Here is a 288,358-nt window from a genome sequence, read left to right as displayed (position 1 = left end):
ACCTTGGCTTGCAACCAGGTGCCCACCAACATAGTCTGTCACTCCTCCTCCTCAACTGGACAGGGGTACAAAATGCATTGAAAAGCTCTTGGGTTAACATAATAACAGAAGATTACTTACGAATTCCTGTCACGGGCAAAACAGACTCAACTTGGGGAAATTAATTTAATATACTGCCAATTAATTGTAACAGAGTAAGAACATAATAACAGAAGATTACTTACGAATTCCTGTCACGGGCAAAACAGACTCAACTTGGGGAAATTAATTTAATATACTGCCAATTAATTGTAACAGAGTAAGATAGTAAGAAACCAGAACAAAACTAAAAATACATCCTTCTTCCGAGGTTCAGTGTCACTCTTTAGCACAGGGCATAGAGAAGTGCCATGGTCGGTCTGTAATTCTTAATCTCTGCCACTCTTACATCCTTATGCTCTTCTTCTCTAGCACGGGATGTCTCCCACAGGAGACATTCCTTCATGAACGTCTCCAGTGTGAGTCCTTCCCACAGGCTGAAGTTCTTCAAGAACTGCTTCAGCATGGGTCTTTTCTGCAGAGTACAATCCTTCAGGAACAGATTGCTCCATCATGGGTCCTCCACATTCCACAGTTCCTGCCAGAATCATCCTCCAGGGATGGAGCATTCACAACTTCCCTGGGCAACCCATTCTAGTGCCTCACCACCCTCACAGTAAAGAACTTCTTCCTTATATCCAATCTAAATTTCCCCTGTTTAAGTTTTAACCCATTACTCCTTGTCCTATCACTACAGTCCCTAATGAAGAGTCCCTCCCCAGCATTCTTGTAGGCCCCTTCAGACACTGGAAGACTGCTATGAGGTCTCCACACAGCCTTCTCTTCTCCAGGCTGAACAGCCCCAAATTTCTCAGCCTGTCTTCATATGGGAGGTGCTCCAGTGCCCTGATCATCCTCGTGGCCCTTCTCTGGACTTGCTCCAACAGTTCCATGTCCTTTTTATGTTGAGGACACCAGAACTGTACACAGTACTCCAAGGGAGTTTTCACGAGAGCAGAGTAGAGGGGCAGGATCACCTTCTTCAACCTGCTGATCACGCTTCTTCTGATGCAGCCCAGGATACAGTTACCTTTCTTGGTTGCGAGCACACACTGCCAGCTCATGTTAAGTTCCTCATCGACCAAGACCCACCAAGTCTTTCTCTGCAGGAGCGCTCTGAATATCTTCTGCACCCAACCTGTAGGCTGTGCATTTGGCTTGGTTAAACTTTATAAGGTTGGCATTGGCCCACCTCACAAGCATGTCAAGGTCCCTCTGGATGGCATTCCTTCCCTCCAGTGTATGAACTGAACCACACAGCTTGGTGTCATCAGCAAACTCACTGAGGGCACACTCACTCCCTCTGCCATGTCACCAACAAAGATGTTGAACAAGATGTCCCAACACTGATCCCTGAGGGACACCACTCATTACTGGTTTCCAACTGGACATTGGCATGTTAACCACAACTCTTAGCATGTGGCCATCCAGCCAGTTCTTTATCCACCTAGTGGTCCATCCATCAAATGATGTCTCTCCAATTTAGACACAAGGATGTCATGCGGGACTGTGTCGAACGCCTTGCACAAGTCCAGGTAGATGATGTCAGCTGCTCTGCATCTGTCCGTTGGTTCCGTAGCCCCATCATAGAAAGCCAACAAAATTTGGCAGACAGGATTTCCCCTTAATGAAGCCATGTTGGGTGTCACCAACCACCTTGTTGATTTTCATGTGCCTTAGCATGCTTTCCAGGAGAATCTGCTCCAAGATTTTGCCAGGCACAGAGATGAGACTGACTGGTCTGTAGTTCCCTGGGTCATCCATTTTCCCCTTCTTGAAAATAGAGGTTATATTTCCCTTTATCCAGGCGTCAGGAACTTCACTTGACTGACATTATTTTTCAAATATGATGGCCAGTGGCTTAGCAACTTCATTTGCCAGCTCCTTCAGGACCCGCGGATGGATTTCATCAGGTCTCATGAACTTGTGTATGTTCAGGTTCTTAAGATGGTCTCGAACCAGATCCTCTCCTACAGTGGGCCCGAGGTCTTAATTCTCAGTCCCTCTATCTGCTTTCCAAGGCTTGGGTGGTGTGATCAGAGCATTTGCCAGTGAAGACTGAGGCAAAGAAGTCATTAAGAGCCTCAGCCTTCTCCAAAGAAGTCATTAAGAGCCTCAGCCTTCTCCAAATCCTGTGTAGCCAGTTCTCCTGACAGCTTCCAGAGAGGGCCCATGTTGTTCCTAGTCTGTCTTTTATTTGCTATGTACGTACAGAATCCCTTCCTGTTATCTTTCACATCCCCTACCAGATTTAATTCTAACTGGGCCGTAGCATTCCTAACATGGTCCCTAGCTTCCCAGATAATATCCCTCTATTCTCCCCAGGCCACCTGTCCTTGATTCCATCTTTCGTAAGTTTCTTTTTACCCTCTACATTTCCTCAGCAGCTCCTTAACCATCCAAGGAGGTCTCCTGGCACTCCTGCTGCACTTCCTTCTAGTCAGGACACAACACTCCTAAGCTTGTAGGAGGTGATTCTTGAATATCAACCAACAGTCTTGGGCCCCCGTGCCCTCTAGGGCTATATTGTGGCGTATCACAACACGGACTCAGGTTGATGAGGAGACTCAAATCCGACTTTATTAAAATCAAGCCCTTTTTATCCCTCTGTTCAGTACTTTCCCAACCTGCACAAGCTTGCCACGTCCAGTCTCATTGGCCCCTATAAAAATCCCCAGGTAAATAGTCTAATCACAATGCTGAGCACACGTTGTCCACATGGCTACAGTTTCACCCCCATCTCAGACCCTCTTGCAACCCCCACATCATCTGGCCTCCAACTGAGACTCCCTGCCACAACAATGTCCCAACAACATCCCAGGCTATCCCCCGAAAGGCTTGCATGCTTACCTTCCCTGTCTTCCAGCATTCCAGGTTATCGCCCCAGGGCTTGTTAAGCATCAAGGCCTCAGAGCTTATTCCCAGACTGTTTTTCATGCAAATCTTATCACCTTCACTCCCCACATCTCCCCCTTCTTTGTTTTGTGTATCCACTATCAACACCTGCTTAAGGGCTCCGTTAATAAGCTAATTAGCATAAGCTAATAAAAACTAACAAAACAAAAACTCCTAACACAGTTTTTTCACTCGTGCTCCTAGTGTAGCAAATAAATAGCTAAAGAAGAGTTAACATTCTGCACTAACGATTGGTTTCGAGCTATATAATGAAAATACAGATACATATCCATTTTTACAGATCTTAAATCAATTTCTTGTGGCTGTTAAAAAGCTACTGGTTGTTATACCACCCAGCCATCCCACCTGTCCACAGGATTCGAGGCTGCCATTGCTTCGGCTGCTGAGGGAATTACAGCCACCATCCAGTTGTCCAACAGTAGTCTGAAAGGACTTGTAGGTTTGGCAACCAACAGGCACAGGATGTCTTGTCCTGTTGCATTGGCTAATGTTACCCAGATGTTCTCTTTGGCTGAGTGGGAAGCCATGGTAGGGTCAGAGTCCTCCTGTGATGAAGAAACAGAAGACAAGACCAGAAGAACCCATAGTGCAGGGACCCAACAAGGTCCTTTATCTGTGGAAACAAGCATACCCTTGTCCCCAGGTAATGAAAGGGTATGGGCCTTCCCATTTATGAGTTTCAAGATTATGTACTTTAACATGAGCTTTCCCCTGTTCAAAATTCTTAGAACCCTTAGAACTCTTACAGGAGGTCCATCCTCTGTCCAGTGATTTTAAAAGTTCAAAACATAACAGGCTTTCGCTGTACATTCTTGTGGGGTTAACCCTGAACTCCCCTTTTTTGTTTCTGCAACATGGTTTCAAGAGTGCTATGTGTGTGTTCAATAATGGCTTGGCCTGTGAGAGAATGTGGAATACCTAAGGCATGTTGAATTCCCCACTGTTGAAAAAATGATTGTGTTTTGTGTGCTATATAACCTGGGCCATTATCTATTTTTACGGGTTTTGGAACTCCCAGAGTAGAAAAAGCTGTAACAAAATGTCAACAAAACATCTTTGGCCTTTTCACCTGAGTGTACCGATGCATAAATACAAGATGAAAAAGTGTCAACAGAAACACAGACATATTTGTATTTGCCAAATTCTCGTACATCAGTAACATCTGTCTGCCAAGTTTCAAGTGACAAAAGACTGTGAGGATTAGTTCCAGTCATTGGCGTGGGCAAAACTTGTTGACAATCAGGACACGATTGTATGATTTGCCTCACCTAGTGCTGAGTCAGCTGAAAAGCACGTTGCAGAGCTTTTGCATTTTGATGATAAAATTCATGGGATAAATGAGCTTGTGCAAAACGGTCAGGAAGACTAATACCTGCAAGCCTATCAGCCTGTGTATTTCCCTCACTTATAGGTCCAGGTAGGGGTGTATGTGAGGATATATGTTGTATAAAGTATTGGTGTACCCATCGATCCAGGAGCTACTTGAGTTCCCAGAGAATGGCAAATAATGTTCCGTTGGAAACTTCCTTCAGAAAAGTGTGTTCTAGCCTAGAAACAAGGCCTGCCACATAGGCAGATTCTGTGATAATATTTATTGGAGTAGTCCATAATTTGAAAACACGGACTACAGCAGAGAGTTCTGCTACCTGAGGTGATCCTGTGACAATGTGTATATAATTTTTCCAGTGTCCTTCAGTATCTTTCCAAACTATTACTGCTCGGCCTGTCTTGCCAGACCCATCAGTGAATACTGTGAGGGCCTCAGTTATTGGTGTAATAGCTAATTGTGAAGCAGGTAAAAGGGGAAGGAAGTGTAGAGATTGTATAATTTTGTGTCCTGGGAAATGAATACTAATTTGCCCTGTAAAATCTGCTAGAGTATACTGAAAAGCAAAAGATTGTTGAGTTAAAAAGGTTAGTTGTTTTGTATCGAGAGGCAGATAGATAATATTAGGTTCAACACCATCTAAAGTCAATAACCACTCCCTTCCTGTCTGAATGACTATAGCTATAATTTTAATGGCTGTTGTAACTGTTTTTCCAAAATTACATGATAAAAATATCCATTCCAAAATAATTAATGGATCTACATCTTGCAGAACCCACTGTGCTAAGAGCCCATAGGGTTGAAAAGATGAATAAAAAATGAAAAGGCTAATAGGGTGGTCCATTTTTTGCCTATGGGCGACTTGACTGGTTAATTTTACAACCACTGTATCAAGGGCAGTTCGTGCACAGGGGCTGAGTGTTTGAGAAGTCAAACACAGATCCCCCTCCAATAATTGGAAGATGGGACTGAGTTTTTCTATAGATATTCCCAAGAGAGGATGGATCCGATTTATGGTTCCTAAGAGCTTTTGTAAATAATTTAGAGTCTGTATTCCTGTCCGAAGGGTGATTTTCTGAGGTTGAATGTTGTTTGGATATTTTCCATCCTAAATATTTCCAAGGTGGAGTTTCTTGAATTTTTTCTTCTGCAATTTGGAGTCCTGCTGTTGAGACTACTTGGATCACTTGCCATTTCACTTTTTGAGCTGTTTGTTCTGATTCTGCAGCAATTAAAATGTCATCCATATAATGGTAGATTAAAACATTCTCAAAGCAGTCTTGTATAGGGCTCAAAACTGCTGCTACAAATTGCTGGTATAATGTAGGACTGACTGTTTTTCATGCCTTGTGGCAACACTTTCCAATGATATCTTTTATGCAGATCCACAGCACTGATTGAAGGCACAGAAAAGGCAAATCACGGTGCATCTTGTGGAGCAAGAGGTATCCTGAAAAAACAGCCTTTTAAGTCAATGTCTATGAGAGTCCACGTTTGTGGTAACATTGTTGGCAAGGGGAGCCCAGATTGCAAAGCTCCTATATCCTCAATGACCTCATTTATCTTTCTTAGGTCACGTAAAAGCCTCCAAGCATTATTTTTCTTCTGAATCACAAAGACAGGTGTGTTCCATAGGCTGGTCCTGGGGACTACGTGACCAGCTGTTCATCCACCAATTTGTGTAATTGCAGCAGTTTTTCTTTTGGGAGGGGCCGCTGGTCTACCCACACTGGCTCATCTGATTTCCAGGTTAAAGGTGGGACCTGCTGCAAAATAGTGACCCCTAGAAAAAATCCATACTTAAATGTACTCCCCATTGGCTTAAACAGTCTCTGCCCCGTAGGGTAGGAGATCCAGATAACACATAAGGCCTAATCAAGGCAAATCTGCCTTCTGGTCCAAAAATAACACCAAGTTCTTTGCTCTGCTTTGGAAAGGTTTGACCACCAATTCCTTATAAGGAAGCATAAGCATCCATTAAAGGCCAATGATCGGGCCACTGTGATGCAGAAATGACTGTAACATCTGCTCCGCTATCAACAATTCCTTGCAAAGTAATGTTTGTCCCCCCGATTTTAAAATACAAGACAGTTGGGGTTGCTCCATAGTTAATTGTTGAGTCCAATACATTTCAGGTATCCCTGTAGATCCAAAACATCCTGAGCCCCGCACAGTGTGGACGGCACCCAGTGACTGGGGTGAAAAATATATTAATTGTGCAATTCGGCTTCCTGCTGGTATAGTACATGGTGGCATTGGAGTCCACGCCATTATTTTAATTTCTCCTTCAAAGTCAGCATCTATGACCCCTGGCAGCACAAAAAGGCCAATTAACAATGTTGCCTTTCCATACCCGAGTGGGCCATATGTGCCTGTTGGAATAAGCACAACTGATGTGCCTTGAATTATTGTCTCTCCCGAGGTGGCCAGGTCCATTCCAGCGCTGCCACTTGTGCTGGTGCGCAAACTGTGGCAGCTCTGCAAGGGGGCCATTTGGAGGGGTAATTTGCTGTCATAGCGCGGCCCCTTACTGCACCCTTCTTGGGGTTTCCGGGTAAAGTTAAAGGCTGGCCATCCCAGTCAAATTTCGATCAGCATTGATTTGCATATTGACATCCTTTACGACAGCACGAGCAGATTTCAGGTGTCCCCCTTCTATTATTTACTTTCACTTTCGGGCAGTCTGTTCTCAAATGGCTGTACTGACTGCATGAAAAGCACTGCTGTGACTTAACCAACAATGCCACAAATGCTTCTGTAATCAGAGACAGATTGTGTTGTCTAGACCCAACATTCATACAAGCATTTCACATATCATCTATGCTTGGATCTTGTAAAGGCCACAATACTTTCTGACAGTCAGGGTTAGCATTCTCAATAGCAAGTTGTTTGGAAATATGTCCGCATGCTTGCTCATTATCGATGTTTTTTCCAGAGCCTCATTATGTCGGTCTAAAAATTTCATAAATGGCTCGTTTGCCTCTTGTTTGATTCAGACAAAAGGCTGCTCTGTTTACCAGCTTCAGGGACAGTTTTCAAAGCCTGAAGTGCCAGTTGTTTAACTTGCTGCAAGCCCACCTGGCAAATCCTAGTTTGCATAGCATTGGTGTTAAAATCAGCTTGACCCAGTAATACGTCAGCAGTAACCACTCCCAGTGAATCACGTGCCCCCAGCCTTAAGCTTTCAGCAGCCTGGGTGCCTGCAAGCTGCTTCATTTTCGACTCCCACATAGTGTATTGCATGTCCGTCATTATCAAAGGGTCCAAGCTCGCTAGGCCCTGGCATATAAACCTCAGGTGTAAAGGGTGGGGCCACTTCCACAATCTGTGCTTCACCTAAAAAATCCACTGTGCAGGCCCGAAGGGTTTGCTCACACTTGCAAAGCCCTGTAGCGACAATTGGCCTTTTTAGTTATCTGCGCGCTTATAGTAAGTGTGGGTAAACCCCTTACCAAATCTTCATTCGCGAAGTCAAGCCATCATCATCATCATAAAACAAAACAATATTTTGAAATCATTTGGGATAAATACATGAGTATCACAGAGAGACTGTTATCAGATGAGTTGTATATGGGTCCCCAAGTCCATGGTCTGTCACTGTTCGCCTGATACCTTTGATAAGAGCATACGAGAGACCTTCCCACCATGGGTCTTGATCTGGCAGATACACCACCGGGAAAGCACACAATACATCTGAGTCCCCTGCCCATCTCGCTTCTCCCTTTACGTCTGCCCATTTGTCATAAGTATCTGGGGGATACAAATCAAGCTCCTTTTCTGGATCAGTAAGCTCCGGGTCAGAAAGACTATCCAGGTCAGCATCAGAATTATCAGGTGGCAGAACCACAGGAGCAACAGCGGCAGACTGATTTTAATCTCACGGTAGAGTCCGGCAAAGAACGCAGTGTTGAGGGAGCCACTTCTGCCCCCTGTGCTTGTCAGTTGACATGAGCTTTTAAATTTTCAGAAATAGTTTGCCAAGGGCTCAATAAAGTGGCGGCACCTTTATCATTTTTTGCAGCACAGTCCCACAAATTAATACTAATTTTGTCCCAAATCTCCGGGGTGTAAATATTAGTAGTATTAATAGATGGATCGACTTTTGATGCCCAGAGAAGGATACGTTTCAATTCTTCCTCATCAACTTTTCCCATACTGCTTAAGAATTATAGCAAAAACGTCTAGAACATTTCTTTGCTCTTTTGTTAAAGCAGTCCCCATAGTTCTCAGCCCCTTAACCCCGCCCTGCGAGAGGCAACCTGCATGATTTGAATTCGCTTCCTTTCAGCGTACACCCTTGGTTACTTTCAGCATGTAGTTCAGCTGAGCCATGCCACCGGATCAATGACTGGTAGTCGCTTTTCAAGCCCCGCCTTGGGTGCCATTTGTGGTGTATCACGACACATCCAACTTTATTACAACTAAGCCCTTTTTATCCCTCTGTTTAGTACTTTCCCAACTTGCAGAAGCATGCCACGTTCAATCTCATTGGCCCCTGTAAAAATCCCTAGGTAAATAGTCCAATCACAATGCTAAGCACACGTTGTCCACACAGGGACAATTCCACAGCCCTGTCTCAGACCCTCTCGCAACCCCCACATCATCTGGCCTCCAACTGAGACTCCCTGCCACAACAACATCCCAGCCTATCCCCCCAAGGCTTGCATGCTTACCTTCCCTGTCTTCCAGCATTCCAGGTTATCGCCCCAGGGCTTGTTAAGCATCAAGGCCTCAGAGCTCATTCCCATACTGTTTTTCATGCAAATCTTACTGCCTTCACTCCCCACACTATATCCCATAGAACCTTACTAAGCAGGCTGCTGAAGAAGCCAGTCTGCTCTCTTGAAGTCCAGGGCAGTGAGCTTGCCGCGTGCTCTTCCCACTGTCCTGAGGATCTTGAACTCAACCGTCTCATGATTGCTACAGCCAAAACTGCCCTGGAGCATCACATTTCCAACCAGCCCCTCCCTGTTCGTGAGCACGAGGTCAAACATGGCACCCCTCCTTGTTGGCTCCTCTGTTACTTGCAAGAGGAAGTTGTCTTCCACACAGTCGAGCCTCCTGGATTGCTTGTACCAGGCCATACCATCACTCCAATAGATACCAGAATGGTTGAAGTCCCCCATGAGGACAAGGGCCTGCAAGCATGAGACTGCTCCTATCTGTCTATAAAGCGCTTCATGCAGAGTCTTCCTGATCAGGAGGACTATAACAGAACCCCACAGTAATGTCCCATTGCTGTTCTCCCTTTAACCCTGACCCACAAACTCTCTATTGACTGCTCAACTGCCCCAGACAGCGTTCCATACTCTCCAGCCTATCACTGATGTAAATAGCAACTCCCCTTCCCTGTCTGCTGGGCCTGTCTTTTCTAAAGAGCCTGTAACCTTCCATTCCAACACTCCAGTCATAGGAGCCATCCCACCATGTTTCTGTGACACCAATGATACCATATCCCTGTAGCCGTGCACATATCTCTAATTCCTCTTGTTTGTTACCCATACTACGGGCATATGTATAGAGGCATCTGAGCCAAGCTCCAGATGAAGCCGGCTACATTGCTCCGAGCATTTATTATAGGTGCTGGCAACTGACTGGGTGTGTTGGGATGGAATGATGCCCCCCTCCCCCAGCACATCTAGTTTAAAGCTTTCTTGACCAGCCTGGCAAGCCTCCTACCAAAACCGCTCTTCGCCTCCATTGACCAACTCCACCAGCCTCCAGTAGACCTGACCTCCCAAATTGAGTCCCATGTTCTAAATACCCAAACTCCTGACCATGGCACCACTGTTCTAACCATTTATTAACCTAGCAAATCCACCTAGCCTTTTCAAGGTCCTCCCCTTTATCCTGGAGAATTGATGAAAAAGCCATCTGAGCTCCAGAGCCCCTAACCACCTCTCTCAGGGCTCTGTAGTCCTTCTTAATGTTCTTCAGGCTACTGCTGTCTATCTTGCTAGCACCCATGGACCACTAGAAGTGGGTAATAGCCAGTGGGACTTACTAGAGCAGGCAGCCTCTGCAACATTCCTGATCGAAGCCCCTGGCAGGCAACACACTGCCCTTGAGACTAGGTCAAGCCAGACAGATCGTGCCTCTTACGCCTTTCAAAGTAAGAGTCCCCTACCACTATGACCCACTGCTTTTCCTGGTAGCACCAGTAGAGATCTTTACTGGGGCATCAGCTGGCTGTTCATCTGGTGGGGTGTGTGTTTCCTTGTTAGCCCCCTGCAGAACTGCAAAGTGGTTCTGGGTGGGTACATCAGACTTAGGAGGAAGCCTCTTGCTTTTAGCTGTCCTCTTCCTCCTTTTGTTGTTGGTTTTTTGTTTTTGTTTTGGGGTTTTTTTTTGTTTGTTTGTTTTTGTTACTAGTTCCCAGCTTCCTTGGTTAATGCCCTCCTTCTTTGCAGTATGAGCTATGATGGACGCTTGTGGCCCCTGAATTGTTTTTGGCCTGGGGAAAGCACTCTAGCTCCCTCTCAGCTTCCCTGTCATCTTTAAGCCTACTGACAGTGTTCCGCAGCTCAGCCAGCTGATGCAAGAGAACCTCCACGAGGGCACTCGTAGTGCAGCCCTGCCCATTGCGCACCTTCGCCCCAAGAGACGAGTGCAGGCACTTTTACACCCCGAGCTCTGTGATGCAGCCTCCCCTCTAATCGACTTTGTCTGGTGCCGACACTGCCACCGCTGGGGCAGCCAGAGCAGAGCTCCCTAGGCAGTCCCCTGACCCTGGGGCGAGTGCTCACCCTCCTGTTCGCTACCCCCTCCACTTGCCGCTCTGCTGCTCCGCTTGGGGCGGTGCCGTCCCTCCTGGCACCGCCCCTTTTGAGTCCCTGTTCTAAGCGGAGCTGCCGGCTCCTGGGCAAGGCCTGGTGGGCGCTTGGGGCTCCTTCGGAGGTTCTCGCCGCTCAGAGCTGAGGCTCCTGGACGCGGAGCTTCCCATCGCTCCGGTACTGAAGGCTTCTTCTCTGGAGATACCTCGCAATTACAAACGTGCTTCTTCATGGGCTTCTCTCCACAGGTGACAGTTCTTGCCCGGAGCCTGTGCCAGTGTGGGCTCTTCACAAGCTCCTGCTGCCTTCAGACCATATCTACATCGTCTGGCATTGGATCCTCCACAGGATGCAGTGTGGATAGCTGCTATTAACGGTGTCAGACTGATCCTGGACTAAGGTCATGAAGCGTTCCCAAGTCTTGTAATTTGGCATTTGGGATACAAATAAATATGAAAAAAACCTGCTTAGTTTCACATCACTGTATTTACTGTCCTGACAGTATGCACTTGATCCTTCATGGACACAAAGTTGTATTTCTATTGCATTGGTCAAAACCTAGACAGAGTTTTTTGTTGACAAAGTGTGTTGGACAATAACCATTTAAGAATTAGGACATAATGGTGACAGTTGTGTCTCTACTAACAGTTCTTTCTATGAACACAGGTAAGAGGCAGGACAACAAAGATAGCAAAATTCGCTGAATTATCTTCAAAGAAAATGTAAGAGTCTGATTTAAAGCTTGCCATGCCCCTTAATCTTTTTACTCCCTTTTCACTAAACTTTTAATCTTTCCCTTGTGATTTTCAAACTTGCCTTCCTTCCCTTTGAAATCTTCTCGTACATTCTAGTCTTTTGTTTATAAATTTCAGTTTTTTATCAAGTTCTCTATTTTACATGATAAATCAGAATGTTCCTTATCTGATCATCACTATTAGGTTTGCATATATACAGCTGGGACCAGCTTCCTGGGGAGAGGAGTTCGTGCTGTCTCACTGAGCCTCCCTATGCCCATGCAGGTGGATGTTCCTCCATGGGCTACAGAAGCACAGCCTGCTTCACCATGGTCTCCACCAGGAGCTGAAGGTGAGTCTCTGCTCCAGCACCTGAAGCACCTCCTCCCTCCTTCTGTACTGACCTTGGTGTCTGCAGAGTTGTTCCTCTCACATGTTCTCACTCTTTCGTCTGGCTGCATTTGCTCATGTGCAGTAATTTTTTTACCACTTCTTAAATATGTTGTCCCAGAGGCACTACCACCATCGCTGATGGGCTTGGCCTTGGCCAGTGGCAGGTCCATCTTGGAGCTGGCTAGCATTGCCTGTATCAGATGTGGGGGAGACTGCTAGCAGTTTCTCACAGGAGGTAGCCCTGTAGTTCCCCTGCTACCAAAACCTTGCCATGCAAACCCAATGTACTTACGAATCCACATAGAATCATAGAATCATAGAATAGTTAGGGTTGGAAAGGACCTTAAGATCATCTAGTTCCAACCCCCCTGCCGTGGGCAGGGACACCTTACGCTAAATCATATCACCCAAGGCCTCATCCAAACTGGTCTTGAACACTGCCAGGAATGGAGCATTCACAACCTCCCTGGGCAACCCATTCCAGTGCCTCACCACCCTAACAGGAAAGAATTTCCTTCTTATATCCAATCTAAACTTCCCCTGTTTAAGTTTTAACCCGTTACCCCTTGTCCTATCACTACAGTCTCTAATGAAGAGTCCCTCTCCAGCATCCCTATAGGCCCCCTTCAGATACTGGAAGGCTGCTATGAGGTCTCCACATATGATAATTTTGATTTCTTTAGTATTCTATTTACTCTGTTTGTTCTTCTGTCTTCAGCCATTTCATTTCTATAAACAGCATGACATTTATGGGCATGTTTCTAGTTAATCTGTGATTAATTTCTGTGCAATGGGATCATGATCCATTTTTATTATGCAGATGAATTGAAAAATGAGCTAAACTTTAAACTGACTGAATGGCCCATGACACAGAAATTAGGAGGAAAAAAAAGCAATTGCACAGCCATGCTTCACAAAAAATATTGCACTTGGCCTTTTTCATTCCATTTGACACATCTCAGTAAGCAGGACCCTTGTTGATTATTTTTTCTATATATTTTGTGAGTCATGACTTCTAGTGAAGCCCAGGCAGAAGCAGGCATCAGTCACTACTTGCCCATTGAGACAAGGCAGCACAAAAGCACAAAATGGAATATAAACCTTTGTAGATAAGTGAAATCAGTTTTAAATAATGTTAAGTTTGATGGCTTTGTAACAGTAGCAATGGAAAATAACTGAGGTGCATGAAGATAAACCGTTGTAGTTGACATAGTTTTAGGTCCTTATGACCTTAGTACAAAAAGTGTGAGGAAAAAAAGGACAGAAAAACAGGACCTGGGGATGAGGAGTATCTAGAACTAGCAGATGTCCAGGATGGACACATTTAAACTAACTGATAGTAGAAGGACAGGATGGTTGCTATGTCTGTAATGTTAATTAAGCTGGTGTAAACATCTGCTGCGTGTGCTTCAAAGGCTGCCAGAAGTGATGAAGATTGTTGGAAGAAGTAAACGACCCTCAGAGACCACCACCACATTTTTGTATGCATGCGGGAAACTTTCTGGAAAATGACATAATTCATGCGTAGCCTCATGAATATGTATGTATGCTCAGTGACTAAATAAGGACGGCTTGTATAGCAGTATGGTGACACACATTAGGAGGAGCTATCCCCCATGTCTCCCGGAGCTGCAATAAAGCGTACCTGCTTGTCAACTTAAACTTTGCTGGTGAGTTTGTTCCTGGAGTTTTCTCCGAATCACCGTGGGACTTGTACTGTTGCCTGAGTTGGCCCAGATGTTTCCCCAGTTATTGTGGATGGGGTTGTTTTTTCCTCCTGTTGATAGTTCTGTTGCAGATGTTTACTCCTCTGCAGTTTAGAACCCTCGCACATACATTGTTCTCACTTTATAACTAAGCCTCAGAAAAGAATTGCCTCACTGCTATGGAACTACAGAAAGAAAATTTTTGTAAGGACAGGATTTGTGAATCTTAGTAATAGATCCGCACATTTCTAATCCTTAATTTCAATCTACTATTTTGTAGTGCAGAGGAATGCTAATATGTATTGGTGAAATTTATGAGGCCGTCTTGATTGGAGTCTTTTCTCATCTGAGTGAAGGGAAATTCAAAGGAGTATCACACTGGATTCTTTCCCTGGCCTAACTGTTTCAGGCTGCTAAGCAATAGTTTTCCTATCTGTTAGCTAGTTATCTATTAGTGCAGTGTCCAGTTTTTATTGTGACTGATCAGTACTGAGGTTAGTGGCATTTTTATCTGCAGTACAAATAAAGAAATGCAACCAAGAGAAATTATGCAAACAAAGCCCTCTATTACAGGACTATTAAAGTTGAACAGCCAAAGGCTATGCAACAAGGAAAAGTCACATTATTGTAATCTTATCAACCGTAACTCAACTCTTGCATGCAGAGGCAATGTGGTGTTTTGGTTAACTACACAGTCCCTACACTGGCCTGCCTTTGCTTCATATACTGAAGATCAGCCACTTTGGGCCTGTAGCTGAGATGTTTTTTTTCCTGTCACTCCATCTGAAGTCCCAGGATGCATGTGTAGTGCCCTGGTTAGATCTTGTTTTGATTGCTTCACTCACAACAGATAAGCCTGTGCCTGTATAGCCAGTGGCTGCTTTCTGTACCCCCAGGGATGCTGCAGCAGAGCGAGTAATCATGCTTCTGGGCAACTACATTGGTACTTTTGCCACCACAGCTCCCACAGGGAGCTCCCTGCGGAAGGTATGTTTGGTATTTCTTATAGCAATTGGGGCCCTGCTAGTGGAAAAGACGAATTTCCGTTTCCTGATTGCCCTGTGTGGACATCATGACAACAGGTAAGCCCTGCTTTCGGGGAGCTGATCTCTATGGTCAGACCGTGTGCAGAGCACTTCATTAGCCACCTAAAATGAATTTCACTCTTTTCCTCCCTGCTGAGCAAGCCAAATTGCATTGCATGGTCTCATTTCTATCGTCTGCACTTACAGTTGGCTTGTTTCCTCTACCATCACTTCAGTGCTTAGCCACATTGTGTTAGATGTAAGTTTTGAATCCTTTCGATACAAATGGACCCTCATTATGACTCACTAAAGACTTCTAGAAGTTTCTGTGTTGTAAATACATGTTTATTGCAGCCGTGACTGCTGTATCCCTGGCAGCCAGCAGTTTTTTGTTGTGGTGTTTATAGCATGATATGAATTCTGCCCTGACCTTGTTAAAATTTATTTTTCTCCTGCATGTCTCTGAGCAGTTATTTAGTTTTCCTTGTTTCCTGTCAGTTTCTAGGAAGGTTTCATTCTTTGTGCCATAATGAAAACATTTTGTCCCTGTAAAGACAGATTTACTTGTTATTCACACATTAAGAGGTGATATTTCTGTCATTTTCAAAAAGCTTGTTAATAAATCTGTTATCACAGTGCTCCTGTAAATGCTGACTCCAGATGATACTCTGCTGCTTTTTGAAGTTAGTTTTCCCTTTCACTTTTCCCCTCTTTGATAGATGACACTTGCCCTATGTCTTGGGTGTTAACTTGGTACTCATATCACAGCTGATGCTCTAGAAGTATATTATCTGTAGTTAGTATTTGAGATTTAAACTACTCTCTTTCTAACATTTTTATCTTGTAAATACTCACATCTCATTAAAATAATCCTAAATCACGAAAATGCTGATTCTTCATCTTGCACAAAATGTTGTGCTAAAACTCAGTAAAATAGGGTGCAAATTACACAAGCAAAATGCATCACACTATAGTTGTCTTTATAATATTTACAAAACACATACTCTACACATGCTTATTAAAACCAAACTGAAAATGGAACATATTTTTCTCCACAAAAAGCACAAGCTTTCTGCAAAGTCTATTGCAGAAACAACCCTGTGTATCACTTCTACATTGCTGATGCTGCATCAGTGACATATTCAGAAAGCAGATGGCTACCCTTCTGAATGACATTATTTGTGTTTCCATAATAACATTCTAAAGACCATAATGCTGCACCTGTTCTAAATTCTTCCTTCTTAAGGGCAGAGTACTGTGAACTTTCAAATGTGCAGCTCTAAATGCAAGACGAACTGAAAATCATAGTGGAAGAACAGTGTTGGTTCATATATTAAGAATTTTTATATTAAGGCAATTTTCAGGTCTGGAATAGTCATTTATTACAGTTAAATTTTCTATTTCTTCTTCTCCCAGTCACCTCTGTGGTTGCAGAACAGCCTCTGACCAGCCTAATGACTGGAGTTACTTTTCCCTAGAGCAGGTCTCTCAACCATTCTGTCATGGTTCTGCAATCTGAACATGAAAAAAAAGATGCTTGTTACCTTGCAGTAATCTCATTAATTTTATAGGATGCTTTTAGACCAGGATATAATCTACCAGTGAGTCTGACTCACTATAAGGGTCACAGTAAGCCACCTTGATTCCTTAGGGAAGAGTTAGAAATATGTAATTGCTGTACTGCATCAAAGTCAGGGTTCACTGAACCCTGTATCCTGTGTTTGATGCTAAGAGTAGCTCAAGTGCCTCAGAAGTCTGTATACAACCCCAATGGGAAAAATGGAATAGGCTTCTAGCTTAAATCTTCAAGTGAAATGACAGCCTGAATACCCATATAAATTTCCAGTTTCTTTTGGAACCTTGTTAAGGTCTTGGTTTCAAAAATTAAGCCTGTGACATGAGGACTGGTATGTCCTACCCCTTGAGGTGATGGGTCTCATCACAGCCCATACCAGAGGTCAGACTGCAGCTATAGCTCTCTTCCTGGCAGGGAAAGAAAAATGAATGGGTCCCAGTGCAAGTGATCTGCTCCCAGCTGTCTGTACAAACTGCAGCCATAGGATGCCTAGCAGGGCTATCCTCTCTACAGCACAAAGTGTGTGATTCTCTCAGCTTCGGGGTCATTCAAACGTTCTGCCATAAGAAAAGGCCTAACCACTTTATTTGTTCTTTTTTTTAAACGCCATTTTACTTTGCAAAGTATAATTTCACTTGAAAATATTTTATTTAGTATTTTTCCCAGCCATACAGCTGCCATCACAGTAGCCAAAGTGGTAGATCCAAACCACATGGAGGACTATGGAAAGTTTCACCACCTGCGATCTGCTTTTGGTATTCCTTGGAATGTTTTTTCTCTCATTCTTTGCCTATGTTGATTCAGTGGCTTGGTTCTGTCTTGAGTCCAGCCCGAGACAGCCACAAAATAGTGGGTCCAAAGCTGAACTTAAATCTTATGCTAGGTTATCAGATAAGAGCTGAAAGTTTTAATGGACTTGCCTAGATGGCCTTAAAGTTACTGGGGAATTTAATAATTTGCTTGTGTAGCTAAAAACAAAATTAACCAAGGAGGATTGCAGGGAAAATAGATAAAATCAACTGTTCATTATCTAATCTTCTATTTACTATATTACTTAATTTTTTTAGGTTGCTTGAAATTTCATGTTAACCTCTATAGGTAAGATACAGTTGTGTATCATAAACATAAAAAGCATAACTGTATGGAAAACATCACTTAAAGAATGTAGTATCTTGTAGGGATAAAAATAAATAGGGCAGAACACATCCGTGAGTCTTCATAAACTGTCTCATGAGATGTTTTCCAATTACTTTATGTGCTGTTAATAATTACTCTGGTAAGTACTAGACTGAAAAATCAATCTCCTAACTAGGCCGTGTTTTGTAAAGTCAGCCTAAATCAGAACTGTATGTTAGCTAAATTTTATACAATTCTGAGCTAATACATTGTAGGTACAGGGGGTGAATCTGGCTGACATATGGGTTTGAGTGTAATCAGTCAGACAAGACTGAGTTCATACCTTATTTCTGTAACAAGAAGGGAGATAATTTTCTTCTATTTAAAATTTTCTTCTCCCTTGGATGTTTATATGTGCACTGGAAAATAAGTGTCACATCAGAGTCAGCATGAGTTATCGTATCTTGGCCCTCCAAAGAAGAATGGAAGAAAGGCTATCAGTTATTTCCACTGGCCCAGCATAATTTGGAGGTTCAATTGTGGTCTGTGTCCTGAGAAAACACATTTTGCTAGTGAGAGCTAAGTAGAAAAGAGGTAAAAAGGGTTTTGATGTATGGTTTTTAATAAAGCTGGGAAGCCTAATGCAAGTCAAAGTACAGCTGCATCATTATTTGAGAAAAATAATGGTTTTAAAATTAAATATATATATATAAAAAACACACTGTTCAGCAATCTTGCTGTAGTGGTTTAAGCCCAGCTGGCAACCAAGAACCATGCAGCCACTCACTCACTCCTCCCTCTTCCTCCCCCTCCTCTGGGAGGGATGGGGAGGAGAATCAAAAGAATATAACTCCCACAGGTTGAGATAAGAACAGTCCAGTAACTAAGGTATAACACAAAACCACTACTGCTACCACCAATAATAATAATGATAAGGGAAATAACAAGGGAAGAGAATACAACAGCTCACCACCCCCTGACTGATACCCAGCCTGACCCGAGCAGTGATCTAGCCCGTCTGGGTAGCTGCCTCCAGTTTATATACTAGGCATGACATGTTGTGGTATGGAATACCTCTTTGGCTAGTTTGGGTCAGGTGTCCTGTCTCTGCTTCTTCCCGACTTCCCCTCCAGTACACCCTGGCAAAGCATGAGACTCAGAAAGTCCTTGGTCAGACTAAGCATTACTTAGCAACAACTAAAAGCATCGGTGTTATCAGCATTGTTCCCAGGCTGAAAGTCAAAAACACAGCACTGCACCAGCTACTAAGGAGAAAAATGACTGCTACTGCTGAACCCAGGACACCTGCACATGTAAACAACCACTGAATGAACACTTTTTTTATGTAAAGGTAAATGGAAGACTATTGTTAGTCAATAATAAAAGAGCCACAATAAAAGAAGTTTACTTGAAGAGGTGACTGTGTAACCTGAAGTACCATCTCCTGGTTATTCTGTGGGTGATGTGACAGCATCTGACCTCCAAAGTCATTCAGGTATATTTATGAGACCATGTGTGGCATTAGAGTGAAAAAATTCAGCTTCGCAAGGTATGAAAAAGTAGCATTCCATGGTATGTTATGCTTCTTATTTTTTTTCTTTTATAATTTTGCTCTGTTGTTCATATAGATGTAATAATAGGTGCCTTTACTACCATGAGACCTTCACACAACTGTAGGATTTGTTTGCTTTACCTTTTAAAGTTATTAAGTGAAGACACTATGATGGGCTCAAAAGTGTGTTTGCGATTAGGGAATATGAACAAATGAGTAATCTAGATTCACAAAATATTGGTTACGTTGAAAACTGTGTGGTGTGCATGCATGTGTAGAGGTTTTATCTTCAAATGTTAAATAGAATGGCTAGGAGTTCATTCCTCAGATTAAACCAGGTTATATTTTTGGTTTTTACTTTGTTTATACATCTAGTCTATTTTTCTTTCATTCTCCTCTAAAAAAAAAAAAACAACCAGCTTTTCCTTGCATGCTTTCAGTAATAATGAGAACATATCTTTACGTACAAGTGTATTTTGCTCAGAAATGTTGCTGTCTTATTAATAATTTAGTAGTAAATACTGCCAGTGTTCAGACTCTTTTAGAGGAAATCCAAATTGATGAAAATCCTGAGCACTCCCAAGGAGAATGGGAGAAATCTGACTTCTTTCATAATCAAAATTTTCTATTTCCCACACTAGTGCCTCAATTAATGAACATGTCTAATTTTCCAAATCAGCACAGGTATCTTAACTGCTTGATGGGATGTATTTGCCAACAGAATATGTTATTTGGAGTTCTTATCTGGCAAGTACTGCATTGTGAGGTTAACTTAGGTTCACTGATAGGAAACTCATCTGCACACAAAGGAAGCACAGAGGAACAACAGTAGGAGGAGCAACTTCATTAGTAACCTGCCTCAGCTTCTCCCAGGCCCATCACAGAAGCAACACGAACTCATCGAATGCCCATCACTTCAAACCCAGAAAAGCACAGAGGCACAATGGCAGGTAGGTACTGAAAAATGCAGATTCTGGAGGAACCGATCTCTCATCTGGGTTGCTCCGAGGCCTGTCCTAGCAGAAACCCATCACCCCGATGGAATGCAGGGGAAGAGCATTTTGGGATTGCACATGACTTATGGGATGTTTCAGGGAGGAAGCAAAGTGAGGAAAGGGATGCACTTAGGTGATGTGAGGAGGTACAAGTGTGGGAAAACGAGGGGTGAGAGGATAAAAAGGGTGGTCATGTATAAGTATTTTGCTGGTTAGTATGCATGTCTCATTGCAGTCTTTCCTATTTCCTTACTAAACTCCACCTTCAGTTATTTTCCAGTGAGGGGATCTCTGTTTCATGTGCATCTGTGTGCATGGGGGTCTGTGATGCCAATAAATGGAATGAGTGTGGCTGTACAAGTGAGAGTGTGATGACTAGCAAAGGACAAGTCCGATGAGCTGGCAAGCAGATGTAGTGGTCTGGGAGCCAAGACGATGTATGGGCCAGCTCCAAGTCATGAAAGCCCTGTGAATCTCTACAGACAAGAGCACAGGCAGGCAGATATTGGGACTTAGGGGAGTCCTGGGAGGTGGGGTGATGGGTGTGGGTTGTCAGGATGTCTGTACCAGCAACTGCAGTGGGGCTGTGGCTGCAAGGGTTTGTATGTCCAGGTGCTGGTAACTGGAGACATAGGGATCCAGAGGCCAGTGATAGGGCAGACTGAGCATCTAAGCGTTACTGCTGGAAAGATCCCCCTTCTACATATACGCGCTTACAGATATATTTATTTTAATTAGTGCAAATCCATCCTGACCAGTCAGTGTAGCATGAGGAGACAATTGGTGCTGTTACTGTTTGTGGGAGTGCTTTGTGTGTCCTAATTTGTGTGGCCGTCCATATATGTATGTTGCACATAGCATAAACTATCAGGAGTATGTGCTTAGCCTTGTTTTTGGGGAAACCAGGGACTGAGCTGGACCAGGAAGAACCTGGGCCCTAGAGACCACCATAGGAGGTCCAGGAGGTGAGGGAGGAGGGATCTGCTAGGTTCCCAAGCTTTCCTGGTAGGGTGATATCCACAGTTACAATGAAAGGGATGATGAGAATGACCAAAAAAACTACAAAGGCCATTCACTACATCACAACCATATGAGATGAAAGAGAGGATGTGACTAAGTCACAGTGCCTATAAACAAAAGTTTTCATCAGTAATCTTTAGAGATTCCAGAGGCTGCTCTACATTGTGTCATAAATCAAAACTGGGTGCCCACTGATATCTCTGAGGATAAACTGATAAAGGAAATATTTCTCTTGAGATGAGAAGATAATGGAAATAGGTCAGGTTAAAGCAGCAACCTAGTCATCATTATCTCTAGTCTAGATTTATCCCAGTTAAGTTAAAAGCTAGTCGTTCTGGTTTTACTCTCTATGGAGAAAAAAAAGCATCTCCAGAGAATGATTCAGCTGATCAGAATTGTTTTTTTATTTTTTTTTTACTTTGAGGGTGCAATGATACAAGTTAAACAAGTTAAGTCTGGATAAGAGCTTTAACTTCTAGGCCCAGACTCTTCAAATGGTTAAAACACTAAAATAATTTCAAATAGTTGGGGGGGGAATGCAATTTTAACTTTAGCGTGATCTGAAATAGAAGTGCAAGGGTCTTGCTTTTTTCCTGTTTGTGTCAACACTAGGAATGTGCAGTGGACAGTCAGATGTGCATCTCTGTCACCGAGACGTACAGAGCTGTAGTCATATTTACATTTCAAGGTTGAATTTGGAATAAGACAACTCTGTCTGCCTCTAAAATCTAATTTGTTCAGGTGGTAGTATGAAGCACGCATCTCAAGGGTTAGGGCATGACTTAGGAATCCTTGCCAGCATTCTTCTTAATAAAAGAAATTCTAAAGTGCATAGCTAAGCATAAGCCGCAGCTGAGTGCACAACTGCTGGTACATTTACTTACACGTTTAGTGCACTATCAGTATTTAATTTATAGCTTTATGAAGTGCTCTGTAATACTTTAAAAATAAAAGGTGAGGTATTGTCGTGATTTAAACCCAGTCAGGTAACTTGTTCACTCACTCCCCCCCTTCTTTCCCTCCCCCTACTCCTGGAGGGACGGAGAGGAGAATCGAAAAGAATGCAACTCCCATGGGTTGAGATAAGAACAGTTTAGTAACTAAGGTATAACACAAATCACTACTGCTACCACCAATAATAACAATGATAAAGGAAATAACAAGGGAAGAGAATACATCACCTCACCACCAGCCAACCGATAACTTGCCCCCGCCCAGCGCGACCAAGCACCGACCCATATCTCCTCCAACCCTGCAGTCCCAGCCCTTCCGGGTAACTCCCAGTTGCATCCTGGGCATGACGTGCTGTGGTATGGAATACCTCTTTGGCTAGCTTGGGTCAGGTGTCCTGTCTCTGCTTCCTCCCAAGTTCCCCTCCTCCCTGGCAGAGCATGAGGCTCACAAAGTCCTTGGCCAAACCAAAACATCCTTGTTATCAGCTCTGTTCCCAAGCCGAAAGTCAAAACACAGCACTGCACCAGCTACCAAGGAGAAAAATGACTGCTACTGCTGAACCCAGGACAGGTATCAAGGTAAAATATTCCATATTCAATTCAAGCAGTCAGCCACGTCTGAAGTAGAAAGGTCAAGAAAAATGAATTTCAAAAGCATAACATGAATTTTCAAGGGCTTTTGCTATCCCTTTAGGAGTTGAGAAGATTTTTACCCTGTATGGAGATTTCCAAAAATGTACCGTTTGTTGAGTTTTCCCTGTAGATACTTCTCTAGTTTATCACCATGGTTTCATACATCTTAAGGGTCACTGAAAAAGAGCATAAACTAGATGGATTGAAAACATGGTTCTATGTTCATTAAAGACCTTTTCCAAGAGTTTAAATAGATATGCTCACCTAGAGACTTTAGGGTGAAATACAAAAGCCTAAGAGTTAGTTTACGTAGTTCACATAATTCAGGTAAGGAATCAACTGGCTTTTTGTTGCATCTGACTTACTCGGTCTTATTTTGAGAGAAAATGCAAATTTTAGATTTCAGATATGTTATGTTCTCATACAAAATGAAGAGGAAATACAGTACACTGCATGCAACACAAAGATTCCTGACCGCAATGTCAAGATGCACTGATATTAAAGCATTGGTTTTAGCTGGTCTTAGCTGACACATGTCATTCAAGGCCTGCTGTTAAGACATCTGGTACTTACTATTCCGTTGCTAAACAGACACTTATGAGAAAAAAATGAAGAAATCTAGAAGAACCTGATTCAAGCACAGAATGAACATAATTTATACTAGTAGCATTGCAATAATTTATGTTTTGGAACCAAGATAATTTTATCTGAATACATGGTTTTGGAGGATAAAGCCAAATAAAACAATACTAATAGTAGCAGTACCTAAAATTAACTTGGTACGTTATAAGTTCATGTAATTACTGTTTTGTTAGCTCTACACAAATTACATGCCATCAAGTTTAATCAATTTGTCCCTAGATTTACACTGTCTTGAGATCTGAACCAGGTCTATCACAACCATATACATGTCTGCTTTGGCAAGTTGCTAAACATTATGTAGACAATATTCAGTGTAGAAACATGCAGTAAAAATATTTATGAAGCAACTCGGGCTTTCAGTAGTAATTGTGGTGTATTTCTGTCGTGGTTTAAACCCAGTCAGGTAACTTGTTCACTCACTCCCAGTGAGTGGTGCCGAGCTGACAACAATCGAGGTCCGTGTCCCTCCCCCACCGGGGCTCTCCCCTTCCCCACTCCCGGAGGAACGGGGAGGAGGATCGAAAAAAGTGCAACTCCCACGGGTTGAGACAAGAACAGTCCAGCAACCAATGTACAACACAAATCACCACTGCTACTACCAACTACAACAATGATAAGGGAAAATAACAAGGGAAGAGAATACGATACCACCGGCCAAGAAAACAAGTTCCACCCGGAAGCCCGTGTCCTTCCGGGTAACTCCCAATCACCCCCCACCCCGGGCATGACGTGCTGTGGTATGGAATACCTCCCTGGCTAGCCCGGGTCAGGCGCCCCCGGTCTCTGCTTCCTCCCGGCTTCCCCTCCTCCCTGGCAGAGCATGAGCCTCACAAAGTCCTTGGTCAGGGTAAACATCACTTAACAACAACTGAAAACATCAGTATCACCAGCACTGTTCTCAGGCTGGAAGTCAAAACACAGCACTGCACCAGCTAACACAAAGGAAAAAAAAAAAAACCATGGCTGCTACTGCTGAACCCAGGACAATTTCTAATTCACATTAATTTTGTTGGAGAAAGTAAAGAAAATTATAATAGGGATCTTAGGTGTGCATAAACATTTTATGCACAAAGCAGCTCAGAGTGGCTTGCTTGTTTCTGGGAAGAAGTCAAACTGATAAAACAAGTTCACAATTAGTACAGAGAAAGCAAAAAATTGTCTGTGAAGACTGATTTGTCTGATCAGCTTTCAGTTGCTGAAGACACTCTTGGGGCAAACTATTGTCCAACATGAGTGAGGTTTGAGTCAATTGGAATTGATAGAGTGATATACAGAAATAAAAGATAAGTAGATGCCTTAAGTTTACCCAGAGCTCAATGTAACATTGTGAATATGAAAATCAAACAGCGAAGTTGCCATGAGGCTCTATGCAGTTCTTTTTAAATACTCAATAGATACAGTGAAAGGATTTAAGCTTTTGTGGATCTCATCTCCGGCTGCCATACTTCAAACAGGTGGATTATCCATTCTGCTCGGTCTTTGGCATGACTGATTGTAATATGGATGTGATTAGTGTTCACTACTTTTGAGTTAATATGCTAATAAGCCTATATAAATGATAGGTATACTTACCTCAGCTTTGTGCAATGCCTTTTCATCAGCTTGGATTGTGAATAGTCTTGTGTACAGCTAGTGGGAGTTTATGCAAATATTTTCTAAAAGAAATTCTCAGTCAATGGTAGTCTTAGCCCAGAAAAGGAATTTAAAATCACACTAGATACACGGTGGGGTGTTTTTTAGTGGGAATTGTATGCGTAACTAGATCTGTCGTCAAAATGTATCACACACGTGACTAAAGTAGATTTCCTATTTGTTAAAATTAGAGAGTAAACTCAGTTTCATTGTTGTAATCTAGAAGAAATCAACATTTAAATCTCTGTTAATCTCAGGCAATTCCCTCATCTCAGTAGGATTGTTTCAGATTTGTGTAACTACGTGAAATATCACAATCTGTCCTAAATATTATTATTGCTATGATAGGGTGATGTACTTTCTGGAAAAACAAAACCAAACCCAACTTATTTTAATGTCTGAAAAAAAAAAATAAGGCAGTATGCATTACAGTATACTGGAGTCAGTAGTTTTATAAAATTATAATAAATCCTTGTAATGTACATACCATGGCAAATCAATTTTTTATACCCCATCAAATTCCGCTGTTTGTTAAAAGTGACACTTTAAGAGGGAAATTTTTCTGAAGAAAAAAGAAATTTCAGTACTCAACCCATAATTACAAAACTTACACATTACTTACAAGACTGTTTCCAATTTAAGTTAACTTATATAAATCAATTCCACTGAACTCAAAGATATCACACTAGTTTTACAGGAGTCTGAAGAAACAACCATGATTACACTCTCTAGAGAATATGGAATAATTTACCAAGGTTTTAGCTGTGTGGCAACACAGTAGTTTTGTAGAAGTTAGTTAAAAAAAACCCCTGTATTTATTTGACCCAGATTATATATATTTTCTCCAAATCTGTAGTCACTGATGCAAAAGATTCATCACTTTCCAATTTATTTGGTTTTTGTTTGGTTTTCTTTTTTTAATCTAGTAATGATACTCTTCCATTATAGATCATCTCCACTGAGTAAATAAATGTGTTTGCACAGAATACCCTTCCCTTTAGTACTGCTGCTTGCAAAAGTGTCATAGGCATGCCTTACAGGGAAAAAAACCCTTTCCTTAAACTTTTGCACATGACTACAGAAAAGTACTGGATATTCCAGTATAAATTCCAGATACATTATTTTAGACTTTGAAGACTTACTTTTTGCCAGAAAAATGAGACTCCTATGGGATACAGGACAATGAGCCCCTCATCTGAAGGAAATACAGTCATATGAATATTTTAAATTCTTTGTTGATTCCATGAACGCAAAAAGGAGGCAGGAGTCAGAACACGCATAAGCAACTTGTCAAGGAAACCACATGCTTAGAAAAGGCTTGTTAGCAAACTGAAACACTATTCAAGAAAATGCATGTATGAACTCCGCCAACGTGAGAACTAGTAGCCCCACAATACACACAAACCAGCTCAGCTATAAGCTCATCATTTGGAAAATTTAAATGTTTCAGGTTCTGTCACCTGTCTTGGCAGAAAACTCTGCAGCTTTGTCAGTCATTCCTCATCTGTTTTGACTGTGATCCAAACGCACATTCTCCTTTCCAGCAGCACCTTAGTGCTGGAGCACCATGGTGGTACCCCAGCCTGGCACCATGCTGCCAGCTATGGGGTGGATGGGAACCCACCTAGGAGAAAGCTGTCTCTCAATAAGTATAGGTCAGCTTCTGGGCTGCCAGGCACGGCAGTACCTCAGCAGTAGGAGGTGGTGCCTGGGCCAGGATGGGAATTTCCTGTAGCAAAAAGGTTCCAGCTTTCAGATCTTGAAATGGAAGCTGCAAGTGGATGGGCAGGCAAGGAGAGACCTTGGGGCTGGCCCCACAGCAGCCCTGCCTCTGCCCAGTTCAGGGCCCCACTGAGGTGGGCACCACCCAAACCCTGCCTCCATCCCATGCCACACTGCCCTGGTGGTTCCAGGACTTGTTCCAACAGACCCCAGTAGATACCAGGGGGATATTTTGAATCAGACCCATCCTACTTTACAGCTTTCACTCTGCAAGACATACCCCATGCCCTAACCCCTGCCTGCTAGGGAACTGCTAGGCTTTTTTCCTGAATGTGGGTCAGTAATTTTGAAGGGAGAGAATTAATTTAGCCTGAGCTCTAATACCCGAGATTATATATGCACTGCTGGAGTGCTGTCATGCCTACAGCGTTAAAAGATTCTCAGGCTTCAAGCTGAGCATGATATGTTTCTAATAAGTATTTGAACCCTTTCACTTCTGTACACTTGTTTTTGCAGCAGAAGTTGCTGGTCCCCAAGGTAAATAGAAAGATTTTATTCTGTGTATTTTCTGGTGTCAAAAAATATATATCTAACCAGTATGGGATGTAATTTGTAAGCAGGTCATGTTTCCTACATGGCCCTGCTACCTGCTGATAGCTTATCTAGGAAGATTTTGAATAAAAGTGAGATGATAGCAAGCAGAAGGGAAAATAAGTAAAGAAATCTGCAAACCAGGGCAAACTGCAACTGTTGCCAAGAGTATGGAGCTTCAGGCTCCTTTTCCTTAAGAAAAATGTAGCCCTAAATCATCTTCAATACATACCAAATAACATCTGAACGTAATTTCTGAAGATAAATTGCTTTACAGACTTAAATGAAATATCCCTTTACAGAAAGGTATTAAGTGACCCAGCATCCAACAGTCCCTCTTCACATTGCTGTATTATTATTCAGCATTTGGAAAGGACATACATGGACAAATATACCTATCTGATGGGCAAGGACTTGGAATAACACCCACCTGCTTCCAGCAGACTATTAAGCCTGGTCAAGTGACTAAGCTTTAGCAGCACAAGGAAGCATTAATACCCATTGAGTAACAGATCTTAAAAAATTAACCTTGCTGTGACTGATAACTGAAATGCTTGGATGGCTTTAACTCCTCAAATTATTGTAATTAGATCTCCAAATATATGACTTCCAAGGGTACTTATTGTACCAGTAACTGCTAGTCTAGAATACCAAGAGGGAAGAGGTGCGTTCTGAGAACAAACCAATCAAGTCACACAGACTTGAAAAAAGAAAAAATTGAAAGAAACATAAAACTGTGAATTGATAAAAGGAATGCTCCTAAGCTATACCTGAGTTTTATATTTGGATTTAAAAATGGCATCTCAGCCCTTTCTAACAAGATAATGCAGTATCAATGTTGACTCTATCAGCATTTTACTGAAGGCTAAAATCTTTAAAGCATAATACACTAAACATGCACAGTGCTAGTTTCTCATCTGGTACTACGGTATCCATCAAAGATGCTGATATGTGCGCAATACAACAGGGCCAGACAACCTAGAGAGTCTCAGACTGAAATGGATTGTCATGATCATAAACTTAGTCTCCTATGTAGCACTGAAGCTGAACTTTCAGTCAGTAACTTTAGCAGTAGAGGAAATCATCCCTGAATTATGTACAAGTAAATATTTTTAGAAAATTTGCCTGTGAATTTTGAGGGAGAACATATGCACATGTACATAGACATACACCATTAGCTGCTGCACAGCTGAAAAAAAAAAAGAAAATATACTACAGTTAGCTTTCATTTGTCATATAAAAAGTTAGGAAGTTTTCTTTTTTTTCCATGAAATTTCACTCCACTGAGAATGCCTTAGTCATGGCTGGTTTGCTATTAGTTCAGATGGGAGGAATAAGATTTCAAGAACTGGCTCTAATATCAACTCTATGCTATTGGGAATATTCTGCAGAAGTAGGCTGGAATTAGATCTGAATAAAATAAAAAGAGATATTCCAGCAAACATTTATTTTATCACCCAGTACATAAAACTTTTTTGCTGCTGTATAAATGTTCCAGGACTGTGACTTAAACCACAGACTTTTTTATAGTCTATTTAACATGAGTAATCCCTGGCCAACTGGAATTCATCTGATAAGGTACACAGTACAACAGGCCGTGAAACAGGCAGAAAGGGTACTATGTGCTGAATGTGAACTTGGAGATGTTTATAAGCATATATTCAAAATATCTACTTTTAAGACATGATTCAGAATCAGAAAATACTAGATGTGTCTGAGCACCTTGCCTGCAACCTAATCAGATCCTGCATTTGCACATAAATAAATTAGATTTGGGAGAACAGCTAAAACAACAAAGTTTACATGGTTTTGCATAGGGTTGTTATTTTATGATGCTGAAGAGCTATGAAAGATCTGAGAAATATAAAACTGAGAGCGTTGTCCTTGTTTGACAGTATGTTTGTATTGTGAAAAATTTTAGATCTGCAAAGCATGCATGCTTTGCACTATTAATCATAATGGGTTTTGTATACAACCTCTGAGCAATACATGATTGGCCAGAATCCCTTAACCTTGAACCAAAGAAAACCTTTGAATGTCTGGAAAACGTTCCAAAAGAAGGCTCCGCATTCCCACATGACTAGGACTCGAACAGCAAGATGGGGCTGATCTCGGTCTTAAGGCAACCTAGCAAGGTCATCTTTGGTAGTGCATACGTAATTCTTTGGCCAATAACTGATAACTGAGAAGACAGCCCACAAAAACCTTCCACTGCAGTCCCATTGCGAGTGATGAGCAGGCACCTCAATTTAAGACTGCATTTGAATATCCTTGGAAGCCCAGTCTGGGGGTTTCAGAATCCAACATTAGACTAAGTTAATTAGTTTATCAGTAGCTCAAATGTGAGAAACTGCTGGGTTTAATATAACTTGTACTGATATTGACTTGTGTTCTGATCATTATTCTGGTAAGACTGTAATGGAACTGAGGCCCTAATTATAAATATATTTTGTCAGAAAAATAAAAAAAAAGGGGGCTATCCATTACTGAGACCATTAACAGCAACTGATATGTACACACTAATACAGCCAGCTGTTAGTGACCTTCTCTAAAAGAATGGCTTCAAAGGCAATAAATAATGAATAGATCCATGCAGTGAAACTTGTTACAAGATTCTATGAGCAGGATGCATCTTTTGCAATGTTTGTTAGTATTCTGAAGATCTCCCACGAAAGTGACTGTTGATATAGCTCAAGGAGCTTCATAAAGTACTGCACAGGTTCAAATGGCTGGAAAATACATGTGAATGACAAGCTACTACATCCAGGAATTATGAATATAGAAACGTGGTACATTCTGTATTCCTCTTTAAACAGAAGAAACAGCTTTGTAGGAACTAAAATATTGCAAAAAAGCTATGATACATATTTTCATTCGGTTTACCCAGATTAGAAGTTCAGAATGGTTCACAAGAAGAAATTTGCATATACAAATATCTTTCTTCTCTCTCTTATGTTTCTATCCCCAGGACGTTTTTTAATCCACGAAACATTTTGGTACTTTTTTTTTTTTTAAATAAGTCTGATAAACAGTTACTCTACACTTACTTGTGCTTCTCTAAAATTAACACATTTATCCCAGAAATATCTGAATCAAAACTTTAATGCAAGCTTGTATTTCTTAGTTTTACAATACCCCAGGATTGATTGAATCATTAGGAACTTCTTTTTGTTTTGTTTTGGTTTTTTTTTAATTGTCTCATTGGCTAACCAATGCATTTGTACTTTATCAGCTAAACAAAGTAAAACAAATATTAGAAGAAACTATGGAACATACTGACTCCACAAATATCAAAAAAGCATACATAAAAGAAGTTTACCATCTGACCAAGGAAAAAAAGTTTAACTGTGTATATTACATGCTTGCGTATTTACAGACACAACGCTAGATTATCACAGTATCACAGTATCACAGTATGCTAGAGATTGGAAGGGACCTCGAAAGATCATCTAGTCCAATCCCCCTGCCGGAGCAGGAACACCTAGATAATGTTACACAGGAATGTGTCCAGGCGGGTTTTGAATGTTTCCAGGGAAGGAGACTCCACAACCTCCCTGGGCAGCCTGTTCCAGTGTTCCGTCACCCTCACTGAGAAGAAGTTTCTTCTCAAGTTTAAGTGGAACCTCTTGTGTTCCAGTTTGTACCCATTACCCCTTGTCCTATCATTGTTTGCCACTGAGTAGAGCCTGGCTCCATCCTCGTGACACTCCCCCTTTATATATTTATAGACACTTATAAGGTCACCCCTCAGTCTCCTCTTCTCCAAACTATAGAGACCCAGCTCCCTCAGTCTTTCCTCATAAGGGAGATGCTCCACTCCCTTAATCATCTTCATTGCCCTGCACTGGACTCTCTCCAGCAGCTCCCTGTCCTTCTTGAACTGAGGGGCCCAGAACTGGACACAATATTCCAGATGGGGTCTCACCAGGGCAGAGTAGAGGGGAAGGAGGACCTCTCTCGACCTACTAACCACTGCCCTTCTAATACACCCCAGGATGCCATTGGCCTTCTTAGCTACAAGGGCACAGTGTTGGCTCATGGTCATCCTGTCGTCCACTAGGACCCCCAGGTCCCTCTCCCCTACACTGCTCTCTAACAGGTCGTTCCCCAACCTATACTGGAACCTGGGGTTGTTCCTGCCCAGATGCAGGACTCTACACTTTCCCTTGTTATATTTCATCAAGTTACTCCCTGTCCAACTCTCCAGCCTGGCCAGGTCTCGCTGGATGGCAGCACAGCCTTCTGGTGTGTCAGCCACTCCTCCCAGCTTAGTGTCATCAGCAAACTTGCTGATAGTACACTCAATTCCCTCATCTAAATCATTGATGAATATATTAAATAATACCGGTCCCAGTACTGACCCTTGAGGCACTCCACTAGTTACAGGCCTCCAACTAGACTCTGCCCCATAGACTACAACTCTCTGGCTTCTCTCCTTCAGCCAGTTTGCAGTCCACCTCACTACCTGATCATCCAGACCATACTTCCTCAATTTAGCTGTGAGGATGCTGTGGGAGACTGTGTCAAATGCTTTGCTGAAGTCAAGGTAGACCACATCCACCGCTCTGCCATCATCCATCCACCGTGTTATTTCCTCATAAAAGGCTAAGAGATTGGTCAAACATGATTTCCCCCTGGTGAAGCCATGTTGACTGCCCCTCATAACCCTCTTATCCTTGATATGCCTTAAGATGGCACCAAGGATAAGGTGTTCCATCACTTTCCCAGGGATGGAGGTGAGGCTGACCGGTCTATAGTTACCCGGGTCCTCCTTCTTGCCCTTTTTGAAGGCCGGAGTGACATTTGCTTTCCTCCAGTCCTCAAGCACCTCTCCCGTTTCCCAAGACTTGGTAAAGATGATGGCGAGTGGTCTAGCAATGACTTCCGCCAGTTCCCTCAGCACCCGCGGGTGCATCCCATCTGGACCCATGGATTTATGGATGTCCAGATTGCTCAACTGGTCTCTAACCTATTACTCATCGACTAAGGCAAACCGCTCCGTCGACCTGACTTCATCTAAGGTCTCAGGGGTACAGGGCTCTTCAGGACTGCCTGCAGCAGAGTAGACAGAGACAAAGAAGGCATTCAGTAACTCTGCCATCTCTGTATCTTCTGTCACCAGGGCACCCATCCCGTTCATCAGTGGGCCTACATTGCCTCTGGTGTTAGTTTTGTCTGCCATGTATTTGAAAAAGCTCTTTTTGCTGTCCTTGACCCTTCTCGCCAGGTTTAATTCTAAGGATGCCTTAGTCCTCCTAGCTGCCTTCCTACATCCTCTAGCAGCGGCCTTATATTCCTCCCAAGTAGCCAGCCCCTCCTTCCATGACCTGTAAACTCTCCTCTTCCACTTGAGCATACACAGCAATTTCCTATTTAGCCATGCAGGTCTCTTGGCCCTCTTCCTTGACTTCCTACATGTCGGGATGCTCCGATCTTGAGCATGGAAAAAGCAGTCCTTGAATGTCAACCAACTATCTTGGGCCCCTTTACCTTCAAGCAGCTTTGCCCATGGGATTTCCCCTAGCAATTGCTTGAAAAGGCCAAAGTTTGCCCTGCTAAAGTCCAGGGTTGCAATTCTACTTGCTACTCTACTAGTCCTGCCACACAAGATCCTGAACTCCACCATCTCATGGTCGCTGCAACCAAGGCAGCCCTCAACCCTTACTGCTTCAACCAGATCCTCCTTGTTAGTGAGGATGAGATCCAGCAGCGCTCCTCTCCTGGCCAGCTCATCCACCATTTGCAGGAGGAAGTTATCATCCATACGCTGGAGGAACCTCCTGGACTGCGGCTGGGTTGCCGAGTGGTCCTTCCAGCAAACATCAGGGAAGTTAAAATCCCCCACGACGACCACGGCCTGTGACTGTGAGGCCGCTCTCAGCTGCCTGTAGAAGGCCTCGTCAACTTCCTCACCCTGATCCGGTGGTCTGTAACAGACACCTACAACAATATCCCCCCTGCCAGCCTGCCCCTTAATTCTTACCCACAGACTCTCAACTCGCTCATCATCTGTCCCTGGACAGAACTCGGTGCATTGTAGTTCCTCCCGCACATAAAGAGCAACCCCACCACCCTTCCTGGCTGGCCTGTCTTTCCTGAAAAGGACATAGCCCTCCATGACTATATTCCAGTCATGTCAGCTGTCCCACCACGTCTCTGTAATTGCCACCAGATCATAGTCTCCTGACTTAACACAGGTTTCCAACTCCTCCTGCTTATTTCCCATGCTGCGCGCATTGGTGTACAGACATTCCAGGGAGCGAGCTGAGCACACCGATTTCACCCTAGGATTATAGGAGGCCTCCCAGTCTTCATCAATTCTGGAGCGCTGCCCCACTGGGGCAAGCCCAGCTACAACCCCATCCCCCTTCGAGTCTAGTTTAAAGCTCTCCAAATGAGCCCTGCTAATTCGTGCCCCAGCATCCTTTTGCCTCTGTGGGACAAACCTTTCTCACTTGTCATTGTCCAGACTGGTGCCCTATAAAACCAGCCGTTATCAAAGAATCCAAAGCCCTGCCTGTAGCACCAGTCTCGAAGCCAATCGTTCATGAACTGAATCTTCCCATTCCTTCCCACATCATCAGTGGAAGATGGAAGGAGTGAGGAGAAGATCACTTGAGCCCCAGACTCTTTCACCATCCGCCCCAAGGCCCTGTAGTCTTTCTTCATCCCCCTCAGACTGCGGGAAGCAGCTTCCTCCCCACCTGTCTGGAAGACCAGCAGCAGGTAGTAGTCTGTTGGGTGCACCAGGTTGGGGAGCTCCCTGGTGATATCCCTGATCTGGGCTCCAGGCAGACTACACACTTCCCTATGATGAGGGTCAACTCTGCATATCGGGCCCTCTGTTCCTCTCAGAAGGGAATCCCCTACTACAATGACCCTTCTTTCTTTCTTAACAGAGGCATTCTTGAGGTGCAAAGTCGACCCCCTTTTCCTATGTGGCCTTGTTTGCAGCTTCCTCAATAATTAAAAATAATTTGCTGTCCTGGTCCATCTTTAATGAAAATAATTTGATCAACTTTTTAAAGCCTAGCTATCACAGAAAACATGACCCAGAGACTGCCCTTAGCATTTTGAATGACTACATATCTCCTAATGGAAAAGAATGATACAAAAAGCAGGTGCAATGCATCTTTGACAATTTCATTGATTAGTAAAATGAGAAATAACTGTTTATGATAGAGAAGCCATGCGATTCATTGTAGATGTCTTGGAGCAGTGTTCTCCTGAATAATTAATAATTTCTGAATATTTTTATTTTGAGCATAATTCTTTTCTGCTATAGAGATTTTTCTTGTTCGTTTCTTCTAGCACATCACTTGTATCTATTTTCTGTAGTTCTATTCACAGAATTCTCAATCTAAATTGGAGTGTTCTATTAACAATGTAAAGATTTTAAGGTTTGCAATCTGAATATTTAAAAGTAATTAAAGTTTTTCTAGGAAAATATAGGAAAAAATTAAGCAATGTTTTCTTCCCCTGATGTTCTCATTTACATCAATGACATTCTCCAAGTTGCAAAATTTCTGCACTTTCCTGTAAAAATGTTTCTATTTTGAATACTTGATGTTTTCAAACTGGACAGCGTTCTACCTGAAATTTCCAGCCATCTCTCCTTCTACTGAAAAATATCAAGCCATGTGACTCAAGACTATGATTTCTTGAAATAAAAGCACAATTACACAAGCATAAATGAGTAGGCAGTAGAGCATACATTTCAAGATAAAGGTTCACGAAGATATAGGTGCATGCTTCCTCTGCTTTCATAAGAATAGCTGTAACTATTTTTACATCTTAGAAGTGGGTCTCACAGCTTAATTTTGAATAGCACAATCTTCACTGTGTACAAGATAGAGAAGAGTCAAGTTACCTGTTCACTGAGTTACTGCTCCAGAAATGGAAAAAAGGCGTTTCACAGAGGAACCAGAACTGCGGAACAGATGACAATGGAACATCAGCTTTAAATAGTCCTGACCTTTTAACAAAAGTAGTCTTCTCCTGCCTTTAGTCTTCGTATTTTCCTCACAGTTCTGTAAGTTAATAGAGGTCATAATCTCTGTCCCTCCCAGAAGTGCTGCAAAACACTTGGATAATGTCATGACTGAAACAAAGGAGGGTTTCTATTTCACAGCCATTAGAAAGATTCTGCACACTAGATTTACATCAGTATGCTGACCACCTCTTCTCTTATGCTCTTGAAAGTGTAGATCTTCCTGACCTATACTTTCACTGAGCAGAAAAGTCCCTACCTGATCTCAAATCAAAGAGAGGTAATGGCCAATGGGTACCATGGGAAAAACTTATTTCTCTGTCTTCACTCCAGCCCCAGTGCCAGCTACCTTCAAAGTCACTTTTGCATCTGTAGCTGCACATTAAAGGAGCCTCTGACTATCAAAAAAAGGTGGTTAAGTTCCTAGATACTGTAAAGTAAGTAGCTAGGGCTTTTAAATGGTTTTAAATTTTTTTTTTTTTAGAGGTGGATTTTGAGAACAGAGATGAAAATTTTATTATAAAAACAAATAATTTCACAATTACTGATGGTATAATACATGAAGATCTTAATAAATATTCTGTGTTCGTGACAACAGTAAAAATTAGTGAACACTCATAAAACATCCCTATTTCATTACTGTTTCAACTTTATTAGTATGATGTATGTCTTATGTCTCCAATAGTCACAAAGCAGCTTCCCTTTTTGTCTCTGGAGTCAGAATGTCCAGCAGGACAGCATTTCTCTCAGAGCTCATGCTCCTCATTTCTGTCTGCATTTAGTTAACCTGCATGTATTTTTCATTCCACCTTACACTTTATGAATATTTAATTAAACAGCTAAACTCACCAGAGATCCTGAAGTGAAGCTGCTAACCAGGAGGTTTCTTGCTTTGCATTGCTTCTCTGGTCAGCTCACTGGAAGCCTTGATGGTATTGCCTCTTCTCATGGATAGGGTAAGAAAGGTTTAAACTAAAGTTAAACGCAGACTCTTTGCACCAGGTGTCAGGGGCTGCAGGGGTCTCCGTGAGAAACGGCCACAGCTGTCCCATGCTGGACACAGCTGGTTCCAGCCAGATCCAACAGACCCACCAAGGGACACAGCTCAGCCCCATAGACACGATGGTGGCACCCAGGGAAAGCCTGGAGGAAGAAGGGAAAAATCCTGCCCAAATGTGAGGGAGAAAGTGTAAGAAAGACACTGTGAGCACTGAGGGGACAGGGGGAAGAGGTGATCCAGGTGCCTGAGCAGGAATCCCCTGAAGCCCCTGGAGAGAGCACGTGGGAAGAGGTTTATCCTGAAGGATTGAAGCCTGTGGAGAGGACCACTTGCGGGAAAAAGGGAAAAGCATGAGGAGGAAGGAGTAGCAGAGAGGAGCTTTGAGAGGTCTGAACACAATCCTCAATGCCCCATTTGGTCTTGGGAAGGCAGAGGTAGAGGAGTCAGGCAGTAGAGACGGAAGTTCTAAGCCTTGAAAAAAAAATGGAGAAAATGGTTGGGTTTTGTTTGTTTGTTTTCATTTTGTTTTCTGTTTTCTTTGTTTCTCACTACCCAAATCTCTCAAATTAGCAATAAATTTATTTTTTCCATGGTGAGTCTGTTTTGCCTAGACTGGTAACTGGTTTTCCTGTCTTTATCTCAATTCATGAGATAAATTAATGAGCTTTCCCATCCTATTTTCTGCCCTGTCCTGTTTGAGGAGGGGAAATGGGTGGCCAAGGCTAACCCACCACATCTCTATGTGCTACTAGTATCCTCTCCACTTCCATCTCCTAATGTATTTTTTTTTGCCAGATTCAGAAGCAGTGTGACTTATGGGCATCCCTCAATATGTCAGTCCAACACGTGCCATTGCTGGGGATGTTGACAGGAAGTCATTCAAACCTTTACAAACCTCTGTTTCCAATAAGCACACAGAATTTCTGTGCAAGACACCTTAACTAGTGCATGTTCCTACACAGCTACGCATCCCAATCCTTACACCAGGAATAATTACTCAGACATGTAAGTCAAATACATTTTTGATAAGAGAGTTCTTTTCTTGCACTGTTTCTTAGGATTTATAAATTGAGATGTTTCATCAAAAAGGAACACCAAAATAAAGATTTAACAATTTGAACCTCACTGTCCACATCTACTCAGATTTCATTTGGTGTACATTTCTAAATGTGTAATTTACCTGCCATCTGTTTGCCAAGTTTTCTGGTATATTTTGCCTCCATTTCCTGATCTCACTTTCTTATCTTCCGTTAAAGTGACCTGTATATTCTGTTCTCCAATCCACCTTTATATATATATATCATGACACAAAAAGAAGCACGTGCTCAATTTTCTCTCCTTTTTTTTGCTGGCAGTTACATAACTGTCCTGGGTTCAGCAGTAGCAGCCATTTTTCTCCTTCTTAGTAGCGTGGTGCAGTGCTCTTTTTTTGACTTTCAGCCTGCGAACAACGCTGATAACACCGATGTTTTTAGTTGTTGATAAGTAATGCTTAGTCTGACCAAGGACTTTCTGAGTTTCATGCTCTGCCGGGGTGTACTGGAGGGGAAGCTGGGAGGAAGCAGAGACAGGACACCTGACCCAAACTAGCCAAAGAAGTATTCCATACCACAGCACGTCATGCCTAGTATATAAACTGAAGGCGGTTACCCGGAAGGGCTAGATCACTGCTTGGGTCGGGCTGGGTATCGGTCAGCGGGTGGTGAACGGTTGAATTCTCTTCCCTTGTTATTTCCCTTATTATTATTATTGTGGTAGCAGCAGTGATTTGCGTTATACCGTAGTTACTGGACTGTTCTTATCTCAACCCATGGGAGTTACATTCTTTTGATTCTCCTCCCCATCCCTCTGGGAGCAGGGGGAGGAAGGGGAGGAATTAGCGAGTAGCTTCATAGTTTCTGAGTGGCAGGCTGGGCTTAAACCACGACAGTAGCACTTTCCTCTGCTGCTTTGGATGTCAGAAGGGGGTCAAGAATAATAATAATAAAAGAAAAGCATCTGAAAAAAACAGATTCAATATAGCAGAATGAAACAGCCAATAAACTTCCAAGTCAGACAGTAAAATAATTAGATTCTAGCAGAAAATCACAGAATTGCCACTGCTAAAAATATTCAAAGGCTATGCTGACTGGATACAAACATCCATCACATATAATTCAGAAATAATGAAATGAGACATCTATGGACAGAAGACAGCCTAGGTTACAGAACAGAGGATTCGCTAGTTCAATAGTAATTTTTGTGACATTCTCTGGCAAATAAGCAACCCCTTGTAGTTGGCAAAAACTATGACCTATGGAGTTTTCCTGCAAACACTAAATTTAATTCTGTGTCACAGCCAGCTTGAATATTATCCCTATTAGTTTTGTCAGCAGCTGCCTTTTAGATTGAATCTATTAATGCAAATTTGCTCTTCTTTCTTCTGTTAGACTGGGAACAGATGAGCCTGTGTCAAATACCACCATCATTATACTAATCTCAGAACAATGACTCTAAATTCTGCATGCAGTTTTATAGTCACATGAAAACTACACTTGCAGTAGATGCAAATTTTTTAGATTAATTTTATTTCTCAATTCTTGTTCCACGGTGTACTGTTTTCAGTTGAGGAGAATTCAAAGATAATGCAAAACTTAATAGCAGTGATACTCAGCCATCACTAATTAATGCTAGGATTTTAACAAGGAAGAAATATAATCCTTTGCAAAGCAAGATATCAGACTACTTCTGCAAACAATTTAAAGTTGAACATAATTTACTTTTGATTTCAATCAGAGTTGAACTTATTAAATGCCATCTGTTTTCTAAACAAAGGAGTAGTCAGAAAAGATCTCTGTAAAGAAAAAAAAAGAAAAAAAAAAAGAAAAAAAACAAGGAAAAAAACCAACAAAACTCTGCCAGCTTGTTTATTGTTGCTTTATATATGGGATTTTTAACCTTGTAACAAATAATAATAAAAAAAGTTGACCAATAAGACACTCAATGAATATGCTAAAAGGACAAGAATGCAAAAATGCAGTTTTAAATATTGTTTTTTAAACCTCATTTCTTTTTTTTTTTTTTTCTTTTCAACACATCTATTAATGGTATTATAAAATTCTTCTTACAAAAATACAATTTGTGGATGACAAGCCCAAAGCATCAAGTCCCAGAATAGTCAGTGGAACTACAGCAGTCACAGATGTTACTCAAGGTGAACTGATTGCATTACAGGAGCCTGGAAGGTTACAGCTGTTCATTGAAGAATGATCTGGACAAGTTCCCCCTACAGAAACACATAGTATTTCCATATAAAATTCATAGAATTTAAGGTCAGATGTGACAAGTAGATCATGCAGCCTCATGTCCTGTTTATTATTGCTATATTTTATGGAGTCACCCCTCCAGTAAACCAAATAATGTTTGTTTAATTAATTTATACATTGGATTTGATGAAACTGTTTCTTCTGGAAAGGCACGCTGTTGTGATCTGAAAACACTGAAGAGGTGGAAAACCTGGTATTTGTCTTGGGAATTTGTTTCCAAAGCAACTATTTCCATTAATTTGTATCTAGGAAAATGATAACATTCCATCTCTTAGCAAAAATGAGACATCTTAAACATTTTTTTGTTAGTGTAATTGCTGTCTTTACAATATAAGCACAGAATTAGATTTTTTTGGGTAATTATTATTACACAGAAAAAGAGGTAAGAAACGAAATATCAAAATAATATTGTTAAAATTACTGTACAAAAACTTCCTGCCATCTGCCCTTCCTCAGGTTTTACACTTATTCCTCCAGTGCCCCCTGGGTCTCAAAGTCAATGACTTCAGTCTGTGGATGGGTGTGATGAGATTTCATCATCTGGAGTGAACCTTGGGAGAAATATGATGTTGATGCTTTTATATCCCAGAGTGAGGAAGAAGCTTTTTTGGTTTTACATTTGGTAACATGCTTTGGAGTGTTTACTTATGTGAAACACTTTATGTTTGCTTTCTTTGCTCCTAAAAAACTAGTTTTTCCCAGATCCAACTCTGTGCTGCTTCAACTGGTCATTGGAGGGCTCTTTATAGCCATATGTCCTCCAGTCCTCCTTCCAGTCTCTGCCCCATCTCTTAGCATCCCATGCCTATACTCCTTTACACTGCATCCTGTGCCTCCACTTTTGAGGCCTGTCATACCAAGCCTGTACTCCTCTACACTGTATAATTAAGTTAGAGACATGTATGGATTTGTTAAATGCTTAATCTTCAAAGAATAGTTATATTCAGTTAGCTTCTTGGACCAGAGTTTTTGTTTGTGCTAGAGGTGCATCACTTCATTAATTCTACTGCCGTTGTAAAGATCCACACAGCCTGTGGGTCTGTCTTGGGAGAAAGAAAAGAAATTGTTCTGTACAATACTTTTCCTATTTTTTTCCTCTTTCTTTCCCTATATGTAATTTTCTTTATATGCACAGCAAAACTTAGTATCAATTTCATATCTAAAGAAGTAAGCTATCCTTTCTCCTTTATTTTGCGACCCCAATCTACCTGATAATATTTTTAGTTTGCTGTGGGAGCAGTTAGAGTGGTCTGAAGCAACACCCTTCTACACTCTTCTGCAGCTTACTGGAAAAAAGCAATTTGTATGATTCATCTCCAATATCTATCCAATCAGAAATTGGGTAAGTGACTTCTTACAAGTGTTTGAATTATAGCAGAGATTTGACCAAGGGAAAAAAAAAAAAGGAGGGCAATCATGTGTATGTGTGAAAGTAGGAAAATCCAAGTTTCAGAAATGGTTGCAGTTACTAGGCAGTAAAATCAATTTCCTAATATTTCTTTCCACTGCATTCTAATTGTCCTGCCCTTACCTGTAGTTTTCCCAGAAACGTGGTGTTACATTATGCCATGCATAACCAGGTTGTGTTCACCAGCACATCAGTGGGGCAAATGATGTGATATCTCTGCTAATGCACAAAAAAATATGAATGCATTTTACATTATTTGCTGTAGTTTAGTGAAATAGCCTATTCTTTGCAATTCAGAGAAATTAATGTTTTGCTGTTAACAATGCTGATCTTTCTACATCAGTCTGACACAAGCTTAGTGAAATATATTTATCAAACTTGGTGGGTCGGTACATATGGTAAAATAATAACAGTAAACAAGTTATCACTTGAGTATTTTAATTCATTTGCTATTTCAACTATGTGTTTTTAAGTATTTAAACTATCTGGTGTATTTATTGCTTCAAAAATCAGCTAGACTGGAGCTTTCTGAAACCAAGGGGGAAGGCACAGGGACAAAGAAGAGGAAGCATGAGGGCAGCATTTACAGAAAAAGGATGACCAGAATCCTACTGATTAGGAGGCTCAGGTAGGGTTTGGAAAACAGAAAAACTGTCAGGCGAAAGCAAAGGGTTATTAAAAACCCTAGTCACTTCATGAAGCATGAAAAAATCATTGGTAGGTGATGTCTGCAGAATGAAGAAAGCCATTTATTGAGTTACCTTAAGAGACAAAACCAATATTTTTTCTTTGTTTGTACATTGTACAGTACCTGACACAGTGTTGTTCTCTGATAGGACTCAGTGATGTTGGAGTAACAAATCAAAAATATGGGACATGAAATGAGGGACCACTTTGCTTGTCTGTCTTGTTTAATAAACTGCAGTTTGACAACAGATATGGCTCCAAGGCTCCTTCTTTAAAAACCTGGCAGAGCACTTCCTTCATATATAATCACCTTGCAGCTCAGAGATGTCAATGTGAGTTTAATGTCATTTTTTTGCCATCAAGCACTATATAAAAAAACAAAACAAAACAACAGTCACCTGGTTTTCTGCAAAAGATGTAAAACTAGAAAAAAATCCCCTAGAAATCCAATGCAAACTCTGACGTGCACTCTGAATTATTTGGGTTAACTGATAAAAATGGACTTTCATGTCTATGTCTGATTCCAACCAGATGATTGGTAGTGGGACATCCTGTGGCACACAGACCTGGTATTAATGACAGTGAGGTGCATAGCCTGATTATGGGATAGAAGCTGGATTCTGGTTTGAATTAAGTCTCTTCATTTACACCTCAAAGACTGACTCAAACACCAGAAATTAAAAAAAAAAAAAAATAATAAAAAGCAACTACATTATCAAAACACATCTTCTCAAAATCTGAGGCCAGAAAATAATGAGCATTAAGGGGTTTATGAGTATTTTTCAGTCAGTTCAAAATGAGAACAGATTGACTATTCCAACTGTATTTCTGGTAAAGAGCATTTTCAAAGAACATTTGTTCTTTGATTGTAGAGCAGTACAGTGTACACGTGAGTGTGCATGAGTGTATGAGCCGGTAAGTGTGAGAGCAAAAGAGAAACATGGAGATTCTGAAACTTGATTTCTCATACAGAGTCTCAGAATATTAGGCTACTCTGTGACTTTTTTCAGAATCTGTGGCTTGACACAGGATATTTGCAAGTTCATTATGCAGGATAATTATATCTCAAGTTAGAAGAGCTTTTCTTACAATAAAACATTATTTTTGAAGTTTATTTCTAATAAGATCTTATTGTGACATTTTTTCCTAGCATTACTACTAACACACCTTGCTTGAACCCCGATAATTAGAGATTGAGAAGTGACTGGAAGAAAAGCAACTACAAAAAAATGTTCCAGTGAAAGGATATTGTATCATTTTGATACCAGATGAAAATGCTATAAAGAAAATCAGCAAAGATACCTCTATGAAATCAATATCTAAGTCCAAGCTGTGCTCTCAGTTTCACTGATGAGTCCTCTCTCACAATGAAGGGGAAAAAGCATTGAAAATATGTAATTGATATGTATTTTTAAAGTGAGAGCAAAAAGAGATAACCAGAGGTTTCTATGCTTGCATCTTATTTTTACAGTGCAGCCCACTTATTAAATTAGTATTGTCATGTTAAATCAGGGAACTTAGATCAGGAGCATGCTAGCAATTATTTTTGTATGAATTAAAAATATTAATAATTTAGAATAATCTAGGTCACTTTTCTTAATAGTCATCTGTTTTTATTCCAAGGTGAAGTTTTAGTGAAGCATAAGCTCATGTTCTGAAATACGCAGCAACATTTCAGTCTTAGAATTTCACAACCAGCAGTGGCCTTTTGATCCCACAAACAGTATCCAAGGCACCAGAAATGGCTTTTGACTGGTCACCTGTGAGTGAGTGAGGGTGAGGAACAAGGTTTAGAATTTTTTTCTAAGAGATGTCAAAAAACATTCCCACTGGACAGACTCTGAGATATAAAAAAATCCTATCAAGTGATGAGTGTTCCCAGTAGAATAAAAATCAGATGGCTTCTTCAGCCTGGCCAAAAGGAAGAAAATTGGTTTAGATATTGTGGGGTTTATTATGAACTAGTTCTTAATAATTATAGTTAACATAGCTCTAAATTTGGGCAAAGATCAAGCACTTGTTCTTACAAAATGCACTTAAGCTCTTCTTGCATTCAACTTCGTAAAATTCATTTTTAGCAAATTTTTGTACCATACTGAAACAGACATCTGTGAACTAGTTAATGAATCAAAATGTGTGGAGAACTTAATGGAAAAAAAGTACTCTAGGCTTTGTGTATAGCCTGTCTCTTCAACCTAACTAAGCTTCATTCTTAAGATATCATGACTTAGGTTACAGCCTGGCTTGATAGGAGTAATGAAGTGTTGCACTGACTGTGTATGCTGACACTAGGTGAAGTTTCTAAACTGAAACACTAACATATTTTCAAAACTAATTTAACTAAGAGTCACATTTTCTTCACCTCCTTAAAAGTCCTAGAAGTTGTAACTGGACATCTGTTTTCTCTGCTGTCCTCCTTCTGTACACAACAGCAAGGCACTCTGGGTACAGTCTGGCTTACACCTGGATTCACTACTTCGTTGTCATGTTACAGTTTTCCACCAGTTTTCACAGTGCATCAGATCTTCTTAGTGGTTTAACATAGAAGAAAAAAAAAAATTTCTTAAGGCCATCTGATATCAAGTAAATAAATAAAGAAAAAAGCCCCACAGGAACTAGAAACCTTGGTTTAATTCATATCAAATGCATCTTTTACAATGACACTGGTAAAATAATAGATATAAGAAAAACTTATAAAAGCCATCAGTAATTCAATACTAATAAAAAAAATCAATAATAGGTATAAGAAAACCTTATAAAAGCCAGTAATACTCTTAATACTAATAAAAAAATCAAATAGGTAAATAATTGTAATTTCTTATTTAGTTCAATTACCTAATATTAAATTTATAAACAATGCTGACTTTAAAGCTTTGAGTCTGAATCATTAAATATGCAGGCTTTTAATCAAACAACAGCTAAATCATTTATTTAGCTTGCCCTATGCTCTCTTCCCTTCATTAGCTTTTTTTTGGCTTGGAGTTCAGCTATTCTACTGAAAAATTTTGTAAATATTTTCCATTGATATGCTAGTGCACACAAGCCAAAACCCAAAGCTGTCAACCTGTTCTGTGCCTCAAGCATTAAAACTAGCTTTAACATACTTGTGATAAGAGGCAAATTTCCTAATTTTATAAATATTTTAGAATAGTATTGATCTTATTAACAGAATAATAATTGTTGTTACATAAAATGAAATTGGATTGTCCTGTATTTATTTTTATTCTCATTTCAAGTATTTGGGCATTTGTCCAATTCACCCAATAAAATAAAGCTGCTATATGTCTTTTATTCACACAAGCAATGTATATATTTTATATGGAAATTTAGTATCCGTAATATTTTTATTTTCTACAGCTCTCTCCCAATTATATTTTATTGTTCTGGTAAGTGGGTAAGTGGGGACAAGTCAGGTATTCAGCCTGTTTTCCATGCTCCTGCAGGGGAGGCAGCTACCTGGGAGCAGGATGCCAGATAGCATCCTGAGGACTTGGTGTGGCAGGAAGCCACAAAACAAGTAAGAAAAAAATGTCTCTTGAGGAGCACACAGACTCAAGGGACAGCTCCTTCAATGAGTTTGCTATGCTATCTTTTTCCACTTGTTTGCAAAAGCAGTGACAAAACCTTTATGCAAGTAAGGCAACCCTAGTTCCACAGCCACAATATAAGTTTAACCCTATTTAATCTTTACTTCTTTTCCTCGGTTTGTTACACTTTTTCATTTTACCCAGTTCCAAAAAGCTGCCTATTTCCCTTATTCTCCCATAAGATAAAGAATAAAGTGGACAAAAGATAAAAAACAAAAGAGAATAAATTGCACAATGCTGACAAAATGTTCTCCTTAGGAAAAATTCCCACTGATTGCTAGAGACAAGAGATTTCAATTGGAGCTTTGCCTGAAGAAATAACAGAGAATTAAACCCAAATAAAATAATCACATAATAAAACTTCTCACTCACAAGTGGAGAAATTAAATTCTATTTCAATTCTCACATGAACAGCAAAGTCTTTGTCCCACTGATGTTCCGTAGGAGTTTTGCCATTGATTTTCAATGAAGCTAAGATTTTACCTCAGGGCATTTTCTTTCATATCCTATTTATTATCTCTTTACTGTAACACATCACATAAGCTTTAGCTAATACTTGCAGCAGAATGAATAAACACATATTCTAAGAGCAGATATTACTGTCCATTTTAGGCTTGCCTATACAATGCGGTTTTTAATTCTGGAGGAATTATGACATTTTAAATGAAGAAAAAAAAAGAAAAAAGCCAGAACACCAAAACCCAACTGAATTCTGGCACTGAAATTAAAAAGAACATATATTGACTGTCAAATCCTTCCCAGGAAAAGAAATCACTGTATATGGTCAGCTGCTGTCTGTCATTTCCTAAGCTGTCCATTTTATTGCATTCTGAGAGAGAATAAATATGCATCCAGCTGACAAATTAAAAGCTAAATTAATCCAAAATTTTTAATGCAGTATGTTATCCATCTGATGCAAATGAAAATTATGTAGCTTTAGAAATATGTTATAATTGATGAATTGCAGTTTTAAAAGAAAGTGGTTTACTTTAGGGTTTATTATAGTAGTAACAAGTCAGTACTTCCTTGGTGCCTTTAAGAATACTGGTCAAAAAAGCTATGCTTCTTTTCAGCAACAATGCCCTCAAGAAGGCAGTAAAACTGAACATTTTGGGGAAAATATTGCTGGACTCTCAGAGGAAAACAATTTCTGAATAGTTTATAATGTATTTTGCTGTACTACAGATGGCAGTTGTTAGTAAGTTCTTATACTATAAGCAGAGAGCAGCTGCAAACTTCTAGCTACAAGCTAAAATGAAATATTTTAAGATCTGCAGATGTGTCCTGAGAAACTAAGTTTCCATAACAACAATTTGTTGTGCCATCATTATGAGGCTGTCTGCACCTCTTGATTTCTGTAGCCAATAACTTGTGGTTGCCAGTATAATACTGTTATTTTAGCTGGCACTAAATGTTTTGCTTGTACATTTGCACAGCCAGAGTATTACTGGTGATTTTAGAAGACAAAAAGCATAGTTATTAATATGGCTTAAAACTTTAGTATAGTTATAGGAGAAGGAGGCTGCTGCTTTAATATTTCAGTTAATAAAGTTGGAACACTCCTATGCTACCGAGATAGTATAGTAGAATAAGTATTTATGTGCTTCAAATATCAAGCAACCAGGAACTAAGTATGAAATTCAGGGTTTTCTTCTATGATTATTGCCCAAACCAAGCCTAAGAATTCAGCTATTAAAGAAACACACCTGAAATACAGAAGTGAGAGATATAAGATAATATAAAATTCTAAATTTTTCTGAGCACAAATGAAGAATCAACTTAGACTCAAAAGTTTCTCTTAGCAAGACAGACCATAGACAGTGCCTATGAGTATTTTCCTTTTGAATACCAACTCCAGCAGGCAAAGACCTTGTAGTATTTTAGGTAGAAAAATTAGGGTCTTTATAGCTGCTTTTCATAGCAATACATGACCCATATGAGAATATAATACCAGTATCTTTACTACAACAAAGTGATTCCTTCACATTGTTTCTCAGAGCAAAGCATACCCTAACCAAAGTACAGCTGCTAACAGATTATGTTATTTCAATTTAGAGGATTTAATCTAGTCTGGCCACTATTTTTGCCAGGCTCGCCGTTAAATGTGCTCATTGCAGCTACCTGCAGGTGGTTTCTCCAACACCTGGCTTTCTTTTTACATGGCTTTCATGTATTATTTTTTTTGTTCTTTCATATTTTCTCCTTATTGGTCTATCTTCTGCTTTTATCTTCTTCTTCCCCTAGTATCAGGTCATTCTGTGAGTGGCTTTTTTTCCACTATTACTTCTCCTCCACTTTCATTTTATTTTGTTAACGAGTTTGCCATCTTTTCTTCTCATATATTACTTTCTTTTTCTAATACTCATACTGTTTAATCCCTGTTTTCCTTACCAGGATAAACAGATTGATAAAAACCAAAATTTTTTACAAGGTAGGTACTTCAGACTACATCAGTAGAATATTTCTGGGGACTTCCTTCCTGCAATAGATCTGTGTGTCTCTGACTGAGCTCAATGAAGGAACTGAGCTAAATGACGGAACTGACCCTTGACAGCAAAAACTGTAGAACTACTTAGTTCGCATTTAAAGAAAGCTGGCTTAGAGGAGAAGGAAATACAGTCAGTTTGCAGGGTAGTTTAATTTCTTGACAAACTTACATTTAAGTCTCAAAGACTATTAAAAAAAAAAAAATAAGGAGCTCTCTGTGGTTTCCCCCACGTGTGCAGTATTAGATGAGCTTCAGACTAGAAAAACATACACTTAGCCAAGTGTAACTTTTGTATACTCTATAAAATTGCTAGCAAGCTAAATGTATTGTTGGGAAAGACCTATTAAAATCAACCAATCAGAATTATGAAAGAAAACAAGAACTGGATTTTAATAGAAAATGGCCTTCAGTAATGTTAGTCACATCATTTAATTCACTCTTGGGGGCCCATAGACACTAATATAGTGTATTTGATTCAAGACTTAAAAACAAAGAATAACAAAACGGAACAGAGAAAATGTAATTTTGCCAGCCTCGAACTGAGGGTAATGGAAAGGAAACAGGTAATGGAAAGGAAACAGGTGAAATGGAATAGTGAGTAGTGATGGGTGTGAGATAAAGGCTAACCGTTTCTGCCATTTTTAACATTCTGCTGCTCAAGTGCAAATACTTTGCTTCTTCTTTGACCCCAAATTGAAGAGAAAATGTGAACATCAGTAAACAGTTGGGAAATTCAACAGTACAAGTAAAAACAGGTGTATGTGTAGTATTTCACATGGGAGACCATCATGTACCAAGATCATCCCTCTTTCTGAATCTGCATGCCCATCCTGGGAAATACAATCTGATGTATTACTAATGTCAAAGTTATGTTTCTGAAAAGAATGAAACACTTATGGGCTTCGTATGTATTTCCGTGACTGTGGAAAGCCTGTACAAAACTGAGGTCTGACAACTGAATTAAGAACAGCACAGAATGAACAATTTTGGTGTCCTCAAGAACACTCTTTTCATACTAGTGTGTATATGGTAGCTGAGCACACTTTACATTCTTTGTGATTAAAAGAAAAAGCTAGTTAGTCTCTCCAGAGATACTGAATACAACAGAAATAATGACAAGTACATTTTTTATTATTTGAGACACTACATAAACGGCAGATTTAGGTGAAAAGAATGAGATTCAGGCAGAGATATTATTGCCTGTTTTCAGCTAATCATTCAGAGGTAAAAGCACTCTGCCTGCCCTTGTCAATACTTTGAGCCAATCAGTTCCCATTCAGATTCAATTTTAACAGTTAACAAACAAAAATTAAATGTATAATTAGTTTCTTAATTATTAGAGGTTTTTTTTTAGGAACTATTAGTATATTAGATGCCATTTTATTTCTGTCCCATATCATTTATTATAGTATAGTAGGATATCCTTTAGAAATTAAAAAAAAAAATCAGAAATAAAACATGTAGAAAATGCAAACTCTCTTCAATAGTGTTAGAATAGAAGAAGAGCTGTTTTCAGAAGTCCTAGCTAGCAGTTTGCAAATGTGCAATTAAAATTCTGACTCTTCTCTAATTATGGAACACTTAAGTTAAATGGTCTTAATAGATATATAATGATGGCTTTATAAACCTACAGTTACTTATAATCTAAAATAATTTCTACTTCATTTTAAAAAGCATTCATTAAATGCCTATTATGATCTTTATGTAACTTAGCAAGACATTTCATGAATGCTTTATAAAACTAAACCACAATTATTACCAAAGACAAGTGTTAACCATATAGATTAACATGCTATTAATGTGAATTAGTTTTTACAGACTAAATAGTAAAACATGTACTTAAAGCCTATTGGGAGGAAAATAGGTTAAAATGTTATACATGTTTGTAATGGAAACTTTAAGGATGGCTAAACAGGGAAAGAAGGTGCTGAATTCAATTTTTCATTAGGGTACCTAATCAAATTGTAGACAACTTATAAAGCTAACTCTATAATAAAAATCTTTAGTTTTCTGAAAACAAATCTGTCTTATTTATGGACTACAGCCCTTAAGTCTATGAGTCTTCTGGGTGTTTCCAGACAATTACATAATTCTGGATTACTGAGATTTCATCAGTGCATTGTGTTATAATTTGTAGCATTTTTAGGACTATATAACTATTTTAAAGTTAGTGTAAATATCCAGGTACAGGCACTTACATCATTTAATGTGGATCTATATTAATTATATCAATGACTAAAGATTAGAGAAATGAAAAAGTAGAATGCAGTATTCACATATTGTGTTGACAGTTTCAGTCCGGTGTTGTGAGTGTCATCATTTCTCCCAATTTTCCATCTGAATTATAACAAAGAAAGGAAGAGCTAATACTTCATAATTTTAAAGAAGTTTTGATATACATATATTAAAAATCTTATGTCCACGAGCCAGGGATGGGAGATACTGGCTTACCTATTTTCAGATAAATACCATGGATTAAATTTTATAGTACCTGCATGTTTGAGGGAGAAAAAAAGAGATGGAGAAACTGGGAGTGACAGATAAAAGGTAACGAATTTTTAAGATAAAGAATACCTTCTATAGGATGCAGTTTCTGCCTATTGAGCTTCTACCAGCATACATAGCCCATCATTAATTAAAAAAAAAGAAGCTACAGAAAAGTTGATTTCTGTTCAGAGAACACTTTTAAAGGAAAGAAGAACAGATCATACCCTTAAAATACAATCAGGTTCTTCAGTGCTTACAAGTTTTTTGTTTGTTTGGTTTTTTTTGCCTTTTATTTTTGTTTGTTTGAACATTAATAGAGGAATAAGTTTTTCCTTTAACAAGGAAATTAATGACCTCAATCCAACTGAAAAAGAATATTTTGTGACCCTTCTAATTAGCTATACATAAATCACGTGGACATGCATTCCATGACGTATTCCATCTGGTAATTTGATTGCTATAATTTATTTTTTTTTTAGCTAACAAAACCTAAATTGTTAAGGGAAACTATACTAATAAAATGCCATTTAAGGATAGCATAAACAATGAAGCACTTAATTATGAGGATGCCCACAATTCCTAATAAACTTAAGCCAAGGCTTAAGTTACCAAATTAAGATATTTTGGTAAATAAGAAAGGTAGATGACGACGCTTCCAAGACAGTCTATCAATATGCCCTTAATATAGTTGACAGTTCTGGTGTCCTGAAGGAAGAGGTCTTCAGGGCAATATTTTATCACTTACTTTAATCTTGAGCATTAGGTTTTCCTTTCCTCCACATATTCTCAGTGTTGGTAGGAGAAAGGAAGGCAAAGACTAACTCAGTTCTGAACTATCTTCTAGGTCCCATAACATCCTTTGCACCCCTTGACTAAAATGTCACTCTAATATTGACTCTTGTGTGAAGATTTTTTTTTTTTTTTCTGCTTGATTTGGAGTATTTTTTTTATCTTGGAAGAGGTATACAATGGCTCCTGGCTAACAGCTTCTCTGAAAAGGAGATTACATTTGGACATTCAAAGAATCTCTCTAGCTTCATCTGCTTGGCACTAATGAAAAAGTTGTTTGCAGCATCTTAGTTTAATGAGGTAATTAGAGATAACTAGTGCAGTGCAATTGTTCTTGCTTACTAGATAAATGTGCACAGAAGGGTGTCTTGTTAGATAAGTGTTTTTTCTCATTTGTGCTATACATTTATATGTATATATAATGGAATGTTGAAATGCATCAGCTGCAGTGTCTAAGCAAAATATCAGTGCATATCCTATTTTGTGATGATGGATGTCCAACAAACCCCAGTAAGAAGATACATTATATTTGGAAGAATAAGAAAGAATTGACACTCTCACTTAGCAGACCTAAGTGCATTGACACTCTCACTTAGCAGATTGTAAGGGAGAACCTTACAATCACCAGTTAGGTCTTCAAAATTGTTGACTAATGAAAAATAAACTCATATGTTACTTTTAAGCAAAATTAAATAGTCCCCCCCCAAAAAAAAGCATGAATGATTATTGATCAGTTACAAACCGACATTTCTGAAGATGCTGGCCACACCCGTTAAATGTTTTGATTATCAAAATCTCTTGATTGAGCTTAATTGAATTTCATTATATATAGCATTTTGATTTTAACAGTGCCTTTTCAGTACTAATGGCTGTATTTCACCATACTTCCCTGTAAAAATTAGATTTTATTTTAGTCTGATGTATGCTAAGAATGGCTACTGAACTGAAATAAACTCTGACTATAGTTAAATCAATTATTTTGTGATGACTGAAAATTAGGGATTCATTTCTTATTCATTTATTAAAAGAAACTCAGTTCTGCATAATACATACATTTTGAAGGTAATGCTTTTTAAGACTTCTTTGTAAGCCAATTTTATTATGTAACAAAATATAATTTAACAAAAAAGTGGAACCAATATTATTCAGTTGTATGCTAAGTACAATCTGATTCATGAAATTTACATAGCTGGGCTTCATAGGTTTTAAGCTGCAGTGAGACTCTTGTTTGGCTAAAATGTTTTTTAATACAATACTTGAATTTGTTTCACTGAAATTTGTAAAATATTATGCAGTTTTCACACAAGCATCAAGCAGTTAGTGAAATATTTAGATTATTGTTTTTTTCTTTTTTTTTTTCTCCCCAGCAAGACCCTTTTTCCTTAATCCCGTGAAAGAACTAATATCCTGCTTATCAACACGTAAAATTCTGAAACAAACGCCTGACCTAAAGATGGGAAAGTGGAGAGGCAAACAAAAATGGAGATTATGAGCATGCTACTTATGCAAAAGTCCCAATAGACACTAAATATACACTGTGTTTGCAGTATTTTAAAATGGTATATATTAAGAATATATATGGGATGTTGACCTTTTATTTATTAATTTTATTAACTATTATTATTTAACTATTTATTTTTTCTTTCACTTTATTTGACCAAAAATATTTTACTAGTTTGGGTGCCTAACTATTGGTGCTTCAAGTTAGAAGGTAATTTTTTTAATGTCAGGAATTAAGAATCTATTTTACATAAATAATAAATAAACACGCTCATATTAGTTGTACAGTCCTTAGAGCTCCAGGATGTGGTATAAAGCTTTTGGAGAAGCCTTATTGTCCAAGATAACATAGGTTCTGCCAAGCTTAGTGGTAATTTCTTCCTTTTCTTCTCTGAAGTTAAACTTTAAAAATTTAATAGCAAAAAAAAACCCACAAAACCCAAAAACAAACAAACAAAAAAAAAACCCAAGCCAAACAAAAAAAACCCACAACAAATCAAAATACAAGTGTTTACTGCTCTTTCGCAGTCATTGATCATAAAATTGTAATACATGGAAGTAGGTCTAATAGGCAGACAAAAGGAAGAATGACAAAGTTTCCTTCTTTTCAGCACTTAAGTTGAGATTGATAAAAGTAGATAATCGAAAATTTAGACTTTCATATTATATCTGCATCAGAATTAGTACAGCTCAGCTCTGAGAACCACTGTAAGACTTGTGACTTGCATCTTCATTCTGACATTGAAAGATACCCTAACAGGGGTGAAAGGCTGTGGAAGATGCCCCTAGGTGGTAAGAGTGCTATGGGTTTTAAGACAAAAACTCTGGATATTCCTCAAAATAGTTGTAACTTCCATTTAAGGCTCTTCTCCTCATGTACCTGTTTTTCAATCTGCAGTCTTTTTCTTCTGGTTTAGTATGAACTTAGCATGGGTATCAACACTGAATTATTTTAGAAATCTACTGATAACTTAGGAAAAAAGCATAAAGGCAATGCCTTACATAACTGATAGCACAATTTTATCAGATGTTTCCTGACTTTACTAAATTGATTGGTTTTGGTGTCTTTGGCAAATAAATTAATGGCAAGTATCAGAACCCACCCTAGAATCCAGATTTTCCATATCAATTGTTCATACTTTTTTCAAATCAAGGTATAGATTTTTAACACATTTGGAAGGCAAGATTAAACTCCAGCAGGAATAGCTCCAAATGATATAATGCAAATTCTCTTCCTTTTTATCTCCTCTATTGCTTGGAGGATTGTTACTGTTCTGTACATAAATGTGTTTCTGTGGTCTGCAAGCATCTCATAGCTGGGAGAGCACCTTGTAAATTTACTGAGGGACTGAGAAGAGTCAAGTATTTCTGGCCCTAAGATTAAAGCAATTAAAAACCTTCGTATTGAAAAATCTGGATCCTGTTTTGGACTTTTAGTGTTCTGATACACTAATCTTTCAGATCTTGTAATTTTTCTGATCTATTAATTCCAACTGAACAGAACTGGTCTCTAAACAGTGCAGACTGCAATTATACTGCTTAAAATTCCTTCCAAGTTGTCAAGGAGACCACCCAGTCCTAGGTTTTCTACAACATCCCTGTGTTTAGCAGGCTTCTTTCCGTCTGTCACATTCCTGAAGGAGTTTCTCAGAAAAAAAAAAAACATACTGACATATAAATAGTAAGACAAGAAGACTAGTTGACCTAGTCTGCTAATGGCCAAGTAGATGCCACCACATCAGCTGTCTCATGAACACCTGGAACAATTTTGCTATCCTTGCATTTAAAATATTTCTCACTCAAACACTTGGAGGGGTTAGTACTTCTGGTAAAACCAGAAACAGCAAAAGTAGCAAGGTTAATCCATAATGCACCAAGTTGTTAACCAGGTTTCATAACCAGTTGAAAAGGGGTTGAATGTAATTGCATACAAACCACTGACTCTTTCGCTTTTTGACTGCAAGTTCTTAGGCTACTATAAAAATGTTTTAACATTTCCACAGACAAATCAGTATCCCTCTTCCACATATTTTGAAAACAAGCTATGTTTTTTTAGTCTCTGCACCACGTGCAAAATGAAAACAAAACAACAGTTTTTAACTTTGACTGTAGAGAACAACAAAGATATTCACAAGAAAGTTCCTCAATATATTGTGCTGTCATATACTAAATGTTTTGGGGGCTACCTGCATTGCTCTGGAGCACAGACAGCACTGTATGGAGACAACCATCTAAATGGCCTGAATTAGTATCTTCCCTAGAACTTGTCTGAAGACTCTTAAATGTCCCTATTCTGGCAAGGAAGCCATTTCTAACAGTGCGTTTACATTTAAATGTTCATTTATATATATATTACAAAAATGCATAAATGAATTCTTATGACACTGGAAGAGATACTGACCTTAGTGAAAGAAAAAACAAATTCTCTGCATTGAGGAGAGAAAAGCAACAACGGTCTGCTTCATATCCAGATGTTCTGGGAGAATAATTCACAGCTAAGGGAGCCCTGAATATATTAGTACCAGTCTTAATACATTAGTACGAATCTTTTTGTTTTATCCAATGCAGGTGTTAAAAATTGTTAGATGTACTGATAGTATAATGCGCGGTTAAAGTTGAAGATGCTTTCCCATTTACTTTCTCTATTAAACTTGAGGAAAGATACAGCTTTTGGGTTATATCTCACATGCATATGTTTTAGCTTCTTGATTTGCATAAGTACTACCTCTTTAAAGAGATACTACCCAAACTATAATTTTTAAAAAATATGATATAGGAAGAGTTGCTATAGAGCTGCTCATCTGTAAGAAGAGATGGGAGATACAGCATGAACAAATACTTGGAGCACACAAATCAGCCTGATGTCAGACACTGGCAAGAGGAAACGAATGACCAGTCAGTGCAACAGAAAGTGCAGGCAACAGAAAAATAAATAACATTATATACAAAGTAAAGAAATTATACACCCCTATCATTTGCACAGTGGTGTAGAAACAATCATCTTTCAAACTTGCCTTGATATATGATGAATTTACAGTACTTTTAAAAGCAATATTAATTAAATTATATATTTAATATTTCTAACCACAGCAATTTGAAACAACCCACATACAGTATGTTTCTGGGACAAGAGTGACAGGATTAATTAGCAAAGCATTCAGATAGTGTCTTTTGTATCAAAAGATACAATTAATGTGGCACAGAACAATATCATTTATCACTTGATGTATACCAAATTATTCCGATCTGCATAATTTAAATATAATATTAAGCAATATCTTGTGATGCTAATAATAGGAGATTGTAGCTAGTATTACCTATTCATGTATTTTCATTAAAGGCTTATTCATAATTTATAGCTTTGTTGACTTGGGAATATGTTTAGTAAATGAAAAAAGTATTGTAGTCCCATAGTTAACAGTTAGGTTGATAGCACTGGGATCTTTCAACAATAGCCAAAAAAGTGTCTTAAGCTTTCTGAAATAAAACACAATTTATTTTTTTACAATTTTGTGATCTTAGAACACTATTAATTCTTTGCTCTCAGCAAAGTTAGGAGCAATAACAAAGCTCCTGTTCTAGTCAACATTAATCAGAAAAACTTTTCTCATTAATTTCTGGGAATTTAAAAGCAGAGTGTGGTAAAAACATGGCTTCTCAGAGGAAGGGAATGAAACACCCAAATAGATCCAGTTTCTTTCTTTCTTTCTTCCAAATTCTACTATTCCTACCTTATAAAACGCAAGAAATATACTGATGAGAGAACCACATCTCATACAGCAGCTCCAGCACTACATGAAATTTCCACAATACAGATTCTCCAAGAGGAAATGTAAGCATCTTTAAAGAACATTTTGTGACATGAAAATTTAATTAAGGCCAGGGTCTGAATGTGCTTTCCAGAGGTAGCACAAGTGCCAGAGTGAGAGGAGTTAGTCTTCCTGGAATCAGTGAAATTGAAAGCTAATGCTCACTTCTTTTCCACCAGTGATTAGGCTTTATGCAGAAAAGGCAGGACTATCAAGCTGACATGGCTATGGAGCAGAGATTATACCTCTTACAATTCAGTTTCTCAGCACTTTCTTAAATTTACCACTATTGTAGGAGTAATGACCATGTTTAAGAACTGTGAAGCTAGCAAGCCTATCTTTCTCAGGATCACTAAACTTCTAATGCATCGTGTAGAGTGGATTTAGAAGTACATTTTCTCCCTTTGAAATTGTAGATTTTTGTCACTGTTTGACCATGGCAAGACTGCTGTGGAATCTCTTCTTTAAAACTACATTAAGCTACTAAAGAAGAAACACTTATTAATCATATTAACTATAATTGTACATGAGGAATACAGAAAAAATATTTTCTTTAAGATAATTAAAGGTAGTCAACAAATTGCTTCATCTAACTTATTTTGAACAATAATGCCTAAGTAACATAAGGTTATGGTTAAGCTTTTATCAGCAAGTCATAAGTCTTATCATTAAACATATATCATTATATTGTAAACTTCACTCCCTCAAGCGTTTCTTCAAATCAATCTCTCGCTCCCTGCTAGAGTGTCTGATAAGATACAGTCTGCATATTCAGTATTGACTCCAATTCTATTATAAGACAATAGTTCATGACATTGGAATCCTTTAGGTATCTCTTGTATAATGAAAACTTTCAATGTGAATGAACAAGGTTATTGTGACAAGTCAAAGAATCATACAGAAAAATCGTACACAATGTTTTGTGTAATTTCTTGCTACCATAATGAAATGAGATTTCTTCCTAAGTATATTTCATATATGTAAAGTATAAAAAAAGTTCTTTTTTCAAGATCTTAGACGAAATTTTTAAAACACTTTTTTACTAGAGGCTATGTAGAGAAAATAAAGATACAACAGTGCTTCTTATTAAGCTTAGCAAAATACTACTTTGAGAAAGCCATTAAAAATAAACCAGATGCTTTGTTTTCTTTTTTAAGCTTTCTAATAATTATCTAATTACTTTCAGGAAAAGGTTTCCAGCATGAATTACATATTATACTGAGGAAATATTAAATATTCAATATTTCTTTGAAACATATCATAATACATAACTGATCTGCATGAATAAAACATTTTTCCTTTAAGCATAGTTTAGTACACAAATAAAAAGAGCCAACTGCTTAAAAACCTAGAGAGATTTAGCCTCATATATAGGTTTTTACTTCCATTTAGAAGTTTTAATAGCTTTAAAAGTGAATGCACTGAAGTGAGAAAGTAGAGTTAAGTTTGGAATGAGAATTTCATTGAAAACAAGAAGTTCGAGATGAGAGAAATGGGCTTTAGGTAATGTATATGACAAATACAGATGTGGGGTTTAGTCACATTTTTTGCTTACATTACTTCTTTTGGGCCTCCAGCAAAAGCCCCCTTTAAATCAGCGTGTATTACAGCTGCACAGTGGGCAGATGCAGGCAAGTGATTAAAGATCAAATCTCCAAACACATAGCCTCAGTACTGGCTACTACAAGTAATCTCACAGAAGAAGCTTGGTGGGAATACACAGTAAAGCAGGTATTTATTATTTTCATTCCAATAGCACTGAGAGCCCCCAGCTAAGAAAAAGATGAGCAGGTACTGAGCAGAGAGATAATGAAGATCTTTAGGACAGTGGCTATCACAAGAAAAGCATGAAAACAGAAGATATCTTCACTTCAGTATGGCATGAGCAATATTACTGCCCTATTCCCCTATCCCAGTTTAATTTCCTATCCATCTTGGGGAACAGCTTGGAAGCATTATTAGATTTCCTTTGGTAAATAAATAGAGTCTTAGATCTGTGTTTTCTTGGGAATTGATCAAGATCAGGGGGAATAGCTCAAACAGAGAATGCTAGGAGTTTTGAAGTCGACGTTAAGCTGAAAACTGTTTTGCACACTTGCAAAACACTGATCTAGTTCTAGAGAGGTATCAAGATAAAAATGGAGGAATTTGGCTAGTACGAATCTTTGAAAATCTCCTGTCTGAATCATGCCTTGTTTCTGATTGTGAAGAAGAGTATAAAAGGGACTAAGATCTGGCTCCTGAGCTGCCACTATCAATTCTATGCCAATAGTCTAGACATTCACTATCATTCTGACATCTCCTTCCTCCATTTTTAAAATCTAACAGTTTCCTGCAACTTTGTCCCACCATTAGTTTTTAAGCATTCAATGGCTGGCCCTTCCCAGACCCTCACCAATTTCCTTGCAACACTGGCAGCACAAAAAATGGAAGGATAAGAAATGTTACCAAGTTTACAGATGCTGAGAGCAAACAAAATGCCTCAGGTCAATAAAAGCACTTTATCTAGCTGTTCAGCCATAGGAACACATGACATTTCCTTGAACTTTTTTTATCAGTACAAACAGAAAAAAAGTGCAAAGTCAAAAAGGGTCAAAACAGGCACATGGTCAGCAGTTATTAGCAAAAAGTTAATAGTTGTAGATATGGTACATAGTACAGCCCAGGCACACTCAAAGACTGTGTCTCATGGGAATTACAACAAAAAGGAGTCAAATGACAGCACAGCAGCAGGACTGATCCAAGAGGGTAAGAAGGTCTGCAGTATCGAAGTATGCACTAAAAATAAAGGAGAAGCGGGGCAGGGAAGGGTTTTCCTGTCAGCAGTGTGTCTGTATTCTCTAGCCATGCTAGAAAGAGTACTTTTTCTAGGAGAAAAAAAATAAGCCACAGGTATGCATATGCTTATCATGCAGAGAACAAACAATGATTGCAGAAGTGGTGGGGAAAAAAAGCAAGAAACCCTCAAAAATATAACAATTTTTCTGAGCATATTAAGAAACAGAAGATTGAGGTATGGTTATTAGAATGGTAGTAAATAAGACAACACTACTACCCCCCCCCAACCCCCAAATATATATATCCTTTTTCACCTTTATATGTTTTTTAATCTCAAGGCTCTTACGCAGAAAATTATTTCTATTAACTTGCTCTTCTTATACAGATACTGAAGTTTGGTCAGATTAGTTCCTTGCTTTTTCTTCTTATGCAGATCAAGTGGGTTATAGAACAGCATGGGATGTTTTGTGTATAATTTTGGCACCTCTTTAATTTGCTCTGCATGTTCCTTGTTAGCACCACTAAGTACTGATCCTTATAAGTACTGTGAGATACCATGATGTGACTTCCTGTCACCCAGGTGGAATTTTTTACTGAATTTACCCAATGCTTTTCACAAGTCACACGCACACAAATTTCATGTTGGACTGGTATTTCTGCTGTTACTGACACATCCTCCTTCTTTCCTGAAGTTAAACATTCTGCAGAGATCCTACCTAAAACTGATTTTCCTCAGGGTTTACAGGTGATTAGCTTTGGATCTTATGCTCCTGTGGTCTTCAGAGTGCATTACATTTTGACAAGAATGGAAGTAAACTGCCTGTAAACTAAAAGCAAGCTTTACTGCCCTGAGATCCAATTAGGTATTAGCAAGTACAAAACAGATCCAGTCAGTAGGACACAGAAAAGGGCTGGTTTGCATCACTAGTTAATCAATATACCTGGCTCTACAACATTTACCTACAGGAAAAGCAACATAACATTTATGTGAGGTTAGTCAAGTACATTATGCTGCCATTTACAGGTAAAGACTTCACCTCTCTAGCATTCAAAGCATGCATAGTTTTTTTAAAAGTAGAGAGAATAATGCATGATAAGATTAATGGGCAATCACTGCAAATCATGTTCAAGAGAACAACAAATTTCCAAAGGACTACACAGTGTTCCTTTTTGAATAAATATCTCTGATCATTATTTGCTGTGGTAAAGCAGCTCTAAAAAACATGATTAGGTCTGATGCTCTGTTGATGTATTGCAGGCTGAAGGAAAGTTAATGGTGTAGTTAGCCTGAGCCTGGCTGCCTTTCTTTTCTCATTTTCTAAGCTGCAGCATGGCATAGCCTTTAGCCAGTATAGCAACTCCCCACTGAGAATGCATTAAACTGAACAGATGAATGGCAGCATTTTAAAGTAAATCTGATAACCTAGACATCCTTGTGGGTTTTAAAGAGTCCACATCACAGAAAAAGAACTCCTGGACACTTGAGAGCTGACATATTTTCCTAAAAAGAGAGGATAAAAATTCAATTGGGCCATAGAGAATATTCTAAAAAAAAAAAAAAGAAAAAAAAGAAAAAAAAAATGAAAAGGGCAAAGGCAGTTTTTAGCTCAGCAAGGAAAAAAAAAAAAAAAGAAAAAATAGATATACAAAGTCAAGCCATTCAAGAAATAACACTTTTCAAAGCTGAAAAGACTCTTGCAAATATTTGTATGGTGCTACTTAATACAGAAATCATTCATTGCAGTCTTTCCCATAATTAATGACTTTTGCATTGATCTTAGAGATGTATAGGGAAATTAAGCTTCTGTCTTTGATGAGTAAAATTAGTGCATTGCAGATTTTCACTTAATTGAGGAAAATTAACTTGAATTTCATTTTTGTATTGAAAGCACACACTTTTATCCCAGATTCAGAGGAAGGCTTTTTATGAATTTATTGCAATGTAGCAAATATAGTTACTGCTTCATGTTACATCTTCATGTTACGATTTCTAAGCTAAAAAGTAGCGTTGTGCTCTAACAAAGCATTTTATCAAACATCCCTGTTCATTGGATTCAGTGTGTCTGACCATTCTTCTTTTATACAATTAACCTAAAACCAATGTGTATTGAAAAATCTGTGGAATGTGAAACAATTTGTTTTTCTAAGGTTAAACACACTGATGCCATTTAACTATTTCCACATTACAGAACAAAGAAAACCCCAAGGCATTCAGAAAAATTATATGGTTTGAATTTAAAGTCTGAGCCAGCTGCTACAAACACGTGCACACACACATTTTTGTTGAAAGATATTCAACTGACACGAATGGTGTTATTTTACATTTGATGCAGGGGCATGAGCATTAGGCTGGATAATCCAGTTGTAAAATTAGAATCTAACAAAGGGTTGCTGTAGTATAAAAGGTACTTCAATCAACATCTTCCTATTGAAAGATGCATTATCAAGGGTGACCAAAGTCTGGTAGAAAAATAGAAATACAAATTGAAGTGCTTTCTGCATCCACAGGTATACTATACCTCCACATACCTCAGGTCAAAACCACAGACCTCATGATTAAATCAACACAGAAGTACTAGCAGCTCCAAGTACTATAAATTAGATAGCTTTGTATTCTTTTTCACATTTCTTACTTAATAGTTAATTTCCTCTGTGTTCAGAGGACAGAAAAGCCTGAGAATATGCTGTGCCAAGGATGCTAAGAAGGATGTGAACCTGTTGAAGTGAGTCCAAAGGAGGGCCACAGAGATGATCAGAGGGCTGGAGCACCCCTCCTATGAAGACAGGCTGAGAGAGTTGGGCTTGTTCAGTGAGAAGAAAAGGCTCCAGGGAGACCTTATAGCAGTCTCCCAGTACCTAAAGGGGACCTAACAAGAAATCTGGAGAGGGACTTTTTCCAAGGGTGTGTAGTGACAGGACAAGGGGGAGTGGTTCAACAGTTCTGGAAAAATTGCTGTCTTATACCTTTGTCATGGTATGTCATGGTACCCAGCTGGTAACTAAGTACCACTCAGCTGCTTGTTCACTCCCTGCTCCCTACAGTGGGACGGGGGAGGAAAATCAGAAAAACAAAAGTAAAACCCGTGGGGTGAGGTATAAACAGTTTAATAACTGAAGCACTAATATTCTACTGCTACTACTAATAGTAATAAAAGGGAAATAACAGGGAGAAAGGTATAAAACTAAAAGGAAAACAACCCAAATCACCAACAAACACGTGATGCACGAGACAATTATTCACCACCTGCTGACTGATACCCAGCCTGACCTGAGCAGCAATCTGCCCTTCCAGGTAACTCCCCCAGTTTATATACCAAGCACGTCATGCTGTAATATGGAATATACCACATACACATTTCAATTTTTCAATCCTGAAATATAAGAAAATACTTTTGCCCTCCTTTCAGAGTCCTGTGTTTGTCCCAGATATTAGGAAATTGTGCCATCATTCGCCTAAGTTCTCAAAGAGAATTTTGCAATGTAATTCAACCATGGAAAAATGTAGTCATATTAAGGCGAACAACAGTTTCTATTGGAGCTAGAAGTTTTCCCAAGCAAATTTCCAGGGTAAATTTAAAGCAGGATGCAAACTCTGCTTTAAATATAACTTCAAAAATAAGAAGAAAGTGAAAATTCACTTGTGCAGTTATTTGCAGTGCAGTTTTTCTGGTAAGATAACATAAGTGGAGAGAAAAAAAGAAATTCATCTTTGCATAGGAAATTTCTTAATTTATATAAAAAAGACCCCTCATGATAAGTATCAGTTTTATCCAAACACATATATTCAAACTAGGATTTTATTTAACTGTGGAAAAAAAAACCAAACTTAAAGTCATCTTCATGAGAGCTGTAAAACGTAACTTCTGAATGGAATTTCAACTTCAGGATTCATTTCAACTTCATGTTCATAAAGGGACTACACTAACCAGTCTTTTCCCATAGTACAATTCTTTGTATACTGGATACTAGAAAGCTTTGAAAATAAACATGCAAAAAATACCCTAAAACAAATCAAACAAACTGTAAACAACCCCAAAAAACCCCACCCCTCCCCCCAAAAAACCCATATAAACAAACAAACAATCAAAAAAAAAAACCACACAAAAAAGGACCCCAAAACAAAACACAAAAAGGTTGTTTCATTAATTTAATATTTTCCTAATGGAAATCATGAGGACACTGAAATTTTTTGTATTTGTTAGTAACATCTAAATGATCATGAAATTATCAGCTTGGTCTGCAAACATAATATATAGAAACTGAATGGCCCAAATTATACTTCTAACATACATATACATTCAAAATGATGAAAGTATTTTTAGTAATGGCACTGAATAGCAAAGGGAAACATACTTCAACTACTTACAGAATTAGAAAAAGGTAGTCATCATGGTTTTATTAGTTGAAGAAGATGATAATAATTTTCATTTTCATGCAGATTAGTTCTACCAACAAGAGTCAACCTTGCAATCTAGTCAATCAAGTCACTACATTCCCACATATCAAATATAATGTTTCCTGCTGACAAAAAGTTTTATTCTACCTATCCACACTCTCCAAAAGTAAATAATCTTTCAGATACATTAATATGTATTAATGTATCTGAAATATTATCTATTAACATGCTCCTGCATGATAATTTTGCCTTTGAAATCAATTCCTCTCAGAAATTCAAGCAAGAACAAACTCTTGTGACACATGCAGCTATAGGCTTTCCCAGCTCCAAAACTGCTCAATAAAGCCTGTTCTTCACCTAAGCACTCATGCAATGTAATATTCCTCAAAATTGTTTTCCTCTACAAGCAGACAAACTAACTCATGCCATTAAAGCCTGTATTCTGCCCAGGTTTACTAGCCATATGCTCACCCAGATCCCAGACTAGATCTGTACTTTACGTCACCAGTTTTACATATATCCTAGGACATACATTTTACTACAGGAACTGACTGCTTATGTACCCTGCTGACTGTACTTAGTATTCTGCAGCTAGAGCAAACATGAAGCTGTCTCATCCCAATTGTTCAGAGAAGTAGGTCTGTGTAACAACAGCTCCTGGAGCTATCACCTATTATTATATATGAGTTCATGTAACACATAGATAAAGTTTCTTTCCTATATCCTTTAGCACAATCCTCCCTCCTTTTAATGAAAAACTTAGGAAGAAAAAAAAAAAAGCCATTATTTTGGAGACTGCATAAAGTCAAGTCATATGAAGACTTAAAGCAAAGAGTTTATCAGTCATCCAAACTTCTTACTGAAATGTGGAGCTCCTGAATGCAACACAGGGGAGTTCTGCATTATGGATTGTTGAGGTCAAGGTGAATAATACAATTCCTATAGACATTTTCTTTTAGATGCATTCATAGGAACATTTAGTGCAAACCTTGGGCTATGTTTAAATAGAAAAGACATTTTAAGATCTTCAGCAGCTGTTATGGTTAGATAGTTTTTCTGATCTATTGCTGCATTTAAACCAGGATAGTTTATTACTCTCCATTTTTCACTGACAGCTGGCATACTGCAATTTTTTTTCATCTTCCTTTTTACAAGCATCAGCTTAAATGATGCAAGTGTTGAAGAGCTGAGATTTTTCAGATAATATCACTTCTTGAGACTGCACAATGTAGATACTAATAACAGTACAATGAAAGGGTACAATGCTGTGGTCTTCACTGCATAGTGACAGAAGTTGTGGTGTTCTTGTCGAATTTTTTTACTTGGAAAGGTACAGAAGCTACAAGCTCTTCACTTAGCTGTTCTACACTGAGGTAGAATCTGGTCTAGCAGAAAATGACCCAAGATAATAATGTTACAGTTTATTTTGAAAGGGCATAGTCAAAATGAAACTAAAAATATGTCATATATATTGCATATTTAAGGTCCCTCAGCAACTTAGCTCAATCAAACTTTAAACATATAAAAAGCTGTCACTTAAAAAATATGATGTATGCGTACACTCCATGTAGTTTAGATATTTTTATACGATTCCTAACAGTTCTATTTTCAGGTCCTCTTCATTCCATAGCATAAATTCTCAAAGCATGTTCATTTTAATGTGGCTTTTTTCCAGTGGAAGTTATATGAACCTTTTGATCTGGTGTGCCTTGTATCTTTACTAAAACCACCCAAAAACTCACCTCATTTCTACCACAAGTGTGAGTTGCTGAATCCTGTCTTTCTGGATTTAGCTTTTAAATACAGATCAATCAAGGAGGAAAGTACTTGTTAGAAGAAAGTGCCATGTGAGAACAGAGGCTACTTGCAATCAATTAGATTGCAAGATCTCATTTAGTGCTACATCTGCATTGGCATTCCAAGAATACAATCACTTGACAGTGAAACAAGTGCACACACATTTGCAACAATGCATGCACAGTAGAAATAGACTCGCATTGTAAAGTTAATCACAAACCCATACTTTTTTTACTTCAATTTTTGAGTTAGTTTGCAATAGCACTTTTAGTATGGTTTTATCTGAATAATTCATTCCACCAATTCAACAATAGCTTTTTTTATTGTTTTGTCTTCTTCTTAAGAAGCTTTTAATTAACAACACTGACCAACTATCTCAAATTCGCTCAAAAACCCCACGACAGGGAAATTACATCAGGACTCTGGGACCATTTCCTATTTTCTTTATTTACACTAATCCTTCCATAAAGGAGAAAATTTGCTGGTAATTCGTGGAAATGGTTAATAGAATACATCATTAATGATTGAGAAATACAGGAACTGTTGACTCTAAGACTATGGGAAATATTGTAATGGTGAATAGGGGGACAGATAACTGAAAGGGGATTAGTTATATCTATAAAAAAATATTTTCTACAGTAGATTTGTAAAATACAGGAAGTTTTCCTATACTAAGTCCAACTACAGACTACTAAAGCATTCATGGAACTAACAATGACTTCTTATCTCCAAGCATATACACAATGCTTTTACTTTTGCCCAGAACAAGATTATGATTGTGGATCATCTTTTCTGGGAATCTTAAGTAAATCCTAGCCTGAAAACTTTAGAACTGACAAGAAATTGTAACCTCAGGTACTTGAGAACAAAACAGTGCTTTCTGTACAGATGCTATGAAAAGAGGCCAAATTTTTTCCATTTGAATTTTCTGCTCCTTCATTACCTTTTAAATTGTCAATCTACAGTTATAGAAGTCATCACAGAAAGAAATGGGGATACTTGACTTTACGCGAGCAAAATAATGATTCAGCAATGATGACTGAAGTAAGTCACTCAAAGTCATCTCCATACCACTTGGGGGAGCTAAACTGATTCTTTGAAGTCTTTTACAAGAAGTCGGAAGCTCTTTCAACGGCACAGAAAAATGTCAACAGGCAAGGCTTTTTTAAAAAAAGATGAAGCTAATACCACAAGTTAATGCATGCACCGATGTTGACATAAAGCACAGACCAATTGGGCTGGCTCTATATGTTGGGGGCCTAGGAGTGACACTTCAGGCTAATTAGAGTCTGGTTCCCATAGTCTTAATACCCCTTGGCAGCTGAATTGCATTAGCTGCATCTTTCTCTTCAGTTTAATCTGAAAGCTGTCCTGGTCATGCACCTTGTGCATACTACACCAGGCAAACCAAAGCACCTGCCAGAAGGGTTAGCTGGGATTTATAGGCTCACACAGGAGAGCAGCATCTACAGGGTGTGCAGGACAGATATATAGGCTTCAGATTTGAAGAGAAGGTTAAAGAAATTTAAATTGGAAGTAACAAAGATCTAAATGAGAGAAGATGGGGGAGAAGAAAGGTAGATACAAACCAAAACAAAACACCACACAAAAAAAATACCAAAAAAACCAAAACCCCCAAACAAGACAAAACAAACAAACCAAAAGAAAAAACAAAATAAAACAAAACGAAAACCCAAGTAAACCAAGCAAGAATGGAAAAGAATCCAAGTGTCTGGAACAAGGAAGAAAGGATTAAACCAGTTGCACAGATTCATACAGCTTGTGTTCAGATTATTAGACAGCATTGACATGGTGACTGCTAATAAATGTAAGAGAATTTAAAGTATTAATCCACACCACAGCTGCAAACCTAACTAAATTGTATGCCTGTGTGAACAGGTGCAGCCATACAAAAGCATTTCTTCATTCTTCCTCTTTTAAGTTTGCTAACCAATATCAGTACTTCTGCCCTGAAACAGAACTGAATGTTCTACCAAAGTAGTCTGCATTTTGTTGGATTACTAAGAGCAAACCACTGCAGAGAACACAGAGGATCTTAAAATGAAACATTGGGTTTCTATCACAGAATCTTCAGTCATATCCAAGAGATGCCTGTTACACTGCCCATAAGCAATTCTTTCGGTTTCTTTTGCTTTCAGCTGGGGAGCAGTTAGGAAACGTGGGTATTACCTAATGCCTCTCAACTGCCTCAGCATTAGCAGGTCATTGAGTTGCCAAACGATAAAAATAAAAATGAAAAAAAAACCTTCCTTTTGCTTGCAGAAACAATAAAAATAATAAAAAACACCACAACTTCCTCTTGCTTGCACACAGAAGAATTACTGGTTGTAGCCTAAAATAAAATGAAGATACAGACAGATCACTTGAGTTGTTCCTGTCTCTGAAGTTACCACCATCATACCTGAACTGCTTGCTGAAAGACAGTCTGACAGAACTTTTCTTTTGGATTTAAGAATAACATAGAAAGGAAGATGACTACCTGAAGACACTGCTGCTGTGAAATCCAAAGTAATTATCACGGATAATCTTTGGCCCGGTGGCACTGCCTGAGAAACCCAAAACTTCCAAGAAAACAGTGCAAGAGTCTCTTGGAAAGAAAAAGATAAGATGGGCACCTTTGACAGATGTGTGAGACCCTGCTGTGGCTCAGATGATCAAACCTGGTCCCTGCAGCTGCTTAGAAATTCTCCAGTGGGTCCATAAACCAGTTTTGCTTTAAGACAGTTGTCCTGGGTTTAGCAGTAGCAGTCATTTTTCTCCTTCTTAGTAGCTGGTGCAGTGCTGTGCAGCCTAGGGAACAGAGCTGATAATGCTGATGTTTTTAGTCTGACCAAGGACTTTCTGAGCTTCGTGCTCTGCCAGGGAGGAGGGGAAGCCGGGAGGAAGCAGAGACAGGACACCTGACCTAAACTGACCAAAGAGGTATTCCATACCACAGCACGTCATGCCCAGGATGTAACGGAGAGTTACCCAGAAGGGCTAGGGCACTGCAGGGTTAGAGGAGGTATTGGTCAGTGCTTGGTCAGGCTGGGGGGGCGAGTTATCAGTTGGCTGGTGCTGAGGTGTTGTATCCTCTTCCCTTGTTATTTCCTTTATCATTGTTATCATTGGTGGTAGCAGTAGTGATTTGTGTTATACCTTAGTTACTAAACTGTTCTTATCTCAACCCATGGGAGTTGCATTCCTTTTTTTGATTCTCCTCTCCACCCCTCCGGGAGTAGGAGGAGCGCAAGAAGGGGGGGGGGGGGGGCTGGGGAGTGAGTGAACAAGCTGTCTGGCTGGGTTTAAACCATGACAATAGTGCAGACATTCAAAGAAGCACCTAATACTACCCATCAAAGAAGTGAGTCAGAACAAATATACACGCTGCTGCAAAGAAGCCATCTTCTTGAAAGTAAGGAGAGGATTGCGCTGCATCAGAGAGGTTGGAAACATCTGTCAAGCTCCTTCAACCTTCAGAAACCATGTGCTGGAATTAAGCAAGCGAAGCGGTTAAAGCCTCTTTCGTATGGAGGACGATGGCTGAAATACAAATATGGGGAGGGCTGGCAGATTGACTATATCACACTCCCACCAACCTGCCAAAGAAAGCGCCATGTGCTTACCATGGTGGAAGCAACCACCGGGTGGCTGGAAACATACGCTGTGCCCCATGCCACTGCCCTGGGCACTATCCCAGGCCTTGGGAAACAGATTTTGTGGCGACACGGCACCCCAGAGAGAACTGAATCAGACAGTGGGACTCGTTTCCGGAGCAGCCTTACAGGCATTTGGGCCAAAGAGCATGGCATTGAGTGGGTATATCACATCCCCTACCACGCACCACCCTCTGGGAAAATCGAACGGTACAATGGGATGTTAAAAACTACACTGAGAGCAATGGGTGGGGGAACTTTCGAGCATCGGGATACACATTCATCAAAAGCCACCTGGTTGGTCAACACCAGAGGATCTGCCAACAGGGCTGGCCCAGCCCAGTCAGAACTTTTACATATTGTAGAGGGGGACAAAGTTCCTGTGGTGGACATAAAGAATTTGCTGGGGAAGACAGTCTGGGTTATTCCCGCTTCAGGTAAAGGCAAACCCACTCGTGGGATTGCTTTTGCTCAGGGACCCAAATACACTTGGTAGGTAATGTGGGAAGATGGAGAAGTCTGATGTGCACCTCGAGGGGATTTGATTTTAGTCGAAAACAGCCAATGAACTCAATTGTATGCTGTTGCCTGCTATGTAGCACTTTTATAGCCCACCAAGTAGATGTCTTCAGGTCACCAGTGACTGGCCCTGACTTCCTTTGGACCATCATTCCAATAAAGAATGTACTTTGATGAAACCAGACAAGCTCAGCAGTGACCAGGTGAGTTCCACAGTGTCATCAGCAGGCAACAATCCAACAGTGCACACCGCCTGTCCTGCTCTGAAAGACTGTTACAAAAGATGGAGCCTGACATCATGGACTGGATGAACTCAGCAGCTTTATGGGAATTGGTCCATGCACTAAGGAAAGATATCTCTCTCTTTGCATGTGTGTGGATGTATATATATATGTATATATATATGAGACAAGAGTGATGGTATATTGAAAAATGTGAGATCTGAGCATGATGTGAAAGGTATGGAATAAGGGGTGGATACTATCCTGGGTCCAGCTGTAGCAGTCATTTTTCTCCTTCTTAGTAGCTGGTGCAGTGCTGTGTTTTTGACCCTCAGCCTGAGAACAATGCTGATAACACCGAAGTTTTTACGTGTTGCTCAGTAATGTTTAGTCTGACCAAGGACTTTCTGAGTCTCATGCTCTGCCAGGGAGGAGGGGAAGCTGGGAGGAAGCAGAGACAGGGCACCTGACCCAAACTTGCCAAAGAGGTATTCCATACCACAGCACGTCATGCCCAGGATGTAAACTGGGGACTAGATCCCTGCTCAGGTCAGGCTGGGTATCAGTCGGTGGGTGGTGAGCGGTTGTATACTCTTCCCTTATTATTTCCCTTATTATTACTAGTGGTGGCAGCAGTAGTGGTTTGTGTTATACGTTAGTTACTGGACTGTTCTTATCTCAACCTGTGGGAGTTATAGTCTTTCAATTCTCCTCCCCATCCCTCGGGGGGGGGGGGGGGAAGAAAAGGTGGCGGGAAGGGACTCAGCAAGCGGCTGCATGGTTCTGAGTTAACGGCTGAGTTTAAACCACAACAAAGACAGTCTAACAGAACCTTTCTTTTGGATTTAAGGATAACATAAGTCATTGGAACAGGCTGCCCAGGACAGTGGTGGAATCACTATCCCTGAAAGTGTTCAAAAACATGTAGATAAGGCCCTTAGTGATATGGTTTAGTGTTGTACTTGGCAGTCCTGAGGTATGGTTGGACTTGATGATCTTTTTAGAGAGCAGTGTAGGGGAGAGGGACCTGGGGGTCCTCGTGGACGACAGGATGACCATGAGCCAACACTGTGCCCTTGTGGCTAAGAAGGCCAATGGCATCCTGGGGTATATTAGAAGGGCAGTGGTTAGTAGGTCAAGAGAGGTCCTCCTTCCCCTCTACTCTGCCCTGGTAAGACCCCATCTGGAATATTGTGTCCAGTTCTGGGCCCCTCAGTTCAAGAAGGACAGGGAGCTGCTGGAGAGAATCCAGCGCAGGGCAACGAAGATGATTAAGGGAGTGGAGCATCTCCCTTATGAGGAAAGACTGAGGGAGCTGGGTCTCTATAGTTTGGAGAAGAGGAGCCTGAGGGGTGACCTTATAAGTGTCTATAAATATATAAAGGGGGAGTGTCACGAGGATGGAGCCAGGCTCTACTCAGTGGCAAACAATGATAGGACAAGGGGTAATGGGTACAAACTGGAACACAAGAGGTTCCACTTAAACTTGAGAAGAAACTTCCTCTCAGTGAGGGTGACGGAACACTGGAACAGGCTGCCCAGGGAGGTTGTGGAGTCTCGTTCCCTGGAGACATTCAAAACCCGTCTGGACACATTCCTGTGTAACATTATCTAGGTGTTCCTGCTCCGGCAGGGGGATTGGACTAGATGATCTTTCAAGATCCCTTCCAATCTCTAGCATACTGTGATACTGTGATCTTAAAGGTCTTTTCCAACCTAGCTGATTCTATGATGCTATGGTTCTACATGACTGAAGTGCTTTCCTTATACAGATATATGCACCATATTTTGTAACTGTTACCTGAAATGAGAGACATCACAGCTGAACTAATTAGGTTTCAAGAAGAATTTAATTATACTCTTGGGCTTAACTTTGCCACAGTTTAAACAGAATTGGTACAGCAATAGGAAAAAAAAAAAGGAGAAAAATAATTAAGGCAGCTTACTAATTATATACAATATATGAATGCACTTTTTAGTATGGCATAATTCCTTATGAGAATAATCCTACATTAGGAGATCCATGAGTAAAGTGTGATGGGATGACACTGATATAAATCTAAAAGAGAAAATTAAAATCTGTTTATAAATAGCTATTAATTTTACTTTCCAGACTGTTTAATCCTTATTCATCCAATAACTCACTGAGTTCAAATGAAGTTATAATAAAGAAAAAATACAGGAGTTCATCTAAATCCTTAAAAATACTGTTATTTTGTAAGAAGCTATTATTTATTTTTAAAGGAAAGCTTTGCATGCATCCTTCCAGTTTCTGAATTGCTCTTAATTGAGAGATTTCTGATTTAAAGCACAAGAGAGAAATTAGAGCAAGGAAAATACAACTCAGAAGCGCTGAACAGTACTGACTAAACTCTAGCAGGATGAATACAAGGAGGACTGAATAAGCAAAACATTTGCTTTCCTTAAGGGCAGGAGAGCTGTAGCTCTGAAATCAGGCAGCTGCCTGGCAGTTCGTCCTCGGATAGTTGCAACTACCTCTATACAAGACAGAATACGCATTCAGTATTCAAACTCACTGTTGCCATCTTGCCATTTACATACTACTCAAAATACATGTGCACACATATATACACACAAAACAATTTAATATATCAATGTATTAGTATCAAGACCTCCTTAACATTTAGCCACTTTTCCAAAACAAAGTGCATAGTCCAGTAAATATGATTTCACTGTTGTTAGTAAGAGGTTACAGGTTTAAATTACTTTGATCTGGGCTGATCTTAGCCTGAGCAGGACTGAGCTAGGTTTACCAGGCACCTTGAGGCCAGGTGCTGAGCACTAGCTCTGAGAGTGCTGCCAGGGGAGGGACTGACAGACCCAGACAGTGCCTGGGGGACAAAGAGATCCTGGGGATATTGGGAGGTTGTAAGGCAGCTTTCACTCCCTCTTGGGAGCAGGGAGAAGGCAGCAGGCAGGGATGAGAAGAAGCAATAATAAGTCTAGGGAGACTCAAAATTCAGGAGGAAGAAAGCATCAACATCATGTTTATACTGCCACTCTGAGCACAGACATCCTCCTTGTCCTCCCAGTGAAAACCTCAGAACACAAAAGAACTCATTTTAACTTCCCTGTCCCTGATTTTGCCCAGGGAAGACTGTTAAAAGAGTGATAAGAACATCAGAATAAAGGGATAGGTACTTGGTATATTTTTATTTATATGGTGATTTTAAACATATAGTTCATGAGGCTTTTTTCATGCATGTTACTCATTTTGGATTATTAAAGTTGTAAAACCTCACTGGACTAACAGTAAATGCTTTTATTTTACCCTTGGCAGTTCAGTGTAACTGGAATTCTAAAAAATAAAAATAGTGGTTTTATAAGTTTTTCTTTCGTACACAGTGCAAGCTGCAACTGTGTTATCAGGTTTAACGATGCCAAGGTGCTTACATGAAATGAGGCTTTATGAGCAGAGCTTCAGTGAAAGCTTTGAGGATTGCCTACAGTACTGGAACTACGGTAAGAATAGATGCTGTTTATCTGTGTACAGGTTCTCTTTGGTCCATTAAAATATGTGTGAAAATTATAGCCAGGAAAAATTACAATCAAAACAGTATTCCAGCTACAATTATGAACCTAGAGCTTTGATGCTAAAGAAACAAGGTTAGTATTACCACAAATCAAAGGTATGTCATTAGTTGCTGCTTTTTACGAGTTTGCTGAGGCAAATTTTACAATACAGTTTTAAGCATCATTAACTTCTTGACCTTACCATTAATGTGTTGATACACAATTCAGATTGCATTAATGAGTCAAGTAGCTCCTACTGTGGAAGTATATCTTCTCTCCCCCTCCCCCCCCAGTCATTATAATGCGAACACACCAAGGCAAATAGAGTTCATGGAAAACTAAGTTTACCTCTGATTTATACCAAATTTTTAATGTTTCCCTTATGCCATAAAAAAGCATTTGGTACAAATTGGTTCAGGCTAGTGTTTCCAAAACATAACAGTACATCTAAAGAGGAGATAATGCAGCCATGGGGAATTCCCTTTCATTTATGAGTGTAAACTCTTAAGCAAACAGGTACTATATTCAAGTGCTTCAAAGGAAAGCATTTGGTAGCAGTGTGCAATTTGATTGCGATATTCTGGCAGAAGTACTAGTTTTACAGCCTTAATGACCCGCCAAGAGCACTGCAAGGAAAAATAATTATGAGAAAGTATTATTACAATAATGATAGACATGCACCTGTTATTTTACATTGCCAGGCAACCACAGTTTCATTAAAGAAAACAAAAGTAGCACCAGGGGAGAATGAGATACAAGTAAAGATGGTATGTTTATGGTTTGAGGTTTGGTGATCCATTTATAGGGTTATAGATTTTTAGTTTATCATGGATGAAATGAGTAATCTGGCTAATGCGTGGAGTACCATCACATCATTTACAACTGTTTATGTGCTTTGAATAACTATGAGTCAAACAAATGTTGTTTCTTAGTCATTCTGGCCAAGTCTTATAGTTTAGATGATTATTTTCCAGTATTTAGAAAATTTATTCTAGCTTCAGTACAGGACCTTTCTGTTAAGAAACTAATAGCACATAGTTAGCAAATAAAAACCTCTTGCTTACCTTGGCATGTGATTTAGAGAGGTTATAAAACCCCACCCATAATCAAAAGAGCATAAATATATAAACACAATTTGAAGTCTGCCCTTGTTACTTCAGTATGTAAATTGGGAAAAAAGATATGTGTCATGTTCATGCAAATTAGTTTTAGTCTGTTAAGTTTGTTTTGGCAAGGCAGAGGACATTAAAAACTGTATTAAAGAGAATTCCATTTTGTAAGAATAAAAATGAACACATTTTTATTTGTCTTCACCTCACTAATATACTTTCTCCTAAACCATTTCAGCATCTCATTAATCTTTAAAATAATTTCTAAATTTGTTCTAGTATAAAAGAGTTTCATAAATAAACCAGAAATATTTTAAGTAATACTGTGGTAAAATTACACAACCAGCACCAATGTAAATTGTAAGCAAGTCAAAGCAAACCCCAAGTAATACAATGGAATGCACTACAGAAGATGAGACTTCCAGCTACTTGGTAGCAGCTGTGGTGTACTTTGGTGGATTATGATCTTTCCTCTCCCATATGACTACTCTTTCATTAGTAAAAATTTCCTGAATAAATAATTTCACTAGCTAAAAGGAAAGGGTTGTCATGTTTATATCACCAGAGATCAAATACAATCAGTGTTCAGATCCAAGTGCACTAGAATGCCTAACACTTTTAAAAAACTTCTTTCAGTGCACACTAGCTAAAACTTAATGATATGATCCTTAGTATGACGGAAACATCTAAAAATCATTATAGCATAATTTTAATGTTGTATAATGAGAAGAAAAAATTATGAAGACTGTTGTAGGATAAAACACTCTTCTCCATGATCCACTGTTAAATGTTCACAAGCATACCAGTTCTTCACAGACTACTCATAGGAAACTTGTGTTCAAGAAAAAAAGAGACAAACCGAGAAATGGTTAGATTAAAAGGTGTGACTTGCTTCCCACTGATGAAACAGTGTTATACACTACCCACTTAGCAACCTGAAATGGTTCATAAACACAAAGTGACAACTCCACAGCCATGATCTCAGGATACTGATAAGATTTCATGCCTTCAGTTATAGTACCTACTACTCGATTTGCTAATCTGAAACCAACCACTTAAGCCTATAACTGAGCACTTGGCTTTTCTGAGCACGCACCACCTGAGCCTGGGATTTTGCTTCTATTTTATCCACTCTGCTTCAGTGCCATCTGACATCCTACCATTGGAAAGTTTTCGTGGCAACCAGCCTAAGGTACAATTGAGCCTTGCCATTATACCCGATGAGCTTTTTCTTTAGAACTTTGATCTAGACTGCAGTGTCATTTGTCAGGAAACTAACCAAGAGATCAAAAACAGTTTTGGACATTTGGAATAGATTTTGTTCTTTAGCTGCCCTCCTCAAGCAAAAGGAGGAAACTTATCCCCAGACAGAAAGCAAAAACCAAGCAAAACCCCAAACATACACAAAACTGTGTGCTTGTTATATGTGGTTACAAAATTTTTATTTAAAAACTAAACACCTGTATATTATAATTTTCTGAGTTTTGCAAAAAAAAGTTTATCATTCAATCCTAAGGCTTGGAAGTGATAAACTTAATATGCTTAGCAATTTTTACAAGTTCCATGATGACTAAGTGCAGAAGAAAAAAAGAAAAAAGAAAAAAGAAAAAAAAAAGAAAAGTAAAACATTTGAAATATCTGAAAACATCTTTGGAAAATATTGAGAGGATGTAACTGTGCTGTATTAAACTCCTCCTCCCCCCAAAAAACAAAAAAACACTCCCTCAGTTAGTCAACATCTCCTTATGCCTGGAGACATATATTTGCTTAGAATAATGAGGTACCTACCAAATAAGTAATTCATTCTACAAAAGTTTTGATACCCGGATGCTTTTGTTGTCACGTTAATCTGCAGAATATTGTGCATATCATTGCACATACAAAAGAACAGACATGAGCTTCTTCCCCCACTCCCACAGAGCAGCAGAACAACAGACTTCTTTAAACCACACAAGAACAGCTAAAAAACCCTCCCAACAGCCCAAAGCTTAATGTGAAAGGTTGGCAAGGCAGAGAGGGACATTAAAAACTGGACTCCATGAAAGTAGCACTCACATAAAGATGAGAATTCCGTCCTCATCTGCATGCACTTTTAACTCCTAGACTCATGAGAGGAGTTTGTCTGTTCGCAGACCACCGTCAATGTTATTACCCACATACAGAATTTTCTTATTGATCATTTTGGCAATTCACCTGTTGGGATGAATATACAAAACTAAAATATAACTAGTGATGAGCCTTATGCTACAGGAATTGAATTTATTCAAGAAATATATTACCCCAAAGCAATATATGAAATTCCTATGGAATTAATCTGTGCACATTCTCCGTGAGCTACAAAGCCTACACCAGTATTCAAGGTTTAGACTAGAGAAGAAAATTAAGCTGACAGCATTGCCTTCAGCATTTTCCCTTTTTTGAATACAAATTAGTACACTCCTAGAGTCTCATTATTCCCTTGGCAGGGCTTCCACTACCATTTACACATGAGTAATTTCTTTTTATGGACCAAATATTGTTTTGTTCAAAACACCTTTATCGTTACAGAATGTGATACAGTAGGAGAAAACAGCAAGTGCTTCTCATCAGCATTGTCTTTGTGAAATAACTATATGAAAAACAGCTAGTTTGTGAACCTGAAAATGCTTGCTTTACAATATCTTGCAGTTGCTGCAGCTTGCCCATAATGAACTTACTTGCTCATGCAGTTGAGTATTGCATGCAGAGTCTGAAGTTTTAGGGTGAACTAAAATCTGTAACTGAGAGATTTTATCATTAATATCAGTTTACTATGAGTAATACAACACTCAAGGGTCTATAACGCTTACCTCAGAGACAAAGTATTCTCTTTCATAAATTAGTACTTTTAGGGTGATTTGTAAACTATTCCCTAATTGCATACACATGCTTTTATGGACACACGTTTATACTTTGGCAGAACTTTTTGACAAGACAGATCTGAACATGAATGAAAACCTTCAACTGGAACTAAATCTGCTTTCAGCCTTATATACACCTGTGTAATCCCCCCATATAGGTAAAAGGAAACTAAATAAAAACAGTAGGAATGCCTCAAAGTAACAGACACCAATATACACACACACCCTTCATGCAACACTACATGCACTGTTTTCTGATGAAAAAGTCTATAAAAAGCCTGTAGATGAATAGGGTAGTAATAGCCCCACTGCAGACTGTCTTATAAGCACCATTAGAAATACTTTATCTGCCAGAATAAAATAACAGAATAAATCTGTTATTCCTCAGCTGACCTATGGCATGCAAAAGCTTAATGATTCTTTTGGCTTGGCCCCCATGTGAGCTCAGGAGATGGGTCAGTGCTGTCTCACTTACTGAGAGCAGAAGGCAGCATTGTGCAGAAATCCTCCTCTGCTGCATGGACTAGGAGCACAAACTGCACCTGGCATTGCCAACAGGAGAGCTACAGACTTTTTATCCCACCCTGCCCAGCATAAGTCTGGCTGTTGTTCAACTGCTGAACAAGAAACGCCAATTAGTTTATTCTTATATCAAAGTCCTTACATGCCAGCAAAACTTGTTTCACACCCTGCTTTTACTTCTTCAATTAGCAACCAAGATGGAGTAATCAAAGGTAGTAGGAAGCACAGAAACAGCAGAAGGGAGGAAAATACAAAGAAATAAATTGACAGGCCTACATGCACAAAGGACCAATGAAACTTTTCTTCTCAGGGTGCAACTGTCCCAAAACTCTGATTTCCTAGAAGGTAGCTACTTGTTGCTTTAGTTTACTTGGTTATCAAAAATTGTTAGTGGATAAAGGGTTTCAAACTTTTTTAGTTCTTGGCATGATGTATCAGCGGTCATACCCAGAGCTGCCATTATGCTTCCGACATTAAGCTATCCTTTCTCCGCAAGTGACAAAACTTCCAATAGTGAGGCACTAATCATCGTAGAGTAACGATAGCACAAATAAATCATCCCATCCAAACCCTAGTAAGCATAAGCTACGTTCTAGCAATATCCAGAATGATCAGTCTGTGTCTCAGAGGAAAATAACTTGAGTGATTGCAATTCAGTCCAATACCTAAAGAAACTTGAGTCTGCAGCTTAGGCCCCTAACATAATACAAAGAAATCCAGAAAGCACCCAAGACCAATATGGATTATAAATTGTGACATTTATATGCTCTTTAGGGAACGGTGCCTGTATGAAGAAAACTTGTAGCTTGGAGGGAAGAGAATAGGAAAACTTCACCAGTTTATGTTAAGAACATTTCCTAAAAACATATTTCTCATTATTTCTGTTTGTATTTCCCCCAGATGTGCACTTCATTTAGGTCATGCAGTCAAAAGCTTGTCTTCTTAAACAGCAATTTCTGCACAGCTGCTGTATACAGCATTCATACATAACAATGGATCTTTGCAAACAGCCTTTTGGGCAGTTCAAGTCTTTATTGAAATGACACAGACCCTCTGTGTCAGGAGTTGTACAGAAATGAACACCTAGATTGTGAATTTTATAAGAGTTCAGATTTACTTAAACTGGAGTGGGGTAGGGGGGAGCAACAGATCACTGGGGTTGTTTTCATACAGCTATTCAAGTTCTGGATAAATAAAGTATCTCATTTCAAAAGTTCAATAATGTATTCTCAGTATCAGTGTAATTTAACACACTATTTAAAAATCAAATCCAATTGCAATGTAGCAAAACAAGACAGCTCATAGAAATTCCACTCAAAAATTAGTTTTGAATTGCTGTCACAGTGACTCCTGCTTTCCCAGTAAGGCTAAAGCTGGTGACACCCTATGCCTTCATTGTTGAGAAAAACTAGTCTTCCCTTAACAACAGGTGTTTACACCTAGGATATGAACATTTAGACAGATTATTTCAGCATGTGCTCAACTATCCTGTTTCAATTTAAGCAAACAGGTTCATAAACTATTGATAAGCCTATAATAGATATATACTTGTATCAAGTTTAGTTTTACAGACTACTATAAAAACCAGAACAGATTTTATTCCTAGTTCAGCCTACATTAATTAAAACGCATGCACATATGTGTTTCCATAACTACTGTGCCAGACTGGAAATGAGTCACTTGATATCATTTAGGCTGAACTTTTATTTCTGGGTGGCCTGGTAATAGATTTTTAAATGTAGGATTTTAGGAAAATAAGTATGAAATTCAGACACAATAGTTATATTTACAGATGAAAATTTGTGTTCATTGTGTTAATTGCCCATTAACCAGGGTTGAAGTGCTGCTCCCTATGTATTTGTCTGCCCTTTATCAGCTGTATTTCACAAAAGCTGTAAGTTTCCAAATCCATTCGTTATCTCAGCTATCTTGCAAAGTAGTGAACTGATAGCTTACAATGTAATATTAGGCTAGTCCTTTAAGAATTTGCATAGAAACATGTTCTTGAAGCCCAGACCAATTAGGTAGGATGCAAGATGTGCACACAAGCTCAACCCGTCATCTCTGTATCACTAAAGACTTACCTGGGCAGTTCGTACTACAGATTTTCACCTGAACTTCATGACGTTATCCAGGTTTCCCCCAGACTTTTCTTTCTAGCTATGGCTTTTAAACACTTGCCAAAACACTGATTTCCAGAATTGGAAAGGCTGACAGACTGCAGTCTGCATCTTGGTAGCACTGAAAAGCTGCAGGTTACAAGTAAAGAGAGTACTCTTGATTTAATATTTTCCTGCTAGCTATGCACATTGACTTAAGAGTCACATGTAGTGCATACAGGAGACAAGATGATTACTTTAATTAATCTTTTCTGTTAAATTGATGGCATGATGACAGCTAAAACAGGATCTGGAACCTCTCAAATATCCATAAAACATTCCCTAATGTGCCAATGAACTACAGCACATCGAAGGAAAAAAAACAAACAACAGAACATTATCTGACAGATTTAGCTATTCCAAGATGATTTAATGAAGAAAAAGCCTAGATTCTATAGAATTTCCTTATGCTGAAGAAAGACCTTAATGCAAATAATTTAAAAGGTCAACAAAAATAGCACATAATCAAAGCAAAAAAAAAAAAAATTCTTCTTAGAAAGTAAGTGATACTATTTTTTCTTGATAGTCATGAAATATCTTTTTTATTATTTTTGAAAGTTTCTATTGATTATAGATATCTGTAAGAGACACCTTTTTACGTTGAAAACATTTACTGTAAAGTCATCTTTCATTTTACACCTAGAAGTACAAGGTTACTTCTCAAAGCCTAAAGTGTTTGAAACTATTTCAGCTATGCGATGGAATGAACAAGTGCTGTTACTATAATTACCTAGAAACAACAATTCTGATCTGCAATATTGTTATATGGTCAGCTATATTAAGTTACCTAGGAATATAAACAAACACACTGAGGTGTTTATGACATTGGGTTTTAATTGTTTCCTCTAACAAGCTAGCATTTAAGATGACATTTTTATTAGCTAATAATATGGACATTCATTACTTTCTGCAAGGAGTATGTTTTAACTGAATTGTTTTAACTGAATTTACCACATTTTGTCATTCTGATTGAGTAACCACTCTTATCTTAGTTTTAAATACTTACCAATGTGATTGCCCATGGTGATATCTGGTAAATTTTTGTTGCCATTGTTGTTAACTTCAATCAAGAAGGAATAAACTTGAGAAACAAATAAGATTAAAACTAGATAGGCAATATATCACTAAGATTTACTTCCAAACTTCAATATTATTATTATTAAAAAAAGCTTCAAGTTGGTAAGTGAGCAAAATAATTAAACACTGAATTAAACAGTTCTTCCTTACTCCTTCAGTAGTTATCTGTTCACAGAAAAGTGTACTTTCAGAATAATGCCATATAATTAAAACCAAAACAAGCTCATAAAGGATCAGTTACAAAGCAGATTTTACTTCTGGAGTAAAAAAAAAACACCAAACAAACAGCTGTAGAATAAGCCATGCATTTAGTCTTCCAGATTTTATATTATAATAGAGTTAAAATATCAGAACATTAAACCCATCCTTGTGCTGAATTGGTATTCAATTCTTCAGTGCTCAAACACAGCCACAGAACACACACAATAATGTTTTTATAGTTCTGGAAATCACTGAGTGGAAATCAGAAACAAAATAAACAACGGTATTTCTTCTGTGATCTTTTCAAGTACGACATTTAGAAACATGATGAATTTTTCAGGATAAATCCAGATCAGGGATGCCATGTGAATGGTGCCAAGTCATTTTTTCGTTCAACTATGCTCCAGGAAGCCCTGATTTCTTAATTCTGTCTTTGCTGCATAGTTATCACAACCAGATGTTCTTAATATCAGATTAGCAATAACATTAACAGTAAAAATAAAATATCACTTTTTAACAAGGAAAACATATTCTGATCACATAGAAACACTGATCACCTATGGCTGATATCACTAGTTTAAGTCGCAGAAATGCTGTTCCTGAGTACCAGCTTGCCAAATCAGACTTCCAGTCTAGACCTTTCACAAATACCTACAGCAGTATCCATATTGGGCTACTTGACAAAATTAGAGCAAGTTTGCCATGACTGCTAACACATTTAATTATGAACCTTAATAAAAAAATCAGGTCAGAATCTTTATGTCTAGTTTACATCTGAATAAGAATATTACATTTTATCATGCTGCCATCTGTGCCAGCATTTTTGTGTCCTTACCTGCTTCACCTGATAATTTTAGTGAAGTTAAACCTGTGGTCTTTTTAGATACCTCCCTCCCCTTTTCATCAGAAATGGCAGTGCTTCCCTGCCCCATGAGATTGGTGTAAAGGACATACCTCAAAAACACAGTAGGTACCACCATAGCCAAGTTTGGTAAGTGAATTCTGTAGAAACTATAGTCTCTGTGTCTGAAATAAATGTAGATTTTGTACTTTGAAGTCACATGTTTTATGAAAATTTAAAAAGACATCCAGATAACCTTGAAGGCTGCTCATTTAATATTACTAAGTTGGAAGTAATTACGTTTAAACTGTGCAAGCTGTGAAATCACTTCAAGATGCCTTAGAAATCTTATGTTCCATGATTAGGCAAGTCATACTGCAAATATGTAAGACTACAGACATGTAAATTTAAAAAGCATAAATCAACAGAAGGTTCAAAGTCAGTTAGTTTCTACTACTTTGAAAGGGGAGTGGGGAAGAAGGTAGAAAGGGGGACAAAAGGAAAGTAGCCACAGAGCTATTAAATGTCAGAAACACCAGACTGTAGAAGGTCTGCCCATGGAATCCTGCAGGCTCCTTATAACTTTTAAGTGAGGTGATAGAGCTTATTTCATTCATATACAGGTGGCCAACAGGCAGATTCTAAAACTTTACTGAGTCACTGAAAGGAGGAAAAATGAACTCACAAGGAAGCTTTGGCTAGGAACAAAGAGGCTACACAGACCTCTTTTATTAAAAATTATTATTGTTGCAGCACTTGAAAGCCAGAGACCAGCATGAGCTCCCTTGTGCCATACGTTATAAATAACAAAATTTCTGGGGGAAAACAAACAAAAAACAAAACCCCAACAACAAAACCTAACAGAAAAGACTCAAGAAAATACCTGTGCATTTCCTTTGGTTTGCAAAGTCTTAGGAAAACAAAAACAACAACAACAACCCCCCCAAAACAAACACAAAAAAAAAAACAAATCCCATAAAACCAAAAATAAAAAAAAAGGGGACAAAAAAGAAAGCTGTGACTCAAAACCATCTTTAAGGATTCCTCTTACTACTTGCAATGGTGTTCTGTAACAGTTCTCTGAAAGAGCATTATCTTATTTTTAAAATGCATTATTTTTGCTTATTTGGTTCTCCTTTTTTTCTTATGATAGTAGCTGAAAAAGCTCAGACTAATTCAGATGAAAGATGCACAGATTCAATACAACTAATTACTAGTCACTCCAGGCACACTGCTGCCTAGTTTCTCTATTATTTCTCATGTTTTATCACTGGGATATTATTCTTTCAAAGACTCTATCAATGAGCCTAGTACATACTTCAGAAATAGTGAATAAATATCACCAAGAACTAATTCCATTGACACTGTAGCTATCAACACTAAAGAAATCAGCTAAAACATTTCCAAAGTCTTGCCACAGGCCTATTTAGGCAAACATGGGCTTGCACATTCATATGAGCTCATGCATAGACTTCACCAGGCATTGTGTTGCTGACAGCTGTGGAAGATCTTTTGTTTATATATAATTTCTATAATATAGAAACCGTCCATAAGTATACTATTTGGTTGTTGAAATAAAACTATTATATGTATGGAAAACACAGAACTAGGATGAATCAGGAATTACACAGGTAGCAGAGCACCAACACTGTAAAAGTCAGTAACCCACAGAAACAGCCAGAGACAAGCACACAGAGAGCTGAACTACCCATCGAGATCCCCTACCTGTTAGTATTCTGTAGTGCTTCACCTTGTTAATGAGGAGCCTGAGCATTTGCAAAGGAGCAGAGTAGAAGGAGAACAATTGGGGCTTCCAGCTGAACTTGGGCTTCCCACTGAGTGAACATGCTCTGGATCAGAAAAAACACACAGTCTATTAGAGATGGCATGCTGACTGAGAAACAGCTGCTTCTTACAGCTTACCAACTCTGAGCACATTGTAGCACATACCAGAAGGCCAGGCACGGACACAAGTTCAGTATGTCTGCAGAAAGCCAAAATGAGCCCCAGATCAAAGGAAAAAAAAACAAACCAAACCACCTCGTAACCACATACATGAACCTCAGCCGCTTGGGAAGAAACAGATGTGGGGAGGGGTGCAGAAAGTCTTTCACCAGCGAAGGAGTAGCAATTTTTGCAGTCAAGTGCAGTTATACCCTCAAAGAAAATTGTGGGAGTTTTCTTCTAAGCATAAGCCCAAAGAGTGCAGATAATATTTCTCCTTAGCTAAGTGCATCTCCTTTCTCTACTACTTTGTGACATCAAAAAACATTTTATATGAATGATATCTCTTTGCTATATTAATCAGAAGTGAAGAAGTAGTTGGCAGACACCAGCAAATCCAAGGCACTGAAATAAACCCTGGAGAAAAAGAACTGTTTTGCTTTGAAATGCCTGAGAAAGAAGAAATTCCATGCAGAGGGAAATCCTAACATCATATAGCTGATTAACATCATCAGACTCAGAAAGAGCTGCTGAAGAATCACATGGAAACACATGGATATCTTTAAGGGAAGGTACAATTTCAGTCCATCAGAGCAACCATCCTTTTGCACTCCTGATGAAAAGATACAGGATAGATCCCATCTTTTCACTTACTGGCATCTCAACTGAGCATTTCTTAACAGATTAATTAGAGTCCTGCTGGGCATGGGAAAAGAGACACATCTGTGGGAGAGGAGAAATCAGAGTGTGAATTAAATATCTTGATGAAGGTAGGGCAAAGGACTCCAGAGAAAGTTAAATACCTTTTCCAAGAATGTCAATAACTGGATACAGTTGGAGTAAGTCCAGAGGAAGGTCATGAGAATGATAAGGGGGCTGGAGAACCTCCCATACAAAAGCACACTAAGAAAATTGGGGCTGTTCAGTCTGGAGAAGTGAAGGATGCATGGAGACCTCATAGCAGCCTTCCAAGATCTGAAGGGAACCAGAGGGACTATTCATCAGAGACTGTAGTGATAGGACAAGGTGTAATGGGTTTAAACTTAAAATGGGGAAGTTCAGGTTAGATAATAAGGATATAAGGAAGATAGTTCTTTACTGATGGTGGTGAGGCAGTGGAACAGGTTGCCCAAGGAAGCTGTGTATGCCCCGTCCCTGGGAGTGTTCAAGGGTTGGATAGGGCTTTGAGCAACCTGGTCTAGATGGAGGTGTCCCTGCCCATGGCAGGGGGGTTGAAACTAGATGATCTTAATGTCCTTTCCAACCCAAACCATTCTATGACTCCAAGAAATATGGGTAGGGAGCAGGGAGAGAGTAAGGAGTAAAAGAAACCACCACAACAAAAAACACAGCACACTGTGTGGCATACCACAAAGAAAAATCTTTTTCTTCTATTTGAAGAATTATTCCAACTATCACAAGGTGACCTGAGTGGCCAATCTCCATTAGTACTCTCAGAAAAAGAAAGCTATAGCATCACTGTTCTGCTGAGTTACTAAAGCCATCCTTATTTTTTCTTTTTTTTTTTTTTTTCCAAAGTGATAAGCAGGTTGAGAAAAAATAAAAGTGCTTGAGTCTGTGTGTTAAAGCACATTTTAGTGAATGACACAGTGCTGCTGCTGGCAATGGGCATTCAGTCATTCATTCACTGATCAATATCAAATAGCTGTTAGAGTCTTTCAATCAAACATTTAAAGAGCTTGAGAAAAAAAGTGTCAGCTTTTAGAAACAAATGATATCGATATCACTATGGCAACCAAAGTCATCTTTCATGCATGATGCTGAGTGAGGATCCTTACCGACTATCACATGAAGGCTACTGTCACTGTATTAGATCACAGTTTTGATCTTTATTTGTCAAAGAATAGTCAGATGCACCCCAAGGGTGCACCTAAAGAGTACAATAAGGTTTAGAATGACAACAGTGAGCACTAACTACTTACATCAGCACAGTGGCAACCATTTCTTAGTTGGAAGTGTTAACAAGAAGTCATTAATTCTACATTAAATAATGGTGTCCACAATGCTATTAAATATATCAGCACCAATGCAGCATACCTGCAACAGTAAACCTTTAAATGCAAGGGGTGGGGTGTGGGGAAGTTGTTTCCAGGCCCACTGTTTACTGTGGAAATATTTATCACGGGTCTTATGAAGACCATTTAAACTTTCTGCAAGTTTTTCCAATAAAATTATGACAAGAGGCAAATACTTCTTCCAGTCTGCCACTGCACCCCCTTAAACAGGAAGGATAATTCCTCCTCTAAAACTACTTTTTTACCTGCAGTGTAATAAAATGGCATATACACAAAGAACAGTAGCTGTGCAGGTCACATATAGAAGCTGTAAGGGCTACTTGCAATAGAGTGTTTGGCTACTGACTTTCAGCAGGCTGCAGTTTTAAGAAGTTATCGTTACCTTAAGAGAAATTACACTGGAAGTACAATTTAAGGGAGAGAAATACGTCCAACTGTGACAACATATTTCCTGATATATTGAAACTTCTAACTAAATTTATTGCTCAGTATAAATTAAGCATGTCAGTCATACCACAGATAGACGTGAAGATTTATTTATTTATTTATTTATGAGTTATCTGGGTGGACACACTTGGCGCATCTAAGGTACATACCTACTAAGACACTGGAAGCTATCTGTTCTGAAGTAGCTGCCTGCCTAGATGCCTCAAAAAGAGATGGACAGCTGATTTTCAAGAAGATTTTTATATTTTTATTAGTTTTTGTCCAAGCTGTGACATTACTAATATTACATAAACTGCCAGTAGTTTTGAACCATAAAACTACATATTTAAATTTATCATATCACAACATGTTGGGTGAAATAAGCTTGACACTTATAACTCCAACCTTGGAGAACTCAAATCTGCTTATTCATTTCTTCCCCAAGACATTTCCTCCACTCTCCTTAAACAGCAAAAGCAAATCCTCTTGGTTCCTCTGTTAAATTAAAAAATAAACAAACAAACAAACAAACAAACAAATTAAGAAACCCCACAAAACACACAACAAACAAAACAAACAAAAAAAATTTTAAACCCAGGCTTCTCAGAGGCTAATTTGTCACATGATGGTGCAATAATTAAGGGACACACTTCAAGTGCTTCTCCAGTTCTGCAGTGACTTCGAAGCACAAAAAGCCCTTCAGGCAGCTTTTCCAGCAGTTATCTCACTTTCTCACCATGCCAGTATCTCTTCTATCACACAAATGCTCCTTTTCCTCTCTATAGTGGATTAAAAACTTATCTCTGTTGAACAATTGTATAAGATCACTTAAACAACTGCGCATCTCTTCCCACTCTCCACCCACGGGAATCCCCTCTTGCCCCCAACACAAAGACAGTAAAAAACATTTGTTGCTATGGATTTAGAGGGAACAGGTAGAGATTTAACTGATCATTTCCTAACCCAGAAAATGAGCATAAAGTTTGAGGTCTAAGGTAAACAGGAAAAAATAAAAGCAAGTGTATCATGTAGCTGACACTATGGACATTTTAGAGACAGGGAGAAAAGGCAGCTGAAGGTCAGTATACAGTGCCAGCAACTAGATGAAAAAGAGAATACTTTGCTTTAGACTTCCATTGTTACTAAGTTTCCAGTCAGCCTCTGAAATATGTCCTTGAGGTCCTTATTTTCTTTAACATTTGTATAACATGCAAAAAAAATCAGTTTTCCACAATACTTACCTTCAAATGTAATCAATCAACATGCTCTCTCACTATTTCAAGATTTTAAAATGATATTGTGGATTTTGAGCTATTTCTTAATAACACTTCTTTTTCTATATCTCATCTTGATAACATTCAATAACTGCATCTTCACTAGCTAAGAGGACTCTCATTTGTGAGTGTCTTCACTCAGAGGAATAGAGTCCTACTTATTTTTAGGTTGTTTTTTTCCTTAGGTCTAAACGCAGAGTTCCTTTGTGTATCTTAGGAAAAATATTAGTTTATAAACTTAGAAATTACACAATATACCTTGAAAGACCAAAAAGAATATCCTTTCAGCTTCATAGGGGACTGTTTTTTAAAATAAAATACAGAGCTGCAAGAACGGATTTTTTTTTTTTCCTCAGGCATTTTAATAAAAAAAATTTCAAATCACATTTGGTCTAAGATAAACCAAACCTTTGCATACCACAGGCATTTTAGGACTAACATGAAAAAGAAGCCTGCTGCCATTTGCACTTTCCTATAAAGGTATACGAAAGATCTATCTGCCTTTTCTGTTTTCACATCAGGAAAAATAAATACAATATCTTTTTCTAATTTAGATCCCATCACAAAGGGAATCCTAGTCTTTTCTGTGACAGCCAAGGTGCTTGGCATCTTGTAGGATGAGATTCTTTACTTGTTTTTCTACTATTTACTCTATCATGATACTGCCTGTGGAAAAACAGTAGCCAGAAACTTAATTCCATCAAACTGGAAGTAAACACCTATTCTGAAACTCCCTTCACTACAACTCCCTTAACTACAACAACAAGTTAAGCATTAATAGATGTACCTAGCAGTAAAGCACAGATCTAATTCAAAACACTTTCAATCTAAAAGATAAAGCAAAACCAGGATTAGCAAAGCAAAGCTAAAAATCTAGTTGCTTATACATGAAAGGATAACCTGAAAGTCACTGAGATCTTAACATCCTTCATACCCCTCATACTTTGGTCATTCTCCAGTTACACTGCAAACCAAAGATGAAAACAGCTAACAAGCACAAGCTTATCTGCCTCCTAAGGCAGAGTCTTATTAGCACACCAGGATGACTTAACCCCCAATTCCTCTGCACAGGGAGATACACTCAACTGCAGTCACATTCAGGGTAGACTAACAAGTCAAACCCGCCAAAGCCGTCAGTGTGAATCAGTTAACATCTGCCTCTAGATTTGCAGCACCTGCTAACAGGATGGATTACTGAAGGAAGCCAGCTATGCTTTCCTGGGGAACTCAGAAGTGTCAGAATATATTAGAGCTTTAAAGCTAGTTTCAGCAGCAGGTGCAGGTGGGGAAGCGGTTTGTGAAGCCCCCTCCTGGCAAACATGTGAGGATGTACATTATTTTCTGTAATAAAATATTATGACAGAAGAAAAAGGAGCCAATTAATGTGCTTCTCTTTTCATCCAACAGCAGGACAACTGGCACTATTGCTCTCACCTATCTGTCTATAAGCTTTTGGATGTTCTGTGGAAGCTGAACTATATTTTGAGGCTTTACAAAAACAGTCAGAGGCAGTGGACTTCCCCTATCTTTGTAAATGTATACATGTTAGCACAGGTGCTAAAAATATGGGAGTTTCTGTTCAGCTATTGATCAGCCTACTAGTCAGTATCATAAAGCACTGTTTTGCCAGACTTGTTATCATTTGGAGCAGGATGAAACTGGCATGTATACAGTGGAATAAGCATATCGGACATGAAGTAGATTATCATGAAGATCAAATAAACTACAAGCTGACCCCATGCAAGTGGAGGACGCAGCATTATTTCTTTCTAAGCTTTTTGCACCTCCTCTCTGAAAAATACAGCCTGTATAATTCTACAGATATATATAAAATACTGTCCTGTGTAATTTCCTTCCTTACTAATTCATTCTTAAAAATGATTGTGCTTGTACAGTCTTCACTTCTTCAAAGTTTCCCCGTATTTTGAAGTTTCTTTTTATTCCCCCCCCTCCCCCCCCCCCAATTTATATCCAAGTTTCATGTGGCTGGTGCACCAATGTGAGACTATTGGTCAGTCTAGAGTAGTTCTGTCAAGCTTTTCTTCTAGCTATTGCTGAAGTCTGATCACCTGCTGCTCTTGTGAAGTGTTGTAGTTCCCCCTCAGACACACTGAAATCACATATATTACTTGCAAATTCTGGGGCTTAACTCCAAGCAATACTTTTGCTAAGATTGCTACTGACACAGTGAAAGTGAAAATGGCTTAAAATTAATGGGTATGTTATGCAAGGTCAAATGTTCATGTGGAAATAAATTGGAACTGTAAAAGTTTTTATCCGATTTCCTGTGCTGTTTCTTTGTCAATATCATCAGGAGTCACAAATCTTTCTGAACTGATGCCCTTGGCAAGCATATTCCTTCAGACAAAAAGTAAACATCCTCTTGGCCTTTTTCTTTATATATATATTTGTGTATGTATGTGCAATGTGAGAACTATGAGAACAAATAAAATTCATTTTATTTGTTTCAGAGATTCATTCCTAGTCTCACGCTCGAGGACTGCTGCTTCTGAATTATGCAGTCACGCCTACGATTTTCCTATCTCTAAACTATATCTCTTTAAAGGGGGTACATCAAATTTAGAGGAAGAATAATGACTTGAAGTCATTAAATCAGTCATGTAGTGTATTCCTGTAACATTAAATTTATGAATATATTAAGAAGGAGAAAAATAAAAATCTAAGTTTTTTGCACTTTTTTATCTGCATATTGTTTTTAAAAAAATTTATGTGGGATATCACATCCTCAAAGGCAAGTTTTGCAGCAATGGCTGTTAAGTTACAAGGTTTTTCAGTTGTTTAAGGTGAAAATACCAGCTCTCACGTTTACTAAGTCTCCATATCAGTAAGAAAGTCGATGCAGTTTCTTCAGCTGTGGAAGGTATAATTTTGCTGCCATCTGTACAGATGACATATTGCCTTTTACCACAAATCATGAAGTGTCCTGCCAACTACACAGAAAATAAATGGGGTACTTGTGCTTGACATCGCAGTATAGGACCAGCTGCTGCTTAGAAACTGAGCAGGAGAAGAAATGGAAGTCCCTTACCTCTGTCTCTGAGAGTGAAAAAAATACCTTGCCTCTACACACATTTGATTTTCTCCTGTAGTTGTTTGTAGGGTTTGTTTGTCATCTACTGGAGCCAACAATCTATGCTGCATGAAGGGATATGCCACAGTATGCATATTTACTCTGCTTTCTGAGACACAGTTTTAAATTATTTTGTTAATGGTTGTGGCTTTCTGTAATCCTAATGGAACTGAATGTGGTGAATACGTAATATGGTTGTAGTTCGTCTAACAAATCTAGGTGTTTCATTCAGAAGAAATGAACTGTTTTAATTATGATGGGTGTCAAACCAATCAGCAATGAATTATTTATATAAGTGCCAAACAAACTGAGGTACTTACACTGAAATTAACTTTAAAAATCCATACATTAAACACACTGCTTAAAGAAGATAAGAAAAAAATGTACTTTTAAAAATAGGTTTCATAGAATCATAGAATGGTTAGAATTGGAAGGGACCTTAAAGATCATCTGGTTCCAGCCCCCCACTGCCATGGGCAGGGACACCTTCCACGAGACCAGGTTGCTCAAAGCCCCAACCAACCTGGCCTTAAACACTTCCAGGGACAGGGCATTCACAACTTCTCTGGGAATCCTGTGCCAGAATCTCACCAACCCCATAGTGAAGAATTTCTTCCTAATGTCTAATCTGAATCTCCCCTCTTTCAGTTTAAAGCCATTCGTACTTGTTCTGTCACTACATGTTCCTGTAAAAACTCCCTCTCCAGATTTCTTGTAGGCCCCTTAAAGTATTGAAAGGTATAAGGTCTCCCCTGAGCCTTCTCTTCTCCAGCCTGAACAAGCCCAACTCTCTCAGCCTGTCTTCACAGTAAAAGTGCTCCAGTCCTATGGTCATCTTCAGAGCCCTTAACTTTCAGATTTGGCATTTAATCTCTGAATTCTTTCCAACAATTTATAAACATACAGTTGTTTCTCCATTCTTTGCCATTTTTGATGTCTTAGTGATGCATGAAAATCATAAGTTTTAATTTAATTTCTGAAGACATGTTTGTGTTCGAGAGTTTCGTTTTTATGTCAGATGTTTGTCACATGCTCTCGGCTGTGCATTCCTTCCAGGCTTTCTCTCCCATGACTTAAAATGTGTTAATAAAAAAGGGGCTTAGATAAATAATGGTTGCCTGTATCTTATATTAAACTTCCAAGGAGTGCCTTAGCACAAAAAAGGATCCTTGATCTCTCATCAGCCAGGTTTGGGACACTTTAGAGCTACAGTCCTTCCTATTCAGCCTACATACCTATTTTCTTCCTCTGAAAACTAGGTTTTGGGAACAAATGTCAGAACTGAGCATTACCCAGGTTTTGTCCCTTATGAGGACATGGAAGCGTATCTTTGAATCCAAGCATTTGGCAGAATTAACTGATCTGGTATCACAAACTTGATTTTTATTAATCTTTATAATTCATGCTTCAGTGCTGATCGAAAGTGCTAGTGATTGCAGTTTTGTGTATTGGTATTAAGGGCCAAGTTCTACAACCACCATTGCACTTTACCCACACAACTGCAGTGGAACAAAAAGCATCTCCTCCCTCCCAGTGCACAGGAAGGCTGTATTAGGGTAGTCTCCCATTTTTTTTCAAAATCAGGTCAAGAGGGGAGAAAAACAAGTATTAACAAGATCATTGCAGCTTATTGTTTTTGTGCCATGTAGCAGCAATTTTTTTGTGTCTAGGTTTTGCTTGTTAATAGTGGGTTTTCTACCCTCCCTCCTTGTAGGCGCTGCATTCCCCTACATACAATCCTTGATTGTTCCACTCTTTGGCTGCAAACGCTTGAAGCCTTTGATATCAAGCCAGCCAGGAAAACTAATGCCTAACTGAATCAATTGCTCAGCTGCAAAATGAAAAGCATGCTAGATTAGAATGGAAAATAAGAGTAGAGGTGACTTTAGAACCATGATTTTTTTTTTTTCCCCTGCTTTTGTCAGTGGAAAAACTGTAATTTCCCTTTATGTTCTCCAATGACAAAACATGATTTATAGCCATTTTTTTTAAAGTGTATTTATAGTTGTGCTCATGGAAGGTGCCACACTGACAGCTCGCTAGGCTCCACTATTCTATTAAAATACAGTTAGAGCAGAGGCAATGGTGAGAGACCTTTTATTTTCTTTTTTCTTCTTTTTCTTTCTGTCTGCTTCTCCACTCTGCTCCAATACCTGTTCAGCACTGCCCATTGTTCCAGGCTAGATAGATACTGAACAGAGGACAAGGATTTTCAGGAAGGGACTATCATTGTAATCCGGCTGTCATTGCAAGGTTTCTCTGTATGCATGTTCATGTTTTATTGCATAACCATATCATCAGCAGAGTAGAGGCAATGGTCCCTTATGGAAGAAAACTGCTAAATTTTCTAAGTGCAGGGAGAAAGAGTTAACTTATGCAGGATTTACTGCTGCTACCAGGCCAGAAATTTCTGTGTTCCAAATATTCTTAATAGCCAATATGTTCAAATATTAGCTCTTAAAAACAGGAATCTGAATGTACATACTGACTTCAAAAGTATGTTGAAGACTGTAGAGGTACACATTTGGCCAGCATTCTTAAGATGAAATACAACTTCTTTCCCTCATTTTGCTATACAGGGACTAAATATTCTATAGTTGATTAAGCACTTAGAAGAAACAAAACAGAAGAAAAAGGAACAAAAGGAAGAAATCTCACAGTTTTAGAGCATATTTGAATGGATTTCAAGATAAAATCCTATAAGTTTCATATGATGTACCTGCCTCTCAAAGCAGACAACAGGATGCTCTTTTTGGTCCTTGACTTCAGCCATGTGAAACACATCATAAGTGGCGCAGTCTTCAGAAGAATGAATTCATGTTGGGAATTTTATAAATAACGGATACTGATATCGCTCATGAATTCCAATATCTGTGTGAGAAGACTGCAGGAGTGAAGAACATAAATATCCCACACTGTCAGTTAGAAAGTGTCCTGCTCATCTAATTTTCTCCAACCAGCCCCTTTATCTAGTTTTCTCCAAAAAACTGAACAACAAAACAAGGTGATGCAATTTATATAACATAGGAAATAAATTATTTGCAAGTTGATATTTGAAGAATTAAGAAAAAAAACAAACCTATAGACACTATAATAACTAAGATAGCATTTTTTTTCAGTGCTGTATAAAAGTACACATTTAACAGTCCTGGGTAGTAGTCTGAACAGACTGCACCCCAAAACCTGCATTCATAATCATGCAGAGACATGATTTCTGATACTCACAGGGTGAGTTGTAAAGGTCTGAGGATCTCTACCTCTGCAGAGCACATTGAAATACACAGATGCTTTTACCTTCTGCTCTTGAAAGAGCAGAAGGGACAGTTAATCTGTGCCTAAAGGAACCTGGCTCAGGTTAAACATGGGGGTATAATAGCTGTTAAATGCAACTATTTCAAAGGTTTTATGCAATATAATACACTCAGAAACATTCATGAAATATTCTATATCAGAAGTGGCATAGAATCATAGAATCATAGAATAGTTAGGGTTGGAAAGGACCTTAAGATCATCTAGTTCCAACCCCCCTGCTGTGGGCAGGGACACCTTACCCTAAATCATATCACCCAAGGCCTCGTCCAACCTGGTCTTGAACACTGCCAGGGATGGAGCATTCACAACTTCCCCGGGCAATCAATTCCAGTGCCACACCACCCTAACAGGAAAGAATTTCCTTCTTATATCCAATCTCAACTTCCCCTGTTTAAGTTTTAACCCATTACCCCTTTTCCTATCACTACAGTCTCTAATAAAGAGTCCCTCTCCAGCATCCCTATAGGCCCGCTTCAGATACTGGAAGGCTGCTATGAGGTCTCCACACAGCCTTCTCTTCTCCAGGCTGAACAACCCCAACTTCCTCAGCCTGTCTTCATACAGGAGGTGCTCCAGTCCCCTGATCATCCTCGTGGCCCTCCTCTGGACTTGTTCCAACAGTTCCATGTCCTTTTTATGTTGAGGACACCAGAACTGCACACAATACTCCAGGTGAGGTCTCACAAGAGCAGAGTAGAGGGGCAGGATCACCTCCTTCGACCTGCTGGTCATGCTCCTTTTGATGCAGCCCAGGATATGGTTGGCTTGCTGGGCTGCAAGACCACACTGAAGCCAGCTCATACTTAATGAAAGTACTGGAGTGGCTTAAACTCACAGGTCATCAATGGAGAAAGGCACAGAGAGCAATTTTATAAAATTTTAATTACTGTAGATGAATTAAAGTGTAAGATATTTATGTACCTAGCTGACTTTTAATGTTAATGATGATCGTTAACAAGAAAGATATCTCTGCAGTATTTTCAAGGAATATGGAGAAGTCATTTCAGTTACAACTGTTTCATCACTAAAGATGACTGCCATTTTATCTATAAGGAAAAAAGTGTCAGGAACACGTTAAGGTGGTAGTGTAGCAGTTACTTGGACAATAATTACTATCAATATCTTTGTTACTTGATTGAAAAGAAGCTTAAAAAGCACAACAGAGCAGGGATAAATGTATCAATATAAAGACCATATATGTATCACTGAAGTTTCCATGCAGAGAAGGAACAACTTCAGTGAAACACATTCTTCTGTTGAATATCAGTTTTGGTCTTATATTGCTAAATGAGCAGAATTCATCTCAGTGGCAAATAATAAAGGTGAAAAAGTCAGAACCATTTCCCCTTTTGATGTTAGCATATGATCTGAACTTGAAGAGAACAAGGTCTAATTAATTACAAAGTGATAGTAAGATTTGTGGTAAGATTAGTGGCAGGGAACCCAATGTATCAGAAATGCATAGGTTGGCATATAAAGGCTGATATTGTTTGCATGGCACTAGCCACTCTCAGTGATATTCATCTCTCCAGGGGATAGCACTGTAAATGTAGGTTTGGTGGAAAGCTGTAGAAAGTCTTGGGGTCTGTCTGACTTTTGGTTGTCACCCAGAAGACCATGAAAAATCAGGAGAGTTAACATACATGCAGCTTCCCAGACCAATTATTCTTAAAAGTGTAAGTTACAGCTGACTCCCAGTTACAGTACCCTGTTACTTTTATCCTACAAAGGATAAAAGGCTTATGGTGCATTAGAGACAGGGAAAGAATTACATGAAAAAATCTGTTTATCTGGGTTTAGCAGAAAAATTCAGCATCAGATATAGCATGCTGAAACTTACAGAAGGAACAGTATGCTACCTACATTTTAGTGGTTTTGGACATTATAGTTAATCCTTTGGCCCGACTGCAATAAGTCATAAAAATATGGACAACAAAGTCATCCAACCAAATGAACCTGTTATTGTGCAATCATTTTTCCCTACAATACCACCTGAAATTAAGTCTCACATGAAGCCATAAGGGCAAAGATAATGTTAGCAAAAAGTGCTGTAAGAAGCATGCAGTCTGACAGCTATCAGGCCTTCGCTGAAGCTACCTTTTCTGATTATGTATTCAGGTAGTGATACTATGGGCCAATTCACAAATAATTCCTCATTTTGGAAGGATTTACTCATTGTCAACATAAAAAATAAGTACATCTTCCTTATATAGCACCTCAGAATACTAAAAGATTCAAAAATATTTAGCCTATGTTTTGCTAGAGCTTAATTATTAAAAATTCAGCAGGATTTATTCTTTTCTAAAAACCATAGCAGATATTAAGAACATTTCAGCATCTGAAAAAGAACCAACAACTCAAAAGCAAAAAATTTCTGAAACAAAATAATTCATTAAATTCAGTCTGTGTGGCAATAACATTTTTAGGATCGTTCAAAAAATGTCTTTTATTTGTCATTCAAGAAGGAAAAGAACTGCTGCAAACTGAGGGCCTGATTCACATCACATAATGAATAACTGAGATTTTCAGCAATCAGTATGTACTATACTGCCACATGGTAAAAAGACCATTCAAACACTGCAATCATCTAATCAATGATACTGTTGACAAATAGCACAGTCAAATTCTGACTCTTATTTAAGCTTTGCAAAAGATTTTATTTAATTAAACTATCTGAATAACTAAAAATATTTCTCTGGACTCTCATGATTAATTTTTATCCATCTTCATTATGTCTTCTAGCACGATACACCTGTGTTCAAACTTATAATTAAAGCAAAATTAAAAGGATCCCGAATACAGGAAAAGAAAATGGATGGTAAAAAAATAATGTGGAAAAATATAATGTGGGTAGACCATGGCCAATAAAAATAAAGATAGTGCCAGTATATCCGTTGCTGTTTTATTTAAAAAGGGAACATAACTGATTTACAATCAAGTAGCTCAGCCATCTGTATGAAAATGAATTGGTGTTACATCAATTCTCATTTCAAAGTCCTAATGCCACTGTCACTAGTACAATCAAGCTCCATATTTGCTTAAAATAAAATCTAGTAGAAGGAGGCCCAAAATGCAATCAGCCATGAGTGGACAATAAGTTGTCCACAGTATGAAAAAATTTGAGAATTACTTCTGTGAACAATTTTTTAAAATGGTTTAGCAATGACAAAATGTTAGTTTGTTAAGGCTTTTTTTTGTGGATGTTCCTTGTGTTAGGAGGATATATTAATCTCTGGGATACTTCATTAACAACTGATCAGATTTCGCAGAGTTTCAAAGACGAAAAAAAAACCCAGAAAGTAATATGAGGATCATCCCAGTCCAATCTTCTTGTTAGCAATAGGTGAAATTGTGTGTTGAAACAATAATACAAAGAGAAAAGATGATTATATTTGAAAATCTGTTAATCAGTAGAGGGTTTCTTTTGTATTAAGAACAAGTTGAAATTCTGCTATTGTGTATCTTAGTTACTTTATAACTAAATATTACAATGGTAGCTATAATGATAAGCAATTAACATAGCCATATATGGGGAAGGGTATATGGGTGGATCCAGGGGAGTATTGTGAAACTCTACCGAAGCAGAACTCACGAAGGTACCAGGAGTAGTCAAGTGAAAATAAGAGAATGCTGGCGTCCACATAATGATTGGGACATGTCCAAGGAACAGAAAAGTGAACAGGATGACCTGAGGGAGACTTCTTACTTCATCCGAGGAAGACTCCTTACTTCATTTACATATTACTGATAAACATTTTTACTCTAACTTGTATATTTGAAATATAAAGATAACAGTCTTTTTTCAAGTCAAGAACACCTGATGAGCCTGATTTGATTTGAATGGTTTTATCAGTTAATCAGTATAAGTAGTCTCTTATCTATTACACCACATGTTATTTTTTATGTTGTGGAGTACAACTTCGCTGTTAGGACTGCAGGCTTGGGAAGGCAGTGCTTTTGTCAGTCAAATATGCTCATTGATTTCTTTATGTTTTTGTCTACACTGCAGGAAAGATTATGTTATTTTAAATTTCACAGAAAGGTCTTATCTACACGAAGACTTGGATCAGTCTAAAGGCAGCACTTTCAGAAATGCTTTGGCATTGGCAACTGATTTAGCAAATAAGTTTTTTACTTTCTCTTGGGGCCTGCTGGAAACTTGGGCTAATTTTGTCAGAAAAGCAAGCTTGTTGGTAGCTCCTGCCACCACATATGCTAATTTAGGTTTATTTATTCTTAAAAAATAAATTAATCAATCTATACAGTTATTAATGCATAGCAGCTATTCCTAAATAAAAACTTTTGTTGGTACTTGTTCTGAAATAAGTCCTATGCACAGATGTAACATAATCCACCTGTTTCAAACTGAGCTGTAGGATGATGTTCACATTCTGACCAAAATAGTTCATTAAGAATCACTAATCTTGTCTTACTTACTGATGGGAAAGAATTACTTCAGATGATCCTAAATTCCCTAAGGAAACCTGGTAAAATGTATTAGGTAGAATTTTTTGGTTCACTGACTGGAATAGCTCATGTATTTTAATGATGTCACCCATATGAATATACATGAAAATAACTGAATTTATAGTTACCAATAATTTCACATTGTACTTTTCTATGACATACCTGTCAAAAAAGAAATCCATAACAATTTTCATAAAAATGCATACAACATGAGTATTGCTCATCATAAATGCAACACTTATAAGCAAATTTGTACATTATTTTGTTAAATGCACAGGTGAGAGTACAAATATATGCTCCAATTACCCTTAAGATAAGAAGTAACACAAACACTTAACATGAAAATCCTACGATTAAGGTTTTAAAGTTAGCATCTTATTATAATTTTTTTTGTTACCCTGTAAATATAAAATGATGGAGTTTACTATTCTGTTTAACAATGTGATGCATCATATTTACAGTTCATATATTCATATGTTTACACTTAAATTGCTAGGGAATTGTGCGACTTCAAAGAGGCAGTTTTTAAAAAGAAAACAAAAATGATGGTAGTCCAGTTATCTATTGCGGACTAAGTAGGAAATTTACACTTAGAGATAGGTTGGCAAAGCTATTAAATCAAAAGATAATTTTTGACATTTAAATAAAAGGTAAGGATCAAAGCTTCTTTAGGCTAATACGAAGAAACACAAGAAGGACAAGGTGATATTTTATGTTATATATGGATAAGAGCATAGAAAGTGTTTTTATTTAGACTGATCTCACAGCCATTGAGTACTATACAGTTTCTACATTTTTTTCTAATAAGAATTGTCAACACTACATGTACAATCTCTAAGATCTGCAGCACTTCTTTCATTTGGAAAAAAAATATATCAATTTTTCACAACAGAAAGAAAATCACTAAATTATCCTCTTCAGTAAGAATAAAAGATATCTTGCAGTCCTCAGTGGTAAAATGTCCTCTATTACTGATAATCCTTATGTTCTTTTTTAGCTTCTCTAAAGTAAAAAAAACCAAACATATAGTGGAGCTGTTGACAAATTAGTTATCATCACAGAAAATTCTCTGTGGTATAAGAGCAACAATTTATTTTTGCAAAAATGAATAAAGAACTAAAGTAAGAGATTCAGGTTTTGATATTTGAAAATCAACATATAAATGACATAAATCTTTCCAAAACATGGAAAAGAGAGAAGGGCTTGTATATAAAACACATGCTATATACACTTAAACCAACATAGCCTAATAAACAGGCTTTTGGTTTTGCTTTTGAAGTTCTGCAGCTCCACAATGATAAAATAAATAAGGACATAAGCAATGCCCCAGGGCAGACCAATTTCCCAATGTCAGGCACATGCTCTCCCTGATGGTGGCAGAAGTTAAATCTGGAAATTTCAGGAGCCTCGCAAATGTGGTAATAGAATGCTTGCTAGTTTCCAGATGTGTTAGTGTGAAGCTGCTGCTCATGAACATCTCTAAGCCCTTTCTGACTCTGCTGCTACAGCTCCCTCCACAGTAACCTGTATCAGCAAGTCCCAAGAACTTGCAACCTTCTGTGTAAGGTACTTTCTTCTATGAAAGGCTACTGCTTTAACATAGGTGAAGTATCCCTACAACACAGAAAGTGGATTTAGTAAAGTCATTTTCTTTAGAGATATTAGCCAAACACAGCATTAAAAAGGAAAAGATTTTAATGTTCCCTGGAGGTAAAAAAAAATAAGATGGAAAATTTCCAAGAAGTATCAGACAAACACTAGCTTAAACATATGCCACTGGACTACAGCTCCTGCTTTTGTGGGACACATTTTTCTCAGAATTTGCTCTTTGTTGTCTACAAGAGGGAGACATCTAATAAGGATAAAGCCTTAGCAAACACCAGCAAATCTAAGGTTACGGACAGTTGAAGAAATGCCTGTGCTAATTCTCACCTTGGCTGGTACATGTCTCTATTTCTGAAAACCCCTACAGAAATGTTACCTTGTGTCCTAGGGCAAAATAGCCACATTAGCATAGTGATATGCATGCACTAAATATGCTTACCTGCCAACAGGACTTATTTCAAGCCAGAACTACTACACTTAACACAGTAATCCTGTTTTTTGTTCCAGCTAGTTCTAGCCTGGCTGCTGCTGCTAGAACTCAGCCAACCACTTGCAATTCACACACAGCCCTACTAATTACAGAGGGGCCAAGATTTCACACCCTGCCTGAAAATGAAGCACAGATAATTGCACTGAGTGTTTACATTGCTACTCTGACTATCAGCAAGTAAGTACATATAGAGGATTTTGTATGGAGAATCAAATACTGAAGTATTCATTACAAGAAACGACTATGCCAAGTAATGAGAGATAAAAATACTCATAACTGCTTACATGTATCAAGTGCTTACATAAAATAATCTGATTGTTATTGATCTTATAATATATAAATATGAATACTGCTCTGAAATAATTTATTATAATAGGATATATCATATAATATATAATATACATAATGTATACTACATATATATAATATAACATATATAATATATGCAATATATAATAGAATTTTAAAATTTCTTGACATGGCAATACCAACATTTATTTGTATTTTTTTATTCCAGCTTTTCATAGAGCTCTTTTATTCTGCCTCTCTTTCTGCCTTTTTTGCTCAGAAATTTGATAATTTTGCCTCTTTTTGCATTCCTTTTTTCTTTCTGTGTTATCTTTTTTTTTCTTTATTCGGGGGTGGGGCTGTGTTTTGGCTTGGTTGTTGGTTTTTTTTTTTGTTTGGTTTGGCTTTTGTTTCCAGCATATATTTTACCCAAGTCCATTTAATTTTCTGTTTCTTTCTCTCTACCATTCCCAGCCCACTCACTGTCTAATGAAAACAGAGAATGAAAAATCACAGAGGTTGTTTGGAAGTGTAAAGAAACAGCAGGGAACAGAGCATGTAGTGAACATGACAGAAAGAGGGACACCAAAGGGGAATAACTTCTTGTTTCTGGGAGCGCTCAGAGGGACTGTGACCCAGGCTTTATACACGAAAGTTCTGCCTCCTTCCTTTTTCATGTGCTGTTCTGAAATCTGTCTGTTTCTGATTTAAATTAGGAATCCCCACATTTAGGGTAAACGTGTTGATCAAAATTCCATTGAAGTTTTCAGTGAAAGTATCAAGTTTTGAACTTTCTGCAATGAAAGCTGTTAGTTAAAAATTCCTCAGCAGCTTGACTGCAAATGTACAAGTTGTTACACTTCATGTTTGATAAAGAATGTAGCAAATTATTTAGGAGAAAGAACGGAGGACAAAAAGGTTAATGACAGAGTTGCTTTTGAAGATGAACTACAAATTAATGGATTCAGTTCCGATACTGTTGGTCACGGTCCAATGTTAATTCATTTATAAGACAGTTATCCCATCATCAGCTTTAAACATGAGAAGATCAGGAGATAGCTTCTTTAAATTAAAACTTGGGAGCATTGCATTAAGATTAAATTATTGTTTAAAAGGCATCATAAACTTAATAGAAGTATGACAGGAGACATCATAATTTATGCAAATGCAGACTACCTCAAGCAAAGGCTATAACATGCTTTGTAATGCTTTCATTTTTTATATTTTACATTAGTCAAAGAAGCCGCTTTTACATCATGTGTGTCACAAAGCCTAATCACAGAGGGGAAGAAGGACAGTTTATCAGCGGTAGATAAAACCACCCAAAGAAACCCCAAATAGAAGCTTTGTCCTATACTTAGCTCTCAGTTAACACGTTGAATGCAGATATCCTTATCCAGACTACTACTCACAGTAGGTTTCCATCTATGTCTCTATGTTATTGTATCACGGTAAAACAAAAAAAGATAAAAGGGGGGGGGGAAGGAGAGGGGGAGGAGAAGAGGGAATAATGTGTGAGACTGTGTGTGAACGGCAAACATGTGTTTTCTGAAATCAGCTTACAGGTTCTGGAACATATTCATCTCTTTTTCTCTTTACCTTGATGACCGCAAGAAGTAGAATCATAGAATCATAGAATAGTTAGGGTTGGAAAGGACCTTAAGATCATCTAGTTCCAACCCCCCTGCCATGGGCAGGGATACCTCACACTAAACTATGACACCCAAAGCTCTGTTCAACCTGGCCTTGAACACTGCCAGGAATGGAGCATTCACAACCTCCCTGGGCAATCCATTCCAGTGCTTCACCACCCTAACAGGAAAGAATTTCCTTCTTATATCCAATCTAAACTTCCCCTGTTTAAGTTTTAACCCATTGCCCCTTGTCCTGTCACTACAGTCTCTAATGAAGAGCCTATCCCAGCATATAGCCCCCCTTCAGATACTGGAAGGCTGCTATGAGGTCTCCATGCAGCCTTCTCTTCTCCAGCCTGAACAGCCCCAACTTTCTCAGCCTATCTTCATACAGGAGGTGCTCCAGTCCCCTGATCATCCTCGTGGCCCTTCTCTGGACTTGTTCCAACAGTTCCATATCCTTTTCATGCTGAGGACACCAGAACTGCACACAATACTCCAGGTGAGGTCTCACGAGAGCAGAGTAGAGGGGCAGGATCACCTCCTTTGACCTGCTGGTCATGCTCCTTTTGATGCAGCCCAGGATATGGTTGGCTTGCTGGGCTGCAAGCACACACCGAAGCCGGCTCATGTTCATTTTCTCATCAACCAACACCCCCAAGTCCTTCTCCTCAGGGCTGCTCTGAATCTCTTCTCTGCCCAACCTGTAGCTGTGCCTGGGATTGTTCCAACCCAGGTGCAGGACCTTGCACTTGGCATGGTTAAACTTCATGAGGTTGGCATCAGCCCACCTCACAAGCGTGTCAAGGTCCCTCTGGATGGCATTCCTTCCCTCCAGGGTATCAACCGAACCACACAGCTTGGTGTCATCAGCCAACTTGCTGAGGGTGCACTCAATCCCACTGTCCATGTCAGCGACAAAGATGTCAAACAAGACCGGTTCCAACACCGATCCCTGAGGGACACCACTCATTACTGATCTCCAGCTGGACATTGAGCCATTGACCACAACTCTTTGCATGAGGCCATCCAGTACTTCCCATTCCCAATAACTCACTTCTGCTGGATGGTTTCTCAGGATGAGTCACCTCTCAGTACCGCATGTCACAGCCTGCCCACACTCCGAGCAATACGTTTTTATTTTTTGTGGCAGGGTAGTCCTTAGGAAGACAGACATGTGCTGTATTGAGCATGGTTCCTGATGAGATGTTACTTCCACCACCAGTTCCTCCTCCTCCTGGTGAGCGGAAACTATTTGCTGACAAGAGAAATATGTGCGAGGAGCCAGGCTTCTCGTCCTCAGCTGCTGCTTTTGAGCTTCTACACAAAATCCACCTGAGCCTGTTGCACACGTGACATGTTCACTGAGTAAGATATAAATTTGACAGAATTACTAGTATTTCTCTGATTTTGTAATTAAAGTACATGTGTTAATGATTACACAGGAAATTCAGCTTTTTAAAAATTCTCCATAAAAGGCTTTGCAAATGAAAGAATGGTCTTTCACTTAGAGTTTTGTAATTTGATTTAAGGGTCTAATTGAAAGAATGTATCAGGTTTGCTGTCTCGGGGAAAAGATGGGAAGAGGCAGGAAGGGCTGACAGTGTCCTCAGGGTCCTGACAAAGGATTCAAGAAGGTGCCAAAATGTGATTGGAGGTAGAAAGTGATAACCTGTTAAAAGCACCTTCCTCTTGCACCAGCCAAGTCTTGTCCTATGCCTTTAGGCATAATTATAAGGCAAAAGTCTGCTTAACTTGGCATTCAGCAGACACACATTTTTCCTGGTGGTGGCAGTCTGGTCCTTTTGCCTTAGCTGTTCCTTAGGCAGCATGTCACAGATTCCTTGGAGAAGTGTGTAAAAGGAGCAGCAGCATTTAGGGGAGCATGTCATTCCAGTCTTCAAAAAGGGCAAGAAAGAGGACCCAGGTAACTATAGACCGGTCAGCCTCACCTCCATCCCTGGGAAAGTGATGGAACACCTTATCCTTGGTGCCATCTTAAGGCATATCAAGGACAAGAGGGTTATGAGGGGCAGTCAACATGGCTTCACCAGGGGGAAATCATGTTTGACCAATCTCTTAGCCTTTTATGAGGAAATAACACGGTGGATGGATGATGGCAGAGCGGTGGATGTGGTCTACCTTGACTTCAGCAAAGCATTTGACACAGTCTCTCACAGCATCCTCACGGCTAAATTGAGGAAGTGTGGACTGGATGATCAGGTAGTGAGGTGGACTGCGAACTGGGTGAAGGAGAGAAGCCAGAGAGTTGTAGTCTATGGGGCAGAGTCTAGTTGGAGGCCTGTAACTAGTGGAGTGCCTCAAGGGTCAGTACTGGGACCGGTATTATTTAATATATTCATCGATGATTTAGATGAGGGAATTGAGTGTACTATCAGCAAGTTTGCTGATGACACTAAGCTGGGAGGAGTGGCTGACACACCAGAAGGCTGTGCTGCCATCCAGTGAGACCTGGCCAGGCTGGAGAGTTGGGCAGGGAATAACTTGATGAAATATAACAAGGGAAAGTGTAGAGTCCTGCATCTGGGCAGGAACAACCCCAGGTTCCAGTATAGGTTGGGGAACGACCTGTTAGAGAGCAGTGTAGGGGAGAGGGACCTGGGGGTCCTAGTGGACGACAGGATGACCATGAGCCAACACTGTGCCCTTGTGGCCAAGAAGGCCAATGGCATCCTGGGGTGTATTAGAAGGGGGGTGGTTAGTAGGTCGAGAGAGGTCCTCCTTCCCCTCTACTCTGCCCTGGTGAGACCGCATCTGGAATACTGTGTCCAGTTCTGGGCCCCTCAGTTCAAGAAGGACAGGGACCTGCTGGGGGACAGAGTCCAGCGCAGGGCAACTAAGATGATTAAGGGATTGGAGCATCTCCCTTATGAGGAAAGACTGAGGCAGCTGGGTCTCTATAGTTTGGAGAAGAGGAGACTGAGGGGTGACCTTATTAGTGTATATAAATATATAAATGGGGAGTGTCACGAGGATGGAGCCAGCCTCTACTCAGTGGCAAACAATGATAGGACAAGGGGTAATGGGTACGAACTGGAACACAAGAGGTTCCACTTAAACTTGAGAAGAAACTTCTTCTCAGTGAGGGTGACGGAACACTGGAACAGGCTGCCCAGGGAGGTTGTGGAGTCTCCTTCCCTGCAGACATTCAAAACCCGCCTGGACACATTCCTGTGTAACATTATCTAGGTGTTCCTGCTCCGGCAGGGGGATTGGACTAGATGATCTTTCGAGGTCCCTTCCAATCTCTAGCATACTGTGATACTGGGATACTGTGCCAGCAGCCACTGCATGCAGTGAGGCAGGAGGCAAGGCAGCATTTCTGCAGTAAGAGACCAAGCAGCCTGTGAATGTCAACTAAGGCTGCAAATAATGAAGATGTCACTGAACGAATTATTTTCCCAAGAAAAGGTTACAGGAATCTTTCATAATATGAACTGGTAGGTAATTTGCTAATGATATCTTTCAAGTTTTACTTCATTCTTTTCCTGATGATGGTGTCAGTTACAGAACTTCTGTAACTGCAGCACCATATTCTTGTTATGGTTGCGTAATTTCCTTTCTTAAATGCCAGTGAACTGAGCCACCCTGGTCTGACCATAGGTTTACAGCATGGGATCCATGTAAAATTAGCAACAACAGAAAACATATTGGGACTGACAAAAATCCTGAAAAACAAATGAAAGACTTTTTTTTTCTTTTTTAATGCAGTTTTGCAAAGCAGTTTTCAACAGCTCATGCCTGAGGTATTTCATCAAAATATCAGCATAGCTAATCTGCTACATGTTAACCTTGAAACATGCACATTACCCAATGCTTAAACACTGTAAATTAAGATTCAATTCAGTTGATATAAAACTATCACTCTACCCCAAAAATGTAAATAGTTATTCGCTTTTGGAGACTTAAACTTTCTTAATTATCTGGAATGATTTATACTGAATACTATAATCAACAGAATTAAATAAGAAACTCATCTATTGACAGAGCTACAAAACCTGCCTGGAGCCTGTGATAAACATTTAGAGTCAAGCTCTGATTTGCGTCTTGAGGAAAATGCACAAGCAATAAAACTAGATTCAAATGCAAGTTGTTATAACAACCTAATACTGTGGCCAAATTCTGTATGTGATAAAAGAAATGCCTGAGTTTGGTGGCACACTTACTGAAGTTGCAACAACTTATTCTGTCCTTGGTAACAAGAAACTTCAGTCAAAACCTAAATTAATAAAACCAACATTGTTTAAACATTCTTAAAACTGTAAACACATGTAAGTGTAGGTCATTTACAGCTTTCCAATCAGGTTGCTAAGCAGAAGGAGAAACAGCAGTATAGATCAGGACTGTATATGAAAGGGTGATAAACTTGCGAGTAAAAGACCCCAGGAATTCTTCACATATGGCAATAATCTACTTCAGCAGAGAAAATATTGGCAATGCTCTACCTACATAGGTGTAGTATTAGTTGTGTCTCACTAGATATTAAAGGACCAAGGAAAACCAAAGGGATGCACCAATCATGATTTTTCACTTTAGTGTAAGAAATGGTACTAACCACTGTAAGCAATAATATTAGTCATCTACAAACAAATTAGGAAACGTGTTTCATATGCTGAAACATAGGTGTTTAAGAACATCTCTGACATTGTGGGGAATCTGCTTTGACATTCATCCCACATGCTGTTTTATAAGGACATCTTTCTTTTTATAAGAAAATGCACCTTGTAAAACAAATCCAATGTTGTATTTTTCTGCTTCTTACTATGTACTTATATTTACATAACCGAATGCTGCCCTAGTTGTCATTTCCTGACTAAATCAATCAAAACCAATAAACATTTATATGTCATTATTTCTTACCCAAGAACAAATACCAGAATAACCCTATAGTTTAGAAATGCCAGATTTTCTGCATGGACTATAAGGATATGAAAACAAATTTCTTGCAGAGTTAAAGGCTAAATCCTATCCTACATAATGATATAAATTTTACCCCAAACAGCCAGCAAAGTTTTTTCCTGATTACTTTGAATCCCTCTATCATCTATTCAACAGTGCCCTTCACCAGGACTAAAATTTTACAGGAAAAACTGCAAGATGTTTACCCATACTTCATTCAGCAAACAGCTGAGCAAACAGATCCAAACACTCCAGCTTTCTTCCCCTTTTACCATCCACTTTTAATAAACCAGGAGCACTTGCCTAAACAGAGATCCCTCTCAGGGATGTTGTAGAATGTAAGTATGCTTGCAACATGCTGAGAGACCTATCTGTGTCTGGTTGTTCTCACCAAGCTGTGGTTTGGAGTCACATCCCATAGCAGGAGAGCAGGTTTTCCCAGTGTGACCTCTGTCAGGGAGGAAGTCACAAATGTGACATCTGTGACATTCAGCATTGATACCCGCTGCCAGCTCCTGCAAAGTGCCAGAGCCACCACAAAGTGCTCCAGTGTCATCAGACCCTAGACATCAGGCTGTTTGAGGTATGTTACTGTCCTGGGTTCAGCTGTAACAATTATTTTTCTCCTTCCTAGTAGCTGGTGCAGTGCTGTGTTTCAGTTTTAGTCTGAGGACAATGCTGATAACACACTCATGTCTTAGTTGTTGCTCAGTAGTGCTTACTCCAGTAAGGGACTTTTCAGTCTCTCATGCTCAGCCAGTGAGGATGGGCACAAGAAGCCGGAAAGGAGCAGAGACCTGACCCAAACTAGCAAAAGAGGTATTCCATATCACAGCACGTCATGCCCAGTATATAAACTGAGAGTCATCCAGAAGGCCCAGATTGCTGCACGGATCAGGCTGGGTATTGGTTGGTGGGTAGTGATCAATTATATTGTGCATCACTGGTATTTATTGGATTGTTGGGTTTTTTCCTTCCCTTTCATACTCTCTCCCCTTGTTACTTCCCTTATCACTGATAGTAGTAGTAGTTTTGCATTATACTTGAGTTATTGGACTGTTCTTATCTCAGCCTGTGGGATTTACATGCTTTTGATTCTCCTTCCTCACCCCTGGGGGGGAAGGGGGGGGGTGGGGGTGGGGAGGGGTGGAGTGAGCAAGTGGCTGTGTGATTCTGAGTTACCATGACAGTTACCTGTACCCAGGTTGAGAGCCCTGTGGTGCAAGTCAAACAGGGGTGAGATTTAGCATTGGACATGTATCTTACAGCTAAGGTGGCAATGAAATCACAGAAAACTAGTAATAGCACAGAAAACTACAGAATAGTAATAATAAGAAAATGGCTTTTTAGCATCTTAGCTTTCAGACTTCAGTCTTTTAAAATGTATTTCAGACTCCAAATAATAATTGAGATAATAAACCAAGGAAGCTATAAAACATGCACATATGCAGATTATAAGTTTGGTTGGTTGTGTTTTTTCTTTTTCAATGTAAATAGCAGATCAATTTTTAGGATGAATGGTAGCAAATAAATTTTCTGACAACAGCTCTCTAGTTCAAATTTTATTTTTTATATTTGCTGAGACACTTAGTTCCCTCGCCACCACATCTTCACAGACCAACGTCATGGCAGGATAGCATGTCATGTAATGATTTTAATAACATTTATTCATGAGGTGGTTACTCCTCCCAGCTTCTGCCTCAGGGTCTGGAAGAACACCATGTAGCTCATTATCAGACACACTGAGAAGTCAATGAGGCAGATACAGTGTGTAGATTAAAGAAAAACAACATTAACTCTTCTGAAACCTTTTAAAACCCATTTATAAGCTTATTTAATACTAAACTTCAATAAATAGTGTATATTGTTTCAAATTATATGTAAAACAAATTCTGTATCATATGAGGTCATTTTGGGACTGGGATATTGAGCAAAGAAGAAAAATCTAACAACAACCAAAAATGAAGAAGGAAAAAAAGGAAAAATATTACGTGAACTTCCATAGTAGATTCTTAAAATGTTTCCTAAGACTCTGTGTAAATATTAATGTAAAAATATATATTTATCCAAAGTAATAATATTTTGTAAGAATTTGTGTTAGATATTTTAAGCTATCTTTATATATTGATATATTAATGCATATATTTTCTTAAAAGGTAACATGGGTAGAAAAAGTTCAACGAAATGGAAAAAGATATTTCTTGTATTCTCTACTTTAGCCACAGAGAGATATGTATTTATCTGTAAAAATGACCTTCTTCTCTCTAAGGAAGTGAAAATTACCGTTTAGAAGCATAAACAGCCTTTCCCATACGTACCTAAATGTGGCATGCATATACACACTTTATGCATATATTACCATAAATATTATATTACTGAGTAGTATATTTTCCGAACTACAGAGCAAGGAAAAATCGCTAAGAAAAGGACCAAAATTAGACGAACATTTGACTACATCTTCATGACAAAACTCTCAGAAGGTAAAGCTATGGCTCTGTATCAGTATGTTTGATCTGGTCAGGGGATTTTTTTTATTAGGAGATATGCAAGGGAACCTATCACACATTTCCAAATATACTTTTCGGTTTTTATGTCTTGGGAAAATTGAACTTTCTGTCTAATCAGTTTTTGGGGAAGTAAATTGGAAACAAAACCAAACAAAACTCCACACTTTGCTGTCAGCATAGTTCATTCATCTGGCATGAGACAAATAAATTGCCCAGGTTTTAAATGATCATTAACTATGTTTTGTGTCTCACAAGGTTATGCACATCTTTGTGTAGCACGTTAGATAACTGTTTATAGAACTCTATTTTTTTTCAGCTTTGATCAAAAGAATTTTTTCCATGTGTGTTGTTTCCTTTTTCCTTGACTTGGATTAGGTTACACTTGTCAGAGCTGAAAACAAAAGATTCCTATGTTTCTGTGCATGAGAATAGCAAAGGTATCTGCTTCTGGTATTTCCTAATGAAAAAAGATCTGATCAGCCACCTCAGAGAATGGTCCATGGAATGTTTTTTTCTGAGCAGGCTAGATGCTGAAGGAGCATTCAGATTCTCCTACCCTGAAGGCTGAAAAGTCTGTTATGCAATGCTTGGATGTGGGAGAAGCAAGCTGATGTCATCTGGTTGTTAACTAGTATTATGGCAACCTAATCTATCTGAATGAAGAGCATCGTGTTGCTCTATAAGCCATTTCGTGAACAAGGCTGGGTCAAATACAAAACAATTATAATAATTGCTACCTTCACCCATATTAAAATTATTTTAGTCAAGACAACAAAATCTACAAAGAGATTAAACCAAGCAACCACAAAAGGGCTCCAACATTGGATGAAGCTTTAGTTTCAAAACTTTAATGTGCCAGAAGCTGAATTAATCAAATCTACAAACACCATAAGTGAAATCACCTAACATTTGGCAAATACAATTTAGGCTTTGAGTTGGCCTAGAAAGCAAAGTACAGACACAGAGAACAAAGAGTGAAGCAAAGCCAGTGTGGCATCTGCCAAAGTATCACATTAACTTTTATGGGCAACATACACCATTACTGTGCTTTAGTGGAAACTAGCTGATCGGAGCTAGCCTAGCTAGAGCCACAGCCGGCACGCTTCAGCGACCGCGAGGGTCAACGGAGATGAGGAAAAATCAGAGGGGACAGCGCAGAGACATCGCGAGTCCCGACATCTCCTGATCCCCGAAGCCCCAGCAGCCCTTGCGAGAGAGAGGCTGACGTGGCGGGGGGCATTCCCACGATGACGGTGACCACTCCCCTGCTGCTTGCCTTGAAAAAGCCTTTGAGAGGGGTTGCTGAAGAGCCCTGTACACCTGAGACCTTAGATGAAGTCAGGTCGACAGAGCGGTTTGCCTTAGTCGATGAGGAATGGGTTAGAGATCAGTTGAGCAATCTGGACATCCATAAATCCATGGGTCCAGATGGGATGCACCCGCGGGTGCTGAGGGAACTGGCGGAAGTCATTGCTAGACCACTCGCCATCATCTTTACCAAGTCTTGGGAAACGGGAGAGGTGCCTGAGGACTGGAGGAAAGCAAATGTCACTCCGGTCTTCAAAAAGGGCAAGAAGGAGGACCCGGGTAACTATAGACCGGTCAGCCTCACCTCCATCCCTGGGAAAGTGATGGAACACCTTATCCTTGGTGCCATCTTAAGGCATATCAAGGATAAGAGGGTTATGAGGGGCAGTCAACATGACTTCACCAAGGGGAAATCATGCTTGACCAATCTCTTAGCCTTGTATGAGGAAATAACACGGTGGATGGATGATGGCAGAGCGGTGGATGTGGTCTACCTTGACTTCAGCAAAGCATTTGACACAGTCTCCCACAGCATCCTCACAGCTAAATTGAGGAAGTGTGGACTGGATGATCAGGTAGTGAGGTGGACTGTGAACTGGGTGAAGAAGAGAAGCCAGAGAGTTGTAGTCTATGGGGCTGAGTCTAGTTGGAGGCCTGTAACTAGTGGAGTGCCTCAAGGGTCAGTACTGGGACCGGTATTATTTAATATATTCATCAATGATTTAGATGAGGGAATTGAGTGTACTATCAGCAAGTTTGCTGATGACACTAAGCTGGGAGGAGTGGCTGACAGGCCAGAAGGCTGTGCTGCCGTCCAGTGAGACCTGGACAGGCTGAAGAGTTGGGCAGGGAGTAACTTGATGAAATATAACAAGGGAAAGTGTAGAGTCCTGCATCTGGGCAGGAACAACCCCAGGTCCCAGTATAGGTTGGGGAACGACCTGTTAGAGAGCAGTGTAGGGGAGAGGGAGCTAGGGGTCCTAGTGGACGACAGGATGACCATGAGCCAACACTGTGCCCTTGTGGCCAAGAAGGCCAATGGCATCCTGGGGTGTATTAGAAGGGGGGTGGTTAGTAGGTCGAGAGAGGTCCTCCTTCCCCTCTACTCTGCCCTGGTGAGACCCCATCTGGAATATTGTGTCCAGTTCTGGGCCCCTCAGTTCAAGAAGGACAGGGACCTGCTGGAGAGAGTCCAGCGCAGGGTAATGAAGATGATTAAGGGAGTGGAGCATCTCCCTTATGAGGAAAGACTGAGGGAGCTGGGTCTCTATAGTTTGGAGAAGAGGAGACTGAGGTGTGACTTTATAAGTGTCTATAACTATATAAAGGGGGAGTGTCACGAGGATGGAGCCAGGCTCTACTCAGTGGCAAACAATGATAGGACAAGGGGTAGTGGGTACAAACTGCAACACAAGAGGTTCCACTTAAACTTGAGAAGAAACTTCTTCTCAGTGAGGGTGACGGAACACTGGAACAGGCTGCCCAGGGAGGTTGTGGAGTCTCGTTCCCTGGAGACATTCAAAACCCGTCTGGACACATTCCTGTGTAACATTATCTAGGTGTTCCTGCTCCGGCAGGGGGATTGGACTAGATGATCTTTCAAGGTCCCTTCCAATCTCTAGCATACTGTGATACTGTGAAAACTGCAGCACAAAAGGCTTCCAACAACAGAAAAGACTTCCAGACACTCCAGCCAATAAGCCAGCTTCACTGAGGGCCCAACTTAAATGCTTCTATGCATGTCGCATTGGGAACAAGCAGGAGGAGACAGTAACATGCACATGCCTGAAGGCGAACAACCTTATTTGCGTCAGAGACCTGATGGGACAACTCCTGATTGATGACTAGACTGTCAGAACAGAATGATACTGGCTCTTCAGGTAAGACAGGCTGGGGAGAAGAGGAAGAGGTGTCATTCTTTATGTCAGTAACCAGCTGGCATGCACAGAGGGTGGTGAGACACTTGAACAGGTTGTCCAGGGAAGTTTTGGATGCCCTATCCCTGGAAGTGTTTAAGGCCGGGTTGGATGGGTCTTTGAGCAACCTGGTTTATAGTGGAGGGTATCCCTGCCTGTGGCATGAGGTTTGGAACCAAATGATCTTTAAAGTTCCTTCCTTCCCAAACAAATATGACTCTACTTTGTCCTGTAATGTAGCAGTAGAGATGGGTAGCCAAACACATGTCAAAATATTTGCAAGAAACGTTACTATGAGCTATACGTAATATAATACATATCCACTAAGGGAAAGGCTGCTAAAAAACCCCCATCAATCTTACTGATTTCACAGATTTTCTTCCGGAAAAACATAGAATTAGAAATCTAGGAAATAACGCAATCTGAAGTAATAATTTAGAGAAATATTTTACATGCCCTAAACTCTTCCTGGTGGTATGAGCTAAGTGGAAGATCTCAAATTGTAAAACAAAATTTATTCGCTGATTATGACTACAGTGCCAAATTCTCCTGTAGGTTACTGGTAGATAAGAAATAAAAAGGGGGTTGTGGGGGGAAATGGGTAGGGAGAAGAAGGCCTTTCTCTAAATATTTTCCAGTTAATATGATACCAAATTATTTCAATGCCACCGGTTCACATAAGCACTCTTGTGTGTCAGTATCATACTTGTTGCTCCATTTGTGTTTTCATTTGTACTGAACAAATATAAACCTCTTATATTTCTTAATATAACTTCATAGTCTAGAATGCACAAGTAAAAAGTGTTACTGTCATGTGTTAGCCTAAGAAGGTTAGGTGCAGCCATCTACAACATCAAGAGCTGCTCTTCTCAACCACAGCAATACATAAATAAAAGTTGCTACTGTTTTCCTCTATCTTATAGAAATCAACAAAAGCAATGAAGGGCCAAAGTAGCCAGGATCCATCTGAAACTTGACGGTTTTCATCCCAGTAAACTTCAGAACTAGTGTCAAGTGTTTTTCTGAGAAATCATAAACTTTCCACTTTCTACAAAACCAGATGATGACTCTAAAACTGCCTCCTACCCATCTGTTCATTCAGCTGCTATGTGGCATCCTACTCCCCATTTTTTTTTTTAATCTTTTTATATAAAATGCAAATTTTCAGGTCAGGAACCTGCAATATTTAAAATAAAAACAACCTTAGGCTTGAAAAATGTACTGACTCTCAGCAAACTGTTCTTCATTTAGGTGTCCAAAGATATAAGCAGAGTAAGTTAATTTGCCATCCATGATGAATTACTGAAAACATCAGCAAAGAGCAATTACTGTATGCCTGAACTTAATTTGGCTTCAAGTTAGAAATATGATACTTTATGTAAGCTACCTCAGGGAATATATGCCATCAAAGAACAATGAAAAATGTTAAATATTCTGCGGGTAGAATTCACTGATAGAACAGCTTCCCAAGAGAACATATGCAAGCTTTTAGGCATTGTCTGAACATTAAGAACTTGGCAGTATTTTCAGATCCCACCATGAGAATGCTTATCTTACCCATCATTATCTTAATGCCATGTTTGATTGTAGTGCCCATCTCCACAGAATGGAGAAGTCTGACTGCTTTCTTGGACTGAAATAACCATTGGTTTACTGTTGATTTTATGTATTGTATGGAAGAGATTTTTCTTCACCTAAGCCACTAAAAATTTATTCAAAAGATTCATAACTGCAGCAAAATAAGTCAGCAAAGTATATGATAAAAATATGCAGTTTTCTTGAGTTGTGAAGGTGCTTGTTTTGGAAAATGTTCGGCTATGTTAGTACTAACGCACAAATGAAAACATTTCTTCAGGTCAGTAGACTTTTCCTGCCTAAGTTACATTTTTAACACTGATGAGCATCTTTCACTTGTGTGATTTGGACAGATAATAGGAAAGAAGGTGAAAGGACTATTCAAAGATGGTCTTGTCAGTATGGGTAATCAAGTCTTTTTTAGATTATTAATTTTTTTCAGAAAAAAAAACAACAGAACAAAAAACCCTAGATTTATCTTAAAGTAACAGATATTTGGCCAAAAGCTGTAATTATTTTGTAAGAGTCTGCAATCAGTGCCACCCAATGTATCGTAAACTGTACTTACTTACAAATTAAAAGGAAATTAATCCTCTATTTCTATCACATTGCTACTTCCTTTTCTTCTTTCAAGCACATCATTGAAAAAACATCCCATCTTTGTTTCCGTGAAAAAATCAATCATTTCAGATCTTCCCTACACTAAAACTGAGATCAAACAAAATCTGGACAAAATGTTCAGTGTTGTGAGGGCTGGCGTTGTACTCTGATGTTGGCAAATTACAGTTGATACATCTGGTGCTCCACTGCAAATGTATGTTTGGTCATGGTCTGTGTGTTGGGTAATTGCATTCTTTGTTGTACATAACGATGTTTTTTAATTGAGCTTGCTCTACATAACACTGATTTGATTAGGTAATTCCTAATCAGAGGTAGGTAATTCCTGCCTTTGTGAATTAGTCTATTTCTATTTTCTGGTTGATATGGGAGCAAAACTTCACACAAAGAAGGAAATCTGCACAGGAAATTTGGGATAGCTTAAGTATCAAATCCACTTGTAATGGAAAGGTTGTTTGTTTGTTGCCTAAAATTATCCCATTCCAGTGGTGAACAGTCCAATCACTACTTACAGTTCTTACTACAAGGAAGTGTCTGGGAGAAGTTCTATAAGAACTTCAGTAGCACAACCTCTTTGCTCTTCATCTGTAGGTTGTAGGGAAAGCAGATATTCTAGATGCCTCTAGTAATACACATGAGAGGAACTGATACTCAAATTTTCTGTGCAAATTTCCTTCCTTGTATGAAGTTATGCAAATCCTTGTTGTTTGTTTTCCTCCTCACTCATCATCTCATGATGAATCTGGATAGAAACTGGACAAATTTAATTAGGTCAGTAGTATTCTTATAAGTTTTGTAAGTTAGAGTCATTTAGTGAAGCCTTCTACTGCATAACTTAAAGTCTACCTCCCTCCAACATACACATGAAGTCAACTACAAAACTCCTGTACATTTATCATACCATTAAGGAACCATTCTGTACTAGTTGCCAGTCTCTTTCACTTTAATGCCGTACTTCCAGTAGAATACAGTTCAGCTGAAGTACACTGAGATCTCTCTGCACTGAGATCTCACTCATATAGACACCATTAAGTGCTACTATGTGCAAAAGCATCTGAGGGTATATTCCTATTCATCCCTGTTACTGCAATAATTATTAAAATAGGCATCTGCAAAGCCTCATGGGAGAGAGTTAAGGTGTCTTCACAGGATATTTCTGCACAGGTGTAATGAAATTCCAAATACAGTTTCCTCTTATTTTAAAAGTCTCATTCAGAAAAACAAGCACCTTTTAGCTCTCAAAAGATATAATCTAAAGCTAGTATTTCCTCAGAAATGTTAATTAAGCAATGTGATAAGACAGTATTAACCCTGTGCATCAAAGTGAGAATGTATTGATCAAGCACCCGTTGATTACAGCATTCAGGAGTTATTTGATTTCCTTGGAAAAGAGGATATTCATGTAACAAATTATGGAGAAAAAAAGGGTTCAAACCAATTAATAAAGGATGATTGAATAAAATATCTATAGCTATATATCTTCTGTCATTAGGTTTTCTAGATTAGCACAATGCATCTTTTCTACAAAGTATTTATTAATCTCTTAAATCTTTATTTTACAAAAAGCAGAGAAACGTTTTTGCACTGCCTAGAAAGTGGAAGAACAAACCTGTTGTTCATAAAACCTGAAATGAATGAGAAAGGCAAGAAAGAAACATTTTTCATTATATTGTAAAGGTATAATTTCAGAACAAATGCTTTGACCCTTTTAATGGCATTGGAGATAAATACGGTTGCTATAGAACAGACCCTGGCAACCAAGATGAATATTTTACTTAGCACAATCCTGTTCCAGCAGACAAATGAATCAGGATGAAATTAAATAGATCCACTTGTCCGCTTAAAATACATCACTAAAAATCATCATGACTAAACATATTAGATAGGAAACATCTGAAATATTAAAATTTACATGATTACATTAATGTATTGAAATAAGCAGAACATATGCCATATACAAGTCTTGTTTCTGCCATTTATACTTGAAAGTTCAGCATTTAAAGCTATGCATGTGGGAAATAACAGAAAGGTTAAAAGAACAGTCCTGGAAGGGAAGAAAAATCAAACAAATCATTTAACAACAAATGTTATGCTGAAAGAAACTGTCAAGAAATAAAATGCCACGCCAGACAGTCCAATTGGTATATTAAGTACTCAGGGCTTGTGTTAAGAGTCCAGATTCAATATCAAATACTTCAGAAGGTAAAACTTACTTTCACTATGAAAATAAAATATAATTTATTTGGATATTGTGTGTGGTTTTAACTTAAAAAAAAATGTTAATTTAGCAAATGGAACTTATTTTAACAAGGCTGAGTTCTCTATGATTAGGTTGTGCTGGTTAATTAGACTACACTGAACTGGGAAATCTACTTGTACATGAAATGTTCCCCATAGATCTGATTATACACAGGAATTTTTAAGATCAGTGGCTGGTACATAGTGAGGTTGGCAGTTGGCGGAACTAAAACCTGCTAGAAGATCAAACAGAGATCCCTGAAGATACAAAGATACATTAGGAACAAAACATAACAATCATTGGAAGACTCCACCATAAGGGTCACAAAGTGGAGTTTTAGTTTCAAGAAATTCTTCTAGTATTCCTACGTCCTTCCAAGCATACGACGATGTACAGTGCTTTCATTATTTCCTGCTGATTTGCTTACTAGGCCAGTTTCATGTACCGCATACTATGATGGTATGCTGCAGACTCCCATTGGGAAGTAACTGATAGAAGACAGTACCTCCTCCTCTGAACCAGGCTGGGCATATCAAGCACGTTTTCAGAAAGAAAGTATTAATATTTAATTAACAGCATAATTAATATCAAAAAGTTATTCTGAACAGGAATCTGGTAATTAAACTGAACAGACATATTGGTAAAGAAAGCAAGCTCTACTGTGTTTAAAAGAAAATAAGCCATTCTAAGAAAACATAAAGCCTAGGAAAGAAGTACCAATATAGGATGTCAGCTGACCTTTTCAGTACTTCTGCTGAAAGCTTGTGATGCTGCTGTCCAAAACTCAGACTCGCTTAAAAGATTCAAACAAGACTAATGCCTCCAAGTTGTGACATTTTAAGCTACAGTGTAAGCAGGAGAGGGAACATGGTTGTGAATTTTATCATCTGATCATTGGAATGCTACCATTCTGTTCATGCCAGAGACTTGCATATGACATGAATTTGGCTTGATGAAATTAGTGAGGTAGATTTTTCTCTCTGATTTCTGGCAGGTAGAGCATTGGCAGAAACAGATGATGGGTTAGACATTACATAAAGATATACACTACATTATACTAAAATCCAGGAAGGGCTCACTTGCTGATACTAAGCAGATGTATAATACATGTTAGAAGTTATTCATATATAAACAAATAAAATTTACAGGATGGAAAAAAAAAAGTAAAATATGAAATAAATTATCAGATACTCATTTTATGCTTCTTTTAAACTTATGATACCTTCTACAGTGGCTTTTTGGCAGTGGAAATGCCAATAATGAAGCTTGGATTTTTCCCACTCATAAACATTTCTCCCTTTATAATCCCGAGTGGATATGAATAAATTACATAATATCAGCACAGACAGAGTAAAAGTGACATCTCTTCTTTACCTTCCATGTTATGGATTTCCAGTCAGGACTTGCAAGATGACCTATTATTTGCATGAAGGCAGAAAGTATTCAAATGCAGCAATTATTAGACAAGAATACTTGATAAATGGCAGCAATATGTTCAGTAAAATGTACCTCAGACAGGGTTATTTCTAGACGACCACCTCAACAGTCTTGAAAATTTATTGCTATGAGAGTTTAAGAGACAACAATGCAGTCATTTTAAGCAAAGAAGAATAAAGTGCCACAAATTTTTTCTTAAATCCTCAGCAGTAGATATTTTATCAAAGACATGACATAGGTACTCAGCTGAGTATCCCCATTCCCCTTGAAATCACTAATCACCTGAAGATACAGCTCAGCATTTACATTCATACCCTTGCAAATATAATAGCTAAAAAACGTGTATAGACCTTGAAATACCATGTTACCATTTAATTTAAAAAATAATATGAATGTTGCAGTACCTGTGACTGTCTTTCCTACAGTTTGTTAGTTAAGCCAGGTCTTAAAAGGCTGGGTAATTCTGCTGCTCTCAGAGCAGTGTTGACCGTGAAAGAGAAACACCATAAATTAAAAAAAAAAAAAAAAAAAAAAGTCAGCCATTCAAACATCAGCCAGGGAAATCCAACTAATTAGTTTTCACTGATTTCCCAGTGGCACATCTGTGGCCTGTGCGGTGTATACACATACCTCCTGCTGTTTTTGGGACGCCCACTTTTGTTTCCACCTCAGCCAAAAGAGACTCCTACATTACCACTAGTAATGAAGACCATCTGCACTAGACAATTTGCTGCAAATTCTTCTCAGCTCCTTGGGGACAATAATCAGAGAAGTTTCTCAATTCTCTATAATTTTCCTTAATCTCACCAGCTGCAAAAACTGCAACTACTTAAAACTCCATTAACCTTGTCAGTGGTTACTTATGGATGCTAAGGAGTTATTGTGTCATGAGTCTAAGTAAAAAGGGGAAGAACAGTGGGAGAAGAGACAAAAATCACAAAGCAACAGGAGATATTAATAAAATCTTGCAAGATATTTTTCCCCCAGTGAAGACCATCCCTATCAAGAAGGAGCACACTTCTGGGAGGTAAATCACAGAAAAAATAAGTGAGATTAGCATACTTCCTTTGCGTAACTACATCAGGAAGAAGAGAAGCTACGCCAGCTTTCAGAAGTCAGTGTCAGATAACACACCAGGAGAACTGAGCAAGCATTTTGATTTGTACAGCCAGTATAAGCCTTGACTATGATCCCATTCAGTGTTTCTGTTAGCTTTGGCATCACTGCTGTTTTCCTTGTCCTTGGCATTAAAAATAGATATGTTTATTCTGTTGTGTTACAAATCATAAGTTTGATAGAAAATTCAGTTTGGATTATTCCAAATCCATTAGGAATTTCAGAAAAAAGGTCAAATACTTTAGTTGATAAAGAAAAGAAATGGGAAGCTAATATAGAGGGAAAAGGCTGCAATATACATCTTATGTCAACCAGCTAAATATGATAATATATGGTCTTCCTTGGGTCCTCGCTTGAGGAAATCAGCCTATGCTTTCCACTTCCTAACAAAGGCATGCACAAAGACACAAGTTTTAACACAAAAATGGGGGAACTGCTTAGTTCATCTACTGAAACCATTCTGATTTTTAATTGGTTTAATCCAAAACATTTTGACCAGTTAATCAGCCAAACAAATGGAACGATTAATAAAGACCTAATTATCACAGCACGTTCTAGGAGAGGGTGAAGAATATTTAACTTCTTTATTAAAAAGACCATCTATTACTCTCATAGAATGCAGAATATTTTCCATTCCTTTTTTTTCTTTTTTTTTTTTTAAAGTAAGGTCAGTGGTATCATGGTCATGATTCTTGCTTCCATCCAAACAAGTAGCTGATTCTTTAACTTTCAGATTCAGTTGGCACAGTGCTTCAAGCCCCAGTCATGCAGATTTCTTTTTATCCTCAAGTATGGGGAAGGAACGTGGCAAGCCACCTCTTCCAGAGGCCGAATTAATAAATCTATCAGGCCAGTGTGTGTTGTGCCATCTGCCCCTTATACAGGGACAGCATTCATCACAGCAGACTTCCCAGATGGGTTTATCTCCTATCCGTAACCGGATCCATGAATCAACAGGGGCAAAACCCCCTGTTGATTAGGCTGTACCAATGGTACAAGTTTGATGTATTTTACTGGGGAAGGGTTCCCGGATGTTAACTCCCCCAACATTAGAGAAGAAAGTCTACACTTTCGGCTTGTCTCACTTGTGCAGTTTATATACATATATATACACATATATACACACACTATATATATGGTTATGCTTCATTTTGAAGATACATGCAGTAGGAGGAAATGTTATTCAGCAACACAAATTGACCCTGGTAAAGTCTGGACAAACTGCAATTTCTTATAATAATTTTCACTATATCATCCAGTTTCCAGACAAGAACTCATGAGTAAAACCCTCTAAAAATGAAGATAAAATGGATATGAGTGCCTTAATAAAATGTTCCATAACACTAGGATGTTGTATTTTTTTTTTGGTCACACTAAGAAACAACTCTAGTTTTACTGTTTTGTCACTTCGTCATCCTCCTAGTTCTTACCTTAAGGTAGTCACTCATATGATGCTTTCTACCTCTCCTACTCTTAAAAATCTGAGTTAAAGAAACCTAATGAAAGACACTAAGTCCTGTAAAACAAAGAAGAGATATATTACCAACTGAAATATCACTAACTAAATCCATCTTCAGTTACTGTTCTTTTACTCTATCCCTTGGTAACTTAAGAGCCACAGAGTTAGAAATGAAAAAAAACATGGCATAAGAAGATAATTAGTATACAAAAGCAGGAATTTCATAAAGAATATTTTTGACAAAATCAAGGCAATTTAATGTTTCACTCTGATGAAGTTTGCTTTGAGAAATAAAAATACTTCATTTTAACTTTTTTTTTTTTTTAGATTACTTCAAAATGATTTATAGAATGGACTGCAAACAGTAAAATTGTTTTGGAAGGCTCCTATGGATCATATGGCTTGATAGCTTTTTCAATTTCATTTTTTCTTTTTAAACATCTGGCAATCTGATATGAACATCACAATACTTACATATTCCTACTCATCTCTGGTTTCTGGGCTATACCTGTCCAAATGATCACACTTACTCTACTGTCTAGGGAAATATTTTAACATGAATGTTTAGAGATTTCAGAGTAACATTTTTACATTTCTGATTTTCAAATGAGTTGTAAATTTTGCTGAGTTGCAACATGATAATTTTAAAGGTAATATAAATCAAAACTTATTAGCTAAAAGTATGCATCAAGGAAAAGAAAATAGGTGATTAATGGTACATTAATTCTGCCTGATGTTCACTGACAAAGGTAAATAGGAGATACAGAGTTCATTTCTCTTTCTTCTTGACCACTGCTGATGATCATTGCAGTCTCTCATGCGCTATGGCATCAATAACACCTAATATTTTTCTGCATAATCTTTTTTTATTGCCTATGCAGTTCTCATGCCTGTGCACTCTATAAAACTTCATATTCTTGCTCAGCTATTTGAATCAATAATATCATTTAACAGTAAATGTCAGTCTAATTATTCATTCCATTAAAAAACACTCCCTTTTATTAATTTTAAACTGTGTGCCTGATACTTTTAACAAACGCACTCGTACTCATTTTATGAGCCAGCTTGATTTGCATTCTCTACAATAATAATTTTAATTATTTTCCCTTTTTCCCGCGAGACAAAACAGAACAATATGAAGTTCCTGATCTACTCTCCTATTAACTTGGGATAAGCAGATGCCAGACTTCATCTGCTACAACTGCAAGATTAAAGTCTTAATGAAAGACAGCTGTCATTTCTACAATGAAGGTTTTGTACCTGTAATTGCAAAGTCTCAGCACAATTAGCTGATGGAAGCAGGCTTCTACTTTAGAAACTTTTGCCCCTAGGTTTCAGATGATAAACGTCACCAATATTTTGTTCATGTTGCTATACATTATTAATTTTCACATGGTCCAGCCTGGCTGGAAAGGTGTCTTGGGAAGCCTGGCCCTGTCAGCTGGTCTTCTGTAAGTGCTATCTGTAACCTCACATACCCTAGGATACCAGCACTCAGAGTCTCCCTCTGCCTTTATTTTGAGAAGGTTATTTGGTATAAAGAAAAGTGAGATAAGTTAAGATGCCTCTACCTTCTTTCATGCAATTTCAAGCTTGACTGCAGCAATACACAAGCTATAACTCTTTGGGGAATAAGACATCTTGTACAATGCTAGGGCAGCAACCTGCTTCATAAAACCCTCTCAATCTCTCTTACTCCCTTCTTTTTCTTTTTTTTTTTGATATACATTTGTGTTTTGCTGTCTCTAAACACTGACAAAAGCTTACAATTGATCCGAGTAAGTTCAGATCAATTGGTTGTTTCGGGCCCTTAATTTAATGGCTAGATCAATTACACTTGTTAAGTAAATATTATTCTTCAGTATGATACGGAGGAGAAAGGAGAATGGCTCTTTAACAGTAGAGAAGTAAGAAGAGCCTTCAAATAGTTCACAAGGATGTTGGTACATCAATCGCAGAGAGCTTTCAAGCATAGATCAAATATAATAAAATACCTGCATGCTAACAGAGGAAGCATGAAGGACAAACAAGGAGAAACTGGAAGCTGTGACTAACACAGAAAAATTATATAGGAATGTTAACAGAAACATGGTGGAAGTACAACCTCAGTAAATCATAAACATGGTGAGTTAAACCTCAGCAATAATAAGCAAGCTGAGGAAGAAATACAAATGTATACATTTGCACAATCAAGAAAATTAGACTTGTGACATACTAAACATAGTAGAATTTCACAAGATTTGTAGGAATCCAATCTAAAAATCCTTACATTTATTATGAGTGGATCTAGCTGTGATGGATCCCAGTGCTGTTGTTGAAAAGTAGCATTCAAATTTCAGACGAATTTGTAAAGAAGAAAATGATAATGGATGAAATTATAATAAGTAAACAGAACGGATGTACGAGCAAAGGTGATCAACAATCAGAAACAAACAAGGTGGTTCAAAAAGGAGGAGGAAAAAAATCTGAAGATAAAGTTACATATTGACATAAAAATTCTGCTAGAATACTTTCTCTGTAAATACTACATAGGCATAAATCATTGGCACAGCTTGCCTATGGAAAACTACCACACAACAGTTCTACTGAGTATTGTTTGTCACTTGAATTTACATAGTATTATGTGAGAAGAGACTTCATAGTAAAACCACATTGAAAAACATGCCAGCCTCCCTCCCAACTAACTTTGAGCAGTGTATGTAACAGATAATAGTAGGTATACTCATTGCTATAAAATATTTTAAAACAGTTTCTCCCAATATTTCTTCAATAAAACTAACAAAGATGAATCAAAAAGTCAGTTTTCCAAAGACAGTAGTGAATAATGTAGGTAACACATACTTAAAAAATATTGTCATATAATGATGCACCAATTTTAACAGAAAAAAAAAAAATCTTTTAATGGAAAATCATCATCATGAATTCAAATTTTTTGGCAAATCCGTGCCAAAATTTAGAATCAGATGCCTACAGAAGGAAAAAATAATAAAAAAATTCTATTAACAAATGCAGTGAAACACTTAAAAACATAACTTACATAACTTCAACTCTATAACTACATGATTAGAAATACTTTTTCCAGTTGTAATATTTCCTGCTTCAATTTGTTTAAAATATTTTAGCAAAGTTTTATCTTTTTTTTTCCTTCAATTTTGTCTAGCTGCCACATACTGTAGTATGGACAAGTTTCGAAATGGTAGAACAGAAGGCAAAAAATAAATTAAAAAAAATAAACCACTGAGAAAAAGAGAGGTCCCAACTTAAAATATTTAGTTTTTACTCGAAGAACTGAAATTAAGAGAGAAGGCTGAAAACTCAAAACTTGAAAATTAAAAAAACAACAAAATAAATGTCCATAAAAAAATAAAAAAATATATTTGGAACTGTTTCTCATGAAGATACATATTTTCACAAGATCTCAATTTCATAAAAAAAAATTTAAATGGGTTAATTTTGAAATCAACCTATTCCTTATGCATCCTTCACAGACTGAGAAACTCTACATTATGCTAATACTAGAACACAAGAACATTTTAAACACATTATTGACCTACATCTTACACTATATCTAGACTAGATCAAGGTAATAATCAGTCAACACAAACGATGAAGATTTACATATATTTTACAAACCTGGAACCAATAATAAGCTATATCTATATATTCCTTTTAGATGTGTCATGTACATTTGTTAACATGCAGACTCAAATTAAATACATGGTCCAATGGGGAAAACAGAGTTTTAGGACAATGAACTAACCAGGCAAATACAACTTATAGTGTCCTGTAAAGAAATGTTTACATATCTAGGAATTAAAAAAATTAAGGGTCGCTTTAATTAAGAAGAAATATCCACACACTGTCTTCTGGATAAGAATATAATACAGTAAACTTCTAGGGGAAATATTAAATCTGTCTGGATTGCCTGAAAGTTTTGAAAAGAAAACTGTGTGTAAAAGTTAATGTACTCCACCAAAGGGAAAAGAAGGTACAGCCTCAAATGCAGGCTGTGTGTGATATCTCTCTCCTTGCTGGGGAAGAGAGCAGCAATGAGTGATTGAGAGCAAATCACTGAGACAATAGACACTTTCCTAATTCAACTACTTAAGTCATACACAAAACTAACCTGTTCTAACTCACCAGAGATATTCTGCTCTCTTCTTCCATGCTTCTAGTGCCACAGTCTTTCCCTCACACCAGCTGCAGACCTCACATGGGAAGGGGTGCAGGCAGTTGCGTCCCTTCACCTGTGCATTCCAACATGAAAATAATCTTACAAGAACAAGGTAAGTAAAAACAGCAAGAACCTTTCTTAGATGTACTGCAGCCTTGGACTACGGGCGATCCAATGAAGCATGTCTCAGCCCTTTGCCAAAGACAGCACCTGTGACTCAAAATGGTTATGGAGTGGTAACTGCAGGTTATTGTATCCTTTCACCTGATAAACTGACCTACTGTTATACTGTTTACACTCTGCTATCCTTAGGAAAATGACACATCATCCAATCAGATTGCAAATTCTGGTACATCTTCATTAATGGCAGTAAGTTTTGTTCTGACTGAATAGGCTCACAAAAAAGTGAAAAATAAAACAAAACACACCATTGGGGACCCTTCAGGAAAACTGCTAGGCACAGACCTGTTGTGTTTAAATTATCATGTGAATTAATCCTATCTAATTCTCAACCATAAGAAAGAGCATTGAACAATTATTGAAGCAGTAGTGTAAGTAGTAGCAAGCTATTACTAAGATTACAAACCAAATGAGTAAGGGGATAACATCCACAAAAAAGACAGACAATATAAGTTAATAAAGAGCTTAATAGCACCTGCTTAATAGTGCCTTTCAACCCATCATACCCAAGCAAATCCACTCACAATCTGGCCCTGGTGGGGTGTGAGGCATGGGATAAAGTAAAAATATGCTATGAAACCCTAAGTTTTTAATCCATTATTTTGACACATTACCTGCAGCATTTTCATAAGTGTTTTTCGGAATGGAACAGAGCTCATTTTCTCAAGATTCTTCGCGTGCAAACAGGCCTAAAACTGTAAGCATCGTACTATGCTATTCCAAAAAAGACTTTCATGGATGACTGCAACAGTGCAACAGTACAAAAATTTCTTTTATTTGGTTCATTAGGAAAACTAATCATGACAAGATTTTAAAATAAGTGAATCGAGATCTAAATCCAAGGCAATCTGCCTTTTGACTATTCTTTATCACATATATTCAGTTCTCATCCAGACATCATTTGGACCTGCAAAATCTATCAATATTAGCCCAACTGGTAGCAGAACAGAGCAACGATTTAACAGGAAATTAACAGGAAATCAAGAACACTTTGTGTTGATAGGAATTTGGGGGGGGGTGGGAATCATGCTGCCCTCAGAAAAATGTTTTTCTTGGCCGAATTCTCTTGTGGAAAGTAGATTTTTTTTTTTTTTTAAGTTAAACAACATCATAATTGAATTATCAAGAAAGACTGTATATTGCTTGTAACTAAACCTTCCTTATGCTTTTGAAAAATAACCTCTGTCTCACCTTTCAGAGCTACATTCTGCTTTTAATACATACAAGTACATATCTTAGTTATTTGTGAAATGACACATTAAGAGATAGATTCTGATTTCCATACTGAGACAAAATAATTTCCTAAAGTTAATTGCTCTTTAAAAAAAAAAAAAAGTTTTATAAAATCTTTTATTTTTTTTAATATATTTAATGAATGATACTAGGAAAGAAAATCAAGAGTTGTAAATGTGATGCTAGAAGATACATCTGTTTGGAGATTAGGTTGTGGTATTCAGTGTACATGAGGTCTTGAAACAAGAAGATTCTTGAAACCAAGAGGTGTGGAATTAGACCAAAATAAAGGATACATTGAACTCAGTTATCAATGTGAAAGGAATTATGGAATCAGTTCCTCTAAAATATCCTGTAAACATTTTCAGTAGTCTTCTCCATCACGTGTTTCTGCCCAAACATTGCAGAAAGATAGTAGACTATAGAAATTAATAGTTTGATAAAATAGAAGATTTTTCTGTTCATTGAAATAAAACTAAATGGACTTTATGTTTAAATATACTACAATGCATACTTAGAGAAAGGATTGAATGTGGATATTTATTTCATGACACTTGTTTGCTTATTTTCTTTTTTGCCAGTAGGAGTACTGTTCCTTAAACAAAACCTGTTTTTTTTTCTCCCTTGAGAAAATTACACTGGCTGTATTAAAATTATTCTCTGCTATTGCTCCCTGGTGAGCAAAAAGCAATACAAATACACAAAGCTACCATACACAGCTGAGAGAACTGTAATGTTTAATGTTATTTTTTTTTCATCTAAATAAACTTTGTTACTACAGCAGTTACAATGGCATATATCATAAACCCACTGACTGATACCAAAACATGCCATGTAATCTCTGTTCCTGTCTAACCATGTATTACATGGTGAATTACAGATGCAGTAGTCCAGCTGGAGAATATAATTGGAAGGGGGGGAGGCGGGAGATGAAGGTTATCAGCAGATTAAAGTACAGCATTGACCAATATACCAAATATACGAATATGTCACCAGAGGGAAATGTCATTTATGAGTGATTTGAGCTATGGCAGATCAAACAAAATGCAGAGTAATGCCTTGTATTCATGATTTCACAGTAATGTTATCTTGGTTAAAAGTTTAATTTGACCAGTTCTGAAACAAGTTGTTATGAATCACAGTGCAAAGTACTAGATTCTTAAATTTTCTTTTCCAGTTTAAACAAAAGCAAACCTAGGAAGTGCAAGAAATTCAGATTTCAATTTAGTCTGAGTAAAACGTAACTTCTGTAGGTTAAAAAAAAGGTATATATTCATCCTTAGTTTTTAGTTGAAAGACATATTAGGCGGTTTCTCTAAGGAGGTGTAGTGCATGTCACAGATTTTATGTATATACGTATAAATGCCTCTGTATTTAATTTCTTTTTAATTTCTGAAGTTACCAATAATCTGTGTTATAGAGATTTGACAGAGAATACTATTCCTGCAAGTTTCATGGAAATAGGCTACTGAAGAGAGCAGGCAAACCCTTCATTTCATGACTGAACAGACAGCACTATAAGATTGCTCCTTTTTTAGCACCACAGAAGTTCCTAAAATACATTAATTTCTCAGCTGAGTAGAAGTTTATACAAACGAGTCATAACATTACCTTCCTACCTAAATATTCAGGTGGCTTGGTATAATTCTCTCAAAAAGGTACTTAAGCACAAGATGCAGAACAAAATATTAAGTGGCAGTAATACACATGCTACAAGGTTATGTGATTTTAAGTAGTCTCTACCCATTAAAAATATATGCACCCAACCTTTTGTGCAGTATAGGCAAAATCCATATTGATCCTCTAAGTCCCTCCAGCATTTAACATCATCTCTACCTGCAAGTAGTGCTAAACACAAAATATATAACTATTTTGAAATAATAATTTTAAAATTTATTTTCAAAATAATTATGCATTTTGAAATCATTATTTCAAAATAATTATGTATTTTTTAAAAGTTGTAACCATGCCTATCTAATGATCTGTTCATAAACTTTATCATTGTCAATCACCTCTTCTTCCCAGTAAGCAGCTGTTTTCTCCATTTTACTTTATAAAATTCTTTCATCCCTCCTTCCCCTCTGTGCTTCCCTTAGTTTCTGAGCACGTAGCACAACTAAATATGCAACTTACATATACACATAGTACCATTTTTCTAAATTAGACTGAAACTAACTCAGAAGAAGACTCTGAGCACTTATTTTCTTTTCAGCAGCCCAATTAATTTCACCCATGCTAGCGAAATATTCACCACTTTCACAATCACACAGTTTGAAGCTCTAAAAGAAATTTCGTAACGTTAAAAAAAAGAAAAAAATAAAAGCTGGTTTCTGCTAAAAAGTCTTTAAACCAAGATGTCTTCAGAACTTTCATATCCAGCTGCTGACAGCACCTCTTTGTTTTGTAAAATCTCAGTGGGGATGCAGCTGCAGGCAATTACTTCTTAAAGTTAGTATTTGACTCTGCTTCTTCTATGACTGTTAACCTTCTGCCTACGATGACTTCTAATGAGCTCCCAAAATCTAACAGCATAAACAGAGGAAGCTAAGGCTGTACAAAGACAAAAGGACATTACCAGTTATGATACATTACAGGTAAGATGTTTCTGTGTGATGGGCCTTTTCTGACAGTTAATAAGCTGTTTAGTCAGGGTCCACATAGCCTGCCTGCCCTCCTACCTAGCAATAACTACACCTATATACTCTATGCATCACTTGTCAGAGTACATTTTCAAACATTAAATCACAGCTGAAGTTTAATGGTGAACTTTAATCTTACAGTACTTTACTCCAGAAAAAAACTTTTTATTGTTTTGCTTAAATGCTCCCCTAGAAAAGAAGTATTTTTTTCATATTTCACCAGACCATGTAATCAGCTTTAGTATGTCGGTCAATATTATCTCAAAGGTCAGCAATCACAGGAACTTAATACAGTTATTTATAGCTTTTATTTCAATATATCCAAACAAAATTTCATAATGCTTAATTCTGATGTTGTTACAAGCACATGAAACAAACAGTGACCTGGCTATGTTCTTTTTTTGGCACCAGCGGACAGTACAACAATTCGCTAACAGTTGTACAAGGTGCAAAAACCGCACAGAAATAGCTCTTCTGCTTGCTGTCAAGGAGCTTGACAAGCTGCCTTTTTTTTTTCCTGAGAAAATATAAGTAGTTGGAAGTTTTACAGGAAAATGAAACTCTAGCACATCCTTTTTCAGGGGTCTCTGATGGGCCAGTAACAGCCTTAAGTGATACTGAAGTCATTTATTACCTATTACCTTATAATGAAACACATGTACAAAATACAGCTGTAAAAATAGATATACGTGAAGAGAAATTGTATCTAGCTGTAATCAATGATAAACCCAAATGAAATCAGATAACGACATAAAGTATACTGAAAATGCAAACATGAACTATTTATATAATAATCCATATTGTATATTATACATAATATAAATGACTTAAGAATCCCACTTAAAAATGCTTTCAAGTATATATAAATCTCTATTCAAAAACAGTTTCCTAAACGACTGAAGTTGTTTAGAAATATTGATGCTAGACCTGAGGTGGTGACCAGTTTATGATTTTAATGACTGCCTGACTGGGGTGACATCATGTATTTGCAGTCAGTCAGTACTTCCTAATACAATAGGATTTCTGTTCAGTTTTTCTATGTATCTGTTGAATCACCACCATTTTACGTTTCTGCTAATTATCATGACCCTTATGCTTGCTGCATGTATATGTATTTTTAATACTTCCTTTCTCAAAGGAATTTTTATTTGGACCATAAAGTTTTGATCTTCTGCTCAATTTTTCAATAACTTTTCAGTTTGGCAAGACTTTGTAAAAAAAATAAGTAGGTCTTGTTTAATGTTCCATGGTAGAATAATAATATTACTGATAACATTCATAAGCCTACTCATATAAAAAGAGAAAAAAAACCCTGTTGTGAGCAAAGAATGAAGAACCTTTGAAATCCTAAGATAAGAGTACAAAAGGAAAGCAAATGAAAGTGAAGAACATAGAAATAAGTTGCCTGATGAGAAAGATGAACATATATAAATTATGGTAGTTTCATGCTCACATACAATCCACTTGTTGAGACAGTGGTTGATTTGCATTTTACATTCTACTGTTGTGTAAGAGGCTTATATTCTCTATTGCTATATTTTTCACATTAGTTTTTTTCTCATTCTTTTCTGCAGACATGTTGTTATAGATGTGTTTTATGTAGTTATTTTAAAATCCCTGTAAATATTCTAAATTATTTATTTGCATTAATAGATACCATATATGATGCAAATGTAACAACTAATAGGTTTTGTACTTTTCAGATACACAATAGCCATGAATAATTCCTACGGTAATGAAAATTTTAAGGGAGGTGAACATTTCATATGAAAGAATAGCTTTGCTTAATGCAGAAAATTAGGAGAAATTAGGTTAGATGTATATAAAACAAACTCTGAAGTATAAAGAAAAACTCATTAGTCATTTTTTCTGCTTAGATTTTGATCTTTATGTGGAAAGTTCTTGCAGTTTTGTACATACAAGAAGCTTTTATTTGTTCTTGGATGCAATATTGAATAAGATATCCTGCTGAAATATGTCATTCAGTGAAAGAAAAATGTCAAACCTTGATTTTCCTTCCAAGAGAACAGTGAGAAGTTGACTGTAAACTCAGTGGTAACTCATCTGTACGTGGCTGTCAATTTATTTGCTGGCAAGTGAAGGTAAGAAATTGTCAGTCTAAATCATCATATATTATTCATTGGTTTGCTTTTTTTCTCTTTTCAAAAGAGTTATTTGATTCATCAGGAAAATAAATATTTTTCCCTAAAATTATTCACACTAAGGTGGGGAAATAACTGCATTTTAAACACCTGGGTTTTGTGATAGATTGTATAGAATCCTTCCTCTGCCCCTCTTCCCCACTAAAACCCAAACTAAAGTAAAAGCTGAGTCCCCACCAAAGAATTAAAAAAAAAAAAAAGCCCAGAAGATGAAAAAAATGTACTAAGTTTAAATGTCAAAGAATCTCAAAGATGTTAACCAGCAGAAGCAGAATGATTGCTTTTGAGAACTAAAAATGCTCTTTGACTGTTTTTGCATCAAACTTCTTTGGGCCTGTCGTGGTTTAAACCCAGTCAGTCAACTCATTCACTCACTCCCCCCCCTTCTTTCCCTCCCCCTACTCCCGGAGGGACGGGGAGGAGAATCGAAAAGAGTGCAACTCCCACAGGTTGAGATAAGAACAGTTTAGTAACTAAGGTGTAACACAAATCACTGCTGCTACCACCATTAATAATAATGATAAAGGAAATAACAAGGGAAGAGAATACAACAGCTCACCACCAGCCAACTGATAACTCGCCCCCCCAGCCCAACCAAGCTCTGACTAATACCTTCTCCAACCCTGCAGCGCCCTAGCCCTTCTGGATAACTCCCAGTTACATCCTGGGCATGATGTGTTGTGGTATGGAATACTTTTTGGTCAGTTTGGGTCAGGTGTCCTGTCACTGTGTCCTCCTGGCTTCCCCTCCTCCCTGGCAGAGCATGAGGCTCACAAAGTCCTTGGCCAAACCAAAACAGCAGGCTGAAAGTCAAAACACAGCACTGCACCAGCTACCGAGAAGGAGAAAAATGACTGCTACTGCTGAACCCAGGACAGGGCCTCACTTAAGAAAAAACAAAACCCCAAAAATTCCAGCCTTTAAAATACCTGTTTGAGAGGAGTTTCTTTTCCATCAAACAGCAACTATAAATTAAAGATTCTGAAAACATGTAGGCAGTACAGTGCTCCTAGATCCAATTCAACTCTGTGAGTGTAGGAGTAATACTGAACAGTATCAAATACTTTGATAAAGCAAAAATCCCTTTGATAAGAAAAAATCCTGTTTAGTCAATAATGTTGCGTAGTAATGCCAACAGGTACAGAACAAAACCAGTAAAAAATGTGATCCAATAAATCTAAAGCTAGACCTGAAACATTTGTAATTTAAAGGATCAGTTACTTACACAATAACTTATGTAAATAAGTTACAGGTGTTCGTGCTACTTTTACTACACAGGTAGTGAAGAAACAGGAATAGTTTTGAAAGTACACATGAAATGTTTCAATAAGACCCAGCATAAATACCCAGCTATATATTCCTCTGTACCAACCATAGAATCTGCTTCACTTTTGATATTCCAATGACATAGGAGGATGCATTGCCATGGAAAGGTCAAGGATGTAATTTATCAAGCAGTATCTATCTGGGAGACAGAAAATTGTAAAAACCAGACAGAGAAACTGGCTGTGCCTTTCAGATGATGACTGTTCTACAAAGTGTTGGAGGAGCTCCAGTGTATTTTTTCTTATAGGAGCTTGTAAGAGAAGACTTCTATGCTGTATCTAACATCCATTTTCCAAGACAGCTATAGCAGGTATAGGCCTTAGAAACCTGGACTGAAATCTTCTTTTTAATTCAAGACCGCAGTCACTTGGATATTAGATCTGTGTTTTGTCACACTATTATTTGTGACAAGAATAAGAATAAACTCCTGGTTTCTTTCTCTTCAAGTGCAGTTCATATGTAAAAAAATAATCAGAACTCTACCTTCAGTTAGCTTTTCCAATAAACAACTGAAAATTATTTCAATAACAACTATAATAATTGTGATTATATGAATATGCATACTACAATAATCACAAAATAAATACATGTGCAACCAAGGCTCCTCATAGATCCATTTGACCAGACAGTAGTGAGTACATCAGTTGTGTACCAGTTTGCCTTTTAAGACAAATATTAAGTGCCATATGATTGCTTGATTTTGTATTTCATATTTCCCTCATGTATTTCCTCACCTTGTAAGGTGAAAAAACAAACTTTGGTTTTATTGTAAGAATCTTGCTACTATTATAGCTCCTTTCCTGTGTGCTTTACCATAACTGTCATCACCATCTCAGTAAGCCTGGTACTGATTTTTCCTTTTTTGCCTTAGTTTCCAACCACAAATCATATGTTAAATTCTTTATGTATTCAAACAATTCCTTGTCTATTCATCATTGTCTGCCACTTCCCAGTTTAAAGTTTGTCTCATCTGACTCTCCTGGTTTCTGTTGTGTTTTGTTTTGTTTTTCATTTTCCTATACTGAAATGTGATCCTTTTAAAGAAAAGTAGACGTTCCCATGATGTTTTGTTTTTTTTTTCACAACAACAAAGTCTGAGAAGCCTAATTATGGCAATGTTAGAAAACAGTTCAATTTATCTGCAAGAAGAATTATGTCCTTAAGTACTGTCCTCAAATACTATGTCAATGATAAAACTGGTGTGGCTATCAAACCTTATGCAACTCTGCATCTCCCAGGATCAGTAATTGTTCTTGTCACTCTTGTCACACTTTGCGCTTGTCAGAACATGTGCAAAAAATAGGTTGAGCCATGAGAAGCAGCAAAATTGACAGTAGAAATCACTTCTGACAATTTCTTTCCTCACAGTTTCTTTGTAGCTTTAGCTTCTCAGGGAGCAGGGTGTTTTTTCAAAACACTTATTCACATGGTCCGACCTTGATACAGGTCTGGTTTTGTTGCTCACAGTACAAAGCAATGCCTGCAGTTCTGTCTGTAGAGATCCCCTCATCTTAAACTCAAACTTTGACACAACTTTAGAGTATCTAAGGGAGAGGATTTGTTTGCCATTCCTCTAAAGCTATTAAAATTGATTACCCCTCTCCATTAAACTAATGAACACTTCTTTCAAAGTTCCTCAGGAGACAGTGCTGCACAAGAAATAGTAATATGATGGTACTGCCTTGCTGTTTATCATTGCCTTTTTTAATTTTATTTTTTTTAGCCCTTCTTGAGGGTGGTATCCTTACTGCTATGCTGAGTGAGGAGGAGGAAATTGTGCTAGGTGAGAACCCCAGGAAGGGTTCATTCGTTACATTCACTGAAAGGGACCATCAGGAGAAATCCAGCATCTCTGCTGTAACAGAGCTGTAGCAAATACCTCCCCATTAAGGAATACTCACGCATTCCTACAATAATAATATTTAAACAATATTTGGAAAGGCACAATCTACATGGCATTAGAAGTACAAATATTTCAGTTGGTTTACAATTTTTTGGTTTTAAGTGCATAATTTCTAAAAATGATGAAATAAGGAAAATTTAAACTAGTAATTGATTCACTAATGTGAAGATTATTCAGAAGATAATACAGTCATTTTACTGATGGCAGATCTGTGGCTGTATGGCTATTTATGAGTCACTGGCAAGAGCTGAAAACAAGCAGCTGTTTCAGTTTTTGTCTTGGGTACTAGTCAGTTTTATTGATGTGTCTGAACATCAATATTATGTCTCATAGAGACCACAAAAAATGAAGCTCTCTTAAATATAAAATTTATTACCCCCCCAGCCCCCCCAACAAACCTGTTTACACAAGTATCGGCCGTGTATTAGAAAAGTCATTATTAATCATGGTTACAACTTCAAAAATATAACAGAATACCTATAAATTTGTATTACCTCTGTGCTATTTCAGTAGCTTCTTCAATAATTACCCTGGAATAGCTTGTGATTGGACATCTCTTTGGGGTCTAGTCATACTAATGCATGGAAACCGAAATATTTTTTTTTCAAAAACCACTGATGTACTACTGTTTTATGTAATGGTTCTCTAATTGTGACACATCTTACAACCATGTTGGGAGGTGTTTTCTTTTTCACTAGTAGATGTCTGCAAAGATCTGAACACATTGAGACCACAGGTATTCTCTAGTATTGAACACTTTGCTTTCATGAAAAATTTGCAAGGGTATCCACTGCTAATTTTGTATTTGGCAGAGGCCTTTCTGGGGCCTTGAGCAAATCGTGCATCTTAATTTCATTTTTCCATCCTGTGAAGTGCTGAGAACTTCACTTTTATCTATGAATTGAAACTACTAGAATATTTTCTATGTGGAGAGAAATTATAAAAAAAAAAATCATCATTCACTGTTTATCTTTTGTAGATGTAATATTCTTTTGTTTCTTAACATTTCAAACAATAAAATACTGGATAAGTAAGCATAAGGAATTAATTTTTCAAATATAGAAGCCTCAAATCATCAAGAAGTTGAATCACTCTCTTTCCGTCAAAGAAACAAAAAAAGTTAAACTTACACTCCTCAGTTTTTCGTCATTCCTAAGAACAAGTATTTGGCAGAGTTTGGTCAAAGCACAGGACAGAAAAAACCTCTGCCTATGCCAGAGCAGGTGCAGATAATCTGATCCAACTCCTACTGCTTTCCTACGCATCCTTCTGTTCCTGTTAAAAAGGCTGCTGGATTTTCCCTTCAGTAGCTGCTCCCTCCCTGCAGCGAGGGTCTTCTCTCTCCACCCTCCCAGTCCTCTCCTTCCTGCATAAGAACCAGGACTTAGCCTGTTCCACATCATCCTTCTCTTTCCCAGTACACAGAAATATGGATAAAATAGGATTAATAGGGAATATATGAGTAGGGGGCATATGGAGGTCTATTTACTCCAGTATGAAGTAATAGGACTGAGCTACATCAGAAAAGGGTAGTTGTTCGCTTTCTGGGCCTCAAAAACAAGAGGCCAAGCCTCACTGCTACTTACTTTTTTCAGGCATCATATTCCCACAGTCCCACTCACATATGCAGCATTTCCCCAAACCTCCAGGACTTTCCTGTGACTCCTGGAAGCCAGCAGGTCGTTTCTCCCAACAATAGAAAGGATTTCTATTCTGCCTAGGAATAGAACTCCCAGACTGGCATAGTATCTGCCTTTAGGCCTTCACAGATTTAATTCTTGCACAGCAAAAAGCTGTCTGTAGTACTACTTGATTCAGAAAATAAATGGATTGATCATTTTGGAAAAAAATAATTTGGATCTTTATGCAATTTTGCTATTTCTTGCAATAACATTTAAAAAAAAAAATTCCAAAATGTCAGAATGAAAAAGAAACCAAGACAGCTGTTAATTGCTTTTAGCTTTGCCACACGTAATTATTCTGTACATTTGCAAAAGAGCTCTTGATAAGAAATTCTAAGCCAACATATGCTGATTACTATGATCTTTATCTCTCTAAAGGTGAAAAAATCCCCATCCCAAAACCCCCACACTTCTGGAGCTCCCTGAAAAAAAGAAGGCAAGCAACATACATGTTTGCATTCCCCATCACCTACCTTTGACCTGATAACACCTTTGAAGATTATTCCTGTTCCTGAAAAAGATATGTGCTCAAGTGCATGGGTAGACTATTCACAATCCTATTGAAGCCATTAGGGCTGTACCTATTACCTTGAGCAAGCAGTTTAGCTCAATATAGGCACATAAATAGCTACTGTAAAGAATCCATCAAATTTTATACATGCACATTTATAACTCATTGAAGCATTTTCTGTCTTTGAATAGAAGCAGTTAGCTTTCTTTGAAAGCAACAGCAATATGAATGGTGTTATTGCTGATGTTACTAGAGATACCTAAGACTTTTTTTTTAATCTTTAAAATGGAGTATATTTATAAATGGGACTTTACTTTCTTTTTTAATAATAGTGATCTAAGACCATTCATCAACTAAGGTTTCGATACAAAGAACTGAGGCAAGATGTAACAGGTATTTAAGCTCTGGTTTTCATCCTTGTCATTGTAGTATCATATTTATCTTTATCTCTGATATTACTCGTATGTGCTTAGACAAGGGGTTTACGGTTTAATCTCAGAACAAAGGAATGAATCCCTTTCAGTTTTCTAACCTATTCTAGTGCTACAAAGCTGAACCATTTAATATTTTCTGTTAAATGAAAAGGTATTAAAATCATCTAGACTCAAAAGTCAAGTGTAAATAAGTTTATAAAGTCTGAATATATTCTGCTTTACTGTAAACGCATTATTACAAATTGATTTTTACATTGTGCGAATTTAGTCCTCCATAACTAAGTACATTTTAATTGGATAAATATTTCTTTATAAACTTAAATATATACATACCTCAGCTTAAAAAAAAAAAAAGTAACTGCAAGGTGTAGAAATTTAGCTCTTATCAATAACCAAAATAATACTTTTATAAATGCACATAAAAGAAATATTGAATCTCTCACAGAGATAAATATCTAAAAATATTGGAAAGATCACTGTTTCTCTATTAAAATGAAATTCATCCTCCATGTTAACACATTCTAGAGGCTCTTCAGAGCACTCAGACTGCTAATTGTATTAAAGTACATGCAGTAAAAGATTATGGTATGCTATTTTGTTTTCATTGAAGAGTGGAGTTTAAGCAGAGTTTAAATTACTCCTCAGACAGTTTCAGGTCCTTTGTTATGGTTTATTATCTTTTTACATAAATCTTAGTTATTTTGTTTCTGAGGTGAAGATAAAGCACTTTTTATCTGTTTGAAAAGGAACAAAGAAACATTCCTATATATATTTAAATTACAGTAGATGAGGCATTGCAGAATCTCAGCAAAAACCCAAGATGTTGGAGATCTTGGGTACAACTGAGCTGGAAGTTGTGTTCATGCCTTCTAGTTTTTGGAAGACAAAGATGGACAAGAAAGATGGACACTTTCAAAACTGTCTGGGACAGTCACCTGGAAAGCAGAACGCCTGTGTAAAAGCCAATTTCTCTTCCTCTTTCAGCTCCGCACTTCAACCCTCACGAATGCTCAGACTGTAGTTCTTTGGAGGTGGGTCTTTTCCTGTCTCTTGCCTTGAAGTTACTTTTCTGTATTTGCCAGTATCAAAAAGTTGCAATCCAGACTTCTGTTGCTCAGGAGAATCCCTGAAATACTGAGCTTAAGAACAAAGAAAATGTCTATCTTCTGTCTTTGCTGAGCTGCTCAGACAGGAGCAGCTTTAAAAATGATATAGAAAGGAAGGTGCCTATGCTGCAGCCAAACAGGCACCTGAAGAAGAGCATTGTAATCAGTCTTCCACAATCTGTTGACCTCTGCAAGGCTGGTCTGTGTTCACATGGTTGTGCCCCAGGGCTCACACACTGTGCCAAAAACTATTGATAACAAAAAATAATTGACAACATGTTTCCTTCTGCATGACAAGAGAAAGCTCAGGGACCTTGTCTTGGTACTATCCTGATGTCCTCCAGCTGTGGTCTCAGGATGCCACCTCACTGCCTCTGGCATCATGCTGGTACAGCTGGACCCAGCTGGTACAGCAGCTTGTTGCTGTTAAAAGGGTGAGGTCTTGTGTTTTAGATGTGTTGACTCTAGCATTCAAATGGTCAGATGACAAACTCCTTTCCACTATTAAATTGCAAGAAAACTGAGATGGGAAGAAAAAAAAGTATTAGTTGCCATGTCATCAAACTGAGTTAGAGAAACAATCACCGAACCTGGAACATGGGAAGGAAGACATGACTGGAGAAAAAGAGAAAGAAAGTGAGCCTTTCCCCTTTTCCTCAGTATTAGGTTATTAGTTGGCTTTGAGTTGTCATTTGGTTTAGCCACAAAATGAAATATCACAGTTCACTGTTTCCCTCTTCCTTTTTCCTTTTCCTTTTCTTTTTAATTCCTTCACTGTTAGGCTGCCTTCCACAAAGGAAATTTAGAAGGACCTAAGCTTCCAATATTCACTTATAGTTTAGGGAAAGACTGATTCACAATAGATTCCTTTTGAGAGGTTTTGCAAAACTATTAAAGAACCTAAGGTTCCAGACAAAAGCTACATCCTAATAAAGCAATAAGCTGCTTGATATTTAAAGAGACTTAAAATAAATTTATTACCAAATCTAGCATCATTTAGTTAATGGTGTCCAAAATCAGAAATCCTTAACACAAGCTAAACCATCAGTTTATTTCAGATAGTTTTATATCTAAACACAAAATAAATTTGCTATTTTTTTTTGCTTTCATTCTCTTTTCTGTTGCTTCTGAAACTTTCCAAGGTCTGTTTTGCTGAGATTTCAAAATGCTATGGCTAGGGGAAAAAAAAACTAAACAGTAGAGACTGCAATTGTTATATTATCTGTAAGTGCAATCAAACACCATCACTTAATATCTGCAGGAACAGATTACTAAAAGAATTTCATCCTTTATTCTTTAAAGAGGAGATTAAAAACTGTTTTTCATTTTACTTATATCATTATCATCACCCAGAGAGGAGGTAAATCAACCATAAATGAAACAATAAAAAATGTTGATAGATAATACATAGTGAATTTCTGGTTAATTTCTTTTACTGTGTTTTCTGAATTAATTTTATAGAAAAAGTAACTGATCTCAGAAATGCCTATCCCAGTTTGTTTTGTTTTCTAATAATAACAATTTTTCAAATTTTATTAACATGGAGAAAAGTACATTAGGTTATGAAATTTTCTACCGTATTAGTTGGTACCATAGCTATTACCCACTGAATAGATATGAAGGAACATAAACATCTCAAACTACTTTTTACAGAGAAAAGTGACATCACAAGAAAATGTCCTTACTGTATAGACCTAAAACGACGTAATCATATATCTATACAAATTTATTGTGGATGATGCACATTTATCAAGTATGCAAGTCAAAATGAAGGGCTTAGCAAATTCAAAATTACTGTATTTTCAGAATGTCCTGGGTTCAGCAGTAGCAGTCATGTTTTTTTCCTTTGTGTTAACTGGTGCAGTGCTGTGTTTTGACTTCTAGTTTGAGAACAGTGTTGGTGAAGCCGATGTTGTCGGTTGTTGCTAAGTGATGTTTACCCTGACCAAGGACTCTGTGAGGCTCATGCCTCAGATGTGATCAACAAGATAACAGCAATGTCTCCACCAACTAATAAGAAAGAAACGCAAGCTTTCTTGGGTGCTGTGGGGTTCTGGAGAATGCACATCCCAAATTACAGTTCGATTGTAAGCCCTCTCTATCATGTGACCCGGAAGAAGAATGATTTTAAATGGGGCCCTGAGCAGCAACAAGCCTTTGAGCAAATTAAACGTGAGATAGTTCATGCAGTAGCCCTTGGACCAGTCCGGACTGGGCCAGATGTAAAAAATGTGCTGTACACTGCAGCTGGGGAGAACGGTCCTACCTGGAGCCTCTGGCAGAAAGCTCCAGGGGAGACTCGAGGTCGACCCCTCGGCTTTTGGAGTCGGGGATACAAAGGATCTGAGGCCAGCTATACCCCAACTGAGAAAGAGATACTGGCAGCGTATGAAGGGGTTCGAGATGCTTCGGAAGTGATTGGCACTGAAGCACAGCTCCTCCTGGCACCCCGGCTGCCCGTGCTGGGCTGGATGTTCAAAGGCAGGGTCTCCCCTACACATCATGCAACTGATGCTACAGGGAGTAAATGGGCTGCACTAATTACACAACGAACTCGAATAGGAAATCCCAGTCGTCCAGGCATTCTAGAAGTCATCATGGACTGGCCAGAGGGCAAAGATTTCGGAATGTCACCAGAGGAGGAGGTGGTGCGTGCTGAAGAGGCCCCACCATATAATAAACTGTCAGAAAGTGAAAAGCAGTATGCCTTGTTTACTGATGGCTCTTGCCGTATTGTGGGAAAGCATCGGAGATGGAAGGCAGCTGTATGGAGTCCTGGACGACAAGTTGCAGAAACTGCTGAAGGAGAGGGTGAATCGAGTCAATTTGCCGAGGTGAAAGCCATCCAGCTGGCCCTGGACATTGCTGAACGAGAAAAGTGGCCAGTACTTTATCTCTATACTGACTCATGGATGGTGGCAAATGCCCTGTGGGGGTGGTTGAAGCAATGGAAGCAGAGCAACTGGCAACGCAGAGGTAAACCCATCTGGGCTGCTGCACTGTGGAAAGATATTGCTGCCCGGGTGCAGAACCTGGTGGTGAAGGTACGTCATGTAGATGCCCATGTACCCAAGAGTCGGGCCACTGAGGAACACCAGAACAACCAACAAGTGGATAAAGCGGCTAAGATTGAAGTGGCTCAGATGGACTTAGATTGGCAACATAAAGGTGAATTATTTTTGGCCCGGTGGGCCCATGACACTTCAGGCCATCAGGGCAGAGATGCAACATATAGATGGGCCCGTGACCGAGGGGTGGACTTAACAATGGACACTATTGCCCAGGTTATTCATGAGTGTGAAACATGTGCTGCAATTAAACAAGCCAAGCGGTTAAAGCCTCTTTGGTATGGAGGACGATGGTTGAAGTATAAATATGGGGAGGCCTGGCAGATTGACTATATCACACTGCCACCAACCCGCCAAGGCAAGCGCCATGTGCTTACCATGGTGGAAGCAACCACCGGGTGGCTGGAAACATACGCTGTGCCCCATGCCACTGCCCGGAACACTATCCTGGGCCTTGAGAAACAGATTTTGTGGCGACACGGCACCCCAGAGAGAATTGAGTCAGACAATGGGACTCATTTCCGAAATAACCTTATAGATATTTGGGCCAAAGAGCATGGCATTGAGTGGGTATATCACATCCCCTACCATGCACCAGCCTCTGGGAAAATCGAACGGTACAATGGGCTGTTAAAAACTACACTGAGAGCGATGGGTGGGGGAACTTTCAAGCATTGGGATACACATTTACCAAAGGCCACCTGGTTGGTCAACACCAGAGGATCTGCCAACAGGGCTGGCCCAGCCCAGTCAGAACTTTTACATATTGTAGAGGGGGACAAAGTTCCCGTGGTGCATATGAAGAATTTGCTGGGGAAGACAGTCTGGGTTATTCCTGCTTCAGGTAAAGGCAAACCCACTCGTGGGATTGCTTTTGCTCAGGGACCTGGATATACTTGGTGGGTAATGCGGGAAGATGGGGAAGTCTGATGTATACCTCAAGGGGATTTGATTTTAGGGGAAAACAGCCAGTGAACTCAATTGTATGTTGTTGCCTGCTGTGTAATGCTTTTATAGACCATCAACTAGATGTCTCCAGGTCACCAGCGACTGGCCCTGACTTCCCTCCAGCCATCATCCCAACAGAGAATGAACTTGGAACATCATGGACTGAATGGACTCGGCAGCATTATAGGGATTGGTCCATGCACTAAGAAAATGATTTTTTCCTCTTGGTCTGTATGTATATGGATGTATATATGTGGGAGAGCGATGGTGTATTGAAAATGTGGGATCTGAGCACGACGTGAATGGTATGGAATAAGGGGTGGATAATGTCCTGGGTTCAGCAGTAGCAGTCATGTTTTTTCCTTTGTGTTAACTGGTGCAGTGCTGTGTTTTGACTTCTAGTTTGAGAACAGTGTTGGTGAAGCCGATGTTGTCGGTTGTTGCTAAGTGATGTTTACCCTGACCAAGGACTCTGTGAGGCTCATGCTCTGCCAGGGAGGAGGGTAAGCTGTGAGGAAGCAGAGATGGGGCGCCTGACCCGGGCTAGCTGGGAAGGTATTCCATACCACAGCACGTCATGCCCGGGGTGGGGGGTAACTGGGAGTTACCCGGAAGGACAGGAGCTTCCGGGTGGAACTCGTTTTCTTGGCCGGTGGTATCATATTCTCTTCCCTTGTTATTTTCCCTTATCATTGTTTTAGCTGATAGTAGCGGTGGTGATTTGTTGCTGGACTGTTCTTGTCTCAACCCGTAGGAGTTGCACTCTCTCGATCCTCCTCCCCGTTCCTCCGGGAGCGGGGAAGGGGAGAGCCCCGGTGCAGGGGGGGGGGAGACGGACACGGACCTTGATTGTTGTCAGCTCGGCACCACTCACTGGGAGTGAGTGAACAAGTTACCTGACTGGGTTTAAACCACGACACAGAAATACTCAACCTTTCCTTAATTAAAAACAAACAAGCAAAAAAAAAAATCTAACAAAACTTCCACCTCAAACCCTAAAATTAATATGTTAAAATAAAAACTGCTTGTTCCAAAGACAACTGGGTATTTTGCACCCCTTCTAATATTACCTGAAAAATCATCCTTACATTACATAGATATTTTCAGGGACTGAGAAAGCATCTGCTTGAATCTCCTCTGCTACTGTCCTTTGCTGTAAATATAGCAAAAATTATCATGAGATAATTAAGCTCCTGTCTAAGCGGTAAAAGTGTGTGTGTAATTAACATAGTTACCTTCTCTGAAAGGTAAATTAGGGGTAGGAATCAGGAAAACACAACATGTAGCTGGATTGTGTAAATGGTCAATGAATACTTTCTCTTGGCTTTTAGTCATCTAAGGCAGGCTCGGAGCAGACAGTTTCCATCCCAGAGGAGAATGTGTCTCTGTGTGTGCACAAGCACATGCATGAGTGTGTTTGTGTGTCTCTGTAGAAAGTAAGCTGAAAACATAAGGCATGAGTCTCAAGAATTACCACCCCAAAGATTTTCTTTTGGAGGGGACTGTGTGGTCAATTACACAGGTATTATCTTTCCCCCTTCTCTGATCACTAGTCTGGGAGAAATGTTTGGAAAAGCATATTGATCCTGAAAGCATTTGTACTGGCCTGCAAATAAAAGCTCCATACAAGCTTTTCCCACATGCGTTTTAAGAGCCAGCATCTCACAAACACTGGCATGAAAGCTTTTTATTTTGTCATTGAAAATTTCAAGATTACTTGTGGCATTAAAATGGGGTTTTCTAGCTCCAGCACTTCACAAGACAATGCATCTTCAGGCTATGCTGGTTTTCTAAGTCTCACTGGTTTCTGCTATTGGTTTTTGAACCAGCTTATTTCCAAACCGTGTCAGAAAAAGAAGAGAAATGGTAACAAAGCCAGACAGCAATCATTGTACAATTATCTTAAGGCCTAATCTCAAGTCCTTCGACATAAAAAAAAGATGTTTAAAGCTAAGAATGTCATCGTCACAGCGTAGGAAAAAGAAAGAAAAAACCCCACAAAAATCCTATCTCTTGTAGTTTGAAGGATATTAGGTCAGAACAAGTAATAGCTTTGTGGTTTGTCAGTACTTTTTGCCCTTGTAACAGAATTAAATACAGCATGAACCGTTTTTTGAGCTCAGTTTATTTTTCTGATTCCAGCAACAATGAAACAATACAGAAATGGAAACACATTCTGTTGTAAATAATCCCTGGGATTCTGTCTGAACCACTGTGCCTTCTGCAGGCTGGCTGGCAGTGGCTAGGGCAGGCCTGCAGGTCATCACCTCTCAGCGAGTGTGCAGAGGAGTGTGCACACAAGCAGCCTCCAGCACACCTCTCACAGGGGCAACTGGGGACATTGGGGGTCGAGTGGGCATACTGGCTTGTTTGCTAGCAAGCAATGAGCTCCCACCCCAGCTCAGTACAAAAGGATAATAAGGCAATCTATAAATTGTCATTTTTCATTGCTTTTGGTAGTATCTTCCAAAAACAAAGTGACATTTCTTGTTTATCTGTATATTAGACATGTAAATGCAGCAATATTGGATTCTTCTGGCAAGAATGGATGTGGTACTTTACAAACATTAACAGTACAACAAATGCCTGTAAATGAGGACTGACAAATGTTATATAGACATGGAATTCTTAATCTATTTTTCCTCGCCATTACGGTAACAAGACTGGCCCAAGCAAGTTAAAAATTTTTGTCTAATTCTCTGACTAATTTCATTGAACAGTGAGGAGAACATTAAGGTAAAAAGTTTCAAGTCTTTCACACTGAAATATTCTACTTCAGATTTTACTGACATTTGAAATAAAAGAAATTATAATAGTAGAAAAATAAAATGTCACAGAGGATGAAACTTCATTTTCTTTGGCATGAAATATTTTTATGTAGGCTCTTAAATGATCATTTTGACAAGAAAATGAAATCATTCAATATTAATACCAAGCTTCCCATCCCCTTCCAAAATATGCTGTCGTTGCTTTAAAAAGAGAAGGAAGAGGGTAAAGATTGAGACCAGTGTAAGTCATCCACATAGCCCTCATCCTGGTGCACTCCTGCCTCAGGGGGCCATGAGCTGTACAGTTTGAGATGTATAGACACTTCAGGTTTCCTGTCTGCTGCTCTTTCCCCAACACAACTGTGAAATGTAATGGCACTGAGGCGTTTCCCATCAGGGCTTTTATACAGAGCTAAATTTCACCTGTAATGAATGCTTTCAGGTGAGAAAGGAAAAGGATATGCCTCGAAGAAACCAGCCCACATAGATAATCTCCCTAGAATCCCTGAGGGAAGACAGGCACCTGGAGAGCACTTCACCATAGGAACATGATTTTACACTCTCTCTAGAGGGTCCATCTCTTTTTGTAAACTATTAGAGAAAGCCAGGGAGGCTGTTCTGCTTAGGTTTCAGGTGCCATATATAACTTACCAAAGTTTTCATTTTTCCACCTGAAAGGTATATTTATGCACCATAAATGTGTAAATTATTATTATATTTGCCAGTTCAAGATTTTTTCTAAAAGAGCAAAACTCAAGAAATAAAAAATTTATTCACTGTGGAGACTTAACACTAAGAAAACAGCAGAAGTGTTCTTTAACATGTAAGTTATATTCAGGAGAAGAGATAAGCTGTGCATGTGAAACAACGTCATAAATAACTCTTTTCTTTACCTTCTGGCTTGAGTCCTATCCCCCTTTTTATTGTCAGTTGTGAGGCTGGTTCCTGCTGAAAGTGTGGCTATGTGTCAGTATAAAAGGAGTCCATTCAAGTCCTTTGCTGACCCATAGTCTTTCATAACCTTGGAAGAAATGTAAAGAGGAACACTTAAATCTCAGGGCAGAGTTATGGTGCTGATGATCTAGGCACCCAGTGAGTTGCATTAGTCACTGAAAATCCAAATTCTATTATATTCCAGCTGTCCCACTGTACTTTGCTCAAACCAGGATGAAGGAGTGGCACTAGAGGATTAACTTCCAAGTTCCTGCTGGGCTGTTTGCACACTGCTCTGGCATAAGCTGTCTTCATGTGGTAGACACCCTTTGGAAGTAATTTCCTCCTTTATTGCATGGGAGACCTGGCAGCAGAACTTGCTGGTATCTGCTGTCCTTTCAGGGCCAGGAAGATGGCATGTGAATCCCTTTAGCTTCACAAACGGTATGATAAAAATGTCAACCTCAAGAAAAGCTCTGTTGATCAATGCATTGCCCTTGCAGAGATTTTAGGACTCTCAGTTTCCCAGTGCAGCAAAATCAGTAACAGCAATGCACTTGAGAAAGGCACAAGCAGGACAGTGCTCTGCATGCATTAGCCCAGAGAGCACTTGATTAATGTTAATGAATCTTACTTGAGTCTGTTCCAACTCCAGTTGGAACAATCGGGCAATTGCTTAATCCAAGGCTAAACTTAAGGACACCTGTGCCTTCAACAATGATTATGGCTGATTTGTGTCTGTCATTCAATGCACAAAAAAAAAAGAAAAAAAAAGGCACCTACATCTGCCTCTACATTAGATGACTCGCAAGGGTCAGTTTCTTCTCAGTGGTTATTAGCAGCTTACTCGAAACAAAAAGGACAAATTTTGCCAGGTAGTTTGTCTCTCAAACCTGTGTTTTCTTATTCTTTAACTACTAGCTCAGCGAAGCTTTTGTTATAGACAAGGCTATGCAAATTGCTCACATTCATTTTTTTGTCTGACCTACAGCTATGTTCTTGAAATGAATGCTTGTGTTGGATTCGCTGCTGCAGCTCTCAGCACTTCTTACTGCTATCTCCTATTGACAATGTGGCATTAAATCAGTTCCATGACCCTCTGACACTCTAACAACATAAACGTCCCTTATGCGCTGCAGATGTCCCCTTGACTCCATTAATTCACTGGACCATTTCTATCTGCCTCACAAGGCAACCTACAAAGATATCAAAACAAGCCCCACAATGGACCCACATTTTTTCACAGCCCCAAATATTTTTATGCTTCTGAAGCTTTCACATAATAAAGGACCATCACAAAACCATGACCATGCTTGCATTTCTAAATTTGATAAGATCATAGCAGCCTTCCAGTATCTGAAGGGGGCCTATAGGGATGCTGGAGAGGGACTCTTCGTTAGAGACTGTAATGATAGGACAAGGGGTAACGGGTTCAAACTTAAACAGGGGAAGTTTAGATTGGATATAAGGAGGAAATTCTTTCCTGTTAGGGTGGTGAGGCACTGGAATAGGTTGCCCAGGGAAGTTGTGAATGCTCCATCCCTGGAAGTGTTCAAGACCAGTTTGGATGAGGCCTTGGGTGATATGATTTAGTGTAAGGTGTCCCTGCCCACGGCAGGGGGGTTGGAACTAGATGATCTTAAGGTCCTTTCCAACACTAATTATTCTATGATTCTATGAGTCTGTGATTCTATGTAGTGCTGTAGGCATTAAAACACAATTTTCCTAAATTTCTTTCATAACACACATTAATAACACCAAACTTCATGAAGGGCTCTATATAGCAAAGAATAAAAGAATTCTAAGATTTATTTTTTTTTCCTAGATTTTTTCAGTTATAGCTTTTCATAGTGACTAATCAATTATGGTGATGGGAAACAGGCTGCCACTCTTCTGGCAGAAAGATGGCAATAAAATCATATACTGTAATGAAAATATCTTCCTGGAATACATGAAACATTCATAATCCTTAATGACTGTGTTTAGGAAGATGTAAATAGAAAAATAAGGAAAATGTGATGACATATGCTGCTACAGATATCTCTAGGACAAATCACCCAACAGTCTGAAGATTCAGAGGTCAGAATCTCAGCTGAGGAAAACAGGAGTAACTAGAAGTAGATGAATATATTAATCTCATCAGAATGCTTCCTGCTAATTGCAGGTTTTCTTTATTAATATTATACTTCTGTATTTTTCTTCAGTAGTCTACAACAGACAGCTTTTGAAGAAAAGATGACCAAAGATTGCCACGTTTGTTGTTTTACATCATGTCTTATGTAATGTTAGAGTAATTTTTCTCTCCTTTAATAGTTTTAATGAACTCTAAAATGTGAATCTTTGTATTTTACTATGAAACTAGTAACAGTGCATAGAATATGATCGTTATCTTCTTATAAAATGTCAGAAGAAATGAATAGTAGCCTTCCTGGGTTTGTAATCTAATACTTTCCATTAAAATTAATTATAAATATATTAAGTAATTACCTTTTCCGATCTGAGATTTGCTCAGTATAGTTACTGCTAGTTTGCTGCCTACAGTGCAGAAGTTTTTATTTGCACTGAAGACAAGCTGTCATGGCATCTTACTTCAGCATACTATTTAAAAATTGCTTACTAAAAAGACAAAGATAAAATACTTCCTGCTGCTTTTCCCCATTACCTATCAAAATATGCTTTTTGTATAGTGACAAGTACTCTTGGGTGAAAATATCTTACATGAGTCCAAGGCTCATTTTTTTTTTCACTATTACTAGTAACTAGAATTTTTTTGCAATTCTTGTTTAAGCAAAGTGCCTAAAATTAAGTGACAGTCAATGAAATTGGCAATCCTAAAACACAAAAGGTTCATCTTCCGCTTGATCTACTCCATCATCTGTGATCTGAACTCTTCCACGTGTGGTTGCTCTGCATTTCACAAGGGTCAACGAAGACCGTGGGTTTGCCTGTTTTACCTGTACCTGCAGGACACACACCTTTTCTATGTCCTCCAATAGAACTGATGACTTCTTATTTGAAATCTACTCTTGTTCTTTAACAAGCAGATTGGCCCCTTCTCCCCATGCAGCCCCATGTAACAATATCAAACAGATAAAAATAACACCTGTTGTAGTTCTAGTGGCAAAAGAATCTGTACATTCATGCTACAGATCCAGGATCAGACCGTGATGGTAAGAATTGGAAGAGTCTCTTCATTACAATTCTGTTTGTTTGAGGTTATGGGGGTCTTTCTGTTGATTTGTTTATCTATTTTACTGAGCAAGCATAGTGTGAAAGTTTATTTTGAAAAGTGATACTATAGTTACAAAGCACTAAACCCCATCAGCTGTAGCAAAAACTGACCTCAGAAGCAGCTCTTCTGTGTTATGGTCATCCGTCACTCATCCTACTTCTTTTTTCACATTTTGGCAGGTGAAAACACTGATTCCACAAAGACTGAGTACATTAATGCACAGAAGAGAGACAACATTCAGGAATATGAACACTTCAGATGCTATTCTGAGCATGGAATAAAGAAGACCACGCATTTTCTTGCAAAACACATAGAAAAAATTACACTACTGCACAGACCATGAGTAAACAAATTCTCCACTAAACTAGTTGGAAAAAAAAATAAAAATGGAACTGCTGTTGCCAGAGCTTCTCAGGAAAGAGTATTTGCATTCAAACATTATGAAAATAGGGGAAAGTTTATTTATATTATTTTATTGAAAGGGCTGTGGCTTGTCTTTTGGTTTGTTGTGGGTTTTTTTGGTGGTTTGGTGTTTTGTTTTTTTTTGGTAAAATATTAACATCTTTGAATTTGTTTATGTATTTAAAATGAATGAAAAATACCTTACAATTATTAATTTGCATGTAAATTTAATTTATATGTAAAGTGTGACCAGGGAATGCATGGAAAAGTTTTCAGTAAGCATATGTAAAGGATTAGAGGTATCTACTAAAAAAAAAAAATGTTTGTAATACACCCTTGTAATACTACCAATAGGTAGGCTTTGCTTGTCAATAAAAGAGGGCAGATGCATGGAGGCAAGAGGGATGGGGCCCTTTCAGTGCACGGTGTTGTAAGATTTTACTCAGGGAGTATTTTTGCCACCTGTGTTTTGCAAGTAGCTGTGCTGTGTTACAGTAAAGATCAGGGTGACAAAGAGTCATGCTACATATGTTTTAACATCCAGGAATTATGTGTTTGCATCTAAAATGGGGCCTTTACTAGCAAGTAAAAGCTAGTAAACTAACTCCTCCATTTACATCTCTCTATCTGTTACTAGCCATAATCCACCCTTCCTGGGAGCTCTGACAAATACTCACTATCAGGACAAGCTTACAGGAACACACCACTGTGTTGCATTCAGAAATTCTGCATTCAGAACTGCTGTTCTGCAACAGCTGTACTATAGCCTTCCTTCTCTCCTGTTAGACAATACCTGAAAGCTGGAGGCAGATGTGAGGGTTCATGTCTGCTCTCAAGTCTGCTGGCTCAATACAAGGAGTAGGAAATCCCCAAGTCTTATAAAAGAGGTTGAAATGGCTCAGTACCTAATCCAGAAAGCATATAGAATTATGAAGATGTGAAACATGCTTTTAAAGTAGTGCTCTGAACATGATTTGTAGCAGCCAGATAAACATGTTTTAGTCTCTGTTGGAAAACTGATTTAAAACACCTTTCAAGCATGGTTCTTGCTCCCTTTACCGACAGACTGTGGCTGTCGTGGTTAGTATATTACACACAGAGTGACTAGGGATTCTGAGCAGAGTCACTGCTCCATGTTTTCCAGGTTATGATCTATGAGCTTTTGATACTTTTTTTTAAAAATCTTTCTCTAAGACTAACCCCTGCTTTTAAAGACAGAATAATTATATTATTATACTGTAGTATAGTATCTACAAAAAGTCAAAATAATTACTCAACTGATAAATTGAAGATAATCACATAGTTATTAATAGTTTAAAGAAATACTAGATACCCATTTAATAGTAAGAAGGAAAAAAGTGATGTTTCTGTTCTCAGAAGGGTCTGATTTTCTTTCTTTTCTTGCTAAGAGCTTAGTTTAAGCAATTTCAGAATATTTCACATATACTTTATGAAAAACAAACAAGCAAACAAACAAAAAAAAAAGACACAAAAAAACCCACAACCAACCAACCAAGAAAAACAAACCCAAAACAATAACAAAAACAAACTAACTCCCCCCTAAAACCCCCCAAAACAATTACCCCAAACCCTACAGGTCTGTATACCTGAAAAATGAGGCGTAATCTTAAGGGGAAAAAAACTCCAAACAGATACTTCTGTATATTTCAAATTGGGAGTCAAAAAAATGGGATAGAAGAAAAGGGACAAGTGAAGGACTTTTTCGTAGTTCTAACAAACACTGAAAAGGGTTATCTATACAATGAAAGACACTATAAGATCTTGGTTAAAAATCACCTCAAAAGATAATTAAAATTCTCCAATGACATAACGAAACTGTTATTTAAAGTACGACAGAGAATTGTCCAGCTGCTATCTAATATAGGATTCAAATACATACAATTTTCTTCAGTTTTTATTATGGGTCATCAGAGGCTTTTAATTGCAATGGAAAGAATTGACCTAAAATAAAAATGTTTTTTTCTCATTTTGATAAAATAAGAAAATACATTAAGGGATAGCACTGAGAAAATTTAGGCGAGAAGCAGCTATTCCCAATATTGGAACACACATGGTTTTCTAATGGTATTTAATGTTGTCTGCTGCTAGAGATCAGGTATTAAACTATGTTATCTATTGAAAAATGGCAATTAATATGCATTTCCTTGTCAGTATATTTTGCAGAACTGATTGTTTAATCTTTTTTATTGTTGTGTTATTAACTAACATCTATCTTCACTTTTATTTCCCTTTTCTGAAGATATAGGACATGACACATTCAACTTAATAAAATTAATGGTCACTGTTCACACTGTGGAATTATTTACAGCGTTAGGTTGTTGATAGGGTCCTAGTAAAAAGTGTATCACACATGCCATCTGCTATCATTTGCTGTCTGAAATAAAAAACACTTTGACTGCTTATGCTGTTTTTCCTCAGTCTGGTTACAGTAGTCTTTTCCTAGTCTAGTTACAGTGTTCCAGTTAAAATGTGCAGCATACCATTTAGATATCTCACCAGAAAATTAGGTTAGAGGGTCTATCATCTGCTACCACAGAAACACCAGTCATAAAGGCTCGGTCACAGCCTAGTCTGAAGAAGGTCAACAAACAATTCAAACACCAAAAGGATATTTAGACCTCTTCAGGGAGGAATGTTTTCCTGAGAACAAATAAAGGCAACTACCATTTAAAGAGGAATTTCATTTCTGCAATTAAGGTAAAGGCTCAGACAGAGCTATGATGTTAATTTGTCTTTGGAAGTGCTGTGTGCAAGATTGACAAGAGACAATTTCAGATATTATTTTACTGCATTTACAGCCTGAGAGAATGTATGCACTTGATGGCTGTGGTTCAGCTGTCAGAGACCACACATCTGTGAGTTAACCAGCATGTGATCGGTAGTGGAGCCAAAGGGAGAATGAATAGTGAGCCTAGTGAGAAGCTGGAAGGGTAGCATTTGCTGACAATAACGCAGAGACAGATATTCTAAGGCCTACTGGCTGAAAAGTCATTCTGATGTTTGAGAGAAGTTTTTTAGTGTGGTAGAAGGGAGAGGTTTTACCAGATGGAAGAGTTTGTTATCTACTTGGGAAAATATTTACTGCAAATTATAATGACACACATTGTAGATCACCAAAAGTATCAAAGAGCTAGGCAAAAGAGTTGAAATTGCACAGTTACACAAAGGCAGATATGATTTATGAAAACAGATGCCTACTGAATGGTCATTAATAACAAAGCACTTTTTCTTCTCTAACTTGTACTTCAGCTTGAGCAATACCTAACATTGCTGCTGATTTCAGCTAGATTTGAAAAATGAAGAGCAATTTATGTAATTTACGTTTTATTGACATAGACTGTATAATCAACAGACCTATATTGAGGAATTGTTTTCAACATTGCATTTACATATGTAAATATAATTAGACCAACTAAAACAAGATGAGCAAATAAAAACTTAAATCTGTGACTGGAATGCCTAAAACGACAAACTTTCTCAGTAAAATTACAGCCAGAGTTGGAAAGAGAGGTTGTTCCAAATCAAAGATGCATATATTATTGTGAATTTTGTGTCTAAAGCCACAAACATAATAATATTTTTTTTCTCAAAAGAAAATAAAAGTGATTCAATAAAAGTTATGTTTATTATAATAAATGTCAGAATGTTAAAAATCCAGGCCAATTTTTTTCTCCTAGATAGAAAAATAAGTTTTTCAGAAATGCGCTTTCTGTCTCTGAAATATAAGCTTGTGGAAATAAGGAAAGTACTGAAACAAACAAAAAAAAAAACACAAAAAAAACCACAATCCAGCAACAAAAGCCCAGCATTATCTGAACAATTATTATCTGCAGGTACAAAAGTAAGCAACATCTTATACTGTGTTTGAGTGTTTGTAAAACATTTCCTTATGATTACATTTAATCTAAGCAAAAAGTAAACATTTAAGAAGTATCTGCAGGTTTTTTTATCTCTTTAAATCTGCTTTATATATTAATGATGGGTATATAACCATATCATTTCCTAATGTACATACCAGTTTTGGACATATTTATTTATTCAATATAGCTAAATGCATCTCCATATTAGTTTCAATTGCTGAATACAAATATTATGGCTAAAGAGCTGTGTTTCTGGAAACACGGCTGTGAGATCTGTTCCTGTATCTGGCATATTTCAGCTCTCATATGTCAACTCTGTAAATCTTAGAACAGTTTCCTTTTCCTACTTTTTCCTCTACAAAGCAAGAATATAATTGCTATTTTTATTCCCTGCTCCATAGTAGCTGTCATTGGGTAATGGAAGAATCAATCAAACATCTTTTCTTCATGTCCCTGCAGCAACAGAACTTTATTATTTTTACTCCACTGACACTGAGAAACCTGGATCAATATTGACAAAACATCAAATCTTTTTGAAAAGTTTAGCCATGATGTTTTTCAAAAATTAACTATTTCACATCTGTCATAAATGAAAAAGGCAGGGTAGCAATCTTGTTTTCAGGTATATGAGTCATTCAGGTAGTTCACATCCTGGAAAGGTATCTACAGTGACAACAAGGTACTAAGATGGTGCCAAGATTTCAATGTATTGCACTCATTAATAATTGAGCTATTAAGTGGTCTCACAGTCTCTCTTCCCCTCTCCTTTTCTCCCCCCTCCTCCTGTTGTGTAACTACTGTAGCAATGCACATATCTACACATATATCAGGGGGACTGAAGGAAAGAAGGAATGATTGCTTACATTCATCAGTTCCAAGATGAAGTGGTTTTTGAATCTCTTCTTGTAGAATTCCTCTATTAACCATCTACTGTAAAGTTGCTTTCAACAAAATATTTCACATTCTATAGGAAGAAGTGGCAGTGATAAAAACATCAACACAAGTCTGTCAGCATTTCAGATATGAATAGCTCTTAAAAAGGGTGCTATGACTCTACATTAGTCTTGCAAATTTGTTAAAGGTCATTATACAGGTCAGGAGCCCTTGTAACATCATCTCTTTGTAATAAAAAGGTGTCTGTGCTAAACCTCCTTTGTGACCTGCAGGTGATCTTCAGTATAACTCATCCTGCCTGTGTTGTGTTACCTGATGCTCTTCATAAGAGGCAACCATACCTCTTAGAGAAGTAGTGGTAAATCAGATTACTTTTTCTGGTGATTGACTTAGCCAATCTCTACCTGAAAAGTCCCACGCAAGCACTGCCTGTTTAACTAGATAAGGTCCAAAATAACCAGGCAAGCAAGTGCAGTCTCCCATGCCATGGGAGAAACACCTGGACAGGAACACACACACATGTGCACAAACATGTACACCAAAATATTTAACTAGTTATGTATTCATCACACAATAAAAGGAGTACATGTGTTTGGCATGGGGTAGATGCAGGTGCATACATTAACATGTATGTACGACCATCAGGCCTAGTGAAACATGCTCTCCTACTGTATAACAAAGCTCTAATTTGCCTTGCAGTAGCAGTGTGTACATTTGGTTAAATAACATATACATACTGTTACTGACATTTCCCTCCCTCAATTTTGGTTTATTTTTTTTTTTCCCCTGAATGGAAGGAATAGCAGGAACTGGAGTATTCTTGCATGACTCTTGGAATGATGGACTTTAATTTATTTATCTAGGACTGGTACAAAATATTAAATGTCAAAATTCCCAGGCTGGTCTGGTTTGTACAAAGCAATTAACAAAGCCAGAGGAGCACTACACAAAGACAGCAGAGCATTACACATTCAGCATGTGGGTAAACTGCAATGCCTTGGCTCACACACGTGCATTTGCAAAGGTTACCCTATCTATTTTCAGTCAACATACAAAGATAGAATACTGCAGGTATTTTTTTATATCACTGATTTTCTGCACTGGTGTACATTTTTTGTGCAAGTGTATAGTGCTTTTATATCAATTTCTGTGTCCTTAAAGTTTTTCCATAGCCTCTTGAAGTTGATAACATCAGTCAGTAACAAAGTAGTCTTTCCCTAGATTACGACTATCTAAGCAACAGATGTCCTCCAAACTCAATGGCTTGTTATTTCAGATATATGTAAATGTATATATTGTAAATTAACATTCAAGGGAAAACACTGATGTTTCCATGGAAAAACATCCTCTCTCATTTTAGCAGGCACAGTGTGCCCAGAGTTTCCTCTTTTACTTGCAATACAGATCAAAAAAGCTGGCTTTACATTACAGATGCCAGCAAAGTTTCATCTCGTTTCCAGTTCTCTAGAACTCCCAATTGTTTTGAAGGACTGTGTCTTGAACCTGTTACATCCTTGCACTTCTAGCAAACATATTCTGAGACTATCCTTTTTCAGTCTCAAAAGGGAAATAATGTAGTTTCTGTAAGGCCAGAATTCATTTATTAAAGTGAATAATACAAAAGCAGCTTAATAACCTGTGAATCTTTAGATTTTTTAGATGGGGTAGGCAGCATACGAATGTGCTTTTAAACATTTATTAAAAATTTCTCTCTCAGGCAATACTGACTGCTGCGTAGCATACTTGTTCTTGGTTGAGGCAACTTTATCCATTGCTGGTCAATATTCTCTGGTGGTTATTATCAATTTTTATTGTATTAAGGTACTGACATAATTTCACTTGCTTAAAATGCAGCATAATAGATTACTAGTTAGTAGTAGCTACCTTCTCCTTTTCCCTTTTCCTCCATGTATGCTCAAACCCAGTATGAAAATCACAAATTCATGCTTCCCCAACACCACCAATCTGAGAAATTATTTTAAATCTACAAAAAAACGTTTCTGTTCTTAGACATGTTGGTCTTTTAAAGTAAATATATAAAACTTTCCTCGTGAAAGTTCTAAAATAACATTAAAAGTAACCAAAATGGTTGTAGTAATGCCTATTATACATTTACAAATTACAAACAAGTACTGACATGTATTTTGTTCAGAAGTAGAAAAAATTACCTTGAACTCTATAAACCACAACAAAATTGATGACCCTCATTAACTGAAATATGATTACATTATACAAAATTTATCAAGTAATATATTACAACCCCTAAGATCATCTGATATAGGTGCCTTGGAGAGAATATTTTTGCTTTTTCATAGAATCATAGAATCATTTGAGTTGGAAGAGACCTTAAATATCACCCAGTTCCACACCCCACACCCCACCCCGCCTCCCCTGCCATGGGCAGGGACACCTTCCACTACACCAGGTTGCTCAAGGCCATGTCCAGCCTTGAACCTGCCCCGAATGGGACATCCACAGCTTCTCTGGGCAACCTGTGCCACCGCCTCCCCACCCTCATAGTGAAAAATTTCTTCCTAGTATCTAATCTAAGTATACCTGCTTTCAGTTTAAAGCCATTCCCCTTGTCCTGTCACTACATGCCCTTGTAAAAAGCCCTCTCCAGCATGCTTGTAGGGCCCCTTTAGGCACTTGAAGGCTGAATTAAAGTCTCAGCCTGGAGAAGAGAAGGCTCCTTATTGCTGAGATAATGGATTTCATGCAGTTGTTTGTACTGTCTACATATATATAATATATATGTATGCATAGAGTAAGCTTGCAAATGTTATTAGTTAATGTTTTTATAAACATTGCTCAATATGTAACATAGATTAAGACATATGATTAAAACGTATGCTTTGACAAAACTCTTTGCCTGCTGCAGATAGACCCTGATCTGCTGAGAGTCATAGTCTAGAGCCACACGTTTCTTGTGTTTGATGAGGCCACAAGTTTTTCTATGGTAAAATCAATAAGTCACATATTACAGGCATTCAAAACCAAAGGGCGATCTGGCTAAATCAGCAAAGTGGGACACAGGAGAGCCAATACTGTCATAATGTTTAATAGATGACCTTGATGAAGTCACTCAGTAGGTTTCTGCTCTAGTTTTCCAACTTCAGAATGAAGAAATAGAAATGAACAGTATTTCTTCCATCCTTTTCTGCATTCTGGGGTGGAAACTGTATTTAATTAATATTTGCAGAAGAACAAACACAAGAAGATCATATCCTTGGCTGTATCTCGCCAATGTTACAAAAAATTAATTCCAACTGAAGGAAAGAGGTATAAAGCCAACCATTTTTTAAAGTATCAAGTTAAAGGTTCTGTTACAAACACTAGTTAAAAATATGCTAAAATTTGCATTAATGCTTCTGCCTGAAAGGTTAGTTATTAGAAAGGAGACTGTTAAAACGCATAGCAAAAGACTGCAATTCAAAAGTAATTAACAATAATGGTGATGTAGATAAGACTCCCTACAATAAATATAACTATAATGCGAAAAAGAGCTTTGAAAGACAATAAAAGAAGATTAAACCAAACTGGGATACAAATAAAGAGCATGTAAAAAGAGATACCACAATTAACAGATTTTGATGCCATTATGCTTGTGTGTCTGAAAACATAAATTGTTTCACAAATGGAGAAAGTAACATGATTTAAGCACTTTTGAAGCAGCAAACTCGTTTAGCTATTTTATGAGGTAGAGACACTTACTGTAAATCATTTCTACGCTTGTAGGAGGATGATATAAATTGCCTTGATAAGATATGACTGATTTAAAATACTTCTTTAGTAGTACTGGCTGAATATAAAGCACCTTATAACTGGATGTGATCTGAATTTCAAAACTGAGGGTTCATCACCATGTACAAGTGTTTGAAAACTTTGTTGGTGAAAGAAAGAGCACAAAGGTGAAACATACTTTTAGAATATTTACCTCTTTTGCATTATCGCAATCATTGGACAAATCTACAGAAGGTCATTTTAAATAAGTCTAAAAGCATCAAAAATAATTCTTTAGTAGGGTGTTTGAATGTAGTATACCTCTTTACAGCATATGTATGTATCCAAAACAGAGGCCTATGATGTGTGTACGTTCTAAGAAGTTATAAATATACCCATCAAGAGAGTTTGCTCTGAACTAATATGTAAATGTACTGAGAAAATATAGCAAACCACAGTTTGTATTTTCTACCACTGTGATGGCATCACCAAACATAGCATGGCAACCCTTAGGAGTGTGTTATGTAAGCATGTGAGCAGTCTGACCACCAAAGGAGCAAAGAAAGATGAGTGTAGTGGTGTGTGTGAGGCATCCAGGTAACTGAAAGTTGCAAGATACTGAAGAAGGTAAGCACAGGTGACTGCAAATAGGGCATGCTGCTGAAAGCAAAGGATGACTAGCAACACAAAAGAATAGAAGATAAGCAGTGCAGGGAGAAGACAGCATCCCCTCTCTTGGTAATATAAGACTGTCATGGTTTAAGGCCAGCCTGTAACTCAGAACCACACAGCCACTTGCTCACTCACCCCTTTTTTCTCCTCCCCATTCCTCCGGGAACAGGGGAGGCATTCAAAGGGGAAAAAAATCTTAAAGAGAAACGTAATGTGTCTTGAGTGATAAAGAACACAGCCCAATTGTTAAGAAATCTTAGCAGATTTTATCCCCTTTTACAACCTGTTTATCTACCTGCCCATCCATAACTACCCTTTTAACAGAGGAATTGCTCTTCAGAATTAGGTAAGATTTTCAGGCCTGTTTCTGTTTCTGTTTCTGCAGGTTTTTCAGAAGGCCAGAGCCTGACACACAGAGGATTATCAGCTATTTCTCCACCACAAGATTTGTACAGAATGAAAGTCTATTATATGTGTCACATTTTCCTTCTGATCAAATATGATGTGACAACACAAAAATTTTCCATATTTGATTGTCAGTTCTAGTTTGGAATATTGCTGGAAATGGTAAAATCTAACCTGAATATAAATGAGGTAATATCAAAGAAATATTCAAACAACCTGTTGAAAAAATTTAATTTGGTTTGGGTTTGAACTTCTGGAATGAGAAACAGACATTTTCTCATTCCATCAATTCACAATATTTATTCTGTTGCATGCATAATTAGTGATGAGCACTGAGAAACAGAGTGTTGAGAGCCTTGTGCTGTTTATAACATAAAACAGGTATATTCTGTTCACAGGTATACATAGTGGTCTGCTATGTAGTTCTTCACCACATGTCTATAGCTTTGTTTTTGTCATTTTCATCTACACAAGTAATCAGAGATCTGTATTGCACTCAAAAATGTATTCCCTGGTCTGGAACAATGAGGTGTCACATCTGCTGTGAGCCCTGAGGTTAATTTACTGATGCAGTGTTGCCATAGCCTAAAAGTTGATGAATAGGATAGGCTGAAATACAATGCTTAACAATTTCTGAGGTTTCATATGGCATAGTACATGAATAACAGTAAGAAGAATTCTGAAGAGCATAGAATACTCCAAACCAGTGAGATTATTAGTATATTTGCAAAAAAAAAAAAAAAAAAAAAAAGAAAAAAAAAGTAGGGTATAAATTCTATTTTGGTGTAAACTCATGGAGAAAAATGCTTGTAGCTGACACCCTTGTAAGCTAATCAGTGCATTCCAGACAGATATTATATGGAAAAGTATGTGCTGTTGAAAACATGGGATGTTCCCCCCCTCCTAAAGAATCAAAATCAGAGTATTTTCATTAGAAACCACTATAAACAATAAAGATTGGAAAAAGATCAAAGGTGACTACTTTGGTCGAAAACCAGCTATCAAAATCCAGACAAACACCTCTTATCTAGGGAGTTCTGAACCACTTTATTTTGTATTATACAACAGACATTGTCAGAGATTTGGGACATTTTATTTATAGTAACAGAGTTAGCTTCAACTTTAAAAGGAGTACTTATCAGCTTTAGAAGCATAACATTCATATGTACAAAGCACAAACAAAACCCCAAAGGTATTACATGCTTCCTGTTCACAACTTCATTTCTCAATGCTGTTAATGAAAATCCCCATTGGATTATCTGGTTTTGATCATTTTGCTCAATGTCCCATGAGAAAGCCTGCTACATAAGGTTTCTACTCCCCTTCTTGAATCTACCTACTTCTGTCATATTGACTTAGTTTGAACTGTGAAACTCCAATTGTATTTGATGTCCTATGCAAAATAAATTGATTTACTCAACTGCACGCTCTACAAAAACCTCCTAGAAAACTCATTGAAAAGAGAGTCACCCATTTGTTAAATCAAAATGAGAACGTCTAAAAGGATATGGCTCTTTATAGAGGTCTACCGGTCATCTGGTGCAGTTTGCATCTGATTTGTGCTATTTATTTTGACTGCTTATGACAAGATCACATTTTTCTTTCCACTTTATTACGTTGTATAGCACTGAGCACTTTACAAATAATAACAATAAAAAAACAACCCACAAGGATTGTTTTAAAGTCAAAGTTTTGGAAGAAGCTAGGGAATGCTTCCATAAATATGAAGTGAATTCTTGGGTACTCATATTATTAGGCGTTCTTTGAGACAGAAGATAAAGTAGAAAAATAATTTGAACAGGATTCTCATCATGACTTGCCTAAATTAATTTTTGTGATCGAAAAGACTCTTGCATTTCTGGATGTGGTAACAGGGACTTGAGAACCCCTTTCAATTTCTTCAGATATGAACATGAAACAATGAAAAAATTGTTAAAGGTCATGCTAAGATGTTTGTATATGTATATATGTATACACATCCATACACCGCAAGAAAAGGTAGAACCTTTCTACATACCCAAATCCATGAAAAAACATGAGACTAAACCTTGTGTTTGGAGTGCTTTATACGGTCGTATAAGTGATCTCCCTGAAAATCTTCTGATAGAGGACAAAACAATGTTTTTTTCTTTAAGTACAGGAAGTACCAAATTTGGAGCAGTAGATGTTCTGTCAACAGAACATTTGGAGCAATAGATGTTCTGTCAACTATTTAACAGGCAGGGTACAAAATTCTGTGTCATGGTTTAAACCCAGTCAGGCAACTTGTTCACTCACTCCCAGTGAGTGGTGCCGGGCTGACAACAATCGAGCCCCCCCCCCCCCCCCCCCCACCACCAGGGCTCTCCCCTTCCCTGCTCCCGGAGGAATGGGGAGGAGGATCGAAAGAGTGCAACTCCTACGGGTTGAGACAAGAACAGTCCAGCAACCAATGTACAACACAAATCACCACCGCTACTACCAACTACAACAATGATAAGAGAAAATAACAAGGGAAGAGAATACAATACCACCGGCCAAGAAACGAGTCCCACCTGGAAGTCCGTGTCCTTCCGGGTAATTCCCGGTTACCCCTCACCCCGGGCATGACATGCTGTGGTATGGAATACCTCCTTGGCTAGCCTGAGTCAGGCACCCTGTCTCTGCTTCCTCACAGCTTCCCCTCCTCCCTGGCAGAGCATGAGCCTCACAAAGTCCTTGGTCAGGGTAAACATCACTTAGCAACAACCGAAAACATCGGTGTCAGCAACACTGTTCCCAGGCTGGAAGTCAAAACACAGCACTGCACCAGCTACCGCAAAGGAGAAACATGACTGCTACTGCTGAACCCAGGACACTCTGCTTCTGGTCTTTGCCTAATAGGACCAGTTTGGATACAATATTCCATGCTCTATCCACAGGGTTATTAAGGCAATATCTGAATCCTAACTCTGTTTCCCAAACAACTCCATGACAGAAAATTCATGTTCTTCTACAGCTATTTTCTGGTGTTATTATAACATACACAGTGCTGCAAGGAAAAGAAAGCATAGCTTTATTTATTTGCGGAGCATGATACTCCATCAGTATAATACAAGTATTATCCTGATATAGTGATAACGAGGCTTTGCTATATTGTAGTTCTAATCTACAGAAGATTATACACCTTATAAAGAAATAACTTACTTTACTAGGTTAGTTTTATTTTGTTCCTTTTTGGTCTTTTTCCCAAATTTGATGAAAAATATCAGCATCTCAAAGATTTTTTCTTTTTTGAGCTTTTATAAATAAGTTAGTTTTATAACGTAATAAATTTCAGGATGTTTTCCTTGAAAACTAATTTTCTGATGAGACCCAAAATTGTAAACTAAAAGATCCGCAATAGGTTGCTTGATCTGAATATATTCAGGCTAAAGTATGAAGTATCTGAAATCTAAAATTCTGTAAAATTGAAGTAGTGCAGCAGGGAGTATTTAGTTATAAAATTACCCTTTAAAAATCAAAGGGAGGATTAAACTAAATCTACAAACTGTCATCACTCAGTTCCTTTATGGAACTGGCAATTAAATGAATCATCACAGCTGCATCTTCTTATGTGTAACCTGGGTTTAGTCCAGAGACTGACATAAATTATTCTATTGTCTATTAGGTCTGTGAAAAAGCCTGTGGAGACCCCTCTTGAAAAAGAATTAAAAGATATGGTGAAAATAGATTAAAGTAAAAGAGATGAGTCCTTGCTTGCTGGTCTTGAAAACCTGAAGACAGAATTCAGAGACTATTGCAAAATTTTTGTATCATAAGTATGCATTCGTTGGCATATAATAAAAACTCTCAAAGATGAACTTTTTCCTATTTATTTGAATGCAGATAAGGTTATTTTATTTGCAAAGTCTATTTACTTTTTGTTACAAGGGGTAAAGATTTTCAAACTTACATATTTTCATAATATTTTTTTCTACTTTAGGTCATATCATTTTTTAGTTTCTCTTTTGAATGATGTTTTTGATCATGCAATGTGTACTGAGTGGAATTTAAATGAGTTCTCTTTATTTGAGCCTGTTCTAGTTCAATTACTGATTTTCAATACCTGCGATTTGTTTTGAATCTTGATTCATTCAATGAATTCTCAAAGAATTTATAAACAGAAACACTGTGACTGCTTATTTTTATTTTTTTAGAATCTACAGTTAATGGATTCCTAGTAGAACTATCTAAGTCATTTTAGTATGTGATAAGAAGTAAACCTCTGTTACTTTAAGCATCTCTGCCATATTAAAATAAAGTAATCAAATGAGAAAACGTGCCTGCTTTTTTTCTAATGCCATATTTTATAAAGCAGTGCACTATAAAATGCACTAGAAACTTCTGGAAGTGCCAGAGCATGAAGTTACTGGAACAATTTGCAAGAGGCATTTCTAATAAATAACTGGGCAGAGAAGGCCATTGGGAATGAGGACGAGCAGATTCTGGTTCATGAGATAAAAAGACAACAGGACAGAACCTGGTAAGAGGAATAATGCTGAACTAAATAACAAGACAGCACATCACAAACTTCTCGGATAAGAATCTTAAGCTTCAAGTCTTTGACTGAATTTAATTTCACTATTGAAGACACTAAAAAACAGGTAAATATGGCACTCTAAAGAAACACCATACTGTTGAGATTTTTTAAAACCTGTCTTGATACAGAATTTGATGGTTTATGTATTATTGATGGCGCATTCTATTTTCAGTTTTCACATGAGAAAATACTGAAGGGCCTTTAAAATAAGTGGTAGGTAAACACCACGAAACATCTGTCATCATTTCAGAAGAAAAGCATGAAAGATCAGGATAAGATGAAAAGTTCTTTTATAATGTGGGATGTTTAATTTTGTTGAAATTTTTAGTTCTTTTTATGTTTTATGTACATCACAAAGGGCAACATGTGTGCTTCTATTGTGGGTTTTTTGGGGGTAATAGATTTTAACTCATGAGGAAACTACTAAAAGCAGTCTATAAAACCATTGACTTTACGAAAACAAGCACAAAATAGCAGAAGTGTATCAAGAAATCAAATAAGGAAAACTTAAAATAATACTCCTGCTTTTTTTTTTTTTGCAATTAAATAAGCATAGCATGGCATAGCACAGGACAGTATGGAATGGTTTTCATTCCTTTTCTAACATCTCCTCTTAAAAAAAAAGTAAAATAAAAACTGCTATTTGCCAGCTAAATAATTTCAAACTTAAAAAATGTATGCCAGTGTGATTTGCTCACAAATCTTCACTTTTTACACATACACACAAAATCTTAATTCACCCGCAAAGCTTTTATCCATGAAACTCTCTTAGTTGAAAGATTCCCTGAATTTATACTAAGCCTTGCCAGCACAGAAACCTTCACCTTTCTGCCTGATCCCTTCTGCCCAGCAACTTCTGTTTCCCTTAAGAGTGTGAAAAAGTTGAAACAGAAGCACAGAAGAGGGCTGCAGCAATTTGGGACACAGTAGGACATGTCAGCATAACTACAGCTGTGATGTCATCTTTGCTGGCATGCTAACTACCTCGTAAGTCAGATTTCCCTTGTTTCTGTCAGATCTGGAGGGGTTCTCCTGCCAATGATGTTGAAAGAAGCAGCAGATTTGGAGGCCAGGCTTATGTTTTATGGTATGCACTGTTCGTAGCTTATATTCCTCCCACACAAATAGTAAATATCTCTTGATCTTCCTCTGCTTTCTCTACCATCTGTTACTAATATAAGACATGGAATCCTAGCCGCTCTCAGGAATAGTAGGAAGGACAGACTTTGCAGAACAACCAGAATACCATCCCTTCCGTCAATTTATGCCAGACATAAATTCAAAATTTCTTTAACACTTTTTCAATACAGTGGTGGTAATGTATGTATAAATGTACTTCTGCTTCTCACCTGATTTTTCACTATATAGCCTGAATTAGCAGACTAGACTCTCTCTGCAATTGACCAGAAGACAGATCTAGGAAACAGATAATGTTCAAGTTCTGGAATCTAAGCTGAGTTAATCTTTTAATGCAGTTCTTTAATATAGACATATCTTATGATGCATTTACACAAATTAATCCAGCAAGGTAATGGGGAACATAGAAAACAGAGTGAGAAAGGGAAAGTGTCTGGCAGGCTAGAAGTGAAGATACAATTGCAGAAATCGCTGAGATATTTGTAACCATCCGTTCATAGTTCTGTTTTTGTGGAAAATGAAACTTCTTTCTACATTGGAGTCTGTATCTCTATAGTGATATATATTATTGCCAGGTAAATTAAAGGTTTTGTTTTGTATCTCTTGATTTTTGTGGGAAAACAAATTAATTTTGGTAGGAAGCAGTAGAAGCTGATTTTAAAAAAAAAATCTGGGCTATTATCTTTATCATCAATAGCTGGTGTGAGATTCATTATTAGAAAATGAATGCTGAAAGCTTTTAATTAAAAATACAATTTCACTCCAAAAGCATACAGGTATATTTTAAAGAATGTCTACTTTCTCTGTCAATGAGACAGACTATAAAATTCAGGTTATGTATTGTATATGTTAAAATACCACCATGTTAAAGTTGAGGTATTAAGAACAGGAAAAAAAAAAACAGAAAAGGAAGATGAAAAAAGTATTTTTACATCATCATTAACAGCTAATGTAAGACCATAATAAACAAGAGACTTATTTTGTAAAGAATAAAGGGAAAAAATATATTCATTGAATATATTTGAATATTCAAGATCAGATAAGCGTTATTCCAATTATTTAATTTTTGTACTCAAGATTATCATTCCTCTTCAACTTTCATAATGAATATAAGCATTTGTGTAAAGTAATAGGAAATGGTGACAAAGGTGAGCTCTAGGAGCTGAACTGAATTTATAAAGCTAATAGTAGCTAAAACTCTAATGGTTTCTTCCCTGCTGATCACCATATGCCTGATCTTGCCTACAGGTCAGAAGATGAAGGTAGTAAGAAACTACTTTTCTGACTTTGTTCTGCAATGGTTAAATGGGATGGTGGCCCTAGGAAGGTGGTTCTACCAAATATTTAAATAAATTGCCACTGAACAGTTAATTCAGCCAGTTTCCCTGTAACATGTATGTGCTGTCTTTCTGATGATCATCCTAGTTAATTTTCCTCTTGATTCAGACTCCTCAAGCATCCGTCAATAGTATTTTTTCTAAGACCCCTCTGCTCTTGCTAGCCCATTGTAGTCAGCGCTGATTTCAGAAACAGATGTTCATTTTTCTCAGAAATTAGCAAGAGCCCCATAGGAAAGCATCAAAGATTCATCCATTTAATCAAAGGCTCATTTCACCCCTTAAAAGCTCCCCTCAGGAAAGTCTTTAAAATCAAAATGGGTCCCAAGTTCTTTGTAATCAAAGTCTATCGGTCAACAAACGTGGGTGTGGTTTTTTGGTGTATGGAATGATTTTGTCTGGAAAGATAGCTTAATCTTCCCAAAAAATTCTCAGCAGAAAACTACTCCAAAATATGTGAAAGAGTTCATTTCAAAGAGTTGGAATTAAATTAGTATATAAAAAAAAACTACTGACCTTCATCTAGTGAGCAGAAAATCCTATTTTGCTTAAAATGCAGCTCTAAAATTGCATAACATTGACACAGAGTATATAGCTGAATACTAAAACAGATTAAATAGTCGTCTTTTTCCTGAGAGGCAGTTTTTGTACGCAGGTTTCCTCCTGTGATCTCTAAGCATTAGATTTTTGAAGAAAGCTCTTACTCTATTATAATATATTGTTATTTTTAAGATGATCTTATGTTTCTAGTAGTTTGGAAAACCTTCCCCTGAGGTTTATATTACTATGAAAAAAGTTTTTTCTCTGATTCTGGACTTTAAAAAGGGAAGAGCATGAGGAATTTTACCTTCTCATTTAATTTCCATTGCATTTCAATGTAAAAATATACTGTTACTTTCTGTTAGCTTCTTATGCAAAATGAATTCAGAATAACCACTGTTTTACCAATGTTTGTTTTTTTTTTTTATTTTATACAAATAATTATTGTGGGGTTTTTTTTTTAAGAGCTAAGACATGATGCACGGTGTCACCTATAGACTTCCAAAACTCTTTTACATGCTTCTCAGATTTTAAAAAATGTTCCTGAAGTCTAGGGCAAATGAACATTGCAGTGAAAAATTAAAGTATCCTAATTTTTGTGTCCTTTGAAGTATAAATGCATTATTAAGAAACTGAAAATGTATTAATTAGAAATAAGGACTACAACTGTACTTTCAATATCACTAAGAAAAAGTTCAAACCACCAGCAGCTAATTGGAATGAATTTTAGACATTGATTATTCTCCAGTGATTTTTAAAATACTTAGGTTAATTCCTATGCCCAAGGAAACTAAATATAACTAAATATAACTAAGTTATTGCACTAAGATAAAATTGCAACTATTTTCAAATCAGCTGGAACAGCTTAACTATATTTCTTGAGGTTGCTGTAGATTTTGTGCTGGAAACCTTGTATCTTGATAAATGGTTTGTTTATCTACTTGCATATTTAGCATCATACATAGTCATTGCTTACATAGTTGGTGATACTAATCCCTGTCTCCTGATTTCAAACAAACATTACACTTTACCAAAACAGACTGAATCACCTTTTGTTAACTTGCTGTCATATATATGGGAAATCTAATGAGATTTGATTAAGAAAAAAGGAAATTTTTTCATTTCAGTAGTTTTTGCTCTGACATGTATAGAGCGCGAAGTACACGTGCCTTTATGGTGGAACTAGATACTAAGAGCAATCAGATGGCTAATGGTGACCAACTTCATTTTCTTCCAAAGAAAAATCCACTCAGTGAAAACATTTCATAAAAAAATTCAGATTTGTCAAGCTGTCATGAGCTCCCCAACATTTGAGGAGTTTACCACATTGCATGAGATATTCTTATAGTAGCTCCAGAGGGTGGTAATAGAGCTATTAGTTTATAAAAACTACATCTTTCATAAATCAGGTTTGAAAGCACAAACCTTTACTACACCAGAAGCCAAAATTTGTTAGGTAGGGTATCGAAGGTTACCTTAGTTTTCCTATAAATTCAGTTTCTGAAATAATAAAGCTCTTCTATTTGGCCCTTACTACAAGTGTTTAAACACTGTCAAGGCCTGTTGTCATAGTATTCATGACTGGTTTATTACCTTTCTATAAATCGGACAAGAGAAAAACTGTGTGCAAACTGAATACCGCTTCCTCCCTCCGCCCGATAATAATCTTCTCCTCTCCACCCCCCCAAGAGTATATCCAGCGTTTGAGAAACATAAATTAAAAAGTTGGAAGGAAAACAGTAAAAAAGATGAGTGGATAATGTGCAGAAGTTCTACAATTATATACAGACCATGAGCCCTTGGGACAGGAGATATTTTTTGCTCTGGATTTATATTACACCTACTAGAATAGTTCATTATTAGAACACCGAAACACTACTATCATCAAAGAGTAAATCAGTAAATTCGTGTCTTCAGGAAGAGCAACAAATAAGGATACACATTATAAACACATAACGCAATGTTACACACATACACAACATAAAGAGAGTTTTCAAGATTTTCACTTAGTAGAGAAAGGACTATTCAAACAAGACATGTAGAAATAAGCAAGTATTTACTTTGTTTAGTCACAAAAACAAACCCAAAAATATCCCCAACAGTCATAACAGTTACTCAAATACCAACAGAAGTTTCACTAGTAAATCTAACACTTTCAAACCTAACCTTTGTACTGTGGCAAAAAAAAAAAATTAACTAGTCTTAAATATAAATTATTTTGGGTTTAATAAAGAAAAGGCTGCTCTTTACAATGCTATAAATGCTGTTTCATTTAGGTAAAAATGGTATTTTTTTTCTAGACTAAAAAGATTTTTCTATTTAAGAGTTTCTTATATGTTTATTTCCTCATGCATCTTTTATACTGATACTAATGATCCCTAAGTCTTCTCATATTTAAACTGAATTACACCATTCTCTGAAAACTTTATTTTATGGCTATCCCAGTCAACTAAGGCTGATATTGCAGTGTTTTCTTAGTTTAGCTGGGGGGGGGTGTGTGTTTTATTTCAGTTTCGTCATTGTTATTGTTTATTTTTTGAATTTTCTGGTTGCTTTTGTTTTTACCTGTATGACAAAATTATCTGTTCCAGAAAGACCGTGGCTTATCTGGGGAGAGCATGGAATAACCGATGTGTGTCCACTAGAATGTCCTTATTTTTATTGAGTATTAGTCCATAATTTGTGTTATTTATTCTTTCTACCAAGGTGAAGAAATATGAATATGCTTTACAGCCCATTTTCCTCCAGGAAGACTTCCCATTTGCCTGGATAATTTTCAGCTTGAATTCTGTCATCTGATGGGTTTACACCTTATCCTATCTTGCCATTATCTGAAAATATAAATATTCAGACTGAAAATGGATACATTAAATTGTAATCATATCCAGGCTAGAACGCAGAATTAAATCACACAATAGTTCCTCCAGTTTCATTGCAACCAAGCGAGAACAAGCTATACTCCAAAACCACACTTCTAATCAGTAGAACAGCTGTTTACTATTCCATACAAAAACAAAAATTCCATTTGCTTCTTTTCATTTTATTTAAAAATGTTTTCTAAATTCAGTCCAAACTCAAATATTGTTATCCTTTTAATAATGAATCCTTCATGAATAAATAAATATTTCAAAGACAGATAACTATGTTTACAATGGCAATTCAGGCTACTGAATGAAACATTAGTTGTCACTCATCCATCATCGACACCGAAATTCAGTATTTCTTCCTTGCCTCCTTTGGTAATGTAGAAAATGATTTTTAGTCATCTGGCTGCTTTAATATAAAATGCCTATGAAATCTGCCTTTTATAAACAAATGTGCATCTCATTTATTTATATAACATAGCTTTTAAAATACGGAAATTTATGGAGTTTCTTGTGATCACAATAGAGACTAAAAGTATGCTTTATCTTTATAGTTAATATTTTAAGTAGAAGCTTTTAAACACATTAAAATGACCAAATTATTCTTTCCTTTTTTCCAAAAACGGTACTTCAAAATATTACTTCAGATTTGATAACCAATAAATATCTCATTATCTCAAATTAGATTTCAGTAAACCATGATTACTACACATTAGGAAATAAATCCAGAAATATTTGTCTCAAGGAGAAACATTCTGTAACAAGTAAATTAAAGCTGTTGTGTAAATAAGAATATGTAAATACTAATGATAAGGACATTAGACTGTCTTATGAGGTAAAGTGACTTTTCCATAATAGTCAGAAACACAGTAACAACTCAGATTACAGAGCAACTGAAATTACAGAACTCTAGTTCTGGGTACAAAGGAAAACATCTAAAGAAGTTTTAGGGTGGAAATAGATTATTTTAGGTGTCAAAACTGTGAAAATCTCTTTCCTAATGACAGACAAAAGCTCATAATGAAATTAGATATAATTCCAGTAGGAGGAAACAACACATTTAATACTCTTGGAAGATGAAGTAATTTACAACATTTATTGTAGTGATAGAAATGCTAAAAATAATTGAAAACATAATTTGAGCTAAGCCAGTTATTCATGTTGTCTGAGCTCCTAACTAGAGAATATTTCTTGGAAAATATCTTGCTTAGGATTTCATTTATTGCTGCTATTTAGGCCACAAGTAGAGGCTTCCAAATGATTTATATGCTCTTAACAATTTGCTTTTCAGAGTTTGTTTTTTTAGGATAGTAAATTCAATCTCCAAACAAAATCATGCAAACCTGCTTCAATTTTAGTTCCAGAATAATGTACTATTTGAGACTTTTTTTTTTCTAATAAAATCTAATGGCTATGATTACTCTTTCTCTTCAATGATTGAGTACTTTTCCTAAGAAAGCATTTGACAACAGTAAATAGACTTGAATCCCAATGAAACTTTAAAATTCTCTACAACCTAACAAAGATTGGTTGCAAAAATATGAGGTAGGCACTTCATTGGCTCTTATTTTGTATGACCTGTACAATTCACTCATCATTTAATCACATGAGAAGGGAGATTAAAATATGTTGTTAAAATGTAATCTATCTCAGTGCCAGCGCACTATTTTGATGCATTTCATTTTCCTCAGTTTCCACAGTTTTGACTGCAGGAGGCTCTGATGAATTCCATCTGAGCCCTTTGATTAGATTTTGGGTTTTGGGCAATAGTTATAGTATCTGTGCCTTAGTGTTCAACACAAGAAGCAGATTCCAAACTACTCTCCCTTTCATTCTTTTTGCATTATTTCCTCCCAGAGCAATGAAAGGTTTGTAGAATCAATTTCACATTGGTTTAGCATGATGCAAATGCTCCAATCCAGTCCTACTCTATTCCTGATTATCTTCTACCATCAGAGCCTCAAATTGCATTGCCAAAACTTGGTGGAAGGCATGCAGGGGAGCCCTGCAAATTGTAAAGCTTTGATAGACTTTGGTATGAGCTCTGATCCTTCAGAGCATGGTGTAGGGGAAGGCTGTAGGTGCAGGAACTAAACTTGGCTGTACATGAAATCAATACATTGCTCTTGCAGAAGACAGTGCAGGAAATAAATGTGGTTTAAAATATTGCTGTGAAATCAAAATATCTGCATTGTGCACTAGAAATGCATTTTTCTTCAGCTTTTTTTTTCTTCATTTGTTAATAATTTTGTCTAATTGTAATAGTAGGTCTAGTTTTGGGAAAAGAAAATATCCTCAGTACTATGCACTTGTTTCACCTTTTTTATAACTTTTCACTTGCAACCCCAGGGCTTTCTAGTCTTCCTTTATTCTGCTCAGGTTCTGGTTGTGGTGTCATTCATGCACACATGAAATTTTGAGTAGCAATGGGTACTAGTCTGTGCTCTTGACAGTCATGGCACCCTCTCAGCAACACCTCAGACCTTAGCTCCTGGAAGGCAGCATACCTCTCATGACTCCCTATCAGGCTGGCAGATGGGTGCCACCTTAGCAAGAGAGCCACCCACTCGAGCACTGGTCATTTCTTTTTGCAATATCCACTCTGTGCTGCTAGTATGGTTTCTCCTTACAGACCTTGTCCATGGATGCCTACAGATGTTAAAACTTCATATCTGGTTTTGGTTGTAACACTGGAGAGTGGGGACTGAAATTGAGCCCTGATTTTGTGGGTCACCAGGGTCCACAATGCATCATTCTCCCTAATGTCTTCTACAGGAGCAGTGCTCTGAAACCACTTACCTATCTCCATCTCAGCCCCTCTAACACTGCACAGCCTTTTAACTGTTTCCTGCAATTCAGCCACCTGATGCAACAGGTCATCTACCTGTGCACATCTTTTGCAGGTACTTACCTTTTCTCCAAGAGAAGGGTCTGGGTACTTTTTGCAACCTGCCACCTGTATTGAAGTCTCCTTCCTAACCCATTCCATCTGGGTGGAAGCATCAGATGTCTCAGGTGGTTGCTGTATAGAAACACTGGTTTTATGTCTGAGGAGAGTGCTCACCATTCTGGCAGAGAATACAAGCACTTCCCTGGCCTGTGGGCCTACAGGGAGAGTGCAAAGCCCTTCTCATGTGCTGCAAAAACTGCAGTGTCCTCCCTGTGTGTCCTCTTGATCCCTGTTTGTAGCACTCCATCCTTGAAGTCTCCTCCAACCTGGTATTCTATGACTCCATGATTATTTTTATACTGTTTAATTGCTTTAGCTCTTTCTAGAGAGTAGAGTGATACAACAGTAATTTCCTATGCTAACTGAACTGCAATTTACTTTGAACCATCTCTTGTACTTTCTGTTTCTTCTTTTAATATTAATGTAACCCTCTCACTGCTAAATAAGTTTGCAAAACCAAAATAATAATTTAGAATGTTCTTAATTTACTTATACTTTCTCATGTAAACAACAGCTTTTGGTGGAAAACAGTACCAATCGGTAGAAAAACACAATTTGTTTTGCTAAAGGAACTGAGAGTAATCTGTGTGTATGTGCTTTCGTAAATATCATGAAGCAGCATAATTACATTTGGTCTTGAATACTTTCATAATGGTAATACAAATCCTGTCAAAGTAACTAAATCTTAAATTCTGATGACTCCCTAAAGTGAAGATTAAAACCACCATATACTTAATATATTATGAAGCTTTCTGCAGATTTGCATTGCTACTGGGCTTTGAAATAACCTGAGAAAAATTAAGCTGAAAATTGGCTCATCACTCCTATCAGCGTAATATTATAAATCACAAAATGCTTTGTCAAATTATTAAACACACTTATTGCACGTATTTATTTAAAATAAGTTCTCTCAATTCCTAACATATGCAGCCAAGGTACTGAAGCTATGCAGTTTAACACTAGTTGAAGAATATTACGCTGACCTTCTAATATCTCTTATCTGTAGATAAGAGATATTTTCCTCAGAATAAGTGTTGTGGTTTAAACCCTAGCCAGACAGCCTGTTCACTCACTCCCAGTGAGTGGTGCCGGGCTGAGAGCAATTGAGGCCCACCCTTCCCACCCCCCCCCCCGGGGGCTCTCCCCTTCCCCACTCCCGGAGGAATGGGGAGGAGGATCGAAAGAGTGCAACTCCCACGCGTTGAGACAAGAACAGTCCAGCAACCAATGTACACAAATCACCACCGCTACCACCAACTACAATGATGAGAGAAAATAACACGGGAAGAGAATACAATACCACTGGCCAAGAAACGAGTCCCACCTGGAAGTCCGTGTCCTTCCAGGAAACTCCCAGTTACCCCCCACCCCGGGCATGACGTGCTGTGGTATGGAATACCTCCTTGGCTATCCTGGGTCAGGCGCCCCGTCTCTGCTTCCTCACAGCTTCCCCTCCTCCCTGGCAGAGCATGAGCCTCACAAAGTCCTTGGTCAGGGTAAACATCACTTAGCAACAGCCAAAAACATCGGTATCACCAACACTGTTCTCAGGCTGGAAGTCAAAACACCGCACTGCACCAGCTACCGTGAAGGAGAAACATCACTGCTACTGCTGAACCCAGGACAATAAGATATAAGAGATATTCCCCTCAGCAAGTTTGCCGATGACACTAGGCTGTGTGGTTTGATTGGTACCCTGGAGGGAAGGAATGCCATCCAGAGGGACCTTGACACACTTGTGAAGTGGGCTGATGTAGTTTAACCATGTCAAGTGCAAGGTCCAACACCTGGGTCGGGGCAATCCCAGGCACAGCTACAGGTTGGGCAGAGAAGAGATTCAGAGCAGTCCTGCAGAGAAGGACTTAGGGATGCTGCTCGATGAGAAAATGAACATGAGCCGGCTTCAGTGTGCACTGATAGCCCAGAAAGCCAACCGTATCTTGGGCTGCATCAAGAGGAGCATGACCAGCAGGTCAAAGGAAGTGATCCTGCCCCTCTACTCTGCTCTTGTGAGACCCCCCTTGGAGTATTGTGTGCAGTTCTGGTGTCCTCAACATAAAAAGGACATAGAACTATTGGAACAAGTCCAGAGGACGGCCGCAAGGATGATCAGGGAGCTGCAGCACCTCCCGTATGAAGATAGGCTGAGAAAGTTGGGGCTGTTCAGGCTGGAGAAGAGAAGGCTGCATGGAGACCTCATGGCAGCCTTCCAATATCTGAAGGGGCCCTACTATAAGGATGCTGGGGAGGGACTCTTTATTAGTGAGCGTAGTGATAGGACAAGGAGTAATGGGTTTAAACTTCAACAAGGGAAGTTTATGTTAGATATAAGGAAGAAGTTCTTTACTGTGAGACTGGTGAGGCACTGGAATGTGTTGCCCAAGGAAGCTTTGAATGCTCCATCCCTGGCAGCGCTCAAGGCCAGATTGGACAGAGCCTTGGGTGACATGGTTTAGTGCGAGGTGTCCCTGCACATGGCAGGGGGGGTTGGAACTAGATGATTTTAAGGTCCTTTCAAACCCTCACTATTCTATAATTCTATACCCACAACATATTTTTTTAAACTAATAAACTAATTTTGCAAGTCAAGATACCGATAGAGAATAATTCTTTGTAAAATATTTGGTCAGAAACTGTATGTTAATAATCGACATATTGAGGTCCAAGGCATTACAGAGTAAAGGATCTGTACAATATTTAAATAATCTCTGTGGAAAGCACCTATATGAATATCAGACAAAAAAAAAATGCTGTAATAATGTCCAGCATTAAGACAAGTCATAGTTTCAAGAAAGAAGATGGAACTAGAAATGGTGCCAAGAGTAAATTAAGAGCTTTGATGACCAAGTGTTTACTAAATTTATCTAATTTGGAAAAAAAATCCTAGGTTTGATTCAGATATTTCAGTTACCTCTATCATATTAGATGACTTTTAGGTTTCAAATCACTCTGAAAAATCTGCAAGTGTTTTTCGTAACAGGTAGTCGATCAGATGACAGATTGAGAACTGACAATTGTGTTTTCTGCCAGTAGCATGTCCAACTTACAAAGCAGCCACTCTTTATTAAATTATTTGTTAATTCTGCAAGTCTTTTCATTCGTACCAAACTAATGACTGAATAATTTAAATAATGATGAGTGATCCACATGAATATGTGCCTATTTAACTATGATTTGACATTCAAGACTCCTATTTAGACCATAGTATTACAAAACACATTTTTCTTACAGGGATCTGGTATCTCCTTCCTCAGGATGAGTGTTGGTGCAATATTTTAAAGTAAATCACATGACTAACATTGAGCTGATTGATTTTGTATTCAACGGCAATACTATGCCTGAATGACCCATTCTCACATCATTGATCTGACTTCAGTCAAACTTTCAACACCATTAATTTCTCACTTTTTTTTCAGCAATATTTAAAAACTAATTTCATAGCCAGAAAGAGGTGAGACAGCATCATGGCTAGAGTGAATTTAAAGTCACAGGTAAATTTGAATAGTCAAAATTGCCTGTTTCAGATGTTTTGAAGAACAGTATATATCTCCTTGAGACTGTCCAAATAGAAAATTATTCTTTTAATTATTGTAAAGCTCCTAGACCATACATGAACACACACAAATTCTGATAAACAGATGCAAAATTATGCATAAGGTGTGAAAGATATTTTTATCCTTATACATAGGTCTCAAAATACCAATGAAGTATAGCAATTGCATCTAAAACTTGTTTGTAGTTGCTTCAGAGCAGACAATAACATTTTGCTGGACTATATTATTCCTATGCCTGCTTCTGTCTGTGTAGCCTGTAAAATGAAATGCAGTAAACTTAAAATTCAACCAACCAAAAAAAAAAAAAGCTTTTACTTGGTATCCTTTTTATTCCTTCCTGCTCCTTTATGGCCTTTATAAGTTCCTGTGCCTAAAAATGGGTCTTCTGCAAGTTGCATTCTCAGTATCTAAGTCACAAGGCATAACGCAGGAAGATGTAGATTTGGTTCCTGAAAATGAAGGGCAAAAAGAAAGACACAGCTAACTTAGATGGAATGACAAGCACAGATCTGGCAGAGGATAACTACCTGAAAGCTGATTTATGAACCAGCCCTAATCAGAGCATGGCTTAAATGGGTTCTTCAAGTATATTCTTTGAAATGATTGCCATCAGAGTCATTCGGCTTTGAAAAGAAACTTGATATTTTTGTGTAATTGGAGGTTAAGAAAGGAGGTGGTAAAAACAGACTTAATGCTAGCAGCAAATGAAAATTTAGCAAAATGGAATCAATTTGTAGCACAAGAACAGAAGCAAAATAAATTTAGAAAAAGAAAATTCAAAGTAACTTTCAAAAGTTTGGATTTTTCTGATGGTAGAATTGTATTTCAAATTCTTTTCTAGAAGATGATGGGAAGTTGCTCAGAGCTCAGGTAATATGCATATGTTAAGTGCTGTGTCAGAAATGCTACCTGTGATAATTACAGTAGTTCCTTAAATGACCAATTTTTATGGCTATTTTTGTTTGCTTTTTCTTGATTCATTGTAGGTGTGACAGGTGCAAAAGTTAGTCAAGACAACTCAGATCTGGGATATGCTCATTCTATTCCGTTTTCAGTATTACAAAAACTATAATGTTTCTTTTAGACTTTCCAATACTGAATTTATAGGTATATGAAATTGCACTGAAGAACAATGTCTTTTAGCCCCACATTCTACTTTTTTTTTTATCTATGAAATAAAAATGTTATTTTTTTCAGACAAAAAAAATGACACAACTGAGAAAATCCATTATCTTATGCTCATTCTGGAAATACAGTTTTTAAATTGAACCCAAATGGGCTAGTGTCATAGTCTCACAAACACTATTATCAGCATCATCACCATCAATCATTTTTATTCTTAGAGTTTTATTTTTGTTATTCAGTTTTAATGCATGTATCATTTCCAAATGAAAGATATAATTAAATAATCATTATTAGAAACAAGTAAAAACACAGTAGCATTCATTATGAAAACAATTAATTTTTCAAGTTTTTCAATTAAGTTTTCAAGTTTCATGTTTCAGATGAAACATTCCCCACAAAATATTCTGGTTTGCTCCAGTTTAGCAGTTTTTTTTTTTTTTTTCTAAATTAGATGCCCAATACTCACCTCCCACAACAGAGGACAGATTGATATCAACAAAATCATCTCTTTCACAGGTGAGTTCCACTTCCCCACAGGAAATGGGATCTGCCTCATTCCTCTCTTTAGTGTAATGTAGGAGGAATTGGAGTGTTAAGTTGTTTTATACTGTGGTTGGAAAAAAGCAAGAGATGTTTTCACAAAACGTTATCCTTTGCAGAGGAGAGTTAATTATGGTAGATATGCTTTCATTGGCATGAGGCCCTTAGAGAAATTGCTCCTCTGCTCAGGAGGTTCAAAGTCCAATAAGTTTAAACTGTAGTAAGAGCTGAAGCATTGGGTTTTACACCAAAATGAGCTAGAACAGACAGTGGGAAGCAATAGCTGACAATAATACATCTTATATTGTTGTCTTATTTTATGAAGAAATCAGTTATATTCAACATAATGACAACTTTTCAGACTACAAATGATTTTAAAAATCATTTTCTTAGTGTAACTTTGCCCTGGCACAGAAAGCTTAGTCCATGAAAGAACAATGAATTATGATGCAAACCCAGATAAAATTAGTTTGAGGACTTTCAAACTATGAAAATAGGTTCCATCTAGGCCTTATCTAGACCAATACCAAACCAGATATTTTTACAGAGACAGATAATGAACTTCCTATTGCGTGAACTATGTAAGCCTATTTGTAATGTGGCTGCCAATTATATTTAATGCAATGAATATTTACATAGGTCATGCTGTACTGTATTAATATAAAAAAATCCCAATCCCCACCCCCAAATCCTCACTTTGAAGGACTTTGATTAAAGTGAGGTTGAACAAAATCAATCTTTTACTTAATGGAACACAGTACACTAATGATCATTCTAATCAACGCCAGAAAGGCCATTTCTTTTACAGAAAGGAGAAAGGTTCATTATATTAGAGAGCAGAAAAATATTTTTGTACTAATTAATGGTATTTCTATGTGCTTCCATATAGGGTGATCATCTTGTCAGACTAAATTAAAAAAAAAAAATTGATTACAACCTGGGTATATAAAGGTGATCTAATAACTGTAGAATTTGTGTATTCTGTAGACTTACTAGTCCAAAACAATTAATACACATATACAGGTTTACATGTGGCACAGATATTAAATATATCTTAAAAGAAGCTGTTGTGAATGATTCTTTATACAGAATGAGAGAAGAATGTTTCCTGTATAGCTAAAATATGAAAGCAGCACAATAGTAGAATAGACAACATAGGAGAGAGATTTTAACAGCAGATGAGAAGCTGCTAGAGAAGGGAGTCTTTACAGGTGAAATATTAAAGGATGTAAATTTTGCAGAAAGAACTGATGCATATCTTGCAAAGACAAAGTATTCCATATTTCCACAAGTGTTAACACAGGGACTAAGAAAGGCAAATTAGAAGTTAGCATGAGGTATAAACAAGTCAATTGAGAAAGCAGTAAGTGAAGAAGAGTGTGTGGATGTAAGCTGGTCTCGCATCATGGGCAACGTGGCTGTAGGCAAAATGGTACCCCCATGACGACAAAAGCAATACACACCTGGTAATATATTGTGAGAGAATAATAGTAAATGACATAAAGAGATCCTAGCTTACTTAGCACACAAAAAGGAAAGAGAGTAGAGGATAGGGAGCAGGTAAATAATGAAGGCACTAAGTGTCCAAAATGAGTGTTGGGTCTGAATGAGAAAGGAGCATGAGGAGAGCTAATGTCAACAGCACAGTGTTGGCAGGGAAATTAACTGCAAAATGCACCTTAAATTAAATGAGTCAGTGAGGTAAATAGCAACTTCAAGCATTGGCTCAAATGGTGAGAGAATGAACCAAGGAAATGTACAATGCAGAGAACTCCCTGCTGAGTAGGAACAAAAACTGTGGGTTAGATACCACTGGGGATGCAGATTCTGGTTGTATAATGTCAAAAAACAAAAGGGTTGCTGTTTTTTTTTGTTTGGTTTGTGGGTTTGTCTAGGAGGTTTTAGTGGAAAAAATACATTAAAAAAAAAAAGAAAATTCAAACTTTCTTGAAAATGTACTAATTTAGCTGGAAAAGGTTTTCAAACTTAGCATAACTTTATCGGTAGAGGAAGGAGTTTCAGAGCAGCCAGTAACCTTGAGGTGAGGACAGTGTGAAAACATTAGGATCTGGGTCTGTCTACACCTGTGGAGCCCAGAGCACCAGTTTATTCTACTGATCTGAAAAGGTAGACAGAGGTGGAGAAAAGGAGCAAGTTTCTTCCTAAAGAGAACTTTTACCTTCACTTCTTTCACCCTGTGATTAGTAGGAGCCAACGGTGAGGAATTTAGCTAAGCTTACTTGTTAAAAATGAGTAAAGACTGAGAAAATACTACTGAGTAATAGCCATGTTGTAGTAGAATCTCATATAACCTATGTGATTCTAATTTTCTTCTCCTAACTACATACACACATAAAGAAATGAGTTTTACTGCAAAAATATTTGCACAATTTGAATAATTGGTCTGCCACTAAGATTTAAATAACCACAAGGTAACAACAGCTTTTATCAAGCTACCAAGTGCATTTTGGATAATTAAGGAGAAAAACATATTATCTAGGCAGTAGCCAAGAATAAGCTCATATATCGCACTGAGACCTTCAAATCAAAAACCTGTCCTCTTTCTAAAAGACATCCTCCTATTTATTCAGAAGACATAGACCACAATAAAATAATTAATGAATTATATTGTCTATGGAATACAGATTATCAGACTAGATCACTCTGGCTTTTCTCACATTGGTGGAATACTGTCTTGTTTTGTGTTGAGTTGTAAGAGAGTTTAAATCCATGAATAAGTAAAAAAAAGAATTTAAATTTTTTTCCCATTAAATACTGAAACCATTTTTAGTTGAGAATAAACTAGACAGTATAGTACATTTCTCAGTGTTTATTTGAACACTGAAGGGCTAAGTAATAAATATCTACCATTTATTATTTTTCTTGCATTACATTCCCTAATCATTGGCTTTATTCGGCGCAGAAAACTTAGTACATAACGAAGGTGAAATTTACTCCAAAATGTCCTCTGCATATTACAGGCAAGATTTAGCAGGAAAGGCATTACAGCTGCGTATGCTATAAGTGGATAAATAGAATTACAGGAAAACAGTGAGCTTGATTCTATTTATATAGAGTATATCAGATGTAATGCTATTTATTCAACAGAACTGGTTCTGGTAGAATAGATGTGCAAATAGAAATTAACTTGTTTGAAATTTAAAATGTGTTTTGTCACTTGTTAGCCAGTAAGTAGACAACAATAATAAAAATAATTTGAAATTGTTCATTTAAAGTCAGAATCATGCTGTGACTTTTACACCACTTTGGTAATTCACAGATGGCATAACCTATGTTGGTTTACACTGCTGAAAGAGCTCAAAATAGATAGACTACATCAATAAATTAAATTCATTATACCCAGTCAAGTAAGTTACAGCCGTTATTATTTATTTTCACAGATATGCCATTCTGCTGATGTTGAGTTCTATAAATATTCTCCTGTTGCTACTTTTTTACTCAGTATATTTTTGTTTTTCTGCCCTAAAGGTCTGAAGAAATATCAAGTCTTTTAAATGGCTGACAACGTTTTAAATGTGATTTCTAAAATCTGGACTGGTACATTCTGTTACTGCTGCCAAAGCAAAGAGTTTATATTTAAAAAATGAATATTCAACAACAAAAGACAGACTAGTAGGGCTAGTCTTTGAAAATAAAATCTAAGAAAAAAATCAAGTGCCTTTTCCTCTCCTTTTCCCTGGAAAAAATACACTTTTTGCCTCCCTGGGAAGACGAAAAAAGAAAAAGAAATATTAAAAAAAAGAAAAAAAAAAGAAAAAAAGGATGGATCACCTGGCATTATTTTCAACAAATGGACACTGTTTGGGTGTCATTAACCATTTCACAATTTAGGGCAATGTGCACTCAGAAAGGGACTTCTTCACCACACTAAATGAATGACAAAGGCAGTCAATTGCGACAGCCAGAGTGAAAGAGTTTCAAAGAACAGCTTACTAGAGATAAATGGGGATGAAAACTCAGTTTAGTGGGTCAAAAGTTAGTAAGAAGCAACTCTTAGGCCTACTGAGCTTTCAAATAAAACTGAAGAAGGATCAGTAGAAAGGTTTTAAACAGAAAGCAGTTATCCAAAACAGAGAGAAAACATAAAAGGCCAGAAAATACCCAGAGTAGGGGAAGGAAAGTTCAAAGTAGCAGAAAACCAAAGCCAACTTGATACTCAATCCTGAAAAACACTGAATATCTGGAACCCTCTGTGGGTCCAGACTCTGTGTTTGTCTACAGGTAACACCTCTATTACAAGTCTCAAGGTGGCATCCAAATTTTAACAAGATTTAAGTTTTTTGTATTGCAAAAACCTCATAAACTCTGCAGTCACCATTAATTTTTACTACATGACATGTTAGTTGGACACAGCTTTTATATTCTTTACTATCTTATCCAGATGAAATAATGACAAGAAACAACCCCCACGCACCCCCATTCTGCCCTCCCAGAAGAAATACTATCATTGAGTACTCACTGCAGGAACAGGATTGTTATTATAGGACAAAATGTGCAAGATCATTTAGCACTGAGTCTGCCATTAAGCATTCATCGATGGCAAGTGATAATATCTATCTACATATTTTTATCTTACATGAAACTATGACAGCTCACTACATTGGTTTTGTAGCATGTACTATTTATCCTTCATCTTTACTTTTTCTTCCACTTACTTACACTAGGTACGCACTCTGAATCAGTCCACAGAACAAGTTGCATTACTACAAAATATACCTCAAGCAAATTTCTGAACTTAGCCATATTCTTTGCCTGGCTGATAAGACACAATCTTGTATTCTAGAAATAACACGAAAGGTGAAGTCAAACACTTAACTATATTGCTGTGTATGGCTAGTGTATCTGTCAATACTACCTGAAATAGTACATTCCAAATAAAATATATTCTTTGGAGTTTAGTAAAAGGAAAGTTCTAATTTAGTAATTAGGAAAGTTCCAAATCCTTTTTGGTTATGATTACTTTTACAGTCTGGCAAATGGTAGTACCTAACTGCAGAAACGAAGGTCCTTCTCTTCATAAAAACTTTAAAGTTTTTTCTTCATTATTTCTTAAATCTGAATTGACTTTGAATGCCTGTGTAATATTTTGAACCTAAGAAAGGCAGACAGAAACCTGAGCAGAGAAAGGAAGTAGTTCTTAACCAAAATTAAGGTCATGTGTTCCATGAGGAAATACTAAGTGACATTCTTCATTATCTCACCCAAAAAGCAGCTAATCTGAGCCACCACTGGAAACAAGTCTAAACTACAAAGGCTACATAGCTGCTTTCAGTTTTATTGTTATTTTTTATTGTATTACAGTGCTTTGCACAAGATAATATTAAGCAATTCTGTTTGACAGAATTACCTTGACTCCTTTACAATAATATTAACCTGAATCTACTGGGAACTTTGGAAAGATGATTCTTAGTAAGTCAGCAGAACTCAGGCTCACATCACTAATACTGTTTCATGGCGATACATAATTAATACCTAAACTTTACTATATCTACTTACAAAGTAGGATGACTTAACAGAAGCAAGGTGAATACTTTTCATTTTCTTAGTCATGCTTTGTATAAAGAAAACACTGTTAATCACAAATTACTATATGCTGTTTTGCTTATCTCTGCTGAGTAATCAATCATAGAATGGTCAGGTTAGGAAAGGACCTTAAGATCATCTAATTCCAAACCCCCTGCCATGGCCATGGGTAGGGACACCTTCTACTCAACCAGATTGCTCAAAGCCCTGTCCAACCTGGCCTTGAACACTGCCAGGAATGGAGCAGCCACAACTCCCTTGAGCAGGGTTCCACCACCCTCGCAGTGAAGAACTTCTTCCAATGATGAGCATTCTTCATATGTTCTGATATTAGAAAGGCCAGTTATGCAGTTGTTTAACCTCTAGTGACAATAGGTATATGTAAGCACAAAAGGAGAAAAAACTATTTTTTTCTGACATACAATGACAGTGTCATTGTGTTTTCTCAGACAGATATGCCTGAATGGCTAAAAAGGCAAGTTAGGTGAGTACTGCATCAGATCACAAGGAAACCAAATTTTAAACATTTTCTGTTTTTGAAAGAACATCATTAATCAATATTCTGAGATAGAATAAAACATCAATTTGTTGGATGGACCTTCAGTGGATAAAGAACTGGCTGGATGGCGGTATCCGCTGGATGGGATCAGTGTTGGGACCGATCTTGTTCAACATCTTGTTGGTGACAAGGACAGTGGGATTGACTGCGCTCTCAGCAAATTTGCCGATGACACCAAGCTGTGTGGTTTGGTTGATACCCTGGAGGGAAGGAATGCCATCCAGAGGGATCTTGACACGCTTGTTAGGTGGGCCAGTTCCAGCCTTGTGAAGTTCAACCAAGTCAAATGCAGGGTCCTACACCTGAGATGGTGTAATCCCAGGCACAGCTATAAATTGGGCAGAGAAGGACTTGGGGGTTCTGGTTGATGAGAAAATGAACATGAGCTGGCAGTGTGTGCTCGCAGCCCAGAAAGACAACAGTATCCCGTGCTGCGTCAAAAAGAGAGACCAGCAGGTCGAAGGAGGTGATCCTGCCCCTCTCCTCTGTTCTCGTGAGGCCTCACTTGGAGTATCATGTGCAGTTCTGGTATCCTCAACATAACAAGGCCATGGAACTGTTGGAACAAGTCCAGAGAAGGGCCACGAGGATGATCAGGGGGCTGCAGCACCTCCCGTATGAAGATAGGCTGAGAAAGTTGGGGCTGTTCAGCCTGGAGAAGAGAAAGCTGTGTGGAGACCTCAGAGCAGCCTTCCAGTATCTGAAGGGGGCCTACTATAAGGATGCTGGGGAGGGACACATATTCTGCATACATACATATGCAACCAAACATATGTTATGTATATGTTATATGCAGCTAAACATATGTTGTATGCTATCATGTATGTTTTCATTAGCCTAATAAAGTGATCAAATTTAGCAAAAGTTGAGTCATAATTTGGCATCATTTAAGGCAACTCTTCATTATCTGAGCTTGAATATTTTATGATGCAAAGCTTGACAACTACTACTTTCCTAACTGGCATAACAAAACCCCTCTGCTATAATCAGAGAGTGCTTTCCTCACAGTATCTGAGGTGATAGCCCACACTTAATTGGAATAATTATGCTGCATAGTTATTCAAGAATACATTCTCAAACTGCCACATCAAATATTACAATACAAATCAGTGTTATAGCTCAATTAATTTCATAGTGAATTGCTATATTTCAAATAGTCTCCTACTCACTTCCCGTGCAAGAATTAAGTCTCCCTCCACACCCTTCTACTGATTGTAGATGGAAAGAAGAGGTTTTTTTTGTTTGTTTTCCCTAATTCTCTTTCTTCCTCCCAGACCCTCACACCCCTCACTGCACACTGGCTGCACACTGTCACCTTGACTCACATGGACCATTCCAGTTACTGGAACTTTATTGTGGTACTGGAGTGAAGAGTGCAGTAAACAAACCTGAAAGACCAATTCATGCCTATCTTGCCTCTAGTAATTTCTGCTGAAATGAAAAATATGACTAAATAAGAACACATTGTGCTGCAGCATAAGGACAAAACAACCTTTTGGGTGCCTTGTATGTGCAACTTCTGACAATGTCTCTAGAAAGTCATGGCTGCAGAAGTGAGAATATTTTCATCTCATGCAGCATAAAACTTTCGTATTTTTATTAAAAAAGCACAATTTTAATTTGTAACCTAAACTATTTCACAAACTCTTTAGGTAAAAATAACAAAAAAGTTATTGTCGTTTCTGTTGCCAAAATCCTTAAAAAAAAATCACAGATTACACCGTTTATCATCTGGCTCATTTGGTTATTCCCAGTCACACTTCTCAGTATTAGCCTGAAGCATTAACTTAAATGTCTTAATTTTTTGCAAAGTGTTATTCTGCAATCTCTTAGTAAAAAACATCGAGGAAAATCAGTGCTAAATACAGATGTATGTTCACTGTTAACAGGGAAGGGAACAAATTCTTGTGATTTTGCTTGTCTGATACCTCAGTCCATCCATCATACCAATATAATTTTGGTCTATTTAACACCAAAATGTTGAAGAAAACACATGGAAGCTGCAGGAAATGTCAATCTAAGCTGCTTGACCTGCATCCCAAGCTTATATCTTAGAAATTCCCACATTTTTACAAGCTTGCATGTGCAATTGGCACTTTTAAAATGTTTTATTATTCTCACTCCCTCTTTTCTCTCCAAAGCCATCTCAGTTATGCCACAGTTGCAGGCTATTTAAGTATATCCCAAAGCATATCCATACACTCAAGTTTCATACATTTCTTCAGTGTGCAGTTTGAAACTGAATCTGCTTGGTTACCTATGGCAAGATTCATTTAATCTGTCCTTGAACTGCACCACCATGTAAGTATCTCTAAACTGATCACTTCATTCTGTAGTGGGAAGAAATCAACATTTTAAAGGCATGAGCCTTCAGAACTTTTGTGAGAAGAAATCTTGACTATCATGTCATGCTCCAAACATGCTTAGTTTAAGGTCCTTTCCGACACTAACTGTTCTATGATTCTAGGATACATGAGCTCAGGAGTTCATGTGTTGCTGGGGTATCCTTAATGCCTGTATAGTTAGTTTGTTTCCAAACTGACAGCTAATCTGTTCAGAGTCAGCTCAAGTTATCACTGAAGAGCCCTGTAACTGCTCCCAAATAACTTTTATCTGGTTGCATACCACAGAAAAGAGATTGCTGAATAAGTCTGTGGTTTCAGAAGTCACATTAAAGGAGTAAGGGCTAAGCTGTGCAAAGATGAGCAGATGGAAAGAGCAGAAGCTGGTGATGTCTCCAGAGAACTACACTGGAATTTTATACGTAACAAATTATCATCTTATGTTTCTTGGTCTTGGAATGCAATTTAACGGCCTTTGATGTGTTCAACAGGTTTGTCTTCTAACCCTTCATGCAACTTTGCTTATAAGTATTTAAAATTTTTTCACAGGCTGAAAGCAAGAAAAATGGTGTGAGAGGATATGTTATTTTCTTTATCAGAGATATGGTTTTGAATTTGGTAATTATGAACCATGAATCACAACTAAATGCATTTCTTTCTAATCACAAGATATTTTAAAGTCTTCCCTGGTGAGAAAAATTTCCCTTCCAAACAAGAAAGTGGCAAAATCTGCAAAATTTGTAAAAATATTTTATCCAAAAAGTGAAAACCTTCAGGAATGCTATTAGCATCTCAGTACGACACATATCATACTAATATATGCATCATTCAAAAAGCCTGAATAAAGGAAAAAATTACTTTCCAAAGATTTGAGAAGCCTAAGTACACATAGAGTATCTAATTGATTCAAAGATGGCAGGTTATATTTATTAAGTTTGGGGGTTTTCACTCTAATAATCAAGATTATCCTAAATGAGGGTTATTGGATAAAAAATTGATTTTTACATATTCTGTGTTACACATTTAGAGCCACTAACACTCAGAAGCTGTACTAAATGTGTTACATTAAGTAAACAAGTTAGTCCTAGATCAAATCCTTCAGCTAATAAAAAGAAAAAAATAATTTTAAAATGTAGTGAAATATGCTTGAAACAAGAGTCTTTTACCTCTTGGTTTTCACCATGTTTTTCTACAACTAAAAAGGGTTTTTTCAACAACACTTGAGCCAAAAGAAATTAAACAGTTTTGTCTGTTTTGATGAAAGAAAATTAAATCCTATCTAAAATGTACGATGATGCGCATGCAGTTCAATAACCTATATAGCTCTTAAATGAAAATCTAGTTGAATTTCTATCTATCCCAAGCATGTATAGACATGATCATCTGCAGATTTAGAACTAATGTGTGGTGCCAGAGCTTGGTGATAAAAATGTGACCCCAACCCTCTGCAATTCAGAGATACACGTTTTAAGTAGAAAAAAATAGAAAGAAATTTATTATTGAAATTAGTAATGGTTCCTATATAAGAAAATTTTGACAGCTATAAGCATAAAATAGTTCAAACAAGTTAACTGTGTAGACAGAAGACACAGTCTAAAGTCTGAAAAATCAAACTTACACTGAGATAACAAGAAGTGAAAAGAAACAATCACTGATGTATTCCTGTCTTCCAGAACCATTACCCCCCAGTATAAAGAATGCTGTCTCTTAGAGAAACCTAAGACATAGCCACAAAATGAATGCTGGAGAGAGGATTAATACAGAATTCCTCTTAAGCCCAATAAGCCCATTCAGTTTCAAACAGCAAATTTGTAAGCACACCCTTCATAAATATAGGCAGATGTCTTAATACACATTACTAGAATCTCACTGCAAAGGTTATGCTAATACACAAAGGCAAGGACTGGATCACCAGGGGGGTTCTTACCCTGCAGACTACCCACTAGATGAATGTTATGCCTTAAAAAGTTTAAAGCACAAAATGAAAAACTTGCTAAGCAGAGATGTACACAGGCAGTCAAGAGGAAAAAGGAATTACTGTGATCGTGTTATTCACAGTCCCAGTTCTCTTTACCTCAGTCTTAAGGCCCATACATAATTGGTATCCTTAAGGAACACCTGTTCTTTCTGTCTTCCACAGCACTGATTAAATACAGGCTGAAATCAATACACAGTAAGTAACATTCCTAATCGGAAGGTATTATCCATCAGGTAAATGTCACCATACCATCATCACGCTTTGTTCAGAGACTACATACCTGTTTGAGATCCATGTAGTGATAATGCAGAGTTAATCTTCTGTATATTATTAATTTTACTCCTCAAAATATTTTGTGATAATCTTTTTAGTTGCAATTTTTTCCTGCTTTGCTTCTACACCAACAATGACAGTATTGTTATTGCTTTAATGATTAGGAACAAAGCTTTGGGGTTTTGGGGTATTGGGTATCTTTTCCTCCCCAAAGTTCTATATTTAGGAGTACAGTACGTAAAACTTACAAAACAAACAAGCAAACAAAAAAACCAAAACCAAAACCACAAAAAAAAACATCCACAAGACAAACAATAGGCAAGGTAAAACCCAAGCATTTTGATAAAGCTGTGTGTGTATTTCTGATTAAGACTGCAAGAGAGATACCAAAAAGGCTCTCTCTTATCAGTTATACAACTTCCTATTTTCTTTAGCAGACACTATAAATGGCACACTAGATACTTCCTGCAGTGGATTAAGTTGCCAAACATAAATCAAAGCTGTAATCATATCCAGGATCTCAAGGGGTTGAGGCATACTTGTATTTATATGTTTCCTGTAAAGTACTACTAAAATATTAACTTCCTCTATCTTCAGCTTATTGGCTCCTGCTTCACTAAAAATGATGCATTAAAGTTGATTGAATGTCCCAATAACTGAGGCTATCTCAGACATTTACAAAACTACTGAAGGAGCTGGCTGATGTCAGCAAGAGAAGTTCTGATGAGATGTAAGGAAGAAAAATGTCACCATGTGAATGTCACAAACCAGGAACAGGTTTCCCCAGTGAAGCTGTGGAATCTCCATCCTTGAAGACATGCATCATCTCACTGGACACAACAGTGAGAAACCTAACGTCGAAGCTGACCTTGCTTTGAGAAGGTAGTTTTACCAGGCAACCTCCCAAGAATCCTTCAAACCCAAATGTTTCTGTGATTCTAAAACATTTTCCCCACATCTATATTAGCCTTGTGACCTCCCTGTGCACAAAACTTTAGAGTTTTGCAAAGAAAATTATATGGTTCAAAAGACCAGATCTGTGGACAGCAGCACATAGCAGGGGTGCTTGGTTCCATCTACTTGGATTCCACCCACAGAGACTTGCAGTCCTCCGTCTTTATCCTCCTCTTCTCTCTTTATTCGGACCCTGTACAGATTAATCAAACCAAATCAGAAAGTCATCACAGTTCCTGTAAACTCACTCTGGATTTCCTCTCTCACTGTATTGCCTGAATCTAGGTTTCTCACTTATGCTGCAAAGAATAAATGAGCAGAACAAAACTTTTATTAAATTTTTGTTTAATGTAAATACTTTGAAAATCTAGTCTTCCAAATAATTTATGTATGATATTTTTAAGCCATTTTTTAATTTAGTTTTTATATGGTAATTAAAACAAACAAGCGATTTCTATGAAAAACTTCAGCATGCATTTTACTAGCAGCCTCTATGTATCATCATTTGGAATTTTTACATCCCTACCAACAATCTCTTAACTATGAAATTTTGCCTCACTATAGAAAACAACATCCAGACTATATAATAATTCGCTGAATTATAAATGTTACTCTCTTCCATAATAAACTGATCTTAAGAAAATGGAAAACCATTTCCTAAGGTAATGCTTAGTGTGTCATTTAGGCAAGTGATTATCTAATATATAGCTTTCATGAACTTGTAAATCAGTCTGAAATTATGACATATAATTATGAAAACTTGATATGCAAATGAATTTACTGTGCTTGCTTTTTTACCCTGTTTCTGCACAACAAAAGCTGACATTTTTGACACAGACAGGAAATAAAATTAGCTCTGGGAGTTTAGATTTAAACGTGCTCTTCACATCTACTGAGGGAAAAATTCTCAGATTTCAAATATTTTGATGGAATACTACATAAGTGAAGCACTCGTTCCCTGATGGATTATTCCGCTATTTCTTTCCATTTAATTAAATTGATTAAATTAATGTAAACGGTGGTCTAACCTTGTCCTGGGTTCAGCAGGTTTCCCAGATGGAGCGGAAGAGCTGATTTTACTCCAGCTCCTGTGTTAACGAAGAATAATCCCTTTTACCACGACTCAAGTGTCCAATGCTGTGATGACCATTAGAGGGGCCCTGCCTCCAGCCAGGTGGAGGTAGGGGACAATCGGATTTACTGGACTGTGTAGATCAGATGGCCTGGCACATCAGTCCCACAGAAGTATAAGGCTCTAGTAGATACCGGTGCACAGTGTACCCTGATGCCATCAAGCTGTCAAGGGGTGGAACCCATCTATATTTCCTGAGTGACAGGAGGATCCCAAGAGTTGACTGTGCTGGAGGCTGAAATCAGCCTGACTGGGAGGGAATGGCAAAAGCACCCGATTGTGACTGGTCCAGAGGCTCCATTCATCCTCGGCATAGACTACCTCAAGAGAGGGTACTTCAAAGACCCAAAAGGGTACCGGTGGGCTTTTGGTATTGCTGCGTTGGAGACTGAGGAAATTGAGCAGCTGTCCACCTTGCCTGGTCTCTCAGAGGATCCTTCTGTTGTGGGGCTGCTGAAAGTCGAAGAACAACAAGTGCCAACTGCAACCACAACAGTGCACCGGCGGCAATATCGCACCAACCGAGACTCCCTGATTCCCATCCATCAGCTGATCCATAGACTGGAGAGTGAGGGAGTGATCAGCAGGACCCGCTCACCCTTTAATAGCCCCATATGGCCAGTGCGAAAGTCTAATGGAGAATGGAGACTAACAGTAGACTATCGTGGCCTGAATGAAGTCACACCACCATTGAGTGACGCCGTACTGGACATGCTAGAACTTCAGTATGAACTAGAGTCAAAGGCAGCCAAGTGGTATGCCACAGCTGATATTATCAATGCATTTTTCTCAATTCCTTTGGCAGCAGAGTGCAGGCCACAGTTTGCTTTTACTTGGAGGGGTGTCCAGTTCACTTGGAACCGACTGCCCCAGGGGTGGAAACACAGCCCTACCATTTGCCATGGACTGATCCAGACTGCACTGGAACAAGGGCAAGCTCCAGAACACCTGCAATACATTGATGACATTATTGTGTGGGGCGATACAGCGGAAGAAGTCTTTGAGAAAGGGAGGAAAATAATCCAAATTCTGCTGAAAGCCGGTTTTGCCATAAAACGGAGTAAGGTCAAGGGACCTGCACAGGAGATTCAATTTTGGGGAATAAAATGGCAAGATGGACGTAGACAGATCCCCACAGATGTGATCAACAAGATAACAGCAATGTCTCCACCAACTAATAAGAAAGAAACGCAAGCTTTCTTGGGTGCTGTGGGGTTCTGGAGAATGCACATCCCAAATTACAGTTTGATTGTAAGCCCTCTCTATCATGTGACCCGGAAGAAGAATGATTTTAAATGGGGCCCTGAGCAGCAACAAGCCTTTGAGCAAATTAAACGCGAGATAGTTCATGCAGTAGCCCTTGGACCTGTCCGGACCGGACCAGATGTAAAAAATGTACTGTACACTGCAGCTGGGGAGAACGGTCCTACCTGGAGCCTCTGGCAGAAAGCTCCGGGAAGACTCGAGGTCGACCCCTGGGCTTTTGGAGTCAGGGATGCAAAGGATCTGAGGCCAGCTATACCCCGACTGAGAAAGAGATACTGGCAGCCTATGAAGGGGTTCGAGCTGCTTCGGAAGTGATTGGCACTGAAGCACAGCTCTTCCTGGCACCCTGCCTGCCCGTGCTGGGCTGGATGTTCAAAGGCACATTCTACACATCATGCAACTGATGCTACATGGAGTAAATGGGCTGCACTAATTACACAATGAACTCGAATAGGAAATCTCAGTCGTCCAGGCATTCTAGAAGTCATCATGGACTGGCCAGAGGGCAAAGATTTCGGAATGTCACCAGAGGAGGAGGTGGTGCGTGCTGAAGAGGCCCCACCACATAATAAACTGTCAGAAAGTGAAAAGCAGTATGCCTTGTTTACTGATGGCTCTTGCCGTATTGGGGGAAAGCATCGGAGATGGAAGGCAGCTGTATGGAGTCCTGGACGACAAGTTGCAGAAACTGCTGAAGGAGAGGGTGAATCGAGTCAGTTTGCCGAGGTGAAAGACATCCAGCTGGCCCTGGACATTGCTGAACGAGAAAAGTGGCCAGTACTTTATCTCTATACTGACTCATGGATGGTGGTAAATGCCCTGTGGGGATGGTTGCAGCAATGGAAGCAGAGCAACTGGCAACGCAGAGGTAAAACCATCTGGGCTGCTGCACTGTGGAAAAATATTGCTGCCAGGGTGCAGAACCTGGTGGTGAAGGTACGTCATGTAGATGCCCATGTACCCAAGAGTCGGGCCACTGAGGAACACCAGAACAACCAACAAGTGGATAAAGCGGCTAAGATTGAAGTGGCTCAGATGGACTTAGATTGGCAACATAAAGGTGAATTATTTTTGGCTTGCTGGGCCCATGACACTTCAGGCCATCAGGGCAGAGATGCAACATATAGATGGGCCCGTGATGGAGGGGTGGACTTAACAATGGACACCATTGCCTAGGTTATTCATGAGTGTGAAACATGTGCTGCAATTAAACAAGCCAAGCAGTTAAAGCCTCTTTGGTATGGAGGACGATGGTTGAAGTAAAAATATGGGGAGGACTGGCAGATTGACTATATCACACTGCCGACATCCTGCCAAGGCAAGCGCCATGAGCTTACCATGGTGGAAGCAACCACTGGGTGGCTGGAAACATACGCTGTGCCCCATGCCACTGCCCGGAACACTATCCTGGGCCTTGAGAAACAGATTTTGTGGTGACACGGCACCCCAGAGAGAATTGAGTCAGACAATGGGACTCATTTCCGGAATAACCTTATAGATATTTGGGCCAAAGAGCATGGCATTGAGTGGGTATATCACATCCCCTACCATGCACCAGCCTCTGGGAAAATCGAACGGTACAATGGGATGTTAAAAACAACACTGAGAGCAATGGGTGGGGGAACTTTCAAGCGTTGGGATACACACTTACCAAAGGCCACCTGGTTGGTCAACACCAGAGGATCTGCCAACAGGGCCGGCCCAGCCCAGTCAGAACTTTTACATATTGTAGAGGGGGATAAAGTTCCCCTGGTGCATATGAAGAATTTGCTGGGGAAGACAGTCTGGGTTATTCCTGCTTCAGGTAAAGACAAACCCACTCATGGGATTGCTTTTGCTCAGGGACCTGGATATACTTGGTGGGTAACGCGGGAAGATGGGGAAGTCCGATGTATACCTCAAGGGGATTTGATTTTAGGGGAAAACAGCCAGTGAACTCAATTGTATGCTGTTGCCTGCTGTGTAATACTTTTATAGCTCATCAACTAGATGTCTCCAGGTCACCAGCGACTGGCCCTGACTTCCCTCCAGCCATCATCCCAACAGAGAATGAACTTTGAGAGAACCGGATGAGTTCCTCAGTAAAGGAACGACCAGCATCAGCAGGCAACGATCCAATACTGCACACAGCCTTTCCTGCCCTGAAAGATTGTTACAAGAGATGGAACCTGACATCATGGACCAAATGGACTCGGCAGCGTTATAGGGATTGGTCCATGCACTAAGAGAATGATCTCTTTCTCTTGGTCTGTATGTATATGGATGTATATATGTGGGAGAGCGATAGTGTATTGAAAATGTGGGATCTGAGCATGATGTGAATGGTACGGTATAAGGGGTGGATAAGGTTTAAAAAGAACTCTCGTGGTTTAAACCCTAGCCAGACAGCTTGCTCACTCACGCCCAGTGAGTGGTGCCATGGTGCTGGGCTGAGAGCAATAGAGAACCTCCCCCCCCCACCCCCCCCCACCCCACCCCCTCCCCCGGAGTTCTCCCCTTTCCCCACTCCCGGGGGGATGGGGAGGAGGATCGAAAGGGTGCAACTCCCACAGGTTGAGACAAGAACAGTCCAGCAACCAATGTACAACACAAATCACCACCGCTACCACCAACTACAACAATGATAAGAGAAAATAACGAGGGAAGAGAATATGATACTACCGGCCAAGAAACGAGTCCCACCCAGAAGCCCGTGTCCTTCCGGGTAACTCCCAGTTAGCCCCTCCCCCCAGCCATGACGTGCTGTGGTATGGAATACCTCCTTGGCTAGCCTGGGTCAGGGTAAATATCACTTAAGAATAATCGAAAACATTGTTATCACCAGCTCTGTTCCTAAGCAGAAAGTCAAAACACAGCACTGCACCAGCTACCACGAAGGAGAAATATGACTGCTACTGCTGATCCCAGGACAAACCTTAAAAGTAAAATATATTTAATGTACAAAAAATGTTGTCATTCATTCTACTATATTGCATGTGCAGCGCATCATGTCTTAACTATTAGTTTCCAGCTTTTCTAAGAAGTTGCATGTTATACAATATTTAAGGTAATCTTGAACATTTGAAAAAATTAACTGTATTTTAATGTATTCCCTTAAAATACCAGGGTCTTCTGCTACTACCATCTGCTTACACCTACAGATAACAGGAATAGTGGACATTTAAAAATGTCTTTCAAGAATGCTACAATTCTGTATAGTTGCTGTGTATGTGCTTAGTCAAGGGGAAGTATATTATATCCCCTCAAGAGCTATAATGTAAGCAAACTAGGTAGAATATATCTAGGTCACACATTAGGATAAAAGAAAAATATTTGAGGATAACTAGTCAAAATCGTGTAGTCTGTGTATTCTTTGCTCTGGAAAATCTTCGTTTGCTTGTATTTCATGCAAGAATCACTTTGAAACAGCTACAAGACCAGGACCTTTTTATCAGATGGCAAAGTCCTGGATAAGTTTAAATTTTAAATTTTATAACTTCACATGCATTTTTGTTACTGCAGCATTCTCCTATTAACAGCAGAATCAGCAAAACTGCAGTAGGTGGTTTTGATATTTCCTTACTTTTTTTATTATTTCTTTTTAAGCAGAAGTATGTGTCACATGGAGTTTAGTTTTCAAGACACAACATCTTTCATTCCAGAGTGCTATACTTAGCATTCAGGGAGTGAAAAGATTCCTTTTGTAAACTTTTTATTCCCTCCCTTTTGTTATCATGGAAAATGCTTTTTAATGTTTTTTTTCTTGTCAAGGAGGATTGTAAGCAAAAAATGACCTATGCGAGAAATTTTGAAAAAGGATTTCTGCGCTCTCTCAGTCTGTGTGTAGCACTGTGAATTCCTTCAGCATCCTACTGAAAAAGCTGCTGTAAAGGTTACCAGACTTCATGGTGAGGAAGAACATAATCCTAATTCTTCAGCTCCAGGCTTCAGATGTACCTATAAAAAAAATCTATGCAACATTTTATTAGTTTGCCTTTGCAACATCAGCAATTAGCCTTGAACAATAATAAAAAGCATGTTTTGCATTCAAAACAAATGTGTACATTTGTAAAGCAAAAAAAAAAGTTACCTTTAAAGTTTTCTTTAAAAAAAGCTTTAAAATAAGCTGTTAATGTTAGATCGTATTTTAAAGAGCATCTCAAAATCAGTATAGACATTTTATCTTGAAAAACAAATCTTAGTAGATAAAGCACTCTTCATGCATACTTTCAAGAAATGCATTAGAAAAATATTGATTTATAATATTATTAAATTGGTGGTAAATCAAATAATATAACTGCTTGTTTAAAATCATTTTTTATAGATTTGCTTAGGCTGGTATTTTGTTGTTTTTTTTTCCTGTCCTAAAATTTTATGGCAAAATAAAATGCTGTATTTAGCACTGGTGTGGCCTCACCTTGAGTATTGTGTGCAGTTCTGGGCCCCACAATTTTAGAATTATGTTAAGGTGCTTGAATGGGTCTACAGGAAAGCAAAAAAAGTTCGTGAAAGAGATGGAAAGCATGTCCTATGAGTGGCAGCTAAGGACTCTGGGTTTGTTTAGTTTGGAGAGAAAGAGGCTGAAGGGTGACCCCACTGTTTTCTACAGCTTCCTGAGGAGGGGAAGTGGAAAGGGAGTGCTGATCTCGTCTGGGTATCCAGTGATAGGATATGTAGGAATGGTTCAAGGCTGCATCAGGGGAGTTTCAGATTAGATATTAGGAAACATCTCTTTATCAAGAAGGTGTTCAAAACTGGAACAAGCTTCCTAGTACGGTGGTTGATGCCCTGTTATGGTCAGTATTTAAGAAGCATTTGAAGAATGCCCTTAAGAGCATGCTTACACTTTGTGGTCATCCCAGAACTGGTCAGACACCTGGACTAGGTTATTCTTGTAGGTCTCTTCCAATTGAAACTATTTTATTCTGTTCTAAATATTGAATTCTACTTTCAGACATCAACAGTGAACTTTCCACTGATTTCATCAGGAGTTTGGTCAAAGTACAATGAATTTATTTAACAAACCATATAGAAAGGTTGAAGAAAGTGATTAAAAGCAAACTCCCCACATGAAACAATCTTTTATGTAGTTGAACACATGACTTACTTAAAACTTAATGAAAAAAAAAAAGTCACAAAGAAATCTATGAAAATTCAGACACAAAAGATAAGGCGTTAAACAGTGGAATGATCAGTAACTAGAGCCAGGAGTTTGATTCCATAACATTTCTCTTCCTGAATACACAAATTTTAGGACACAGGCAAAGAAAATCTGCTCCAATTACTGAATTATGACATATAAGAAGGAAAGAATCATAGAATAGGGTTGGAAAAGACCTTAGATCATCTAGTTCCAAACTCTCTGCCATAGGCAGGGATACCACATACTAAACCATGTTACCCAAGACTCCATACAACCTGGTCTTGAACACTGTGAGGGATGGAAAAATATTAGAAAAAAAGAAGGAAAAGAAGTGTATTTCACCTGTGTTGCAGAAGATACAACCTTCAGCAGCCCCATATATGTTAAGCTATTTCTATTGAGCTGAAATGAACTTTGGCTGCCATGTTTTCTTGCTCCTCCTAAAAGACAAACAATTCCCTTTATTTTAATGTAACTCTGGGAATAAGGACGATTCATAAGATAACCAATTTTGAACTATTTAAAAGGAAATGAAAAAGCCCATGAAAAAATAGTTATTGAACACTAAATGTAAAAAGACACAGAGCTGCAATTTAACCATTTTTTTTTTCCCAGATTAATGCATAACCAATCAAGTGATGAGCTTGATTTGTCAAATATTTCAAGATGGAACATCTGGATATCTGGAGTCCAGCAGCTATTTCACTGTATTTTTTAATTGCAATCTATATTTTTAATCCAAATTAACAATTTCAAGTTTATATGGAATAGGTCCAGAGATGTAGATTTGGTGTATCAATTGCTGATTCTACATTTACATCTAGAAGAATAAACCTTGTTGAACTAGAGATACACAAGCTATATTTTCTCCACCCAGTGATTTCTCTAGGACTCCCAGTATTCAATAAACAGAGCTGAAGATATGTCAATGTATTATTTCTTGTTTGCCCCTCTTTAGAATATGTTCTTTTTTTTTTCTCCATTAAATTACTCAGAATAACATAAATTAAATGATCTAAGAGGTATGATCTATATGATGTAACAGCACATGGTTGAAGGATCTCCAAACCTAAAAACCTCCAGGTCTACACTTCAGTAGTGTTTTTCAAATTATTCGATTTGGAATACTCAAGGCTGAGGGAGCTGAACCTCTTCAGCCTTGATAGAAGCAAGCTCAGGAGGACCTTATCACTGCCTACAGCTGCCTGACCACAGGATAGAGAGAGGATGGATACAGATCTTTTTCAGAGCTGCACAGTAATAAGATGAGAGGTAACAAGCACAAGCTGGAGTATGGGAAATTATTACTAGATAGAAGGAATAAGCATTTTATATCATGAGAAAAAAAACGGATGGGGGGGGGATGGGGGAAAGGAAGAAGGGGCGTAGCAGGGGTGGTTAAAATAAATGGTTTTTATTTAAATGGAAAACTTTTACATACTTTACACTTTCATAGCAACAACATAATCTTTTTTTTTTTTAAATCTACTACTGTGCATAAGAGTGGCAGGCTGAGTTCGAATTCACTTAACATGCCTTTTGTACTCCTGACAACTGGTGCACATTACAATATTAGATAAAAATTTGGAAATGTAGCAGGCATGTACTCACATAAGGACTTCTACAGGCAGGCCGAAATAGGAGATAGCTGGTAATAAAACCTATTGGAATAGCAGATGCAGAGGTTTGGACGGATAAGACTGTAGTAATGTAGTGTAAGATGGAGGAAAGAGGACTGGAAGCCAAAGGCAGGCAGCTGCTGAGTACAGAGGGAACAGATTTATTGGTCAGAGATCCTCAAAAGTTACCCTGCTCAGGACATGATCAGAGTAAACATTATCTCAGCCTCCCTGGAATACCAATAAACTACCCAAAGAGTGCAAATAACTTTACTAGATTATTACTATTTTCTTTAGTGGATGATCACTGAATAGAGAGCGTAAATATATAGCACATTTTCTGAATTCAAAAGTTAGTCCCCTATCCGTTTTCCTTCTCCTCCTGTGAGACTGTTAATTACTTAAACTCATACATGTGTTGGATTTATTTTGATTTTAACTTTTTAGTCTCAAAGATGCCTGAGGCTATACTGGAGTTAATTTTAAGAAACTTCAGTGATAATAGGAAAGAAAGGTTTCCTCAGTAAACTATTACTATTCTCCTTACCATATCAGAGAGGGAGAAAAAAAATAATAAAATATAGAAGCTAAAAGAATATATGAAAGAATTGAAAGGTGCTCAAGAATTTACAAATATAAGCTGCCTTTTTAACAAGGATAACAACAAATATGCATTTATCAAGACATTTACCTTTATATGCAATGATAACACAGGATAACATGCACACACAAAGATATTCAGGTTTAATAATTTAATAGGAGAATACTGTGTACTGAGAAAGGAAAAAATTGAGAGGAAAATGTAGTAATTGGGAAGAATATATGAAATTTATAGGGAGTTGTAGAATAGGCATTTCCAGCGCTACAGTAGTGCTTCATAGAGCAGTCGGAGGGTCTCTTGAGAAAAGTGCCTTGTAGATCCTTCTTTTTCTCAGAAAGTTTCAAACTTGAAAAAAGAAAAAACATAATCACTTATATATTTATATTTGTCTGCATGTTTATTGCCTAATTCATATCCATGAAATTTCTGAATGAACACCAGTTATCCTTATTTTAAAATCATAATTACAGTAATTAAAATCTCAAATAAGATTTTCACTTTGCTCTTACAGGAAGAAAGTTTAATATGACTTTAATCCCTCTGAAAAAATAATCTAGAAATCTCTGAGCTGACCTTACAATTTTTTAAGAGCATGACTTTGTTAATTTCTTCAATAAATTAGTAATCTATGCAAGTAATATAGACAGACATAAAATGCAGATCAATTGTCTGTCAGAGCTGTGAAAGAGTCTGTCAGACCTGTGAAAGAGACCACTAAACTGCAAAGTTACACAAAAAGCCAGAAAAATCCATCATTGCCAGTATACGTCATTTTGTATTATGTGTTGCTGATGGCTCACTATGTCTGGACTACATTTTAAACAGAGCTATCTGTCTCTCATCAAATGCCAGAATTGTTTCTTAAAATGTGTTCTTCCATTCATGATATTTTAAAACTACAAATGAAGACACATTTTATTGTTTCACTCCTGATCAGTTATGACTTCATATGCTTGAGTTGTTTAAGATAGGCACAGAAAAGCTATATAAAATTACTACCCTACACACACACAAGAGGCAGAGCACATATGTATACTTATAAAATACTAAGGAAAAAATTCAAAGCATGTGATAGTCTCATGATATGGTAATGAAATCATAGACACCTAAAGCTTTGAAACTTAAACTGGATTAAGCCAGGAAAACAGAGGACCAGCTTTGCTCTACAAATAGCAGAATAAAGACATAGGCAAATATCTTTTGAAGTTCAAGCTCAGACCCTACTGTTACACAGGAAAGGATTGTAGCTTGCGTTATTGATTCATTTTCCATTAGAAAAGTTTTAAAATATCTAGAAGAATATTTGTAGTTCTTTCCTCTCTCTACAATATATTTTAACTCTCTCAGACAAGAATAGACATGCTGGCTCTTTTGTGTTTTGAGTTTTAAGTTTGTGCCAAAAGCGCCAGTAGAATCAGCTTCTTATATTAGAGATAAAATATGTTCTCTGAAGATCTGAGCCTGTCAAAATAGATGGAAAAAGAATCTTTCCTGTGTGTTCAAATAATAGATGACGCATACATAACTAATACTCAAGAGCAGTCCTAATAATTCTTACATTTAAATTAAGTTTTCTAGTGGTAGACCAGCTTCTGAAAAGTAGTATTTCTTAGATTGGACAGAGGAAGAGCATTAAGATCTATAAATTTTAGAGTTCTTATTGATATGACAAGAAGTTTTTTTTGTGCTGAATAATAAGCAAGTACTGATGAGAAAAAGGTCAATGAACGTACTGAACCACGGTTGCCATGGGAACCAGCAGTCTTTTACCTATGATTAGATACTGAGATAAATCAGGCGCACGTTTGCATGTGTATGCTTGTGGCAGGAAGGTTATTTAGCTTGGAGAAATAAATTCATGAGAAACAGACAAGAAAATATATTATTTCATATTCCATTTACAGACATGCTTTTATTCAGAAGGGTTGACCCTTAAAACTACTGTTGCAGTAAATTCTGGCTTTGGAATATCAACAGCTATTTTCCTCAAAGGTCGGATGACTCAGCAGAGGAAAATTCTTAGCAAATAAAGTAACTTTAAAAAATGCACTGACTTCTTTTAGAAACTGAAGCTACAATTGCTTGCTGAGAATTATGTATACACACCTGGTCTCAAAGGCCTTCAGGTCCTTAGCTACTGTGTGTCAGCAAAGATACTTCTTATCTGTCCTAGATCTTGGAATACTTATTTATTGGTAATGTAAGTTCACAGTAAAAAGAAACACGCTTTTATCAGCATACTCCTTTGGGCATACATTCTCAAAAGCTCTATACAAGATCCAGTAACTCACTGTCCGATTAATTTTTCTGATAAAGGAAGGAATATTTAGACCAACATAATAAACATCAGCACAAAACATTAATTCTATGACAAATATTTATCTAATATAATCATTTCACAGTAGCAGCTAGCAACATGCATATCATACTGAAATGGAGAGAAAGTAGAGATGCTTTTTATTTCTTCAGTTCTGTGGCCCTGAATGCTTACATCCTGCCAGAGGAAATTTCTACCAAGCAGCCAATACTGTAACCATGGTAGGTTGCAGAGAGACAGTTCTATGGACTTTGACAGAGTAACGCAAAATGTAAATTTGAAAATACTTCTTCAGTTCTGTTTCTCAACAGAATTAGACACTGGAAGTGACAACTTTTTCCTCAAAAAAAAAAAAAAATCTAGGTTTGCATTTAGCATTGAACACTGCAACTTGTTTGCTTATGTGCTCATTGTTGCTCGATTTTCACTTCTGCAATAATTTAAGAACTGCCCAATTAGTGAGCATATCATAGCAAATAATTCTGCTATTGCGAATAATGTCCTTCAGTGGTGAATTTCCCAGTCCACAGAACCCTGCTAGTTTGGACCCCAGCCTATTAGAAATGTTGAAAACTCTACTGACGGCCCACAGGGCAGTTGACAGCGGTATGGACTTTACTGGAAACTAATACTGAAGTTGTAGAGCACATTAAAAGAATATTATCATATATTCCCCAAAACACCCATATTATTGATTAACTGTTGATCTTATTCTGCTGTTTCACTTTAGCAAGCTGATAAATCTGTTAGTAGTTATAGGAAATTTCAGAATCTTGAATTAGTTTTTAGCGCATGGCTGGTTCTATCAGAGCCAGAATGGGAGTATTTCTTTCTTGGATTATTTGTTATAGATCACCAATTTTATAAATTAAAAAAAAATAAGCTATACTAAATGAGAGAAAAAGGTATTTTCAAAGAAGTGGAACTTGCTAGGAGAGAATTTCTTTATTTCTTTTCATCCAATATAGTTTATTCAAAACCAAGATCCTTGTGACTTTGTATGCATTAAAAGCAATCAATAAATCTTCCTACTTCCATAGATACACCAGTGGCAGATGATTTAAGTCAATTTTATCATCACGTTTTTATTTTTTATCTTTCTATTTCAAGGATCATTACATTACTTGCAACATCACTGTAATGGCCGTATTTGCAGGTGACAAAGAATTTCTATTACAGTTGTAATCTATGATATAATTTTCTTTTTCTCAACTTTTGGCACTGGAATACTGCAGTTATTCACTTAAATCTATCATGAAATGGACTTTTATAATAATGAGATAAGAATTTGAAATGAAAAGCAAGGCACAGAGACCTATAGAGCAGTTACAAGACTAAATGTTGCTTTCAGTATACTATTGTATCTACATATGAGAAGTAAAATGGAGTTATGAGGAAGGCAGTATGTATTGCCTCACCAATTTGAGAAACATCACAATGATACCAGTCTACGTAAAGCCTAAAATAGTTTCTTTGAGGCCTGAGAGATGGACCAATTTTCATTCTGCACACCTAGTCAGCCTGGATACACCTATTTTTCTACTATATCATGGCTATTCTGAGAAATAAAATTAATTCTTTGTCTAAGTAGAATGAAAGCCAATGCACTGAGGGAAGGGAACACATATAAAAATCTTATCTGATGTGTTAACAATTAGATCTTCATTAAATAAATTCACTTAGTAATTACATGCCATTTTTAGTCTCCATTTTACCAATATTGCAATATTTTCATCAGTTACAAGAAAAAGGAAAATAGAATTTGGTTCAGATTTAAATGGGAAAATTGAATGAGAAAATTATCAATTTAAATAAAAGAATAACACTTGATATCAAGAAATCTTGTTTAATTTATTTAAAGAGTTATTGCATGTATTTTAGTTTAATAGAAAAAAATACTTATTCAGATTGCATCAACCTGAAAAATCAAGTTTGCTTTACATGTTTCCTGTATCCTTCAGTGAATTAGATGTCGATTGGCTTTCTGAGTGCTGCATACTAAAGTTAAAAATTATTAAAATAGTTCATATTCAGCAAAATAATTATACAAAAATAGGTTTATTTTACTCAGTATCTGTGGAAATTGGAGGTACTGACAAAGATACGACAGAGTGGATAAAACCATACAACAGCGCATGCTGCTATAGTATTGGATGCTTAGAAATCCTAACTCCTTTCAGATGATATTTGCTTATCTCTGAACATGAGTGGGACAACTGTCAGTCTTTGAAAGAATGACACAGGGAGACCTTTGCCTCCAGGTAGCTAATACAAGTCCATTTTAAGCTTAAGCAGTTTTCCAGAAGTAAGATATAAATCTTAGTTTCTTGTACAAGGCAAAAGATGTCAGACTAGAGCTCAATAAACCGGGGTCCTCAACCAACCAAGGTTAATCATTATAAAACAGTGACATTACTAATCTCAGTAACCATTCAAGATTATTCAGGCTTGCATGAAAGAGACTGTCCAGCCTTCAACAACAGAATGATATCCACCAATTTTATCTTTAAGAGCTCAGCTGTTCTTAGAGACACTGTACATTTCTGAAAAAAAAAAAAAACACACAAAAAAAATTGAACTAATATAAAGATAAAAGGAAAAAACACTTGCTTCTTTCAGAGATCATGAAGATCAAAGATAAAACCAGGTGGCCAAGAACTGTGTCTATTTCTGTTCCACCACTCTTCAGAAATTGCTGTCTTGTTACTCTCTGGCTATCAAAACTCTCTTCAGTGAAATTATGAGCAAGTAGACTGTATAAAATTACATTCTTTCAAAATACCCCAAAAAGTCTTCACAGATCGTGTAATACAAGTCTTTAATAGAGTTTTTAAATAGCTTCTTCAACTGCAAGTGGAGACAAAAACCCTGTAACAAATTAGAGACAAAGTGAAGTCATGGTGAATGGCAACATGAATATACAGAGAGCACTCGAAAGCCTGCTTTCAAAAACGAAATGAAAAAACTACAGAGATTTTTCTTGTGGTGACATATTAAGTAAATAAAAGAAATCAGTAAATGCAAATATTTGCACTGTTGTCCTCTAGTCGATGTCCTTGTAACACAGATCAAATAGTGTTATATGCATATGGACTTGTAAGGCTTATTTGCTTACTGGCACGAGGAAATTGTTTTACATTACATGGTTTGGGAAAATCACAAATTTATTCTACAATGAACATACTAGTAATCACTCAATAACATGGCATTTCTGTAAGATTAGTTAATTTGGGTGAATATAAAAACAAGCCCATAAGATACTCTGATTTACCAATCTTGAAACTCTTTAACTTAAATAACCTGTTTCTCCATCTCCAAAGTTGACCAGAATTCTAACATCAAATGAAAACTCATCTACCATATGTGCACCAATACAGATCCCTTTGTTCCTTTTATTATGCTTTTTTCTATAGTTAGACTAATATATTTACATTCTAAATGGTCTGACAATGGTAATATGCTACAGCAGCATGTTAGAATTGTTAACATACACACTAAAGTAGAAATACCGCTGTCCTGGTTTCAGCAGTAGCAGTCATGTTTCTCCTTCGTGGTAGCTGGTGCAGTGCTGTGTTTTGACTTCCAGCCTAGGAACAGTGTTGGTGATACCGATGTTTTCGGTTGTTGCTAAGTGTTGTTTACCCTGACCAAGGACTTTGTGAGGCTCATGCCCTGCCAGGGAGGAGGGGAAGCTGTGAGGAAGCAGAGATGGGGCGCCTGACCCAGGCTAGCCAAGGAGGTATTCCATACCACAGCATGTCATGCCCAGGGTGGGGGGTAACTGGGAGTTACCCGGAAGGACACGGGCTTCCGGGTGGGACTCGTTTCTTGGCCGGTGGTATTGTATTCTCTTCCCTTGTTATTTTCTCTTATCATTGTTGTCGTTGGTAGTAGCAGTGGTGATTTGTGTTGTACATTGGTTGCTGGACTGTTCTTGTCTCAACCCGTGGGAGTTGCACCCTTTTGATCCTCCTCCCCATTCCTCCGGGAGGGGAGGAGGGGAGAGCCCCCGGGTGGGGGGGGGCCCTCGATTGTTGTCAGCCCGGCACCACTCACTGGGAGTGAGTGAACAAGTTGCCTGACTGGGTTTAAACCACGACAACCACACTACAGCCTAATGAAACAAAAGAAATTTATCAACATGTAAAGACAACTGCCAAAAAACGCTTTGACTGATCTCTTAATAAATGCTAAAAGATCCATTTAAAAATATTCACAACTTAATCTTGCTCAACAATTAGGGTAAGAGTGATTTGGAGAAAACTCCAGGATCAAACTTGCCAACAGATAGAAGCCATAAGGGTCTCCAGGAAGAAGTTCCTTTAATGTCCATCAGGTGTAGGAATTGGTAGAAGAAATGCTTCTACTGAATATCATTATTTTAATTTTTTTAAATAAAATCTTAGTCACTCATTTGACTTTTGCAGTAGAGGATGAAATACCAAGGGAAGCTAAACACCTCTGTGTAATGGAAAACAATTATTTTTAATTGCTTATTGTAAAAGATTTATAAAATTTAATACCACAAATGGATTTTTTTAATAGAATTTTATGCTATATTCTAGTCCTCCAATTGGCTAACATTACAGAAATTGCTTTTCACCCTTTATGTCCTTAATTGTTGAGCCTATAAACTGCTTGAAGTAGAATATTTAAACTTTAGAAATCAAAACTATACTCATAAAAAGTGAGTTTTCATAGAAGAAAAATAAAACTATTAAAATATAAATAGTTTTTTCCTCTTCTACATGGTTTAAGGAACATGATTCAGGTGGCTACTACTACCTACACATATTTCACTAATAATTACTATAAGTTTTAATGACAATCCTACCTTGCAGTGTACCTTTTTCCTTTAACCAACAACATCCTGAAGTTTAGAGGAATTAAATGATTCTGTGTTACATTTTTTTGTTTCCTTATCACTTGTACATTTGCTCTTTTCTTTCCTCCTTCCTACACAAGACAGGAATTTTGAAGTCTAAAATGAAGTTTGAACTTTCAAATAATTTTTGTTTAAAAGTCAGCTTTTGAATTCTTTAGATTTTTTTAATGAATCCTCAAGCAAGGCCTCATTTAAGAAAAAATTAATTTTAAGCACTTTTTAAAACCTATTATAGAGAATATTACATTTTTAATTTTATTATTTTTTTAATTTACTAAATCAAAACAATAGAAGATACTTCATTTTCACTTACAAAATTGCAGGAGTGCTAATTATTACTTGTTTCTATTTCATTTTACCTCTATTATCCATTAATATTCTAGCTTGTAAATCTTCCATCTCTACTGGTTCTGATGTGATCTATATAATGCTTCTAAGACACAGCTGGGAGTATAGGCAATAAATGTTTTTAATACCTCAAATGGCATTCAGGTGACTTCAGAGTCAATCCACATTTGCATGTGTGAAACTCATTACACTCACTCTGAACAAGTATGTATAATAGTAGATTGGATAGAATGCAAAATAGAAATATAACAAAAGAAAAAATGTGAGAAATTGAAACTGATCAAATGAAAATGCTAATTATTTTTGTCTCGTATGAACTCAATTTTTATTTTGTCCTTTTCTTAGCTCCCATATAATGCAGATTAGTAATGCAGCTTCTCAGACAGAAAAACTAGCCTGAATATATTCCAGCAATATCTTCAATTTGCCAAAGAGAACTTTGTAAGGTGATCTGAATAAAACTATTCATTACTTGCTCAAAACAATGTTTCTAGTAATGTGAAAATCAAAATAGTAGTCCAAGGTGTGACTTCAGTTGTGTAGGTATCTGAAGGTAGATGCTGTCTAATGAATTTTTTAGTCAATGGCAGCATACCTTCAGCTCCATGGAAATCATCTAGGCCACCTGAATATTCTCTTTTGAGTGTTGCAGAATGGAATAAATGTGTCTGATGAGTGCCAAATCCAGCTACTCTTACTTCTACAGCTACGTACTCTAAACAGTCATCTTGGTTTATATTTCTGGTTTCAACGTTCAAATTTTAGATGCAGATTTTTAATCCTTGGACGTGTTTTGAACTTTCAGATATTCCAAGATAATAAACTGAGCGATAACAGTGTATTATCTTAAAAAACCCACAGTAGGAACTCTATACATTTGCTCTCTTCTTACATCTCCTTTAGAAACTGAAACCTATCATATATCATATACCATATACCATATATCTGAAACCTGACTATCATATCTCATATACCAATATATCATAAGTATCATTTTCACTAAATTAGTTTGGAGTAGTAAGTGCTCCCTACTGGATTCCCCGTTTTTCCCTGAGATCCATTAGTGGCACTGCAAAAGGTCTAAAGAGGAAAGAGTAAAGAGAGGCCCTAACCTCCCACCTTCAATAATATTATTTCGCTAGGGAAAAACTGATCACTGTAGAATGAAGAGTTATCTGTTCAGCTGTGCCATCTGTCTCTTCTTCCCTCTAACATCTAAGCCATTATGCAGAAAATATTTGTCAGTTTTCTTTTTTCTCTGAATTTTTTACTGTGGCTTCCACTCTTAGTAGTAGTAGGAGCCTGGTATAATGTCTGAAGCTGGACAGAAAAGAGATAATTCTGCTTTGTAGAGGACTATGGTATTTTTAAAATTGCTTTGGTTTTGCGGAGGGCTTTTTTTATAAGATTATGAAGGATTGCACAGATGGCATTTTAGTGATTTCAGGTGCAAGTAATATTGGCATATAAAAAACATTTCATTTTCTCCAAACATATGTGTATAATTGTCAATCTGATGCAATTCAAAAAGGAAAATTTTAGTAAAATAAATAAAGGCAGAAGAAGGAAAATAGATAAAATTAAAATACTATTTTTTTATTGGAGTTACTCTTTTAGTTCAAAAATTGAAAAGCAAAACCAAGTCAATCCACTGTAGGTTTTAGGAAATCTACCGCTCCCTTAGATCTTCCTTCCTGTAGAAGGATTTGGAAGTGGGGGAGGGGTGGATCATATATAGGTTGGCTAGTCCTGCCAGCCTTTATCAAGCCTCCACAAGCAAATTTCTGATTTATGAAGTTATGCTAGTTCAGGCAATAAAGGAACTGATATTTGATTTCTGTTATTTGTAGGAAACTGTATAGGAAATTTATACTTTTGAGTGCATGAACATTCAGGATACATAAAAATGAGTAACTATGCTTTTTTGCCTTGTATTTCTATTTTAGAATCATAGAACCGTAAGAATATTTAGAATTGGAAAGGACCTTAAGATCATCTAGTTCCAAACCCCATGCCATGGGCAAGGATGCCTCACACAAGACCATGCTGCCCAAGGCTCTGTCCAACCTGGACTTGAACATTGCCAGGGATGGAGCATTTAGCACTTCATTGGACAACCTCTTCCAGTGCCACACCACCCTCACAGTAAGGAAATTCTTCCTTAAATTGAGAATCAAAGCCAAGTTGGACAAACGTATCATTGTTTATATCACCACTCAGCTTGACAGGGCAGATGGAAAAATGTGTTAAAAATAGAAAGCACTGGAAAACAGTTTTTGCTGGATGAATTTCAAATACACAGGCAAATTAGAGGTGTATGCAACCAGCATAACACACAGGGGGACACTGGCTAACAAATAAACAGCTTGAATAGGAAATTTAATGGCAACCTTCAAACAGGTGTAAGTAATAAAAAGGAATAACAGTCTGCAATGCTTGATTTCTTGCTGAGTAAACCTTCAAGATACATTAATAAAGATGTAGTTTATATGAATCCTCTCTTAAATGCCTCTTTTTTTTTTTTTTCCTAAGTGAGAAAATTTAGAAAGGGAGAGGGTAAATATTAAAGACTTGGAATACAAGTTACCCATGGTAACTCTTGATACTCATGGTATTTTTGTTCCACTCATATGCTTGGTGAATTAATCCTTCTTTTGTTCAATTATTGAGGCATCCTAGAGGTTTCTATAAAGAAGAACTGACCTTGGGCACTGAATATTTTGCTCTGCAACAGAAGAGATCCTCTACAGTCTAGACCTTTATCAGGAAATTCACTTTGAAATGTGAATTGAAATAATCAAAGCATAGAGATGACAAACATGTGGCTCAGTTTAGCCTGAAAGCAACCTGTGAAGGGAAGCACTTTACAGGCAGAGAGCGAGTATTTTTCAAATAACACCCACTCTACACCTAAACTCACCACATGCCACAGATTACTTCCCAACATCCTTTACATAATTTCAACTGACCTTAAAATTCATAACAAAAGCCATATTTCTAGAATTTCCAGGAAGGTGAAGCTCATCTTAATGCCCTAGATTTATGAAATACCAGGAAATGTCACTAATTACAAAGTACCTCTCACTTTTGCTATAAACCAAAGTGACAATCTGTCAAAAGAGAGAGAGAGTATAGAGAATGGAAACTTGTTGTGATTTATAGATACTACATATGGAGAGACATAAGGAGGTAATACACACATGCATGCACCCTTAACAGGCATCTCTTATATCCTTTGTAGTTGCTCACTTTCCAGGTTTTGACTTCGTGTAACCATTCCCAATTCTAAAATTACATTGAAAGAGAGCTATCAAGATGTCTGAAGGTTTTTTGCACACATTTAGGGTGTAGTTCAATGGATATTAAATGACATGGGGAAAGGTAACCTAAGGATGATAATACTGAAATCTTGAAATAGCTGTTAACTTATAAAAGGAAAAGCCTGCCTGCAGATAGACCAAGCCGTTAGATCCTTCAGCAGTGGCTGTATATTACAGCAGGTGGTATGAAGTCTGAAAAAGAAGGACCAAATCCTATTGTTTGTTTGTTGACAAACAATAGAAAGGTGTGGGCTTTTCCTAATTTACTGTCAAACTTTTGAATGCATGAAAGGAAACATCAGTTATCCCTTATCACTAGTAATCTTTTGTGTATTTACACAAAATACATAACAATACAAAATTTCTTTATTTGCTTGGCTTAAAAATACCCTTTTGCCTCTGTCAGCTCCACCTTACTTCCTGTCTTTTAGGCAATTGCTTAAGAAGGCCACCACCAGTAACACATCAAAGCCAAGAGCTCACACCCATCTGCTCAGATGTGAGAATACAAGTAAAAAAATTGAAAGTAGCAAATGTTCCTGACTACTAAAGTACTAAACAACCATATTCAGAAAATTAAAAATAAATAAGTAAATGATGTACTGACTACAAAATGTCTTACAACTTTTTGTGACCTTTCCTAAGAGAAGCTACACAGTAAGTCCTTTCCACCTTGTTACCCACCTTTGCTCTGTTATTTTTTTCAGACAGAAGTGAACATTCAAACATTATAACCAAAGCAGACAGGTATATCATTATTGCCACATCAGCTCACTATGTGAATAGAAACATTTTTCTGGGTAATTTTGATAATAATAATTATTAAAATCAGTCCAGAAATAAAGTGAATTTTCCAAATTAAGCAGGTACACAGGCTACAACAATGCTGATGCTTCAAAACTTTAGGTGTGGACTAAGTTTCTTTTGAATAAATAGGGTAAAAATAATTCTCTTAAAAGTTGTCCAGAAATGTGAGCAGACTCTCATAAAAGCAGTATTTAACATAAATAGATTTAAAATTGATAGTCAACAAAATTCAAAAAGTTAAGAGGGCACATTAGAAGTTAAAAATACATAATTAATAAAAGGATTACAGACATGTTCAGGATAATAACAGAAATAATATATTGGGTGTATTAGGTCTTCTGGATAGAAAACATTTGGAAATACCCTGGATTCTGAATACTTTTTTTTTTTTTTTATTGTGAGCCTGTTGTTTCATGTCCACGGTTTATCAGAACGTGGCACCTTCACTAAACCATTTCACTCTTGGAATATAAGCACACTTATACAGCAAATTTCCTATTTCTAGTAATATGTCGTTAAGAAAGAAGAAATCTGTTAAACCAGTAGCAAGAAAGGAAAGTGATTCCTTCATTGAAATGCTATTAGAAAACATGGAGGGAATTTAAGTATATCACGTACCAGTGGAATTTAAGATTTTATTCTGTCTCTTAATTCTTAATATGTTTACATCCATAGTTTTACGCTTGCTGTGTAGATAATAATGCCATGCTAATGATTTTTGAAGACAACACCATATTATACCTTTGTGTCCTGAAAAAAAGTAGTCAGTTCTTAGAGTTTAAAGAGTAATAGACGGTTCACTGTGCTTGAACCAGTTATTATGGTTTCTCTGTTTCTTACAATAACTAATTTTACATTTATAAGCTGTCTATATAGTGTGAAGTCTGCATGGAATGTGTGGAGGAGAGGTGGCATTCCAGAGGTTAAAGAGCATGGGAATGAGGAAGATAATAGTATTTGGAGGTCTGCCAGAGCAGACAGCTCTTCCCAAGAAAGCTTTTATAGAGACAAAAACCAAACCCTAAAATTTCTGCTAAATGAACAGCTAAGATTGAAAGAGGTTGTGTGTAACTGACAAAGAAAGCAAAGGATGCTTTCATTACAAGTTCTGTATTTTACAAAAAAAGCCCCAAAATCATCAAATAAAGAATGAAGACTGCCACCAACTTGTGTGCAGATGTTTTCCGTGCTCAATCCACAGCCTACCTGAGCTTTTAAAAATCGGCCAAAACAAAAAAGCATATAGTTAAATAACTGTGCAATATTTAAAAAATAGCTTGGCTTGTTTTGTTGGTTTGTTTGAAAATGAAAGGTGAAACTTTTCTTTTTTTTTGCATTTTAAACATGGTTTTGTTCTGTTTTCCTTAAGTGGCTAAAAAACACATTTGCAGGAGAAAAAACATGAATATGAAAAAAGTTTACATTTCAAAGGCATAATAATTTTCACAGTAAATTGTATGTATTTTATCTGGGGTACATAATCTTTTGTCCTGTTTGCTCAAAAAAAAAAAAAACAACCTCAATAAATCCCTATGACAATATTAAGCCTAACCAGAAGTGATAGTGTAGAAGCATTGGTAAACACAGTGCAGGAAAAAATATCAGATAATCGTGGCAAAGAATTAATTATAAAGTCCATGCAGATGACCAAAGTATAGCAAAGATATAATAAAGCATTACATTAAAATTTATATAGATATGTTACCTCTACCCCCACCCTGTCTTCCTCTACTCAGTAAAAATATTACTGAAGTGTCTTTGTAAGAGATTTTGTGTAGATTTGAGGTTTGAGGTATTTGAAATGTCCCATAGAAGATTTTGCTTTATCTGGTGCAGAGGACAAACTGCCAGGAAGATGAGAGGCGAGTGACAATTGAAACAGCTTCATCTGTGAGTAAAGAGTTCTGGAAGTGATGGCTTAGGGTTGCAGAAAGATGGTGATGACAGCCAGAGGTACACAGAAAAACTGCTGGACTTGCAACTACAGAAGGAAAATAATATTGCCAACTTTTGGTGCCAGCTCAATCCTTTATCAGCAAAGCATTGCTCAAAATAGCCAGAAAAGATGGGAGAGGTGGGGGTTCAGAGGCCATGTTTATTGCTCTCAACTAAAATCACTAAATAAACACTGTAAAACAGGCTTCAGCTTGCCACCTATGGTTGAAATAACTTTTCCTCATAAGAATCCTCCACTAAACTTCTGGTTAAGAACTTCAACAGCTTCTCCTGTACTTTCATCCATCCTTTCACAGTGACCATATCATACCTCTGACACCCAGGGTCTTCACAAGTTTCTGCCATCTATCTAGATTCAGTTGAAGATACTAATTTTATAGTACCTCTTTTTCTGTGGACTACTGAAAAACTTCAACTCTTCCGTAGTTGCAAAGATATACTGAGTAACTGTCGTGGTTTAAACCCAGTCAGGTAACTCATTCACTCACTCCCCCACTTCTTTCCCTCCCCCTACTCCCGGAGAGATGGGGAGGAGAATCGAAAAGAATGCAACTGCCACGGGTTAAGATAAGAACAGTTTAGTAACTAAGGTATAACACAAATCACTACTGCTACCACCATTAAGAATAATGATAAAGGAAATAACAAGGGAAGAGAATACATCACCTCAGCACCAGCCGACTGATAACTCACCCCCGCAGCCCAACCAAGCTCTGACCGATACCTCCTCCAACCCTGCAGTCTCCCAGCCCTTCTGGGTAACACCCAGTTACCTCCTGGGCATGATGTGCTGTGGTATGGAATACCTCTTTGGCTAGCTTGGGTCAGGTGTCCTGTCTCTGCTTCCTCCCGGCTTCCCCTCCTCCCTAGCAGAGCATGAGGCTCACAAAGTCCTTGGCCAAACCACAACATCATTGTTATCGCTCTGTTCCCGAGCCAAAAGTCAAAACACAGCACTGCACCAGCTACCAAGAAGGAGAAAAATGACTGCTACTGCTGAACCCAGGGCAGTAACCCAAGATATACTTTATTACAGACTGACAGAATATTGGTAATTTTTAGTAAGATATCCATGGGTAAAATTAAACTTTCCTCTTTCATCTCAATGTATGGACATTTTGATCAATGAAGAATCCACAAAAGTGCATAAGTACTTTCTCTCTCAGATTTTTGAAAGAGGCAATTTTTGAAGACAACAAAAACCTAAGCTTACTGCATATCTTTGTGTTTAAAGTAAAACCTGTATTTTTGAGGCAAAAAGAGCAAAAAGAGAACAGAAATCAAATTAGACCCTCTTAAGAATACTATACTCAGAAAACAGAGCATAATCTTTTGCCTTTTTCACTACAACACAAACACAGAAAATGCAACAAAATGTTATATTAGTATATACAGATGGCAGAAAATGTACTGAAAACTTAGTAAAAGTGTGTACTAAAGGTTAATTCTAATTATGAAATGATTCATGAATCTGGGTTTAACAGTCTGGATAAGCAACAGAGTAGAAAATTGAAATTAGAACATCTTCTGAAATAAGGACCTCCAAGTGACATTTTCAGTGTGTTTGACATTTCAGTTCACACCATTGGAAACATCCGCTCTTGCAAATGTTTCTTTTCTCAGAACTAAAACTTCACCTTCTGCTGCTATTTTTTTTCCTCCCCTTTCTCTGCACTGTAAAAGGGATGAAAAAAAAAGGATGTAATTTAGATTTAGTAATCTTTTAAAAGATGACATTGAACACCCAAGAAGAAGCAGAAAAAATGGAGGAAACAGGTTCAGGGGAGAGGGGTGAATGGGGGAGAAGCTGAATACAGTGACAAAGATGTGGGTCTAACAACATGGGCCTAACAACAAAATAATGTATATGAAAGAGAAGAAGAAGGAGAAGGAAGCCATAATTGAAATGAAGATTACCAAGGTGGGCAGAAGGCAAAATCTCTGAGTGAGAAAAAAGGAGCTGTTTTATTTAAACAGCAGACATGAGGCAGAGATAACTGTGTAGGCTCGAAACTGTCAACAAAGGGAAGAGACAGTGAATGGGACTGAGAGATTGAGGAGTTAAAAAAAAAAGAAGATAGGATCACAGTTTTGTAAAGGCAGAAGAATACTATGGAAAAAAAAAAAAAAGGGCAAGTGAAAAATGGACATGACAGAAACTACAGGCATTAATTTTTATGCCCAAACCTTACTGAACTGAATCTATGCTACTACCAATGACTAGCAGTATCTCAGACATCACTGGTGCTAATCAAGTGTGAGAGAAAGGTCTGCTATCTTCCATATACAGACAGAAGCACTTGCTGTCTGCAAGTAGGCATGCAGCCTACCTGAAGCCTTTGAGAGCTGCAATGTGGCTGAGAAGAAGGGACTTTGGTATAAAGTTTATGGTTTATTTGTATTTGACATGTCTTTTCAAAAAATAATAGCCTTCTACATAGGCTACTTATAAGCAGTTTATTTAAAAAAAAAAAAAAAAAATACATTTACTTTATTGACCACACTATCCCAGTCACTTTAGAAATGGTGCAGGAATGTAAAGCCACAAACCTGCATTAAGCAGTCAGGTATACAACTACTCTAGCAGACTGGTAGCTCAGATCATATGAAGTATAACAGGAAATTTCTTCTTTTGTAGGTGTTTTTCTACCCTGACTCCTTTTCAGCTGCGTGTCAGACAAAATATTAGTCATCTCTGTACAAAATCCAAAGTCTGAAACATAATGTTTTTCTACCCAAAATTACTCACTTCACTTTAAGCCTGACCTTGTGAGATGAACAGTGTCATGAAGAAAATGGGGTTCACATCATCTTGTGGTGAAGTAATTTGCAGGTGAGTAAGATTTTAACCATGTCGGCTCAGCTCTGATTTAGTAGAGGATACTGTTATATACTGAGAAAACAAACCAAGCACTGATAATTGTTCTGAGGACAGTTTACGCAAAAGCTCTGGCTTTCATCTGCCATGTTCTAAGACATTAGGTATACACAGGAAAGAAAGAAACACAGCTTAAATGCTACAAGTTTTCTCATCCTTGTGACACTTCTGAGGATTAAAGGGGGCTCAAGAAATAATAGTACCCCAGTTTGTAACTACTAAGTAGCTTTAGATATGGAGCAAGTCAAAGAGATTGGCCTAATGTTATGTGACCTTAGTGGTATTCACCATCTAAGTTAGAAAACAATAGCTAAGATGACAGAACTGTGAGGAAAACATCCATGCTTTGGTGCCTGATGTGATACAGGAGCTCGAGTCTTTGGAGGGATGTCAATGTGCAGGGAGCTGGGCCACCAGCCAGGGCCTGCACACCAATAGGTAACAGTGAGTGCCCCCTTTCTTTGGGTCCACAGCATAAGTCACAGCCAGACTGCAAAGGACCACGCTTGTGTGAATGTACACTCAATACAGGACATTCAAGCATGTTGCAAAATAGAAATCACTGCCTACCTGGTGTACCCAACCCCCTGTATAACTACATGAAAAATTATGTCTTTGAGTGGTATGGCTCTTTTCCTTGTATCCAGCTCACCCTAGGTCCCCCATGTCATGTTCATATTTGAAAAAATTACCAAAGAACAGATGATAAATAACAGAGAACCCCTGATGCCTTGCATTATTATGACAATTTTAAAATTCTATAAAATGCAGCAGATTGCTGCGGTTTATATATATACTTGTAATAAAAACACATCACAGCAGTGTGCACAACACTTTTCCATCACATTAGGGAATATGTTATTTGCTGCACAAAAATTAGTTATTTGATACTAAGCTCAAATAATTTGATCTCAAACCTATTTGGTACCAACAACTCTTATTTACATAAGTGCCCAGAAGTAAACAAGCTCCAAAACTAATTTTAGAGTAATTTTTGAAACAAAGTGTGGGGAATAAAAAAAAAGTAAAATAACCCCCAAAACCCATATTATAAAGGGCAAGCTTGATCTGAAAGATAATTATTCACTAAAGTTTTTTAGAGTGAGATAACTTTCTTCTACAATAATAGGCTTCATGCAGCAGTGGGCAAAGAGTAGAGGAAGTTATTTATTATTTTTTAATATATCAAATGTGAAATTTTAGTTCAAAAAAATTTAAGATGATTCTTCTTTCCATTGACTACTACAAAATAACAAAAAACCAAAAAACTTGAAAAATATGTCAAAGCTTTAATGATAATACAAGATTTTCATCTTTCAGGAAGATGTAGTGTGATCACAACTAGCAAATGTGTCTCAGAGGTGGTTCTCTGTAGCTTCAAATAAAGAAAAATACTTTCAAATAAACAAAATACTTTGCTAATAATATCCCTTGAATACATTTACTGCAGCATCCCAGTGTTCTGCTCTGCATTGCCACAACCATCTGGCAATAAAAAAGTTGACCAGGTGTTACAGGAAGTAGCTGGCATGCAATTACCTTGAATAAGACAATCTTAAACAAGACAAACAACCAGAAGAAAATTGCAAAATTGGGAAGAAAACACCACAGAGATTTAAGACAGCATGAACTTTTTTCTAAAAAGACTTGAGGAATTAAGGAGCGAACAAAAAATATCTTGCACAAGAGATTTTGCTGTATTAGAAGGAATAGACAGACATTGGAACTAAACAGAAAAGAGGCAAAAACTAGTAATATCTGATTTATCAAGACTTTAACTGCGTGAACTGTGGCAATAGCCTCCTACATATGTCCCAGGCTACAACAAACAGTACTTCTGAAAGATAAAAGATAACTCACTATGTAAATTTAGAAACACAGCGGTGTAAACGTTTTTCTTAAGGCTCTCAAACCATGTTAAGATTGAACTGTGTTTAAAAATAAATGTCACCTCTCTCCAGTTTGGGTCTTCATTAATTCCAAATGAAAAAATACATTTGCAATGTTTCAAGAATACAAAGTTTCTCTTCATGTGAAAAAATAAATAATGCAAAAAAAAAAAAAAAATCACTACCACCAGTATAATCATTCCATATGAAGAGAGACAGTACAGGCAGTAGAATATGAGCAACATAATCTGCCCAAACATACATAGTAATTATAGACAGGTCAAAATCACTTTCAGTACAGCTAGACCTTGCAATGATTCAACCAAGAGTTATGCTACCAGTCAGCATAATTTCCACACTCAATGAACAGTGCATTGCCTAATAATCTAATAATTACAAAACCAGCAGTGCCCTCCTGTTTATTCAACTTCACTAAATAAAGGGAATGGTAAAGGTCTATATGTATCTTGTAGCTGCAGTATTTATCTTATTAAAGAAAGCTTACTTAAATTCTAAATTTTCATATGGGTTATTGCAATAGTTTTCTGAATAGTTCAGTGATATACTTTTTGCTGAAGAGCTTGAAATGTAAAATACTATTTATAGTCCTGTTCATCATGTGTCAGTATATTGAAAACTGCATAAAGGTCATTCTTGAGACCTTTATTTTAATCCACAATTGATGAAAACAAAACCCATGCATAGTACACAGCTATTCATAAATGGAATTACTGTAGTACTTGAGAACACAGACAAAGGAGTCTAATGATACCAGACCAGCATTTGATTCAAAGTAGGCAAGGATCTCAGGATATTTTATAACAATCTGTGGTGAACGATTTACATATATTATTCCTTCAAAAATTACAAGAAAAAATAAGAAGTGGGCAGCTAAAAGTCTACACATACAAATAAAAGAGTGACTCATACGATTTTTAACATAACCTAGTCAGTTTAGTGTGAAGAGATACAAGTTTGGTTATCATTGCAAAGAAAGCACACTGTTAAGAATCATAGAACAGTGTGTGTTGGAAGGGACCTTAAAGACCACCTAGTTTAACCCCTCTGCATCCAACCTGGCCATGAACAGGAATGGGACATCCACAGCTCCTCTGGTATAAGGAAGAATTCCTTCCTTATACCTAAATCTACACTTTTTCAGTTTAAAACTATAACCTCTTGTTCTATCACTAGATGCCCTTAAGTCCCCTTCATAGCCACCATCTTGTCACTGATCACTTGGACATCCAGCCATTGACTGCAACTTTTTTAGTACAGAGTTGTCTATCCATGAAATCCATGACTCAGTAATTTAGAGAAAAGGACTTGCCTTGTACAAGTCCAAGTAGATGATGTCAGTCACTCTTTCCCTATCCACCAATGCTGTAACCTCATCATAGGAGACCACCAAGTTTGTCAGGGATAATTTGCCCTTAGTGAAGCCATGTTGGCTGCCACCAATCACCTCCTTATTTTCTATCTTAGTTAGCATTATTTCCATGCAGATCTGCTCCATGATCTTGCCAGGCACCAAGGTGAGACTGACTGATCTGTAGTTACCCAGGTCTTCTTTTTCTCCTTTTAAAACAGGAGGTTATACTTCCCTTTTCCAGCCAGTGGGAACTTCACTAGACTTCCACAACTTCCCAGATATGATAGAGAGTGGCTTGACAACTTCCTCTGTCAGTTCCCTTGAGACCTGTAGATGCATCTCAGCAGGTCCCATAGACCTGTGCACCTTCAGGGTCTTTACATGGTGTCAAAGCTGATCTTCCCTTACCATGTGTAGTTCTCCATTCTCCCAGTCCCTGCCCTTGCCTTAAGTGACTTCAGCTGTGTGGCTGGAGCACTTGCCAGTTAAGACCAAGGACAAAAAGGCTTTGAGTATCTCAGCCTTCTCCATAGCTCAGGTAACCAGGTCTCCTGTTTGCTTCTGGAAAGGACCCACATTTTTCCCTTGTCTTTCTTTTACCCCCAGTGTACCTGTAGAAGCTTCTTTTATTGCCCTTAATATCCCTGGCAAAGTTGAATTCTGTCAGGGCTTTAGCTTTCCTAACCTGATGCCTGGGTGCTAAGACAATTTCTCTATTCCTCCCAGGCTACCTGTCCTTGCTTCCACCCTTTGCAGGCTTCATTTTTGTGTTTAAATTTGTCCAGGAACTTCTTGTTTATCCACACAGGCCTTCTGTCACTTTTGCCTGACTTTCTTTTTGTTGGGATGCATCATCCCAGAGCTTGGAGGAGGTGGTCCTTGAATATTATCCAGCTTTCTTGGTCCCCTCTTCCCTCCAGGGCTTTTTCCCATAGTACTGCACCAAGTAGATCCCTCAAGAGGCCCTCCTGAAATCAAGGGTAGTGAGCTTGCTGTGCACCCTCCTTGCCACACCAAGAATCTTGAACTCCACCATTTCATGGTCACTGCAGCCAAAGCTGCCCTTGAGCTTCACATTCCCCACCAGCCCCTCAACTGCTATTGGTGAGAACAAGGTCCAGCATAGCCCCTCTCCACATTGGTTCCTCTATCAATTAGAGAAGGAAGTGATCAGAATATTCCTGGATTGCTTATGCCTTGCTGTGTTGCCACTTGCCCTGGGTTCAGCCGTAGTAGTAATTTTTTCTCCTTCTTAGTAGCTGGTGCAGCACTGTGACTGGTGCAGTGCTGTGTTTTTTACTTTCAGCCTGGGAACAGCGCTGATAACACCAATGTTTTTAGTTGTCGTTAAGTAATGTTTACTCTGACCAAGGACTTTCTGAGTCTCATGCTCTGCCATGGAGGAGGGGAAGCCAGGAGGAAGCAGAGTCAGGACACGTGATCCAAACTAGCCAAAGAGGTATTCCATACCACAGCACATCATGCCCATTATATAAACTGAGGGCGATTACCTGGAATGGCTAGATACATTGCTGAGTATTGACAGGTGGCATTGTATTCTCTTCCCTTGTTATTTCCCTTATCATTATTGTTATTGGTGGCAGCAGCAGTGATTTGTGTTATACCTTAGGTACTGGGCTGTTCTTATCTCAACCTGTGGGAGTTACATTTTTTTCATTCTCGGGGGGGGGGGGGGTGGGGGGGAGGTGGGGTGAAAGGAGGGGAGTGAGCGAGCATAGGTTACTGACTGCACTTAAACTACGACACCACTCCAACAGATATTGGTTGAAGTCCCTGATGACTACTAGGGCTTGTGAATGTGAGCCCTCTTCACTAGCTTGTCAAGCCTTTGACTGAAGATACTATTCTGCTTCTCTGACAGAGGCACCCCATAAGCCCCCAGTGCAGCAGGACTCCATTAAGCCCAATGCTTCTAAAATGTAGTAACTCTAGGAAAAAAAAAAAATAAATAAAAACCCAGAAGTTTTTATAACACTACAATTTAAAGTCTTTTTATTACTAAACAATCCTTCAACTTATAAAAATTATGTTGTTTCAGGAAACAAGAGTATGACAGAAGTTAAGGTGATATATACTAATAATTTATTAGATTAGTATTAGACCAGAAGAATAAAACCACTAATATAATATGGTAATACTCTGTAATCTCATAATAAATTAATTCAATAAAAAAATAAAACTAGAACATAGAGATTTCACAGTCACTTTCCAAATATACACTGTGTTTCCTATATAAAACACAACAGCTTCAATTGGTTGGACACAGAGATCTACATGGATCTACCACTCTTCAAATATTCAGCTGGCATCAGCCGTTTACAGATGTGGTTTAACCCCAGACAGCAACTAAGTACCACAGAGCCACTTGCCCACTCTCGGCTGGATAGGAAGGAGACTCAGGGAAAAAAATGTTCAACCCCATGGGGTGAGATAAAAAAAGTTTAATAGTTGAAGAAAAATGCAACAATAACAACAATAATAATGATAATAACTAAAGGAATAGAGAGAGAATGCCACCACTCAAAATAAATTAAAAAAAAACAAAAGGACACAAAGGAGAAAAATAAGAAACCAAAACACAAACCACAGCCCATGCACACTTCCCAAAAGAGGAAAAAAAAAACAAAACCCAAACCCAAACTAAAAAAAAACAACAAAATAACCCACAACCAACAAACTAAATAAAACAAAAAAAAACAAGCAATCCACAACACAACTGTGCACCACCCAGTGGCTGATGCCCATCCCATCCCTGAGCAGCCATCAGTCCCCCCCAGCCGACTCCCCCCAGTTAAAAATTGAGTATGACATTCTATGGTATGGAATTTTGTTTTGGCTAGTTTGGGTCAGGTGTCCTGGTTTCTGCTCCCTCTGGGCTTTGTGTGCCCCTCCTCATTGGCAGAGCATGAGAGAAAAAAAATCCATGAGAGAAAAAAAAGTCCTTGATTAGGGTAAGCATTCCTTAGCAACAACTAAAACATTGATGTGTTACCAGCATTGTTCTCAGACTAAAGTCAAAACACAGCACTGCACCAGCATCTAGAAAGAAAATCAATTCTACCCCATCTAAAACCAGAACAGCAGATTATCTGGGACTGTAGTACAAAATAAAAAAGAGGGTATGAAGAAGGTGAGTTGCCAGAAGCTGGTAGATCGGGAGCTGGTAAACATGAGATCAGAAAACATGTGCAGAGATGCTCAGCCAAAGAAAGAAGCAATTAGAAGGTAAATGTCTTCTGTCTGTAGACTGAGGCTAGTGGCAGAAATCGTTTTTTGTTTTGGAGTTACATTTTTCTAAATTATTGATACTCGTTTTTACAACACTTCTGCACTGGAAGGGATAGAATTGCATGTTCTGGCAAAGCTGGGAAAGACTTTTGCAGCAGTTTACTACCAGGGTTGGAAAACCTGCTTATTATTCTTCTCAACTTTTGTAGTAGTAGGTACATGTGTGCCTGTAGTACAGTGTAAGATTTATTTAAAGATAAAAAAAAACTAATCAAGAGATAATACATGCTCATAAAGTTATTTATCAGGAGGTGACAGCTATCCGAAAAGGTCTTCATCAAAGCTTTCAGCTAAAGTCACACACATACAGATTAAGTGACAAAAAAAAACAACAAAGTAATATGAAGGGGGGAAGTTTATTAGTTTTATCTAATTCATCTCCTGGAAAAGCTTATCTGAACGGCACAGTATAGAAACTTATAGTGATGGAAAAATCGATTTAAATTGTTGACTGACAATGACCTCAACATTTTAAGTTAGTTCAAGAACCCCAAATATTACTGAATGACTGTTTGCTAAAATAGTTTTGTACTTTCCATTCACATTTTGTATTAGCATTATATACAAATGGTGATATGAAATTGTAATTAAAACTCGTGTGGATAAAGGAAGCCACAAAAGCAATGCATAATCTTCATCTGCTTTCAGAGGTAAACCATTATAAAAGATTTATCCCTTGATAAACAAAATACTTCAGCTTCCAGCACCACTAAAACCAGAACATATGGGTTCATCATTAATTAATGAAGTAGAGCTTACCATCTTCAGCAAGTCATATATGCACAAAAAATAATGCTGTTTATCCTGAAATTCTAATTACTTTAGAACCATAATTCAATTAGTGTTATTAGCTCTTCAGCACTATGCTTGACATTAAGACAAGCTTTTAAAGCCATAATAAATTTGAGTTAATAATTTGGTGCAATTGCTGCTAACATAGTTATTCTCTGGTTTTGACCCTTGGGTTATTGTGCTTTAAAATGGCATTTTCATGAAGTTAAAAAGCTAAAAAAAAGATCTGTTATGTGCTCTTTATTCAACTGTATGTACTCATTAGATCCTACCAAATGCAAAATGCAACCACATCAAATACATATTTTACAGATTCACATTACAATAGTACATATTCCCATGCTGTAAACCCTCTGTTTCATCAAAACTAGATTTTAACTTTTAACATGTCTTTTTTATTATCCATTAATGTTTCAAATATTTTTATTACAGTTGCATAGATATCATTTAAATTAATTTCAGGCAATATAAGCACAGGTTTTAATACTGAAAGATCAACTTTGCCAAACATCTGAAAAGAACTTGGGAATAATGAATCTTCCAAAGTGATAGGTAAGATTAAAAAAATTAGAAAGCTTCTCCAATAAGTATTCTCAACCAAGAATTTTAAGGGCTCAGAATGTAGCTGAAAATAACAGGAAAATTACTTCAGTCCAGGAAACATCTCATCCCACCACAGCTGACTTTCCATGATTCTATACATCTTTGTTAAATATGGAACTAATGTGGTATCGGTCATTTCTAGGACACTCAACACAAAAACATTCAATGCTCTTGGAACTGAAAACCCTCATTTCTACAAAAGGATTGAAGGCAAGAGCCAGAAGAGTATTTGAACATGTCAAAACTTGTTTTCTAAATGTCCTGGTCTTTAAGGGAAATCTCTTGCTATTAACTTGTGGCACAACATACAGATGAAATTTGGTCCTGTATTTGAAGGGATTATTTTTTTCTGAAATACCAGAAAAGTTAAAAAAAAACTTATGAAAAACTGCTCGTTTAAATAAGTGCAAACACCTCTGTGCAGTACAGGCTATTAATTAAGAAGAAAACCTGCTGATTATGAAATTCTGATTCTAGTAAACAAACATCAACAACAAAAATAAAGCTAGAATCCTGGCACTCCATGACCTCTTTATAAAGTAAGAAAAACAATATAGGGCTTTGTTCACTTTTACAAGTTCTAGGCCAACTCTGAAATAGCTGGAGATTTTGCTTACATATTTACTAAATTTATGAAGAAGCTTCAGGTTTTGTCTGATCAATGCAACCTAATTTTTACAGCTTTCAAAAAGGGAAAAAGAAGACCAAAAAGCATTACCTAACTGATTTTACAATATCTGAGGCATTTTTTCTTAGCCTCCAAAATTATTTTATAAGAGATGATTTACACATTTATAATCAATATGCATTTTCTTATTTATCCTACAATTTATTTTCTTTTAAGAAAACTTATAAGTGTTGCTCCTGAATTACAACTTAAACTTTATCCAGTTTCAGGCCCCAGGAACCAGCTGGGGATGAGAGTAAAAAAGCAGCTTATGTGCTCTCTTGGTGGCATGCAGTAACTAGTAACTACTTCCTTTGCACTGGCATAAAAAAATCGCACCCAAACTGCCTTTCTTTTAATCTACAACCAGCTTCAGCATACAACCTTTCTTCACAAATCCACTGTGGCAGACTACTTTTGTTTACAGCACTGTCACCATGCACTTTCCTGGTAAGAGACATCTTGTGTCCTATTTCTCAGATGTTCTTTAGTTCCCTTCTCTGATTACACTGAGACATATGGAAGTTTCTGCTGACTGGATGCCGGTTAACTCAGTACGCAGAGTTGGAACTATGTGTTCATGCCATGCATCATACCACACAGCTGCTGTAATCAGCATATTACAGAATCCAGTCTGGTTTACTGCAGTTAGGTTTTATTTCATTACAAAATAATGGATGTAAATTCTCAAAAACTAATTTAGCAGCAGTTAAACTGTGGCTTGACATACTAAAACTGCAGCCCCATAACATTATAAACAATAATAGTGAAACTGCAAATCCATAATATCATGATGAGTAACACTGAAAATACATGTATTTACGTCAATTTACTGGTTGTCTCTATTGTTTTAAGAAAGCTCCTGGTGTAAAGCCTTGCTTTTCTTCCATTAGTGTAAGGAGTTACAACATATTACTTTCTGTGTTACTGTATGTTTTCTTTATTACTTTCCTATGCATGCGTGAAAAGCTTGGTTCAAACCTGTAATTTCTTCTTCTATATTGAAATCCTGATGGTTCTTATAGGTCTTTCTAAAAGTGAGCTTCATCTCTTGAAAAGTACCAGTGGTCCTAACCTGGGGTTATAAATATGCACTTTCTAAAATACTGCTAATAATAATTAATCTATTTAGAAGTAGAAATAATTTCCCCTATTCTGTAGCAATATCAGAAGTAAAACTGTATTATTGTTTTCTTGTAATTTTTCAAAACTACACTTAAAAATTAAGAAAGTTATCAAATATAAATTATGAGAAAGTAAACCATTTACTATGATTCTTTATAGTAAACTATGAAAACACAAATATTTCAGGAACTGCAGGCACTATTACTTTGTATCTTTGCATTAATTTCAGTACCAATCCTAATCTCGAATTTCCAGTGTACTTTTCACTTTTAACAGTATGAAGTATTTTTTAACAGTTAAAAAGCACCCACAGCCAACTTCTCATACAAATACTGCAGAGAATGTATGAGAAAACTTACTTTTAATAGACAAAATTATTTCACTGCTGTTATTTTCTAGGTCTAAAACCAGCAATGATGGGTACTAACATTCTTGGCTCTGGTATAGAGGCTTCAGTTTTCACAGAAATGAGTTTACAACAATGTACCTATTTAAATACATTCTGATCAACCTGAAATACACAAAATTCTTAGTTATCTTGTCTTCTGCATCACACACAGAGGAAAAAAAAAAAAAAGAGTACTTTCAGTACAGCAATTCTGTTGGCTCAAAGCATGCACCTGAAGCTTCACTGACTGATCTTTAATACTGTCACATCCAACACCTACCCAGAACATTTTAATTTGAAGAAGAATGCTGTAACACAGATAGTTCCCACCAGTTGCAAGTTCTTTGCTTGCTAGGAGTTCTTCTTATCATTACTATTTGATTTCTATATCCTATGCAGTAGGTGTCATCATAATTTTTAAAACCTAATTAAGCATTGTTTAATCAGGTGGTATTAGTCATAGTGGTTCCTGCTAAAAATAAAAAGGGAGTGAGAGATTTATGATAATAGTGCTCTAATTAAGCTTCAGCTACTGCTATTCACTATCACTCACTGGACTAAGTCAGCAGATAACCCTGAGAGACATCCCAATAAAACAGCCAGTCTAATTAAAGTGGAATATGGTATGTATTATATGATATGGAAGATTAAATATAGGCTTTCTGTCTACCAGCTTTTCTGATGAACAGTGATTTACTGAGGTCATAGTAGGACCAGTTACTCTTTGTATCTATCTCATTGTAACGAGAAGAAAGCGTTACAGACGTTTTCTATCTTGTGGTTTCTGACTTTTTTCCCTAATAAAATAGTCATAACCTGATGATATATCAAGGAGCTCTTAAAAGTTCCACCACTGCTACTAGCAGAAGCACAGTTGTTCTTAGGGATCATTGTGCTTCTTGCTTACGAGACCAGAAATACAGTCTTAGGAAGAATTGGAGGTGTACCGAAAGATTCTATGATAACCACAAATTAAAAAAAAACCACATTATATTGTATTTGAAATTATTGCTTCTCAAAGTCAATGGTTTCCAGTGGAAGAAAATATATTTTCAGTTAAAAGATTCCCTGAATGAAAGAAAAAAAATGAAAAAAGCAAACAATTTTCTACAATAAATTGTTTACATGACAATAAATGCATTAAAACTAAGTAAAGATGTGATAAATTAGAAGATTGTTGTTCTTTATCCTTAATAATACCTTAAGGGAAAATACCTTAGGAAAAGTGACACAAACCTCTAGATTATGACAGTAAATTCTAGGTCTCTCTTCACATTTTATTCCTTAAAGAAGAGAAATTGAATCCTGATAGGAAACAGTTCACTCACAGAGCGTCTCCCATAGATTGCAACCCGAACATAAGATACTTGATTCAGAACTGGCATAGAATGCTCTGGCAAAATTCTACATTAATACTTTTTTTCACATGACTTGACATTCTTCAAAAAATAATCTTTTATATCCAATTTCAGTAAAAAGGTTTCACTTTAAAAAAGTGCTGTTTTGATAGAAAAACACATACATACCAGCACTAAACCTTAGTTTTCTTACATAAGATTGTTTTAAGTGTAGATATATTAAATGCTTGCTGAAGGCAAGGTTTAAATATTATCACATTCTGAATTGAAGATCAATCCCAAGTTAATATAGCAACATTGAGTATGAGTGCAAACTACAAAAAAGTATTTTTAAGATAATATAGGAATTCATTATATTTTAAAGCATCCATTTTTCATAAAGTGAAAATTAAATGCTAGGTAAGTTATCAGAAAACCAGAACTGTTTCATTTTTTTCTGTCTTGCTTTCATCTAAAGTAAACAACCTTTTAGGATGGCTACATTAAAACTAATGATACATGCACAGCATGAAACAACCCTAATAAATTACCGTAAATGCTATACTGTATTTCAAGGCAAAGATGTACAGTATGTAAAAGAAAATCACATAGGTATTTTAACAGCTGAAATCCATAAACCAGACAGTGAAGAATGGCTGGAACAAGCTGTTTCAGAATAGGTTTAAGCGATTTCTCATTGATTTCTACAGTGATAACATATCCAGGATTAATCTCTCCAAGCTTTGAAAGAATGAGGTATATCACTATGAATACACTTGGTTATTTGACCTTAACTACCCTTTGGAATACATGTTTTTATGTATTTAGTTCCAAAACACTATATTGAAAACATCACTTAGAATACAGTTCCAGATATTAATCGATATATCTTCTTAAGGTATGTTGAAATTGATATGCTACCTAGGAAAAAAGGGTGACACTTCTAAAAAACCTGTAAAATATTAATTTATAATGAAAGAGTAAAAAAAGAATATGCATTCTTGAGTCTGAGCCACGATCATTCATCATTAAATCAGTCAAGAACTTCACTGTATTCATATGAGGATAATCTTTACAGTACTACTAACAGATTTAAAACAGGATACATCTAGTCAGCAGGATGTGTGAATTGATAACACTGGGTCCTAAACTTAGATATTAAATAAAATATTTTATTTATTTAGAATTCAGCCATTTTCATCTGACAGGATTTAAGATAAAGCTAGGATTTAGAACAAATGTCTCTGAGTAACAAAGTAAATTTGTAGTTTATTTAGTATAAATAAGCACAGAAAGAAGGATGTTTACCATAACAAAGACAGCTGATCTTTCTTATTTAAAGTGAAAATATTTCATTTTTATACAGAACATGCAGAAATCTTCCTTAGGAAGTTTTGTCTTTTACAACAGTTTCTCTTCAGGGAACTCCATTTCTGCTGGTGATAGCCTTCTGGATCAGCCAGAACTTGCAGCTTCAGAAAGATTTATAATTTCAAAGAAAGATGATTTTTTCTAATACATGCTTTAACTTTCCCCCCAAAATTCTAATACATTTCCTAACTCTCTTATTATCTTAAAGAAAGGCAATTGCAGCTGAATATTTAAATAAACACTGAATTCCCACAAAACCTCTAATGGAATTTCATTTATATCTAATTAATAATAGCAATATATCAGCTAGTCTTGCTTGACCTAACAAGAGTTTGGCTCTGTAAAACAGAAGTGAGTACTGGTAAGCTTACATATATAATCTCAGTGGAAAAACTATAATAAATAAAGGTTTAAATGTTTTTAAATTGAGGCTGATTCATGCCACAAACTGTAAATTCAAAGTTGTTTTTAGAAATGAAGCCTATAATCTGATTATTAAACACCTGAGTTCTCAAAATGCAATAGTTGGTCTCTTGAGCAGTTCAGTAATACTGATTAGCTAAATCATCTGACAAAATACCAGTTTAGAATACAATTGCCTTCTGTTTCTGGAAAATATGTAAAGATGACACTTAAGCAAAGGCTTTAAGAAAAAAGAAAAAAATAAAAGAGAGAAACATTGACAAAGCATGAGGAACTATTGTAGTTGGCTGATGGCGTTATTCACTTTTGCTTTATTATTTATAATATAAACAAATATTATGAAGTTTAAGCTCAGAAAGAGAAGGAATTGTTATTTTCAAGAGTCTTATACAATGTCTTTGTCTCTTTCTCCTTCAACATATTGACAATTTTTACCAGCCAAAAATTAAAATATATACATTCATTAAAAGACCTGACACTATGATAATATGCCAGTAGAACTGGCATATATGTTATTTAGAGATGAATTTGCAGCAAACTTAAAAACAAGTTGTATTTCCCAGATGTCTGCATTAGAAGTAGCTCTAATTCAAGCTCCAGCTTCATGTTTAGTCCAAACCAACAGATAGTAGCTCTAATTCAAGCTCCAGCTTCGTGTTTAGTCCAAACCAACAGATAAAAGTAGCTAAATTCAACTTTGACTATCAAGCCACCTAAAATTATAGCACTCATTGGCAAATTTCAGAATTTTATACATGGAAATGTGCTGATGTTAATATTTGCCTTCACATACTGACTTTAAGACTTAAACTGTAACTCTAAAAGTAGGGTTTTTGACATTACACCAGCTACTTACAAAAGTAATGACATGAATGATTATTCAGCATTATCTACAATTCTCCAGGTCTACCAGCAAAACTCTTTAGAACTTTAGAAAAAAGAACATTTCAATCTTGTTAATTCCAATATTAACTCCCAGGTCTTATAATTATCCTCAAAATATTAACAACACAACATGTTTTAAAGGAGTTAAAGTTTTGTGAAAGACTCATTATACTTTGTCAATTTGATAACACGGTACTTGAAATTGTAGAAGTGCAATTAAAGTGTGGAAAAACATCTTTGTAGTGGCCACTATATCAAAAGTGAAAAATGCTGTCAAGCGCAGTCTGGATGAGCAGACTGCCTGGTTAAGGAATATGACTTCTCACAATAGCTGATGCAAGGGGTTTCCACTTGACCAAGATGCTTGCGAGTTTTCTGAAATAGCAAAAGGCTGAGTGAATGTATCTAGCTGAAAATAGGGCAGGCACATATCGTACTGGTTTCCATTCACAGACTTCAATTTTGTTTGCTTTTCAGGTCTTAAGAAAATCAGGGCTGACAATCTCAATTACATATGTGCAAGAGTCTGAAGACAACAAAATGAAAAAACGTAGCCAAGGAAATAATGTTTAGATTTGGATGTGAACTGAATTTATGGTATGTTTCAGATTCAGAATAGGGCCACACATTCTTGTGTGGGTACCGAGTTCTGGAGTATTATTTCAGGAGAAAGCATCACTATTTCTGACAGCAACAATTCCACTATTTTCTGAATAACTGTTCCCGTGCATTTCTTGGGGGATAAAAGATTGTGTCAAAAAACCTCAAACTTCAAAGAATTAAACTGCTCTAAGTAAAATTTTCTCAGATTGAGCTATCTGAAGAATTTACACTTCACTAGGGAAGAACAGTCACCTTGCGTTAAATAGGCATTTCAAATTAGTGTTTGAAAGAACAGAAAATAATCCAAGCATCTAGGTTTATGGCTGGGAGGAAAATAAAACAAAACAAAACAGAAAACATCAGGAAAAGTAAGACTTTGTAACTACATTTGTTACCACCAAAATAATAAGCATTTTTCCTATTTCAATACCTGATAAACTTTCAAGCTACAAATTATCTATGCAGAATGGCATCTTTAACCCAGTTGTTATATAAAGCAGTTTAACAGCCAAATAGATATATATTTACAGCTGTGAATTTTCTGATTCTAACACACTTGCTGCTTTTAGACATGGAAAGAATAAAGTAAAATTATTGTAGCTGAACTCCATGGGTTTTACTAGTGTTTATAAATTGAAATCTTTTATTCTGAGAGATGAGAAAAATCCGTACTCTAGATAAAACCTTCTACTGTTTTTTTTTTAAACTCTCCACCTTATTAGAACTGAGCTCTTTATTCATAGGTGTAAGTTTATTTTGGAAATTAAGAATTTAGGGTAATATACACTTTTTTTAATAGCAGTTCATCATTGACCTTTTCACTGATATCTGTGATATGGAGTTCAATACAGCATACTCAAGAACAAGAGGTTTTTTTGGTTTTGTTTGGGTTCTTTGTTTGGTTTTGGTTGTTTCTGTGTTTTGGTTGCTTTGTTGGTTTTGGGGTTTGTTCTTTTTACACATAAAAATAATTTGCTTTTAGCTAGTGGCTCAGTAATATGGTTTGTGATAATCATAAGAGAAATAATCTTGCATTCTTTGCAAGAACATTAAAAATAAAATCAGAGGCTATATCTGCTTCAGTACTGATCTTTACGTATGGAAACGTATCTGCCTCCTTTAAAATTGTAGATTCAATCTGTAAATGTATATTGAAAACACTATCAGCAAGTAAAGATGCCAAGCAATTTGAATACCAAGACAGCTGATTTGGTATGAAGATGTCTCTTTTGAAAAGGTTTGTCCTGCTTCAGTACCATACTACACATAATTTAAGGTAGAAAATTAAAGTTGCCACGAGAAGTTTGTTATACACATCTGATGAGAGTTTGTGAGAGCTCTCCTGCATTTTTTGGTTTTGTCATCTGAATCAGAGATGCACTCTTGCCTGTGGGAAGACCTCAGCTAGAAGCAGCCACAGCCGCTGTCCAGGATTGCATGGAATTCGTTTTTTGGCACACAAGGCACAGAAATACTCTTTCAGTGAGAAAGACTGGATCTGCTTGTGACATCTGGATAAAGAGAATAAATTAAGGGATAAATTAATTCTGGCCTTTCACTTCATACTAAAACCAACAAATATTAAGACATAAACAAGTGTAACTACTAAGGTAGCCACTAAGGTACCAGCACTATTAAAAGAACACGCTGATCATGTAGCATTTCTAAAGGACTGTAAGTATGCGCTTGTACTTGACAAGTCCAATTGCACATTTGTAGTTACACGTGTAATTTTCAATTCTTCAAATAATCATGTTCAAACCCTATAATCCATTGTTACACAACCAAACTAAAATAAAACACCTAATGTTTTTTAAAAGTTTGATCCAATTGTCTTACTACATTGCCAAGGTATTGTAAATAAAAATTTAGTGATTATTGTGAAAGCATAGTCAAAAATAGCTTCTCCCCATCTTATTTTAGGGAAGAACAAGTTGCTATCCACACACTCAGAGACAATAATATTTTAAACATTTGAATTAGGATGTAATTATTATTTCATCAAAACATTACCTAATAACTTTTGAATGGCTGAACAGTCTTTTGAGTATTTTTTTTTTTCCATAATGTGAATACAGCAAACAAAGCAGCGAGATCCTTGTATGTTAAGATAATTGGAGAATACCGTAAAATTAGACACAGATTTTCTGCAGAATCACAAAACTGAATTTAATAAAATTTATATTCCATATCAAATTATTATTTCTTTTTCTTGTAAGTCATTACTGCAGGTTTTACTTGAATTTTTTACCTATATTTAATACCTGGTATTAAAGAAACTTGACCTGAACTCTCTTTGAGGCCAACTATGAAATTCATTCACCAGCAGCTAAATGAGCTTCCTAAGATCTTTTGCTTCTTTACCAGAAAATGAAGTTACATTAAAAATTAATGTTCTGTCACATTCTTATCTCAGTGACTGTAGTGTGTCTAATATGCATAGAAAGCTTTTGGGCAGCTGCTTATTATAGAGTCCTAGGTTACAAAAAGGAAAATGATCCTGCCAAGTGAACACTACTTTGTTGCATCAGCATGACAGGCTGTACTTGGGACACTTCCTTCCCCACATCTATAATCTTGGCAGGTTCTTCAGAACTGCCTGAATCAGCCCTGTGGTCATTAGAAGCATGGTTCTTTAATTTTGATTTTTTTTTTTTGTTGAATTACAGTATTAAATATCTTCACATATCAAAGTAATCAGACAACTCAGTCATGAGATCTCTGCTCCCAGAGATATGTCAGTCCTAGGATGGTCCAACATCCTTAGCACATACTGAGGTAAATGGCCAGATTCTCAGCTGCTACTCAGATTTCCTCGTCCGACATTGCCCACCCGTTCAATAACTAGTAATTAGTTAGTCCTGAAGTCCCCCCTACACACACCCTGATTTTTCTCTTGATCAAAGAAACCATGCTGAATATGGATTAATACCAAGAGAACAGTAAGTTACACAAAATAAATCTGTAAATCATCAAGAACTTAAAGCAATATTTTTTACATTACAACTGGTTCAACTTGTTGCAGAGTTCAAAAAAAAGCACTAAGGAAAACAGAGAGGGTGATCATCCTATCATACATGATATTAAAGGAACTTGGCATGCTTCAGCTAATAAAGCAAAGGTTGAAGATATGTGATTGCATTCTGTAAATACAAAACAACCCCCAAAGACACAGGTGAAAATAAACAGGTAAAATTAAAGAACTGCTAGTACAAGAGCAAATGAAAGTAAGAAATTGGAATGAGAATGTCCACTGTGTAAACAAGATTGAAACTCAAATTCATCAAGGCATATTTTAACATTAATCATTGATTACATGACATAGCTCTTTTAGCAGCAAAGACTTTAAACTGGTTACTCAGTCCTTCCAAACTTATGTTTTTTATGAAGCAAGGAGAAGCAAAACAATGGAAATGAAAATTAGAAAATCAAGTATTACAGAAGGCATTAGCACCTGGAACAAAAAGACTTTAACTAATATAGTATCTCATTGGGAATTAAAGACAGAAATCCACATTTTTTTTTTTTTAATGGAAACTCAGTGACCTAAACACACTCTCTCTCGGCATGTTAACTGCCTAAATCTCATCTAAAAACTTATTTCCCCTTTGAGTTTAAAGAGGCCACTGGTGTGAAACTGCAATTTACATGTTAATAGGGTCTGCTTCAAGCAATGTATGACCTAGAACAATGAGTCATAACTACAACAAGCTAATAATTATATTTCAAAATATTCCAACAAACATTTAATGAAAAAGATATTACTGACTTCAGAAGTGAAAAAAAGGTGCCTCACAAGTGGAACCACAATAAAAATTAAAAAAAAATACAACCTCTTTATACAGTGTTGTTATTGCTCTTTTTTTTTTAAGCAAGGCAAAAACAGATGGGGAACAGAAGGAAAGAAACATTTGTGAAAGAAAACAGCAATTGAATATCAGACTGTATAAACAATTTATCAGAGAAAATGCTAATCTGAATATTCCACTTACTGCGTGTTTAGGTAACACAATTTTAATACATATAGAACCCTTTTGAGTGACTAGAATAAAGTCATTCACATGAGCTTTTTTTTGTTGTTTTTATATTTTGAGGCTAATGATCCAGCTCTGATTATATGCCCATCTCTGGAGAGCTGAGTGACCAATCTGACTGTTACAGCTAAATAGGTGCGTGACTGGAGTTTTTAAAGTTTTCTGAAAAACCTGTCTCTTCTTCACATGTTATTGTTACATCAAAACAAAAGCACTGGTTACTCTATCAAACTGAAAATTGTTGACACTTTAAAATTCAGCCTGTGTCAATCTAGCTGCTGCCCGTATATAAGTAGTTAAATACCTATTAAGCTGGTTAGAGGTAGACAAATTGGTGCAAAAACTGTGCAGCAGCAATCTTACAGGAAGTGATTTGACAAGAAATCCCATCAGAGAAACCTCAATTCCATAGTTATTTTCTCTCAGATGTGCGACAGTGAGGTCAGGAAACAAATAGCCATGGCTCACAGAGTCTGGGAAACTGGGCAGTGTGCAAACTGCCAAGACACCCTCCATTTTAGATGGCTGTACCAACTGGTGTAGGTATCAAGGTGTTGCAGTGGGGGCTGCATGGTGGTCTCTGTCAGGAAGGAGAATCAGAAACAAACTGTTACAGACTGAATACAACCCCCCAGCCTCACCTACACTACATATGAGGGATGTGGGTGGCTAGAAGAAAGAAGAGAAAGTTGAGGAGCTGGTGTTAAAGGAGTGAAGGTGACCCTGGGAAAGATGCAGGAGGAAGAAGCTGTTGCTTTGATTTTTCTTTATTTCCTGCTATCCAAGCCTATTTTTAATTAAATTATTTCTCCCTTTCCTGGTGATGGTAATTGCTAAGTGAGCTCTCTGTCTTTATCTCAGCCCACAAGCTCTTCAATCTTATTTTCACCCCGTCTTGGAGGAATGAGAACACCTGGGCAGGCATCAGGCAGCAAGCCAGCAACCCAGTACAATGACTAACTGACTTAAACAGGCAGCATACATCATCATGAGCTTGCTCAGTTGAGGATCTGTGCTAGATTTGTGGTTCTTTTTACCAATCACCTCTATTTTTTGTGTAAGACTTTCTATAGCTCAGGACAAGAATGCAAGACAATTGCATATCATCTCTTAAATGCTGGTCCAATGAAAAGGAAAGCAGGAATAAAATTTTGTTCATTATACAAAGCTGGCATAAGCTCAATTGACAAAGTTGTGTAACAATGATTTATTCGGCTTTTATACACATCGGAACTAATGGAAGCTAGCTTTAAATACCTTTCTTTCCTTCTTTCCTTATTTCTTAATACCATGTCATAAAGTTTCTTGGAAGATTTCAAACAAGTGGCAAGTATCATGCAAACACAGATAGACAGGAGTGGTAGATATCACACTTGCATCCAAGAGGCTAAAAGTGTCAGGAAAGAATAGTAATGAGAGCTGATTTTTTTTTCAGAGTTCTCTTAGCTTGTGGCAGGTTTACCTTCGGCTGCCCACCCAGCTGCTCACTCACTCTCTGCCCCCTCACCAGCAGGACTGAGGAGAAAGTAACACAAAACACTCATGGGTGGAGATAAGGACACTTTAAACACAGAAAAGCAAAGGCTGCCTGCAGAAAACAGAAGAGCCGTTCTCCACCTCTCATCATCAGGTGCTGCCCAGCCACTGCTTGGAAAGTAGGACTTCAGTACATGTAGTGATTGCTTCAGAAGACAAATGCCTTCATAAAGAACACCTCCTTTGTCTCTTAGCTTTTATTTTAGAGAATGTCATATTGTACAGAATATCCTAATGGGTTATCCCTTTGGTCAGCCGGGGTCAGCTGTCCTGCCTGGGTCCCCTCCCAACCTCTTGCCCTTGCCCACCCACAACTTACTGGCCTCTGCAGGAGGAAGAAAGTAGGTGAGTGGGGTGAAGGCAGCCTTGATGTGTGAGCATAGCTCAGCAATAGCTAAGCACTGGCGTGCTACCATCACTACTATAGCTATGAATACAAAGCCTAGCACTGAGGTCTGCAGTGGGGAAGCTAACTCCATCCCAGCCACATGCAGCACATAGCTATATTTGAAAAACAGCTGGAGAGTTAGACCACTTCCAAATCTTGAAATGCACAAAAACAAACCTACCATGCAGTAAAGTAAATCTATGCAGTAAAGTAAATCCATATGTACTCTTTACTGATAAAAGCCATGAAATTTCTTCCACCAAATGAAGTTTCCCTTTACTTTGCACTCAGTGTGGTTATATTAAAACTAGAAGACAAATTCTCCACCAGAGAAAACTTCAAAATCTTCCTTCAGTATACCTAGGACCACGAGTCAATTATGTTAATAAAAGCACAAACACATAAAAATCAGATAGAAAGATCAGCATTAATAAAACTTAACATTAAAAATAAAAAAAGAAAGGATCTACAAAAATGTATAGTGTGAAAACTTCGGATGCCATTTCATTAATGCAGATAGTCTTCTCTCTTGAGAGGGTTTTTGCAGAAGAGTTGCATGGAAATCTGTTCCTAATTATTAAAGCTTTAACACTCTTATTCTCATGCTTTTTAACCTCAATGTATTTATGGGTTGCATTATACCCTTTACAATCAGACAAAAATGGGAACACTGATTTACAGACATGAAATAAAATTAATTGTCTTTAGAAATAACAGGCCTCTCAACTTATATTGTCTATGACAAGGAAAGTGGAATTAAAATTGAACAGGTCAAAGAACTGATGAGTAATAAATATAAGGGAAGGTCAATATCCAGATAAACAATATCTAGAAATGTTTGTCACTAAATATTGTTCTAAAATACTTGAAGTCTTGCATTTCCAAGAAGATTACTTGTTTGTTTCCATGGTTTCCTTTTACAAATCAAGTGCACATCTCTGGTGTTTTGATATACACATTGCATAGCTGAAATACAGTATCTCATAGAAAGAGAGCCAATGCATTCAATTTCCTTTGAGAAATATTTGAGATATTAAAATTACTCATATCTAAGTTAAATTTAACTCTTTGTTAGGATAAATTACTTAGACAAAAATAACATTCAGAAATTAGCCCTCACCACTATTACTTCTGGACATGGCAATTTACTTGACTTTCCAATATATTTATGTCTGAATCGAGTGAGAATACCTCTCTCTCACACACACACATCTGCCTCACCCCCCCCACCCCCCAATTTTATTTCTATAACTAGCAATACCAGACTTTACCAAGTCATGGTCTTTGCCTCTTCCTTTCCTATGGCTCTAAAATAAGAGGCCTATTCTAGGTCTCTGAACCTCTGGCTTTCGTCACTGGTTTTTTAACTTTTCATTTACTGGAAAAAATAATCTTTAAAAATTTTACATTAATACAGATATGGAATAATTTGAGAATTGAAACCCATGAAAAACTCTTTGATTGGTAAAAATCACTTCTCATCGGTGACATCATAGGCCAACTTTCACATTACTATGTAAGCAATATTTAACCATTTTGATTTATAGTGACAAAGGAACCAGTCCCAAATCACAAACAGTATCAGCAGCCATGAAAAATGTGCAATAAGACAAGAGAAAGATCTTTTAAATAGTTATTTTTTCATTTAGATTATGTAGTTTAACTTGAACTCCAGTGCCCCCTTCATAATTAGTTTTGGTGCTCAAGTTTTGTTTTCTGTATGGGTAGGTTTGTTTTTTTTGGGGGGGTTGTTTTTTGTCTTTCCAAAGACTAGATAAAGTGTATAAGACCTATCACTGACTTAAGTGAAAGCAATTGTACCATTATGCATAGTCACAATTTCAAGCATGAAAGTCCAGAGGTATGAGTACACAACATCTGAACACATGTTATGACAAAGTAACTTCTCCTTTCTTCTGCAAACTTCCTGATGATTTGGCAAAATAGTCCAAAACTGCATCTGTAATACTGCATCTGTAATACTAGAAAGCAATTTCTTTTTCTCCCACCTACTTCTTGCACTCCAATCCTCACTGTGGTGCAGTTTGAGAGATAAAGGGCCTGAAAAGCATTTGTTCCACAAGATCAGAGAAGAACTGGATTGAACTAAAATGGCCAGTATGCATTGGGTTCTATCTACCTCACATTCTGAAAAGTCATTTTTAGCACAGAATTAGTACTGCTGATAAAAGGAAGCATTTATACTCAAAAGTCAATGCAGGAGATAATGCTGGTGAAAAGCTTGCCCTTAAAGTTTTTATTTACCCTGGGACTCTCACACCATTTGACATTAGCTGGTAGTTGTATTGTTAACAAAATACAGGATTTTGAAAACAATTTTTGCATTGTTTTCATCATTATGGAGAAGACAATGAAAGTGAATTATAGTGTCATGGATCGCTACACATTAATACTATAAAAATGAGAATATTTTAGAGCATTTTTATTACCCTTTACCACTGATATGAGTGTATTTATCGACTTCTGCAAGATAAGCAATAATAAAAAAAAACAACAAAAAACCCCACCAAATTTTAACAGGAGGCTTCCAGGAACTTTGGATTACCTTACAGACATTAAGACTTTCAGATAAAGCACCAGGAAGTTTGATATTTAATGATGAATTTTCTAACATTAACACTTGATATATGCCACTCATTTTAAATTGCCAATGAATAAAAAAACCTGTAACACTGATCTATTATTACAGCTATACATAAATTGTTGACATGTCAATCTACTATACACAAAATAACCCTATTTAGTTATTAATTCAAAATGTTGATTTATTTTTTTAATTAACTGACTTCAGAAATGTAAGCATCAAGTCATACCCCTTTTCATATATATCAGATAAAGAAACAGGACATATGCAAAAATAATCTACAGGATTATGCTAATGTAAAATTAAGTGTTGCAGACTATTTTTACCAAGATATTAACATCAGTTTACTGCTGTAATTGTGCCAGTTACTCTTGTATTAAAGGCTAACAACTAGACTTAATGCATGGACAAAATTTTACTTTTTTTCCCTAATAAAAGCACAGATATTTAAACATTTCTTACAGCTGTAAACTGACCATTATAATATTAATACTGTCAGTGGAAAATTGGTTTTCTGCTTTTGTCTGCATAGTACCTTCTAACCTCACTATATCACTAGTGGAATGCTGCTTTTCATCTTTAAAACATGTCATCTCTGCTCAGACAAAGGAGCAGAAGGGCTTTGATTCACATTAGAAACAGTTTATTTTCTCCAGGGGAAAAACAAACAAGCAAGCAAACAAACCAACCAACCAAAAAAAAAACCCAAACAAACAAAAAAAAAACAAAAAAACCAAAAGCAAACAAAAAAAACAAACCCACCCAAGCAGAGCTGGTACATGTGAAAATAGAATACTTCAGTTGAAAGTGAGCTACAATGATTATCTACTTCAACTGCCTGACCAAAAGTTCAAACACCTTCTTAAGGTCATTGTCCAAATGCCTCTTAAACACCGACAGCCAGGGTACATCAATGACCTCTTTAGGAAACCTGTTCTGGTGTTTTACCACCCTCTCGGCAAAGAAAAGTCTCCTAATGTCCAGTCCAAACCTCCCCTGGCAGATCTGAACAATTGTTCGCAGCTCTGTTTTATCATTGCCTATATAGCTTTCACATTTCAATGTAACTTTTGTCCAGAAAAGGTTTTTTTATACAGTATCTTTGATTGTTTCAAGGATAGCAGTTACGCAGGCCAAGACCAAACACCAAACAAAAAGGAAATGGGGAGGAAGGCTCCAGGTACTGTCTGGTAACAGGAGGCCAATAAATCATGTATCTATAAAACAGAAACACATACCAAATAATGGATTTCAAGGTCTGAATAAACTTGAAAGTAAGTCAATGCATGTTGGGTTATTGAGAGGGAAAAAACAACCAAAAAACCCAAAAAACAAAACCCCACCGCAACCTGATTACAAACCTCTTGTAGTCCTCTGCAAGGTTACAGACCCCTAGTAGTCTTATACTTCAAGAAAGCTTTCACAAGAAACGAAGCAATCATAGGATGAGAAAGAGATTGTGATATAGATACCTCACACAGGAGAATCCCCACAAACCCTCCTGAGGTTGGAAAATGAAACACAGTTAATACCATTGCAAATTTCCCTAAAACTGTGACAGGAACATCAGGAAAACCTGGTTCTGAGAATAGAGTAGCTTGTGAGGTGGAGTTTAAAAGTTTATTTGAATAAAGACAAATCCCTACTGATGGAGGGGGTTAACCAATGTTCAGGAGAGTTGTACAAGAGGGTTGTACAAGGGGGTTGTGCAAGCGGGGTTAAAGGAATTTTGCTTGCTTAACAGAAAGTATTGTTTGCAAATACCTATTATGCTTGCCATGCAGCACCACGACAATAAGCTACTGATAAGGAGAAACAGACTGATAAGGGGGAGAAAAAGACTGATAAGGGGGAGAAATAGTTACTTAGTTCCAGTGAAAACCAGCCTTGCGATTTGGACATTGACCAGACTCCTAAAGAGCATGCCTGACAGCTAGAGGTGAAAAGTTCAGGCTCAAGGAAGACTCATTTACTTCATCTTGAAGACCCCTGCTCACAAGAGGAAGACTCATTTACTTCATCTTGAGACTCTCGCCCACTACCACTAGGAGGCACTGCGGAGGTGCAAAGGGCTTCTTAGCTCATTATAATACGAAGGGGGGATAGGACATGAATATGTATAGCTGTGTTGTGCAACCTCATGCATATGTATACCTTTAGAGGATAAATGTAAAGGGGAAACGACGCTGAGGTGCACATGCTTTGGAGGAGCTATCCCCATGCACCTCAGTGCTGAATAAAAGCATACCTACTTTACACCTTTAATGGGTTGTGGAGTCTACCCGCATATCACTACCAGACACACTTGGCTCAGGGTTCTCATATATATTTTTGGCAAGGACACAATCTTATTTTGGTACAAAAGAGGACCAAAAGTCTTGGCAGGCTCTTATTCTTATAAAATACATGAAGTAAAAGGAGAAAGGAAAAAAAGAAGGAAAGGAAACAGAAATAGGATCACCACCCACCCCATAGATCGAGCGCCATCAGAGAATGGAAGACCTTTCTGTTGTCGTCCTTGTGTCCCGCATAGTCAGTGACCCCGCCCAGGTCCAGGGTGGAGGAATGAACCATGCAGCTGCAGGACAGTGCTTTTTTATAGGGTCGGACTCTCCCAGAACCCTCCCACAGGTCAGACTCCCTCGCAGGGAACTGGTGAGCCCCAGACCTAGCTCACTTTGTGCCCTGGAAGGAGTTGCAAGCTCTATGCCACTGTCACCGGGCAGTTTGTTGCCGGGGCGATTGATCTTCACGGCCTCAGGGCAGGCAACGAAGGGAAGCATCCCCCACCTTGGTGGAGCAGCATCCCTGCTCTGCCTCCCCCCCCCCCCCACAAAGTCCTTTGTCTTTTGAGTTGTTTTGAGACACACACAAAAAGTGTCTCTGGACCAGGTCGGTATGGTATCTAAAAGATCTAAAAGAGTCAGGAGCACAGAGATGTCCTGGTTATGGTACATCTTCCAACAGAATCACTATGGCCTAGTACTGAAAAGATGAGAGAAGGAGAACAAAGCTGGAAACAGTCAGAAAAGACAGCTTTTCATATTAAAAAAGGCAGGTAAGTCCCTACTGAGGGTAATGACAGCTCACACAGATTTGATGGAAGACTGGAGAAGCATTCAGTGGTAAGTCATTGGGAATTTAAGTAGGAAAAACACATCAGGTTCAGGAAAACTCCAAAGCTGAAAGCAGTTGGAGGCAAGCAGAACTTGCAGGGGCAGACATAATTTAAAATTATCACTCAATCTGTTTTCTCTCTTCCCTACATACCTTCCTGTAGCTGCTGCAGGAGGCAGGTTGCAGTGCTACATGGGCCCTTAGTTTGAGTCAGTACTGCTGTTCTCAAGAGCTACTAGGGAGGAGAGGCATCTCTTTAAACACTTTACTGGGGTATGGATGGCCCCCTGACACTTTTTGTTACAAATTTTTACCATGAAGTTATATCATTTAAACAGGATTTAATTACATTAATTAAGTTACATGAGCTAGAAAAAAGAGGGCGAGAGTGGGGAAAGCAGTCTTGTACTCTCACCTCAGTCTCTCAGAAACACTGTGATTCTTTAACAAGGTCATTACCACTGGTGGTAAGAAGAAGGGAGAGGATCATTTTTCATATTTTGAAATACAGTACTGCTATTGCCTTATGTTATCAACCATTTTTGTGCAGGGTCACCTCAGGGAGCAATTATACAAAAAAAAAAATCTATAGGTCAAAAATCCCGGTGCAGCTTTCCTTTGTGATATGGCATTCCCAGATTTTCAGTGTGGGCCAGACATACTTTGTGAGTTTTTTAGTGTTACAGGAAAGCAAGTGTATTAAATAACGTATTTTATACAGAACTCCTGAGTCTTCTGTCTGCTAGAAGGTAGGGAAAAGCCAAATAAAGAAAAGGAAGTCCTACAGTTCTTTGTCCTCACCTTTATACATTTGCTATAGAAGCTCTTGTTTCCCCTTACAACTATTCTCTCTTCTGCCATATGTCAGCCCAATTATCACAAAAAAAACATATTTCTTCCTTAACACTTCACTTGGTACAACTTAGGCCACTAATTAAAACAGCTTTGAAAGGGGAAAAATTGGACTGAATGATTAACATATTTGACAACAATTCCCTATACAGTTTCAGTTTACTTCAGATTTTTTCTTTGAATACTCTAACCAAAAAAAAATGATTTTCCAGTCATATCCTGACTAGATTTCACACATACATATAGAATATATATATGCCATTCCTAAATAGAAACACAACATGATGAAATAGTTCTTTGGGAATTAAAATGAATTGTTATTTTTTCTGACTTTCTTGGTTATCTTGTTAGTGATATGAAGACAAAAACTAGACACTTCTAAAATTTCATTAATAGACTGTTTGAGATAGGCTTTCTTAAAACAGTCAGACCTCATCAGTCAATAGCTCTTTAAGACAGCAAGACAGATTTTGCTGCACATTCTCTGTGAGCTTTCCATGCCTTTATTATTGATGTAGACAAAGACAAACATAAACTGTGTGAGGCAACAAGCTAGGAACACTATTTAAGAGACACGTACTGAAAGACTGAATTACAATACCCTTTTTACTAGCTTACATTTTCAAAATGTAAAGGATGTAAGGATTATATCTTATAGTTAGGGATGAAATATACAGAAGTTCAGTTAGCACTTCTTAAGCTATATATTTCCAAATCCAACATCAAGCACAATAAGATGTTTCCTAGTCATATGCAATAGCAAATTTTTATAAGAAAAGGCACAAACACTTATCTCTCTTTGGGATTGCAAGCATATTGCACAGATTTGGAAAAAATTGAAAAAGGGGGTAGTGGTCAGTTCATCGCACATTGTCTCTGCTGCTCCCCCTTCCTGAGAGAACTCCTCACACTTTTCCCCTGCTCCAGTGTGGGGCCCCTCCTACAGGAGACAGTCCTCCATGAACTTCTCCAATGTGAATGGTTCCCATGCACTACAGTTCTTCATGAACTGTAGGTCTAATTGTAGGTCCCCTTCACAGGGTGCAGTCTTTCAGGAACAGACTGCTCCAGTGTGGGTCTCTCCCCATGGGGTCACACGTCTTGCCAGAAGCCAGCTCCAGGATGGGCTTCCCATGAGGTCACAGCCTCCTTCAGGCATCCCTCTGCTCCAGTGTGGGGTCATCCATGGGCGGCAGGTGGATATTGGCTCCACCATGGACCTCCGTTGGGCTGCAGGGGCACAGCCTGGCTCACTATGGTCTTCACCATGGGCTGCAGGGGAATCTCTGCTCTGGAGCCTGAAGCACCTTCTGCCCTCCTCCTGCAGTGAACTTGATGTCTTCAGGGCTGTTCCTTTCACATATTCTCTCTTCTCTTGCTGTCTACAAGTACTCCAGCCCAACAACTTTCCCTCCTTGTTAAATCTGTTATCCCAGAGATGCTGCTACCATCACTGATGGGTTCAGCCTTGGCTAGTGGTGGGTCCTTCTTGGAGTCAGCTGGCATTGGACACAGAGGAAGCTTCTAGTGCCTTCTCACTGAAGCCACCTCTGTAGTCTCCTCACTACCAAAACCTTGCCATGCAAACCAAACACACTGAATTTCAAATGCATATTTAAAGTTGAAATAAGCAATGTGTTACTGAACAGTTTTACTGAACACATTTTGCAGAATCCAATTTACATCAGCCTTACTGGAGCTGAGAAAATGGGTATTTCCATAGAAACACTAAGGGAATAAAATAACCATAAACAAGACCCTCTGGAAGAGAATGTATAGCAAAGATGTGTCTGATGTGAATCCTGATAGACACAAAGCATTGATCCTTTTTGTTGCCGCTTTTCTACAGGTTTCTAAACTGCAGAAGCAATGCCTGCTACTTTTGTATGTTAAAATTGCTGTGTCTGATAAGAGATTAAAAAGGGCATTAAAGAGAGAACACTGCATAGATTTCTCAATCCATCTTTCATAGAAAAGTATATCATAGGAAACATAAATAACTGAAATGAAAAGGTCAGTACATTCTCAAAGTGTAAATGCAAGAAAGCGTTATTGGCTGCTATTTCAGTTTGGGTACTTTAGATCAGTTGAACACACAAACTGCCTTTTCTTTTCACTACTTTCTCTTATCTTTCCATTTTTACTGCCACTATTACAGCAGCTCCCCTTGGCACCAATGTAGTTTATAGTACAGAGTACAGAGAGTAGTACTATTATACACCACTCTTCCTAGCACTTTAAAACTGGCCCAAGAATATCTTTCTTTCATGTGAAGTGTGTCATATGAAGCTTTTTTTCTAGTAAATTAAAAAATAATGTAGCTTGAAAAAGAAGCCTAGCTTCAGCTTTGGAACAAATTTGACTGCACATTGACTCTCTAAAGACAAAGAGCTATGTTGAATTATATCAAGAAAACAAAATTTTATTAATATGTTTTAACAAAATAGAAAAATCCCCTCTTAATAGAAACAAATAGAAACAGAACCCCCAGACATTTAAAGTTACATATTGCGTTGCAACAGCTTTCAGTTTAGCTGTTCTATCAATATTTTATTGTCAATAAGTCAAAACTAGGGTGACAAAAGTATTTTCCATTTTTTTTCCAAAGAAAAATTGTAAAAATTACCTAGTTTCCAAATTCTTGTTATTGCTTTCTGCAGTTTGAGAGTTGTATATCCTCTCAGCTATATGAAAGAAAGATTGCTGGCAAAAGGATTTCTCGACCGTTTCTGAATTGACGGGACAAGTATTTACCACTGCTTTTTCCAGTACTTCTCTGTGCTTTGTTTTTCATCTTATTCTGAGTTTGAAGCAACTTAGGATATGATTTTTATATTTGTGCTACGTAATTTGTAGTCAGGCAGCAGCTCGTGATAGGTCCTGGGAAAACTGCTGCAACATGAAGTCACCTTCTATGGTAAATGACGTTAATGTTTGGCTTAGATTACATCTGTAACTGTTCTTAGTCAAGAAAAACAACTGATCTTGATTGTATAGTTATATACACTCAGAAAGAAGTTTAAAACTTCTGTATGTTGGGAGAAGTCATTGACTGAATACACAGCTGTCCCACAGCAATAACTGCTGACATAAATCAATACCATGTCAAATAACTTAGCTTTTGCCCTATTAATGTATTTAAACTGCATGATGTTGTAGAATTTGGTTACCAACAAAGGCCAGTACGTTTCCCCTTGCAGATACATCAGGAATCTCTGTGATACACAACCTCTCACTAAGTCTTATGTTTCTTATGGTACTTATGTTCTTATGGTATGTTCTTATGTTTCTTCTGTGTGCAATGATGGTATATCAGTTTCCAATGGATAATTTACCACCCAAAAAAGAAACAGGCGAGTACTCAGAACAGACAGTACCTCTGTATTTACTGCTTCTAATAAACTCAACAACATGTCTTGCACAGCAAGCTTCTTTATTTTTTTTATTTTTTTTTTAATGATGACAATATAAAATGATCCATTGAACAAAAAACTACAGCCATTACCTGTTTGGATTTGAGCATTGAAGCACCTGTATTGTTAATCATTTTTATGTGTACAGAGTCCCATGATAAGAGCTTGGCTGAGTGACTAAACACGGGGATCAAAACAAAATGATCATTGGAAGGTAAGTGTTTAGTAGCTGCAAATGCAAGTCTTCTAGGTCTTATTTTGTCTTCAGTAAATTACACTATGCAAAAAGAGATGCAGCATAACAATAACATTTTCAGGTACATTGGTTTCAAGGGACAAAAATATATAGTAAGCTACTGAGAAATATGACAGAAAACAAGAAATATGCGTAGTTTCCAAAAAAGAATATAATATTATGTTAAATTTTCAAATAAGTAGGGAGAGAAACCAAGAATTGTTGGTGCACAAACAATTAAATCAATAGCCTGTTAAATATATATATTTAAAACATTTTTAAAGGTGCTATCACTGGAGTTCTGTTGCATGAAGAAGAAAAGTGAAAACCAGCTCTATAAAGTTAAACCATGTCCCAAGTCTTTGGGAAATGGATGCATTAGTAAAAGACTAGTGACCACTTCTGTATTTAGTTCAGAAGATTTAATTATCTAATACTTATAGAGACATACAAAAGAGAGAACTGTACAAATGTTTATTTAAGAGGTTAGAGTGGCTGACTTATGAAGAAAGGTCAAGCAAGAGAACTAAGCACATGTAGCTGGTTAAATGATGTCCAAGGAAACATTAGCAAGATGCCTAAGATGAAAATACTGAGAAGGAAGTTACACAGAAGCATACAAGAATTGCAAGAAATAATGGAAAAAAAAGAAAAACAAACTCATAATCTTTAAGAGGAAAATTCAACAAATATCACACTTGCCCAACAGTAACAGTTTTTCTCAGGGAACTCACAGAAAAGCAATTCTGTTTCTAGTGGACAAAAAAAAATTGTGAAACACAGTATATGGCAGAGAAAAATCTGGCAATGAAAGTAACAGACTTGCTTCACTAGGATAATTTCTCATTTTTAGCACTGATATAGAAGTAATTCTATGCATAATTCTGTTGCACTCAAAATATCCTTTTCACAAACATCCTTTTCACAGGTGCTCTAATCAAATGAGTCCTGTGTGTGGAGATTCAGCAAACAGAGCCAAATAGTTTCACCTTTCACTATACTTTTGCCTTGTGGTTAATTTCTCAATGGCAAAGTACTATAGATTTTCACCTCTGAGATCTTTAATTGCTATATTGGATTTTCGTTTACCTTCCCCTGAAGCGTTACAGCAGCTAGAAATCAAATGCGTTTGTGCAGTAGTACCATTGAAATCTTTCAGGTGTTTTTTTGTAGGCTTTGCTCAAGTTCTGATGATAAATGAATTTGCCAGTAGGGCAGGGCCAGGAGGGAATTTTCCTTCCATGGAGGATGAATGCAATTGTTCTTTTGTTCTGATTCTTGTTTTGGTTCTTTGTCTTATTTGGACCCCATTCTGTAAAGTGTACATTTCCTAGCTAACAGAGAGGAATTTAAGTATCTTTTTGGACTCTAGCAAAGAATGTCTCTTCCTTAATTCTTCCTCCTCTCAGCTAGGGGCACACTGAAGTTGTGTTTTTTTGTTTTTTTGTTTTTTTTTTTAAATCTTCAACCATAAATCTAAAGTTTGAAGTTTGTTCTTGTATACTGAGTGGTTTTCTGTAGTGCACAGAAGACAGCACAGGGGACTCTTCTGAGCTCATACTTCAACTTCCAACAGGTCTTCTGGGAAGAGAAGAGGACCAAAACTGTGATTCTCTCCTCTCTTCTATGCCAGTCTCCTTAAAATAGAGCCAATGAACCACACCAGCAGTGTAGACTGGCTGTATTCAGCAAAGTTTCCCAAGCAGATTGTTCTGGATTTCTGTTTATTCTGACGGCTCATTTCTTCTAGAAGAATGAAATGCCTGGGAAGTGAAAAGTTCTGTACACAAGGGAACTAACAAAAGACAAAATCAGCACATCTAGTTATTTGGTAGAATGCAGAAATTAAGCACATCAAAACAGGGTCTCATGTTAAGGAATAGTCTAAACAAAAGAGTTATAATGTAATGTGTATACCATCCCCATGTTCACAGCAGTACACTGTCTATATATTACATATGTGTCTTCCTCTATGCTATACCATTCATTTCTCAGCAGTAGACTTAATCTAACAAGAAAAAGGTAAAAGGTTATGAATTGTAAAACAATAGTGACACACTGGTATTAATGTTACCAAGTTTGATAACGCAAACTCTTCTGCTTTACAAAGGCTTTATAAAGGCTTTTTAAGGGGATTTCAGTTCTGTTCCATCTTGCATTTCTGAGTCACAGTCACTTTGGTTATCAAAGATGATTAACTAAAAATACTGGGGGTTAGAGGTTACTTTCCATGTCTGCTAAACTCTATTTGGCTGAAGATACTTTCTTAACAAATAACAAGCTGCTTAACAGCTCTCCAGGTATCTTTCAAATCAGTCGCAAAAGACAAAGAAAATATCATTTTTCTTTTAACAGAGTCATGTTTTATTTGAAAGTTAATGGGGCTTTTGGAATTCCTATGGATAGATGTAGAAATCTCAGTTACGTAGAGCCTGATGTATAACCCACTGAAGTTGCTGGACACTTTCCACCAGTTTGAATTGGTTTAAAATGCCCACTAAATTAATATTTACAGGTCACCAAGGGAATGAAAAGCACTCTCATTTTCTCAAAGAACAGCTTGGAACTTGAAAGATTTTTTTTTATCTTTTCTCTATACTTTAGTTTGTTTTGCCTGTTATTCTACCTGCATGTGACTACATCTTTCAATAAGATGCAGCCTTCAGTAGGGGAAAGCAACCTACTATTAAGGATGCTGCAAATCTGCTCAGAAATATTCCTAAATTGAAATGTTTGGGTCTTATTCATATTAATGGAAATGGAAATAACCTGAAAAAGTAGGTGTTTACTAAAGCAGCACAAGCTCTTAAAAAGCTATTGGCATAAAAACTGACAAAAGAAACAAAAGACAAAACATTAAGACCACTGTGATAAGACTTTAAGACGAAGAATCAGAGCAAGGAGTACTGGTTTTTGATGTTTGATTTTTCCTCCAGGAGTTATTAGATTTAATACTGATTAATTTACATCACTGACTAACAAATTTTTAATGCTGGAAATACGTAAATTTTAGCATTTAAACTACATGTGGGAGATTGCCAAGTACAATGTTGGAATCTGCTACATTAGTCATAATTATGACATCTTTAATGGAGGAAGGGAGGTCTTACATCCCAGATGGGTCGAAGAATATAGTATCTGGTCAATTAGTTTTATTATTAATATATCTGTAATAGGCTAGAATCAAGACAAAAACAACAAACTTTTTTAGGGTCATCGAAACTGCTAGTGCTCATTTGTGAATAATTTAGTTTTAACACTTCATGAATGCAATACTGGAGAGACAATTTCCCCCCTTCACATTTGATTTATTTTTCCATGTATCACAGCCCCTTCCTCCGGTCGTACTTTATGTTACATTTTTCATGTAATTATAGGAAAATAACTTGACGTATCATTCTTTGTCATATCTCACAGAGCTGTGCACATAAATAAACCTCTGCAACTTAGTGGTGAACAAAAGTGAAAATAACAGTAAGTCACATAGCTAAGGTCTTTGCTCATATACTGAAATTAAATGAATTTGAGTTACATGTAATCCTTGAGCATATGTCATTGGTTTATTTGGCTGCAGATCTTCTTTATGCATTGCTGTTCTTCATAAATAACACTTTGTCCATTTATATATTTATTCTTTGACAAAAGAAAAGTTTTTTGCATTTGAATATTCTCATAAACATATATTTTCTCCTCCTCCACACATCTGTTAAAGAAAGAAACAACAAAACCTCAGCTTTTTGGTTATTTTGCAATATAAAAGCAAGTCTGAAGCATCATTAAAATATAACTAAGACATTATGGAATACTATCAGTGACATGTTCAATGACACTAGGTTACTAGAACCTCCATTTCATCAAAATACTTGGGATCAGTGTTAATGTATTTTGGGAACTGGTATTTGTGGAAGGATACACCTTGTGTACAAAGGTAGGAAATGCTGAGGTACAAGCTTGGGAAATGAAGTCATGCATGAGACGAAGGAGGCTCATCTTTTTTCAGGCATGCAGGTGCAAGTATTTGGAAACAAGAGTTGTCTTGGAGCAAAGCACTGCTGCTGCATTACCTGCGGGCACACCGAAGTCAGTGCTTGTGCCCAAGCGAATGCAGCAGCTCTTGCCTGTAGCTGAAATGGGTACTGGATATTGAAGGAGAGGTATTATGGGTGTACAAGAAGGAGCAGAATGTGCTTTGTTCCATCTTCAGCTCTGCTGCACACCAAACCAATGTACTGAAACTCCAGTGTGTATGGATTGTCATTTTTGAAGTGCACTTTAGCCTATGGAGGATTTTTGTGCAACTTTCATAGGGGCAGTGAAATGTGATCCTCTTACTTCTTGTTCCTAGGGTTCCTGTAGGAAAAAATAAAATGACCTGTAGGAAAAAATAAACTGACAGTTTCTTTTTCCCTGCTCATCATTGTCAAGAGGTAGATGTATATCACATTTGTGATGTATCACTTAAACATGTGATAAATGTCACATTATTTCTTTCTTCTAGCAAAACTTTTGTGTAACTGACCCTTATTGCACTCAGCGTAGAGCAAAATGACTGTTATTTAGCAGATACTTTATTTTATCTTAGATTTTGCTTCTGATTTGATGTATAGTAACAAACTCAAACCAGACAATAGCAATTAATGTTCCAGTGAACAGCTCAATCAAAATATTTGAAGAAAACTTTCACTATCCAGTTGGCTTTTGATATCCTCTTCTATAGATCTTTATCCATCCTTCTTCCTACATTTATATCTTACCTGACAATACACTAACTTAAGCAAGTACTTTTGCTTTGATTTTAATATTCCATCATTATGGCCTTTTCTTTTAACTTTAGCCCTTTCATATCTGAAAGAAAGATGACCCTAACTATTCTATGATTCTGTGACACATCAGTAGTATACATAAATGTATTAATGACATTTTTACTCTGTAGAGATATGAAAAGAGATTTTTAACATGCTTTTATTGTTCACAGTGAGGGAGACTCTCCTGTTGAGACAGGAGGGTCAGAGTAGATCCATTTGCTGTCTAAACTCCTGATGGAGCTTAGGTGTGGCTAAGTCCAATCCTACTCTCACACTCGGTCAACAGTTTATGACTAAAGGATTTAATGTGTAAGCAATTAGGATCAGCAAGATATCAACAAAAGGTGATGTTAATTTGATGTTTTAAAAGTACTAATTTACCACAGATGGATTTTTGCATGGCTTTGACATAGCAACAGTCTGCAGGTTACAGGTGGGTGACAAGTTTATTCTCAGTTTAAAGTTGAACTCAGCATTTACAAAATGAGTTAATAGGATTTACTGTGGCCACAATAATGACTTAATTACAGATTCAAGATGAAAACATTAATACTATACATGCTATAGGGTATCTAAGTCAATTTACACATACACACATACACAGACACAAAAATATATATATATCTTCTTAGTGTAACACTTGTTAACTCCATATCGAATATCTTAAGGTCCTTTCCAACCCTAACTATTCTATGATTCTATAATTCTATATATATACACATATATACATAAAGGTATACCTGTTAAAAACTCCCCTTGAGTTCACTGAAATACTTCATATGTCTCAGAATTTCTCAGTGGGAGAGGGTTGAGCCTACAGAAATGGGGAGTCTTTGACCCAGACACTGGTCCTTCAAACTTTGTGAACGTGAGAGTTCACAAGTTTCTGAGAGATGTCCTACTCAGATGCAGATGCTGGTTGCAGCCCGCTGCATTCCATGAGAGCTCAAAGGACCTCAATCAGGACTGTTGGTTATAGGGGCATAATATGATTTGCTCCAGACATCAGTAAATTTCCATCCTGGCCACAATCTGTGTTGATAATTACTGGAATTCTTAAAATTCCAGTAACAGTGGTACCATTCTACTCAGGCTATGACCAAGGTGAAGGTTATTTCAAGGCTATCAGAGGATGACTCATTATTCCCAATTTTGTCTCTGGCCCTGACCAGGCAACAGGAACTCCTGGCATGGTCAGTGTCACTCCCTCCTTAGCTGTGCAAGAGTTCCTGGTATTGTCAAGGGATGCTTCATTGTCCAACTTGTTGCATGAAGTCCAAGGCCTAACAGGAATTCCTGAGATCATGGAATGACCCAGAGGAGAAGAGTGGACAGTAATGCCCCATCAAAACACATGTCCACTGCATAGACACAGTAATCTTGTTGTCCAAGTCAATAAAAAAGATCCCCAACACAGTACAGTTTTATTACAGTTTTGTTTCTTGCACTATTTTTTAATTTTTTGAGCCCACCTTAAAACATACATATCCCCTTTCTAAACACATTCCTTCATATTCCTTTTTTTCATTCATGTGTACTTTTCTGACTTTATTAATTTTCACAGATCATCTTGCTCTGCTGACCAAAGAGCACAGTTTTCAGAAAGTTAGATTGGTGAGTCATTATGATGTTTTTATTTGTTGGTTTTTATTACTGTTTTCTGGCAAGCAGTGTGTCAGGTAACAAAAAAATAACGAGACTTTTTGGTTTGTACAATACCCTGCCAAGAACTCTGTAGACATTATCAAGATAAATGGAAGTATAACTTGAGATGAAAAGAAGCTACACAAAAACTAATTAATTTTCAAAATAAAGAATTAAAATACTTGAAAAACCAGAAATAATGAAGACAGTTATTTTAATTGCTAGAAGAATTTAATAAGAACCTGGCAATTTGGTCTACTACTGTCATAAAATTACCTATTAAAATTGCTTATTTAAGTGCAAAATAAAAATATTTTTTGTTCACGTCTGTTTGTTAAACCAATAGTTCTGTCCAAATCAGTTTCAGCTTATGTTTCTAAATATATCATTTACACATGTAGATGATGATAGTTTCTTTTTTAGTATATTTATTTTTCAGGAAAAAATTCCTCTATAATTCCCATTTGCTCTCCTATTTTTCCACTCTGCTACAAACTCAATTCACAGGAGAATTTTTACAGTTCCCCTGAATCATAGCTCTCAAGAACAGATGGGCAGGGACAAACCACTGAATAATGAAAGTAGACTTGTTTAGACTTATTACTTTGTACTATCTATGACAGTCTTTTAAAATTAAGAATTCCCTCAATGTCTTATTCTGAAAAAGAAATTCAGTATAAAAGGTCATCCTGAACTGATTGTATGATCAATTCCTGGAAGATGTGGGCTAAGAAAAATATCTAGTTGATTTACATCTTCAGTAACTTCAGTCTTAAAAAGAAAATATAAAATAATATTTGTTACACTCTTAAGCTTTCAGAAATACCCTCTTTCAGTCACCAAAACTTCCATACAAATGAAAAAAAAAGCAAAACAACCAACTGATAAATTAGAATATTAGCTACAGATTGCCATGAAATATGAAAACAAGTCATTTTCTGACCTACCATTAAAACAATGTAACAAAAAGTAAGTTAAAGAACTGATGCCACTATTTCTGTTGTATGGCTCTGGTTGTGCTATTCTAGTGAAACTCAAAATGTAATAAATCATGGCATGTCACAATGACAGTTTCAAATGAACATGTTTATTGGAACAGACAAGTACATCACTAAGAGTGTTATTTACTTCAGGTGCTGACATACAGTACCAGCTGTTGGATTTAAACACTGACTCAGCTGTTGCAGCTGAAAAACATGGACTTTTTCAAATTATACAAAAAATGAGCAAAACATGGGCATCATAACATTAGTAATACAGTAATACAGTAATACACATATTTTCCAACAGCAGAGAAAACATGAAGTTTGAGAGAAAAAAAAAATCCTCAGCATTAAAAAGCCAGGGGAAAATTCCACTCTAAAACTAGTAAAAATACTCCACAAACAACAACAAGAAGCCAACACATTTAGATTAAGTGTTAATATTGTGATTATAGTTTTTAAGGAAGTTCAAAGAATTTTTTCTTTGAAAAAAAATCCATGAACTTTAGAGTGACCTTTGTGGAATTTTGTAGCTTTCTTCAGGTGGTTGTGGTTTAAATCCATCCAATAATTCAGTACCACACAGCTGCTTGCTCACTTCCCTGCTTCTCCCCTCTCTGAGACTGCAGGTTTTGAAAAGAACAGTTTAATGACTGAAATAAAGTAAAATATAGTGATAATAGAGATAATAGCAACAACAACAATAGTGATAAAAATAGCAGAAAAAAACAGCAAAAAAAAAAAGAGAAAAAAAATTCAGAAGACAAGAGTGATACACAATACAGTTGCTCACCACCTGCTAATACCCCTCCTGACCCAAGCAGTGGTCCATCCCTTCTGGGTAACTCCCCCCCAGTTTATACACTGGGCATGATCTACTGTGGTATGGAATACCCCTTTGGCTAGTTTGGGTCAGGCCCCCTGTCTCTGTTTCCTGCTGGCTTCTTGTGCCCCTCCTCACTAGCAGAACATGAGAGACAACTAAAACATCGTGTTATCAGACAGACCAGTTAACTCAGTATCAAGCAATAAAAATTCTTGAAACACACCTGTTACAGTTTATCTTCCAAATTATCTCCCACATTTAAAATCTCATCTGGTGTTTTATGGCACTTAAGATCAAATGTATGACATAGTTCATTAATAAGTTCCTTGGTTTCTGAAATAAAACAGGTGAAAATATTTTTTATGGAAGCAGTTGTACAACTATATGTTTTATTGTTCTAGAGGAAAGGAAAGATCAGGGCAGCAGCATAAGGACAACAACTTTCCCAAAATCAAACCACAATTTGAAGGGGGTGGGTGAGCAATCTGTAAGTGTGTTTTATACATCTGAATGTATATTTTATATCTATTAAGTTGTTCTACAGGAGAATTGGTAGATCCTGAAAATAACATTATTAAAACAACAACAGATTACTGTAATTCGAAGGAAATATAGTTAATTTAATAAACAACCAATCTAATCAGAAATACATCAATGTTAAGGGAAAAAATACTCGGAAAAAGCAAACTGACAAATATATTGTTTTCAAAGCGGAAGTATAAAGGAATGACAGAAAAATAAAGATATGAAAATAAACAGAAAAGCTAGCTATAGAGTAAGGTATGACAAAAGAGATTTTATAAACACAGTAGAAAATGAAATCTAAAACAAGCAAAAGTCTCTTATTCAACAGGAAAGGAGAACAAAATAGAGATTATGTACAACAGACTATTCAATACCTTTTTTTGAGGTTTTCATTACAAAATGGAAGGAAGGAAGGAAGGAAGGGAGGGAGGGAGGGAGGGAGGAAGGAAGAAGAGAAGAAGGGAGGAAGGAAGGAAAAGGTAGCTTTGACCAGATACTTCATACATTGAGTTTTATCACGATAGCAAGTTATGTCAGGGAGAATTTGAAAAAAGCAGGATGAAGAATATTTGTATAAATTAACTGAACGTAAGTCATAATAGCCTCATAAATTATCTTTAATTAAAAAAAAACAACAAAACAAACATGCACCCAAAAAGAAACAAAACCAAAAACAAACCAAAAACTAACAAAAAAAAAAAAACCTTACAAAAAACTAACCAAAGAGATTTATAGAACATTAGTCATTTTCTTCAAAAGATCATAGAAGACAGGTGATTTGTAAAAGGTGACAAATGTGAAATTCTGTATCAGCTACTACGAAGTAAGAGGTGACAAAGTGGGATGGAATGTAAAAGAATTACAGATCATGGAGCCTACCTTGAGAAACTAGGAGAGAAAGAATTATTGATGCATTTGTATTGTGACCTAATAAAATGAAAAAGGCAGACAGTGTGGTTTTGTCAAAGTTCAGGTAGTGCTGAAGGAGTCCTATTTACTCCAAGATGGAAGCTGTGCCAGGTTACACCAGAAGATAGAAGTGAGTCTAATAAGGCTTGTTTTACTGCTCTATGAGATATTCTCAAAAGCAAACTAAAGAGAGCCACAGTCTAGATTTAGTAAGTGAATACTTACTGCTTTATAAACTACACTCCAAGTAGTTATTAGTGTTTCTTTCACAGTGAGAGGGTATTTCATCAATACAGCAGCTACAGTAAAAGCAGAACATGGTAATATGATGTAAAATGTAATGTCTTTGGGAAAGAGCTGATGGTGAACTGGCAAAAAAGCTCCATGGGAAAAAGCGAGTTAATGGTTAAAGGGAAATGGTTAAAGGAAAATGGTTAAAGGGAAATGGTTAAAGGGAAATGTTAACGGTTAAATGGAAACTCATTTGGAAAGACAGACATAAAAAGAAAGAAGAAATTACTGTAGATATATAGATAATGCACACACTCTACACAGGTAGTAGAAGAGGTCATAGACACAAATATTGTGCTTTGAACTTGACTGAATATGCCAGTTCTGTGTCTTATCCAATAAATTTGAAGTCTGTGGCTTTCATATTTTTACTCTCTGTATATCTAAATGCTTAAATTTGGTAAGGGAACACTGTATTACAAGCTTCATGTGTAGCCCGTTAACAGGGCTGGTGCTAATATTACACATTTTGCTCTTCTCTGCAATCAATTTCTTACATCTTTTTCAGTTTCATCTGGATGCAGACTGCTGAAAAGCAAAGTGATATAAAGTGTTTCCCAGCAACTATTGCATCACTTCCAGTGACCTTCAAATTACATTTAACATTTGTCTTGGACAAAACTATAAGGCTGCTCAGTGTTGTGGACAGGAAGATTCATCCGGTACTGTTAACCTGATCAGCAGAGAAATAAAAAGTCAACTGAGCTTACATTTTTACAACCCCAGGAGGAAGTTAAAAAACACATTAGTTGCTTCAACAGAATGATAGCAGAGAACCTTTATCCAAGGTTATAAAAGATAGCAGCTTAGTAAGCCCTGTACATTATATACAGTAATAAGTTACACTGTGTTAGTTTAAGGACAATATCACTTTTGTTTTCTTTTACTTCAAGTGTTCCTTTGCTTTTTCACCCAGAAAGAAAACAAACAAATGAGGCTGCAGGGGTCAAAAGCATACCTTTAAGATGGCATGAAGATGGTTTTCTTTGAGATCCTTCTCTCTGTTCTTTAGCTTGGTAGCATGGTAAGCATTTGGGGAGAAGTAAAGAGATTTTCCTATAGATATTTACCTGCGAAACCTTCACCTCATTGATCAGCAATGCTTTTAAGGAGGACTTTCGAGTTTGTTTAGAACAATTTGCTAGCCTTTAAGTGTTACTTAACCACAAGTAAACTGGGTGTAGAAAGCCTGACTAGTAAGGATTACAGGAATCTGTGTATGCCCTTAGATTTGAGCACTTCGCTAAAAGTATTCCATTAAAGCTAGAATTAGAACTTTTGGAGCTGCTTTAGAGCTGCTGCTTCATTAGCTAAGGAACATGCTCAAGCACTGCAATAAGCTGTTTCTGCTCATTGAACTGGTAAAAGATTCTGGATAGTATTGTACAACAGCTAACATTTTCTTCCTCCAGAAAGAGAGCTTGCAGTAAGATGACTGCAGCACCTCAGACAGAGACCCTGTCCCAAACCGTGGCTGTTCAGGTCTCTGGATGCAGGGAGTGCCAGAGCCTGCTGCTGCCGGGGGAGGGAGGACAGCATTCCACCTGCGTGAGGTGTGAGCAGGTAGAAGATCTGCTTAGCCTGGTGGCAAGACTTAAGGAGGAGGTTGAGACGCTGAGGACCATCAGGGAGTGTGAAAGGGAGATCGACTGGTGGAGTGCCAGTCAGAACGGTTCCAGGGAGATACCCCCCGAAAGGGGAAGGACCCCCTGCCTTCTCACACAGAGGGGGATGGCCCGAGACAGCCCCTGCCCTGTAGCTGTTGCGCAGAGGTAGGGGACCAAAAAGACGACGAGGGTTGGAAGCGCGTTCCAGTTCGGCGTCGTGGGAAACCCTCCTCCCTTCCTGCCCTGCTTCCCCAGGTGTCCCTCCATAATAGGTTCGAGGCCCTGGATCTTGAAGGAGAGGTAGGTGAGAATGTGGTGCGAGGCCAGCCTACAAGGCCACATAGGAAAAGGCGTCGACTTTGCACCTCAAGACTGCCTCTGATAAGAAAGAAAGAAGGGTCATTGTAGTAGGGGATTCCCTTCTGAGAGGAACAGAGGGCCCGATATGCAGAGTTGACCCTCATCATAGGGAAGTGTGTAGTCTGCCTGGAGCCTGGATCAGGGATATCACCAGGGCGCTCCCCAGCCTGGTGCACCCGACAGACTACTACCCGCTGCTGGTCTTCCAGACAGGTGGGGAGGAAGCTGCTTCCCGCAGTCTGAGGGGGATGAAGAAAGACTACAGGGCCTTGGGGCGGATGGTGAAAGAGTCTGGGGCTCAAGTGATCTTCTCCTGACTCCTTCCATCTTCCACTGATGATGTGGGAAGGAATGGGAAGATTCAGTTCGTAAACGATTGGCTTCGAGACTGGTGCTACAGGCAGGGCTTTGGATTCTTTGATAACAGCTGGTTTTATAGGGCACCAGTCTGGACAATGACAAGTGGGAAAGGTTTATCTCACAGAGGCAAAAGGATGCTGGGGCACGAATTAGCAGGACTCATTTGGAGAGCTTTAAACTAGATTCGAAGGGGGATGGGGCTGTAGCTAGGCTTGCCCCAGTGGGGCAGCGCTCCAGAATTGATGAAGACTGGAAGGCCTCCTATAATCCTAGGGTGAAATCGGTGTGCTCAGCTCGCTCCCTGGAATGTCTGTACACCAATGCGCGCAGCATGGGAAATAAGCAGGAGGAGTTGGAAACCTGTGTTAAGTCAGGAGACTATGATCTGGTGGCAATTACAGAGACGTGGTGGGACAGCTCACATGACTGGAATATAGTCATGGAGGGCTATGTCCTTTTCAGGAAAGACAGGCCAGCCAGGAAGGGTGGTGGGGTTGCTCTTTATGTGCGAGAGCAACTACAATGCACCAAGTTCTGTCCAGGGACAGAGGACGAGCGAGTTGAGAGTCTGTGGGTGAGAATTAAGGGGCAGGCTGGCAGGGGCGATGCTGCTGTGGGTGTCTGTTACAGACCACCAGATCAGGGTGAGGAAGTTGACGAGGCATTCTACAGGCAGCTGAGAGCGGCCTCACAGTCACAGGCCGTGGTCGTCGTGGGGGATTTTAACTTCCCTGATGTTTGCTGGAAGGACCACTCGGCAACCCAGCCGCAGTCCAGGAGGTTCCTCCAGTGTATGGATGATAACTTCCTCCTGCAAATGGTGGATGAGCTGGCCAGGAGAGGAGCGCTGCTGGATCTCATCCTCACTAACAAGGAGGGTCTGGTCGAAGCAGTAAGGGTTGAGGGCTGCCTTGGCTGCAGCGACCACGAGATGGTGGAGTTCAGGATCTTGTGTGGTAGGATCAGTAGAATAGCAAGTAGAATTGCAACCCTGGACTTTAGCAGGGCAAACTTTGGCCTTTTCAAGCAATTGCTAGGGGAAATCCCATGGGCAAGGCTGTTTGAAGGTAAAGGGGCCCAAGATAGTTGGTTGGCATTCAAGGATTGCTTTTTCCGTGCTCAAGATCAGAGCATCCCGACATGTAGGAAGTCAAGGAAGAGGGCCAGGAGACCTGCGTGGCTAAATAGGGAATTGCTGTGTATGCTCAAGTGGAAGAGGAGAGTTTACAGGTCATGGAAGGAGGGGCTGGCCACTTGGGAGGAATATAAGGCTGCTGCCTGCTAGAGGATGTAGGAAGGCAGCTAGGATGACTAAGGCCTCCTTAGAATTAAACCTGGCGAGAAGGGTCAAGGACAGCAAAAAGAGCTTTTTCAAATACATGGCAGACAAAACTAACACCAGAGGCAATGTAGGCCCACTGATGAACGGGATGGGTCCCCTGGTGACAGAAGATACAGAGATGGCAGTTACTGAATGCCTTCTTTGTCTCTGTCTACTCTGCTGCAGGCAGTCCTGAAGAGCCTTGTACCCCTGAGACCTTAGATGAAGTCAGGTCAATGGAGCGGTTTGCCTTGGTCGATGAGGAATGGGTTAGAGAACAGTTGAGCAATCCATGGGTCCAGATGGGATGCACCCGCGGGTGCTGAGGGAACTGGCGGAAGTCATTGCTAGACCACTCTCCATCATCTTTACCAAGTCTTGGGAAACGGGAGAGGTGCCTGAGGACTGGAGGAAAGCAAATGTCACTCCAGTCTTCAAAAAGGGCAAGAAGGAGGACCCGGGTAACTATAGGCCGGTCAGCCTCACCTCCATCCCTGGGAAAGTGATGGAACACCTTATCCTTGGTGCCATCTTAAGGCATATCAAGGATAAGAGGGTTATGAGGGGCAGTCAACATGACTTCACCAAGGGGAAATCATGTTTGACCAATCTCTTAGCCTTTTATGAGGAAATAACATGGTGGATGGATGATGGCAGAGTGGTGGATGTGGTCTACCTTGACTTCAAGAAAGCATTTGACACAGTCTCCCACAGCATCCTCACAGCTAAATTGAGGAAGTGTGGTCTGGATGATCAGGTAGTGAGGTGGACTGTGAACTGGCTGAAGGAGAGAAGCCAGAGAGTTGTAGTCTATGGGGCTGAGTCTAGTTGGAGGCCTGTAACTACTGGAGTGCCTCAAGGGTCAGTACTAGGACCGGTATTATTTAATATATTCATCAATGATTTAGATGAGGGAATTGAGTATTCTATCAGCAAGTTTGCTGATGACACTAAGCTGGTAGGAGTGGCTGACAGGCCAGAAGGCTGTGCTGCCATCCAGCGAGACCTGGCCAGGCTGGAGAGTTGGGCAGGGAATAACTTGATGAAATATAACAAGGGAAAGTGTAGAGTCCTGCATCTGGGCAGGAACAACCCCAGGTTCCAGTATAGGTTGGGGAACGACCTGTTAGAGAGCAGTGTAGGGGAGAGGGAGCTGGGGGTCCTAGTGGAAGACAGGATGACCATGAGCCAACACTGTGCCCTTGTGGCCAAGAAGGCCAATGGCATCCTGGGGTGTATTAGAAGAGGGGTGGTTAGTAGGTCGAGAGAGGTCCTCCTTCCCCTCTACTCTGCTCTGGTGAGACCGCATCTGGAATATTGTGTCCAGTTCTGGGCCCCTCAGTTCAAGAAGGACAGGGACCTGCTGGAGAGAGTCCAGCGCAGGGCAACGAAGATGATTAAGGGAGTGGAGCATCTCCCTTACGAGGAAAGACTGAGGGAGCTGGGTCTCTATAGTTTAGAGAAGAGGAGACTGAGGGGTGACCTTATAAGTGTCTATAAATATATAAAGGGGGAGTGTCACGAGGATGGAGCCAGGCTCTACTCAGTGGCAAACAATGATAGGACAAGGGGTAATGGGTACAAACTGGAACACAAGAGGTTCCACTTAAACTTGAGAAGAAACTTCCTCTCAGTGAGGGTGACGGAACACTGGAACAGGCTGCCCAGGGAGGTTGTGGAGTCTCCTTCCCTGGAGACATTCAAAACCCGCCTGGACACATTCCTGTGTAACATTATCTAGGTGTTCCTGCTCCGGCAGGGGGATTGGACTAGATGATCTTTCGAGGTCCCTTCCAATCTCTAGCATACTGTGATACTGTGATCCTTAGCTGCCAACATAGAATACTTTTTTCCATGTGTACCTGACTGGATAACTAAGTTGAAATCTGTAAAGCTTTTGGCTCTTGGCCTCATACCGAACATTGCACACAGCACAGCTAGCAGTGAAATTTGAATTCACTTAGGAGTGCCTTTTGTTCCAGCCTAAATGATCAGCTCCATTCTACTTTTTGAGTATAGTTTTGGTACTCATGGGAAGAAAACCTCCCTTCCTATAGTCTTTTCCACACGTATATAGATGAGCCAAGACAGAGTTTTTCAGATTGATCAGAGCAAATCTGAATATTGTGAATGTTCTTCCCTTTTTGGCTGAGCAACAAGACATTGTAATTCTTTACTGCCAATTTTCTCATCACAAAGAAGTTATTTCAGAAACTCTGCAAAAGTATCCCCTCAATGCTTTAGTGATTTTTTTGAGTTATCAGTTGCCCAGCAAATTCCTTTTCAACAGAATTTAGTTAACTGCTTTTTTAATATCAGTTTTAACTGGTTAAAAATAAGCTTTGGACAAGTACAGCCACTTCTTTATGAGCTCATCATCAAATCAGACACCTGAATATAAATTTATCATACAAACCTAGATATTTGTGAACTTTATGGTATGTGTATATGTCACAAAAACATACACTTAAAATTTGATCACCAAGAATTGTTTTTCAAAAAGCCCAAGTAGGAGTTGCTTGGTCACCAGTGCTTACAACTTTGGTGACTTACAAAGTCCTAAATATCCTCTAGACACTGTTATTTCAGTTTGGTTAAAACAACCATATTTGGTATCATATTTTCACATTTAATTTTGTTGCTGGAGATTAATTTCTGATATGGCTTTTCAAATTTTGTTTAATTTAAATATTTGAATGTACCGTTATGATTTTTTTTTTCTTGGAAACTGATATATTTGAAAAGCCAATTTAATATTACATACCTGCATTTGTCACACTGCGCATTTCCAACACTGTACATTTTGGTGCATTTCCTACACTGATACAAGTATGGAAATACCTACATGGTTTCATTCATAATAAAGCTGGTATGATGATTTCTTTGTAATGAGTTTTTCTCCACCTTTTTTTTTTTCTTTTTTTTTTTTTTCTTGCTCTTTTTCCCTTCTATCAATCCCCTGCAGGGCATTTTCTGAGGAGATTTCTAGTAACAGCATACCTAAAAAGGTCTGTAGTTATTTTTTTTCCCTTTTCCTTTCCATGTAGTCCACATTGCACCTCCCAAAGACTATTATAAATAGACTATTGTGAGGAATATTCTATCAGATACACTTTTTTGTCAGGGTTCATTTACACAGCAGAGGTAATTCATCAAAGGCAATCTATGCTTCAGAAAAATATACATTTGTATTCAAATTCTGGGTTTGATACATGTTAGATGATATCTCAATGTTTAAAATTCACAGAATTATTATATCTGATCTCTCCCTACCCCCACAGAAATAAATGGATTCTTTGAACAAAACCAAAAATATTAACTACTCTAAGAGATGGAAATTGCTTTCAGATTGCTTGAATATGGAAAAAATTGATCACCATCTATATCTGATCATAAATAATGAACCAATAACTTATATAGTCAGAATTTCATGCAACTTTCCTTCAAGTAACTGGAGGTAGGAAACTGTAGATTTTTACCATTACCACAGTTCACTTTCATAGAGGACTACTATTTTAAAAATTCAGCTTTTAAAACCCAATGAGAAGTTATGAACAATCTGCCAGTCTATCAGGAATGATAACATAGTTGCTGTTAGGCCTGTTCAGCCGTCGGGTAAAATTCATTAAAATGCTGTTATGGCTACATAATGGCTACATAATGGCTACACAATGTAGTGAGCTCATAGTACATATGCAGTTATAGTAGCTCTGTCATCAGGAAATAATTTAAGGCTGGTGCAACTTTATTGTTTTACGTTATATTCCCAAATTCTTATATTACCACTACTATAAAAAAATTTTGGCTGTCCTTTCCTTCATATCCAATAGAAGTATTGCTTTCAAATTATTTCTAGTACTAAGACATGATATTTCATCAAAACAGTAAGATGTGTATCTTGATGCTTTTTATCTGTGTCATAAATAATTTTAATTGGTAGAAGTCATATTAAAAAACTAAAGTATATGTCATGGTCAAACCTGTGTGGTGCAGTCGACATGTTGGAGGGAAGGGATGCCATCCAGAGGGACTTTGACATCCTTAAGAGATGGGCCAGCGCAAGCCTCATGAATTTCAACAAGACCAAGCACAAGGTTTGGCACATTGCTCAGGACAATCCCAAGTACAAATACAGGCTGGTCAGAGACTGGATTGAGAGCAGCCCTGAGGAGAAGGACTTGGGGTGTTGGTTGATGGAAAGCTCAATATGCGCTGGCAGTGTGCACTTGAAGCCCAGAAAGCCAACCATATACTGGACTTCAAAAGAAGTATGACCAGAAGGTTGAAGGAGGCTACTGACCCCCTCTTCTCTGCTCTGGTGAGACCCTTCTTGGAATATTGCATTCAGCTCTCGGATTCCCAACAAAAGATGGATGTGGACCTGTTTGAGTGAGTCCAGAAGAGGGGTACAAAAATGGACCAAGGGATGGATCACCTCTCCTATGAAAACAGACTGAGAGACTTGGGTTTGTTCAGCCCAGGGGAGGATCCAGGAAGATATTAGAGTAGCCTTCCAGTACTAAAGGGTCCCACAGAAAGCTGGAGAGTGACTTTATACAAGGGCTTGTAAAGATAGGACAAGGGGGAGTAGCTTTAAACTTACAGTGGGTAGATTTTGATTAGATATTTAGATTAGATATTAGATTTTTATTGAAAGGTGATGAGACGCTGGCACAGGTTGCCCAGAGAAGTTGTGGTTGCCTCATCCCTGGCAGTGTTCAAGGCCAGGTTGGACAGAGCCTCGGGCTGCATTGTCTAAGGCAAGGTCTCCCTGCCCATGACAGGAGGGTTAGAACTAGATGATATTTAGGGTCTCTTCCAACCAAAACCATTCTATGATTCTATCAAATAAAGTAGGCTCACTTCTAAGTCATATAATATTAAATTGACTGGTCTAAATAGACATTATTCTCTCTCAAAGAAAAAAAAAAAGTTTAAAGCAGTGCATAAAAATTGCATTACATTGTTAAGACATTGAGACAGACATTTCATCTTACTTCTGAGCAGTATCATCATTTCTTATTATACTTAGTCAGATTATAGCAAAATTGGTGATTCTGGCTTCTCCCTGTATGTAACTGCAAGTTCCTGTTCTCCCTCCGTGGCAACTGTGGTATTTGTAAGGGATTTTTTTATTGTTGTTCTTGGAATTCCTTTGCTTTGCTTTTTTTTTTTTCCAAGTAGATTAGAAATTCATCCAGCTGAAAAAAATCTAACTTCCCATGTGGCACCACAAAACCTAGTGCTACACAAAGAAGAAAAGTAGAGTAGTAGAAATATAGGCACAATGTATGGGGGACTGAAATATTCTCCTTGGTGACCCATCATTTTTAGGCTTCTTAAAGAGGTTGTGAAACCACAGTCTTTCAATAATCCTACAATTACACAACCACTTAAATTCTGCATATATCTGTCAACAATAGGAATAACATAATTTATTCAATTTTCTGTCAAAAACCTTGTGATAAACCTCAAGGTTTTATATAACATTGTTCTATTGCTCCTCATCTGCCTTTCATAAATGGCAGGTATTTAACAAAAGCAGTTTTCAGATCCCATCAGTCCACTGCTGTGAAATCCAAAAGGTTTCCATAAGTGGGGCCTCCTAATTTCAGTCTGTTAGCTTCTTTTCAGTAAAGGCACGAAAACCAGGAATGGGAATCTATTTTGCTTTTTAAATATTTATATGAAGATGGCAACAGTTAACAGATGTAAAATGTTCACAGCAGTGAACAATTACCTTGAATAAAAACCAGGTTGTCACTCTGTCCAAATCAGTGTCATTTCTGCTTTTCAGCAAGCAAAGAATATAAGGCTGGAAGCATAAGTAAGCAAAAGAGTTAACTTTCTGGGACTTGCCTCCCCTCAATTTCTGTCAGCCAAAACTCATAGTTATTTGAAGAAGAAGGAAAATAGCTAAAGTATAAATAGGCTCAGAGGTAAATAAGGCCTTGGCAGGAACAAGGGCAACTGTCCAATGCCATTCAGAAATGTATGTTCATGTTGAATGAATTATGTTTTTATTGTTTATGAAAAGATTGCGGAGACATTGTCCTCACTGTAAGAAAGTAAAATGGACAAACAAACAAACCCCCAGATTTTTTTGTCTACATCATGTTGTCTGCAGAGTGAGACTGCTATTATTTACTCACTTCTGCAAAGGCACACATGAAATTAAATCAAATCACATAGAAGAAATATTTTAAAGAAGATAAAAGAAATATAGAGTCAAATTGAGATTTGAATATTTTTTAGACAATGCATGAAAAATATCTTAGAAATAAAATCATATAAATGAATTAAACCTCACTTCTCTCATAAATATTTTAAACACAAAATGTTACAGCACATAAGTTCCAGAAGGAGGTATACAAAATGTCTCTAAATAAGAATAATTTGCACTTGAACATTTTATTCTTTTTAAAATCCTTTCAATTTTTTATGTTCTTTTCATAAAGCACTCCTTTAAGCATCCCACTGTTGCTGTCTTTCCAGTGCTCATGTGTCTGGAACTATTTAATATTCCATTTGTGCTTACTCTAAAGCCAGGAAGAAACAGACTATTAGTTTTTTTCTGCATGACAAGACCTGCACGTATCAGAATTCTTCTGGAGGTTTATAAGCTATACCACACTGTAAAGAGGTCCAATTTGTGCTCTGCTATCTTCCTTCAATCTAATTTAACAGTATTGCTTTTGGTAGCTTGCATCTTTCCATATTAAAATTTGTATTGCCTCTTTTCTATCTCTATTCCCAGACTGTCTTTCTGCAATTTTTTTGCAATTTTTATATCTCCTATTTAGCATAGAGTCTATCATGTTTAGAATTGTTTGAAAGCATTAGTAACATTAACTTTATTTTTTTTTTGCCAGATTATGGAAAGAAAAAAAAAAACCCAACAAGAAAAGGCCAATTCTTCAATATTCCTGGGTTCTTTTCTGCACTTCCATATGATGTCATTTATTGCCATCTTTTTTTGGCAAATCATCACCCTCAGAGCAGGCACGGATTCGTATATATCTGATCCCTTCTGTGGCGCCTCCCATCTCTTGTAACCCTATTTGCTGTGAATATTCTGTTTCTATAGTACATGCTTTCTGCATAAAAGGCTCCTGAGCCACTAGGAATCTCCATACGTAATTCTGAAAAAAAATTGCTGGCTGTTACCCTTCAACAGGCTAGTTTATTGCCTAACTACATCAAGAAGTTCCCATATTTGTTTGCTAGAAGCACATTTCTTATTTACATTCACCAAAGGCTGTATATGCTATCTCAACTCACAAAAGAAAGTAACATTCTGTCCAAAAGGGAGTGAAGTATGTCTTGGAAGAGAGAGGAAAGTATAGCATAAACAAGCAGGTAGGTCTCAGGGGCATCTGGGAAATACTGAGTTTAAGAAGCGGTATTGCAGTTGGAGTCAGTGGAAAAAGTCATACCATAAACATGCTGAGCTGTGACTGCTAACATCCAGCAGTTGAGCAGTGAATGGCAACATACCAAGCAAAAGCCTGAAGACCAACAGAACTGTTTTATGTCTGTTGATGACAGTGCTCAGTCAGATTAAGAGGACTTCTAGTTCACACTTTACAAAGTACTGATAAATATGTCTCAGTGTTAATTGCTGTGTTACAGCCTAATAAAGCCAGATATCTTGCCTCTTGCATTTCTTTCTGCTCATCTCAGTCCAGGTAGAAGATACTAAACTTCATTCTCCAGAAAAATGAAAGGTGTGTTAGTATGTTTGACCTTCCACTGAATGTTTTACCAATCAAAATGTCTAAGTGACTACAGGGAACTACTTTTTGTGGGTTGGAAGTTCAATAGTGACATGTGTTTTCTGCATTATTCTGTTTACAGTGCCTGATTTCTGTAATTGTCTTGTCTAAAGATGAGTAGCTGCCCTAAGTCTAACCTAAATAACCTTATTACTAGATATTTTCTTAAAGATGGCACAATACTTGAAATCTAAAGGAACTGTTATCAACTGTTACCAACACTGGACTTATGAGACAAACACCTAATTTTAGGGTGAAAATTAATGTAGCAAACATTTTGACTTTTAATAATGAGTTTATTTGCTTGGAAGTTCATGCTTATAGGTTTGAAAAAGAAAATCAAAAGGTTAATTTCTTTAGCTATTTCAGAAGAAACGACAAATCATCTTGGTTATATGTTGTTCAGTGTAATCTGCATTTAAACAAAGAAAAAAGAATTGAATCACTGAAACTGAATACCTCAGCTATTTGGTGGCTGTTTCATAACTCCAGTGGAGTTATTAAAATGGCATAAAAAATATCCATTATTAAACTTTAAACACTGATGCTTGCTCCCTAATCCAGTCATGAAATTTAGTGGGTTCTGGTTTTTAGATATGAGAAAAATACTGCTTGCCTGGGTTGGGCCCAGGTTGTTACTCTTCCTTGCAGTAATTTCTTGCTGAATAACATGAACAGAGGGAAAGTATAGAGGTGCAGCAATTTATTCACACAGAACAGAATGCTAGAAAGGTGTGAATGTACATGGTTGATTTTATATACCTATATTTAATAACTTAGGTCACTGGGTTATGCCTTCTCATATAGCAGCTCAGGTGAACACATGATGATGAGGCAGGTTTTGTTGCCCAAAATAGAGCTTTTTTGGTACTGTTAACATCATCTAAGTTCACTCTAACAGCAGTACTTCTATGTCACTAAATCAGTAGGATTTTGCTCATCAGCTACTTCTGGTCACAGATAGGACCAAACAGAAAACATTGACAAGATCTAATTTTAAAAAATGAAAATAATTAAAAAATATCAAGTCAAATTAGGGATTGTTATATTGGGAAATTTTACAGAGGTTAAAAAGAAAATATTTTAAAGATTTGTTGGTACAAATGGCATCAAAACAGACTTCTTGCAACATGGTAAGCAGTTGTGCTCTTTTAAAAGCAGAAGAGTTCATGTTGAGCTGGTTGAGCTGTATTAAACATGAAAAGAAGGAAGATGGAATAGTATAATGGCATGAACACTGAAGACAAATTAACTGGTTGAATAAGCCCAAGAGGAAATGAAATGGGCCCGGTCTATAATAAATGTGAGTTTCATTATTAGAATATGAAACAGGACTTTTCAGAAATCACAATCAGGAACAGTAACAACAAGCATCTGCCCAACATCAAGGAAGAGAGATGTAAATGTATGTCAACAGCTACAGGAATCAGATACAGAAACAGGTGAACAGCTTTGACATAACTGTTATGATTTTCTTCAATGACAGAATCTCTAAAGGATGTTTTTGAATCAAAACCATGAGGTTATAATGTGAGCATCTGCATCCCTGTTTGCACTTTGAGTACAATTGTGTCAGTCTTCATGTACAGACAGGCAAAATGAAATAGGAAAGGCAAAATAATTACAAAAACATATCCTGGAGGTATGGCTATTTCTTAAATTCCCTAATCCATACATCTGAAAGATGTTTATTTCAGTGGCAGGCAGTAGTCTAAAATGAAGTCATCATAGTCATGGACTTGAAAGACAGAATAATTTTGAGCCAAATGAAAAGCAATCCAGCAATTTCAGTACTTAAAGGGGGCTTATAAGAAAGACAGGGACAGACTTTTTAGCAGGGTGTGTATTGATAGGACAAGGGGTTGTGGTTTTAAACTAAAATGGGAGACCCAGGTTGGATATAAGGAAGAAATTTTTTACTATGAGGGTGGTGAAACAGTGGAATAAATTGCCCAGAGATGTGGTAGATGCCCCATCCCTGGAAGTGTTCAAGGCCAAGTCGGATGGGACTCTGAACAACCTGGCCTAGTGGAAGGTGTTCCTGCCTGTTGCAGAGCTGTTGGACTTGATGACATTTAAAGGTTCTTTTGTACAAAAATTATTCTATAATTCTTCCAGGTATCAAAAGGACTTTAGGCTACTGTGGCAAATAAAAATGTATATCCAAGCAATATCCATAAATAAGATTCATAAGCAGATTATTTTCTGCTCTTCCTAATTTCTATTAATCTCTTTTCTGGTTTTGTTTTGTTTTTCCTGTGCAAAGTATGTCTTTGTCTCCTCCCACAATACTTTCTGTATTTCCCTGCTTCAGAAAACTTTCCTGCTCCTTTTAGGAATTAAAAGATTCTCCAGTGTTCTCAGTATAATGTTGCTGGGGCTTAAACTAATGAAAACATTGATGTCAAGAAGAAGAAGGCTGATGTCACCAAACGCAATAAATGTAAGATTGCCACTCAGAATGGAGCAGTCAAAGACATGAATGTACACCAGAAAGAACCTTTCTTGGCATGAAGTTTGAAACCAACAAGGTTAGGTCTGTGGTTAGGCAGCATCAGGCCTTAATAAGTACGGAGGACATACTATAGAGAGTAAGTACCTGGCAGGGTTGGAGGTGTTCCAATCTCTGATTCTTTTCCTCTCTAGGCTAGCTTTTGACTTCATGATACAGTCAGACTACCTCCCCCAGTTAAGCACTTTCCTCAATTATTTGGATCTAAACCTCAGATTTCCACATCATAACTATTGCAGATGGGTATCAAACTCACCAGCATCAATTAGTATTGTCTTACCCAAGAGTTTATAAAGAAATAAGACAATGTTGCAGTTGATCAAGAAAAACATATGAGGATCTACCAGCTCTGATGTCCTTTCTGATGCAAATAAACAAATAAAAGGAACAAATATGATGTTATGCTTCTTTATTGAATTTGTTAAAACAAGTATACACACACACATCCCTTTAAACGTTTTTTTCCCCCAGTTTTCTAAATGTAATTCTTCAAAGACAAACACAAGTTGTTGAAATCTAACTTTAAACATCTCTGGCAAATGTTCAATAGCATTTCCATATTGCAAGCTCTAGATTATGTATAGATAGCATTAATATTCCCCAATTACCACAATTTAGACTTTGCTACTGTAATTTTATTTCAATACAGTATTCTCTATAAATATGTATCCCCCCTACTCTTTTTAATCCTCTCATTTTTCTTAGTCAATTAAAGAATATAAGATAAGGTGTGAAGTTCAGTATAAAACCACTTCAGGGAAAAATAAAAAAAAAAGAAAGAGCTATATTCTGAGCACTTTTTATGCAAATGCAATAATATTGTAGACTTATTCAATGATGTGACTTAAGAGTAAAAGTCTCTGTGAAATTATCCTAGCTGAGGCCAACCAGATTTAAACTAACTGAGAACTGAACTCTGCATATCTTATTTCTGAATAAATTAACCTGGTTTAAACAATAGTATCAAAATTCAAGCTACATAACTAATGACAATAAATCTGAGATTCTTATATTAAGTGGATTAAACCCAGAGAAAAATGTCGTCCTATTTAATCTGATCTAATTTATTGCTTTAGTGTAACAGGAGCTCCACATCTTAAACATATTTAGAAAAGATTATGAGAAAAGGAGATTTAAAACATTAATAGGATTGAAACAGATGGAAAAACCTCCTATTCTCATGAGCTGATGCGGGGTAAGGAATAAAAGAATGTACTGCCAAGAAATATATTTTTAACTCTATTTCTAACCTTCCAGAACTCAAAGTTTAAAACTATGCAGATTGATAAACATACAGCCATGTTTCTTTGTTCAGTGGCTCATTTCAGAATACCATAGAAAAGATTGCAACATTTGAAGAAGTAAGCATAGTCCCTCTTGCTTATCTCCAGACAATCTAGGGTTTTTTTGACAGCATGTGGGAAATTGAGACCATTTCAGATGTTTTTCACAATGATTTTTCTAAAGCAAAAATGATAAAACCTTTTATTAGCAAGCCCACCTTAAGCTAGCCTAGAAAATTACATGGAGGCTACAAAAGTCCAGAGATCATGTTTTACAGCTACTGTTTTAAGCTACACCACAGCTCTGATTTTGTGGGCTTTCATAGAGTGCAAGGGAAGAATGAAGATAAGCTGTGGGATTCTGCAGGAGTGAAGGAGACTACAGCTTCTCATTTTATAAGGAGAGTGCAAAGGTGAGAGCACAGGCACAGTTTCTGCTTCACTACCTGAGCCCAGAGATGTAAGATGTACTCCAGACTAAACTTCCTTTTCTGCTGCTTCCATCCATGTACTCCTGTTCAATTCACCACTACAGACCTCCTCTTGAAAAATAGCACCACCAGAGGCATATTTGTTTCCTGTTTGGAGATGCACATTCATGGAATCATCTCTTTCTCACAAGACCTGCCTATAATTTTTTTTTTTTTTTTCTTGTCTGTTTTTTCAGTTTTGTTGGATCACACAGTGAGGTTGGAATGAACCTCAAGAGATCATCTCGTCTCCAGTATCCTACCTAAAACAGGGTCATCAATAAGGTCATATGAGCTTATTCAGGGCTTTATCCAGTCAGGTCTAGAAAATGTACAAGTGTGGAGATTGCATCTCTGTAAGCTTTTCCTTGTAACCACTCTCTCTTGTTTCCATTTCTGTTCATTGTCTCTCATTCTTCCTGGAGCCCTGAGGCTGGCCCTATCTTCTCAGTGACCCGTTGGTACAGATAGGCAGTCCCCCTACAAAGCTATCTGTTCTTCACACTGAACAAGCCTCAGGTGCCTCATCTTCAACCACCTCTGTCCTCTGACCTCATTCCAGTTGATCAATACCTTTCTCCTATTGAGGTACCTGAGCTGTTCACATTATCTAGATGTGATCTAATTATCATCAACAGCAATGGATAAACCTTTTCTTCAATCTATTGCCTATGCTCTTGTTGTTATAGCCTGGGATGCAGCTGTTTGTCTCTGCTACCAGAGCAGGCTGCTGGCTCATTTAGCTTCCTGTTAGGCCAAGATCCTAGTCCTGTTGACAAAGATGGTCCCCAGACTGCCTTGTCAGAGGCACTTCCTACTTGTAGATAAGTGTAGAGACTATTTGCCGTTCCTCACAAATAAGGCAATTTGGACTCAGTTGCACCTGACCTGCAATCTGGGTGCAATTTACATATATTTGTTTTTAATTTGGAGTATCCGGGTGCCTTTAGAAAAAGTTTCTTGACCTTCAATACCTACTGAACTTTGGCTTACATTGCAGACCAGCCTCATAGTGTGCCAACATGATTCTCTTTGGATAAAAAACAGTGAATAAATGAACTTCAGGAGCTTGCTATGTGCACTCTAGCTGCTTATAGATATCCATGTCATAGAATTTGCCTGAAGTCAAAATTCCTAAACTCAACACCAGTTTGTCTGCTTGAGAAAACTGCTCCTAGAGAGGCCAAGTACTAGCTAACATATACATACCGTTTCCTTCAAAGATTGGTATTTACCATTACAAATGTAAGAGAACCTAAAAATCAAGGGTTTTCAAGGGACTGGGGTCTTTTTGGAACATGAAAATTCTCTGGTATCACAGTGTGAGGAATTCATAATCTGATGAATATGACCTTTTATTTCTGCAGTCAAAAAATGAATTGAGAAATAGTTACTTTTCTACATATTTCCTCTTCTGTAGGCAGAAACTATCAAATGTAGTAAAGCAGTATTATTGCTCTATTGGTGCAAATCCTAGAAAAAAATAGTTATCTGAAATACAAAACTGTTAACACATGTGGAAAGGCATAATGCAAAACAAAATGTAAAGTCCAGAGATTATGTTTTACAGCTACTGTTTTAAGCTCCTCTGTTTTTCCCCAAAACCATCACAACTCAAGCAGATGCAGAATTGAGCTTTTAGGATTTTTTTCCTACTGCCATCCCTCTGCTCGGGGGGAAGAAAAATGCTTTTCTTAAGTCAGCCGTAGAACTTCAGAGAATAGTAAATTATTTTAATTATGTTAGTGTTTAGAAAAAGACACAAATCTCACATAACTCTGTCTTGGTTTATTTCTACATAAACCACAATTTATAAGGAAAGATTAAAGAAATTACATTTATTTAGCTTAAAGAGGTGACACTTAGGGAGGAACATGATAACTGCATAAATAGTTAAATGGCAAAAAGAGAGAGAAAGGAAGAGGTAGTCACACTGAACATTAGTCCTAAAACAAGGAGTAATGGGCTGAGTTAGAAGGATAAATTTACCTCGGATATTAAAAGAACTTCCTGATAAAAAGAACAATCCGAATATTGAAAGGCTTCTCTTGTGAAATAATTATTGCAGCATCTTTGGAGGTAAGATTAAAAAGCCATCTGTAGAATATTGTTAGCTTACAGAGACTGAACTGAATGACCAATAAACTTTCCAATCTAATTCTGGTGGTTAACCTTGACTGGATGTTAAGTGCCAACTAAAGCACTCTATTACTCCCCCTCCTCAACAGGACAGGAGAAAATATGACAAAAGGCTCATGGGTAAAGGTAAGGACTCAGAGCTGACTCATGAATTAACACTTACAAGCTCACCAATCAACACTAAACCAGACTCAATTTGGGGAATTAATTTAATTTACTGCCAATTAATAACAGAGTAGAATAATGAGAAACAAGAACAAATCTAAAAACACCTCCCCCACACCCCTCCCTTCTTCCTAGGCTCAGTTTTGCTCCTGACTCTTCTACCTGCTCCCCTGAGCGGCACAGGGGGACAGGGAATAGAGGTTCTGGTCAGTCCCACCCACGGAAACAGATCTCATGACCCTCTTCAATGTGGGCCCTTCCCACACGGTGCAGTTCTTACAAAGTGCATAGGTTCTTTCCGGAGGCTACAGTCCTTCAGGAACAGACTGCCCCAGTGTGGGTCCCTCATGTGGTCACAGATTCTGAGAGAAAACCTGCTTCCACCCCATGGGCTCCTCTCCATGGGATGTAGATCCTGTCAGGTGTTTGCTGTCATCATAGCCTCTCCACAGGCTACAGGGGGACAGCCATGGTCTTTTCCAGTGGCTGCAGTGGGTAATCTGCTCCGGTGCCTGGAGCACTTGCTCCCTCCCCTTCTTCACCAACATTTGTGTCTGCCGGATTGTTTCTCTCACATCTTTCATTCCCCTCTTTTGGCTGTTTTTGCACAATGTTTTCTCCCCTTCTTAAAATACCACACAAAAAGCAATAAGCCCTCTGACGGTTAATTTAATTTGTAATCTGCTCCAGGTATTATTAAAACTGTATTGACTGACTTCAATAACAAATCTTTAATACACCATATTCTGCCTTCTGGTTTTGAGAGCTTCTTATTCTCCTATGCTTCATTTCCACATACCTGTTTCATTGTAATGCCAGCTGTTCTCTCTGCCTTATCCTCAGAACAAAGGACACATCCAGAAGTGTTCTGCAATTTACTCAACAGAAACATGATGAGTGCAAACAATATTTCTCCTGAAATACTCTTTCACTATGTTAACTAAAGCTCCAGCTTATACAATTCAGTAACATCATCAATTTTCCACCATCAACAATGACTGCCAGAACCACCACTAGGCAATTAATTATGTAAGACTTACTAATACTTCACATATTTTTTGTTAGATTTATACTGCCATTTTGTATTTTGATGTGAGGATCAGAAAATTCATAGCATATGTCGGTTCCCTACTATTTGTTCTGCTTCACATAACCTTCTTAAGAAGACTAATACAGTCCAAAAAACCCCATGCTGTGCAAATAAAAATACTGAGTCACTTAAACTGAAAGTTCAGATTTTTAAACTGATTGGTAAGTCATTCATAGGGCTGGAGAAAGCAGAGAGCATGCTGATGCTTTGCTGGCACAGGACAAGGAGAATGAAGTCTCACAGAGGGTGGCTGTGGAGCTTCAGGCCCAAATTGCTGTAGGCAAAGAGGGTTCATATTGTGTGAGCAGCCTCAGACAAAGGTGTAAGGAGCTGTAGGGGCTGCTTATGGAGGTGGTGGCTGGAAACACCAGGCTGGCAGAAGAAAATTCTTGCCTCCATGGGCAAATGTGCTGGGCATCAAAGGTACAAGCTGAAGATGCTGACCTGAAAAACCAACTAAGTCAAGTGGCAGAGAAGCAAAATTCTGCCACCCAAGCAAACTGAAAACCAGGAGAGAAATGGCAGAAAGAAGGCAAGAGCTGGAGAACAAAGGTGAGGAGATAAAGTCAGCCCTTCAAAGGAAACAAACAGAAGACAAAGATGTTTCAGCTGATGACCTGGAAAATGAGAAGTGGACTGATCCTACTTACTATGTTTCATGTCTCTCACCAGTTTTGGAGAAAGGTGATCTGGGTGTGGGAGGCAAAGGCTAAAAGCCATAGAAACAACGGACTGTAATTAACATAGCTTATAGGCCGCTCCAGAATATCTGCAGAAGTGGATTCATACTTAAAAGGGGTTTGGTTTAGACTTTTAGATTTTTAAGAAAGAGGGGAGCCTCTGGTGAGCAACAATGGCCTCCAATAGGCTCACAACTGGACTGTGGGGTCTGCTTGCATTCTGCACATCGTGTGAGAGTGTGTCATAGATTAAAAACCTACCAATAGAAACTTCAACATCCCTGCTGTACTTACCTTGCTGTCCTGGGTTCAGCAGTAGCAGTGATGTTTTTTCGCCTTTGTAGTAGCTGGTGCAGTGCTGTGTTTTGACTTCCAGCCTGGGAACAGTGCTGGTGATACCGATGTTTTTGGCTGTTGCTAAGTGATGTTTACCGTGACCAAGGACTTTGTGAGGCTCATGCTCTGCCAGGGAGGAGGGGAAGCTGTGAGGAAGCAGAGATGGGGCGCCTGACCCGGGCTAGCCAGGGAGGTATTCCATACCACAGCACGTCATGCCCGGGGTGGGGGGTAACTGGGAGTTACCCGGAAGGACACAGGCTTCCGGGTGGAACTCGTTTTCTTGGCCGGTGGTATCGTATTCTCTTCCCTTGTTATTTTCCCTTATCATTGTTGTAGTTGATAGTAGCGGTGGTGATTTGTGTTGTACATTGGCTGCTGGACTGTTCTTGTCTCAACCCGTAGGAGTTGCACTCTTTCGATCCTCCTCCCCCTTCCTCCGGGAGCGGGGAAGGGGAGAGCCCCGGTGCGGGGGGGGACGACGGACCTCGATTGTTGTCAGCTCGGCACCACTCACTGGGAGTGAATGAACAAGTTACCTGACTGGGTTTAAACCACGAAAGGAAAGAGGTTTGCATATATGGAGACAAATAAACAGCTCTATAGCATGCTGTTTTCTGGTGTGTACTCTTGTCACAGACATTATAGTTCAACACCATTGACCATTTTCTACTAGAACTTTGTTAAACCCCCAAAACTTTACACCAGTGCATAGAGTTTGACATTAGACCTGTACTAAAACTTTGATAAAAATGAAACTTTATATTATACATGTATGTCTCATATAGCTGACAGACTCTATTAGAAGTGGAAATTCACTTTTTAATTCTATCTAAAACGAAAGTCGATTTCATGTTTAGTTTGTGAATAAACTTTGAATTGATACAAGGGTCTCGTCAGTTGTTTGTATGTGGACCTTTAAGTATCATTTCTCATTGTCTGCTTGAGCTGAAGCCCATATGGATACCTTTAATGCATTAGCTTGACCCTTAATCATATAATTTCCCAAGCATTTTTGCATAATGGTCCCATCTGGGTTTCTAAATTAGATGATTGGTGTTTTGCCATGTTACCAACCATATGATAAGTAACTTACCAATTTACAGTTGAACTTGTAATAGTGCACCCTCTCAAGCTGAGGACACAAATTTATTCATTTTTATTTTTTTTTTTTTACTAATGTCAATGGTACTTTGCTTTTGAAATATGAGACAGATTAAGATGTGAAACTGTGATCTATACAACCTGTTTATTCCCATTTCTTCCTTCAGCTCTTCTGGTTTTGTAGATGATACACTATTTTCCGGATGTTCAATGATTTTTTTGTCACTGAGAAGTCACAAGCTCAATGTATTTTGAGTAAGCGCTATTTGTACACAACGCTTAAAAAGTCATAGATCTATGTATTTCAGGTTAAGTTGTGACAAGACCCCAAGTTGAATCTGACTGCCAAATGTAGATCAGTCAACATTTTTTCTTTAAAGACCATGTCCTAAAACATTTCGAATCTTGAAACCTATCTTTATCTGAACAGAAACTAAAGGAATAGACTTATTAAAAAAATATTAGTTAAAATGAATAAAAAAGAGTAAACAAATCTTCGCTACATGGTTGTCCCAGTTTCTGCTGCAATGGAGTTAATTTTCCTCTTAGTAGCTAGTACAGTGCTGTGTTTCGAATTTAGGATGGGAATAGTGTTGATAACATACCGGTGTTTTAGTTGTTACTGAGCACTGCTTACACTAAGTCAAGGTTTTTTCAGTTTCTCATACAAGTGAGGAGGCTGTGGGTGTGCAAGGATCTGGGAGGGGACACAGCTGGGACAGCTGAACCCAACTGACCAAAAGGATATCCGATACCTATTCTCCTCTCTTTTTCTGTCCTATTAAACTGCCTTTATCTCAACACAGGAGTTTTACCCTTTTTTTCAATTCTCTCCCCCTAGTGGCAGGGGTGGGGGTAGAGTGTGGGGAGAGTAAGCAAAAAACTTTTGTGTTGTTTTTGCTGCCTGCTGGATTAAACCACACCACCATTGTTAGTTTTCCTCCATCCTTCCACTGTTAACAATGCAATGATTTTCTGGGTTGAGGAAGCATTCAAAGATGGTGAACATCTTTCTTTTTCTGTCTAAAGCCTGGTTGTGTCTGCTCTCTGCTACCACATCCATTATCAGGACAATGTTCTATCCCTTCTTTTTAACTGTGTATAGAGACTACAGTTTGGCACCTTTTTTCGTAATAACTCATGTTTTCCCCCACATTTTCATTATACCTGCTACCTGCTGGAGTTTTTTCTGTTATTTTTATATAACATTGTGGGTCTTTTTTTGGTTTTGTTTTGTTTTTTTTTTTAAATTAAGATCAATATTTCATAGTACAACCAATTTTACTATGGAAAAAATAGATAAATTTCCCATAACCAGCTCCATGATCAGAAATGTAATCATTTCTGTATTAAGAAATGATATTTGAATTCCAGCATTACAACTCTGATTTTTAATTTTAATAGTAAATTTTAATTTATTTGATCAAATAAATTTAATTTCTTTTTTTTTTAGTTTTTTTCTATACCTCTTTGGCTTTTGCAGCCATAATCTGCAGAGAAAGGCTCAGAGCTGTTCATATAATTGTTTACAAATAGGTCAAGAGACCCTTTTTGTTTGTGCCTCAGAACAACTCAAAACACATAGGACCTGACAGCTCGTTGTCGCTAAGCAGACGGCCACAGGGCAGAGCAGGGATCCTGCTCCACCAGGGTGGGGAGATGCTGACCTGTGTTGCCTGCCCTGAAGATCAACAGCCCAGCAACAAACTGCCCGGAGGCAACGGCACAGACCCTGCTGCTCCTTCCAGGGCACAATGTGGGCTGGGTCTGGTGCTAACCAGCTCCCTGCGAGTGAGTCTGACCTGTGGGAGGGTTCCGGGAGAGCCTGACCCTATAAAAAGGCACCATCCTGCAGCCGTATGGTTCATTCCTCCACCCTGGACTTGAGCGGGGTTCTTGACCACGAGGACCGCAAGGACCACGAGGACCACAAGGACCACAAGGACCACAAGGACCACAGCCAGAAGGTCTTCCACTTGCTGATGGAGAAGATGTGGCTGGATCGATGGGGTGGGTGGTGATGCTATTTCTCTATTTTTTGTTTGTTTTCCTTCTTTCCTTGTTTTCTCTTTCTACTTCATGCCTGTGCCTTTTATAAGAACCTGCCAAGACTTTTGTTCTCCTGACACAGTTTTAGGGCAGTTTGCAATAAAGTTAATTGTTGTTTAGTTTTCCAGCTTCCAGAGGGCCTCTGTGTTTCTCTTGTGAACCACGCCGAGTGGTAAAAGATACGCACCCCCTGGACCTGCCCGATGCGACGGGACAAGAATAGCCTGGTGTTTAGCAAAAATTCAGTCATGTATCACACTGTCTTGTTTAACATTTTAATGGATTGTGTAACAGTGTATCTTAATGGATCAAGTTAAGGCTGTTTAGTGATTAACTTCATTGTAAAGTCTTTTTTTTTCTTGGGACCTTAATACAAGTCACTTTCAGAATTTTATTTTGATGCTTTTTTGTTTGCTCATGTGCAGCAATTTATTTAGCTCCATACTTTGCTTTGAAGGTATTTCTGTTTTAGGAATGTTCATGAAAGTAATGCATGTGGTTCTACCATCTCTTTTAACTGGGCAGTAGTTTGGTTGTACTGTATGTATTTATGCATTCTCCAACTTTTTTCAAGTCAAGGCCCCAGAACACTAGGCAGTATGCATCTCTCACTTACTAAAACACTGCATTTTCTGAACTGTAATTGGTAGTGTCACATTAGCAATAGATTTAGCTTAGTATGCTTTCCATCTAGTCATGTGATGTGGAACTTTCTTACTGACTACTCATGATGTACCATGAAACTCTCAAATTAGAGAGCTACGACTGATGCCGTAGTTTATTAACTGGCCTATTATCTCGTTTAACACATTTAAGGAAGGAAACAAATAGAACTATTGGATCTTTTAACGCTTTGAAATCTTGTGCTTAAATACTTTTACTGCACAGGGTGGCTGTGTCACAGTTCTGAGCAGATCCCATTCAATGTCAACATTATAATAAGTCTTATGCTGTGGATAACTGTACCAGGGCTCTGAACACATCCCATCTCCTGGAGGCTTGGCTGCCTGGGATAAGGCCAACTTGGAGATAACACAGATGGTGACCTTGAAACAAAGAGCTGGAAAAAGACTGGGCAAAGGAAGCCCTTCCTTCCTCTGGTCCTGTTAGGCTTATGCTCTTGTCCTCAGTCCGTATCACTACCCTTTCCTTGCAGAGAAGCCTGCAGGAAGTTGGAGCTGTTCAGGCTGGAGAAGAGAAGGCTGCATGGAGACCTCATAGCAGCCTTCCAGTATCTGAAGGGGGCCTATAGGGATGCTGGAGAGGGACTCTTCACTGGGGACTGCAGTGATAGGACAAGGGGTAACGGATTAAAACTTAAACAGGGGAAGTTTAGGTTGGATATAAGAAGGAAATTCTTTCCTGTTAGGGTGGTGAGACACTGGAATAGGTTGCCCAGGGAGGCTGTGAATGCTCCATCCCTGGCAGTGTTCAAGACCAGGTTGGACGAGGCCTTGGGTGATATGGTTTAGTGTAAGGTGTCCCTGCCCATGGCAGGGGGGTTGGAACTAGATGATCTTAAGGTCCTTTCCAACCCTAACTATTCTATGATTCTACGATTCTATGAAATGTAATAGGTCTTGCTACTATTTGTAAAAATCCTGTTTTCATAGATATTAATATTTACTTGTGATTATCTTTTTGGTATGCTAAAAAAAGGCATTTAAAGGAGCATCAGAAAATATTCTGTCACTAGAACAAAGACTCTTAATAAAATGCCTGGATTAGAAGCTGTTGTTCTAAAAACAGTATTGCCTTAATAATTTCCCATATACTTAAAATAAAAAATATGGCATAGAGCTAAGAAGTTGGTGAAGAATAAAATTATTTCTGGAAATTCAGAGTACTTTATGAACCCTTCACTTGGAAGTTCGGGATTACTAAGTCTTCAAGATAAGTGAGTAATTACAGAAAATTTATAACAGACAACGTATTGCTGTGGAGGTAATGGCGTTACTTTTCCGCTAAAATTAACAACTCACGCACAGTAACTTCGATTGCTCTGTTAGTAAGACATCCGTTTCAACATACAAACGTGGTTGTAGCCATTCCATCATTTTTACGGGTGAGCTTTAACGCCTGGTGCTGTATAACCACGTGGTGGCACTGTTGATTAAATTTGGATTCTGACAGCGTTGTCGTGTCAGAGCTCTGTATTAAGGCTGCAGCATTCCTGTTATCTTGGTGTGTGTATATGCCGGCTACCATTTATTTGGGGATAATGACAGGATCTGAGTGCAGAGGCAGATGTTGACAGTTACATCAGAAACAGGCTCAGAGACAAAGAAATAAATGTAGTCCGGACCAATTTAGCAGTCCAGGATACAGCTTTCTATTAAGTGTATGAAGCATGGTTTTGTCTTTTTTTTTACTGTCTTTCTTTTCCCTTAGAACTCATTCTTATAGCAAGTAATATTGCATCTCTCTTCAAAACACATTAATAATTTTGAATGGAGATCGGCAAAATAATGCTCTTGACAGAGATGGATGCTCAGCATCTAACATGACAAGAATGTAATATAGCTCAGTGGAAGAAATACTTTTGATACTCTATTCATTGTGGATGGCTGAAATATTTTTCCTATTACTACTTCACCATTTAAATTACTACTTAGATTTGCCATGTGCTTGGTTTATGTTTAAAGCTAGCTATTTTTGAGAGACTATAGAGAAACCTGAAGCATCTGCAAAACATTCACAACTTGCTGAATAATGACCGAACCTTTGAGCCTCTGAGATAGCACGTGCTTTAGGAGAGATGAGTGAGTAATAGCAATGCAGCCATCTGGCTGATGGTGGAAGCTTCAAGAGTCTCTATGGGTTTGCACAACTTGTGTCTTAGTACTCTTTATTACTTCTTCATAGTAATAAAAGGTAATACCAGAATCAGTTTGTATAGTCTGTCTCTTTTCAGTGTATTGGTTTGATGTTTTGTGAGACAGAACATGGGAGAATTCTCATAAAACAGTCAAGGGAGGCAAAACTAAAAACTGATGTGTAAACACTGCATGGTGTGAAATTACCAATGGACTGCTATGCCTGCAGAAGGAAATCTTTGTCTTGGATTAGTAAAAACTAAAATCCTTATGTCCATTTGTCTTCTGCCTCCGTATAAGACATTTGTTATGTTGCTGCGGACAAAGATTTTTCTTTTTTTCTTAGTTTTAAAATCATGGTAATGTGTTTTAATGCGATTCTATTAAACCAATAATACGTAAATGATTTTTTTTTCTATTTATATTTACACACTCGAGACTTTAGATTTTCCATAGAACTGCAAATTCAGAGCATTAACTATGCTTATGTTAGAGAGCTCTGACAGTTCAGTTAATAATATATGAAATTACAACTTGATATGTTATGTAAGTTTATATCAGATACTGTGCACATGAAACCCCACAATAACTGACCCTTTAAATTTCATATTTGTTGTTAGTAGCAGAATTAAACTCTTGTAAGAGCCAAAATGCAGGTCTCTCACATGGATGTTTAACAAGTAGGCTACCTATCTGTGTACCCACTTGTGGTGCATTTCAGGTATCAGACAAAAATATAATTTCCTGACTTATCTTGGTCCCTCCTTTTCTTTACCTTTATTTTCTCTGCTAAAAGAATTGTGGAGTGGTTTGGGTTGGAAGGGATATTTAAAGATATCCCAACTACCCTGCTGTAGGTTTTTCCACCACAACAAAACAAAAGGATTTTGATGTGACCATTGTTACCCAGTCTTATTCAGAATGGCATTATCTTCTGCTGTGTAAGGCTGATTCCCTAAGATACTCCTGAGCAAAAGAAGAAAAGGAAGTGAAAACCTACTTTAAACATTGATGAGGCAGTTGTGAATTTCTGTTTCCATGTATAATTCCTGTTTCCAAATATATACGACTCCTTCTTTGTGTAAACCAAGAAAACCAAAAGACATTGTCAAGCTCAGAGAGCTTTATTATTTTGTTTGTGGTTTCTTTAAGACTTGCAAAGTGAATTTAAAAACTACAAATTAATTTCTCATTTAATTAGATGTATAATTAAACAGCAGTATTATTACTTTGTTCATTTTGAATTGTCTTGCCAGTGTTCCATGAAAACACAACCCTTAAAGGAACAAAAATGACCTGCAGTTAACACCATATAACATCTGCAAAACAGTATAGCAAAGGGGGTAAAAAGAGGCTGCAGAAGTGATCAGATGTTCTGTGATTTGTATTTTTAGATAAACTACACACTAAAGTGGGAGAGTGGTCTTTTTGAATGACCACAATAAAACCCAGTGCCCATGTGTCTATGATCATTACTGAGAGGTAAAAAATGGACAGACTAAATAAAGTTTTAAAAGCATAAATAGGAGGCTGGAGAGGCATGGTTTATGGAGAAAAATAAATAAATAAAAACATATAATGTGACTCTAACTTGGAAGTGGCAAGAAAGAGACAAATCATGTCAGCTAGTCATTTAGCTGAGAACTTAATGGCAAATTTCAGTAAGTATTTGGAAACAATAAAAAAAAGTGTTTTAAAAAGAAAATTTCTCAAGACAGGTCACATTCCTTTTAAATTATGATCATAACTCCTGTCATCCTGACTGATATATCAGTATTGCAGGAAATGTGGTGATTGATAACCACCACACAGCTTGGGGAAGAGCAAAGAAGGTTTTTCTTTAATTTCTGTGCATAGTTTAACATCTGTCAGGAAAGAAATTGATGACAGAAGCTGACTGAGCTGTTTCACCCCACTATCAAAAGATCCCCCAATGTTTCTGCCTCTGTCAAGCTTTACGGATACTTCCCTTTCCTTGCAAATGTCTTCCTCAAGTATCTTCCTCCTGGGAATATCTCTTTATGTACTGTCACTCCCATAGTTCTTCCCCTTATCCAGATATTCATGATCCTTCTCTAAACTAGTGGCTGCAGCCATTTGTGAGGTCTATGTTTGGTTCAGAGGAGTCATATGCTCTACCCAGTTGCATGGATAGTTTCTGTTGCCTACTATCTATAACAGAGAGTGTGTACTTGTGTTAAAACAAAATCACAACAAATAAATGAATAGATGAAGTAAGTTTGATCCTGGCCAGGCTATTTTCACCATCTTTAAAATTTCTTATTTAGCCTATCTTCTCAGAAGCTGTACTGTATTTTTCCTATTTAATTTCCTCTTCTTTCAAACAAAGTACATTTTCTTGTCTCAATAGGCATGCATCCAACAATATTCAGTGAAAATACCTATAGCAGCACCAGTTTCTTCCTGTAATTTAACTGCATTTTGATAATTTTTCATTGTTATTTTTAGGATTTTGTATTTTTTGTTGCCTATGATTAACAACAATTTAACTATTTTGTTAGATTTTATATAATAGCTTAAGGGTTTTACAAATACTTATTTTCAAGACTTTTCTCTTTGCATGCTTTTTCTTTATAGTATGCTACTTTGGTTTAAGTGGGTCTCAACTTTACTTTTCTAACTTTTATTTAGATTCTCAGTCCACAATGGGAGTCTTTTATTTAGCTTCAATCTGATTTAGGTTGAATGGTGATAGTAAGGGTATTAAAGGTAAGCTAACAGGATATTTTTTCTGACTTTATTTTTCCTTGTCTCCATATCTCTGCAAGCTAGTCTCTATGCTGTTGTTCTTTATGTTAGGGTATGTGACCAATGCTTCTGAATCCTTCTCATACTAGATAATGTCCTTAATATTTCTAAGGGGCAAAGAAGATTTTAAATCATTATTTATTTTTGTTTGTTTCTTATTGTTAAAAATTACAATTACTAATAAAACAACTTTAATGTCAATCTTACAAGAATAATCAGATTATTTCCATTCTTGTTACAAATGTCATGTACAACACATATTTGTAATTGCAATGAAGTCCAGGCAAAGCATGTTTCTTGTTATAAAACACAACTTTAGAACAATGCAGCAGTAAATTTAAAAAATCTAGGATGAGCAAAACCTGGAAGCTGATAAATTTGAGATTATTATGCTATATAAATAATCAAAAATTCATTATAGTATTTTTCAAAACTGTTTGGAATCATCTCTTCCTTCAGATTTTAAGACTACGAAATCTGTTTTACAGTAAATAAATTCTAAATGACAGCTTTGACAGTTAGTATAAAACACCTTATTTTCTGTTAGTTTTGTACAGACTATAGACATCTATAATTTTTGCAACGCACAGCAACACATTTTACGTTGTTAGGGATTAACTTTGAAGAGAGTCTGTATATCCTTTGCTCCCACAAAGCTGGAAGTTATAGAAAGTAATTGACATCAGTTAAATCTGTGTCCTCAAAACATAAGCTACATACTGACACTTGCACTTCTAAGTAGCATTTCATATAAAAAAATAGGTCATAGTAAATATGAATAAGGTCAGCAGATCTAGTTCATATATTAACCTATTCCAACTGTATCGAATTTTCCATGTAGTGTTGTAAAAGTATGCAAAAATAGAAATGAACAAAACTGACAGGGTGTTGATGCTAAAATATAGGCTTGACGAAATAAGTCATAATTGAATGCGTGGCAGTTTCTGTAAAATACTCTGATATGTCAAATCAACAAAAAAATTGTATAGGATGGACATTAGCAACCAGAAACTGTAAATATTTTTACTACTCAAGACATGAGACTTTACAGAAACCTAGGGGAAGGTGCTGGAAGGTTCTCTCAGAAATCTGCAGCTCATTCCAGCAGTTTTATCTCTCCTGGACTTTGATTATTTGATGAAGACAAGATATATTATGGATGGAATCAATATTTATGAGATTATGTGAGTTTATTCCTACTCCAGTAGTGAAGATACCCTTATTCTCTTATATACTCTGAGAATTTCTGCAGCTAAGCCGTAGTCTGTATTGATCATATATACATATATACATATACACATACATATATATACATACCTACTGGTTTTCATTTTTCTTTAGTTATGAAACAATATTATAAGTATTTATGCTGAAAATATGATAGAAAGATGGAATAGCTGTAGAAAACAGTGACAAGCTTTTCTGGCTAAATAATCCTGTGAGTGATTGTCATCCATTCAACAGAGATTTACAGTACATCTTTCTCAGCCTGCTCATTAGCTAAGTAAGCTAGTACTAGTAAGTGAGTACTGCGCTCACTTCTATTGCTGTGTTTTCCACTGTAAATATTTCAGAACACACATTTTATCATATATCATTTGCTGATAGTTATTTATATAATCAAATCTATAATATAATCTAATTTTCCATTTTTGTACTTTCATAGAACATAAATAAAACATGTTTTGTTCATATTCTAGTATCAGTGGGTTTGTTGTCAGTTTTTAGTGCATTGTTTAAGTTCCTCATCAAAGCTGAAGCGCTTGAATTTTCAGTATAACTGAAGTTTTTATTTATTTTTGCCTTGGCCTCTTTTCTATCCTTTAGCTTCTTTTTCTTTTTAAATTTCACATGGAAGTCTCCCTTCTATCTTACAAGTCTGAGTTTCTAAACTGCTCCTTTGGTAGACCATAAAAAACTTCCATAATACTGAAGATCTTGTCCAAAGATCCAGAGACATTAGCAGAACCTTGAATATGTCATGCAATGAACTTGGTCATGCAGAAGTGGCTATACACCACCAAGGGTAAATGAACAGATTGTCAA

The sequence above is a fragment of the Pezoporus flaviventris genome, unplaced genomic scaffold (genome assembly GCF_033815535.1).
Source record: "Pezoporus flaviventris isolate CSIRO_AGI_PZ_B2104156 unplaced genomic scaffold, CSIRO_AGI_Pfla_v1 ptg000015l, whole genome shotgun sequence".
In the NCBI taxonomy this organism is placed as follows: Eukaryota; Metazoa; Chordata; class Aves; order Psittaciformes; family Psittacidae; genus Pezoporus; species Pezoporus flaviventris.
The sequence above is the reverse complement of the archived record's forward strand: the minus strand, read 5'-3'. Positions refer to the sequence as shown.